Source organism: Ciconia boyciana, chromosome 3 (genome assembly GCF_034638445.1).
Source record: "Ciconia boyciana chromosome 3, ASM3463844v1, whole genome shotgun sequence".
NCBI classification, from domain to species: Eukaryota; Metazoa; Chordata; class Aves; order Ciconiiformes; family Ciconiidae; genus Ciconia; species Ciconia boyciana.
This window is the reverse complement of record NC_132936.1, coordinates 106,828,376-107,073,788: the sequence shown is the minus strand read 5'-3', so window position 1 is coordinate 107,073,788 and position 245,413 is coordinate 106,828,376. Positions and strand designations below refer to the sequence as shown.

At 39.8% G+C, this 245,413-nt stretch overlaps 5 protein-coding genes and 1 long non-coding RNA gene across 16 annotated transcripts; 4 read left to right on the top strand and 2 right to left on the bottom strand.

The window, feature by feature from the left end:
• The first annotated feature begins 53,249 nt into the window (after positions 1-53,249).
• RAB3GAP2 (RAB3 GTPase activating non-catalytic protein subunit 2) lies at positions 53,250-101,794 on the top strand. 2 transcript variants are annotated; one of them, XM_072856973.1, is made up of 35 exons: positions 53,250-53,416; positions 64,548-64,612; positions 67,912-68,035; positions 69,642-69,723; positions 71,927-71,974; positions 72,091-72,166; positions 72,313-72,414; positions 73,537-73,636; positions 74,516-74,608; positions 75,463-75,611; positions 76,613-76,692; positions 76,806-76,895; positions 77,708-77,847; positions 79,583-79,799; positions 80,140-80,283; positions 80,557-80,639; positions 81,182-81,246; positions 81,662-81,752; positions 83,994-84,121; positions 84,849-85,062; positions 86,545-86,642; positions 87,510-87,615; positions 88,633-88,793; positions 90,292-90,508; positions 90,890-91,063; positions 91,193-91,299; positions 92,338-92,404; positions 93,205-93,275; positions 95,420-95,455; positions 96,038-96,112; positions 96,357-96,575; positions 98,316-98,405; positions 98,490-98,708; positions 99,401-99,559; positions 99,849-101,794. In XM_072856973.1, exons 1-35 carry the CDS (start codon positions 53,308-53,310, stop codon positions 99,993-99,995), a joined length of 4,146 nt encoding a protein of 1,381 aa, XP_072713074.1. In that variant the 5' UTR covers positions 53,250-53,307; the 3' UTR covers positions 99,996-101,794. The 2 variants fall into 2 exon arrangements, with proteins under 2 accessions (XP_072713074.1, XP_072713073.1); XM_072856972.1 differs by having other exon boundaries at positions 74,510-74,608.
• Positions 101,795-102,013: 219 nt separating this feature from the next.
• On the bottom strand, positions 102,014-131,119 carry IARS2 (isoleucyl-tRNA synthetase 2, mitochondrial). The gene is made up of 23 exons (XM_072856970.1): positions 130,702-131,119; positions 130,030-130,152; positions 128,778-128,934; positions 127,446-127,594; positions 127,307-127,356; positions 127,099-127,208; positions 126,923-127,013; positions 126,425-126,540; positions 124,615-124,784; positions 123,576-123,666; positions 123,213-123,364; positions 122,040-122,200; positions 114,375-114,477; positions 113,660-113,753; positions 108,102-108,210; positions 107,200-107,302; positions 106,065-106,190; positions 105,532-105,663; positions 104,781-104,887; positions 103,738-103,883; positions 103,383-103,573; positions 102,528-102,672; positions 102,014-102,390 (listed from the first exon to the last, which is right to left on the bottom strand). The coding sequence occupies exons 1-23, from the start codon at positions 130,942-130,944 to the stop codon at positions 102,239-102,241; spliced, it is 3,021 nt and encodes a 1,006-aa protein (XP_072713071.1). The 5' UTR covers positions 130,945-131,119; the 3' UTR covers positions 102,014-102,238.
• Positions 131,120-131,207: 88 nt separating this feature from the next.
• On the top strand, positions 131,208-143,987 carry BPNT1 (3'(2'), 5'-bisphosphate nucleotidase 1). The gene is made up of 9 exons (XM_072856971.1): positions 131,208-131,475; positions 134,762-134,886; positions 137,644-137,748; positions 137,978-138,085; positions 138,615-138,663; positions 139,674-139,765; positions 140,779-140,976; positions 142,402-142,507; positions 143,839-143,987. The coding sequence occupies exons 2-9, from the start codon at positions 134,770-134,772 to the stop codon at positions 143,985-143,987; spliced, it is 924 nt and encodes a 307-aa protein (XP_072713072.1). The 5' UTR covers positions 131,208-131,475; positions 134,762-134,769.
• On the bottom strand, positions 131,685-147,614 carry LOC140649569 (uncharacterized). Of its 7 annotated transcripts, none has more exons than XR_012041660.1 (7): positions 147,366-147,572; positions 146,225-146,278; positions 143,485-143,569; positions 141,827-142,036; positions 141,064-141,221; positions 137,777-137,833; positions 131,685-132,085 (listed from the first exon to the last, which is right to left on the bottom strand). It is a non-coding gene; the product is annotated as an uncharacterized lncRNA (long non-coding RNA). The 7 variants fall into 7 exon arrangements; XR_012041661.1 differs by having other exon boundaries at positions 141,827-142,026; XR_012041658.1 differs by having other exon boundaries at positions 143,485-146,278; positions 147,366-147,614.
• Positions 147,615-147,618: 4 nt separating this feature from the next.
• EPRS1 (glutamyl-prolyl-tRNA synthetase 1) lies at positions 147,619-196,144 on the top strand. Of its 4 annotated transcripts, none has more exons than XM_072856967.1 (34): positions 147,619-147,768; positions 150,384-150,468; positions 154,935-155,034; positions 156,945-157,101; positions 158,283-158,422; positions 159,083-159,177; positions 160,504-160,630; positions 161,179-161,371; positions 161,749-161,920; positions 162,905-163,138; positions 164,639-164,723; positions 165,064-165,123; positions 167,509-167,619; positions 169,252-169,388; positions 170,140-170,347; positions 170,791-170,903; positions 171,526-171,634; positions 171,744-172,115; positions 173,031-173,261; positions 173,953-174,201; positions 175,024-175,254; positions 175,585-175,850; positions 183,867-183,918; positions 184,865-185,074; positions 185,233-185,305; positions 186,098-186,177; positions 186,518-186,619; positions 187,313-187,468; positions 187,589-187,786; positions 188,149-188,322; positions 190,793-190,953; positions 191,986-192,064; positions 195,439-195,503; positions 195,776-196,144. In XM_072856967.1, the coding sequence occupies exons 1-34, from the start codon at positions 147,723-147,725 to the stop codon at positions 195,924-195,926; spliced, it is 5,022 nt and encodes a 1,673-aa protein (XP_072713068.1). In that variant the 5' UTR covers positions 147,619-147,722; the 3' UTR covers positions 195,927-196,144. The 4 variants fall into 4 exon arrangements, with proteins under 4 accessions (XP_072713068.1, XP_072713067.1, XP_072713069.1 ...); XM_072856966.1 differs by having other exon boundaries at positions 171,517-171,634; XM_072856968.1 differs by lacking the exon at positions 173,031-173,261 and having other exon boundaries at positions 147,620-147,768; positions 171,517-171,634.
• Positions 196,145-213,403: 17,259 nt separating this feature from the next.
• SLC30A10 (solute carrier family 30 member 10) lies at positions 213,404-224,002 on the top strand. The gene is made up of 4 exons (XM_072856965.1): positions 213,404-214,036; positions 214,474-214,557; positions 218,048-218,284; positions 219,041-224,002. Exons 1-4 carry the CDS (start codon positions 213,526-213,528, stop codon positions 219,514-219,516), a joined length of 1,308 nt encoding a protein of 435 aa, XP_072713066.1. The 5' UTR covers positions 213,404-213,525; the 3' UTR covers positions 219,517-224,002.
• Positions 224,003-245,413: the final 21,411 nt, after the last annotated feature.

The window sequence follows — 245,413 nt, the reverse complement described above, 5'->3', positions numbered from 1 at the left end:
TAGTTCAAATCCTGATGGATAAAAAGCAGCTGAGCACGCACCCTTCCCTCTGATTTCCACAGCAGTTGTTGCTGAGTAAGGCCTGGATGCGGCTTCTGCTCCTGCGTCAGGACTGCTGACATGAACAAGTGGGAGGAAGATCAAGCTCCGGCGAGGATGGACTTCAGGAGCTGGTCCATTCTTCTTTCACACGGATGGGAGTGTCACAGCGTGCTTTCCTGCCTAATCAGTCTCAACACAGCCTTGCACAACTCAGCCTGTTTTAAGCTTTTAACCAGGGTGTAGGAGTTCAGAAAAAAAACCACCTCCCTTCCCCGAAGAAAAATGTAATTGCAAAGGTTTGTTTTGATGTAGCATGTACAGTAAACTTGAATCACTGAAAGTGAACCCCACATTTGTGCGAGTATTTGTGCTTTCCCTAATTTTCATTCCTAGTTAGCTATTAATTTTATTTACCTCCTAGAGAAAACATGCTGGAGACTGGATCCGACTCCCAGTGAGGCTCATGGTGGAGCTCCCAAGGCCATAATCCCCGGGGCTGTAAGACAGCTCCTCTCCTCTGTTGACCCCGCTGGGGCTATCCCAGTATATACCAGCAGACAATCTGGTCCCCATCGTTGTTAATGCAGACAGTCCTCTGTGTGACTCATGGGCCAAAGCAAACATTAATGCATAGTAATAATATCAAAATAGTGCATGGTGATTGTAATTGTAATTAATTGTGTTACTAATTACAAGTGCTACTTATTCTTTATAACACTCATTTGTTTTAATACTCTGAGAGGGACCGGGAGCCTAGTGTATTTAAAACTTCATACAAACAAAAGCCTTGATGTTACAACATGATCTGTGCTAAAAGCCATGCATATATGCAAGAGCATGGTCCTTGCAAGCTCTCTAGACCTCTGCTGAAGCCAACCCAGAAGCTTCAAATTTATTCTTCTGTTAACAGGCTCAGACTATGGATCTTGATTATTATTATTACCAGTACATAGCATGCCAAGATGTGGAGGACAAATGGAAGAGCAGTCTAAAATATGAACAATGCAATACATGGGCATAGTAAATAGCAGGGCGAGAATGGAATACCAAGGGACAAAGCCAAGAAAATGATTGTTCAGTTTAGGGAAAACAGTCCAACAAAATTGACTAATATTTAGCAATCATGTACTCACTGTAGAGTCATTTATTGTGACCAGCAATAAGAAAAACACTAATGAATAGCTAGAGAAATATATTGATTGGGCCCCTTAATATAGATTCAAAACAATGCCATCAATTAATATGGGAATTCCTTGACAAGATGAAAAGGGATGTAATCCTATCTCCAGTACTTATACAGCTTCTTTTACCATGGCACCTGAGCATCTTTCTCATAATAGTCCTCATATCCCATGCAATTGGGAAGCTTTAGAGCAGGCCCACAGCAGCAGGCATCCCTGCGAGGGGGGCAGGCTGCCAGGAATGGCACAGCCGGGATGGGTTGTCCTAGCCTAATCCCTACCTCCTACTAGCACAGCTGCTGGTACCATCACCTAGTAGCAGCCCTTCAAGCCTCCCCCATCCTATCCCACCTTGTCTCATCTCATCCCACCTTGTTTCATCTCATTCCACCCTGTCTCATGCCATGCCATGCCATGCCATGCCATCCCATCCCATCCCATGCCATCCCATCCCATGCCATCCCATCCTTCTCTTCACCTCTGCTCTTGGTTTCCCTGCAGCAGGACTACGCCACAATCTCAGCCTTCTTTCCCTCTATTCCCAGCAGCATGGGAGATACGGGAGAGAAGGTTGGGACTGCTGCTTCTCAGGGGAAAGGAAAGAGCTGTTGCTTTTTGGAGAGGGAAAGAAAGTAAACTCTTACTCTTCCTATCCTCATCTGCATTTCACTGATCTTACCAGTCCTCCTCTCTTCAGACCTGCTTGGTGCAACTACAAAATTCACTTTTACCCATCTACTTTGGGATTCTTGGGAAATCTTATGCCCTTCATACTAATGGGAACTGAAGCACGGAAAAAATAAATGAGGTTATCCAGAAAGCCTACAGTAGAGAGAGACCCAAAAAATGAATCTTCTCACATGCAGGCTGTTACCCTAGCTACTGAGACTTTCTTTTTGTGGAGCCATATTTTCTATATGTTAATGCAGGCTTCTCTTTTCTTTTTCTCATATTTTTGGGTCTTGAGTTCAGTGAGAATGTGTTTTTGCTTCCTCTGACAATTTGATCAATGGAATTTCTCTTGCAAGCGTATCTAGGTAGCGAGAAAGTTTTGCAAATATTTGTGCAAATGTTCATCCAGTTCATAAACTGCATGATTGGACCATCTTGAAACCTTCCTACGGTTTGGAGAGTCGTGCAGACAGAGATTAGAAATGGTGCCATCTGATAAATCAGGCCAAACTATAGGCAGCTGGTATTCTAAGCAATCGTCCTAATGCATAGTCCATGAGTGAGCCATTGGCTGCAATATATTTGCATTAGTCATTTATCAAATACTAATGAGCACTGAAGGTGAGATCCTGTGAATGGATGAATGGGGCCGATTCCTGCACCTTGGTATGAGGAATGTGTCTCGAGGCCCATGTTTATGGAGCTACAAATTTGTTCTTTGATCTCTTACCAATAATAAGACTAAAGGAATGCAATTTTTTGTTGTTAATATTTTGCTTAACATTAGTCTAGGGAAAGGTCGTTAGTATTCTATAGCTATCTCATCAGTCTCAAGGGACATGTCATATATGTTAAGGGCACAAATCAATAATTAACATAAAACCCTCCTAATCCTAAAGTCAAATATTAACATCCTCCCTTACTTTTTTCTTTTCATCTTTTTTTTTTTTTTGCTTCTGGCAAATTCCTAAAGAACCCAAGGCCAAGAGTGGTAGAATATTGCCCAGAGATGACAAAAATAATGAGACAGCCATGTGCCTGCCTGTCTGTGCCAGATTTCAAGCCTATAAGTCTGCAGTAAGCTCAAAAGTTAAGTATGGAGGGAAGTGCTTTACGATGTGTCAGAATCCTGCAGGACGCTCTAGTACCTATAAAACAAGAAATTTTGGGGACAAAAGGTATTCTCTGGAATAAAGCTATTTCTTTCTAAAAGTCTGTAAAAAAATAATAATTGACATTTATAGAAATAATTCCATTGATATAATCCTTAAAATATGCTTATTTCATTATTTTCAAAATTAAATATGGCTAAATGTTTCCAAAACTGAGTTATGAACCTGTACATAAATCCTTGTAGTAAAAACTCCATTTTCATCTCACAGCAGTAACATTTAGAGCATTTTAAAAGGTGCAATAGTGCCACATGTTCAAAGCAATTCCAAATTCCAATTAAAGGGTAACATCATGTTAAACAGTTATAAAGTTAAATATATGTGCATAATTTATTAGATATAGGCATAATTTTTTTCAAATATCTACGCACATCTGAAAATGGTACCTATACACTATATATTTATACCTGTATGCATTAAAAACTTCATACCCATAGATACGCTAGGTACAGGCATATAGATAGTTCAGATACATTCCCAAGGCATCTGCAATTACTAATATTTTTGTCAGTGAGAAGGAACGTGATCTTTCATAACAATGAAGTAATTGTTTATTTTCTCCTTGCCATTTTGTTGCAGGAATTAGACGTTTTGGGTTACTTATTACCATGAGATAATTCCTGCTGGTCTGCTGAAGGCACAAGCAAGGCAAAGTGTTTCCTAATTCCCAGAAGGCATGTGTTATCTCATGGTAACACACACACACACATTGCAGTGTGACATTTCTTCTTGATACAGGTAAATGGACCATACTGTATCCAGGATACAGCTTTGTGCTTCCATTAAAGTCTCACTTGTATTTTCCTGCTTGCAAAATACTTTATCAAGCCGTATAGTACAGAATAAAAATTTTGTGGAGCGCTTGTACCACTGCGATTTTAATAAAATCCAGAGAAAGGCTAAACAGAAACATACAACTACTGAAAAGCTAAAGGGCTGACATTTAGGTGAGAGTTGCTGTCTTTAGTCTTGTGTGTGTGGGAAAGGATATTGATAATCTCGTGCTACTGATGGGCAACAGTGTGCGGCTAGCTGTCTTAAAACATATTGTGAATATAATGGAAACATATTATTGCTAAATGTTTTCATGATGTTGCTGTCAGGGCCTGACTCCAACAAGGTTTCCTAACTTTGGTCAGCAAATCAGACGAAGAGCCTTCTGCAAGTCTTCTCCTCCCTGGCTCTTTGTATTTCTCAATATTCTTAGTCAGGAACACATCCAGGATGCCTCCCAACTTTCAGATGGATCCTTGTACTGGCGGTTCTGCAGTTAGTCACTTAGAAAGATGGACAAATCTGTGCGGTGGGCAGCCCTCTTGCATCACGTCAGCTGTGCCCCAGGCCAGCTCTGACTTATTTTTCCACGCATTGGTTTACTCTGAGACAGACATTCTCCATGCTGCTAACATCTGCTCAAGGGAGACGTAAAATTTCCCTTTTAGGAGATGTAGGAGAAGGAAATAGGGGAAGGCATCTGTCTGTGACAAGCCCCCAGATCCATTATTAATTTCTGATTGCAGCGTATTTTTCTCAGTTCCCCATAGTAGAGTCTCATTCCATGGCTCTCAGCTCTTCATTTGAGTTTAAAGTCCACTGAGATCAATGAACGTGGACATGAGAGGCTAGATTAATGATGAAATAGAGAGAGGACAGTGAAAACAGCCTACTAATTATTGCACCTGGGGATTTCCTCCAGAAACTAAGGTCCTTCCAGATTCCCTCTAGAAAGGAATCTGCAGCCACTGGACACATACTCTTTGTGTCAATGATTTATGGTATACTGCTGATGAGGCGATACAGCCCTTTCTTTATGTACAGCTAGCTATTACACTTGCAAATAAAGTCACGCATATCGTATTATAAATGTGATCTTTAAACCCCAAGCTCTTCTGTGTAACAGAATCATCAACAGAGGAATCCCTTTCCTCTGTTAAATGGGGACTTGGATATGGGAAAATTCTCCACGGGGAACTCCCATATACCATAAAAATGATCATGAACTTGGGTATCTTCTAAATATGGTCATAAATCATCTTTTCCTTTTTGTTAGTAAAAATCCCCCTGATTAGTTTGGGACATTAACAGGAAAATTTTTGGCAATAGCTTCTGGTGCTTCAAATGCTTTCCTTCAAGAAAAAGGGGGAAAAGACGTTTGGATTGGAGGGAACTGGAGAGGCATGCTGACTCGAACACAGTTAGTTGCAGTAGCAAGACCAACATAAAAACCATATTTTTTTGCTTGTGGTTTTCTTTTTCCCCAAAGTTGTCTGCGGGACTAGCTCCCCTATGGATGTATTTCTCCAGATGACAGCCTCTGCTTTGCGTCTGTTACATGCAGAGCTGAACATGGGCTCTGAAGTTTGAAACTGGATTTCCAGTCAGTTAGCGTTGAAGGAAGACTTGGGATTTTGGTTTGGTTTTATAGCTAATTACATGGGGTAAAATCCCAACTGTCTGGAATTCAATGGCACAAATCCCACTGGGTTCAGTGAGGCAAGAATGTCACCCCTTGCAGTTTAGATGTCAACTACAAAAAAAAAAGAACTATGATTCTGACAATACAGTAATTATATCATCTTTATTCATGCCCATGCTTGTCATGCTTTTAGTCTACCGGATCCGTCTGTTTCCCTTACTATATATTTATAAAGGTTTCCCTGCCTGCCTCTTTCTGGAGTTCCTGTGATCTGTTCAAGGGGCTTGATCTTCAAATCCAAGAGACAGAAAGACCACCAGGAAGTGCATAAGCTTGTGATAAAATGCTGATAGCATTCTGGCACTTAAATTCCAAATCCCAATGGAGTCACAAGACAGATTCCATTTATTTTAATTGTCTCTACATCAGTTCTTTTTAGTGCTTGAGGAGTACTGGACACCATCAGATGAGACGTGCCAAAAGCGTTCGTCAGAACAAATTGGCAATAATATTCTGCGTAGCTATAATCTTTTTTTTTTTTTTTAATCAGCATGTCTTCTTCAAATATTCCTGGCCATATATGGTATGAACTTTTTGTCTTTATTCAGGAATTTCCTTTTCAATTTCTCTTTTTCTTAAGGCAGCCTGTACTAGGACAACATGAAAAAATTCTGGAGTGTGATCCAGTCCCTCGCATTCATATCTGATAAACAGATGGTTCTGTGAGCCTCAGGCAGTGGAGGAATATCATCACAGTTACAGAGTTTTAGTGATAACTCAGATAGTTACTCCAAAACATCATATGTTACACCAATATTTTGCACCAACTGAGTAATGTGGAGTGTTCCGCCAAGGCTCCTCGGTGTGCTTTTTCACAGCTGTGATGCTGTCAGCCCAAAGACAATGCTTGCAGCGAGGAGCCCACTGCTCCCACAGACGCTCAGCTGTCCCAAGGCTGGATCTCAGCCAAAAGGCTCCTGAAGCATTTTCCATGGGCTACATCCTAATGTATATTGCCTGTGCATTCATACAGTTCTTTCTAATGAGAGGATGGTTTGCAGGATAGCTGCTGGACTGGCTTATAGTCCGCTCTGGATGTGCATAAGGCAGAGGTCCCCTCTGTAGAACTAACTTTGCATTATTTTCTATGACAACTACGAGTTTACACAGAGATATTGTGTTGCATTACTTTGTTTGCACAAACCTCATTAAACTATTTGGCGCTTAAATATAGCCAAGCCACAATGCTGGTTTATAACATCCTCCTTTGTTGACCACTATGTTGATGTAGGTATGACCTCGTTTGACTGAACGGCATGGTGTTCTGGGAAGACAGCCCCCCGTGTGATGATATGCCCCTTAGTTCTGTACCTGATGGTTTCTTTGGCAGTACACCATGGGATGGCCACCACAAAGTATAGGGACTGGGGGCTTGGAAATTGATGTGCCTACTTCTTCTCTAGGTATTGGTTATGATGAACCTGAGCAAGTACTCCAGCAGAGCATTTATCTGCAACAGCTCTACTCAGTGCAGCACTACTTTGGGTGTAGTGGTGGGTGCAGCAGGGTACAGGTGCCATCCTGGGGTCACCAATGAGAGTGACTATTCCACAGGAGAGCTAAAAGCTTCACTCATGCCTGCATCAGCACAGGCACACACACAGAGCTCCTCTCCAGTTGCCACTCTGGACTGCTAATGGCTGTAGCAAGACAGTTTTGCAATGACTGATCAGCTGTGGACGTTGTTGTTATTGGGCATTTGTGATTTTGTGAGAAGGTTGCTGCTGTATCACTTAATAAGACATCGCAATGCATACGGGTTTATTAGTGGCACTGCATTTCAAACCGTTTAGAAAAAGTCCTTACTGACAGACAAATGGGCTTTATCAAATACCTTTAGCAGGTGACACATTAACCCTTTGATTACTAATAATGACATAAAAATAAGATGACCACACAAAATTAAATAACAGACCCCAAGTCACAGGTTCCTTCTTTGGTGAACAGGTTATTTATGCAAACCTAGATTCCTTGCACACCCTTCATGCAAAGACATCACCAGTGAGAATGGTTATTTCTTAGTGGATTTTGACATATGTCAGTTCAGTGCCCCATATCATTATAGAAAAGACACCTTGCCTTATGCTTCTCTGCTTTCTAAAACTTTTTACCTGTTGGTTGGACAGGAGACAACAGTGTTCTGATTCTGAACTATGTGTTTGCAGACTGCTATGAATATGCTCTGAAATAGCTGAAGTTGGTAGCAACGCCTGTGTAAAAGCTGATGTTTCTTAGCATCATGAGTCTATCACGCTAAGTGCCTGATGGGTTTTGCACATTTGTGAGTGTAAGAGAAAGATGCTTGAAGGACTGTGGGGAACAGGAGGTCAAGAGATCCTCTGGACGTACGTAAGCCAAAGAGGGTATGTTGGCAAGCTGCCTCATGTGGTCAGGGAAACAGGATCAGGGAGGCATTATGCTCCCATATAGAGACCAGAAAACAGCCGGAGGGAAGGAATGCCCTGTATCCAAGAGTATGTGTTTGCATTTACTCATACTTGGAGTTAACAGCATGGAAGGATATTATGCTATTTGTAGGTGGTACTGCAATGAAATTTTGCAACCGAGTGGTATCAAAATAAGTTTATTTTGCAATAAATAATAACAGAAAATAAATGCAAAAATATAGGTAGTGCATCGTTTCTTTTTTCTGCAAGCCCCTGGTGAAGTGACCTTTTCGTAATTAGGTGAGTAAGTAATAAAGCAAGCAGATGGTGTAAGTTAATTGAATACAAATCAGGATCTCCACTGGAAAAGTGCTAGAGGTCTGCAAACCACAGACCACAGGTTAAGAATGACCAATGCAGGTAATGCATTTGTTCTCGTCCATCTTCTGGGGGGTGGGATTGCACATTGCGTGCTGTGGGAGGGCCCTCCCATTACCCCTGAATGGGGTATCTTCTCCAGAGTGCAGTACTTCAGGATGCAGGCTTTAGTGCCGATCACAAAAGAAGTTAATGCATGACATTTCTCCCCTGCAATGCCTGTGTCAGGGCTCCTTCCAGGGCAATGAGCTCCGTTTCAGTCCTCTGAGGATTGTCTGGGAAATGTTTTAGGGCCTTCTGTTGGGTTACGTCCAGTAGTTGCTGGAACAGATCCCTCTCTCGCTCCTTTTTCTTTTTGAACTACATGTTGGCCAATCCGTCTGTGTGCACCACTTACTGCTTTGGGGGAGCCATGGCATCAAAGAGCCTAAAGCAGATTTTAAAAAAAGAGGAAAGGGTTTAAAATTATACTTTCTTAATATCAGTCCTCATGCTAAATGCAACAAAACCGCTCCCTTAACACTACCCCATCTTCAGTTCACAGTCTGGAGTCCAGATGAGGCAGTAAAGTGTAATCCAAATTGCTTTTGCTTGCTGTAGGTCTTCATGTAGCAAAGATGAGATGCAAGGAATATGGCAAGACGGGCAATTAGCTGGGCAGGGCTGTGGTGGCTCATGTAAATAGAGGACATCAGTCCTCTGCAGGTTAGCAATTCCGTTGTACCCCAGTTCTCTTTGTACAGGAGGATATTACAGCCTCAGGAATCAGAAAGACCCTTGCAAGGGTCTTGTGCAAGAGAAAGGACTTTGTCACGACAGTGGCTTCAGTATTCCTCTCTGTGCTGGGCTCTTGTGCAATTTTCAGCCCTGCTGGTTTGGGCAGCGTTGGCTACTCTCATAAATCTCCTGATTGAATCCCAATGCATACACAAGATCAAAGGAGCTTGCAGCGGGTGTTATGCTGTTTGTTTGGCTGTCTCCAGTGCCTGCGCTGCAGCCTTGGGTGCTTCGCAAATAGATAACCACCACTTAACTTTCAGAGCCTCTGCCTGCAATACTTGCAAAAAGGTGGTCCAGCTTGTCCGTGGGTAATTTGCCTGGAGCTCTCTGGCTTTGCCTTGGTAGAGCAGCCAGCGCAGTGTATTCGTTATTCCCGATTTGTCTTGAAAGTGTTCTCTAAAGGTGTCTGCATTCTGGTGGGTCTTCTGAGAGAGACCACAAAGGTCTGTATGAGTGCCAGTAAAACCTTATCTCTCAGGAAAAGCACACTATGGCATAATTGCTACAGTGCTGGTAGTTACTCTTCTTTAAAATATAAAATATGAGCAAATTCACACATAATATTCCAACCTGGGGTCTTTATAGACCCCAAAACTAGCCCCATATGAAGTGCTGACCCCAAATCCTCTAGCTCCTAATTTAAGCCTAGCCTGGGAAACTTGGCAAGTCCCAGCCCTAACCACAGCTTGCCAACACTTACATACCACGGAGCTGCATGGTGTGAGGTGGCAGTGACCATGGCCTATATTTGAGCCCACGAGCTGCAGCAACAGTTGTAGGAAGTAGAGGTATGGAGGATATGGTTCTAAGTATAGAAATTCTGCAAGACCATTAAGATTTGCTTTCTTTTGCTAAGTCGTTCCTGACGGTAACTTATAAACCTTGCATGACGCATCTGCTTGCTGCTCTGCTGGTTTTCATTTTACCTCTGAAAATTGATTTCAAACTCTAAGACATCATGAGAGAATTCAACTTTGCTCCATAACACCCTTGCAGGACTGCAATCTATCATTTCGTATCGCTGCTTGTGATGGTCACTAGCCATACACTGCAATTTTGTAGTCCGCTCTTTTGTTAAGAGCAGGTAGTTCTGATTTCTTCAGACTGAATAATTGCATGTTTATAGCAGCCTGCTCCCTGCCTCTCTGTGAGAAAATGCAGGTTCTGTAATCTTTGATACAGCTATTCACATGCTGAGTGTTGTCTGGAGACTCAAAGCTACGTGATCAATGCAAGCATCTCCTATTCCAATCCGAAAGGTAGAACTTTGCTGTTTTGTTAAAATCACAAGTGATCTGTATACACTATGCTTTCCCTTAAAATCACTCATGCAGCTCCACTGTCTAAGTTATAGGGAGATTGGTGTGGGCTGGTAATGAGGTTTCTACCACCACGTCAGCCAACCTTGTCTGCAACAGTGGCCTATTTTGCATTCTCAAACTGGAAGCCACAGTATACCAGTACATAGGAACACCTAATTTCATTTTAGCATCCGTAAAGGGGACATTTCGATCTCTTCTGCAAAAATGAACTCTGATTATCATTTGATGAAGTAATTTGACGAACATACAGAGTTATGGGAACAAAAAATATTGCAGCAATTATCTTTTGCCAGATGATTAATACAGTGGAAGAGGGTTAATTAGGAAGTTGAACAAATCATCACAGAAGTAAATATCGTAGAAACATCATTGTCAAGTGTTGTTGATCTCTTGCAACAGCATCGTGTAGACAATTTTAACAGAAGAAATTAAGACAAATATAAGCAGTTACTGCTAGAGGTTAGCAACATATCAGTCTCTTAAAAATACCACTGACTGACTTCACATTCCAGAGACTCCACATAGATCATTCCCTGGATAGTGTTATGAATCATTTGCCCATCCCAACATTTTGTTTGAACAACAACTCTCCTAGTCATCTGATTTGTCAGACAACTGGATGATGTCAAATTTCTCCTCTGCATCTCACTTTGTGCCCCCAGGGCTGAGAAAATGGATTGATTTTAAAATGGGACCTATTGTGCCAAATTTCCTGAGCACTTCAAATGAATACTCGCGGTCAGTCATGACTAATGCCTTCTCAGATTCTGAGAACATGTCCATGGCTTGCGTGCTCTCCTTTTGGTTGAATAACAAAGAACCTCCATTCATAAAGAGATCTTTCAAGAAACTTCTTGTAAATCAATCACTGACAACTGCATAGTCAGTCTCCTTGGCCTTGTCAGTTTTTAATTAAAAAGTTACGCCAACGAGTGATGACAGACATGAGCAGCACAGCCTTCTTCAAAATGTCCAAATACGTCTGAAGGTGAGCATGCAGGGCAAGTTACAGTGCCACTCACAGAATACCAGCTGAAAATGACCTGCCATGTAGAAATAAAAAACAAAAGTTGAAAGACAGATTTTTTTTTTAGTTCTTTGTGATTTGTGAATACCTGAAACGTGCTCTCTAATTTGCTGCCCTAATCCAGGCCTAGATGTAGCCCCAGAATAAACAAGGCGACTGTACTTACTCTTGCATCATTTGACTGCATGACATCAGCATTCATTCGGTGGTGCCAGCTTACAAGGAGTGATGATGGCTCTGTGTTTCCGTCCATATATTCTCCTAAAAAGCACTTCACTGTTTGGATTTTAAATTAATTAACACGTTGGAGGAAGGAAGCCTCTGTTACTAAGCTATCCAGCACCGAGTGTATCTTTCCTTTCACATCACCTCCTCCTGGCCATTTCAACTAACACCTGACAAGTATTGACATACATCCTTACAGGATGCCAACAGATGTTCATGCAAAACTAGTGAAGACCCAGAATTGACAATCCAGATGATATGAGGTGAAAGGAAAGCAAGGCAATATGATTTAGAGGTTAAATCTTCTCAGGCTGCCTTTCAACATCATAAAGAGGGAAAGGGAGAGAGAAAGGACAACTCAGTTTAAAATTATTTCTTTCAAGGCAGATAACCTTAAAAACAGAGAGAAGAAACCTACTGATTTGAGGCTTGTGAAATCTTCTTCTGTCCCTAGACTCATAACCCATGTAGTTTTCTGCTTGGTCAGGAAGCAGAGATTAAGGAAATTGGACCAGATTCACAAGAAAACTTGAGGCTCATTTGGAGACTTTTTTTATCTTTGACCACAAATATGAAAGTTTACATTTTTATCATTCAGTTAGTCAACTCAGGATTACTTAAGATATAGGGACTTACTGAGGATTTGTAGAAGTCTTTTCAAAGGGCTTTTGTTTCTACACTATCAAGTAGTTCAGGCCGGCAATTTCAGAATTCCCCACTAGTTTTGTTTTTGTTTTGTTTATGTCAAGAGGTGCTTCATACAGATTAATGTCAATGCTATTATTTTGCTTTTCCATTAATAATTCAATGTCTTAAGAAAATGCCATTATTTTATCTACTTTTATTCTTCCATTCTTTGTGGCAATGTCTGAGAGTAAAGTAACTGGAAGAGAGTGGAACAAAAAAGGATCAGTTTTCTCAAGTTTATTTTATCCCAGGACATTGCACAGCTTTTACTTTCTCACTTTTTATGGTGTTTCACCTGCATTGCCAGTTAGGGCTCAGTTCTACACATGGATCCAGCAGTATTGACTACTGCAGTTATGTGGTATTTTATTCTCTGAACCCTGTTTTCCTTGCATTCTGGGTACACAGGGCAGACCATGGCCTTAAAGTTTAACTTTCTGCCTATTCTTTCATTACAAGAAGATCTTTTTAGACTGTGCAAGTTTCCAGCAGTGCTTGATGCTCAGTGCACCAAATGTATGCAGTGAATATATGTGAGGTACATTATTTGCATGGCCCAGCAGGTGTTATAGCTTATAGTATTTGGGAAATATATTTCACTGTAGGAAAGGCAGAACACAATGTTAAGCAGACAGGCAGAATTGCTGGGAAAGCAAGACAAAATACTAACAAGAAAAAAAGAGGAGACAAAAGGTAAAAGACCAAATCAATGCTATGTAGTTAACAACTCCATAATGATCAATAAAACCCTGCACTTCTCAGAGACAGGCAAGGCAACCACAAGAACATTTACAGAAAAAATTCAATAATTACAGATCAAGAAATAACATGCTTATTCATAACTTTGTCATTACAAACAAGTGATCTATTTGTAGGAAGAAGCCAAACATATTCCCCTCCTCCCAATAAATTAAGAGGTATGCTGCTTACCGAGGGCTCGTATCAGGGATGTCACCGAGAGACTACCAAGCCTCATACAGTCCACTGACTATTATCTGCTGCTGTTGTTTCACGTGGGCACCAGTGATACAGTAGGAGCAGTCTGAGGAGTACCAAGAAGGACAGAGCCCTGGGAGTGGTGGTAAGGGACTCAGGAGTGCAGGTAGTTTTTTCATCAATGCTCCTGGTCAAAGGGAAGGGGTTTGAAAGGGCCAGTCAAAACTGGTGAATCAACAAATGGTTACAGGACTGGTGCCACAGCCAGGGGTTTGGCTACTTAGACCATGGGACTCGCTTTGAGAAACCTGCTCTACCAGGGCCTGAAGGGGTCCATCTGTCAGAGAAGGGGAAGAGCATCTTCAGTCATAGGTTTGCCAAGCTGGTGAAGGGAGCTTTAAACTAAAGTTTCCGGGAGAGGGGAACCTCAATCCATCCCACTCCTACCAGTTTGATGCCAGTGCCAGGAATAGATGCCAAGAGCCTGGAGAAAGATCACAGGTCAGCAGGGGAGCACCTGAAGAGCAGCAGAAAGGAATTCCAGCCACTCCAGCCAGTAAGTCAGCTTCATCGGGGGCCCAACTTAAATGTCTCTATGCAAACGCACATAGCATGGGGAATAAACAAGAGGAGTTAGATCATAGCCCTGCGCATGTCTGCAGGGCTATGATCTTATAGGCATCATGGAGATGTGGTGGGATGGCTCCTATGACTGGGACCTTGGAATGGAAGGATACAGGCTCTTTAGGAAGAACAGGCAGGGGAGATGAGGAGGTGGTGTCGCCCTCTATGTCAATGACCAGCTGGAGTGCATGGAGCTCTGCCTGGGGATGGATGAGGAGCCCACCGAGAGCTTATGGATCAGGATTAAAGGGAGGGCAGGGACAGGTGACAATATAGTGGGCGTCTGCTACAGGCCACCTGACAAGGAAGGCCGAGCGGATGAGGCCCTCTATAGACAGATAGGAGCAGCCTCATGTTCACAAGCTCTGGCCCTCATGGGGGACTTCAACCACCCTGGTATCTGTTGGAGGGACAACACAGCAGAGCATAAGCAATCCAGGAGGTTCCTGGAATGTGTTGATGATAACTTCCTTTTCCAAGTGATAGAGGAGTCAACGAGGAGAGGTGCTATTCTGGACCTTGTTTTTAACAACAAAGAGGGGCTGGTGGGGAATGTGAAGCTCAAGGGCAGCCTTGGCTGCAGTCACCATGAAATGGTGGAGTTCAAGATCCTTAGGGCACCAAGGAGGGTGCACAGCAACCTCACTACCCTGAACTTCAGAAGATCAGACTTTGGCCTCTTCAGGGATCTGCTTGGGAGAGTACCATGGGATAAAGCCCTGGAGGGAAGAGGGGCCCATAAAGCTGGTTAATATTCAAGGATCACCTCCACCAAGCTCAGGAGCAATGCATCCCAGCAAAAAGGAAGTCAGGCAAAAACGTCAGCAGACCTGCATAGATGAACAAGGAGCTCCTGGACAAACTCAAACACAAAAAGAAGCCTACAGAAGGTGGAAGCAAGGACAGGTAGCCTGGGAGGAATACAGAGAAATTGTCTGAGCAGCCAGGGATCAGGTTAGGAAAGCTGAAGCCCTGATAGAATTAAATCTGGCCAGGGACATCAAGGGCAAAAATAAAAGCTTCTATAGGTACGTCAGTGATAAAAGACAGACTACGGAAAATGTGGGCCCTCTCCAGAAGGAAACAGGAGACCTAGTTACCCAGGATATGGAGAAGGCTGAGGGACTCAACGACTTTTTTGCCTGTCTTCACTGGCACATGCTCTAGCCACACTGCCCAAGTTGCAGAAGGCAAAGGCAGGGACTGGGAGAATGAAGAACCGCCCACTGTAGGAGAAGACCAGATTCTAGACCATCGAAGGAACCTGAAGGTGCACAAGTCATAGAATCATAGAATCATAGAATGCTTTGAATTGGAAGGGACCTTTACAGGTCATCTAGTCCAACCCCCCTGCAAAAGCAGGGACATCTTTAACTAGATCAGGTTGCTCAGAGCCCCATCCAACCTGACCTTGAATGTTTCCAGGGATGGGGCCTCCACTACCTCTCTGGGCAACCTATTCTAGTGCCTCACCACCCTCATAGTGAAGAATTTATTCCTTATATCTAGTCTAAATAATATATCTAGCCTCTTTCAAGCTAGATAATATATCTACCCTCTTTAAATAGCCAGTAACTTCCCAGCCAGAGAAGTACTCATCCATATCTACCATACGTTCTTTTCCTGAGGTTTGCATTATTGCTTAAAAAAACCATATGAAACACTTTGGCTTGACCTGTAGCTTCTAGACTTTTCCGTAACTTCTCTCATTAGAAGGAAAGGATAGTATTGTGGTTAAGGTATGGCATTTTGGCTCAGAATGTAGGGGAGCAATCCCTTACAAGTTATCCCAGGCCTCCTTTGGCAGAGAGCTGTAGGGCTTGTTTTCAAAACTGGCTTCTGATTTTTGTTGTGTTTGGTTTTGTTTGCTCTGTTGGAGGCCTGGCCTGTAATGCCTCCAACTCCATCTGAAGTCTGTGGGACCTGTAGTTTTTACCAGGTGCAAATCAAGGTCAAGATGCTCCCAGACCAACCAGAAATGGCATATCCCCAAATTAGAAGCCACGCTTGAAAGTCAGGTTTTTAATCTCTTTGTGATAATTCAGAATATCTAATTTAGGTGGCTGGGGACTTAACTGACTCTATAAGGAGCCTAAGGCTCCTATGTGCCAAGCCAGAAGCTTAAAGGTTGGCAGTGTGAATATGTAATCCCCTGTAAAATGGGATACCGTCCCATCGCACAAGGCCATCATGAGGTTGAACCCCTGCATGCTTTTGAAGTGCTCAGACACTATCGGGTGTACATCAAAGACAATACATAGAAAAAGTAAAATAGGGCTCTGATGAGCCTTCAGTTATGCCAACTGCAGGCACGGAGCAGTACGCTACCAATTTCCCCCCAACAAAATCCCTTGAGAAGGCCCCCATTTAACTATATCCAGAAATCACACCAGCATCAGTCTTTATGGCAAGGATAAGGAACGATGGTGGGTAGCCAAGCAGAAGGTTAATATATTAATACTCGGGGCTTGATTCTCATCCTTTTTATACTAATTCAAATCAAGAGCATCTCTCCTGAAACTGATGGATTTGCCTCTGTGAAATTCCTTTAGTGGAAATGAAAAACAGGCTCTGACTGACAGAGACTCCTCTCCTCAGTTTCAGATGCCAGTACGTAGGCAATAGATATTGACAGCAAGAAAAAGCTTAAGTTCGGTTTAATCCTCTTAATGACTTATTGTATGTTCTAGTGAGCTTGATGTCATTTTGGGATATCATCCAAGACTAATAATAATTATGATACTATCGCATGAAGATTGGCTTTTACCCTCACCAGAGCCCAGCGCAGCAGCAAGGAGGAGAGAGGAGAGAGGAGACAGAGACCCTTCACGGCTTTTCCGCATCCACGCGGTGCACAGGCATTCAGGGAAAACTCACTCTGTCTTCTGCAACACAAACATGCTTTGGATGAGGGTCAAAGAAAGAATAATGGCACTGCCAGCAGCTATAACTCTGCCAAATCCTTCCTGATGTGGGATTTACAAAGGTTATCATGGACTGTGGAATAATTTGAAGGGACTTCTTTATTGCTATGGCCTGGGGAAGATGAATAGACCTTCTGGAGCAGAGGAGGATTCCCTTTACGTTAGGCTATTCATTCTAGCTGTGAACACAGAGCAGAATTTGACCTACCAGTCTCTCCCCTCCAGAGGATCCCCAAAGTCTCTTCTTCCAGCACCTAAAGAAAATCAGCTGCTTCTGGAGATGAAAAGATTAGAGCTGAATTTGCTACTACCCAAAGCACATTGTGTAACACTGTGGAGAGAAAAGGCTGGGCCAATGTCAGGGGAAATACGTGCTCCTATAAAAGCAGCACCAGGAGAGAGAAGCCAGGAATTGATTTCCAAAGCTCCATGTGGAATGCCAAGACAAGACTACAGAGATCTATGTTTAAAAACTTAACAGATAAACTGAACAGTTAAAATGGGGATTTTTTAATTCTCTGTGGTCTGAGGCAAACCCTCATCAGCTCTTTTGAAAGTCCCAGCCTTCAAAGCCTCCTTTAAAATGACTTGTTAGCAGATGGTTATTACTCTCTAAGTCAGATATCATCTAAAGCTCAGGCGGGGCAGTTAAATACCGAAATTTCCTCTTCCTAAAATCAAGGTTTGGGTGCTTCGGAGTAGGCACAATTGTACTGAGGCGACAAATGGGAAATTCCTGGAGAAGGTGTCCAATGCTGGGAGACCACCCTCGCCAGCAGGACCTCCTCAAGGGGTCTGGCCTAGTCACAGCATTTCTGTTCCTTGTTTTCTCCCCAGTCACTTGTTTCATTGAACTCTGGAGACTGCTGGATCACCATGGCTGGTAGAACTCAGTATATGCCTTTTTTTGTTTTCTAATGGAGATGTTGTAAGCTTGTGTAATCTTTGCATCCCAGGCAGGTTGACATAGTTGTGGCTTGTAAATGAAAGAAGGCTGGAAACTTTCTTTCTTTGCTGTCATTAGTCAAAAGGCTATGGCACAGTCACTCTGGTTTGATTATGTCCTACCCTATAATGTGGCAGAGGTACTCAGAGACTGATTTCTGGTTTACTGTGGAAGATACTAAAGCCTCAATTTTTTCCCATATCCTGTACTCACTTTTCCGGTCTCTTCTTTCCATGACAATCACAACTGCCATCACTCTGCCAAAAAAACCCCAAACCATCGAGTCAGGAAACAGACTGAAATCCTGGGAGTGGCCATACGCCGCTGTCAGTTTTAACGCACATCCTGTTCATTGGCACTAAAGCTGGAGATCATGTGGAGCTGATCATCACGGACCAAGGGCAGGGTATGAATGTGCGTGTGCAATCACAGGACTTATCCCACAGTCAATGGGAATACAAAGTCCATCCCCAGGCCGTTAGTCATTCGGAGTCCTGCCTTTTGATCAGTTAATTAGGACCTACTTTTGGATGATGCGAAGTACACCTAAACTCCAAGCAACTTCAACGGGAGCTAAGACCAAGCTGTCCAAGCACTGAGGACAAAAGAATAACAAGAAAACCTACCCCTGACCAGGTCTCTTTGCTTGGCTGGTTCCCTGCTCAGAAGTGAGCTTGTTACACAGCCTCAGAGCAGATCGTCTTCTTGTCTTACATGGTAAGACTGATGCAGAAGAGGGTTCCTGCTGCAGATTCCAGCCTGAGCAGCTCCTTCTTGGAACCGCTTCTGAAAATGAATTTACAGCTTCAAGACTACACCTGCACAGGAGATGCCTGTGGCAGTCAGTAGGGAATGTGGCTAATTAAATAGGAACAGATTTTCAAAGATTACTTCATCCAAGAAGCGAAAGCTAATAATTATATGGAACAAGATGATTACCTGGAACAAGATGATAAAACTGCTAATGTTCCTGTTTATAATATGACTGTGAAGCTTCTCTGTCAAAGCTGGGCTGCAGTGCATTACAGTTTATTGTCTAATAATACAAGAAATAACGCTGCTGGTATTCTGTCAGAATCATGCTTTTCTTCCAAATAAAATTCCACCTGGAACTGACCTGTCCAAGTAACTCTCATGGTTTTCTGTGGTTTATCCTCACCTGGGAGGAAGGAAGGCCTGAGAAGGGAGAACTCTGCTTTTGCCTTATATATCAAATATATCTGGGAACTTCAGTAGATGTTGAAGGATTGGTCCCTTCTTTACAGGAGGGAAAAAAAAACAACCCACATTTCTACAAGATGGCAAGTTGCAGTCAGTGGGGTAGACCTGTGATCCTGTGTCTCCTCTTTTGTGTGACAAAAATGTGCTGATGCAATGGCCACAGCTACCCCTCTCCAGGATTTTGTTTTAAAAGGAGGGCTGTGCCGCTGTGTGCACGTGGCCAAAAGCTACGAGGGATCTTTTGTTCACCATCAGCTGGGGGTGTGATTGCAGGGTGTGCCCGGTCCATGCATCCAGCCATTCCACAAGCAAATATAACAGTTAAAATGTTGATATTTCATCTATCGTTGCTGAGTTAAATCCTCTAACCTCTCCGTGGCAGAGTCCCAAGTTCTGTGCAGGCTCTGCTCTGCTCTCCACCCCACCTCTATGCCTTTTTATTTATATACGCATTTTTGCTACCTTTCTATATTTCTTTTAAAGAACCATGAGATTCTGGAGAATAAAATAGCAGCTTACAAGAGGTGCCAATGTGTCGTACCACGAGTATAGCTCAGTACAAGCGCTGTCTAGTCTCAACCAGAGTACTCTCTATATTTTACCGATGACCCTCTGCAGAACATTAAATTACTGCTTGTCTCAAAACCAGCCCTTCCTCCTGCTTTACTGTCTCCCACATCTTCCCTGAAGCCATTTATAATGACCTCTGCAGGTTGGCTTCGAAAATTTGAAAGCATCTTGGCATCTGCCAGCCCAAGTGGCCTTGATGCTGTAGCTCCACATCCATGTGAGCCCCCCCGAAGTGCATCTTGACAGCGGGGGTCAGCATCACCGGGGTTTCAATGCACCACTTATGTCTTTGGACATCTTTTAATTCTTTCAGTTTCCATGAGACAGTTCATATCTTGAGAGCTAGGTATGACTTGAAAAGTCATGTTGGATCAGGACTTAAGGCTTTACCTGACACAGTGTCTCAGGACTGGGACCTGCATTTCTATATGGCCTTTAGCATACCTGCCTAAAATCTCCTGCAGGCTGGGATCCTGGAGTCTCGGCCTTTATAGGGCTGAGCTGCCTATTTCAAGCTAAAAAAGCTTTGATAAATAATGGCTCTGTTTCAGTTGCTGTTTGTTTTTAACCATTTGTGCAATACCTCAAGCCAATTGGCAGGATTAATAGGTTAACAATGCTATATTAATTTATAACATAAAATTGCTTTGAAGGAGGGAATAGCTAATTAACTACGAAGCATTAATACTCCAACCGAGAGAGAACCCAGGGGAAAAAGTCTACAGTGTAATTAAGAGAGAATACATTTTTCTTCATGCCCTACTGTCTCCCCATTGTCACAGTCACTAATGACTTCAGCTTGGCTTTCTGAAAGGTTTTCTGATCTCCATCAACCTACGCCACGCATAAAAATACCCGGAGGTAATTTGTATTATTTCTTCTTTCTTGACCTTTTTTTCTGGCGATACCCTTCATGCAAGCTACGAACTTTCCTCTTCCCTTTCCTACTGTGAAATACTCATGAAGCAGCTTCTTTCTTACATGGGAACAGCCGTGCTGGTTAAGATCCAATCTCCAGCCGTCAGTAACACAGGCACGGCAGGAGAATGGGGCATGCCGCAGCAACCCTTTCCATGCTATACTTTCCCTTCCTACTGTACGTCCCACATTTTTCCTGTGAATGTCAGATGACTCACTGATTTATTACAGACTTTTTTTTTATCTTGTTGGCAGTCAATCTGCTTCAAACCACACTGCATTTTATTCGTTTGCCATTCTCTAATAACAATCCTCAAGAAACAAACAAACAAAATGACAAATTATAGACATTTGGGGGGGAGAGGGAGTTAACAAATATGTGCTTGCTTCTATAAAATTCCAGCTGTCCTGAGACAGGGTTTGAAATGAAAGCTTACTGCCCTGCTTTTTGTGTTTGGAATTCAACACCTGCGCAGCAAACGTTTGTGAAGGTGCCCCCGAATGAGGAGCTGGGGAAGGGCTCAAGGAGAATTGTCAAAATAAACATCGCAGAAAGTGAAAATAGCTACCTTCTCACGGTAAAAATAACTCCGTGACAGAGTTTGGGCTGAGTTGACCGATGGCATCCAGGAAACAAATGTTTATAAATGTCTAAACCAGAATTTACAAACATGCAATAGCAGCTTCAGTGAACTAGCCGTCAAAAACTAAAACCTTTGTCCAGGTGAAAATGCTTTAACTATATCAGTATAATTGAAAGAGTAGAACAAACAAACCAATAAAAAAGAACTGTAATACTGAAGCATTTCCACAACATATAGCCTGTTCCCTGGTAAGAAGTATTTTCATGCATCTGCAGCAGTGATTATGCCTAATTATTCAGTTTAAGAAAAAAAAATCATAATAATGAATTAAATTTATTTTTAAAAAGTCCAGGACTCCAACCTACACAGTCCTTAGAAGTTATTATGCATCCTCCAGCTCTGCTTTCTTAGTGGAAAGCAGTGAGTACAACTCATATGCCTGAGTCAGGAGGTTCAGGTCTGAGTCCAACATGGAAAATACAGCTGTGTGGTATCGCCAGGAGAGCGCTGCGTCATTAGAGAGTCTGTCCTTCAAAGGAGAGGTTAAATCAAGCTCCTTAATCTCTGGATGAATAATCTCATTATTTTCCTGAGAAAACACCTCACCGAGCAAATGTAGTCAAGTCTTGCCCGGACACGTTTTCTATAGGTGGCAATTGATAATACGTGGATGAGGGTGTGCAATGGCCCTTCTTGATGAAGTCTCTCTACATTAATCATTACATGTCTCATACATGACAAAAAGTGTTGATGGAATAGGTTTAGACCTACTTTTGGGTTAGAACAAAACCCACGTTACACCAGCTCAGCTAACATTAGTTGTCATGTTGGTGGTTGTCTGCTATGATGCAATGGAAAATTGCTAATACAACTCTGATGCGCTGTCAGCTCCTGTGAACTTTATCTGCAGGCAGGAGGGTGTCACAGAATTAGAGCAGCTTCCCAGGTCTTGCCACAGACATCTTCCTGGGACAGGAGGGGAAGACTAAGATCACCATTGTGAGAGATGACTTTTCTCACAAAAGGAGTTTTGACTTTGAGGGCTTTGCATCTTTATTTTATTTACCTAGGTTTGAATTTCCTTTATCACCTTCTATTAGTCTGTTTAATCCATGGGCCAAATTCAGCTGTTGGCTTTATAGAGATAGCAATGCACCGTGATCCCTGTTGCTGGGCTAACACTTCACGCGGTGAAAGGTTCCTGCCACCTCTTCTGAGGAGTTCTGACACCTTTATGGTTTGTCTCGCGCTTTGAAATCTGGCAGGAAGAACGCGATCAGCACAGAAAAGTACCTCGCTTTTCTTCTGTGAATTTCTCTTCAGGTATTGCTACAATGGAAATTATTGAAAACCTACTATTTCCTCACTCCTGGAGGAACTGCTGAAGAAAAAAATATTGGCAGCACATCAAAATCGTAGCTGATTACAAATATTCTGAAGAGAAGGATTCGCGCACCACCAACGCAGCTGCGAGGACTGATACGGCACTGGCAGTGCTTGGAAACTGCCGGAGCAGATGGAGCGGCAGGTCTGGGAAAGAAGAGTGAGTCCAAGCTTCTCCAGCTATCACCTGGTGGTGTTCCCTGCCTGAAAGACACGCAGGATCCTCCAAGCTATTTCTTCCCCCACCCCTTCCCCACATTATTCCCTACCACGTCCCGCAGGTGACCTGGAATAGGGTTCTCCTGGTATACCAGCCAGGCCATAGGCTCTCCTGCCTGGTACTAGGTCTTACCCTTTTTTAGAGAATCTTGCCTATTCTGTGGGTCAAAAAACCCCAAACCACCTGCAGTCCAGCCCCAAGCTTCTCACACTTTTTACTCTGGGTTCGCTGGTTGTTGCCTGAGGAGAGAGCGTTGCAATCTGGCACTTACCACTTATCCTGGCCATCAGCCCAACTGGCAGGTCATCCATAGCAGCCTCGGGAGAGAGCAGGAATTGGTTTGGGGCTGGTGCCAGCTTTCCTCAGTAGGGTCAGGGAGGTAGAAGTAGCCTTGTTTGCTGAAGTAACTGAGGTCCCCCCCACTGGGCTGAACAACTGTCTGTGCAAGATAAGGAGTATCCACGGCTCACTGGGACGTTTGCACCTCCCATCTCGAGCTGCCTTGACACACAGCTCTCGAGGTATCTGCTCTCTGACGGGAGGAAAGTAGCTCTTGGAAATAGCTTTGCAATGTAAATCCTCAGGGTGGCAGGTTCAAAAACCAAACTTCTGACAAATCCTTTTGTCTTATTTCCTTACAATGCCGTTATTATCACGTACCATCACCAGTAAATTCATTTACTGGAGTCCTTAAAAAGTGAAAATACAAAATGGGTAGAAATCCATTCAAAGCAAAGCAAACCAGTGGGATAGCAGAGTTCATCTGGACCTTTGGTGGTGGAAATGAAGCAGAGCTCGCACTCAGTCACGAGTAGTACAGAAACCATTTCTCCCTTTTTCTTCACAACCTACCTCCTGGGCTTCTCCAGCTTGTCAAAGTGCAGTTTCATACTTAAGAGCTATGCCTGAAGCATGTTCATTTAAACATTCAAACCGGGAAATATTTATGTAAAAACTTCTTGCAATACTCACCCAATTCTAGAGCTGCTTTTCTATGTTTATTACAAGGGAAGAAAAACAGGTAGAAAAACATATGTTGTACATAATGTTCAATATAGGTTTTAAAATGTGGGGTTTGAGCCTAAGGAGGCAAGCAACATCTTCTGCTTCTCTTACACTTTTGCAGGATCTGCATGATTCAAGTTTGAGTGTATGGCCAAAAAATAATGCAGACTTGTGAGCCAAAGGTAACATCCCCAACTTACTGGCACAAAGCGCCCTTTCCCTGCAGATACTCTACACTGCTTCATCATTTGGCTCTCTACTTTTAGCAGCTTCCAAAACTGATAAAATGTGTATTGTTACAAACATTTTGGATGTACATTTTCAAGGCCTTACGACCACGAAGTCATGCTTGTGCATGTCATTCTTTCCATTAGTGATGAGCCCGAGGTGCTGAGTTTATTTCTGAATCCAGATGGGTATTTGGAGCCTGATTTTTCATCTGGGCACATGATCAGATGCATTTCCTGGCTAAACACATATCAGTGTCTGTATTTTTTGAGTATTCAGAGAAAAATATAGTCAGCTTTATGTTACTACTCAATGACACTATCAGTATTTCTTTCCATGCAGAGGACAAAATAAGGTGCAGCTGTAATAAGTGAACATAAAAAGTGGAATCCCCGTAATCTTCTGAAAATTTTAGTCTGTTACACGTCTGTCTGGGTTCAGCATCTTTTCACGCTTCCTTATTTTTAGCTTGAGAAAGAAAGAGAAAGCGTTGTCTAGACTGCATCCTTAGAGCCGATTAACTGTTCAGGGGGAAATACACAGCAGGCACAAACGCAAAGATTTGGATGGGTCCCTTGTTATGTATTTGCACACTGTTATCCTGCAGGATAATTCATTACTTTGGGAATGCTCACAGTACAGACTGCTATATTGTGCTACAAAGTCACGCTGACGTTAGTATTAAGGTCTGTTGAGACTGCCCAGGCTCTGCAGCAAGAGCATGCAGTTGGGGCTTGTCCTTGAATCAAAAGTTGCAGTTCCTGAAAGCAGGAAAATGAATGCATATGGTATTTTCTATGTATGCTGTATACATGCCAACTAAGCTCCCTTTGCCCTCAACTTCAAGATTTATTACTTGCTGTAGAATGCTAGTTCCAGCTGCTATCCAGATCAGTGTTATATCTGGTTAAGAGCTAGCTAGGGACCCAGGATGGGTACAGGGGTTTTTACATACACCACCAGCAGGCAGCACACAGGCCTTCCAGGGAACATGGCAACACGCATCTGTAAAATGGGCATAGTAATTGGTACTTGTCTCTGGTGTGGGAAGCTTAGTTAGCAATTTTAAATAATCTTGAGATCCTCAGAGGGATGGCGCATATGCTAATAGAGTGAGTAATTTGGCACAAATGTGCTATCACACCTACAACTTCATTACCATGTAGATATGCTAGGGCAAATAGAGAAGCATGTGTCCCAAATGCTGTGGAGCCAAATAGCTCTGGAATTGCCCAAAGGCCTCTAGCAGAAGAGAGGGATAGACCTACTGTGCACAGGCTTTATTATAGCACATACTGATATATCAGCAGCCCACAACTTTTCAGCCCTATAGACAAAGATGTCCACAACCACAGGCTCTCTGGCAGCACAGAGATACACCTACAGTCCAAAACCTTTCGGGAACCCTTAGGGATATAGTCACAGCCACAACTTACTGGCAACGCACAAAAGATATGTCTATAGTGTGCAGACTTTCTGGCAACACAGCTGCATCCCCAGAGCCTGGTTTCCTATGAGCGGTGATATACCAATCATACCATATCCCTTAAGGCTGAGAGATGATACAGAAACACCTCACGTTGCAAAGGCAGATGCCTTTGAAAAAGAAAAAGACTTTTTTTTTTCCAAGTACACTGTATAACAGAGACTCTAATTGTTACCTAAGTGCCAACAATGTCAAAAGCTATCTGTGCGTGAAGTGAATGCTCAATGTTAATAAAATAGATCCAAACTGAACAGTCTGTACGTTCTGCTGAGCTGTACAAACCATGAGAGCTCTCTGCTCTCGTGGTTTATGTTTCCACCAAGAACCCGTAATAATGAAAGCACTGACCTAGCAATCAGCGTTTTGAGTGCAGGCCCCGAGATGGCTCAGTTGGGTATAGTTTCTTTCTCTAGAAGAGAGCATGTAATGCAATTAATCCAGCTAGTGGTACACTGCATGTTAGGGGGTGGCCACTCCTCTGTATGAACAAAACAGCTGGCGTTCGAGTATTTCCTTATTTCTGAGTATTTGACTGTCAAAGCTGATGATGTTCTTTGACACAGGGAAGAGGAAAAGTAAGGGAGGAGTTACTTAATATTATACAGCAGATCCAGATTTGTTGTTATTTAGACTTATAGCTAGAATAAAATACTCTGGGATTTACTTTAATCTCCATGAGGGGCTAGGTCTGTTTGGAAATGTCAGTGTTTATGCTATAGCTGATCTACTGGCGATCACTTAGACCTATAGATTTTTTCATGGTAATTGTCCTCATGTCACACTCAAGAACTATTCCAAATGGGGTCCCCATTTCCAGGTGTTTTGCTGGCTGCAGCTGAGTGATGTGGCGGGAATGTAAAGGAGTTTTCTGTTACCTTGTGGCTTCTGCTCTCAGCTGGGAGGGCAGCCAGGAATGCTGGAGGCAAGTGGCTGCCAGATTGCTGTTTGTCGTCTTGCTCAGTCCAGAGCAGCCATGCCGCTCCCCCAGCACCATGTCCTTCAAGGATTCCAGGAATGAACAGAGCAGGACATCTCTGGCACTTGCGCACCACCAAAGGAGGAGGAGAGCGGAGGCAGTACTCTCCGTGCAGAGGAGAAAATTAGAAGTCATTATTAACGGCTTGCCAAGTAATAAATCAAAGTCGCTTAAATTTTGTCTGTCATGCGGCAATAAAAGATGCCCATTACCCTGTAGGATGTGATGACACCAGGGCTCTGGAGAAATCCAGGGTAGGATTTGGAGCTTCTTGCTCAGGCTTGTCTCCAGTAGTCGTAACTCTCCAAGAGTGATTCTGCCTTCTCGCTAGCTCATTGCTATAGCCCAGTGGTCGGCTGTTGCATTGCACGTCTTAATGAGAAGCCACTTTGACTGGAGTATGTCTTCAGTTGTGAGACTGCATGTAAGGGGTGGTATGCACTTGCAGTAGACTGAGATTTTTCTGCAGCTGATGCTCATTCTCCTTCTTCTGTGGAATGAAAGGCAGGAAAAAGGCCCCATCCGTAGGCATTGGGGAGCCACAGCGGCAGAAGGATTGCCCCATGGACTCCAGCATGGAGACCGAGAATTGTGAAGACCTGTGTGGTTATGAGTGAAAGGTGTTGCTTCCCTCAAGAGCCTGCATAGACATATACGGCTGGAACCACGAGATAAAGCTTTTCTAAGTATATTTGACAGGTCTGGAAAATGGGATTCGGCACAGCTGCTTCCAGCGCTGTAGCTTGTATGAGAGGTTCTACATGAAGATGAAAATGGAGGTGGATGAAAGGAGACTGCTAAGTGTACGGATGCACTTACATCCCGACACCTTCTCTTGGGCCTTTATTGAGCTCTCTGTTTGCTGCATGGTGGGTTTGTGGGGGCACTGACAGCATTCGTTGTGTGCTAGTGGAGCTGGTAAACTGCACTGTTCTGCTGTATGATAAAATGCTATCAACAGTGTTTACAAAAAGAAAATATAGTCCATATCTTTATGGAAAGCTTGTAGAAAGGTTACCAGCACAGCTTGCACTTAATGGCAGTGAGAACCAAAATGTGTAATAATAATAATAATAAAGTAAGTCTTAAGGCTGGATTGGACAGGAAACTGAAAATGAAATATTTCCAGTTTGCTGGGTTATGCCTAAGTACAGTATGTCTTGCTAGGCTATGTCAGGCTCCATTCCTACTTCAAAGTTTACTTTGATCTTCCTTTATTTACATTAGCCTTTGCCACAGTATTCACAAAGAGGTTTCAATGACTGCTCCAAGTCATGTATTACACTCTCCTAAGCCAAGTTTTAAGTCAGTATTGTGATGGTGCACATTATCTGGAATAACGATAATACCCCCAGCAGTATGAAGTATTACCCTTATTCCTTTAATGCACACATGTCAGAAGTTATACAACCTCAATGCTGGTTCCAGATAATTAGGGACAGTTTCTAACTAAAACTCCCCCAAGTTCTGGGAAAGTTGCCTTATAGACCCAAACCTTGTACTCAATATGCTTCTTCACAGAGTGTGCTCCCTCGGAATGGTACGTAATGGTACAAAATGAGCAAACTCATAGATGGCTTTGCCCAATAGCGATACATAAACAATTGCACTAGGACAACCAGCCAAGTAAGGATCAAGCTAGGCACCAAGTACGGTGGCAGAAATTGACTCTATATCCCATCTATATGTGTCAGGGAAGCACAAAATGTGCAGGGTTTTTACCATTTTTGCTTAGGTGTAAGCAACACGCATGTTTGAGGGCAACAGAAAATCAAGACCTAAACGCAGTTTCTTTTGCATCTCTTGGCCCTCCCTTGCCTGATGCCATGGGCCAGGGCAGGCAGAATGGTGGCTGGCTTCATCGTTCCCATGGAAATCACAAGACAACGTGGCTTCTCCGTATTTCTAAACATCCCGAGGCCGAGGCAGGAAGTTTCACAGTGTTAGCTCTTCATTATTTCATTACTTATAGCCAGGTCTATTTAGGAAGTATCATAATAATAACGTTGTAACAAGTGTCATGATACATTAGGTAGCATTTTGCAATGCAAAAATCCTAGATTTTTTCCCTCCCCTTGACTTTGGCTAGGTAGTTGAAAGGGTGACGTAATGGAGAGACTAGTGAGATGATCAAAGCATTAGGCCATGAGTTTCATTTTCATTAAGATCTTCTTAGACTCCTGTAGAGCAAGGGAATCCTATACCAAGCAGGTATACTGGCAGTGACAGGCAGCGCGAGAGGACTGTGAATGACTTTGAATGCAGATTTTATTCTGTAATTTACACTTGTCAGAAGGCTACAATAACTATCTCACTCATGTCGGGTGTGGAGTATGAATATTCCACCACATTTTCCAGAAATCAGACAGCTGGTACAGAAGACATTATGTAAACGCCAAGCTTCTCACTCCCATTAAGAATCTGTTGCAATCCAAGTAATGTTCCAAACTTCAGTGTGCTTCGGAAAACACAGAATTCTTCAGATTGAAAATTTTAGTTTTACTTATGTAGCAATCTACCACGTTTCCATCATCATTTAGAATAACAATAGAAAACCAAATAATGTGTTCTGCCAGCCACACTGAAGGGTAAAGGGACGAAAGCCAAACTCACGCCCTGCAACACATGCATAGAAGAATGTCTAGGAAAATATACTGTTTTCCATAATGCCATTTTAAGAACAATTGTATTCTTATCCTAATGCCATTTTAAGAACAACTGTATTCTTACCAGTATCTGTCATTGCAATAAGTCTAACTGATACTGCATTTACATAACAGATTTTTTAAAAACAAAAATGTCACATTAATTACTGCAAAATGACCAAGTAGTCATAAACCAATAATGAGAAGCTATGGCAAAATATTTAGAAATAGACCCGGAATTACTACGTTGTGAGCTGCTGATTTTTCAGTTGATTGCGTTGTTTAAAATGGAGTGTTAAATGCCAAGTAATTCTCATTTGATATAATGTAGTGTGTGCAAATTGCAAAAGGAATGGACAGGCAATTAGAAATCCAGGAATTTAGATGTGACATTGGACCCAGCTCATTTTTCTCTAATTCTCTTGAACTTTCTGTGTCCTAATTTCTCTGTCTTTCAATCTGAGAAAATAATGTATTCTTATCTGAATAAAACACTGTGAGATCACCATATAAAATTTTATTCACAAATACAAACCATTCTAATTTTACATACAGAAATTATGGTCAGTATTTTCAGTGAATACTGACAAGTGGATTTTCACCTTTCCTCTTTAACAAAATCGCTAGCACAGGCCTGGGAGCGATACTGACTATAAACAAAAATCACGCCTTTCTGCTTTCATCGTATGCCTTAGTGGATGGCATGCAGTTTGGGGAAAAGACTGTTACAGTGAAGAGGTGTAAAACTGAAGTAGGACAAGAGATGACTACCATATTCCAAACTGGAGGTAAAAGGGGAGCTGGACACATTAGTCTTGTTGCCGCTGAAACCACTCATCTCTATCAGTACGGAAAATAAGCAAGTGGAGAGATGCAGACGATGCTGTATATTAGAAATCTGTGTCTGCTGTGTTGTTCTGGGTTGACTGGTTATGAAATCAGCAGAGCAGCTGGAAAAAGAGACTGTAGGAGGTATTGTCTGTGGGAAAGGAGACCACAAATCCTGTGGAGCACAGAGGCACCACAAATTAAAGATAAGATGTGCTCCTCAAGCTCAGATGGGAGTATAAACACCTCTACACCTCTAGGATATTCGGATTCCAGATTTGGATGCTTCCCATTAGAGAATACAGGGCATTTTTTTCAGGATCCAAATCCATCAAGTTCATAAAAGCAAGAATGAAATGCGTTTTATACTCAAAGGCCTAATCTGCAGTGGCTATAAATCTCTGTAGGTCCATTGATCTCACTGGGAATTTGACCTAAAAGTTTTGATGTTCCCTCTATTTTTTTCCTAAACATTTGTTTAGGAAATGTTAACAGTATTATCAGTCATGGACTGGAAATGTCAGAAATGGTTCATTAAACCTCACAATGCTGAAAATTTCATTTTAGAGAGACATTAGTGGAAAAAATTTAATGACCAGATCTTTCTGTTCAAGAGTGCATTATAACCCATAACAGGCAGGTAGTCTCTTTTCTGAGATGTCTTCTTTCTAGAGTTTTTATTGAATTGAATGAAATTATATAGCTCCTGCTTGTATTATGTTTTCTTTTTCAAAAATAAAAAAGCATCATAATTGCCATGAAAATTGAATTGCGCTGTCGGGTCACCATGCTGGGTTGCTGTGACCAACAGGGGGTCTTGGAAAACAGTATGAATCTGGAGGGCTTTTCCATAGTAGGATCAAAGCTTTGCTGACCTGCCATGAAATCATCTTGGGATGCACAACTGTAAACCAACACCAATGTTGTTTTAAGAAAAGTATAAAACAGACAACCTGTTATCCAGTCTGGGTGAAATGCCAACCCGTTTGGGTATCCCCATGCAGTGAGCCAGCACAGATTCAGAGTAAACTTCATCTGGGGAGAGGTTTAGTCAGAGAAAATACAAAGCTAACAATTCTTAAGCAACAAACTGAAAAGTTTCAAGGACCTGTGTCAATGAAATGTCCAGCACCATCTTGTGGCATTATCGTTAATTCAACCAGTTGGCTTTTCTACTGTGGAAACTACATAACTCTTGTGTTTTTCTCCCCTGAAGAGAGCTGATCAGAGATTTCTCGTTATAAAGCAACAGTACAGCTACAAATCAGCTGACAAAAAGAAAGAGCTTAGGACTAGCCGTATCGTTAAAGATAAGATGTGCTCCTCAAGTTCAGATGGGAACATAAACATTTCAACACTTGCCATTATTACTTGAAAAGTACTTAAAAGCTAAAATTAAGGAGTATTCATAAAATGCTGTTAGGCAGGAACTAGACGAGGTGACATCATGTATACCCGAAGCACGATGGGGCAAAAGGCGAGAATGCCTATACCTAGCATGAAATTTTGCAGCGCCTGTGTTGCAGGCTTCCTCACGAGGCTGTGATCCAGGTCCTGCCTTCCCTTGCGCTGCCAGCATCCAGGAGGAGGCTGGGAATCCATCACTCCTCTAGAAACAGTCTGGGGAATAATTCTCCTTCTGGATGGCCTGGCCAACATTCCTTTCTCCGTAAGATGGGGTCGACTTTGTGCCAGCTATTACTGAAATAGAGCTGCTGCCACATTTGCTTACATAGCTGATGCATTACCAGTATTTAAGTCATTGTTTGTAGAGTGCTATGCAAGATGTTCTGCATAAATGTGTATATAAAACCACATCATGCTCTCAGCTAAGTTTATAAAATACTCCCATACAGCTTCACAGCTTCAGCCCAGAGTTAAATTGGGCCAAAGAATGGAAAGAGTTGTTTACGGGAAGTCTTCAGTATTCTGGACTAATGCTTCTTGGTCTTACTTTGTTCAAACAACAAAACCACCTAGCTGAATTGCCTTGCTTTCTCCACATCTGTGTGTGAATTAATTTCCAGTGTGAGGTGCTTGGTTCACAGATGTGAAGACTAAAACACATTTTTATCCAATTCAGAGGAAACTCTGGAAGGTCCCCCTATCATTGCTTGAAAGCTGAAGTTTCTGTGTCTCTTCTATGCCAGTGCTTCTCAGCCTGGACTTTCAAAGCCTGTATTTATGAATAAGATTTTAGTTCGCTCAGTCTTTGGCCTCTGCTGAGATGGATAAAACATTCCAACTTTAAACAGCACCTGCAGGGAGGTTGTTTGTTTATTTTTTAATATTGGTTTGTTGCAGCAGAAGTTGTATTATGGTTACCAGATTCATTTCAGAGGTCATTGGATTCTTTGGCCTCCACCCACAGCTAATGTAAACTGGTATAGCTTCAGAGACATAATATCTCCTGAGGATCTGGCTACGTTCATAGCTATGCTGCAGATGTTGCTAATGCATAATGCACATGTGTGTAAGTATCCACATATTTTTTAAAGCCTTTGCTTTAAATTTTGAAGCTCATCCAAATCACTTTTATGAGTCCTTAAGTGGCAAAAAATAAAAAATAAAAAAAAAGGCAAGAGGATGTAGTACATTCTTCAATTCTGTAATTATTAGTTAATCAGAGAGTCATGATCATGCCCTGGATTAAAATGATGGAGATGATGTCCTTCTTATAACAAATACCTGCTCATGTTAACCTCTGACAGCAGAGAGTGTCCTTGTAGCTGGTTGTAGCCTTGCAGCCAGTCGTTGCACTCTCTGGTGTGCCCTTCCCCAGAAATCAGGAATGAGATTTCAAATGGAATTAAAATGGCCTTATAGTCAGCACTTCAGAGAGTGTCTTTCTCCCCTCTGAGACTGCATTCAGAGCCACGGAGGATGCTGTACCAGAGCCTGGAGACACAGAAGTCAGGGAACCTGCTTATGAACGCATTGTGACTTGCTCATGCTCCAGTCACGGCACTGGTAGATACTGGCTAGATGCCTAAAAAGACCTCTGAAGGGTTGATAATTTAGATCTAGGGTAATGTTTTGCTTTGCAGCGACCCTTTCAAGCAGGGAGCAAACACAGGTTCTCGAGGTGCACCTCGGCACTGTAGGCACCTGCGGCTACTTCTGGTGCAGCTACTTCTTTTAAAAAAAAAATAAATTGGGGGGATAAATCCAGTTGTTGACCAAAGGTAAATGTACACAGATATTTTTTGGACAAAGCAAAGTTAATAGGTGTTGAATCTCAGAGGTACTTGATATTTAGTTTAGCTCTCATTTTACTTGCTATTTAAGTGAGACAAGGCTGCACTTTGTTGTAGAACTTCAGTCTGTAGCTACGGTAACTCCTTCTTTGCCTTTCACAATAAATCAGGTGAAACAGAGCTCTGAAATAAGACACATGCGGACACATGATTTGTAGTCAGTGGCCACTGCAAGATATTTTAAGTCGCAAAGCAAGTGGATAAGATTACCAGAAAAATTGAAATATAATTGGGAGTATATATTAACCAGATGGGTGCCAGGAAGACTTCCCCATGCTTTTATAAAAAATTGCTTTACAAACAGATGTCTGATCTCTAGCTGAAGGGATTACAGAATAAATAGCAGATTTGTCCTTCTAACTGCAGCTTAGTGAATCATTGGTAGTATGTCAAACTTGATGCACATCAATAAATTGACTTAATGTGTAAGTTGTTGGGTGGGTTGTTTAGTTTTGGTTTTCGTCAAATGGAATTTCAATCTGTCAGGGGTAAAGTAATGTGAACTACAGCAATGGAGTTGCATGAAAAAATAAGGAAGAATTATCAAAATTCAGCATAGACAAAAGAAATTATCTGCTTTGGGCTAGGAGAGCAGACTGTGGCCTTACTAACTTATACAGGATAACTAAATGAATTCATATTCAGAAAAAAATGCTGAAGCTATAAATTAATATATAATAATGATAGATAACCTCAGTGAAGAAAAAACAATTGTTTTATTGGCAAAAATGTTAGAAAAAGATGCAATATTCAGTAGCCAATCACTGAAAGAAATGCCTCTGAATGCTTTGAATATGTTTTTAAAGAGAGACTTTCTCTCACCGTTGCCTATCTGGAAACTGGATGAATGAAGACTGTCAGTTTTTAATGCAGGATTACTGACAGCATTTTTTTTTTTATAAAGTGTTATTCAGCAGCGATATTTGCCTTTTTAAATTAAAATAAAGACATGGCATTGGCTTTGACAACCAATTTTTGTAACACAGCTTCATATCCGTTATCTACCCAAGCCTGCAATTGTGCGCTAAGGGAAGAGGATGTTTTCTTTGAGAATAGAAATACACCATTTCTGCGGGGCAGCGATGTCTCTCGGCTCTTCCCGGGAGCAATGCTTGTCCCAGGATACTTTAGAAAGAGGGAATTATGTAGAATTTGACAAGGAGCAGGCCCACATAACCTTACAACCAACCTTAATAGAAAATTGGTATGTTTGATTCCTGTGACGTTGAAAGGATTAACAGCTGAGATTGAATCCAAACCTCTCTATTAATCCATGGGGTGACCATAACATCAGTATGAGCACTGGCAGCGCACTCGAGACATTATTCTGCCACTGTCCTCTGTGCCTTAAATAATTTTCAACATCGGTAACCGTGGTGCGTGGCATGCCCATGCTTCTGCAGGACGTCCCCCCGAGGGATGGGGCAGCTCCTGCCTTCACCCGGTGCAGCATCAGCATGGCTGAGGGCTGTCCATGGGAGGCTGCTGCCAGTTTCATTTCCTTTGCCTGGAAAAAAATCTGTTTTAAAATGCTTTTCTTCTGATTTCCACACCCCTGATCTGCTGGGTGGCTCCTTGAGGTGATGTAATGAGGGTGAGGGTTGCTTTCCCCTCACCAGTGAGAGGACTTGAGCCCTCCGTACCCGCTGCGAGCAGGAGAGGATCCTTCACCACCTCCCAGCAGTCTGAGCAGCGTGGCACCCCTGTACTCAGGGTGCTACAGCACTGGCCTCCCGGCAACCTCTGAAGCCCCTTGGCTCATGAAGTGCTCCGAGCCCCCATGCGTCCCAGGCACATGGCCCCCTCCTGCTCACGAGTGAGCCAGGTGGCCACCTGGGCTTGGCAGATCTTTGCACCAGCCCATCGGCACTGACTCCTGCCCCGGGCTGAGAGAGGGCTCAGGCTGGGAGCCAGGCAAGGGGACAGCCCTGCAGCCAGGGTGTGGGTCACCCCACGCTCTGCAGCCCTCTGTCCCCACAAGCAGCTCCCCACGAGCTTGGTGCCCCCGCTTCAGCCAGGAATGACCCCTCCAGCCCTGTGCCAAGGGGCAGATGGAGGCAGTCCAGTGGTTCCTCCCCACCACTGGGGCGAGGTGTGTCGAAGTTTCTTGGTAATATCTAGTGGAATCTTAGTGCTAACGTAGATGTTTTCATGCAGGACCTTGCTGATGGTGGAGTATTCCTGTGGAAATTTTCAAGCGGGAATTTGTTGAAGGGGTAATGCTGTTGTGGCATTTTTCTTGTGGGAGTTTGTTGATGGTGGAGTGTTTTTGTGGGAGTTTTCATGCGGGAATTTGTTGTTGGTGGAGTGTAACTATAGAAGGACTGCTGGATTTATTTTGAGGTGCAATGTGGAGAGGACAACAGTGGTTTAGTGCAGGTTCATGGAAACAGGGCTCTTGTAAGGGACTGGTAGGTGCAGCGTAGAGGGCAAAGCTGAGGTTGCCTGTGCAGTGCAATGGGACTGGTGTGGAGAGCTAACGCGGGTGCTTTTTCAAAAGTGAAGAGATTTGAGATATAGCTGGCTGCTTCAGCCCCTTCTGCCTGGGCTGAGGAAGGGCAGGTGGAGCTGAAGGGTTTCCCCAGCAACTTACTGCACCACTGTAAGTCTGAACTTCCAAAAATCCGAGAGAAAACATAAGGTTTGCAGAACAATCTGTTCCTAAGCTATATCATCTATTGAACAGGCAATGAACTTTCCTCTGCACGGAGTAGATTTGGATAGAAGTGGCACTATTTATTTCAAGAGAGAATTTCAAGGGATATTGAAGTTTATTTCAAGAGAGGCCACTGTAAGTTATCAAATAAGACCACCTCTTATAGTGCTATTATAGTATAATTAAATAAAGTTCAGAAAGACTCTAGACTTAATTAAAGAAGAAGAAAGACAACACCACTGTCAGCTTTGTAGTGAAAATGAAATAAAACCTGCCTTTCATGATGTAGGGGAGTATTTTATTGTAATGCCTTGCCTACTAATTTACTTTGTATAATAGAGACTCAAAGTTCAAAGAAAATCTCACCTCAACCAAGAAGAAATCAAATAAGGCTGGTGGGTTTTGGTATTAAACCTAAATTACACCCACCTGAGAGAAAGGTGGGGACTTGAAACTGGGAGTGGAGAAGGTTACAGTCAAGAAGGGTGTCTTCTTTGGAAGAGGTGGCCTGTACTTTTGGGAGTGATGGGGATGTAGTTTTGGTAATAAAAGAGCAACAGTCAAGGCTTGCCTACTATTTAGGAGAGGAGGGCAGTGCAGTTGTGGAGGTGGTAAGAGGGAAGGCGGACAAGAGCTGTATCCTCTCTGGGAGAGGTGGGGTTTGTAGCTCTAAACAAGTGCAGGTGGACTGAAAATTAATTTTTAGCATAAAGTGGAGGCATGTTTCCAAGCCCAGGGCTATGCTGAGCCAGCTGCCCAGGCTCCCTCTGCACAGCGACCTGATGTGCAACCAGGGCAGTGTAAAAGAGCTAGTGTAACTGTGCTGAGGAGTTTGCCTCATGATGATAAATCTATCTATATGCCAGTTTAAAAAAAAAAAAAAAAGTCATGCTAGTGCATTTGGGAGCTGTTTGAGCAGGGATTTTCTTCTATGTGGCAGCAAGAGAAACAGTAAAACAGACCTCCAAAGCTAAGGGGGTTGCACAGTTGTGTTCCAGGTTCCCTTGGGGCTGGAGTGCCTGTTGGCACCAGGTTGGCTGTTAAAATGCATGGGAGGCATTGGGGGCTCTAGAAAACCGATAGTTTTGCAGTCTTTGCAGGTAGCTGGCCTATTGGCTACATGAGCGTGTGGAGAACATGCAGGATATTGCTACACCATTTAGGTCAATTAAAAAACCCAACTCATAAGACCATTGCAGTCAGTTCAAAAGACAGATATACTGGACTCCAAAGGAAGACAGTGAGCTTGGTTGGAGTACTAGTGCAGGTCTGCTTCCCTGCTTGGCCAGGATATCTCTGGTTTCCTTAAGTTAGTCTATTTGCACTAGGTTTCTTTTTCCCCCTTTTGTTCAGCCATCAAAAGGCATACAGAAAGGAAATCTCCTCTGTAGGAGCTGGCGCGGGGAGGGGGGAAGCTCCTATCTCCCTGGGAAGGGGAATAAGTGCAGCTGTGTGATCTTAGTACACCTGCCTTGAATCTTTTAATCTTTCCCCAGCAAAAATAAAAGCCCAGCCTGCCACCTATAAAGATCATAAGTAAAATTGTCCTTGATTTCTGCAGGATTATGAGGTAGTACCTGGAACAGCCTTGTACAGAGGCAAAGGAGCGTTTCTGGCTCTGTTCCTTTTCTAATTCCAGACAAAAAGTGTTTTTCAGCCTTTGCTTGCAGAAGTTCAGCCTATGCTCCTTGGGTTGAGGGAACGTGCTTCATCTACTGGTTTATGTTTGTATGCTGTAGGCTTTTATTCTGCTGGTGGTCTGCAAAACTCAGCGTCTCTCATTTTAATCTGGTATAATGGCTTGACATTTAAGTTACATTCCTTCCATCTGCAGAAACGCAGCCATAGAAAGCTCTCCGTGACAGGCCAGCGTTAGCAACAAAGTGCAAACAGGTTCATTCCGCTAGCTGCAAACTGTGGTCAGCTAAGACAAGGTAGTTAAAAAATGAAACAGTAAAGTTTTAGAGGTCTCCTATAACTAATTATTTCCAGCTACAGCCTGCTCCCAGGGTGACACTGGAGGAAGTTAAAATTAATTAGTGGGTATTTGGGCTGTCTGCTCAAATTCTATTTCAGCTAGGTCAGAGTATCCAAACAATAAAAATATCTTCTAAAAGTCATGATGGACTGCTCTTTTATCCTCACTGCAGCCATTTTTCAGAAATGACTTGAGCAAATTTTGTATCTAGAGGTGTAGGTGGACACCTCAGAAGACAGCAGCCAGGCCAGAGAGCAGCCGCAGGACAGGACCCACTCCTGCTCCTGAGCCAGCGTGCTCCCACGTACACCAAGAGCAGTTGCACGTTCCAGGCTTTTATTCTCCGCTTTCTCTGATGGACAACCAAGCCAAAAACACCTCACAGAAATCTCTGCCAGGGGAAGAATCCTCTCGGTGTCTGCTGCGTCAGCCCCCCAAAGCTTGCAGCAGCAGGCGTGTGGCAGCTTAGATTGCATGCAGAAAGGGGTCCAGCAGAGAGAGCTTCTGGATCCGTCACAAGGTAATGGATGTTTCTTTCTTTTTTCTTTATTTAATTTTTTTTTTTTAATATTCTCATTCTGTTCATATCGTTCTGAAAATGAATAACCCATGCTGTTCTTGTTTTGTATGATATTGTTTCCTAAGGCCTGTTGCATTCTACAAATGCCCCCAGGCACCTGCACGCGTCTCCAAAGATTTCTGTTGAGATGTCCACTGGCTAAAAAGCATTAAAGTTGTTGCTATCTACCCTATTCAGATTTAAGGCGCTTCTTTATTTATACAGGAGGTAAGCGCCAGCAGTGATGTTCACATCTGGGTGCAGGTCTATACACTATGAAAATCCAAGGGTATTTGTATCCAGATTGCAGATTGAAGCTTTTATTTGAGAATGCATCATCGTTAATTCCCCACCTGCGGGCTGGTCTCAGTGAACCAGACAGAGAATTATTCCTGGACAGCCTCAGACTCTACGCTGAGAAACTGGTACATAGAAACCTTTTCTTTTCTAGAGCTACCCTGTCCTTTCAGTTAAAAAAAAAAAAAAAAAGTTAGCACATTGACATTTTCTCTTCTGCTTTCAGCTGAAACAGATTACTCCTGCTACTAATAGCTGCTTCTGCAGTCATGAACTCATATCTTTAATAAAACTAAATGCATATCAAAAATACAGTTCAGTTGTTGCTGTCACTGACCTTGGTGTAATACCTGTGCACTAGAGGAAAAAAAAAAACGTGGATTAGGAAAGAAGAGGACTTGAAAAATATGAGACTGGGAAAAAGGAATGAGTTCTTAAATTACCACACGTCAGGCAGAAATACTTAAGAGAAAAGTAAGATATTTAATGAAGTAATGAATAATTCCTTTAATCAGTTAGAATAAAACTGGTAAAGAAGCCTGGGTCTTCTGGATGCTGGCATATTTAAGAATATGATGTTCTGTTTAAATAGACAATACTAGATTACATTTTGCTGAGCCTGAGCATTATCTTCATTGAACAGGAGAACAGACAATTTTCACTGGACTGGCTGATGTCCACACTGTATCATCTTTACCATTACAAAAATTTCTCACAGCCCGTTCTCTTCACAGCCCATGCTTTCCTTTGGCAGCCCCTTTGCAGTCCCATTCCAACTGCAGCTCTAGGCTTTCACTCAACCCAAACCTGAATCCTAACCCTAAAAATAACCATAATCTGGGCATTATAATTCCACACGGGCAACCAGCCATTACCCAGGAAAAAGGTTCCTACAACCCAGGTCTCTCCACAGCCCACACTTCCCTTCGGTTGCCCCTTTCTAGCCCCACTGCAGCTGCAGCTCCCCAGGCTCTCTCTTTCTCTCAACCCTAAACCTAACTTTTATTTAGGCTGAGCCTGTAAAAAAGCCCCCCAGTTATAGTCCAGATGAAAAACTTCTCACAGCACAGTCCCCTCTGCAGCCTACGCTTTTCTTCACTAACATTCCTTGTGACATGGATTTATTAAATATCAGAGGTGTGAGTGGACATCACGTGCAAACCTCTGACTTTCTTCATTTTCTTTATTTATAAGGAAACATTTATATTCAGTACCTCTAATCAGGCTGATGTGTTTAGTCAGGATTTCCAAGAGAAGCAGTCTGAAACTAAGTAACTGTTGAAGGTCTCTTTTTTGTGCAGATCACTAAGTATTTGTATAGCATAAACCTTCTGAAGAATTCTTGCAAAGCAATAGCAATCCCTGAGTGCAAAATCACAGGAAGAAACAATACCTATGTTCAAAACAGACTCACCAGGAAAGAGGAGAAAGAAGAAATGATTCCTGAACACACACGTTTCTATTAAGATTCAATAATGAAGTCGAACTTCTAGTCAGAATTTGCATCCTAAGTTTCCATCAAGAAAACAAACAAAAATACCCCCAAAACCTGATGAGGTGAGATTCTGAACTCATAGGGCTAAATGTGAAATAATGCAGGCATTCATTTCCTTATCTTAGTTCTTTTATACTGCCTTGGTTGTGTAGATCAGCAGAAACGCTGTCCTCAATAGCTTCCTGGGAAGGACCCTGAGTAGGAGGAACCAGCGGGGCACAGCAAGATGGGCTGGGCTGCTACAGCTGGGCCCCCATGGACAGGAGCTACACGTGCCCATATGAGATCTATCAAATACCCACTGTGTGCTAAAACGGTTCACTCCTTTGCCATACTCATATATTTTGCTTAACTAATGCTACTGTTCACTTCTGATTCAGGTACAGATTTTCAAAGGGTTTGCATCTGCTTTCTCCAAATTAAAATGTGGCCTGCATAAAGCAAAGTTTTCTATCAGCTCGTTGCTGAATTTTCTTTCTTCTCAACATGAATAATGAAAAGTAGTCCAACAGTATTCCTTTCATGTAACTTCTTCATTAACGAGATGCCCCATATCCCACAAGAGCTACTTATTTATTTATTTAAATAAATCCAGCAATGACTAATGGGTGGTAAGCAAAGCACTTCCAGTGGGAAATGTTCTTCTCTAGCTGAAACTGGACTTTCTGAAGAAACTGCACTGAAGCAGGCCATTTTATTTCAGCAGTGAACTTGATTAGATTTATTTACGCACATGCCTTTAGAAATTTTAATGGGACCTACACTTACAAATCTCTGTGCTGCTAGAACGGCTTTTATTTTCATTGTCTGAAAAAAAATAGTATTAATTTATTAAAATAGCAAGTTACAGTTTGACTTTTCTGCTATTTTATGTTGAGTGTTTACCACTAGGAAGAGATTGTGCAGTAACAAATCCCTTGAATTTTTAATACAACGCAGAGTTATTAAAATTCTAACTGTAAGCTGTTTAGTGGTACTTTCTAGGGGACAAGAAGCCAGAAAGGAATAAAACACCTATGTATTTTATATGCATTGTTTTGGCTACAGTATTAATAACACCTTCCATTTTGTGAGACGCAGGGGAGATGCTGCTGCCCTTGCCATCAGAGTCCTGCTGTGGCCAGAGGAGAATCCATGGGGGCTGTGACTTCCCCCACCAGCTTTGAGAAGCAGTCCAAAGTGGCTCAGGCATTCTGTTATTTTAATACAGCCTTGGTCCTGCTTCTCTTCAAATTGGTGAGAATTTCTGACGTTTATTTAAATGGAATCGGGACCTGTGAGGTCTTGGGTCCATCCCGGCTCAACAAGGTAAGGTGATGTCCTTTTTTTAACAGAAGACGTAACTCGAGCACTTCAAAAGTCAAGCACCTGGAGTCAGAAGTGCCAGAATTAAGGCTCTATGCACAGCTTCAGTTCTTCTCCTTTACGTGTGTGCGTTGCAATACAGCCTATATAATGATGTTCTGCTTTCTCCAGGAGACACTTGTTCTCTCAGATATGCGGGACAGAGAGAGAATATGGCAGGAACGTGTCTGGGATGAGTTGTAGGATCCTTCTTACCTCACACGTGAAAGTTGGTTGGCAGAGGATGAGTCATGAGATATGGGGCGAAGCGTGCTTGGCTATGATCTTAATTGTGGCATTTCCAGATATCTGGTGTTTGATTATTTATGTAAAGCAATAACAAACAAAACCAGCTTGATCTTGATGCTGTTGCCTGCACAATTTTTGAAAAAAACCTGAGCTTTCACATATTTAACTCTATGACACCGATGTGGAATGACAACAGTGACTCCTGGATTCATTTATTAGATTTCTTGGGCTGTTGAGTTCAAGCAGTCAGTAAAGGAGTAAGCTGTTACCTTTTTTTTGCATGCCACCTTTAGAGGGAGATCCTACACTTTTCCAGAAAGAAAATATTTTGAAGGCTCGGGTCTGAACTTTCTGCTGTATAAACAAAAAATCCAGAGGAGGCAATTAAATGCCTTTTTTAGACCAGTATTTATAGCTATCAGAGCTAGGCATACAGAGAATTTCCCTTGGAAAGCAGTGTAGTTAAGTGGACAAAAATTAAATTAAAGATATAGTTCCTGTACTGAGGAATTGAATCTGCAGAACTTAACTCAGCTGCCACAGGATGGTCTCCTAGGTCAGGATATGCAGGTTTGCTTAACACTTCAACTAACTGTTAAATTACCATCACTGAAAGAGTTGAAACTTTAAAAAGTTCCAGAATCCTAGGCCAGTTTTTTGTTTGTTTGTCTGCTTTTCCCCCACCCCCGAGATCACAGCTGTGTGATGAGAGCTGAAGGAGAAGGACATGCAGGTACCCTGATAAAGAGTAAAAGCACAGTATTGATGAAACATCTGCCAGCTTAAAAAGCAGATATTCAACAGGTTGAAGTGGTTATATCAGAATTTTGTAATAGAATTGGGTATGTTTATAAAAATTAAAAAAGTTCTCGAGTCCAGCATTACACTTTTCTAAAAATTCCACTCCCAAATGTTAGAAACATTAGGTGATTTGAAGAAATACTTGGTAGGAATATTTTTGGCATTAGCAGAATGATAGATTTTAGATTAATTGCCAGCCTGAAAATGGTTGTAAAACTGTTCAAATTCTGAAGAAAGCCTGTGCTAAGAAAGACAGAGCATGGAAAATATTAACCTGAAAAATTAAAACTTAGAAAATTCATAGCTGACTAGACCTAGAAGTTGCAATGACTGCTAGGCAGCATCTCTCTGCCATGGCAGATGCCACAAAGCCCTGGCAGAACCAGGTCATAGTGTCCAGAGACCTTATTTAGGATATCTGCTGCCCTCTAACAGCAATGCATAGGAATCACATATTGGTTTTTACTAGTAAACTAGAAAACACAGGACCAGATCCTGCTCTGAGCTGCACGCCCTCCTGTCTCCTGTAACTCCAGAAGCGTGAGCTGCTTCTGTTTCGCTTTAGCTTTAAAAGACAAACTGCATGCTGCTTTTGCCTATCAGCCATCACTCATTTGATTTTAATTAGCCATCAGAAATGTAAAGGGACTATCAGTATTTGCGTAGCTCGGAGTCTTCCCTCCAACACCATCACGCTTTAAAACCAAAGCAAAACAACCCTTCTAGGGAAGAAAGGGTCTTTGGGGTTGAGTTTTTTTATTCTCTCTCTCAGTAGCTCTGCCTCCTGCACACATGCAAAGTCTGATTGCTACCGAGTGAATCACAGCTACAGTTGCATTTACCAAAAAACCCCCTCCCAAACTAAATTTCAAAGGCATATTATCTTCCTGAACCTGTGAAAAAAAATGTAAAGGCTAAGGTATTGATGTCCATGCTACAGAACTCAGGATACCTTCTCCCTAGAACCACACGGCTGATGTCTAAAAAGAATTACTGCCATTTCTGAGATGAGACTGTGAAGAGGCGGCTGCGTTAGCTACTCAGTTTGCTTCCACTTCATCAATGTAATACTCTGATAGACTCTTGAAAAGATAGTAGCATAAGTAAAAATGCAGGAAATAAAATTTTCTTCCTGAAACCTATGCAAGTATAGTTGCATAAAAAGGGTGTTAGCATTTTTTTATGATTTGAAATTAGTGTAATAAGTATATCCAGACAGGATCATCTCAAAATGTTTGTTTAAAATGCCAATTTAGAAAGCCATTTATGTAAGTACTGTAATTGTACTCTCTTTCTGCACGATAAACACATGCTGTTCTGTGCAGACAGTTTGAAAGGGCGAAGAGAAACTCCCTGCCAACCTAATTTCTTTTGAGAATTTATTTTTCATGCTGTGTAAGTCTTCAAATCTGAAGGAGAGGTCTAGCTAAAATAATGAAGCTGAATAAGACTGTCATCCAGTATTTTGGTTCCAGTTTTAGAAACTAAGCAGCTAATGCTAATGGGATTAACTGTGAGCCCACTGGCATACTCGGTGCTTGTGACACTGGCCAATCTAACGAGCCCATGGCACTATGAAGTTAAATAAATTAGAGAGCTTAAAGATAGCAGCTGTCTGTCTCCCTTCTCTATCTAGAGGTTGTTTATTTCTCTCAGGAGGCACAAATCATGCAATTTTCATCGTTACAGGCCAGACCTGGACTCCTAACCGTGTCACCCAGTTCAGGAATACACAGCTGCTTGCTTCGTGCATGCAGTACATCATCTCAGAGGCATTTATGGATGTTCCCTTTCCCCATGTCTTCTAACAACAAGAGACGGACTTTGGTCTCTCTACTTCTCTGGAGTTACATATAGAAATAAGAAAAGTTAGTAAAATCCTGCTGATTTGAACAGATGACAACAGGATGTAAACTGGTCATATCTTAACAGACATTAGTTCTCCATGATTATATAAACAGATTGGTTGTCTACTGATGCTCTTAATTGGGGATTTAAAAGACAAACTGCTATTCGCTTAGCATTTGGGAAAACACGTTCACAGATCTTTAAGTACTCCTTAATAAATGGCATTCTGATTTTGATGTGATTCATTACCTTGGTTAGGTGGGAAGATGACAGAGAAAGCACTTCAACAGAAATGTTATGTCTACAGCCTCAATCCAATTCGCAAGTCCAGTCACCCCGACCACATCCACACTATTTAAAATAATAGGTAGTGCCAATCCCGCTTCTGCTCTGGTCATGAATAACCACTGCCATGGATTAAAGAGTCAAGAGGACTAGCAAAACTTTTTCCCTTCTAAAATACCTGTGAGAGTCTCTTTGGTTGCTGACTGTAGATTTGTAACCTTCTGTACATGTGTGGATAAGCCCCTGGCTACATGAATAATTGTTAGGAAGAAAGATTATTCTGAGGGTGATAAGAGAAATTCAGTTATTTGTTTCCTGCTGATGGGGTGCTTCCTCCATAGGAAAAATGGAAATAATTTAGAGATCAATGGAGAAACATGAAAGAGAAATTACAGACAACATTGTGTATCTGTGTGCATCTCTAAGATATACTTCCCTTAGTTTAGTTTACTTATAATCTCCTCTCTTACTTTTTCTTTCATGCTTCTGAATATGTAAAATAATAAAATGAATGTGCTAAGGAAAGAATGGTAGTTTGCAGGCTCCAGTCTTGCAGAAACTTTTCAGATGCTACCACTATCCTGATCTCAGCTGGAAAGGGCTGCGTGGCTCACAAAACAACAAATTTCATGGTTCTCAAACTAAAGAGCACTGCTGAGACTCAGTGCTGAGCTCTTCTGTTGGATGAAAACCAAACGTAATGCCTGGCTGTAAAGCTTACTCTGGCACAGATGAGGTTAGATTTCTCTCTATGTATAGGAAAACATGTCTAATGACTGTTGAGCAGATATATTGATTTCAGAAAAATCTCAAAAACACACTATATTTGTTCAGGATCTGCTTTTTACTTTGGCCTCAGTCTGCTTACATCTATGTAGAGGGGAATCTGCAATCACCTGTATTTTCATTTACTGTTCAGTTCATTTACTGTTCATCTAAGCTACTGCAGAAACTAACTAGATTCAGCTCTTACAGATCTTTAACTAGAATCACCTTTTAAGTTGATGGTTGATAGACAGGGAATCCCATTTTTACCAAGACCATAGAAAACTGCCTCATGTGTGACAAAAGAAGAATTATTTGCATGCAGAGACCTAGGATAATTTCTTATTACTGTTATTGCCCTTCAGAAAATACACAAGCAGATGCGAAGAAATTAAGTGTCTTGCCTAAGCTGGGATAAATCAATTGCCTTTAGAAACAAAACCTGTTCTGTTGCTCAAAAGTCTTGCCTGGACCCATATATTCAGAGTAAAGATAAGACAAACAGTATGTGAAATTAGGGACATCGGAAACATATACAGACAGTGCAGATGTCACTGCCCCACTTTTGCAGTATCCCAACATCCCTAGGAAATGATCCAGGAATGCCTTCCCCTTCCTTACAGGGCTTCTCTAGAGAAATAAGTGGCAATAAGCTAAAATACCCAAAAAAGACTAGAAGAATCCACTACTGGTAATAAGAAATTTTCTCTTGCTCCAGGGAATTATGGTGATACCTGGAACCAGCAAGATGTGGATGAACGTAGCTTGATCTGTTCTATAAGGAGAGCCTCTGCTGACCCGTGTCAAGCTGTCTTGCACCCCCAACTTCTCCCACACCACTGTGGTTTGACAGCTCAGGCCAGTGACGATTCTGTTACAAGGATCTGTGGGTGACAATTAGCACTCTAGCCAGCTGTTATGTTAGATGGCGTTTGTGTTACGTTATTCATAAAACTTTTACACAAACCCAAAATTGTACACACAAACTTTAGGGAAGCACTTCCCCAACTTCTTGTGAATGCCTGGAGAGAGACTGATGGTCCTTTTGTCTTCTGGTGATGATCACAGACAGGTGACCTCTGATAGCATGATTTTTTGTTTATTAACCACTCTTTACTATTCAGTATATTTTACTTCCCTCTTTAAAAGGAAACACAGGGCAAAAAAACGCCAACCCAAACTGAACAAAAATCCCATGTAAATTAAGTAACGAGTTACAGATCAGAAACGTACTGAAGGGAAGTTTGAGAACAGGCTGTAGATCGAAAATTACTCATCCAAACAATTCCGCAAGTACTTAGAAATCAGGCCAGGTTTGCAAAGAGTTTGCAAACTGAACAACTCGGTACAAAGTTCACTGGATAAGATACTTGCAGTGAATGCTCTGACTACTGGAAGGTACCCAGCTAGATCCACCATGCAGGCTAAATTTCTCAGCCCTTCAGCCAGATTTATCAGCCCTAAATCCCCCAGATGGCAGTCTGAGCTCACCCTCTGAGATGGTAAATTTGCTTTGCTGACATTCAGGTTTTCTCTCATTAAGGATCACGAAGACTAGGCATCCTTTCTTATGTTTATACATGTCCCTGATATTTCTCTCAGATCTGTGACATCAAAGTCTCACTGTACTGAATAAAGACACTGAAAAGATGAACTTCAAATACAGAAAATGAGTATTTTTTTGCTTGATTGATAGCATGTTAGCAAAGTAGGAATGATACAGCATCTATGGATGTCAGCTGCATTCTTAACAATACCAAAACCAAAAGAGAGTCTTCCTAACTTTTAAGTACTCTCTAGAGAGTTCTAGCTTACATGCTGAAAACCCAGATATAGAATATTCTACTGAGACAAACAATTATTTAAAAAAATGTACTTCAGAGATATGAATTATGTAAGAAATCCATCTTATTGGACTCTGTCACTGAATAAGCCTATGAGATTTAACTATCTTGCTTTATGTAAAACTCAGAGTAGTATCTGAAAGTTGTCTGAAGATATATTTGTGAACTAAGACCTCTTAAAATCTATTGCTGACATTTAAGAGCAGGAGAGAAATAGAACAGATGATCGACTGATACAAGCAAAGCTGCATTGCTGAAAAGCAATCACCTTACTTATTTCTCTCTGCTTTTGTTTTCAACATTCTGAACACCAGAAAACTGTGTTAAGCTTGTACAGATTCACTCACAAATTAAATTTAACAAAGAATTCTCGGCCTGTAAATTTTCCAGTCTAAATATTCAATATTTGAATTCTCATTCACATTGATTTGTCATAACTAGACCAAAAATTCAGTGGGGTACACATGTGCTCCATGACTGGGGAGGTGTAAGAGGTAGAATCACAGTTGTAGTACAGGGGTTTTTTGGCAATGTTCTTCAATATTTGCATACTTTTTTTCCTAAGACTCTTTCAGCCTGTGAAATTATTTGCTGAAATATGCATGAAAAGTGAACATAGATGGGAATAAGTACTATTGCAGTGAATTAATGACAAAGCATTAATATGGTCAGAAAAACTTGCATATTTTTTGCTTGGCCTGTATATTTCTAGAAGAATAATGTAAGATAACGAGCCCAATAGCCACTGTGCTTTTTCATGGAACGCTACAATCTGGATTCTGGGGTCGGGGAACTCAGGCAATACAAAAGAATGAGATTTGGCCACGCTTAGTTAGCACAGAATGTCCTCATTGGAAGAAAAATTTTTTATGGGCTATGCATGAATGCAGTAGTGACACTGTTAGGGTTACAAAAAATACATGGTGAGTCCCCAGCCACTGCGCAGTCACCCAAGGCCGCTGCAGGCTTGATGTCAGGCAAGCCAGGGTGGCTGAAGGAGTCAACGGAGGTAACAATTCCCCAGGACAGAAAATTGAACTATTAAATTCCCTTACTTTTCTTTCCATATTCTTTATCTCCTATTAGAGGTGGCTGTGAGGCTGCGTTTAAATTGGGACCAGAGAGAGGCAGAGCCAGAAGGTTCTGCGGCAGCACTTTTTGTTCACTTCTTTATATTACGATAGCGTCCCTGAAGACCCCTAGATTTGGACCTTTGCTGTGCTAGGTGATGTACAACCATAGAGACAGCGCTTGCCCTGAAGAAGACCTAATTCTCTATTTATTTCTTCCACTTGGGCCACATACATCATTCCCTCTTTGCTTTCAAAACTCCCCTTTCTGCTTGGACAGCTTTTGTTCTCTAGCGCAAATCACAGCTGCTTTTTTTTTTTTCCTTGCTCCTGCCTGCTCTTCAGCTGTATCTTGTCTTCATCAAAGCTAATTTAGTTAATTCTCCATTTTAAAACCAGGCTGGGGTGCCTGGTCCACAGTTGCTTAGCAACAGCTACCCTCGGCATACAGAGATAAGAGGCAGGCAGGGATGCCAGCCTGAGTCTGGCCCAGGGAGGTGAGAAAAAAAGGAGCGAGTCAGATTGTCTCCCTCTAGGCTTTGATGCTGCACATCGTACTGCTACACGCTGGCAGATATGTCGGAGGGGCAGGGTTTGCTTTCATTTCCAGAACTGGTTTTTCAAATAAAAAATACTGGCTCAGCGCAGGACAGGAATCAAGTGTGCACGACAGAGTATGTTTTGGATGCATATGTACAGATCTAAAATACTCTATTATTAAGCATTAGGCATGGATTACAATGAATCAAATCCCAGCACTTACAACTTCACATAAGCCCAAAGTGTACCAAGGAGAAATGTGGGTAACTTTATTACACAGAAATTAGGGGACTAAGTGTTGCAATTCCCAACCAGGAGGCCTGGCATTTTCAAGATGGATATGTAGGTTCAGATCCCTTCTGTCCCAAGACTGCCTTCCAAAAATGCAGAAGAAACTGCGGGAAGAAAACTTTGGGTGTTTTCACCATCCTCTATAGGTATTTGTATGTGGAAATATACCTTGGCTCTCTGTTAACACAGTGTTTAAATCACATCTTTAGGTGAAAATCAAGAAATGCAAAAGATAAGACTCTGAGTGGGCAGCATCAATCACAAACATTCAATGATGAAAAAAGATCCAGACTATCTTAAAAATCTTATTACCTCAAAAATAAAAATCTGGAATATGAATTTAGGATTCAGATTATCTAGAGTTTGGGTGAAAATATTCTTTTAATTGAAGGCCAGGATAGTAAACACATCTCTCCAGAAAGATCTGTGAATAAAATCTGAAGAGTAGTCAAGTCGAGACACTATTCTTCATGCCTTCCACATTACCTCAAGTTGCAAAGGCTGCATTTGGAGCAAGGCACAGCCACAATTTTGTTAAGCCTCACAGGCTGTTGTAGATAAATTTCAGCTGGAGCTGCCTGCAGTGGCCCGTCTAAGTATGTAGAGAGGAAAAAACCTTGCTTAAATCTAGACTTAACCCAAGTCAGAATGATCAGAAGCGACGTACTGTCTGGCCCTCCCTATCTTCACTCCTATCCTGCCTTTACTGTGAGTCAGAACATCTAGTCTAGGGACAAAATGGAAGTAATTTCTTCAGTATGTTGTTTTCCCTCCACAAACTCAGGCTTAACATATTTTTCTATATGTAAGAAATGTGATTTATAGGAAAAGAGAAATATCAAGTGCATCTTTCCATCCTCTGTTCTTCAAATACAACCTTTACAAAATTTCATAAACTCTCTGTAACAGCAGCAATGAATCTTCATGCTTCTAGCCCTGCCTCAGTTCTGCCTCGTGCCTGCGTGGGAGCTCGGAACAAAGAATTCAATGCCTTGTCCACTGGATAGACAGAAAGGTCTGTTACAGATATCCCAAGACGGATCATTTTGTGACATACAGCTCTTTTTATATATTTTTATATATTTATGTTTTATATATCTTTATATAAATCTGAATGTAGAAATTTATATAAAGATACAAATACGCAAATTGATGTTCAGAGGTGACAAACCACCGCAAGCTATATTGAACCTTTGGGAATCGTGGATATTTGGCGTATGTGAGACAGACATCACTTACTCAGGCATCTAAGGATGCAGTTCTATGCTTAGCTGTGATTAGACAGCAGTGAAAGATTTGGTACAAGCACGAATGCTTGACTGAGATTCTCCGTATTCTCTCTGCCGTCCTCTGCATTTTATTGAACGCTGATGAATTCTTGCTCCCTCCCCATGAGTGCTAACTGCATTACTTGGAAGCCACACATGCATGTATTTGATAAGGTGATTGTTTTTCTCAAGCTGGAATTACAGTAGAGATGTGTCTGCTGTAACTATTACTAAATCGCTGGTTTCATTTTCACTTATTATCAAAGACCAAATGCAGGACTCTGCAGACAATAGTATAATCACATATGATGCTAACTAGCATGAATGAATGACAGGTGGAGATCATCACTGATGACGAAGATCTGTGGATTGACCCTGAGCAAATCACTTAATCTTTCATTACCGGCATTTCCCCAAGTGAAAATCCCTAACATCCATAATTATGCATTTTTGTAAACTGCATTAAGGTCTCCAAATCACAGGACCTATGTACATGCACAGTATTGTTGTTACTGTAAATGGATGGTTTATTTTGGGTATTAAGCATTTATCTGAATGGCTTCAAGAACTTTGGTTAATATTTATGACAGAGGTTTTTCAAAGCATTTTTTTAATAGCCTGCCATATAATTATAATGAATATTTAAAAATTAGTAACTATTGAAGACGGTATAACAAACACACAAAAGGTAATTCAGTAACCGAAGTGATAATGTGAGTTCATCAGGGCCCAACCCTGTCTTGAAATATTAATTCATTTGCTGAATTATTCATTGCCTTATTTTATGCATTAACTAGTATCTTGGCAGTTTTGTAACTTGAGTTCTTTGTGTACAGCAAACCAGGCAGGGATATGACAGTGTCTTACACTGTTCACTAGTCTCTAAATAAGGAAATTTTCATAATGTGATGAAAGTGTCGCTGAAGAATGACAAAGCAGGTTGTTAATTTAATTTCTTGCATACTCTTTATTTATTCACTTGACATTGCTCGTGACTGTGCATGTTACACATCTAAAATGTCATTAAATATTTTTTTCCCCACAGGCTTTACATGTTTAAATTAGAGCATCTTCAAAGTCATTAGCCATTCCTGAATACCAGTTGCTTTCAACCTTTCCCCCACTGCGACCTTATTTTCGAAGCACCTCCTTCCCATTGGTACACAGCGTGTAATTTTATGCTCGTTCAGAAAAACAGGATTCAACAGCTCTGTATTGAATAGGCATGGGATTATTCATCTGCTTAAATTCACGTCTAACCTGTGTACTGCCTGAGGAGCCACAGATTTTAAATGTAAAAACAAAATGTCCCTGCTGTAGCTAAGGGCAAAACTGCTGTTGGGTCCTGGTTACTGCAACAAAATAGAACAGCTGAAGACATTAAAAAGTTGTCAGAATAAGTTAAAGCCAGTTTCTCTGAAAATCTGACAGAGATTTTCTAGAGTTTATAGCCTGTTACAGTCTGCGCCTTCAGGAAAGTCTGAATGGAATCCAGTTTGCAATGAAACTTCTCTTAGTAAAAATGTGTTTCAGTCTTAGAAGGTGTTTAAAGACCACCGAAAAACCTAGACCACAAACCAAACTTTCAGAATGACTTGGACTACTTGCTTAAAAGCAAGCTTAAAAGCATCATTTCTGCTTTTAACTACTAAAGACACACATGCATTGTTATCTACCAAATAAAAGACATCTGTGAGAAAACAAGCAACAGGATTTTACATTAAAAAAAAGCCTGGTAAAGTAGGATCCATTAAAAACAATTGTAACGGCTTGTGGACAGGGCAATTTCTATTTCTTTGGGCCCAGAAAACATCCTCTGGTGTTCTTCTCACATGTGCTTTTTTTTCTGCTTGCCCTAGGGGGAGATTTTTGAGGCTGTAGATCAGCTGTCAACACTATACTGATACCACTCCACAGCAAATCTCACTTGTCATAATCACTGCTGCCACTAAGATGCCTCAGTGTCCAGAGAAGGAACAGAAATTGGTTGACATTAAACCCAAACAAAAGCTTTCTATTTGCAAGAGCAATTAGATTGAAGAAACCCTGTCCTCACTACCCGTTAAAGGTGTTCCCTATTTATCAAAGTTAACAGAGGCATTTAGGGCCATGTTGGTTTATCCAGGCCTCATTAGGCCTGGATGATGAAATTGTTATCAGGATCTCAGAGCACCTTCCTTTAGACCCAGGCCAGCTGGGAAGCTGTCTTGTCTTCCCTGCCAAGTACACAGTTTCTGTCATCAATGCAGCTCTCACATGCCAATTACTGCCACTGACTGCTTAATGAGTTGGCCCTGAAAAGCCAACACAGGACTTGGCAGCTGTTCTTCCTCCCGGGTTTGCCAAGACCAGGCGTTCACAGCTGCTCCTTGCTGCTGGTGCCTGGGCCGTGACAGAGCTAGCCCCGAGCGCCGCAGGCATACGGCAGCTCGTACCCCAACGGCCCCATCCAGCTGCAGGCTCAAGGGCCAGGGAAAAAACAGGCACGTAGGCCGCGATTCCCCTCAGGAACCGCGGCGGGGAGGCAGTGCCCACCACCCCGCATCCCGCCTTCTCAGAGAGGCTCCCGCCGCCTCTCCACTGGGCCACTGGTTTTTGCCCGTAAGCAGCCGCGTCACTGCCCGGCGGAGGAGGACCGTGAGCCCCTGAGCCGCCCCGCGGCTGCAGCCGGCTCCGTCCCATCCCCGCTGCTGCCGCGGCCCGGGGCGGACGAGACCGCACCGGCCCCCCGAGGGCTGCACCGCGACCGCCGCTACCCCGCCGCTGCCAACGGCTGCCGGGGTCACGTGGCACCTCCAGCGGCACGCGGGGGGCGGGAGGGGCCTGTCCGCGCCGCGCATGCGCCCTGCGCAGGGCCGCGCGGCGCCGGGCGTGAGGGCAGTCTGCCACCGTTTCCGGGTTGGGTGGCGGCGGCACCATGTCGTGCGCGCTGGTTCCCTTCGGCTGCTTCCAGGACCTGGAGGTGGTTCGCGACTTCCTGTGCCCGCACCGCCGTCAAGGCAGCGCCGCGGCCGGCAAGGAGAGCGGTGGGTCCGCCCCGCGGTGCCGGGGAGCTGGGGGCCTGGTTTGGCCTGGCCCGGCCCGGCGCGTGTGGGAGCGGTGGTGATGGTGGGGCTGGGGCTGTTCCCCGCGGCCCCTTCGGGGCTCCGTGCGGCGGGAGTCTCGGTCCTCCCGCGAAGAGCCCCCCGTCCCCGGGGGCCTGTCCCGGCGGGGCCGTGCGCCCCTGCCCGGTGGTCACAGCCGGGGCTGCCTGACGGGGAGGCCGGAGGGGCCGGCTGGGCTGTGGGCTCACTCGTCCCCACTCTCCTAACCGTCCCTATCCACTCAAAGGTGTGCCAGGGGCGTGCAGGGGGTAACAGCGGATAGCTGAGTGCTTGGCATCGTTACTGTGATAAAGGGCTGTAAAGGGTGCATATCCTGCTACAGGTGCCACATCTTCACCTACAAGTTCTGATTTTCCTGCTGTCCGGAAGTTTCAGGTGTTCAGCTGTTGTCGGATGTCGGTCCTTATCCTGTGGTATATCGGTGAAGCTCTTTGGCCACAGACCATGTATGCCACAAACTTAGAGGTGAAAGTTTGTAATTTTCTCGCTAAGAGAGTGCAGTTGTCTGAAGATGTTCTAGTAAAGTTGACAAACGTTGTGCATGTAGGGTTGTCTAATAATGCAAAACGCATTTAAAGTATACTAAAGATTTAGTTTGGCAGCTTAAATTAAAAGACAATAAATCTTACAGCAACTACAGTCTGAAGTTGTGGGCTAGATTTCTGTTGTGTGAGGGAGTGCACGGAGCAAGCTGAGCTGTCTGGAACAGAAGCTGTATTTTCAACAGAGAAGAAGGACCAACAGATCCATGCCCAGGACAGGCAGTACAGGGAAATGAGACACTGGCCTGTATGTTGTTAGTGCTGTACTGTGTTAACTATATTTGGCTGGTGTTTTGGCTTTCTGGCAACAGCATGGAAAGAAAGTGTTTGAAGAGGTTAATAAGGATGCTTGTAAAGTTCTCTCAGCTGTAAACAGAGCTATGAGAGACAGCAGCAAGGTGCTTATTTAAAAAGCTTAAAAGGTCTGGGGGGGAATTAAAAGAGGGGGAGATCGTAGGATAGTTTGTGTTGGAAGGGACCTTTAAAGTCCATCGGTCCAACCCCCCTGCCATGGGCAGGGACATCTTTCACTAGATCAGGTTGCTCAAAGCTCTGTCCAGCGTGACCTTGAACACTTGCAATGATGGAACATCCATGACTTCTCTGGGCAACTTGTTCCAGTGTCTCACCACCTTCATCATAAAAAATTTCTTCCTTATAACCAATCTAAATCTACCCTCTTCCAGTTTAAACGTGTTGGCCCTTGTCCTGTTACTGCAGATCCTGGTAAAAAGATGACACAACAATTGTGAAAAAGGTTTTTAAAGTACACTGTATATTCAACTAGTTAACTTTAGCACTAAAACTTCTGTATGCATGTTGTTATATTTTATTATTGCTTTCTTTTTGTGTTTAAGACTGAATTTAATTTACTTTATTGTTGAAATGCACTTGGAAGAAAGTAATTCTGGAAGAATTTTATACAGCCAGTCTTCACTGTCCAAAACTTTTGGTAGAAAACAGTAATGTGCTGCTACTTGTGCTTGTTTGACTCCAATAATGCCTGAAAAATGCGTACAGATTCCATATGGCTTTTCTTTTGGTATCATCTGTATCTAAAGGAAGGATTCTGGAACCATTAGGGTCCTGTTAGTGCCTCTTGAATACTGAAGATAAAAGCAAAAGATTGTAATGTGTTTGTGTTTCTAAAAGTATGTTCTGAAAGAAATTAAAATATTTCTCTCGTATTTGGGGGTACATGTGAGAGAAGTTTGTGTAAAATAACTTTTGGATACTTTTGTTGGAATGGATTTATCAAATGGCAGCTGTAAAGAGAGAAAACATTTACTATGTTGTAAAACCGCAAAAATGATAGAAGCAAAGAAGGTACATGTTCTAAAATGTGCTGTTCTTCCATTTTAATGAGTTGGCTGTATTCTGGACTATTTTTATATTTGCTCATTCAGTCATCAAGGCAGAATGTCAGAATTGAGTATTTTTCAAAATATTGCTCATTTAGACTTTTTGAAATCTTTTGGATTTGTGCCTGTAATTTTTTGATACCACAGCTGTTTTCATGGTTCAGGATAAATGAGCATGAACATAAGCAAGTAAGAGTTCCCAAAGTGACTTTTACATAAGATTATAAACTAGTCATTTTGAAGCATAAATCCTTGGTGCATTCATCTTTGACAGAGAGAAACACTGTTACAACTTGCAGAGGTATCTTAAGTTAGAAATAAGTAAATTGTGGAGGTATCCTAAGTTAGAAAAAGTGGATTTAGCTGCGTGGAGCAGGAAACTCTTCCCTGTACACTTGTTTCTCCAACTCTGCTTTGCTGCTACTTTGTGGCGTAGCCAACTGAATAGTTAGGCTGCATATTGCATTTTATGGTACAAAGAGCCAGGGCAAATATTTTTAACTAAGCAAGATATAAATAATTTTTTTTTTATCAAGGAATGCTTTAGTAAAAACTGTTCCATTGGCAGTATGTACTGTTTTAAAACAGTAGTTTATTAAAGTTGTACATTTAAAAACTTGCATTTTAACATGCTTTTATATTTTTAGTTTTTAGGGAAAAAAACCTAATGAGCAGTTTGTTTTTACTGATAAGTTCAACAAAGAAAATATGTTCATTTGCTATCAAATACAGTTTTTGTACTAAACTTGTGTAATTTATGTACTAATCTTATGTACTAAATTTATGTAATTGCTTATGTGTGAACAAACATAGCTTAATAAACACATGTCAAAGTAAAAAGTATTTTTTATTTTAAACTGGAGAACCGGCACCTTTTGTTTACTTTTTTTTTCTTGTGTGTTTGTTTTTTTAAAAGTTACATTGCATTTGTGTGGAAACTCTTTCACTACTAGTTAAACTTCATAGTTAAATGAAAAATGTTGTCTACCTTAGGAAAATAAATGTTCATATTAAATATTTTTATTAAACAAAGAGTACTTCAGTTAACAAATCAATTACTTTTTTTTTTGAGTCATAACTTCATGTTTTAGGTGCTTAGTAGAATTTTCAAAAGCTCCTGTCAGATTTTGGGTAACAAATGTTTTTGAAAAGGTGCCTCCAGGATCTTCAGTGTGTGCTTTTTGGCATTTTTGTTACAAGCTATGGGTCTTCTCTTTTTTTGGTTGCTTAGTTATAGATCAGAGAAGTTTTTTCTGCTGTTTTAGCTGTAGTAATTTTTTCATTCTAACAAAAATATTTTCTGTGAGTCTATTGGCCTCACTACAGTCTGGGGTGGTTAATGTAAAAGCATTTTTGTACATACTTTTAAACAAAAAGAATTTGCTTACTTTGGAAAATGCAAGCAGTATACATTTCTAAATCACTGTGTGATACTGTGACTTTAATAAAAGTTGGCAGTTAGATGCCTTTATTATGAATAAAAACACTGTACCTTTTCACCTAGTCGTATTTGACATCACAACATATTTAATTTAATTATAGTAAGTTAATCTAGGTTGTCAATTTCAAATTTAATTTGAAAAGGTGCTACAAGTATTAAAAATATAGATGTAGGTTACTGACTTAAAAAAAACCCTCTGCATTTTTATTCTAAGGGAACTTGATTATTATTTTTTTCCTTCTTTTGTACAAGTAAACATTTAAACACATTCAACAGTAGAAAAAGGTGATGGAAAGCATCCTATCAACTACAACTTCACTTAATCTTTTTCTGTAGCCCAGCAGGGTGTCTAGTTTATGCAAAGGATATACTTGTCTGGTAAGCTGGGTGTCCTCCTCCTTTGAACCTCATGTGAAGTCAGTTCTGCAGGTGCCTGTTTCCTCCCAGGTCAGGAAACACTGGAAGGAAGGGTTCATGTCATTCTCCTTGTTTGTGTTATGCGATCATATGTTAAGATTGCTAATAATGCAATGCTGAAATAACTTAAGAAACGTTCATAGACTGTTGAGGTGACTGTTGATCTGTAGTGATACAAATATACAGCTACTTTTTAATTGGTTGTATTAGAATAAAAGGTGTTGGGGTGGATCTTGCCTCATGTGGCTTAATAGATAAAAACAGTATTATGGAGTAAACTGGTTAAAGATGCTTCATATGGAATTCACATTCCTTTATCCTCTAGGAAAGAAGGGGGTTGAATGCTTTTCCGTGTTTTAATGATCAGGACTAATAAAGCATGAGAATTTAAGATTCTTGGGAAAAGTTAATGCTAATAATGAGGCACAAATCCTCTGTGGAGCCTGAGCCTTGTGGTATCTAAGCAGCTTTGAAAACTGCTGTTTCAAATGTGTGAATACTGGGAATAGAAGTATTTGCTTTATGTTTAGTTTGACAGCATGCTGTGTTGAAGATGTTTTGGGATGCATGTTGGCTAGATCAGAAGACAGCTGGAACAGTTAATTCCATGATACAACTGTCTATAATAAGGCATACGACATGAATGAAAAAATCCATCTTATTTGCAAAATGTGATAAAGCTTCACAGGCATAACAGAATTTTAGCATTAGGAAGTTAATGGATATTTAACTGAAAAGAGCAGAAGATTGAGCAATAAAGACACATAACATTTTCTGTAATCTTTATAATTTGAGGAATTTAACTATAGTTTATTTAAAGTGATGTGTCTCTGTTCTTCCAGTAGATTCTGAGCTTGAATGGTGTGTTTTAAAATATTTGATAGGCTTGATGACAGCAATTCAGTGACATAGCCAGGTAGGACTGCTGCTAGCTAAACTTTGGGGGTGTTAATATGAAATTAAAAAATCAGTACTTTCCTGATGTGCAGATATTTTTCGTTCCCAAATGTGTTTGTCTCCCATTACCTAAATGAAATTAATAAGAAAAAAAACCAAACCCAGACTTGTCCTTGGGAGTTCCCAAGCAATGATACCTGCATCTATGATAGTGAGCTGATGGCTTCAGAGCGGTGTGTGGCACAGCACACAACTTTGAGATGCTGCTGCTTATTCAGGGGGAACAAAAAATTAACCCTCTGATTTAGGGTGTTGCTCAGAGCTATGAGGTGTCACTTTACTGCTTCTTTTTACAGTAGGAATGATGGCTTAAGCCTGGCGAAGGAACTCTTCTCCAAAATCCAGCACTGTTACATTGACTGCATCCTGAAAAGTGCTCTTCAGCCCAGTTACTCTAAACAACATCTTTGGAGTTGTTCTTGCACGCTTTGCTTTATCTGGATCAAGTAATTTAATTCAGAAATAAACAAGGCCAGGCTTTTTATTTCAGAGTTGCAAACAAGGTTACCAAAACAAAAAAAAAACCTGTTACAAAATCAAATTCTAGATTGCATTTAACAGTAGGGTTGTTCTTAACTGTTTCTGTATCCCTCTTATTGAATTTGGTATATTCTTATTGAAGAGTCTTCTGACAAGCTCTTTTGTATTGCCTCTTTAATCAGATTGTCCCTGTCCAGATTGTATGATATATATTTAAGATTTGTTTCTTTCAGTTTTCACGTAAAATATCATAAAAATACGTGCTCTGCCTGCATTGTGTTACATCTGTAATTGTTAATACATTCTGAGATATGAGGAAGACTAAATGACATGCTTTTAACACACATGACAGAATGGTGTCAGAGTTCTTTGTCCAAATTATCTTCGCATCTGAGTTTTTTTGCTGCTTTAGCACCTCCTTTACTGGATAGACTTCTTTCTTGCAATAACTTAAGCTGCCACTTGCACCTGAAAGAAAGCTGAAACGCTATGTTTTGTATGTAATCTGTTTCATTTGTTTCCTGTGCTATATAGCATCACAAAGCTTCCCCCCACCCCCTGCTGTGGTACCTCAAACTTTGTTTTTGGCGTTAAGTTACAACTGTAAACCATGGCAATCTGCAGCGTTACTTTAAAGAATCTGTGTAGTACCTGGCTTATCTTTAACTTAGTTGTCTTTTATTCTATTGAAAGCAGTTGTGACCATTTAAAGGAAGAGAAATTGCTCAAGTGGTTCTTTTTCAGATTATCGAGCTAACTTAGTTTGTGTCATCTTCTCTTCCCCCCCCCCGGACGTCTGAAGTGGTAAGAGAAAACAAATGTAATACTAGTCTCAAAAGGGGCTTCCTAGTAATGCTGGCAAAACAACCTAATATATTAGTCCACCTCTGTGTTGGAGGAGCTTTGGAAACGAATGGCCTATGATTACTGAATAGCAAGAAGATTCTAAACTATTTCTAAAATTCCTTGGCCTGAAAAGAAAAGAAACTGCTTCTATTTCTTCACTAATTATGCAATCCAATGGTATCTGAAACTCTTGCACTTCATAAGCAATCATTTCTTGCACTATTACTTAATTTTATAAATTCTTAAAGCATGGATGGGAAACAAGCTGGAAGATCATAAACGCAACAAACTACATGCATGCAATTAAGTGTCGAGGTTTAACCCCAGTAGGCAGCCAATACCACACAGCCGCTTGCTCACTTCCTGCTGCAGTGGGATGGGAAAGAGAATGGGAAAGGTAAAAGTGAGAAAACGTGTGGGTTGAGATAAAGGCAGTTTAACAGGTAAAGCAAAAGCACTGCATGCAATCGAAGCAAAGCAAGGAATTAATTCACTCCTTCCCATCAGCGAGCAGGTGTTCAGCCATTTCCGGGGAAGCAGGGCTCCAGTTACTTGGGAAGTTACAGTAACAGTTACTTGGGGACACAGATGCTGTAACTCTGAATGTCACCCCCTTCCTTCTCTCCCCTAGCTTTTATCGTTGGGCATGACATATGGTATGGGATAGCCCTTTGGTCAGCTGGGGTCAGCCGTCCTTTGTCCAATCCCAACTTCTTGCACATCACCGACCCACTTGCTGCAGAGCAATGTGAGAAACAGAAAAGGCCTTGATGCTGTGCAAGCACTTTTCAGCAATAGCTAAAACATCGGTGTGTTTGTGACGTCACAGGTCCAAAACACAGCACCATACAAGCTACTATGAAGAAAATTAACTCTATCCCAGCCAAACCCAGTGCATTAAGATATGAAACAAATTGATGCATGACTTGGTTTTATTTATCATTTTTATATGTACAAAGAGTATACATAATAGTTTATGTATACTTTATGGCCAATAATCTAAAACCTGTTGGGGACAGATTAAAGGCTTGTGTATGAGGTGAAATTTTTATTATTTAAAAAAAATCTATGAACATAAAAATGCTTGTTTTAAAGCTATATATCAGTGTAGGTAGGGGTATTGACCTTTGTGGCTTTGGGAGTCCAGTTTTCAACACATGCTCTCCCACTTGGGCAAATATAGTCTTCTGGGCAAGCCCATGCCAACCATGTTGTCTGGTACCTGCTGCATAGAGCTGGAACATAGAGGTGCGGGTAGGAGGGAGAGGTTTCTGCTACCTGCTCCAGGTCATTATGGTGCTCTGGAAGGGAGGACACTGCCAGTTTTCTGTGCTCAGAGATAGATTCTGTGATTTAGGAAGTCTTAGACTGAGTAAGAACATCTTTCATACTGAATTTGACCTGTTAAATGCCTATTAGACCTCATTGGTCTAGATCTGTTGCTAAGGTTTCTCTTCCCTCTTTTCTTGTTTTTTAAACAAAGCATGCTTATCGGTAGAAATTATTCTTTTGGGTCTTCAGTTTATGATAAATATGCTTGAAATGAATTTTCTTATACATTAACACCAATGCTGCAAATGTGCAGCATTTAAATCAGCTCTAAAGTTTTAAATGTGCTGATGATGGAGCTTTAATGCTATGTGCTTCAAAGTAGAGTGGTTCTTGTAGACCCAGTAGATTAACTTTTATTTTTGCAATCTCCACAGTAAAGCAAAATCTGATATATTGCTGCTGTTTTATCAAAATAGGGAGAACTGTTTACCAGACATCTACTACTAGTCAGAGATGGCGATGAATAGAAACGTAGATTTGCACAGGAAGGCTTGATTTTTCCCAACAGTGAACTGGAAAAAATGAATATGTTGCAAGTCAAGAACTGTTTAGGGCCTGTTTACGTATTGGTTACTAGATCATGTCTTTCATTCCATGGTTGCTAGTTCTAATCTGTAATGTTGCTAAAGGAAACGGTGGGGTATTTCTTCAAAATCTGTGTTGTAGACAGAACTTGGATCCTGTGTCATCTCTCACTTGACCAACACTGTCAGGTGCTGGTGGATGGGAAAGTCTGCCAGCTGACAGCTTCTGTGGAATATTTTGTAATTCATTGGCACGGGTGAATAACAGTGTGCTTTGAGTTAAAGTATTACAGGTGTATCCCTCTGTTGCTTCTCTGTCCTTTGTTTCAGAGATTAGTTGTCTGTTGTTTAATACCCTGCTTCACTAGCCATTGCATAGGTGAAGTGTCTGAATGAAATGGATAAGGAAACAATTTTATTTTTAATTTAATTTCTTTTTTTAAAAAAAGAATGTATGGAAAGAGGGAAAGAATGCATGCAGGGGCTTGAGAAATACATGCTTAGCGCATGCAGGGGCAGTCTGTACAATGTGGAGGCTGGATATGAAGGAGCAAGCTTGTAAACTTTTGTAAGCTGGAGGGGATGCGGGCTTTGCAGAGCAGGACACAGTTCTGAAAGATCTCTGCAGCTGGGATGTTGCCTCACCATTACCTTGTTTTTCCACCCTTTTTTGATTGATCTAGCTTCATCCGAGGAAGATGACAACAACTGTGAAAATCTAGCTAGTCACAAAGAGGCAGCAAGAATCCTCACAGTTAAAGTTTTATGTTGGGTGTTCGGTCTCAGAATTGAAGTGGCTGAAGTTTCTTGGAAAGGTTGGTCTGCTCTGTGCTGTAGGGGAAGGCGCTGGCCCCACCTGTGTTTCTTGGATATGGTTGTGTTTCTCTCTGGACTGTGGCAATGCTGACAGATTTCTTGCCTCCATGGATTTTATAGGAAGGAGATTTTGTTGCCTTATGAGATAATAAAATGCAAACAGAAGTAGAATTTTGTTCGTTACCTTAAACTAAACATTGAAGTTAGTTAATGCTTTCTTCTTGCAGTTTATATTCAGAAGTATTTGCTATAATTCTCCTTTATATATTTGTACACTGGAAAATTTTCAACCTCAAATACAAGATGAGACTGTCACCCTTGGAAGCTTGTTGCATATATAGTTATACCTGAAATAAAGGTGCAGTCAGATCTGTATTGATGATGATGCAGCAAAACTGTCTGACTCGCCCACTTCGTAGATGGTACAGACCTTTCAATTTAACAAAGGTTATTTCTGGAGTGGGCGTTTTGTCTTCTACAGTCTTGTGAAATACCTTCTCAACAGCATTGGTGGAAAGTTTCTTTCTTAAGCTAAAATATTTTTTAAAGTTTTTTGTCTTCATTAGCCATACAAAAGTTAAAAAATTTGCCTGAACAGACGGAATACAGATTTCTGTTTTCTTGTCCTGGATTCTGCCTTGCTTGCTTTGGTGGCAAAGGAACCAGAGTTTTTAGACCAAGTAAAATTGGAGTGTTTGTGATACAAACCTTTTTATCCATACTGTTTGACCATCCAAAATGGCAAAAACTTGCTTGTTTAAAACTAAATTTAAACTAATTTGAGACATGGCATTTAAACATCTTCTTAAAGTAAATGTAGCCATGACATCAGTTAATTAAAAACTTGAAAGAAATCCTTGGAAAAGTCTTGAAGTCTTATTAATGTTACTGCTTCAGATTTCATGTTAGTGCTTCTGGATGGAAGTCAGTGCTTGCTTTTCCACTGAACTACAGGGATACTTACTGAGGGTCCCAGTGATGGTGGTGTTTGAGAATTGGACATCTTTTACTACTAAGTGCCTATGCATAATTACCTCTTGTATAGGCTTTTACATTCACATCAAATTCTGTATTTTTAGATGAAAGAATTTCAGTTGTTTTTTATATGACTAATCTATTAACTCTTATAAGACAACCGAGAAGTAGGCCTGTCTCTGTGAACCTCCGTTTTTTCAGGTGTTTGAGGTATTTTGTAAGCTTGTGGTTTCTCTGAGGTTTCAGAATGACATAATTGAAACTGATCAGTGTCTCATTAATTTTCCTCTGTGTTGTCTTGCAAAGAGGTAAATACGAAAGGTCCTTGTGCTCATTTTCCCCTCAGAGGCCACAGCTTTTGTTTTGGCTGCTTTGGGAGTGGTGGTGGTGGGGTCTGCATTATTCTGGGCTCAGCTGTTTTGTTGTCACGCATGAACTTCCATGTCCTATTAAAATGAACTTATGTTGCTACTGGCTGATCCTGCAATTATCTTAAACCAATCCAAAATCCATCATTATGGAAAGGAACATATCTTACTTATGTATAGAAATACTATTTCTCATAAAATTGTGCATATGTGGTTCTTGTAGTGTGTTACAAGGTCATCTTATGTCAGTTAGTAAGATATCTGGGGACAAGTACATAAAGTCCTGAAGGGTTGGAGAGAGTCTGCTGTCCCCTTACTTTCCCTCTGTAGCTGCCTGATATGTACAAGATGAGTCTTCTGTGGTCTTTGGAGTAGTAACAATTAGCTAAATCAAGCTAAAGCTTAAATTTTGCAGCGAGGTCTTTGTACGCGCTGGAGAAAGTTTGTGTCAAGTGGACACGTAGGGTTTCCCCCCCTTATGCCCTCACTCTTTGCTTCAGCTTGCTGTATAAAGCTAGAAATATGTCTTGGCTCTCTTGAAGTGGCTGTGGAGAAACTGAGAAAAGACAAATTTGATTGAATAATTCTAGTAAAGTGCAGAAAGGCCCTGTTGAAGGATCAATGATGTGTTGTACCAGGCACTGTAAGATGTTACTTGCCCCGAGTTCTAGATGCAGTCTATCAGAATTAATTTGACCCGTCTATCAGAATTAATTTGTCCCAGGTGGGGTTGCACCTGTTACCAGTTTGTACTTAGGTTACATCTTCTGTTTTTACTTTTCCATAGTGTCAAAAATGGAAGTAAATACAGAGAAATAAGACAGTCATTTCTACCACTTCATGGTTCTTTCTGTAGAACTTGTTTAGTATCTGCCATAAACAAAGTTATAATGCATTGGCGGGAAAAGGAAAACAACCACCAGCAATCCTTTTGATTGTGTTTTTTGTTGCCTATGCTGTATTCATGTGACAAATCTTTTTTCATTTAAAACAGGCAAATCAACAAGCTGGGAAGATGGTGGCTGGGGAGCCTGGGATGAAGCAGAATTACAAGAGCCTGTAAGTTCATATGTATGAGCTTTCATTGCTAACTTGCCTTATTCTAAAAGACTTTTCCACTTGTTTGTGTGTGTGGTGGTTTTTTTTTTTTCTTCTATGTAGTTATCACCTGGGTAAGAAGGATCTTGACCAGTGTTTTAAATGTGACTGCTTGTTTGTCCCTTGCTCCCGTAATTGTTTCTAAATATAGCTTGGATGTTACCTATTGTGATAATTACTCATATTCTTGTATTCCATAGGTTTTTTCTCACTAGAGTGTACACACATCTTTCTGTGCTGCTGCAGCTGGGGTTATCTTTTTTGTCCTATAGATAGCCGGAGACAGTAGGGCATGGCAGTGAAGTTATAATAACCTACCATGAATTGATATAAATCAAAGACTCCTAAATCATGAACCACTGACACAAGCATCTTTCTAATGATCACGTAGTACTCCTTTTATGTTGTGATGTGCGGATGGTGTTGCAGGAGGGATCAAATTACATACGTAGGATGGGGTAGCACAGTTGCTCTTTAAAGGGGGGGAAAGCATCCCTCTGTCCAGCTAGTTCAGCTAAGAATAACATGGCTAGTCTGTAATTGTTGGTAAGGCCGAGACTTCTAGCTGCCAGGATAAAATGTTTAGGGAAGCTGTCTGTGTAGAAATCCTCTGCACCTGAATGAATCATCTGAACAGAACTGCTTGGTTAATTCCCTGTTAGAAAGAGCTAAGGGTAGACTGAGGAATTCAGCCCTCACCTTGCTAACAGAACTCTCTTATCTGCTGTCTATCTCAGTATGCAGGAAGATTGCCCAAGGAGTTGGGCAGTATCCTTGTAACTACTTACTTCAGCAGGAAAACAGATTTTTCAGCTGAGGTGAGAAACAAATTGAAACGAGCATGGTGTCTCCCAGGGATGAATCACTGACGCTGATGTCAGGGAATAACAAGAGTATAAAAACTTTTAAATAGGATGGGTATTCAGCTCCCCTATAATTGCCATGAAATTATAGTGTGTTTCTCAGGCCACATCTTTGTAAGATGTGCTGTAAAGTTTATAACTTCCTTAATAAGGAGAACAAATGCTTTGTTTACTACTTATGTTGTAATTTGATAGAACCAGCAGGTGTGGCTAAATTGAAATCATCATCTTTTTCACTCTTTAAAATGTCAAGCTCTTCTGCCAGGTAGTTCACACACTTGTTGCTAAAGACCTCCTGCTCTGCTTATTTGCTTTCCTCCAAAGTTGCTAGTAGTTCCAGGTCAAACTCTTCAGAAAGAATGAACTGTCATCCACAGCAAACAGGTTCTGTGTAGAAGCATATACACACACCAAAATGAATGCATCAGTCTAGCACAGAGTTGAGAATTATTAGTATAATATAACAATGAATTCCCTTTTTAAAACTTCTAACTGTTGGTTGATTTGCATTATAGTTGGTGTAAAATGCATCTTTTCTTGGAATTACTCAAGTTACCTGGACAAGTATCTATTTCATGGAACATAGCAACTTTTGAGAAGGCATTGAAAATTAAAAAAAAAAAAAATAATCAAATTTAAAAAAGTTTTCTTCCATGAATTGTCTTTTTATGGAACTGATTAGCTATTTTGTAGGGATGGTGATGGTGAAATCCTGTCTTAAATGCTGATTTTAACCATTCTGTCTTTCACCTTTGAAAGTAGTTTCTTTTGACAAGTTCAGTGCTTTTCCTGTTTTAAGTCTTAGCTTATTTTTGTCACTAACATGAGATGGCCATATTTTATGTCTTTAGATTTCAAGTTCTTTGTTTATGCATGCAGATAATGTCATTTAAATTCTCTGAGATATAATTTTAATTCCTTTTAATCCTTAGAAAAACTTTTCATTTCTGTTTCTTTTTCCTCAGTTTGAAAATCATTAAATTAAAAATTACTAAAAGGATTTTCTTTGGGTTTTGGTTGTGTGTTTTTATACATGATATGTTTATCTCTGTCATGAGGAGTTAAAGCTGTCATGAGTATCCCAGTCAACTTCACCTCTTTATAAAGTTTTGAAAAATGTCAGTAATTAGGGAAATTGTGTTGCTCTAGAACTTGGTATCCATTGACAGACAAAAATGACATGAAAATAGGACGTCATCTTGCACAAAGCAAGTGATAGTGTGGACAAAGATAGGTAGCTGAATATTTGTACTGTGCTAATGTAGACTTTATGTTGGACATACAGGGTATTCTTGTGTGCACAAAGTGACTGTTTTTATGGTACAACCTTACAAAAGGAAATAAATGTAACCGGTAGCTGATCATGAGTATGATATGTAAATTTTTCCTACTTTTTTCTTCTGCCTGGAGTAGATGTGTATATTTTCAAGTACATGCAACTTTATTACAACAGAATAAATTGCACAGATCAGAAAATGATCACACTGAAGTTGTTGGGCTTTTTGTTTGTGTATAAGGGCTTTGAGATAGTAGAGGATGGAGGAGTATTTTGGAGGGCCAGGAGGAGGTAGGATTGGATATCTGGCTATGGAAATACAGACTGTGGACAGGGGAAAGTGATTTTATTGCTGTGATCAAGGCAAGAGGATGGAGCTAAGAAAGCCCAAGTAGCATCTCTGAGAGACCTTGTAGGAGTCTGCTCAAAACCTATTACCTACTTTCTGCCTTTGAACTGTGATTAGCAGGAGCTATGCCTATTTGTTCTTCAGTCAAATATTTGGCTTGTTCCTTAGAGGAAAAAAGGTGCAATCATTTTGCTTCTATACGTAACGGTGGTACCTAACTTACCCGTTGTTAAACCCTTAAAATTTGGCACTTCTTAGTATGAGTTTGTTTCTTTGTAATGTTCCTTATTGTGGAAAGGCACATGATGATACCCTGTTGCATGTTACCATGAGGCTATAGTGTGAATGCCAGTTTAGTTACTTTCTTCTTATGTGCATATATTTACTCAGTGCTGGTCAGTGTATAAGCTTGGATAAATTGTTTATTTTGAGTATGGATTATAATGAGAATAACTATCCAGTCTCTAATCAATAACAATAAAACTTTAAGTCTCCTTCTGTTAGTGTCTCTTTGGTGAAAGGAGAAGATTTTGAGGAGTAGAGTTAGTGATGAGTACTTCTTTGTTTTCTGTTTTGTAAACACGCAGATAGAATTAGTGTAAGGTTGATGCATTTCTCATGGCTTTTCATGCAAGTTGGAGCTCTAGTGACTTCATAAGTAATAGTCCGTTTGGCACTGGTATTGAGGGCAAGCCAAAATGTTGTCACGAATCTTGCAAGTGCTGCTGTGTTTAAAAATTATTGCATACATTGATTAAAGCTTTACCTGTAGGAAGAAGAGGAATCTACTTCCAAGAACCAGAGAAATTACTGGCTGCAGGACTGTGTGTTGTCCTTGTCACCAACAAATGACCTGATGGTAATAGCTAATGAACAGAAAGCAGTCTTTTTAGTGCGTAAGTATACATTCTACTATATATATATACACACACACACACTAGTACATTTAATAGTAATCAGGACAAGATTGTGTCATCGTCACACACACACCCCCACCCCGGCCCCACCTGCTTACCCCCAAGTCGTACCTTAAAGAATTTTGGAGTGTTTTGTAATACACATCATGCATTTTTTAGGTATTGCTTGGCAAGTAAGTTGTTTTGTCTTTAGTTCTCAGCTATAGTTTGATCTGAGAAAACTATTTTATCATGAATAATTAAATTTAATGTATAGTACAACTACCCGGTTGTTTGAAATGCTCAGAGATCTTTACGTTAATGGTGCTCAATAAGCAAAACAAAACTTTTATATTAATTTTAGCCATTAAGAAATATTTGACCTTATTTTTATTTTCCCTTGAAAAAAATGAGCTAACTGAGCCCGTGTCACTTGGAGGAGGGAGCATTCAGGTGGATTGTTTTTTAAGATTTCCACCTTTGGTAGAAAATTATTCTCCATCTTGAAGAATGGATGGCTTTATATTTTACTCTAAAGCAGGGCTCTTGGAACTCTTTTAAAGGTACTGTTAATAATATATGAACACTGATCAGCCAGCTGCTGTTTACATACATGCTGTTGCCTAGGGTGCTGGTGCTATTAACAGCTGCATTTGGTGGCACGAGAGCATGATGAAGGGAAACCTCCTGACATGGGGAATATTATACCATTTTAAAACAAAAACAGGCTGTTCAAGCTCCGAGTTACGTAATTAGGCAGATTGCATTGAGTTGTCATGCTGCATGTGTCATTCCCTGCAAAGTTGTGTGTTCCAAAACTGGTGTAGGTTAGTCACTAATTTTTCACAGAAAATGAAAAGATAAGAACTTTCTGAAGAATATTGCTATTGGATCGAGAATAAGGAGACGATTTAGCTCACCTGCTGGAGAACTGCTTCTGCTGAACTGCACAGTGGCAACTTACCACACAATGGCAGAAGTGTCCCTGTGTCTCAGGTGTCAGACAAACGGCACACGATACTATAATTTTTTTTTTTTTTTTCAGTTTTCCATTGGCACCTGGGAGATGATTCAACAATCAAATGTCATCTGTAATAGCACCCTGTGAATAACAAAGTGTAGTGTTTTCTAACCTTGATGATGATGGGATGATTAAAAATTGTCAGATTTAATGTAGGATTCCCATGTCATCTTGGGGGTTAAAATTAAACTTTTCTATTTGTTTAAGCTCATCTTCAGTAATCAACCCAGAAGAAGTTTGCCCTTGCTTAGTACTTTTCTCCTAAGGATCCCTGTTTCATTAATTGAACCTTTTAAAATTTGATGAAGTAGCTATCACTGTATAAATCTTTTTAAACAAAACTAGGCATTTCAGAATTTCAGTAGTATGTTGTTCCATGTAAATTTCTAAGAAAACGTGGGAGTTCTGTAGAGAAGTCACTAAAAAATGTAGTGTTATTTTTATGGTCTTCAAGGTTTGTAATTGGTATTTAATCTAAGTGTGGTAGGATGTATCATACAGAAGAGAAGGATTAGGAATAGAACTACATCCGAGAGATGCAAAACATTACAGTTTTATAGATAGTGTCTTTGTTCTTAATGGCAGCTAAATGGAAGCACAGTGACAAGGGAAAAGAGGAAATGCAATATGCTGTTGGCTGGAGCGGCTCTCTGAATGTTGAAGAAGGGTAGGTGTTGAAATACATCTGTGATTAAAATATCATTTTCATGTTTAATAATTAGTAGCATATGCTTTTTACTTGTACTTTTTTCTTTTTTTTGCTTTCATCCAAGTGCATTCATGGTCTTTTGCATTTTAATGTTGAAAACAGAAGTGGAGTAACCTGGGTGATCAGAAACATTGTCTGCAAAGGTCACTCTTCATGCATAGTGTGATATCTCAGAACAAGTTCATACAAATTAACAGAGGTACTGTGTGTGCAAATCAGTGTATTTGCATATAATGTAGACATTTTAATAGATCTGGGTTATGATGCTTTTTATAAGTTCCTGTTCTAGAATGAAAAAAAAAAGTATATGTACCCTTTTTGAAAATCTATTTTTATAGTAGAGATGAAATTTTGTTAGGGGATGTTGCAACTGGAAATGTTGTTTTAGAAATACTTCTTTTAATTTCCAAAACCTCAAGCAAATATAAAGTCATCTCTCTGATCAAGAAGTCACTCCAAATTATAAGCAGTGAGGAACATTCATGTGATAGAAAAAGTGTTAATCTTTTGAGATGCAGTGAAGTTCATCTATGCTTTTCATTTTTTACCTCCATTGTAAATATCCTCTTACAGTTTCAGTCACTTTTAGAAATGGTTTTGGACTCCCAAGTCATTTAGCGGACTTGGAAAATTTGCTTTGGTCATACGTTTGGTATTTATACAATATTTCTGCTTGATCTGTCTCTGAATAACCAGACAGATGCTTTCTCGAATCTCCCATATGGAAGAGGATTTTGCATTTCATTATTAAGTTTGCAGCCTTGAGTTGCTGTCTGCCTTTGAACATGCTCCCTATTGGCTTCAACCTTCTGTTATGCTGCAGGAGGTGTTGACTTAATCAGCCTCTCTCCAATCTGTAAAATTCATCATCCTTTTTTATAAACCTGCTGCTGCCACACATTTGAACTGTTTTATGTGCATCTCTAAGCTTGTTTTTTTTTCCCCATACTACCACTGAAATTACTCTGTCATCTTTTATTAAAAAAAGGAAAAGAGATTATCTTTGGGGTTGATTTTTTTACTACTATTACAGCCCTAAGAGACATTAGCGTATGGAACAGGTAGCGTTCTTTAGATAGACACAGTTATATTCACTACATCTTGATTTAAGGTTTGCGAGTGTTTCCTGTAGGTGAGGGTTCGATTTCTGTGGAAGTGTAAATATGGCAATTACTGTCAGATTGTCAAAAGACTTGACTTTTTTTTTTTGCCCAAAGTTGCCTTCAGCTGATAATGTTCTGTGGTAGCTAAGCTTTGCTATTGGAAGATGAGATTTCACTGAGATATGTAACATTGCTTTGAAGTTGTAATTGAATTGCAACTCATGTCAAACTTGCATTTAGAAAGCTTTTTTTCTGTAATTGTCTAGCCTGATTATTTAATCACTCCTTGGGGATTGGAGGTGACCTGAAATGCAAATAATCGACAGTACTGCAGGCTTATATGCTTTAGGTGCTGTTTGGGATGTCGTCTTGAATTTATATGCTCTTTCATAAAACCTTTTTACTGCTTCTGTTTCCCCAGACAGTGTAAAACATTCTATCGTGCTAACAGTTAAATAACTTTTGATTTGAGATATTGAGGCCTGCTCATCTGCTTGCCTTCTGGATGCTTTGCCTGCCATGCATTTAGCATGCTGAGTTACTACGTTAACTGGGAAGACCATGTTAGCTCTTCAAATGCTCTCAAATTATAAAGCGGTGAAATGCAATGGATATAAAATCTACCTAATTGCATAATGTATTTAAAAAAATTATTTTGATAAGTATAGTTCAGTTGTTTTTTTAAAAAAGTGGTTGTTCTTGGTATATCATTATAGATCAGAAAAAAATGACTTATCTTTAGGTACATGAGATTTAACTTGAGTCATTACTGAAGAGTACTGGCAGAATAATCAGTCTGTAAATGATGAAAGATGACATTAACAAGGTGTAATAAGCACTCATTCAATCTATTTGGGGACTCCTGAACTTGTAATTGAAAATGTCTTTAAAATGAAAGCGCGTTTTTTGCCTTTTTAATATGAATTTGATAAATTGTGTGCTGCATTAATATATTGTGAAAATATTAAAAATGCTGACTCTGCAAGATCTCTTGTGTAGAGCAAAATTTCACACCTGGAGAAAAAATATGCTCATTAGTTTTATCTTTCTGTTTCTAGTGAATGTGTGAGTAGCGTATTGTGTATCCCATTGGCAAGTCAGAAGAGGTAAGGATTTATATTCTTATGTATATGCATCGTCAGTCTCCTTACATTACACTTTTATATGTCTACAGCTTAGAGCAGGATTTGATTTTAACTTCTAGTATATCTTTGTGAAACAGGAGTTCCACAGGCCGTCCTGACTGGACCTGCATTGTTGTTGGCTTCACCTCTGGCTATGTTCGTTTTTACACCGAGGTATGTTTCTCAGCGTGGCAGGCCCACAGCAAGCTATTGTAATAAACACCTATTTCTATAAAACTTCTGTTTCTGCAGATGGTGCTTTTTGCCTTCCCTAAGAAAAGGGACAGAAAAGTTCATGTTTATTATTCTTTCTCTTCTAGAATGGAGTACTGCTTCTTGCACAGCTTTTAAACGAAGATCCTGTCCTACAGCTCAAGTGCAGAACCTATGAAATTCCCAGGCATCCTGGTGTCACAGAACAGGTTTTGTCAGATTATTTCAAAAGCGAAGTGGCAGTGTTATGGGGTATGGAAGGGAGTCTTCTCTGTGAATCCTGTGTGTCCTTTACCAGTTTTTGATGGGTGGACAATTCCTTGGAACAAGAGACTCTGGATTTCTTGTTCTAGAAGTATTCATGCCTGTATAGTTTGAGGATTCAGAATTTATTTTTATTTTTTGGATTATTTAGTTAGCTCTGTAGACTTGTTCTGTTTTTCTCTGTGTTAACCTTGCAAAGGAAGGCTTGATTCATGTCCTGTTTATTCATTCATGTGCACAAAATACAATAATGTATGGATGAAAGGAGAAAACACAATTTGACAGGTGCCAAGAGCTTATGTACTCATTCATAAGAACTTATCTTAATTATTTCACAGAGAAGATAGCTGAAAATTAAAACAATCTTTATAGGAGATAGTGCTAGGAACCTTCATGTTGTCATGAGTATTTCCTGCAGAGAAGGCTTTTGTAGAGCTCAAGCTATTTAGTAGAAAAGCCAGCTTTCTTTGCTCTTGGCTGAGTTGGCATGCTTTATGCAGAAAACTAATGAAGTTACAGAAATTTCCAAGTTTGCTTTATACAAGTGCTCATGTGATTTAGCATGACATTTTGGGATCAGTTTTGAAATACAGAAGCATTAAGGAATTTGAGTCTTGAATTTGTATCACCAAATTAGCATTTATGTGCCTAAGTGGCAATTCAGGCGCTAATCCAGTTTCAGAATTTGGCTTGTAAAACCTTGATACTTGCATTCTAGATAAACCTGTTTTTCTGTGGCCTTCACAAGCTGCTGTAACTTTTGTGTTTCCTCCCTAAGCCATCAAATATATTAAGCAAACATAAAAGTCATTGAAAGAAGATAAAAATATAAAATTATGTGCCTAAATAATTTATTCATATATCGGATGGTTTAATATTGAATTTCTGTAGTTTTACCTTATTCTGTTGCCTTGGGCTTGTTAGATATTAACTTTTTGGATGTAATCCTCATCTTCATGTAGTTAATAGTATAAAAAGCTAGAAAACCATCTGTTACTACAATAACAGTAATTTTTTTGGGTTTTTTTTTTTTTTTTTGGTCTCTCTTCTCTCACTTTCTTCCACAGAATGAAGAAGTAAGTATCTTGTACCCAGCAGCAATTGTGACAATTGATGGTTTCAGCCTCTTTCAGTCCCTTCGTGCATGTCGCAATCAGGTAGCAAGAGGTATGTTTGAGAGGAAATGTTTATTTCTGACTCTGTAATAGTACTTTACATTACATGAAATTTACTTATGTTTATTAAATATCAAATCAAGGTGGAATTTGGATCTTCCTTGCTTGTCCATCAATATATAGGCCTCTACTGCATACAAGGAAATTTCTTCCTCTACAGAAAATGTTCTTGGAGCACAAGTTGTCCGAGTATCATTGGCTGTCTTGTACATTCTCACCACAATACTGTGTACTGGTTTTGGCTGGGATAGAGTTAATTTTCTTCATAGTAGCTGGTATGGTGATGTGTTTTGGATTCGTGATAACAGCGTTGCTAACACACGGATGTTTTAGCTATTGCTGAACAGTGCTTACACAGCGTCAAGGCCTTTTTTGTTTCATGATCATTTATGTTTGTTGTAATAGATATTTTGAAGAGTTTCAGTCATCGCTTTAGTTTTACCACTGTTCTTACCTCACAGTTACATATCTGGTGAATGTGCTGACTTTGCAAATACTTTGGCAGGGGGATTTCCACTAAAACATGCCCAGACCACAGAAATAAATTGTAGTAGCACTTTAAAATTGTACAGAATATTAAACCATGAATGACTAGTAAAACAAAGGTCGCTGCAAGCACAAAATATAGTTGTGATAGAATATAATGTGCAATTTTATTCAGTTAATTTTAAAAAATGTTTTAATTTCATTAAGGTATGTATTTCAAAAGGCCATTTTAGCTCAGTGGGTGTTTAAATGTATGTTAATGTAAAACTAGGTTATTTTGTGACTTCAGATTGCATCAATTTTTTTCCCCCCTCTGTTATGCTATGACTTTGTCTTTTACTCAGTAGGAATTTTTTTGTGTTTTATCAACTTTTGTCAGCTGCAGCATCTGGCAATGAGAATGTTCAGCCTCCACCATTAGCTTATAAGAAATGGGGTTTGCAAGATGTGGATACGATTGTTGACCATGCTAGTATTGGTAAGCATTTCTGTTTAATTTCAAATATTTGGCTTAAATGAAACTGAATGTTTTTGTGCTGTTAAATTTGGGGTGAGAGCACTTAGTGGAACTGGCTGGATAGAAATAAATAGTGGGAGAAGCCTGTTGTAGTAAATGATCTCATTAACCGTCATCAAAAATGTATTTTACTTTCTCTTCTAGTCTGATTGAGCCTCCCCTCTCCACCTGAGGGGAAGAAAGGAAGTTACAGCTGTAGCTGTCTTGTCCTCTCTTGTTTGGTAAGAAACAGCCAAGAGAGGCTAGATCAGATGCAATTATTCCCATTTCTGCCAGGTTAAAGAATGGTCTGGCAGGCAGGTTAAGACTGGTGTGGGTCTTTCCTGAGTCTAGTACATAAAGAAACTAAAGTTTGAGATTGCTCCTTTCCAAAAAAGGCAAACTTCTAGGCTCTCAAAGACTTTTACTCCTTGGGAACTTGCAGAAGCCCAGGTTCTTGTCAGGCAGGCAGATCTGAGGCACAGTAAGCTTCATTTCTCTTCCACCCTTTTCGCAAAAGCAGGTAAGAGGTCAGAAGGGGGCTAACGAGGCAGGTGAAGTGAATCTGGTAGGTGTGTTTTTCCTGCTGAAGTTGTTTTTCACTCTGCTGAAGTTTTTTTTCTTCTAAACAAACCAACTATGCTTTATAATTAACCTGAGTACATTAGGTTATTTGTGCGGTGTTTTTTGGAATTTCTGTTGTTAAAGCTGCTTTCCTCCCTTCCCTCTGAATGTTAGCTGGTCAGTCAAGAAGGCAGGAATATATTTAGGCTTTTAGAGCAATTTCATACCTTTGTTCTGAAAGTATAAGACATTCACTTTAATGTTTTTGTTAGGCATCATGACACTGTCTCCTTTTGATCAAATGAAGACTGCCTCCAATATAGGTGGATATAATGCAGCTATAAAAAACAGCCCACCTGCTATGTCTCAGTATGTTACTGTTGGATCCAATCCTTTCACTGGTTTCTTTTTTGCCCTGGAGGTATGTACTACAAAGCTGACCTGCTGAAACTTTGAATAATTAATCCTTCTCTTTTCTGTATGGGTATTTCTGAAGTATTCCTATGTTCATTTTACACTGACATTTCCCCCTCTTCTTGATCTTCTGAAACTGGAATGATTTGGAGTATATGTGATAGTAATGTCTACCACAGGTTCCTGCTAATGAGAAATTTTTTTTAAAATCTTCAAATGAATGTGATATTCAAGTAATTTTTTTATTTTTTCACTTGTTAATTTATTGTCAATTAAGTAATGTAAGTTTAAAAAAAATAATTAGGTTGAGATTGCGTAAACATGCATCTTAAGGATTTTTGGAGGCCTTTGGCCTTTGATCATGTACACATACGGGCTGAGTATACTGTGGTGATTCATATAGTGGAACTACTACTCGTAGAAGAAAACTGCAACTTATGCTTAATGATACATGTAGCAGACTTATATCTTCTTCTCTTGTATTGGAGGAGGGAGAAGGATGGCAATGTAGCTGTGTGTTGTGTACATTCAGACCCTACATGTGTGCTGTCCTTATCAGGATCAAAAGTTGATTGAAAATGCTAGAATCAGAATTTTGATTTTGTACTCGCTTTTCCAATATATTGATGAAAAAATCTGCTTACATTGATATTTGCAAGGATGCCAAAGCCGTACACCAGCTAACTCTCCATGATAAATCATACACAGGGTTTTTTTAACTTCTGTTGCAGACAAACATACTGAGCTACCAGTGACTTTCAGGAGGATTTTGAAATGGTAAAGAGATGTCAGAATGGCTTTTCTGGGGGCAATGAATTAAAATTTTGCAGAGTCTTAAAGCTATGCTTTCTGAGCTGAAAGTCCATAGGAGGCCTGAAAAACTATTCTGCAGTTGAGTTCAGTGTAAGAACTATTTCTTGGCTTTCTAAACACTTTGTTCCTTCATTTCAGGGTAGCTCACAGCTGACTATTTCTTGACTTTCTAAACACTTCATTCCTTTCTTTCAGGGTAGCTCACAGCCACTGCTGTCTCATGTTGCCTTAGCAGTTGCAAGTAAACTGACTTCAGCATTATTTAATGCTGCCAGGTAATAACATAAAAAGTTACATTAAATTATTTTTGTTTTAGTAGCTACATAATAGTTTGAGGATTTTTAGGACCATTAGTATGATTCTCTTAATATGTTTTTTCTATTGCAAGTGGCTTGCTTGGTTGGAAGAGTAAACATGAAGAAGAACCTGCCCAAAAACAGAAACCAAAAGTTGAACCGGCAACCCCATTGGCAGTGAGGTAAGTTTTACATACTGTCTCAATTGCTTTAAATCTCTTGTATTTTTAATTGTTTGAATTATTTTGAAAGGTGCATAATTGATGAACATGTTTATTTTTCTTGACTTGAAGCAGCAATGATAGTTTGCAGGTCATTTGTTTTAAACTTTGTTTCATTTCAGTTTATCATGCTGGACAAATTACTCATCTCTTTCACTTCCATTGTGTGAGTTCATTGTTACTGTAAAAGAACAGTGTGCACAGTTTAATGACAGTATAAGCACACGAATATCAGTCCTGAAGTTTATTACTGAAGAGCTTCAAAGAAGCCTCATGAAGTGCTTGCTGCTTAAGATAGTTTAAAGCCCCTCACAAAAAGGAGGTATCCTGTTTCCCTGTTGATTGTGGAGAGAGGAGAATGGGAACAACAGGTTGTAGCCTAATGTTTTCAAGAAAGCTGATAAAAGACTAATTTAATTCCTGATTCTTTTTCCTGATTTTTTTTTTTAAAGTATTCTCAAGACTAGTCGGCAATAAGAGAAGGCTTACAAAGTAACCCACTGCTCTGAGATCCTTGCCTGACAGTGCATGACAAGGCAATCGCATATCCTAGTTCCTGAACTTTGGTTTTCAGTAGGACTTTAACAGACCTACAAGATCTCCCAGTAGACAGCACAAAAACTTTTTTCATACTGTGCTCTTAATTTTACCCATACCTTTATGTTACCTTAAAAAAAGAAATCTTAGTCCTTATAAGATACTCTGTTTACGATTTCTGAAGAAAAATAGGTATCTAGTGGTTTTGCTAGATTTTTTTTTTAATTTTTTTTTAGGTTTGGACTTCCAGATTCCCGTCGCCACGGTGAAAGAATATGTCTTTCTCCATGCAACACTTTAGCAGCAGTAACAGATGAATTTGGAAGGGTTATTTTACTGGATGTTACAAGAGGACTTGCAGTTCGCATGTGGAAAGGTATGATAGTGTATATTAGTATAGCAAATAATGTTCTTCAAAATACTGTGGCTTCTTATGTTCAGACTTAGAATTCCATGTGTTTTTCCATTAATAAGAAAGATTTTAGTACATTGTGTTATTACAAACCAAATATTAAAGGCAGATGTAATATAAAGTCCATAAGGGTATTGTTGTACCAATCCCTGAAATACTGATATGGCCTATAGTAAATATAAGGTCTGTTTGGTTTGTATTGTATAGATTTTTTTTTGTTTTGTTTCCACAGACTGTATCCCCACAGAAAGCTTTTGACCTAATAATTTTTTCAGAAGAGCTGTAGCTCTATTCTCCAAGATTCTTTCTCTTGATAAGCTCTAGTATCTTCTTTAATTCTGCTGAGAAAATAAATAGAAGTTTGAAAAATCAGTAAGAAAATACAAATTGTTAGATTCTCATTTCATCATGGTGACTGTGCAAGAAGGGCAGTTTTCTAAAGTGAGGGCTTTTTGAAAAAAAAAATGCAGATGTTAAGCTCTCAAATTGTAATTATACCTAATATTTACAACAACTGTTATTTTTTTTCTATAGAATTAAAATTCTGTAGCTTTTTAGGAGATGGAAGATAAGTTTTAAGAACAGATAGAAAATCTCTAGCTCTTTTCTCTCCCCCACACTACCAATTCAGAAAACTAGTGGTCAGGAATATAGTAGCTACTTCAGCAACACGCTAACTGTATAATTGCTAAAGTAATCATGTTTCCCCTGTGCATTCTCTTTGTCTCATATTTTGAAGCTTATTAGCTATAATATGTGCTTTCTGATATTCTTGGACATTTTTTTTCTTCATTACTGAGAGCTTCATATTATCTAGGAAGTACTGTTAGAGTCCTAAGCTTTATTTGATAGTCAGATGCATATTTACAATTTGCCAGCCTTTCCCCGGTGAGGCTGTTGAGATGTGAAATAGCGTTGGGGTTTTTTTTGTTTTTGTTTTTCTTTTTTAAGCAAAGCTGTCTACTGAATTAAATCTTTTGGATCGTACCTTTTCTCATTAATCGAGTTGTGAATACTTTTCAACCTTCTTGATATATCTTTTTATAAACTTGTTTTATACATTAGTATTTCACTTGAGGACTCTTCATTTGTACTTGCTAAACCATTACATAGTTTAGTGATGTCATAAGAGCATCTCTGCCTTTCTTGTTAAGGAAGATTTTATGAGGGAAAGTATTTGTGTTACCTAGAGAGAGGGAGAGGGAAGATGACTATTTTTATTGGGTGACTAAAAATTGCATTTTAATTATGAAAACATGAATAAAAACTTACATATCCCATGTAATAGGTTATGCAAATTTCCTTCCTTAAATCTTCTTTTTTTGTTATTTTGAAACGTGAGAAATCTGGACACTTACTACAGGTCTTTCTTCTCCGAGAAGCTTTTGCATTGGTGTAACGTCCGGAGTACAGACCTGATGAGTTTTGTGGTTTTCTGGGGCTTCTCCCAGAAGAACTTGTTCCTCCCCAGAGTTTTGCTGGAGGCTGCATTTGGCTCTAAGGAGTCTTCTGGTGGGTCCTGCTCTGAGTCGATGGACCACAGTTCTTGACAGGAGTCTGGCTACGAGCCAGAGTTGCACAGTTTGAAACACAGTTTAAGACAGCTTGCTGCTGGAATAGTACTTAAGTGGGTGGTGATGTGTACTAATCATGTATTAATTTCTGTACACTAATGAACTTCTGTCTTCTCTTACAAAAGGATACCGTGGTGCAGAAGTTGGTTGGATACAGACTGTAGAGGACCTTCATGAGAGGGAAACTGAGAAGATGGATTTTTCTCCTTTTGGAAATGCACAAGGTCCAAGCAGAGTGGCTCAGTTCCTTGTGATCTATGCTCGGAGGAGAGGCATTCTGGAAGTATGGAGCACGCAGCAAGGGCCTCGAGTTGGAGCCTTCAACGTGGGGAAATATTGTAGGTAAGAAACAGTTAGCACGTAGGCATATTGGCTGCGCTCCTGCAATGAAGTGATATGTGGATATGCCAGTGGTAAAAAGTGGAAAGTGCTGGCAGGTGCTTTTGCATTGCCCACAGTGTTTCTACTGAATGCAGCTTGTTGTTGTTTGATAGAAGAGGATTTTGTCGTGTTTCATCACTCTACAGTCTTTCCTGATAAACACATTTAGCAGTTATTATAAACCTTATTATATATAAACCTTAGCTTTATAAAATGTGTTGTCTTTTTATTCAGTGTGTGGAAAGGGGAGGTTGCTAATTTTGTTCTTCGCTCTGAAGGCTGTGTTTTTTGTTGGTTTCAGATTGTTGTATCCTGGTTATAAAATAATGGGTCTAAACAATGTGACCAGTCAGGGATGGCAGCCCCAGACTTACCAGATATGCCTTGTTGATCCAGTCTCTGGAAGTGTGAAAACTGTCCATGTACCTTTCCATTTAGCACTGAGGTAAGGACTTTCTGTGCTCTGTATAACCAAATGAATTTCATTATTGTTTTTGGAAGCAATGTTTTATTTAGAGAGAGCAATTCTGGTGTTCCTTCTCAAGCTGAATAGTACTCTGGTAATAGTCTCATTGGTTTGTATGCATTAACTTGATTTTTATTAATGTGATGTTACCTTCAAGTAGCATAAATAATCAAAAAGAAACCACCTATTTTTTTTTCTGAATCATTCACTTCAGTTCTCTTCACTCATACAATTAAAATTATTTCCCTTCAGTGATAAAAAAAGTGAGCGAGCAAAGGATATGCATCTAGTGAAGAAGTTAAATGCTTTACTCAAAGCTAAAACCTCAGATCCAGGTAGGTTCTCTTGTATAATTTCTTAAGATTGTATGTTATCAAATGGTTCTTGTATTATCCTGTAAGTGTACAAACAGAGGTATGATTGCAGTGCATTCTGACAGCTAGCTGTATGAGCTATGAATTATGATCTCTAAGTAGCTTGTATTTTTTTAATAAGCTACCAGATTAAATTTAATCTCATACAAGTATCCAGTATAAGCCTTGTCTGCCATGTAAATCTTAACTGAACTCTACTTTGAGTGCTTGCATAAAACATGGTGTATTTGCAACCCATGATGCTATGTAATGGAGTTGAGCATTTGACTCTAGATATTCTTCTTCCTGTAATACATATTTCTTACAAAAGACAGATTTGGAGTAAGAGATGCCACTGAGCTGTTATTTTGTTTCATTTTCCCCAAGCTTATTTTGGCAACTTTTGTAATAGTGTCTTCATCTCTGTAGCGTGAACCCATGTGCATCTTAACTGTGGTGCGGATTGACTTGCTTTTCAGAATGCATTTGAGAAATATGAATTGAAGTCATGATTGTCTTTGCAGATTTGATTGAAACTGAAGCAAAGGAATTAATACTTGATATCAAATACCCTGCTACAAAGAAACAGGTGAATATTTAGAAGCCAGTATACTTTAACATTAGAAAAAAAAAATTGCGTTATCAGATTAGAGTGCTAAATCTTTCTAAATCTTTCAAAATCTGTTATTTTTTTTCCTGGAGTTACCTGAAGCAAATAATTGAGCTATTTTGGTGGGGGGTTTTTTGTTTTCTGTTGTTGTTGTGGTTGGTGGTGTTGTTGTTGTGGTTGGTTTGTGACTTCCCCAAGGCATCTTCCATGATAAAAGTCAAAGTAATGAAAAGAGAGCAAACCTTTCTGTAGGATCAGATTATGCCACAAGTATATGTGAAGACAAAATACAGATGAAAAATCATTGTCAAAGTTGTGCTTTGTTGGCTTACCCTATATGTTTTTACAGTAAAATTAACTAAATGTTTAATTCTGTTGAACGTCTGCTTAACAGGCTCTGGAAAGTATATTGACAAGTGAACGTGTGCCACTTTCATCTCTCACAAACATCACTGAGACATTAATGGATAATTTAAAAAAACAGGGTAGGTGGATATTTATTTTGCAAATATGGAGGGGCATTTGCACTTTGTCTGCACTGCTGTAAGACTATTGTAGAACTATTCTGTTTCACAAGGAGACCAGACTTGGTCTGCTTAGTTTTGCTGCTAGATATCACAGGATGTTGCTTCTACATATTTTATGTTTTTTAATGCAGACTGCAAATAACTTTCTAGTAAGTATGCTTTGCTATGCTTGCTATGTGCCTGGTACATATTGTGGTTATATTCAAAAAGAAAAAAAAAACCCAACAACTGGGCTGGGTACTTGCATCCAGTAAAAGCTTGCTTCAGAAAGAAGCTTTCACAGATTTTTGCCTGTAGAAGTTTTAGTTTGTTCTCTCTCTCCGAGGAAGGCAGTAAGGATGTGGTACTTTGGATCTGTGAATTTTAATGTACTTTTTTGAATTTTAAAGTGAATTTTAAAGCACCAAATCCTTATTACTGAGGATCTGAGCTCTGGCCAGATGCCTAGTATCTTTTCTTGGTAAACCTCACTGAAGTTATATTTCATATGCTTTGCTAGAGATTTCGGAGCCAATGTCCGGAAATGTCATTACCCATTCAAAATATTGTTGCTGAAAGTCCGCAAGATTGTTTCTTAGAAAGATACAAGTGTAGCTTTTCAAAATTGGGAGAACCTTCCTTGTGCTTGAGGTGACCCAGTTTTGGAGACCCAGCTGGGTATTGAGGAATAGAGTGGAGAAGCATGTGCCTGCCACTTCCTTTGCCTGTGTTGGGACTTCTGAACAATAGAAGTCTGCTTTTTTTTTTTTAATCTCTGGATTCATTTCAGCTTGTTAGAAGATGAGGCTTTAGCAATAGGAGTCAAGAAATCCCTACCATTGTTGTGTGGAAGTCCTGAATAAACCATTTGTCAGTTAGAAAGGCTGTGTCCCTTGTCCTGCCTCGGTGAGAATGTGACAACAGGTTTTCGTAGTTTCAAAACCTTGAGAGGAAATCTTTCTTTCACTTGTATCAGTGGTTTTTGGGGTTTTTTTTGTTACCATTTTCTTGAAGTAGACAGAGGAGATTGAGAGCTTCACATGTGCAGTTCTCTACCTAATTTTGGTCTGGCATTCTAAATCACTAGCATTAACCATTTCTATTAGAACTCCTAAAAAAACAAACTAAAATGGAAACATGCCCTTTTACACTGAAGAGAGATTGACAAAACTGTATACTTACTAAGGTCTGTTTGGGTGTGTATTTTTTGTCATTAAACTCTTTTTGTCATACATAACATTATTTCCTCACAGTAAAGAACAAACTTGGCTGATGTTCCAGCCTTCTAATTTCAGAAGAGTAGTGGCATATCCTTCCACTTGTGCTTAGTAGGTAAAAGATAATGTGAAGCAGATACTGGGCTCTGTGAATGCTGTGGTTGTAAAGAAAAGGTCAAGTGACTGTGTGGCAAGCTCTGTACGTTTCTCTCTCTCTCTTTTTTTTTTTTGTGTGTAGGATTTTTAATAGCAATGTATCAAAAGTGTTTAAGGGTTTGTAGGAAGAAAATCGTGTTTAGAAGCTGTTTCAGGTGAAGATGATATATTCAGAGATATCTTTTTATAGAAAGGTCCTTTTAGGATCTCTGTAAAAAGCTTTCTTTTAAAACAAATACATTGGAATAGAGGTTTTTTTCAACATTGTGTTGGTGTTAGCTTCCTATATTATTGCTTTAATTGTTACTGAAATTTGAATGTCAATAGATACATGAAATTTCTGGGACTAAGATTGTAGAAATACAAAAGGCAGTGTCTTGCAGAGATGAAACTGAATTCGTATCAGTAGATATCAAGCTCTCTTCTGATGCAAGGACTATGCTTAAAATATTGGCATAATGAATAAAAGATGATAGTTTGGTATTTAATTCTTAATAAAAGAAAATATATTTGAGACTTAGTGTATTTAAATTTTTGGCAGTCTCTGGTTTGGCCTTAAACCAGGAAAAGACAATACATTTGTCTTTGTTCAGTTCCACATTGTCAACCTCCTTCAGTTTAAAAATGAGCCTGATATCTTTCTCTATTAATTCTCGTAAAAATAATTCTTGTTTTATACTGCCATGAATTAAATATAATCACTGCAAGCAGCAGTGCATCAAAAAATTACACTGAGAGACATAAGTCCTCCAGTTCTAATAAAGGAGGAGTTTAATGTAGCTGCGAAGTATGTTTCGCTATTCCAGGCTATATATTCAAGTTCAAATGCAGTTTTATTTCTCCTCAGAGCTTGAGTGTGTGGATGAAGGACTACTGCAGTTCTGCGCAAACAAGTTAAAGCTGTTACATCTTTATGAACTAGTTAGCAAACTAAATTCCCAAAGCATACAGAAAGACACTCCACCCTCAGATAATGTAAGTAAATTCAAAATTCAGTTGTCTTATAGAGTGATGATTTAAGCATAAAAATATGTTTTCAAGGCCTCGGATAAAATAAGCAGGTAAGCAAGTTACCTGTTTTTGTGGCCTGGAACTTTTAATGAAGTAATTGTTTTGTAATGCCTTCCCTCCACACACACCCCATACAAATGCCTAGTAATTAATCTACCTTATATTCTTTAGCAGTCACATAAAGTTGAGACAGAAGTGGAAATAGAACCAGGATCTCCTGATTTCAGTCCTTTATCCAAAGTACATAGCATATTCTTAATTTTGTTTAGTTTTGGAGGGGTATTTTGGGACCAGTAGGAATGACAAATTCTGGTATTTGCTTGTGTAGCACCATAATTTGGCTTGCTTTTGATATCATTTGTAAAAATGCTTATACATTTATAAAAGCCATTCGGAGTGGTGTTATATGGGCTTGTTTGCTTGATGGGTGATCCTGATGAGCAGGATCTAAATATGGGAAATGTTTTGTTGAAGTCCTAAAAAATGAAGCTAGAGAAGATCTACATTTGAGCTATATGAACAACTGCTTTTGAGATTATTCAATCATTTTGGCCCTTTTAAAAGCATCTTTAATGTTCAAAACAAAATATTTTTACTCTTCTGACTTTTGTTTTAGTTTTTACTGTGTTTTGAAAAACATCCGTTTGCATTAGTCTTGTCATGTGCAATTTTTGGGGATTTTGCTTTTAAGGACTTGGCTAAACTGCTTCGGCTGGAAGAAAAAGATTTTCATAGGCTGCAAACTTTACTGGAGAACTACAAGAAAGAAAACACCCAAACTACTGTTCAGTTTGCTGATGAGAAGGATGATGTATTGTCTGTGAAAATGTTCTTAGAGTATTTGGAATATGAAAAGGACGTGATTAATGTGAAAAATATGGAAGATGGAGAATATGTGACTTTAGGTAAGAGCTACTGAACTGTTTGTCAAATTACTTAAAGACTGATTATAATCTAAGATTGTATAAATATTTTAGCCTTAATTTGGGGGCCTTAACAATCTGGCTTGCCTTGAAATAGTATGTGACAGTGCTAGTTCCAGACTCTTACCTTTAGCCATAGTCTTTCTACCTAGATGGATATTAATACAAGTTAGCTACATCTGTGGACATAATTACCCTAAAGCCATGTCATCACTGTTTATTAACCCCATTAAGTTGGGCAGTGGTAGCTAGGTACTTCACAGAGCAGCTGTATCCTGCTATTTCTTTTGTGGTCACAGCACCTCAAGAGTTCAGTTAATGACAGGACTGACTTTAGCCTCAGACATAGGGGAGCTGACCAGAGGCAGCACAGGACCACTATCTGAGGGAATAAGCACCCCTCATTTGTGGAGTTGAGGAGATTTTGGACAATGTTGATCTGAAATATTATGGATGGGGAGAGTGTTTGGGGTGTGGGATGGGGTTACTGTCTGTAGTCTGCTTTAGTTTGCAAATCTGTTCCGGCCTGTCCTTGAGGGGCTCTTGGGAAATAACTGGTGGAAGCAGCTTGAGTTAAATCTGTCTCAAAGGCACTGTCTTTCCAGATGATTTCTTTTCTGGGGAAATTTTGGTGCAAACACAGAATTCTGTGCACGGGTGTTGTATGGTGTTCACTTTGTAGCCTCCTGCTTCTTTTGGCTGTAATCGTCAGGCTTTGAGAGGAATTGGGATTGAAAAGTTAGGTAGAAGAGGTTGGCTTTCATCTGTATGAAGATCAAAGGCTGTTTCCAAGTAATCTTAGAATTTGCATTTTCTCTACCATAACACTATACTTGGTTTTAAGGACTGGGGTAGAAGTACTCTTCTCCCCACCCCCTTGGACAGGGATCACCAGTAACTTCTCAGGATGTTCAGCTGTAAACAAATATAATTGAAACATGAATGTCATGCTGAGCAGTGTAGATGGTTTCCTGAGGATCTTGTTTTTCCAGTTTTCCTCTGCCTCAAAGGGACACTCACACTTTTTGTAGTGCTGGTAAGATATGAATTATGTGAATTATGTAATCGTTTGAGTTTTTTAATTGGTTGAAGTACCACTAGTTTGTCATATAAGATACAACATGCTGCCACACAGTTATGGGTTACTCCATTGATAAACTTGTCTGACACTTCAAGCCATTCTTTGAATTGAACAAAATGTGCAGTCCAAGCAGTACAATAACCTTTGTCTTGCTATAAATCCATTTTCCATATGACTCGTGTAGTGGTAGGAACACTTAACGTCCTTTGTAATGAACCTTCTTCTCCACTAAGGATAAACCATCAGGGTATCCTGGATGTAACTCAGTCCTTTGTATTGCACTCAGTAGGACCTGATCAATGGATGATTTTTCACATAAGTGTAAGGGGAGAGGCGCTGTGGCTTTAGATGTCATTCATAATGTCAACTATTTTTTACTTCAGGCAGCTTTTTCTTCTGGAAGTGTTTGTGTGGGGAGAGTTCCACAGAGGAAATGTGTCATGCATTGGAATCAGCAGGTTTTAGCCCTCAAATTTTGTTGGTAAGATATTTATTACATACTTTAAAACTTTTTGATTTAGTATTTTGAAAACAAAACATTGAAAGGAAAAATTCTGAATGTTGACCTTTGGATTAATGCTGTATTCAGGCTGTGTTCAGATACCCCCACATTCAGTTCTTTAGGTGCTCATAGTTATATTTCCCACTTAAGAGATGTCAAAGAAAAAAAAATCTTCTAGTAAGTAGAAAATGTGGGTATTCTAGTGGGAATGTCTAGAGTATGCATTTAAGACTACAAGAAGATTTGCTGAAGATTTCTTCTACAAGGAAGCAAAAATTATGAGAGTAGTTAATTTCAGGTACTGATACATTTGTTATAATTCCTTTTTGCAAGCAAGGAAGTTTAAAAAGAATTAAAAGTAAATTTTGCAGAATTGCTAGTAGTGTTCAGACAATCATCTTTATCTTTCATCTGCATGTAATTTTAGTCTTTTGCTACTTTTCTTCTGATACTTTTCTTCCATCCACTACATAACGATGGAAATACCTATTTCAGTATTACTTGCCTGTGTTAAGATTTTCAGCTGTAATATTAATAACTACTAATGTTTACCAAGTTGAGATTGCTAACATACTGGTATTATCTGGCTGTGCCTTCAAAAGAGGGTGTTTTCTAAGGTATCTTTCTAAATGAAAGATACAGGTTGTATTGTTTCTTTTCAAAGTCTGTCATAGGGTGTCTTATGCAATATATTTTAAACTTTCTATATTAATATAATAAGGGTTCATGGATATAACATTTCTGCTCCATGACACAAAATTTGTTGAAGAAAGTGTTTGCATTAGGTATATTGCAATATTAGAGTTTCATTCTATTGCTTTAATTCCATATTCTCTTTTTTTACAGTCACTCCTCCTCAATTTATGGCTTTCTAAGGAAAAAGATATTCTAGACAAACCAGATTCTGTCAGTTGCCTTCACACTATGCTGTCACTTCTGAGCAAAATGAAAGGTGAAATGTGCATTTGGAACACTTAAACACAACTGATATTAATTACTATTAGAAATTTGCTACTCTGACTAGCCTATATTATCACTTAGGGTTTCCCCCCCCCCAAATTATGTAACAGAGCTAAATGCTGCATGTTGATGAACTAACTAAAAATACAGTCAAAATCGGAGGAGTGTCACAATTAAGGCCTTCTTCATGCCCTGCAGTTTCACTCTCCACTAAGTTGACACAACTCCTATTTGGCACCGGAAGGTGGCTGTCCAGCTCCCCTTCCTTCCTTTTTTGGGTGTATAGCCCTGCCCCTATCCTTTGTGCTGACTGGCTCTCAGAAGTCCTTCGAGTTGCTTTAACTCACTGAGATGCTGTTATTCTAGCAGTATTTGTGTATTGAACATCTCTGTAACTTGAGGGATACTCTATAAAGTCAACTTGCCATTATTTGGGGTAAGTTGTGTAATGAGTAAATACTGATTCTCCTACCTCACACGGAGCTGCTATGGATATGTCTGTGCCAGGTTCCCTTATGTCTAGTTCACCATAGGGCACCATTATCAGCTTGAAACTGGAAGCATGAATAAGCTACTGTTGCTGTCTGAATAAATTAATTCTGCTGAACACGAGGTAGCCTGAAGAGAGCCAGCTTGAGTGCACTGAATACGTGTGGCATCTTGAAATCACAAAAGAAGCTGTCTGCATTGTGAAGTGTCATTTTGCAATATTCCTTAGATCTAGTAAGCATGCAGCAAGTTTTACTACCTAGTGATTTAGATCTATTGCCTGTTTCTTCCAAATGAAACTTGGAGAACGAGTAATTCATGTTCCACTCTTTATTTTAAATTTGAGTTACAACCTAGAAATTGTATGCTACATACCTAGAAAAAGATAATGTAGAGTAATTGGAAATTGCTCCTAATATAAGCTGTATTAATAAGGGATGCTTTCAGGGTTGGTTGCTGCTTTACTGGTGTTAACACCCAGTGGCGCAAACTGAGTTTCCTACTCTCCCTTTCACTACAGTTGCTATAGATGAGTCATGGGACACTCAGTCCGTTTCCCCCTGGTGGCAGCAAATGCGTACAGCTTGTGTTCAGTCTGAAAATAATGCAGCTGCCTTGTTATCTGCTCACGTGGGACATTCTGTAACTGCACAGATAATTGACAGTGTGACAGAGAAAAAGGTAAGTCATCTTGGACCTCCCCCTTCTATTGCATTTACTGTATCAGTTCCATGCAAATTACTGTCTTTGTAATGGAATAGCATCCTCAGCATTCATTGTCATCACTCTAACATGGGCACAAGCATGCCATCCTGCAAGCCTGAAAATTTCTATTTGAAGAATATTATGCTGAGGTGAATGAATAATATCTCAGAACTGTTTGCTGAACATATTTAAATACATGATGGGAACTGTACAGTGAGTTTTTCTCTTAATAGCAAATGATGTTGACAAACTTAAAGCCTATGCAGTTTCCACGTAAATTTGAGAAGTTCACTGAACGTTGGATGGTAAACCTGTTTTAATGCTGTTTTGATTTATTTTTTTAATATACTGGTGAGTTTTCTTAGCCCTTATGTTACTGTGCTTTACTTCTTAAGGTGATGGGTGGTTGGTTTTTTTTGGCAATAAGTATCTTTTCACAAAGTTGTGATTAACACTGCGAAACTCCACACAGCATTGCCATTCAAAATGGAAAAAGTTACTACATTCCTATATAGCACTAGGCATATTTGTATTTTATTACTTGCCTTGACAGATTAGATGGGGTTTAGGTGATGTTCAGTCTTGTAAATAGACTGCCTTATAGATTACAACTAGATTACCGGGAAGCGTTTTAGTATTTTTGCACATTCACCTTAACTATTGCAATTCTGTATATTGAAATTGTTAGCGTTGCCCAAATAGGAATGTTGGTATGTTGCAACATATTATGCTTTACCCATATGCTCTCTCCTTTGTCACCTTCTCTTCCACTCTTTTAAGAGTGAAACAACAGCTTTATTTCCCTCAAAACTTCCCTTCCATAAAGCCATTTATCTCTTCCCCCCCTTTTTTTTCCCTACCATCCCTTGGCTTAAAGCCGAAAACTGTTAATGGCCAGGCTTCTGAGAGCTCTAGAGTTTGCTGTCTTGGTGCACAAAGCTAAAAATCAGATCTGCACCCTACTGGAAAGATTCTTGGGCTTCCTGGCAGAGCATTTGCTGATAAACATGAGAATTATCAAAATAATGCACAGAACTGTGATGTGGTGTGATCCAGTGTTTCTGGGTGTATGATACATATTTTTTTAATATATGGTAGGAAACTGAAATGTAGGTGGATTAATCATATATGTAGGGAATGTGTATATAGTGGGGGACTAAGAATTCAATCTTTTTGAAGGGATTCTAACCCACTTTTCAACTAAATATGAACTTCAAAATGGGACTATAAGATGACCTTTTCAGGTCCTTTTATTTCCTTATGTTTTTGTTTAAGAATCTGTGCATCTTGTGAGCAGTGTGCGATATTAGTTGATGTTTGCATAACAGTTAATGTACATATCTTGAACTAAATTATTCTTTAAAATGCAGTAGCTTTTAGAATATAGCTTTCCATTTTAATACTATGCATTTTTTTAAACAAAACTGTGCTACTTTAAGTGAACAGACCTAAAACAGTTCATATTTTCTGTTAGTTTTCCCAAATAATTGTAGGTTCAGACACAGAATCCTGGGAAGCACTTTCCCTTGATACTGAATATTGGAAACTTTTGCTGAAACAGCTAGAGGATTGTCTGATACTTCAAACACTGCTGCATAGCAAAGTGAGCAAAAGGACAAAAAGAGTTTCATCACTCCAGACTGAGCCTTTGGGCAGGCTTTCTGTAAAGAAGTTGCTTGAAGCTGGAAAAGGTATGTTTTTTCTCTTGGAAAGATGGTCAGTTGTCTTTCTAATAGACTTCTGAGTCATCCTTACCTTAATTTATGTTATACACTGCACTGGAAATTGTTCTGCTGGTTACTTTTCTTAATTTAAAAACCAATGCAAACCATGCAGAATAGTGTTTTAAAATTGTAAAAGAGTATTACTGTAAAGACTGCATTGTAAATCTCTAATCAGTTGATTAGGAGGTTTTCTAATTGGCAAAGTTATCCTTATGTAATTAACTGTATTAGTTAAAACTCCTGTCTCTTCTCTTGTTCTTTGGTTCTGAACCATAAATCTTCTGGGATACATTGACTATTGACTATACCTCATAAATGTGTTTTTGTTTTTGTTTGTAAATGTCCTAGGAGGTATTGCTGATACTGTAGCAAAGTGGGTTTTTAAGCAAGGCTTAAGTCCTCTTGTACTGAATTTGGCCCAACACAAAACCAATACTGATAGTACTGAAGAATCCGTAGAAATGCATACTAATATCTTTCTTGAGGAACCAGAAGCAGATGCAGGCTTGGAAACAATCCTAGGTAAGAAAATAACATGAAGTTTTCGAATTCTAAATGTCTGCAGAGATGTTTTAGTTGCTACTGTTGTGAAGTAGCAGAAATCATAGTGGGAAGAGGTCTGTCTTGTAACTTCAGATTTTATTTTTCTAGAGCTGCTGCAACTAGCATATCAGCAATTTCCATGCAGTCTTGAAGTGGATGTACTCCATGCACATTGCTGTTGGGAATATGTAGTGCAGTGGAATAAGGACCCAGAGGTAAAAGAATTTCATTTATGGAGAGTAATGGTTAAGACTAACTCAGTAGAAGCAGTTTCACAAGTTTGTAATAGTTCATAAAAACTTTTGTTAAGAAGACTGACTTTGAAAGCATACTAGTTACAATTTTTCTGTGATAAGGGCAGGAACAAGTTGAATTGAGAAAATGAATGCAGGTCCTGAGGCTGAATGGCACTTCACAAAGAGAGGACTGTATGTTTCTAAGCTATCAGATTCTCAACACTGGAAGTGTGGAAACTGGATTCAAATAAGCAGCATGAAGAAGGGTTTTGACTGTATTTTGTGCAAGTACAAAACAGTTTAAGTACTGCAAAACAGTGATGAACCTTTCCTCTGTTCTAGATATGCTAAAACAGATCACAGAATTTTGTTAGACTAGAATCCATTCCATTTAAAGAAAGAGGAAAGAGAGATTTCTTGAATATTCTTAGATTCCCTGGCCACTGCTGGGAATTGTCAGGGGAGAAAGAAAAAAAAATAATTCCTTTTTTCCACTGCTCTCCTATAGTTTCTCTAGTATTCGACAATGTTGTCCTAAGTTCAGATGATACTAAATTGAAATTAGCACTCCTTATATCTGTGCAACATAACACCTTGCTATAGAACACAAGGTTCCTTTGAGATTGTTAAAAACTTCCTCCATCATAATGAAATGGACTAAAAATTAATCTTTCTAGCACAAATGGATTTTGTATTTGAAAAATGACTGTAGTCAGTGGAGGTACCTTTCAGCAGAGTACGTTAGCACTATGTATACTAAAATAAAGCCCGGAAAATAGTGCTGAAATCACAATGTGTTTTGTGATTACTGAAACATACTTTGCCACGTGCATGTATGTTTGCCAGATAGTAGCAGAGAAGATTGCAATACCAGAATAACTTATGGGTTTTATAACTGTCAAAAAATAGTAGCTTCAAAATTATCTACCTGGGCCCTTTAAGAATCAATAGTTTACATTTAAAACAAGTTTTGAATAATGTAATAACTTGTTCTTTTACCTTTTTGTTTTACATAAGGAAGCATGTTTTCTCATTAGGTCTATAGATCATCTAAGATGCATCATTAATGCTCACGTTCAGCATGGTAAGTATGAAGCTATTATTAAAAATGATCTTTGAAACTGTAAAACAACAGAATAAATGACTGTTTGTTGACTAGTATAAATGTATGCAGTTTGTAGTAGTGATGGCTATTTTGTCTAAAAAAACCCAAAAAACCAAAAACCAACCAAACAAACAAAAACCCCAAAACTTTCTGCTGACATTCAAGCTTTTGTTTTTCATGTTGAAACTGAGTTTCCATCAGAACCATGAAAATAAGTTGGTTAAATACAGTTAATGTGTTTAACTAAAAACATTTTAAAATAAAATTGCTCTGAAACTATTTTTTAATTTGTATTTAAATAGTGGCATATGCTTCTTGCAGTCAATTACTTTTTATGCATTTCATGCATTTCTTGATACTCTGTTTTAGTGAATGTGATGACAGTTGTCTTTTTTGTAGACTATTTATGTATGCAAATAAGGTGCACTCTGCCTAAAGCACTAGTCTTAAACCTTCATGCTTACCACCAAAGTTTCTGTGTACCTGCAGTGTTTAAAATAGTTTGCATAATATAATACTTTTAACGAATGATTCATTGCACTTCTGACTGTGTTTGATCACCAAGGTAGTCTCCTCCTGAAAAATCTGAAATCTAAAGTCCAACTATAAAGCAGTGAGGATAACTCACAATTCCTTCGTGTTTCATTCACCATCTTTTTTTATACACACACACACACACACACCCCCCCCAAAGGAACTTTGGCCCATGGCTTTTCAATCCATACTTGTAAGATCTCTTTTTTATTCACTTGGAGTTCACAAGTTTGCAATTGCTCTAGGTATCGCTCTGATGATGTGGAATACGTTCATAGTAAAACGGCTTTCTTCTGCTACGTATCTAATGGACAAGGTGAGTGCAGTACTGTGACAGTATTTTTGAGGCTGAATTTTTATTATTAACTGAGAAGTGAAACTAGTATTTTTAAACCATTCTTTTATTTTTTTTAAAAAGTAAGTTTGGAATATCTTTGATTTAAGCATCAAAAACCCCCTGCTTATTTGGTTTATTATGTAGCTAACTTTTGGAATTGATGGAGTAATGCATATTTTAAAATACCAAATCCGTGGAATGATCAGCTATAGGCAGCTTTAAGCAATAGCTGATCAGCAGTGGCTGATGTGTCCTGAAGACTTATGCGCAGTGTTAGCTTGTGATTGCTAAATAAAAACTATTTGTGAAACCGTTTGAAACAACATACGTGTGCGTATATAAAATTTTAAGTTAGAAAACGATAAATAAATTAAAGTGTTTTCTCTGTGCCTGTTTCCTGGTAAGTTATTGCCATGAAACTTTCATGGTTCCCACAAGCAGCAGCTTTTCCTAATGTTGTGGTCCAAGTTTTGCATGTATGAGCTCTTATTCTGCACAATGCAGAACATTTTATGGACGTTGTTGAGCATTTTTAACTATGGCTACCACTGTAAATCAGCTTCTGTTCTAGTATGCAGCTTGTTGGCTATGAGTTTTAGCAGTCTTTTGTCCCTGCTAAACTTCAGGTTTTTTTCATGCTTGTGGATATGCAGTGGATCTGTTTACTGGAAGACAATTCTGTTTAGGACTGGAAGACAGTTTAGGAAGAGTACTGCCAGAGAGTGATAGATCTGTTTAAATTGTATAAGGGGAATCTGCCTATTGGTTTGCTTGATGTAGAGCAGCAGCTAAGTGTTTTTCAGCATAAAAGTCCAGATGCAGAGAGAGAAGTGTTGATGGTGATTTAAAAAAAAAAACCCTAAAAAACCCCCAAAACTCAACACAAAACTCACAAAAATTTGTTGTCTTGTCATCTTTTTTTCCTTCTCCTTTGCTCCTCTCATTTTCTGCTTTTGCTTTTTGTTTAGCTCTGTAAGAATTGGAGAATATAATCTTCCTCATTCCTTTCAGCAAATAGGCTCAGTTGTATACAGTTGTAGTAGGTGTTTGTTCTGCAAAAACTCTTTTTCCAGTTTTTCTGCATGCCTTTATGTAAATCCACCACCATTACTTCTGCCTAGATTAACACCCACAGGAGAACAGATAAAGGTTTTTATTAACGAACTGTTTTTGCACACATCTGTTACTCAAACAAATATCATGTAATGAAAATGTTGCTAACTTTTAATAGTTATTTATGTATGTTTGAAAGTTGGGAATTAGTCCTTAGGGTTTGTGTTACAGAAGTAGGAGCACAACTGATCTCCACCAACTTCCAGAAAAATAGTTTCCAAATTTATTGGCACTTAATCAGTCCCAAAATTGACAGCTGAAAGTTGTCTTGAACTCAGACTTTGAAATAGCGTCATGGATCACTTGAATGCGAGTTTAAATAATCCTGTAATTCAGGACCCTGGAATCTCACTTCAGCTGTTGTTTAGACTCTGCCATGATGTTGTAATCATTACTTTTATTTTTTTGTGCTATGAAAGAGAGAACTTCCCCTGATGTGTTTGTGCTTCATCATGTGCAGCATGTGATTCAACCTGTAGAAACTGGACCTCATAGTAGCATTCCTAAACAGGATATGATTGAGGTGTCTCTTCTGAAGAATTCAGATAGGCAAAGCCTGGAAACCATGTAATACGTTTCTTATTAGACCTTCTCCATCTCAGTCAATATGCTGGGGCATTCACTCTTCCTTTCCTCTTCCCTTGTTCCCTGGTGTTTCTTTCTAATATCACACCTGGTATTATAGCTCTAGTTCTGTATTATAGAAATCACTGGGAATTTTTTAGCTGCCTTTGAGATTTGAATGAGGACCTCGGGGCCGTATTTCTAATCCTAGACTTTAAGAAGGATGAACTAAATATGGGCATCAGCGATGTTCACTTCTGAGTTGTATGATCTGTATCAAATCTTTTGTTGAAAGCAAGCTATGCAATGTGTTGCATTATGTAGCTATAATGAACTGTTTTGTCGTTTTATATTAGGAAAATAATAATAATAGTTTAAAACGTGGGGTAACAGATACCTTATGATGAAAATTCTTTAATTGTGCTGAAGTATTTTTTTTAAAACAGGTTGGAAAAGCTCCAAAGGACAGATTATGCAGAAGGGCAAGTAATACTACCTTTTGTCTAAATGAGAAGAAATAAATAAAAATGCCTTAATTTTAATACTAGTTTGTGACTTATTTTTGAAAGTTTCAGAAAAATTCAAAATGTAGCCCTAGAGAAAATGTTATGAATTTTAAGAAGTGTAAATTAATCTTTATCTGACAAAGCAAATTAGAACAGTAGTATAACTTTGAATATTATAGAAGGTAGACTTGAGACTATAACATGACAAATCACTGTTATTTTTCATGCGTAATTTCATTAGTTTAAAACTTTCTTGGAAGACAACTGATATGCTCAGAAAATGAAATTTACTAGATGTGATTACTTGAGGAATTCAGTCTTCTTTAGAGATACAGTATTGTAAATGGCTACATTTAGCTTTATTCCTATTTTTCCCCGTTATTTCTAATTCTTTGTTGTATTTCAGTGAATATTTGTTTACCTTTAAATATAATAGGTTAATAAACTGAGCTTAACAATGTGTTTTATGTCAACAACTGTCTTCTTAAACATACAGAGCTAATAAAAGCCAGTTTCAGGTCCAGCTGAAACACTTTAAATCATACTGTTTGTTAACAGGATGTAGGCATGGGTGACACAGCAATGACAGCTTTTCTTGGCTGCTGTTCAGATCTTCTGCAAACATTGCTAGAGGTAAATTTTTATTTTTCCTGTAGAAAGTAAGGAACTAATTGATTCAAATTTAATTTTAAAGAATATGGTTATACCAATTTATGTACCATTCAGTTCAGACAAATATTAATGAACTTCTAGAAAATATGAAATTTTCTTTTTAATTTCATTGCAGAGAACTTGCGATTAAAGCCATGTCTTTTGCATAGAAGGCCAATATAGATGATATTTTGTGCGTGACTACTTTTCTGTGTTGCTCTGGCAGGCTGACGTTAGTAGCGACGAAATGCAGGCTCCTGTCTTAGATACTGAAGATGCTTGGGTGTCGGTAGAAGGACCAGTATCAATAGTGGAACTAGCCCTTGAGCAGAAACGCATTCACTACCCACTTGTTGAACACCAGTTTGTGTTATGTACTATCTTGTACGCCATCATGAGGTTTTCTCTGAAGAGCGTGAAGCCTCTTTCACTGTTTGATAGCAAGGTATGTCTTTTGAAAGCTTGTGTGCGTACATCTTAATATTGCTATCCTTCCTCTTGGTATCTATAATATATGCTAGCTTTCACTCTTTAAGCAGTTCGTGCATAGTTTTATGAAAGACATTTAGCCCACTGTGGTGCATTGATGAAGTTGTCAACAGAATTCAAGCTGAGACCCAAACTTGGTGCTTTTTCTTATGAATAAAAGATTTGTAGTGACCTCAGATGCATGAAAATCAGCTCCTTAATAATTAGCTGGCCTGAAAATACTGCATGGTAAGAACACTGGATGACAGGTTTTTCTAGTTGCTTTGAGAAGTGCCAGATCAGAGAAAACATAAATATTTAAAGTCAGAAATGTTCTGTTAGTGTCACTGTTGTATCCATTATTGCTGATGATTATTCCAGAATACTGAGAATCTTGAAGAGAAAAAACAGCTTGTCATTTAATGCATATAAACCACTAAAAAAAAAAAAAAAGTCACTGCATTTAAAATGCAGTATATCTCCATTCAGAGCTTGACCCTGATACAAAGCAGGTACCACACATGGAGCTTTCTTCGTTCTAGCTCTACTACACTACAATTCTAAAAAAATTTAAACACAAAGTACTGGTGTAGACTGTCATTTAATTCCTGCTGGGGAGAAAATTATTTAGTCCTGTAATACTGCACAGCAGATTTCTTCTTAATGATTTACTGGAATTTTATAAATGCAGAATATTACTCTCCTTTTGCCATGGGTTCTTCTCTGTGTCCAACCTCTGATGAAGCAGTTGGGTCTGGTTTTAGCATTTTGCCATAGATCAAATTTCATTGTTTTTATGCCTTTTTTTTTTTTTTTGGCTTACCTGTTAACAGAAAGCATTATACTACCTTTTGTCATTTAAGAATGCATATTACATCTCAAGAGTAAAATTAAATCCTGTTCCTGTGCCTCCTTTCTTTCACATACAACTATTATTCTCAGCCACTGCCTTTTTGCCTTCGCTCGTGCAAGATTCCCATTTGTTCTGTGAGCTTTATGAGAGAATTTCTAACAGGTCTGTAGAGAATTTGGCTGATGACAGAAGAAGTGTTTAAAAGTTTCAAAGACCATTTATTACCTTATTTCTGACAAAGCAAGTCACTACCTAGACCTGTCTTTTAACACAGGCATTTTTTTGTACCAGTTTCACTACTCCCTGCGTTAGTATGTAGCAGGACTGCCAGAGATGCTTGGCATTGAGTATGTCACTGCTGGAGCATGGTGGGCTGAAACAAGGGCTACCATGTGCCATGATTCAGGGGTTTACCTGAAATTTGATTAATCTGTATTTCAAGAGACCTTAAAATTAAGCAGTGTCAACTATATCAAGAGGTAATAGATAAAATGTATTTTTGTATCAGCCAGTTTGCATTTCTTCCTACATATTATGCTTGGTATGTTGGTCTAGAACAATAAGCCAGGGACCAGGAAATACACCCAAATTTCAGCTCTAGCTAGTAGTATATCAGAAACCTAATTTAGTAGGCAGGTAGTTTTACATTTGAAAGCAAATCCTTGACATGTTATGATTGCATGAATAAAAGTTTGTTTTGTTCTGTGGCTTTAATTTGCAATATTAATTTTTGTCCCCAAAGAGAAATAGAAGATGCAGTACAAATTAAATGTAAAAAATAAGTAGGCTTCTTAGTATTGTATCAAAATAGATTACTTGTATACCCCTGTATCTCTGAGGCCTGTCTTTGGTTCTCAATTTTAGGGCAAAAATGCATTTTTCAAAGACCTTACTTCAATTCAGCTGCTTCCTAGTGGGGATATGGATCCAAATGTGTTATCCATACGACAACAGGTAGGTGTAAGTTTTGTACTGAAAGTTCTTAAACTTCTGAAATTTCAAATAATACTGAAGTAACCTGCAATTTTTGCTTCCAAGTTCTTGGTCAAAGTTGTGAGTGCAGCGGTTCAAGCACTGTGTTCATCACAAAAGGCCAAAGAAGTCTCAGAAGAGGAATTGTTTCCTTTTGAAAAGGGGAAGAATTGGCCAACTTTGGCTGCAGACTTGGCTCAGTATCTTCAAATCTCTGAGGATGTGGTCAAAAGGCATTATGTCTGTGAACTGTATAGTTATGGGATGGATCATCTTGGTGAAGAGGTAATAACAGCTCTTAATGATTTTAAATTAATACAGCATTATGTCAGATATTCTGCTAAAATTTACTTTTTCACTTACTTAAGATGCCTGGAAGGGTTAGGCAAGTATTATCAGGCTCAAAAAATCCCCAGGCTGAGAAGGTCAGAGGCTGGAAAAGTACTTTTTCAACACCAATAATTACTCTCATTTTTCCTTCTTCCCGACAAGAATCTGTGTATAGCAACTAGTGGAAACATGAGAGGGAGTTACACTACTAGTCTGAACCAGTACAGCCTTTTTTATTTTACCATATTTGATAGTTTCAGGAAATCTGCTTTTTTGCCTGTAATTTCTTCTTTTAGGAAAAGTTTACCAGTCCTTGGACAAGAAAATCCTTCCCTTTCTTGAGGGGAAAAGCAAACCAGAGATTATATGGAAGTTAGCAATACATTGCCGAACTGTAAAACAGATCTCGTGCTCGTGCTAATCACTGTGTAAAGTACAGAGTAATTCTCTGCCTTTGTTCACTCTCCTGCTGTTCTGAAGGATTTAGTAACGTGCTTTATTACAGTAACAGGTAACACAAGAAACTCAGGACTATTTGTCCTTTTAGTATTGAGAAGCTTCTTTTGATACAGATTTTCAAGCCTCCAGATAAGTGTGCTGTGTCATGCCGAAATGGTTTCTGGTTCCTTATATTTTCCTATTTTCAGGCCTTTCTTCAGGTGACTGACAAAGAAGTGCTTGCGTCGCAGCTGCTGATACTGGCTGGACAGAGACTGGCCTTCACTTTACTTCATATGCAGACGAAGGAAGGTATGGAACTCCTCGTCAGGCTTCCTCCAACACTATGTACTTGGCTCAAAGCTATGGTAAGTTAAGCTCGATTTAGGAAAACAGGTTGATTTGCAGAAGCTTCTGTTCACCAAGACAGAGATTACATCTGAATGGCCCTTTCTTACTAATGGAAAGAAGAATTTGTTCTCATTTTTCCTGGTGCTTGTTCTGTTTCATGAAGGGTAAAGCAGTTTCACGGGTCAAAGCGTCAGCTTAATTGAGTTAATAAACCTTAGTAATCTGTTTTATACAAGTTCAGGAGGGCTTATATGCAGATGACCATCTGTAAAATTACTCTAATGCTGTGTTTACTCTTTTATATAGGACCCCCAGGAACTTCAAAACGTGGAAGTGCCAATTGCAACAACAGCTAAACTAGTTAACAAAGTCATAGAGCACTTACCGGAGAACCACGGGCAGTATAGCCTTGCCTTGAACCTGACAGAGGCTGTAGAAGCCATCTCATCATGACGTTCTTGGTTAGCACAGTTCTGCTATACAGTGGTATAATGCATGATTTTACACAATGAGGATAACTTTACAGAAAGAAACTTTTGTGTGGCTCTTGTTAAATGACGAAAAGAACAATGCTCCCCATCCCAGAATTTCAGACGGTAATTTTAAATTGGAGTATATTTTAAATTCTGCACTAGTACAAAGATGTTTAGTTTCTAGTACACTTGTCAGTACCTGAACTGCTTTGTTATTTATTTCTGACTTGAGTGCTTTTTGCGGTAGTCTAAATTGGATATCTTTGACAGCAGTTTTACTCGATTTACAAAATCACATCTTGTGAAATTCTGTATTTCATGCCGGCAGTAACTGCTGCAGTTTCAATGTTCCATGTATGATTTGTTTTTCAAAACAAGCTGTAGAATTACACCCGAGAAAAATTTCAGTCTCTGAAGTTACTGTGTAAAGCCAGTACTGCTTTGTCAGAAGCTAGAGCTGGTGTTGGGCTCATGCCTTGTAACTGCATTATGCGTGACAGTGACGACTGCACTAGACACAGGATGAAACGTGCTAGGGCCTTATGCAAAGTGAGAACAGCCCACACTAGAAACAGCTTGGGAAGGAGAATCCAATTCTCCAGGCACAACTATGGACCTATCTTTTAGTCCAGATCTCCCCATATTGTCTCTAGGGTGCTGGGTTTCAGCTAAAACTGGATTTACATCCCTCTCCTTTATTACTAAGCTCTGCTGAGTTTAAGTAGGTCAAGGAATGTCTTACTGCAAGATTGTTCCCCCATCTTATCACTGTAGAAGATGTAGTATGCTATAACTCTCTGCACGTTAACTTGTAGTCAAAAACTGCTTAAGTAGTTGACCCAACTTCACTGAAGATCTATAGTACTGAGTACTCTAGCCTTAAAAAAACCACTTTTATTTACAGTACCTACAGGGAATCATATAGTGAGTATCTTCACTATTGGAGTGGTATTAAACATGATTATCTTGCATCAGTTAGTACTGTTTACTTTCTACCTAAAGGAAGCCAGGAGAGAAAAACAAAATTGGTGTAAACTGTTTTTGTCTTGAAGTCAGCTGAAATTACTAGCTCTGTTTTGTAACCTGCTCCTCTTGCATTATATGTAAGAAACATTCATAGTATTCTGCCTTGCTGGAGACAGAATTTGGTCTTATCTTTCTGAAGTATGTGCTGCTGTCGTCTAAGGGTTAGACTCCCCCTGAAAAAAAGGTTATGTAGGTGACTTGTTCTGCACAGCCTCCTTCACCTGTTCAGCATCCCCAGTTCCTAATCACTGCACTTTAATGTACCTGATGAAGGCTTCTTGAAACATTTTGATATGGAATGTTTGGCTTCCTACAGTGATACAAGATCAGACAGCATAAAGAATAATAAGAATTCCAGTAAGAATAAGTGGCTAGGCCTGGTCTATGTTTTAGTTACTTCTACACTGACTTCCATAACTGAAGTTGAAACAGCTGTAGGGGAAAAATGGAAGGCAGCAAGATTGTACAGGTGGCTTTACCACCTTGCCTGACAGCACTTCAGACTTCTGCAGAAAGGACTATGCTAGAGAAGTGGTCATCGTGGAACTTGGGAGAACCAAAAATGTTTCTTAGCTGTACCAGGATACAGGAATGTAATGCAACTGTGTAAAGGATTTTACTGTAACTGAGTATCATGTCAGAGCTGATACACTTACACCAATCAAATCTGTAATGTATTGTAAGTAATACTCTGTATATAGTGCTATTTTGTGTCTAATTTGCTGTGGATTTGTGTAAATTGATTAAATAAAATTTGAGGTTTCATTGTGTCTTTCCCTTCTTTTTAGGAAATGGTGGTCACCACCTTTTCTTCTCTTCTGTTTTACACAAGAGGAGTAGACACTGCAGTGTAGAGAGGACTGGTTCTCTGAGGTTCTGCAGAACTACCTCCTGACAGTATAAAAATTAAACAATAGCTGTTTCACTTAAATGGAAGTGAAGTTTAAAAGAACACAGGTTGCTAAAACCAAGTAAATTAGTGTTATTTTGAACCACCCTTTTTATTAAGGTGAAAAGTGATATACACAATTAGGTATATACATAAGGTTCCCCCAAACCACACGATAATTCTGCTCAGGCTGGGGCTTAAGCATCTGGTTCTACAGGCTTTGGTGCACAGACCTTCTGGTTAGCCACCACTTTTGTATACTTCAGTACTCATGACTTTGGAGTAGCTTGGGCATAGGCATTTCATCTTCACGTGCTCCCTTTTCCAGCAATGACTTTCAGGCACCGTGGGCAGGGAGTGCTTGAGGAATCAGAAGTGTATCTCCTGCAGCGAGGGCATTTTGCTTTGGCAATTGGTAGGGCTATAACTTTATATGAAGATTCTTCACAGATATCACCGCCTGTTAAAGAAAGCATTATTACTGAGATCCTGTAGGTGTAGTTGGCATACTCTGCATTTGAAGTGAACAAAGTACGTTGTAGTGCAGAAAAGAACCAGCTGCTTAGCACAGTAGCCTGTCTGGAATAGTTCTCTTACCTTCCAAGTTAATCAGAAAGGTCCCTTCAATGATGTTTGCATCTGCAGGTGTTTCTTTAGGTAGCTCACTCAGCAGGGTTGTCTGGGAAGCCATCATTATTTCATTCAGCTGTGAAACACTAGAAGTTTCTTCAGCCTGCAGTGCCTAGAGAAGAGAGTTAACTGTCAGACTTGCAACCTGTTTTTGTTCCTCAGCATCCTCCTCCTAGAAAATGTTAAAGGAAAAGTAGAATTACTGTGTATGTGATCACAGCAGCCTTGTCATGAAGACAAGCCTTGTCATGAAGACAGCACAAGTTTGTTTATACACAGATGTGTGCCTCTGTGTGTCTAAATATATGCACGTATAAAATTACATTGAAATCCAGCACCAAAACTGAGGTCTACCACTGCAAGCTCTAAGATGCTCCATTCTTTAAAACAAGTGTTAAGGCAGTGGTTCATAATCAGAGTGGAGGATTTGAACCAAAAGTCTAATTTACTTATTCCTGCCAGGAGTAAGAGTAGACTTGAACTGCATCTTGAAGAAATTTTCAAGTTACTTTGACCCTCACATCACAAAAGCAGATTACTCCAGAAGAGCACTGCCAGTGCACTAGAACAGGCGTTTTCAAGGAGTCCAGAGCTCGAGGCCAGCCACCAGTAGTGTAGCTCAGGGGTCAGCTGTATAGCCCAAGCCCCCTGCTCAGCTGACCCTGCCTGAGCAAGGGGCTTGGGCTATACAATCTCCAGCGGTCCCTTCCAACCTCAACTACTCTCTGATTTTCTGGCAAGTACAAAGCAGAAGAGTTAGTATTTTTTACAGAAATTAGTATTTTTTGCACAGACAGCACTATTCTTAGTTGCCTCTTTTACCTCCATTAATTCAAACAGCAATCCAGGCTCAATTACAATGACAGCTTCATATTCCAAAGCATTCTTGCCAGAGATGGACCCAAGGAAAGAGTCTCTCATTGCACATGCACCTTCTATTGCTTCCTCAATGCCAGGCTTCTTCCACGCTGAGCTTGCATTAATCCAGCCAGTACGAAACACACCCTCTGAGCCTTGAAAGCAAAGCAAACAATGGAATTTTTAATTTAGTGTCTTTCTATTCAAGTGTTTATTAAATGAATAAAAAAGAACGGCATATCTCTGTATTTGTACTCCTTTTAACTGTGCAATTAAACAGCGCACTACAAGAATTCCTTAGAAATTATATGTGCTTTACCTTTCTTATAAGGGAGGTGCTGGAAGACCTCCTCTGCCAAGTGAGGAAGAATTGGTGCAAAGGATCGGACTACTATGTCTAAAGCTTCTGCTAGTACAGTTTGACACGAACGACGCTTAGGATCTTTTTCTTCTTCACAATAGAGCCTGCAAGACAGAGATGAAAGCTGGGGAGTATTCATAGGTTCATGTTAGTGTTCTTGCTCAAAAGCCATACTTTCAGGTTGCCATTGAGAGTAGTCTGACCTATCTTGCCTTTCTAAGGAAAGCTTTTCTTAATTGCCCTTCCCAGGCAAGCACAGTGGTATAGGTACAGGACCATTTGCATATGCAGCCACATTTTGTCATAGGAAAGATGTTGTACATGGCATGTTAATTTGCTTCATTTCTATAGGAGAGAATCTTTCCTGGGGGAGGTGAGCCTGCAGCTCTGTTAGCTCTTTGTTCTGGTTCATCTATAAAATTTAGCATTAGGGCTTTTTTCTTTTTTTTTTTTTTTCCCCTGCTTCACTTGCATTCTGGAAACTAAAGATCAGTATAACCCCTGATCAGTATAAGCCCCTACCTCCTTCCCCCATGAAACAGCCCTTTCAAAATTTACGACGATACCAGTCACATCCTTAGGATTCTTTAATGTCTTTTACTGATCTAAGAAACAGGTAGGTTGCCCAGATCAATGCTACAAAGCCCTTCCCCCTATCTTCCCAAATTCAGATGCACACACTTCTAGGTAGAAATACAGATCCAAGAATCTATCTTTAAAACTTTACTTAGTTTTAAATGTGTACGTACTCTTGATGACCTTTTAAAATGATTCGGTACCCCTGGCGGACAGAATACAGAAGCACACTGACGACAAACATACTCAGCTGAAAGCAGCTAGCTTTCACCTGTGAGCTTTAGTGCGCTAAAGCACAATACATAACTGTGAAATGTTCTCCGAGGTATCTGTATTTGATCAACATTTGCCTGGAATGTTATTCCCTCCATCTCAAACTGATTAACTTGTTTTTTCCCATTTAAAGGCAGCAGTAATGAACATACCTGTCTTTGATTATGCTGAAATAAAAGTTAGACAAGTTTCTGGAACAGAATGCTTGCAATAATCGAACAACTTTGCTATAATCATATTCTTTGTATGCTTCTGTAACCTGGGAGAGGGAGCAGAGAGAGATAAGAACAGTGTATCAATTTTCATCACGTGGCATACAATGACAACCCCTGATGAACCTGAACTTACAGAAACTGTAATGAGTGACACACAGTCTGGGAGAATCTTTTCTTTAAAAGGTTGTTGGAGGGGAAAAAATGTTAATTCAATTAACAATTAGGACAAAGAAATAATTTCAATTCAAATTTGAGGGGAGAGGATGGGGGAACCCCAGAAATTATGCCCATACTTTCTCATTCAGCTGAACGGTTCTGAGTGACAGAAATGACTAAGTTTTGGACTACAGCAGATTTCCAAAGCTCTAGAAGTTTTTGATTTTGGGGTTTTTTTATATCCTATTCTAACTATTTCTAAAGACTTCTAATTTGAGGCCTTGGGCAGGGGGGGGAATGGGAAAAACCAGTCAGTGTCAAAACCAAGTTAAGAATGTTAAAAACAAAGCCTTCCTCTCAAAAGTTGAAACGGGCTTAAGGGAGTGCACATTGCATCAAATAAACCTTTGTGGTCATAATTTGCCTACCTGACACATACTCTTTACTCACACACTTAAAGAATTTTCCCTAGAGGCTATAACCGATAAAAAAACATTACACATGTATTCATCTAAATACAATTTACCCCTACCTTGCTGCCATAATCTTGCAATAAATGCAGCATGTATTGATCTACTATGTACATCTCTGAAGCGGGGATGGAATCGGTTTCTGGATTGAAGCCAGCCATGTTTCCCAGCATGAAGCGCAGTGTATTCCGAAGCTAGGAACAAACCAGAAAAATTAAACATTAATGGTCTGCTCTTTAGATGAAACACAAAATGATAATATTCTATAATGAATTAACTAAAAGTGGCTGGTTTTCAAAATGATTGTTTGATAGTTACAAAAGCATCATGAAGAACATACGCCAAAAGGACCTATAAAAAAAAGTAAAGACTGGCTATTACCGAAGCATGCTGCAAAAATTAGTCTTTTCCTTAGTGCTCTTTATTTGATCCACAGATGTAAAAAGGAGTAGTACCTACCTAAATGGGTTCGGAAAAGCTTTCTTTAGTCTAAAGATTGAAAAGCTTTGCAATGAATTCTACTCAGCCGACACAAAACCAAATATAAAGAGGACCTGTTATTAGAATGAAGAGCGTTAGCAGATTTGGCTCTTACCTTGTTGATATCATCTCTTGCAGCATTAAGTACCACAGGCCCAATCAGCACCTCAGTAAAAACATTTGATTCTGCCACCCACCAGCGGAGAACATCGGCACCGTATGGAGGATCCTTGGTGTGATCCTAAGCAGAGACAGAAAGGCACAGGAGTAAAACTGCTGGGGGGCCTGCAGCACGGTGAGCAGTGCAATTCTGTGTCGTCAGTGCTGTGAACGTATCTGTAAGTGTGCCCAGAAGGCCACTGTATTTGGAGGCCTTCACCCACTTTTAGCAAGATTTACTGTTAAGCCAGGGCTACAATATATACTCGCAGCAGTCTGTGTACATGCAATGCTAGAACTCAGGTAAGTTGAGATAAACTCATCTTACAGCCTTGAATCCTTTGAATGCTTCACATTAAAATAGCAATGTTAATATCTAAAACTACGTATTTTTTTTCCCCCCTTCAGACTGTTTTCAACTCTGAAAATGGCTTCTCTCCTTTTTGAAAGAATAGAAACTATTGTGTGTTTTATTGAATCAGATAAGCAAGTCTTTGTAAAGATTGATTATTTTGTCTAGAGAGTTGCAAAATCTGCTTAGCAGCCTCAGAAAGAGCAACAGCAGGACTGGGGAGAGAAAAAAATTCAGAGCATCACCTGCAGCGCAACCTCCCTGACCATGGAATGAAGTAAGTTTCCAGAGTCAATAAACAGCCTAGGCTGAGAGCAGACAGAGCGCTGGGGTGCAACCGCTACTCTGACTGCTCTATTGATAGGCCCAGCTTGTAGGTTTCAGTCAGTTTGAAAGCAAAGGTTAATTTTAATTTTTTTTAATCCTACCCCCATCACTTCATCAACAGCATTCCCAAGTAAAAAAGAACCATTCTACACCTTCTATATAGCATGTTTTCTTTTCTCTTAGCACAGAACAAAGGTGTGGGGGTTTTTTGGCACTACAGCTGAAGCAAAACAACTCAAGGTTTTTACTCCAGCCAAATGGAATTGCAGTGTAGCCAAAGTCTTTAGGAGAGACTTACAGAGTTCTGCTACAAGACAGCTGTTTAGAGAAAAACACGCCACAAGACAGCTGCAGAATCTGGTAATGAAAAATTGTAACTAGTGATTCTAAGAAACTCAAGGGTTTGACTTACTTCGCCTCCATTGATAACTACATCAGGGTCAACCACGTTGCCAATAGATTTAGACATCTTCTCCCCTTTCTCACCAAGAGTAAATCCATGAACTACTAGAGTCCTGAAGAAAAGATTTTAGTGAAAACAAAATCCCGGTGAAAAATCTATGTTAAGAATAGATTTCTAATGCAGATATTCCTAAGTCAAAACATACAGAAATCCTCTATTTTGGTAAGCCTGAGGCTTCAGCTGTTGAGTTCAACCAACCATGAATACACTGTATGCCCTGTATATCGAAGTAGTGCATACAACTTCATTTTCCTCATTTAATTTTGCCATGCGAGCAACAGATTGTTTGCAGATATCCACGGCACACATATTTCAGATGAATTAAAGACTAAAGTATTATTTACTCTAAGCCAATACATTTCCCAAAATTGCACAGCCTCCTAACAACTGACCCACATTACCCTTCGCTATGCTATTCATCTTCCAGGGGACAAACACTACATCATAGCTCCAGTATGACATGCACACAGTGATTCTGAATTCCTTACAGCCTAACGTTCAATTCACAAGTCAATGATCTTAGGAAATTTTCATACTGCACCTCCCATAATAATCCCTTTGATTATGGGAGTGGGAGAGATGGCAAAAGAACAGACCTGTATCTGATAATGTAATAGGATATACGTAAACGACTGAGACAGAAAACATACATTAAAATTATGATGGAAAAAATTTAAACAATAAATCCATTACAATCTAATCCGAGAAAAACTTTCTACTGAAAATGTAAGAACATAAATCAGATACTTAGTAATGGCTTGATTTTTCTTGTTTATATACTACTGTCCACACTACCAAAAGCCCGATATTTAATAAAAGAATAGCAATGTGTTTGCAATTCACACACTTACTTATAAGGTGCTTTTTTCCTTGCTGCCACACTGGTTAATAGAGAGGACTGAAACCAACCTCCCAGCTGGTCTTTTCCTTCAAGGTATGTATCTGCTCTTTGCTCTGCACCTTTAAAACCAGAAGATTTTGTTTAAAATATCAGCCTGTATCTTCAAACAATTAATACACTTAACAGAAGAATCTCTGAAAGTGATTAGTAAAACTTATTCTGCTCTTTAAACGCAGTAAGTTACTTTTATAAATGGTGTATGGTTACTTGAACATGATACAAATGATCCATTAGTATCACGATTTTTTTTAAAATCCAAGACTCACTGAACTCCAAAATTTAACAAATAACCTTGCTTCCCCCCAAACAAAATAATAAATTATGAAAACAGAAGCTATCATACTCAGAGCACTTCATAAGAAGTTCTCAAAATACTTTCCAAGTACTCCTAAACAAACTGAAGGCACCAAGAAAAGATCACATACTTTGGAATTAATAAAAATCTGTGCTCCTGAAACTTCACCAGCTGGGAATCACTCAGGATACAAGTCACAGATGTAACGTGCCTGACTAGCCTGCGTAAGGCATCAGGTATTTTCAGAGACCAGGAAGCCTTGGCAGTGACCGTAGCTCACCTGTGACAGAATTTACATTTCTGGTCGCTGGTGTTCCAGGAGGATTAAAAATTTCAGGAAAGGGTTAGGACAACATGGGAAACAGAAAGCCTCTCGTGGGAGAGAGGGGTCTGGAGGAGCCTGGCTTGTTTAGCTTATCCAGGTGAAGGCTGAGTGGAAATACTATTCCCTATAAATACACAAAAAAGAGGATGCCAGAGAAGAACAACTGGAGCTAATGAGTACTGTTGGCATCAGGGAAAAACTGGGCTACAAGGCACATAGACTGGGTATGAGCTGACTGCACATTAAAAGCAGAAGAGCAAACCCAGCTTTTCCACAGGGTTGAAAGAGGGCAGCAAAGTTTTAATGGCTTTACTGGTGGAATTCAGTCACTGTACAAAAAGGTGCAAGACTTGTTGACTCAAGAAGTCCCTCCTCAACTTAAACAATCCCAGACAGATCACCATCAGAGTGAGAACAGAGTAATGTGGAGCACAGCAGAACATGCAAGTCAAAGCCTACAAATGTGCAAAATTATACACATATTTGGCAGGAATTTAGTTTTGATTCTAAAAGTTGGTGGTGTAATTTTGCAGATATTCAGACAAAAGTTTCTCTACTCGGTTTTTATCTACTAGCTCCTTTTATCCTCTTCCTAGGACCCCTGAGACAATGCTTTTTTCTGCTGCTGACACACTTGATTTATTTGTTTAACTTAATGGAAGTTTCGATATTTAGATCCATCCTGCAATAAAAGGAAGTTCAACATTACAAAGGTCAAGGCCATACAGTTCCAGCTAGCACAGGAAAAATGTGTGGGTGGATGTTACGGTTTTTAACACATTTGTTTATTCCTTCAAGAAAATCTACAAAGAGTTTGGGTTTTAAAAGTAAAATAAGTAAGGACCGGCCTTTGTATTAACAGACTGCAAAAATACTTGTGAGGAAAAGATAAAAAAAAGAGTATTTGTGGTAAGGAAGAAAATAACAGTGGAAAATCTGAAACACCACACTTGTTATTTACAACTAGTTTACTAGCTGCTTGGTTTTAGAGAAGTGAACTTTTCATGGAAATGCCAGTATTTACAATTTAGAAGAGTGAAGAATATGAACAACTGATTACAAACAGCAAACTGCATTGGTCTTTTCTGACAGGAACTAGTACATCTGGCAGGCTGGCTAACATAGCTTACAAAGTTAACGGAGGCCTGAACATTTTAGCTCTGTAAAATACAAACATGAGTTTTGCGTATACAAAGGCTGCCTTTTAAGTGCACAGGTAGCTCCCCTACCTCAGTTTCATTAAAGTTGTGATGGTTACTATATATTAATTAATTAGAACCATGCGCATGTTTCTTCGTAAATGGAAGAGTATGCCTGACAACCCAGAAAAGACTTCAGTTGTTTATTTTACACTGAGGTCTAGTACATAGGTCATTAAAGAGAATTACAATTTATGATCCTTCTGGTTTGGATTTCAAGATTCCATATCTTTGATCTTACAGACTTTGACTTTTAGATTAAACTTATTGTATTTTAATGCCAGGAATGAATCAGCTAAGATAAATTCAAGTCTCTCAGTCAGCATAAAAGTTTAAACACTTAGATAGGTAAGTTGTAAAATAATCACATTCATTCAGTTAAATATTAGCCAATAAGATAGGGGGGGGAAAAGTTATGATGAAAACTACCATCATTGCAATACAAAACTATGGGTAAAAAGCTGTATGACTCTTACCAATGGCATATCACATCACAATAGAGTCCAGTGTGCATTTTACTATGAAATATTTTGAAAAATAATAATCTCAAGGTTGTAGTACAGATGGCACTCTGCCCATGAGGAAAATGGCAAGACTGTAAGAGAATTTTAAGACAGAAAAGAATTCTCTAAAATGGATACTCCAAAGACAGCTACTGAAAGGCTGAACACAATCAAAAGGCTGACACTATCAAAAGGCTGAACACAAACTAAACTTCAAAGCAAAAAAGAAATAAAAAAAAGTTCTAGGCACCACAGCATTGAGTATTCAAAATTAGCAAATGCTTTTGAACCAAATTTTGCTTTTACCACACCTTCTTTTTGGAAGCAGGGTATTAACACTCTTCTACCTCACAGCAGTACTGTGAAAATGAATTTATTCATGTATGAAGCATTCAGACTTGAATTTTAACATTGCATAAAAGAATATGGAATCAGTTCTTTCAAAAAATATTTGAGGCATGTGTAGCAAGAAAGAAACAGGATTAGACAGCACAACAGTAAACTGTTCAGTGAAAACAGTGTTAGGCAAACAGAGCATTAACGAAGCAAAACTTCAGTAGCAGCGGGTTTTTCGGAGCATGTTGCACTTGTGGATCTGCTCTCAATGGTGCAAGGGAATTAGTATTGATTTTACACACAGTCTAGTTATAACTGTACATCTTTGGTTTTGTGACCGTGGTAGCTAAATCTTTGATCTTACTGTGTAATTTGCACCTTCCTACCTGCCACGCTGCTGATGTAGAATGGTTTGGTTAATTTGTCATTTAGCTAGAAGTGGCACCTTTGACACAGCTAGGCTGGAAAAAAGAAGCCAACCGTAATTCAATGAAAAAAGAGTAACTTTAAGTCATTTCCATCAGAACTATGCCCTGTCTCTGGTAGGAAATGCAGCAGAGCAAGCGTTAGAAATATGACTGTATCCATGCAACCTATGATTTATGCTACTGAGCTTGCTGTCACTGATCAGTTCCTCTAACTTGTTCCAAAACCCTTATATTGCAGAATCTCTCTCTCCTCTTCTTCCTCCCCACCCCCTTCCTAACCTGCCATATTTTCTGAAAGCAATCCATGTAGCCATCAGCTAAAGGGATTAATTTTATAACTGCTGCATCTCATTTAATAAGCTCAGACACAGCTAGTTCAAGTCCAGTGAAGACTCAGACCTAAGTTCCCCAAGTTGCAGAGACATTGAAGAGAACGACTTATTTTTGTGAGACTGGAACTGCCAGGGAAATCTGTAGTGCTGTTTATTCCTGCTGGTTACTAACAGACAGATCATTGATTTATAATTTTCAATAACTTGAGTTCATGGTAGAGTGACACAATTATAAACATTAGTCTCACAGTTTTAGCCATATATTATATCCTCCAGTTGCTGTGAAATTAACTCACGTGCTGCGAAAGAACCACTGCCGTGCATGACACTGTCATCAGAAGGCAAGCAATAACTGCTGTTATCACTGATCTCCTACTACAAAATGAACAGGTAGCATGCCAGCTTCCACATGCCTCTGCACTTTCATGAGTTTAAGCCACAGGAAGTTGTTCTTCCTGTTGTGACATTCTCTAAGTAATTTTGGATTTCCCTGCAGATTTCATCCATTTTTCCCCAAGAGTACTTTGGAGAAGAATCCCATCGGTTCACCTGTTTGTAAGCCTTGCCCATTACTTTTACTGACATAGGATGAAGTGCTGCAAAAAGTTTTAAAAACTGGAGCATATTGAGACATACAAGACAAAACTATTAATTCAACAACTTCTCTTGCAAAGTGCATTTTTCATAAAGAGTAAGTTAAAACAGTAATTTCATGTGAATCACTGAGACCGTACTTCCACTTCTGGCAGTGGCTGGGAGCCTCAGTTACATAGGAAAAAAGCTAATGCAACTTTTGTTGTAATTTCTGAAGATAAAGAGGCTTACAAGATCACACTGCTTGTTAGTCCTTCCCCCGATTTTTGAACCAGTGGGGCCACTCCAGTCATGTCAGACAGCAAAAGAAGATGCCTTACACACACCAAGTTCCAGCAAGTTTCATGAAAATAGATAGAGAAGAGGAACTTTTAATGGTTCCATGAAAGAAAAAGTCCGTACTGTGAAAGACCCAACATTTATTAGACAGAACAGAATCCATATGGGAGCCTTACACAAATTAACAGTGAATCAAGGGTCTTGATTCTGCTATTCCTTATTAAACATGATGTCTTTACACAGGATTAGAGGTAGTTTTTACACACTGATGTGTTAAGCCCTCAAAGAATGCAAGTATGTAACTGTGCACATAAAATACCACTACTTCATTATACCTTTCAAAACCAAACCAGAAACATTTGTAAAGAGTATGAACTTTAATATATGTAAAGGTCTTCTAGAAAATGAATGTTTGCTGATGGTACTGTTGCCTGACCGCGTTGCTAAGAAATAAAACCTCTGGTACTAACGTGTTTTATAATTCAACAAGATTGTTATCACGCATTTGTGTACTGAGGGTTTAAAGTCCAACAGACTTGATGTATGGTACCAGACTCCTCCTTTAGAAAGGACTCCTGACTTTGGACTATCCTCCAGGCAAACAGTCTATATTTTATATATTTTTATACAAATATATATCTGCTACCTGCTGAGTAGCAACTACTAGCAGTAGGAGCTATAAATAGCATATAGCAAGTACCAATATTTTAAGCCACAATATACTGCTTTAGTTACTGAAAGTAATCAGAGGGGAAAAAGTACACCTACACTGTTAAAACTATAAAACTTACTTACATTCAGCAGCTGATCTCAATTTAGTTCTGCTTCAAATAGCATGCACAAGGAGAAACTGAAATTTGTTAACTGAAAATAATTTAAGAGTTACCAACTAGCAGCGAAGTACCTTGGCCGTTTGTGTCATGAAACTTATATACTCAAAACAAATATGTTCTGATCAGAAGATATATGGTATGCCACGTGGCAGAATCAGTCAGAATAGAATATTAGAAAAATCTCAACTTCAACTATGCTGAAAATGAGTTTGCCAACATTAAACCCTTATCTTTAAAAGCAAAAGCAGCTTTACAAGAAGTCACAACCAATTTGCTGCTGGCATAATCTAACTCAGTTTTGCTGATACCAACACCATCATGCAAAACAGTTATATTTTGTTCTCCAGGTATTTTAAAAGGAAGATCAACATATTAATTCTGTACCTTCCAAAACATGAGCCCAGGAAGTTCCACTGTCAAACCAGATGTCTAGGACATCCTGTCCCCTGACATAATCCAAAATATCGTGACCACCAGCCTATTGGAAAAACAATTATTAAGTAATGCAAATAGAATGCCCTGTATCATCAATGCTTTTCAAAGCTGAAAATAAAGTAGATTTGGTTTCTGGACCACTTTTGTACAGGCTCTACCACCAACTTTGTGAGTGAACACAAAACAATTTAGATAATTTTTCACAATAGTTTTCAGATAATTGCTGATGAAAACCCAAAACAGAACAAGGGAAAACTACCAAAAAAACTGAGATGGCAGAGTAACACTACCATTTGTGTGCTAGCTAAAGAACACAATCGTTAAAGGAACAATAAAAAGTTACGAGGAACTAAATAAAAATTTGAGTCTATTTTAATGACAAAGACAATATATATTTGGGCTCATAATTTGGTTAATTAGGATGTCACTTTCCTCCTGAACTAAAGCGAGGAGGATGGAGATCTCTGCCCTGAATTAATGGCACAAATCTGATGGCGTGTATTTTGCCATACTCAGATCTCACTTTCTGAATATTCCTTTCACAGGATACCTTCTCATGAAGGTACAAGATTGAAAAGGATCATGGGAATATATGAAGTTTTTATATTATTTCCCATCACTGAACTGTCTAAAGCAACTTCTGTATTTGAAGTAAAAAAATTACCTTTGCCACAGCCTCTTTTGACAGTAGTTGTTCAATAGGAAGGGTCCACCATGCATCTGTTCCTTGCTGCTCCACTATTTTGATGACATCTGTGATAGTTTCACTGGGTTAGAAGGAAAAAAGGGGTTCATGAATTGATGAATTAGTCGTACCTTTCTAGACGTATCCCAGATCCAAAGCAGTGAGATATACTGATAAAGAGATCAAGCTATTTAAACCTGTGATTTTCCAGCTTCTAATCCAGACGAGACTCCACAAAGCTTTCTGCCTGTATTCCAAACAGCTTTTTCTGCAAATACTCAATAACTGGGCACTCAAAGAAGATGCCAGCAGCTTGAAAACTTCTAAAATCCATTTCACTTGCTAGTTCTTGACCTTGGATTTACAGAAACTAAACAACTATTTCCCCGCAAAATATCTGCTATTTTTGGCAACAGGCCAAAGAGAACTCATGTGGAAATGGAGAGTTAGAAAATGGCAGCATTTCGAATAACGTATATACATATTAGACTTCTGGTTGCCTGGATTCCCCCTTTTTAGCAATATATTTTTTAAATTGTAAGAAACATATATATAAATATATTAATCCAAATAATGTGGGAAACTGAAACATCTGTACCCAGTAGAGGAGTGATGCAAATAACCATTCAACATACACTCTGAAGACAATATATGAGTTCATATGGTATAGCACCAGCCAGGACAAACACCAGCACCACCAGTCCTGAAATAAACAGATACTACGGAAATAAGAAAAATTAAAAAATTAACTAAGCATTTTTTCTGATGTGAACAGATAATGCAACCACAAGGCAGGCAGTTCTGTGCACTATTTATGACACATTCAATTGTTGCCCCCAGTAGGTAAGGCTATGGGGAATTGATTTTTAATATCATTTAATGCCAAGTCTAGACATAAGTTAAGACAGCTTAAAAAAAAACAAAACCAAAACCCACACACTTTGTCTTGCTGGCTCACAGAGCACTTACTAAAGAGGTGATTTTTAAGGCATCTGCTGTATTTGAGGAGTACAGCAGACCATCATGACCTGTCAACTTCGAACTAAAACCGCTGTGTTACCCAAGCCACCAGTGTTTTTAAGTCCAGAAATGAAGATTTAATCAAATAACTAACTTCGACACAGTATTGCGAAAGGGGAAAAAGTAAAATAATGATCTTCATAATTATCTTGAAAAACACAAGAGGCAGATGATCTAACTTCAGTGTCATCACGTGGTTTTGTATTTGAACTTCAGCACAGTATTCTTCCTGCACTGCTAATAAGTTGAGCTACATCACTACAACATTTAGTGGACTCTTACACACAGAGTTGAAGCATGAAAACCCACGTTCTCCAAGAAGACATAGAACAAATTATTACTTAATTACATGACATGAGGTGCAACAGTAAGAAGAAAATGCAGTTTTGCTCGTGATTGTGGGAATAAAATTGCAATGATAGACCAACAGTTTTATATTAATGAATCAATCCATCATCAATTAATCAATTTCCTTTTCAAAGTAAATTCCTGTAGAATATCCCAGTAGGTTTTCTGGAGAGAAAACCCACTAACCACAAAGCAACAGCCAGCTAGCATACCACTGCCATTCTTACCCTTTCAGACTAGAATGGGTACCATTCACCTTCCAGTTTAATGATGATAGGACACAATTTATGGCTTTGTAATATATCTGCTAACATTTATCTTGGTAAAACAACATTTAGGAGCTCTGGTTCTGAATGGTTATCTTTTCCTTTCAGAAATATTTGCAGAGGCGCCTATTTGCCTATACTTCCAGTTGTGAAGTGTTACTTTTCCAAGACAAAAGCAAACAACAATTCCAGTCCTGGTAGATTCCTGGCAGATAGTTGATAAGCATCCCTTATGCCTTGCCTCCTTCAGGCTAAATCTTCAAATTCAGAAAGCTCTCAGGAGAAAATCAAATAAGCCAAGGAGAAGTTTGTTTGTCCTATCCCAGACTAAACTAATCCACTGAATTTGTCTCTCTTGTGGGGTCAGTACCTTCCACTGAAGAGACTGGCTTTACACTCAGACCTTCAATGATGACACAGACTGTAGCACCTGGAAACATTTTAGAAAAAGCAACATACATTATTTTTCACTCCTTGCCAACATAAGGCTCCATCTTGAATTCTTCTCAAATACACTATCAGTGTATTTTTAAAGACAATTAAGGATAACTAGTTGTCTTCAAATGAATATTCCAAGAGCTCTCTTCACAGTCTCAATGCCTTCCCTGTTACTGGCCAAGTCTTCCCACAGAAGTCACCAGCAGAAGACAGAGTAGCTAAATTAAAGAGACAGTGATTTACCCTAAAATGTGCTTATTACCACATAAAGTGTTAGTGCATGTTGAGTACTTCATGGAAGAAGTAATTCAGTGCTCAGCTAATGGCTCTGGCATGAAATTAGAGCCAGAAAATTTTTCTAACCAAGAGTCATATCCATTGCTGTATAGAAACGCTACCAGCATGCTCTGTAAAGCAAGGAGAAAACTTGTCTTCCATATAACTTTTCCATATTGCAAATACACTTCAGTGGAGGGACATAAACTCTACTGACAAATTCATTTTCAACCTATACATTTTTAAAGCATTCAACAGGTATTTGATGATATCAATTGTGGGAATTTTTAAAAGGCAATAAATCCAGCCACAGACCAAAACTAGCAGCTACCTTGGACAACATGTAGGAATATACTCTCAACAAACAGTGTTTTCCAGCAACTGTCTGGATTCAGTTTGACGACAGCAGAAATCTCAGTTTGTCAGATGTTCTAAGCTTCAAGTAAAGGAGATACAGCCTGAAGTGCCACCAGTTTTCTCACACTGCAACTGTTAATTGCAATGACATCTCTCCTCAATGGAAGAGATAATTATTAAGATGAGGCCTATCACACAAATATTTGGAGAAATTCACAAGGGGGGGGACCTGAAACACTGTGTTAGTGCAAACTGTATGACCTGTAGTGAGGATGAACTGTTCTCCTTTCCATCAGAGGCAGGGGGAGGGACAAGAAGGAAATAAAACCCTGCTATCAGTCTCCCTTGGGAAACCATCATAAAATGACTGCCTTCATTTACAGTAAGTAAGTATTGCCAATGCCATACAACAGTTGCCTACCATTGTAGATACAGCATTACTACAAAACACACTATGGACTAACCTTCTACCAAGTGTATTGCTATGCAACACAAAGGCTTATATTGTTAATTTATGAAGAGCAGAATTATTTTAAAGACACATTTTCACGACACGTGAACTAACATATGATTATGCTACAGATCAAAGTTTTCAGACAACTAAAAGAAGGTCAGATTTGTGTTATCAGTCACTTACAAGAAATAAGGAGTCAATGACTGAAGTCAACTTATTACTGACCAATATTCTCAAAATTCTATCATAGTTTCAAATCAAGTAAAAAAAAAAATTAACAGTGCAATTTTTTTTCATTATATACCATTTTCCTACAGAATATAAGTGAACTTTAACAGGCAAGTATTTTATAAGATGAGATAGTTAAAACCAAAGATTTCCAGGATACCATTTCAACAAACACTTTTTCCTCCTACAGTTTGAAAAACCCAAGACAAACAAAGAAAAAAACCTCCTGTTCCTGTAATCTTTTCCCAGGATCCTTATGATTAACTTTTACCACAAGAGAGAGAAAAGACTATATTTAAGGTTATCTGTACTGTAAGCAGGAAGATTTTTGCAAAGTACTTTTATGTAAGGTGCAAGTGAAAACCACCTTTCTCAAATAACTACTCATCACTTTATAATCTGTGGGCTTCAACGATAATTCACAGAGTTAGCAATAAACACCATTGTAAAACTTTGCCCTGTATTCATACACTATCTGGAAGAACTTGCATTACGTGTCACTCGCTACGGTTTAACACTGAAACCCCTATGGCAATTCATGCTACCATGACACCAGCCAATCACTCTGAAGTCTGATATTGATTACACTGAACACTTATTTAATGTGTTAACAGAAATTAGGCAGCATTAAGATATCGTCGGGAGGAGAAGAATACAGGACCTGATGTTCCCTCGACCTCTTTTCAAACAACAGTAAAGAAGGCAAGCTATCTTTTTATGTGAACGTTGATACTGCAGCAGTAAGTATTTCGGTTACGGTAAGTTGCCATTGCTTACAAGTCACTGAAATGTCTTAATATTTTAAAAAGCAAATTAGAGCACAGGGTAGATCTACTTCAAAAACAGGTTGGGGTTTTGTCAGAAATTTAAGTTACTTGTTAATCAAAGTCACAGAGAAGGGGACAAAAGTTATTGTGTATTAGAATAGTTTTGCAATAATACTTATTATTACTAATATCTGAACAGTGAATTTGTAAAGAAGGTAAAGAATTTATTGCATGAGGTCAGATTAAAGCATGTATCTCACATTTATTACCTGGTCTGAGCTACTACTGGAAATACAAATCTCTCGTTTTACTTTTGGAGTTCTTTCTCTCTTCTCTTCCATGAGTTACAGAATTTCCTAGAATCAGATGTTTTCTCTCGAAATCTATTAAATTTTGAAAGTTGACAAACAGTATAAGCATTTATTTGTGCATGTATTCTATTTAAAGCCTTTTTCTGCACGAGTATAGAAAAAAAAATCGCACAGAATCTTATCTCTGTATTCTTACTGAAAATGGCAATAACGGAAAAATGCTATTTTCTCTCTCATATAGGACTTTGTTATTTTATAATAATTTTTTAATTTCTGATCACAATATGATGTGATATACTCTATATAAAGATTCTAGTCATCAGTAGTGTATTAAATTTATAACCATAGACAACAGTGTCATACAATCAAATGTCTTTTAGGGCTATGGGGGGGCCACAGCAGCAAACAGGAAGACTCATGGAGATCTTCCATCGAACTTGTTGCATACAAGATCACAAACTAGCTCTTGGCTTTCAAGTTAGAAAGACAGGATTGTTGGTGTGGGAAAAATATTCTGTTAGAGATGAGCAGTTGCATCTTGACACAAGAAGCTTCCTGCAGCCTTTCACATGACAAATTCAGGGGAAACTCTCACTTAGAAGGAAACACAGCGGCTTATTTTAGCGACTTTTTTTTTTTTTTTAAGAAGTCTTTTTACAGGTGATACATAAACAGGATCACTCAAGATTGACCATCAGTGCTCTCATATGTAACAGCAACTCCATGTGGACTACACTGACTTCCAGTGGAGATGCTGTTACTTTTGATAGCCACTCAAAAACTCCAGAGCAGCTGCTACTGGAAGCACGTTTATCCAGCACTGAAGATAAGAAAACAGCTTTTGTTTTGAAATGTAAGTTATTTACTGTTGTTTAATGATATTAATTATTCACACAATCTGAATATGAAACTTAAGTGTTAGAAATACGTCAGCAACCTAATTGTGGTATGATTTTCAAAATGATAATGCAAATGCAACAAAATATTTAGGCTTAGCTGTTTATTGAAATAAGAACTGGTGTCCAGGAAAATGACCTATGAATTGACAGACTGCTTTCTAAATTTGCCTGTCATTTCTATAGGCCAATATTCTGCACACTTTTCCTACTCCGGTTACAGAAGTCTGCTACGGCTAACTTTAAATATTTAATATGTGTTTTACAGTTTTCTTTGAAAATTTCACCTCTACTGTAAAACATGTTAGAAGTAAGGAGTACTGATTATAAATGAACATCAGAAGCTGCCAGTCAAATGAAATAAATCTACTTTTCAAGCATATTGGATAAGTCTCTTTTTTTCCTAAGTATCTCTCTTTTTTCCCCAGATCAATTCTGACCAAACATGCCATACTGTCCCTTTGTTCATTCACCTACATGCATGACTGCTAGGCCAATACCTACACACAAAGGTTGAATTGTTAAACTACTGCAGAGTTTGTCACATCAAAATGTCCTGATTGCCACACATCGTACAACTCTAGCAATAATCTCACACAGATCAAGCACTTACAAAAGACATGCTTTTTAATACAGGTCACTGGCTTTCAAGGTAATTTTACTACAATCTAAAGGAATTCCCACGCATCCCTCCTTTCAAATGCTTTCTGTATCAGCTGGGTCAGCTCCTCTATGTTCTGAAGGAGCTATTGCTCCATGGTGCCCTTCACGTTCCACTGCCAACTGCTAACCAGTTTTTCATTACACTCTTATTTTGTTGTTAAACTACTTATTTAACAATTTTAAGCAAGCACAAGTAACACACTCAAGCCTACTCCGCAGACAGACTATAGTAAGTATTCCTCAGAAATTATTTTTTAAATGTGAACTTACACTTACTTTTTAATACAGTAACAGTTTTTGCAGGTAAAATGATTTTACACCCCACAGAGCCTCCATCCCTTTATTTCCTGATGTGCTTCACCATTATTCAGGTACTATACACAACTATGGTTACTGTGGTCTTTTCTCAAAGTTACTGCCTACTGTGAGATAGTCAAAGTACATATCTGTGCACCTACACACCCAGTGACACTAGGTGAAGCTGAGGACTAACTGCTTAAAGTCCATTCCCTGCTCTCCACACCCCACGCCTCACCTACTACTATACTTATGTACGCAGTCCAGCCTCTGGAAAACATGCTGGACTCTCCGCAGTATATTTATTCAGCACCAGAATAAAAAAAGTTCTGCAACACTACTTAAGTTCATCTCCAGCTATGCAGTCTTATTATCCATAATGAATTTGCACAAATGGTTGTGAGGTTAAGGCCCATAAAATGGAGCTACACTAGCGCATCTCAAGACAGAAAACAATTATGGAAATAAACAATGAATGTGGAACTCCACAATACTACTTCTATGAAATCACCTCTTAGAGGATATTCACAACCGAAAACTTCTGCTTTTACCCCTGTGGGGAGCAGAGCTCTATTACGCCTTTAAAGACAGAAGAGGATCATATTTGGTTGAGGTTTCTTGTTTTAAAGCACAGCTTGGATTTCCTCCACATTACATTGTCTAGAATTCCTGAAATGCAATGTTTGCAATATCTGGATACTAGTAACTTAACCAAAAGATGGCCATCAGGCTAGCATCTGATGCTTTAGACATACCAAATCATATACCTAAAGGTCACTTACATTTATTGAGGCTGGCTCTTCAAAAACACTCCAATTTTATTTTGAAACAAAGTGCAGTTATTTATTCTGCAACTGATTTGGTTATTCCACTTCAGATATCTCATTGTCACTGATTCAACTGCAAAAAGCCATTTTGACAATATACCTGTATTGTTCAATTTATAGTGCTACAATTACAGTTGCAATCTATTCTGACTACAACTTGCATTTTACTCCTTGCTTAAATGTAAAGGCCAGTGACTACTGCCAGCTCACTTAACTTGAAGATGAGGGATGAAAGCAGCAATTACTATCAAGGGGACTTCTCGGGTAGCTTAAGTATCTAAGTAAATTGACTGCTATTACTTACATACAAGTCACCTTCAGCAATGAGTTTTTGATTATTTTAATTTATAGCTGAATTAGTTCTGTGTATAAACAATTACAAGTAAAAGCAGGTAGTTATACTTAAATAGTTAGAAGTTCTATAACATTGTGTAACTGCAGCACAACAGACAGTGCTCACTCTTTCATTTTTCAGTATATAAAGCTAGACAAATACCTGTTTATCAAGCATTCTCCTGTGTTCTTCTGATAAAAAACAGGAATCGGAACACCCCAGCATCTTTGCCGTGATATACACCAAAATGTCCTTCTGTCCAGCATTTCAAGCATTCTGTTCACTGCAGACGTAGGAATAACTTTCACTTTTTTCAGCACTTCCTATAAAGTAGACAGTGAATTGCTGAACACGCTTCAGCATTCAGACAAACACTGTTGATGCTACCAGTAAAAAAGGTACAGGTCTACACTCCCACTCCCAGTACTGAATAACATGTTCTCGGACAACTGTCACATTTACTTCATTGCATGTTGCTCTTCAGTAACAGTTAGAACGCTGTATATACTGTAGATGCCCCCACAGAGCAACCAACGCTTTTTGGGCAGCTCAGATTCTCTAGCGGATGCACCCTAAAATGAGTTAGATATGGCTTCAGTATCTCTATCTGAAGTTTAATAGCTCATTGTGTCTTGTGCTGTTTTCTACTTTGAAACTACACCTTGATACATACTGCCTGTATTACAGAGTGTGGGCTACCACTCACTCCCAACCCCGCTGAATAACAGTTGTAATTTCCTTCATTCTAAACAGGGATGAATACAGAATAAAAACCTCATGCCCTAATTAAAATGAAATCACTATTACCCAAGACAGCCTAATGTGCTGGTCTGAGTTTTCTGTGTGGATGTACATAATTTCAAAGAGCACTGCATTTAAAAAAAAAAAAGTTTTAAAGTTATTTAAAGTAGGACTGTGGCAAGATGAATAGGGGAGCAAATAAAGATGTATGGCCATGTAAGGCTACCATAATAACAAAGATAATTTTAATAGTGATAAAATTGTCTCTTCTGAATTAATTCCATGAAACATTGTATTTTTATAAATATTTTTTGGGGAAAAAAACCCAGTAGCTCTTTAAGAAACGTATGTGTCTCCTGTAAATGCTATGAACAAACATGTCAGTCAATGTATTTATCCTGAATTATATCAATATTCACAAAAAATCCCAGAACATTCATCACTTCTACAAATAACTCACACTTTTCAACTAGGTAGTGTTTGTAAACACTAGAGAACCACCTATTCTGGAGTGAGCTACAGCAAGATTGTTTTGCTGATTCCAAATGGCATCAGCTGCCTTTAAATGACCCACAAGAAAGCCAAATTATATACCTGTGCTGTAGCCTTCACACTTGCTGTGTTTACAAACCACTGTTTGCTGGCACGAATAATCATTGGTTTTTTAGTCCTCCAGTCATATGGGTAACTGTGCACATATTTCTCCTCTTTTAACAAACTCCCGGCTGCTTGAAGCATCTGAATGACTGAGGGGAAAAAAACGAGGCAAGATGAAAATCTGATTTGAGCACACTGCTACTGTTAACCTCAATTCATTCTTTTCCATGATCAACACATAATAAGAAGTGCCTGTATCTCATCCATATTCAAAATGTGTTCAGTTTATATGAGCCCTCAAAATATACCTGCAGGAGTGTAACTGATAAAGAAACAAATGGCTAAACATCAAATACTCACCAGCTTCATTTCCCTCTTCAAGGACGTTCTTGTTTTGAAGTTCAGGACCTGCAGCTTCGGTAAAAAACCCACCTTCATCCACAAGGCAATCCTAAAAATAAAAATGTTAATTACATCAATAAAATATCATGTGGCAATTTATTATCTTTCAGGTATTCAAAAGTGAGTTAAGTACTCTGCTGAGTAACTGTTTTTCTGATGAAAAGCAAAGTATGTTAAGTACACTTCAGATATAGTGAACTGCAATTTCATAATTTACAAGGCAAGTGAACTTGACATATCAGAAGAAACGAGCACCATTACGTTTGCAGACATACCACAAGTGTCTTACATCAAGTCACTGTTAATTTGAAAAGTCATTGAAATACTAACCAGTGAGAAACAAAACCAAACAAAACCCCAAGAAAAACCCTACCCCCAAAAAAACCACAACCAGAAATACGAATATAATTAGATTTTGGAACATCTCAAGAGTCACCTCTTTTGAGAAGGTAAGAGAGAAAAAGAATACCCTGCATCTTCATTTCCACCAAACACAAACTGATCACGCATAACTGAAGTGTATTTATGTATGTGTTTAAAAATCACTGACACACAAAGATATTAATTACTAAATACAATTAAGTCCCTTAAATGCATTTTTTAATTTATTAAAGAATACCCCAAACTTTGCTGAAAAAGAATAGTAATAATGACCTACATAGCTGGTAATTTATTGGTCTGCAGCTTTAAAAGCCAATTCTGAGTACTGAGAGCCAGTATCTGAGAATTGTGGTCTGTGTTACTCTTAAAAAGATTCTATTCTACCACTTCCCTGTAAGCTTTAATTAGCAGATGGATGAAAAACTTCATCCTTTTATTTTGATACACACTTTTTTAAGCTTAGTCCTGCATTCCTGCAGGCCATGAGCGATACTCATGCTTATCTGAATGCTTCCAAACATTTTAAAGTTTATGCACAAATTACAACAGTTGTTGTAGGGGCATGTGATCAAACAGCTGCAGAAAATCAAGGGCAACAGCTGAAAAAGTGAAGTACCGTAGGTAGCTGATGGTGGGAAGCTACACCGTAGTCTTCCATGCCATGAGCTGGGGCTGTATGAACTAATCCTGTTCCTTTTGCCATTGTCACATGATTTGCAGGTAACAGAGGAGAGACTTTGCCAGGAATTGTGGGATGAGCACAAGAACTATCTGCCAAATCTACACCTGGGGGTGGAAAAAAAAGAAAAAACAACAGAAGATAAAAATAGAGAAACAATTAATGCATTCAGCTTCTTTTATCAGAGAGCAGAAATGGAACAATTGATCAGCAAATGTACATACAGGATACTATTCAGATGTACTACTTCTTTATTTGGTTTGTGGGTCCCCGTCCAAATGCTTTCACATTCTCTGCATTGTTAATCTTGCACACAGTTGTTTTTTCCTTTGAAGAAAAAGCTTTTCTTCTACCTTAGACAATGGTATTCCACTAGTAGTGACATTCCATTCCCATTCCTTGGGGACTGCTATCTTAGGGTCCCGGAAACAGATCTCAGTAATGATTTAGTAAGCTAAAAACCTTGAATTTGGGATCTATTCCTAGTTCTGCCACTAAGTACTAATATTATCATGAACAATTCATCTGAATTGTCTAAATTACATACAAATAAAGAGAGTATAGCATGAATGAATAGTGACAATTTAAGGTTAAAAAAAGACTGAAGAAATCTTAGTAGTAAAGCCTTGCTGAAAGTCAAGAATCACAGAGCTTGAGGAATGCTTCATATGACAAAATGGCCCTCATTGAACGCTTTCTTCCTAGAAGGAACATGTTTAAGAACTGCTCTCAGACAGTTAGGTACACGAATACAGAAAGGTAACAAATATAACTAATTAGTGAATATATGGGAAGATAAAAAGAACAGGTTCTAATATTAAATTTCTTTTCAAGAAGGTCCAACTCTACTGTTGTATGTTATCTGTAAATCTCATGATTCAAGAAGGTGGAACCTGTGAGAAGAACACCTCCAGGTAATTTTATCATTAGGTAAAAACAAGATTATTAAGCAGAGAAACAGATAATTTTTTTTCCCTCTCAAAAGGAAGGCATGGAAAGACACCAAAACAGCCTGAAAAGAAGAAGTCATAGAAACCACCATTGTCACCTCCTTTAGATATGCATATTTCCAGCACTGATTCACTGATAAAGGCAAATGAATGAAGTTCATAAATGACACATTAAATCCCAACTCATGACACTGCATCAGAAGCCTGTCTGTTAAGAAATACCACTATGCAGTTTGTTAGGATGCAAACTTAACTGCTTTAGTTTGTCCGTACAGACAACAGTCACCTATGATACCTCAATAGTCTTCATAGTTATGGTGAAGGCTTAAGACACCTCTTAACAATGAAAAACTTGAAAAGTACCATAACATAACAACGGCTGATAGTGTTTCCGACTCTGCAACACTAGGTAATTACAATAGTTTTTGTAGAATTTAGCAATCAGGCAGTCAGCAAGCATACTTGTAATTAGCCCCTTGTTCTCATCAGCAACGGATGAGAGAGACAGACAAACGGCATTCAGTGTAATTAAGATTTTGATACTGAACAGACTTCCACTCCGTGTTTAAGTTTCCCAAGTGTGAATCCAGATTTTAAGTACTTTGAAATCTATGGATGAAAATTGGAGCTACAGTACACCAATACTAAATCTGACAGACTGCTACTCCTCTTTGTATTATTTTAGTGAAGCATGTTCTCAAAATATAAACAAACTTAATACATCAAAACTGAAGCAGTTTTCAGACACCTACAAACAGATTTCCAAGCAACTTAAGACTAACAATATTAAAACCTACCTTTACATGTTGACATAACCTCAAACTGCATGTCCAGAACAGCAGCTGTAGATTCAACTCTATCTGCAGCTAGAATGAAGTGTTCACCGGTAGTTGCACATTTCACAATCGAATATCTACAATGCAAATATATATTTGTGATACTAAATAATTACAAGCACCATAAAGCTACAAATTGTTTAAACACTCCATCTCTAAAAGACAGCAAAATACGTTTTAAGATCTACGTGTCCAATTCACTCTTAAATCTCAAAAGAATTTCAAGATAACGTAACATCAGGAAGAATAAATAACTTAAAAAATAAAAATGAAAGTAGAAATTAATATATTGAGATACAGAACAAAGCTTACAATTGTGTCATAAAAAAACCAAAACCAAAAAAAACACAGAAAAGATGCCTTAAATAAAATGTAATGGTAGTCCAGAACATTTTAGCTTTGCTGATAAATACTGACAAGGACTGATGCAGATCATTGAACCAAGTTAAAGACACATACGCTGAATCTGGCATGTAACAAACTGCTTGATTGGCTGGCACAGTCCAAGGTTGCGTGGTCCAGACTAGCACACTAGCAGGGGATGATCCATCTACAGATGTAAATTAGAAGTACTTTACTTACAGGCATAACAAAAATAAAAGCTATCAGTCTTAAAATCTATACAGAAGTCATACCTATCACAGAAGTCAGCTTAGGTGGTGACTTTAACAAGGGAAATTTCATGTAGACAGAACGACTGACATGCTGCTCATTGTATTCAAGCTCTGCTTCGGCCAAGGCTGTTCTGGGTAGATATCAAACATAAGTTAACACACTTGAACATGAAAAGATATTGATATTCTTGCTAAAATTTTGAAGACAAAATAGTAAGTTGATTCTTACTTTGCTGAAGGAGACCAGAACACAGGTTTATAGTCCTGATAAATGAAACCCTAAAGAGGAAAGGGAGAGGAAAAAAGAAAGTTAGGAGAATAGAAACTCATGACAAAACAAAACACACCTTAACAAAAGTTCAACATACCTTATCATACATTTTGTAGAACACTCTCAGCTGGTTTGCTTCATACTTTGGATCAAACGTACGGTAGCAGTTAGCCCAATCTGCCATTACACCCCAACGAATGAAGGCAGATTTCTGTTTCTCAATTGCTCTTTCTGCAAATTCTCTGGCTGAAGGGAATAGTTCCATTAAGCACATGGTTCAGGCCACTAAGATCAGTATAATACCATTTAAAATATGCTATTGACCTTTTTTTAGAAAAGCCTGAGCTGAACGTATTGAAACTGTGTACTAATTACTGATGTGTATTAAATAGATTATGGCTCAAAAAATATAGATTTCAGAGAAGTAGTTACATAAAATGACTGCAAAGAGTAAAAAGATCCAGGAGTGTCACTTTTTGACTAATATGGGGACATAAAGCACAAGTGTCTCTAGAACATAAACTTGCTTTTTAAGGAAGAGGGGAAAAAAGTATATTTAGTTATGAAGAACAATTTCTCAAAATGCATTCTCAAATAACGTAAAATAAGTAAGAGTGAAAATTAACCACCTCTGTTGATGCAGTTTCAAACTTTTCAAAGCACCATGCATCTGAAAATAAGTCAGCCCATTTCGCTGCTGCAATTTCAAGCCAAAGCAGTTTAAATTGCTCATTACAAATAGTTTTGCAGCTGAACGTTGTTGTATTTCAATACATATGGCATTTGAAATTATTTTTTCAAAACAGTTTCCATATAATGCAGACTCACTTTCTCTGAAAGGATCACCCCTACAGTTTTGTAGTATTGTTAAAAACAGAGTCAACAAATACGTGCCTAATTATGATATTGAGCCAAGCTGTGAAGTCCAATTTTTATCACAGAACCACAGAATGGTTGAGGTCGGAGGAGACCTCTGGAGGTCATCTGGTCCAACCCCCTGCTCAAGCAGGGACTCCCAGTTTATGAGGAGCTTCTTTTTAGCTCCTCAGCAAATTCAGTCTTCAAAACCCAAAAGCATGCTGATCTGATAAATACCGGTTTCATGCTGCTACACAGTTATGCAAAGCAGAAATCCAAATCCTCAGTCCTTTTGGTTTTTTAAACCCATACTCAATGCTATGCATGTTCATTACAGCAACAAATTAAGCCTGTGTTCAATTATCCCACTTCATAAGATTACATTGTACTCAATCTGCTTGGCAAATATGCACAGTGATCCTAGAAAATGTTACCAACAGCTAATAATAGAAAAAGCACCCAATAAGGTATAAAAGCTATTTATGAAACATAAAATTCAAACTATGCCGAGTAGGATGTACAAATACTTAAGCCAACTTTTTCTATAAAGATACTACAAACAGTAGTTCACCTCTCTGTCTAATTTCCATTGGTGAAAGTTTTTCAACTCCTTTGACTTCTGACAACGCCTTCAACTCAATTGGCAATCCATGACAATCCCACCCCGGCACGTAATGTACTTTATAACCTCTCATCATGTAGAAACGATTAGTGATGTCTTTCAAAATCTGAAAAGACACAAGGGTCAGTTATTACTTTAGCTCCCCCATGTGGAATAGCTACATTATTAATGAAGATCCTTCTATTAAAAGCACAAATATAAAAGGCTGCATGATACACTTACATTTAAGACTGTCCATTTATGATTTTTTCTTGCCCATCATTTTGTATTTTGGCAGAACCTCAAAGGACCTCTGATCAAAGGAATTCACATTCAGTATAACTGAAGGATGCAGTTTATAAATTTGCAAGACTTGAAGCAAACAAATCCTACTTGCTCTCATTTTTAAAACACTGAGCTGGATCTACAGTGTTGGCCTACTGCACATTATTGCTTTTTGATGTAAGTGGTCACCTACTTGTCATTTTGATGTAAGAGATCACCTACTTGTCATTTTCAGAAGTCCAAGCTTTAGCACTAGTACCTTAGGAACCTGTGGGTCACATTTTAGTCTTTCCAACTTTGTAGCCTATGTAATGCTGTTGTTCTCAGGACTGAATCTAAATATATCCACACATATTTAGGGTTATTATTTCAAAGCTGAAATTTACATTTTAAAAACCATCAACATTTAGCCACTGTGGTTCCACTGAAGATACCCAGATAAAATAAAATAAATGCAATATAACAAACTTACAAAATACCCAAAGGAAAAAAGAATAGCAAGGCACAGCTCAGCCATGCATTACAGTAATATTATTACACATACATATGTAAAAATATATACTCACCCATATGTGTATGTGAGATACGTTCAATACACAAATAAACTGTGCACTTAATATTGCTTAGGAACGAAGGCTGGACTTTCTCCAAAAAGATGTTCTCTTTCTACTGAAACGTTCAGCCTCACAAATGAGCATCCAGCATATAGGTACCGTATACTGGTATATGGTATTTATGTCATGGTATGGTACCTATGTCACCATGGCATCATATGGTATCTACGTAACCGTGTCATTTGCTTTTTAAAAGCGCTGTCTACCAAAATACTGAACACTTTAAAGTGTTATTGGTTTAAATGGGAATGGAGAACACACAGCACATTACGGGAAGTATCTATCACTTCAACACAGTACAGTATGAATGAGGAAATATTTACTTTATTTAATGCATGGCCAACATGAGGGTCTCCATTGGCATAAGGTGGTCCGTCGTGAAGACAAAATTCCTGCTTTGTTTTCCTTTGCCTTTGCCATGAATACAGTTCCGAAAAACCACATTTCTGTAGAGACAACAAGAAAACACCTAAATCATCACAGGCCTTTGCACTTCCAGAAAGCTTGAATTTTACCTTCCCAGTAAAATGTATATTGAAAACAAACAAACACGCAGAGTTAACTTTTCCACCTCTGTAACAGAAGATGTCAGTAGTTTAAAACTATTAAAAAGCCCGAGACAGGCATAATACTAAGCCTAGCGTTATTACTCTGGCTCTCCGCTATTAGGAGGGTCATTACTCTTTCTCCAAACGAAGCCGTAAGAAAGGTGGGAGTATCCAGGCTATGGATAACTAACTAACCCAAGATCCCGTGCTCTCCACCTTTCTCCGACAGCTAACTTCGGACGGCCTGGCCAGGCACCCGCAAAAGCCCGGGCCTACAAGAAGCTAAGGGCAGAAAAGGCGGGCCCGTCCACAAACCTCCGCCCGCCGCCCCCGCCCGCCCTCCCGGGGCCGGGGCTCCGCCGCCGGGCCGGGCCTCGCCGCACCCGGGGAGCCCCGCACGCCTCTCGGGACACACACCCCCCCGGGCGAGCCGGCCCCGGCCGCTACCTGCTGCGTCTCCAGCTCGGTCTCGGGCTGCAGCCGCCCCGGTAGCTGCGCGGGGAAGCGGCTGCGCGGCAGCAGCACCGTGTCCCGGTACTGGGAGTCCTGCCGGCTCTCCGCCGCGGGCTGCCGGCTCTCGGCCTCCGAGGCGGCGGAGCGCGCCCAGCCCCAGGCGGCCCCCGCCCGGGCGCGCAGCCCGACCCGAGCCCCGGCCCGGGCCAGCGGCGGCGCCCGCCAGGCCCCAAACATCGTCACGGGCTCCCTGCGACGGGCGCTGGGGAAACGCTTCCGCCTGCGCTACGGAAAGCGGCGCGGCGGCGACGGGCCGCGGGAAGGGACACGTTACGCAGCACGCGTTTTCCTCCCCGCCGCGGAGGCCTCCCGACGGGCAGGGCGGGGGGGATGGGGGAGCGCTTCGGCCCTTCCCGGAGCCGGGAGGATTTGGGGCGCTTCGAGCCTCTTTTGTAAAGACAGCGGCGCCCCCTGACGCGATCGGGGCGAGCTCTCCCCGAAGAAGCCAGCACAGAGGCCGCAGGGGCGGGCACCGCCTACAGGGGCGGCCCGGCGGGTCCGCCGGCGGGCGCGGGGCGGGGCGGGAGCTGACCGGCGGGGCCTGGAGCTCGGTTTCGGTTACTTCATCGTTTGGCAAGGGGACCGACGGGAAGGGCTCCTGGTGAGCTCTGAGAGCCCCGCAGGCTGCTGGTGAACGGTGACGGGCGGAGAGGGAGAGGGGAGAGGCTCGGTGGCCGGAGGAGCGCAAGGGACGCTGCGGAGATCGAGGTGAGTTAGCCGTCGCACCAGCAGAGAGAGCTTTTCCTGCCACCCACGACCACCTGTTTTAGATCATGCAATGCTCAACTAAACGCATTCAGAGAGCACTGTTCAGTGCCCGGTAACCCTGGCCGGTCCGCAGCCAGTTCACCGCCGGGAATCCTCATGAAAGAGAATCAGGAACTGGATTTTTTTTTTTTTTTTAATACAAACTCAAAAGGCGTCCAAGCACTTTGGTGAAATGAGGTAGCGCAGCCCTTTCCCACTGGAAGTCTGTAGATGAACTGCAGTGGGACCCAGGCATTCCCACTCCCCGCTTCTGCTGGGGAAATACCGTTTCCTCACATTACGCAGAATAAAAATTTTACCTTTAACTAAATGTGAGTCAAAGTTTATTGTAAAGGAATAAGGAGCTCTATCCACTCGGGCTTTGAAGAGTTCAGAGGAAGAAGTCGTAGCTTAGCACTCGCATTCGAAGGCACGCTGTGCGTCATGTCCATTTTCTCCTTTCATCAGGTGAAATGATAAATTTGGAAAACGGGTGTTTGCAGAAAAGAGACGGAGGTAGCAACATCAACAAATCCGTCATACTTGTTTCGATAAATTAATTGTAGCCACCCTGTAATATTTAAGTGTTTCAAAGTTAAAATGTGTAACAAGAACTGGATAACTCATTTATTTGAGTAGGTATCGAACTGATTTGTCAAGTTGAGACCATTCAATAATTTGGTTGCTCGGCTAGGAGAAAGGATGGATGGTCTCTGGAGGACAAGGTACGTTTTGAAAATAATACGCAAATTTAAATTGAGGGATAGTTGCCGTGAGATCTTTGTAAACTGTACAGTTTTGTAAGAGTCAAACTTGTTTGTCCAACGCAAGCAATATATTCTTGAATGTACTGTGGAAGTATACATTAGACATTGCCTTCATCAGAAAGAATGTGCCATAAACTTATAAACAAACTAGTCAATTTGAGATCAAAAAGTCAGAGAGATGAGAAACTTACAGCCAAGTAGCACACACACTTATCTAACCAAAAAGATCCAACACACCAGAAAATATGCCGCACAGGAGATGCAGCCCTGTAAAAATTTAAGGCACCTTTTGCAGTAATAACATACTTTGCTCTTCATTATTTAGCTACTCTGTATTGGGGAGGAGGGGGTGTTGAACCTCCCATTTCAGTTTCTCTTAATAAATCTTGTTTTTCATAAGAATATTTTAATTTTAAGGTTTGCTTAGAGATTTCAGATATAGGTTCACTACACAAAGAAAGTATACTTGTTTGCCTTAAGAATGTCCAATAAAAGTGTACCCAAGAAACACCTTGGGTCAAGCTTCAAGAATGTAAGATAGTATTTCTGTATTGTTTTCCGAGTCTTTTGAAACTTTATGCAAACATTGAATAAATCAAGCCTTTAAAACAATTAAGTAAGTTTTAACCTCATTTTACAAAGCAGGATCAAATGTGCAGTAAACGGTCAAATGAAGAACGAGAAGCTGAGCTTAAAATCGTAATTATCTTATTCTGAGCTCAATTCTTTCACCCAAGCTTCCCATCTAATACGCTAACTTTTTTACTCTCTCTCAGAAGTACTCATATTCCAGATATTTTCAGTATGGAATGAACTACATTCAATTTTCCTTCCTGTTAACTTGTTTCACATGACGGTATATACTTAAAATAGTATCTGTTTTCCCATGTGTTATAACATGTATTTGCTCTACGACTTTCAATTGTTTGAGAGCTGCTTTTTGCCACAGGTATCGTTTCCCAAATTTTTCCTGTAACCATTGTCCAAGACAGCCTGCATGTGCGCTTTGGGTATGGACCTTGGCTATTTTACAGGACGCCAGAGCACTTCGCTCCCATCTGTGAGCAGTAAATAATAATTAACAGTAGCAACTGTGCTTTTTGAATGTACTTACACAATCACTCTACTCTTATAGCTTTAGAGATCTTCTGACTTTAGAGATACCCATGCAGTGTTTCTAAAATGCTGAAAGAGTTCTTAAACCAGCTACATTTGGGATTTTGATACCTCTAACATTGCTGTTCGCTGTAAACAGACGTGAACTTGAGGTCACATCAATATCATCTACAGTAGCTAGCCTTATCACCTCATTATATTATACTTTACCAAGTAGATTTCTCAAGCAAGGAAAGAAAGATATTGTGTAATGACCTATTGCCACTTACGCAATACTCACTGCAATTGCTGCCGATACTGATTGTGAGGGAAGCCTAATATATTGTCTTCTATGTGGTGATTAATGAGTTTCTCTGTATTTTTTTTCTAGCTCTGTGCTCAGGTGCTTACTTGGAAGTATATCCTACATGTGAGCCCAACCCAAAAAGCACGTAATCTACACTGAGAAAAAACTGACAGGAAAACATAAAAAGCAATTAGCACTGCGTTTTAAAGAATACAGCGTGGTTATCACTACTTATTTTTCCTGAGGTAGAGAAAAGCTGGGAGGAATGGATGATCGCTAGCCTTTTGCAAGAGTGATAGTTATTCTTCTATTTGGGAACTGAAGGCATAGTGAATTGCACTGATGTGTGCTGGGTAACAGATGTAGAAGACAATACAGTAGGAAGAATGACAGGACATGCAGTGTTGAAGGGAGGAAGGAAGATGTAACAGATTTCCTTAAAGCAATCAAGAGAAGTTAAAGAACTACAGAAAGGATGGTAGAGTTTAGATGAATAGACTTTTGCATACAAGTACAGTGTCTGCAGTATCTGCATATCATTAGCCTATTTTGTGTCCACAATAAGGCCATCTACAAAAGCCTATTTCATATTTAAACAAATAAAAATAGTAAGTAAAGTTGCTCTTGTCGTCCTGTCTGGTAGCCTTGTGCTTGAGTCTGGGCACAAACCAACTCTGTAGGTTCAGTTCTGAAAAAATGAACTTATGTTCAAGATGTACAAAAAATGAGTACTGTGTGTAGACTACACTTTTTCTTAACGTTTATGATAAAGAGTTTCTGCTGATTATGATGTTCTTGTTTAATGCCAGATTTTATTTTAGTGAAGAGAACTAGGTTCACTGTCAGACAGAGCATGGATATTTGAAAAATCTTGTCTAAAATAGCTTTACATGCCTGTGTGTGTTAAGTGTATTTTTTAAAAAGTCAAAGCTCACTTCATTACTACTCACTGGCAGTAACCCACTTTCCCCTTCCTACTCAGCTTAAACTGTATCTGTTTGGAATGTTACGTAAAATATTTTCCTTCTTTTCTTCTCTTGGAGAGAAATGTACAAGTTTGCTTTTTGTTTCTTTTCAGCATTCAGTATGGCTTCTCCAGCTCTACTCATGCGTGTGGTCGCCTCTGCATATTCTGTTGCGGAAAAAGCTGCAACAATTGTTAGAAATGTAATGGCTGCAGGAGATCTGGGGATAGTGGAGAAGGTATTACTTTTACTTTGTTCCAATTTAATTTCTCTTATTAATGCTGAGTTAGATACAGGTCAAAGTGGTATTTTTGAAGATTATGGACTGCATTAGGTATCTATATTATTTTTGGTCTTTACATTGAAGTAATTGCTGGTATTTACATTTTTCTGATAGTAAGCACTTTCAGCCAGTTGTGAAGAAAAGCCTGATCCTTTGTGGCTATTATTGTCAGTTCAGACAGTAGATGCAAAAAGATTTTTTTCCCCATTTAGTCAGTTATGTTCACCACTACAAAAACATTTGCAAATTTTTCTTATTCCCTTTTTTCCTAAGCGATTAAAATCAGGTGTATGGGGGAGAGAATAAAAAAAAACTTGGAAAGTAATGATCTGTGTTTTCAAAAGTACTTAGATACATAGCAGGACTCTCAGACACATGCAAGTAGAATATACTCTCCCACATAACCTGCTTTTAGGTTCTTGGAAAAACTAATGCAGCTTCACTACAGGGAAGCCTGAAAATACTTGCATCCAGAGGTACAAATGAAGCACTGTGTGTACTTTGTTTTATTAACCAGTTAATTTTAAACGTATAAACAAGTTTAATTAAGCTTATTTTTTAAGAGTCCAGCAAGGTTAAGATCATTTTAACTAAAACTAAATGCTGGCTTTTATCTGTTTAATTCAGTTTCACTTCAAAAAAATACACATGTGTTAATATTATTTCCCAGTAAATCAGGAATGCATTGCTCAATCATTTTCTAATATAATAAAATCAGCAGCTGAACACATTTTAAGCTCTGTAACCAATTAAGTAAATAATTGTTAATACAGTAAAACAAAAATTATCAAAAGTAACAGGTGATATTGTTTCTAAATAAGACTGGTTATACATACATTTTTTTTTTAAATGAGTACTGCAAACACAGAAAATTAAATTGAAAACAATGACCAACAGAAGAGGTTCCTGTTTGAGGGACTAGCAATCTCAGAATTCCTGCAAGCTTCTTGTCAAAGGTGGCTGGTGAAGAAAGAGGAAGAATGCAAGAGAGAGAACCTGTATGTGCCTCTGCTTTACGGTCTGGAGCAAAGAGATGCACAAGAACAGAAAGTGCTGCTTCTCATCATTCATCCTCTTTCTGCAGTCAGCAAACATCAAGACCAATTCCAACTGGCCTTTTTGAAAGCTTTAGAAAACCTAGGAAGACAGTGTTCCACCGTTTCCCTCAACACATTGACCTCCCATCCATTTATCTAGATGAGGAAAAATAGTTCAAGGACAGTTGAATTTTTAGCTAGCTCCTCTCCTTCCTCTCCTGATGTCCCGAGTTTTCTTTCCCCCTAGTCAACTCTAAGCTCTCCGTCTATATTGCTTGTCCTTGTAGCATTTTTACTTTTTTTTTCCCCTGTTGGTAAGTAGACATTTTGTCCAGCCCTTCTTACATTATTAGTGACTTTGTGTTTTGAAGAACTACTTTACAGTAGTGTTTTGAAGAACTACTTTATACTGTTTTATTAGGTTGATGTCCTGGAACAAGGGACATTCTCTGCAATAACTTGATCTTTCAGAGTCTAAACTCAGTGCCAAATTTAACCAAATTTATTAGGGGATAAGAGGGAAATTTCAAAGGAAAATATCAAGTTTCGTAAAAATAGGCAATTGGCTAAGGGACAGACTAGGTTTTGAGGATGCAAAAATTAACCCATAACATGATTCTAAATGGAATATTCCATTCCTATGGCTAATTTCTGTAGCTGGATAAAACAATTTTCATGTTGTCACCAAATAAGATACAAGCAGATAACACAACATTTTTGTTTGATTCAACTAAGATGCAAATCCTTGGATGAACTGGCTTTCTTAACTCCTGTGCTTACAGAAGTCTTTCTTACTGGGATTCTGCCTCTGGACCTAAAGGGCTCCTCCATTCATAGATACATGAAGATTAAGGCGAGAAAGTATTAATAAATTACCCACTTCCACTATATAGCAGGTTATTAATGCTCGAGAAGAAATTACTGTAACCCATCTGGCAACGTATGTTTGGCTACACTGCATCTTTTGGGAAGGCTTTCACTCATTGTTTCATGTCATCTTCAGACACCAAATCCACTCTTTCCTGTCTAGCATTTTTTTGGAAAAAATGTATGGGTGTTACTGTCCAGTTCAATTTCACTGGTTAGCTTCTGGCCCTCCTTGGTCTTTCTCTGTTAGACTAAGGAACTGTTCACTATTTAGAAGTTTATACATCATAATTGTTTCAATTTTTTTTTTTAAACAAGCTAGATTAACTGGACTTTTAAATCACCTTTTACTAACACCTTGCCTATATTTCTCCTCTTTCCTAATTTGCCATGTCTCTCCAGTGAGCCTTAAAATATTTATTTTCTTCCTGTTAACATCTTAATTTTTGCTTTTCCCTCTTCTTGTATTATATCTGGGTTCATACTTGTATTAATTTATGCTGTACATAGTGTAGTATTTGCACAAATACATATTCAGTACAATTGCACCAGTGCATGAGAAGAACACAGCATGTAAATATTGTTCTAATATCATACCAGTCTATCTTAGCTCTGGGGTGTACAGGGAAACTTTGCTTCTTTCAATTTTTAGCCTGCCTCTCTCAAGATCACTTACTGGGTTGATGATTTATCAAATTAGACTTCTTTTTCATTACAAGGTAGATATTCAGAGTGACATATGGGCCATTGTACTGTTTTTTGTTGTTGTTGTTTTGAAATACACAAATTCCTATCCATCCTTTGACAGACTGGAGCCAATGACTTGCAGACCAAAGCGGACCGACTGGTACAAATGAGCATTTGTGCTTCCCTGGCACGGAAGTTTCCCAAGGTGACAATCATAGGAGAAGAAGTAAGTACCTAATTTATTTCATACTAACAATTTAACTTGCTGTAACTTGCAGTGGAATTTGCCTTGGCAGGTTTTAGGAAATCATCTGGTTTAAAAAAAAAAAATAAAATTTATTTCCATCCCATTTCATCAGCTTTGTCAAGTAAGCTGCAAGCAAATCCACAGTTCTAAGGCAAATTAGGGTGAGTCCAACACCTTTTTCTAACAATTTTGAGAATCCTTTTGTTAGGAACTGTCCACTGATGAGGTGACTGAGGAATTAATTGAAGATGGTCACTGTGAAGAAATACTGAAGAAAACTTGTCCTGCTCAGTACACAGGAATTAAAGAAGAAGAGGTAATGTGGTAATGCTATACATATGTCTTCATATTTTACACTCTTATCTATATTACTTACTGATTTTCCCTAAGAATGTATTATGAAAAAAGGTTATTTCAGTGTTGCCAGTTTTTCTCTCTGGTTTGAAAACTGAAATGTAGTCATGAGAATCCCACCTCTAGACCTGGAAATGCTGCATATCCCTGTGTGCAGTAATGGGAAATGGAAATTTGCTTCTTACAACTTGTGATTCAAATTTATTTGGAAGGAATCTAATTTGGACATAAGAAAGTAATGTAATTTCCATGTTCAGTTTAAGCCTTCATACCTCTACTAAGATATTTGCTGAGAATTTCCAGTCAGTTTTTAAGCTTTTTTGTGTAAAATACTACTGTAGGCTTCAGTTATATCATAATGTTAAAAATCTGAATCTCTTTATTTCCTTACTACTGTAAGGAAATAAAAGCACTAAAGTAAAATATATACTTTACATGGTCATTTACATGATTTGTATTTGTTAATTTTCCTTATTTTTTTATTTTTAAAGCTCGTAATATGGGTTGATCCTTTGGATGGAACCAAGGAGTACACTGAAGGTTCGCTTATCTTCTAATTCTGCAAATTCAAAAAAGATTATAGCAGTGTAATAAAGTAGCATGTACAGGTAGATAGCTTTATGATATGTTACATACAATATTGTTTTATAAGGCTGATGTTGTTTCTATACTTTTTGAGCTTTATGGAACTTTTTAATCATTCCATTCAATCCTAACCAGTATTGAATATTCCTGATGGGCTACTGAGTGCCCCCCAGTTTTTATCATTTCAGGGAGCCAAGAGCTGCCTTTGATTGCTGGTGGGTTGTCTTAAGGTTTTAGTGAAACTTACAATTTTGCATATACTTTGAATTGAGGACTAAATCTCCCATTCACACAGGAATATGCTCAATTATATTTACATCCTCCTCTTCAAACAACCCAAATACCACAGCTGTATTTGTAGACCTCTCAAAATAAAACATCTTCCCCTAAATCATAATTCTTCAGTTATGGGCAGAAACCATTTTCAGCAAAGCCTACTTTCTGTCCATAGAAATAGACCCTAAAATGAAGAAGAAGAAGAAGAAAAAATAAAAACCTCCAAAAACAATATGCCAAAACCTCACTTTAGCCTCCTGCTGCATCTTTTAGTTGATTAATGTAAAATCTTCTAGGCAGATTTTTTCCCCTTTTCAGGGAAAGACATGTACAACTGTCAACAAATTGCTAGTTTTGAATACCATTAAAGAATTCACACAATTACAGAAGAATGTCATCATATACTGCTATTTAGTTGTATCTTTAAACTTCTCTCTCATTATGTGTTTATTATAACATAGTTCTATTAAGAGAATTCTATCTGGGGCATTTTTTTTGCAGACCTCAAGGCTAAATGACTAAAAATTTATATCAACCAACCTATTACACCTGAAAATCCTGATTAGTATTTGCATTTTTAAGATACCACCCTGCATATCAACTTGTGGACTTTTATTGAAGGTTTATTTTTTTTATATATATACTTTCTCTTTTTCAAGCATAACTACATTCATATTATTTCTGTACAGGTCTCCTTGACCATGTAACGGTTCTTATTGGAATTGCTTATGGAGGCAAAGCAATAGCAGGAGTTATTAACCAACCATATTACAACTATGAGGTATTAAATGCATTGATTTGTTTAAAAGCATTAGGTGATTTCTAACTGTCACTTCTAAGCCATTTCTAGTTAGCACACTTTCAACTGAAAAGCAGTGTGTAGTGGAGTTAATGTTGTAATATAAGGTGGTGGTGTTTTTATTAAATATATACAAGTTCGTATGTTGGTTTCCAGGAACTGAATCTCAGGGACCTACTAACAGCCATACTGAATCCTGAGGCTTGTATAATACACTAATACAGTGTATGTCACATAGGTACTGTACATAGTACTACAGTACATGTAATGTATATATTGTAAAACAAGTACAGATTGGTGTTTTTGCAGTCTTTGCTAGAAATTCTTTAGTAAATCCGTGCAATAGTTGCATTCGTGATGTGTGGTAACTGCCATAAATCTGCAGCCCTAAATAAACCAAGCGTACCTGTCACTGACAGCTGGGTTAGAGTGTATCAGGCCAGGTTTCAGGTGTAGGTCCAGGACAGCCAACCTACAGGCATTTACACATGTTTGGAGATTATTTCAGTATTATCTGTGAGGGGGGGGGGGAAAGCTCATGATGCAGCCTGATTAATTAAACTTATTAGAATTTAAAGAAAAAGCTCTTGAGCTGATGTAAGGCATATCGTCAGCTGATTCTATATGTTCTATGTGATATGTATGACAAAACATTTAAAATGACAAGATATTTTCAGTTACAGATTGTGCCTGAAGTACAGAAATACACAAATATTAATTTGTCAGTCACTGGAGGCAGGATGTAATGCACCACCACAATGTCACAGATAAGAAAAGGGTAAATGATGTCATTGCTTTAGAGGGAAGGAGAGCCAATTTTTCACTCTGGGCTCTAGAGTAGTTCTTTTTAAGTGCCATTGTCTAAATGTATAACCCAGTATTAATATTATGTTCCCTCATATGCAGAGATGTCTCTAGGTAGTCCTTTCCATTTGTGCTTTAAGTGCTGATCACTATGATTAACCATCACCTGGACCTGTGTACCTTTTTCTTAGGCAGGATCTGATGCTGTGTTGGGCAGGACAATCTGGGGAGTCCTGGGCATAGGTGCCTTTGGATTTCAGCTTACAGAAGCACCTCCTGGGAAACACATCATCGTTACCACCCGTTCTCACAGCAGTACCCTGGTAAATGACTGCATCAGTGCCTTGAACCCAGACAGTGTCATCAGAGTCGGAGGAGCAGGAAACAAGGTATGAAAACTCCAAATCTTTTGTTTTTACTGGGAGGTGGTACCTTTGCAAAAAGAAAAAGAATTTTTAAAGAAATCATTTGCTTACTTGCATGAATGTACAGGAGAATTCTTCCTCCTTCCCCAGCACAACTTCTCTTCCTAGCATTCATTCTGCTGTGAGGTAGAGAGAATTTGGTATGGGTATCTTTGTAACAGTGGCCGTGCTGGTCATGGCTGAGGTCCATCTTCCCCAGTATTCTGTTTCTAGGGGAGAAAATAAAAAGTTATAAGAGCAGAATGACTAAATGCAAATTCAATTTAATCACAATTATTAGATGTTCCCTCCTGTTCACGTTAATACAGTTTTTGTTCCAACTATCTAGCAGCACATATGAAAGGATAAAAATAGAAGCATACAGTGGTATTTCCTTTGCAAAACTTCTCTGCATACAGGGAATACTCATTTGCTACAGTTTTTAATGCTTAGTTTTGTCATGGCTGTCAAAACCACACCCTCCAATCTCTTTTCTCCAATGTGTGCAAGGCCCAAAATGGCACCAAGACAACATGGAGATAATTTCCACTTTATGTTTTTAGTACTTGCACAAGATGGGAATTCTTGTTTCTGAAACTAAAAGCAGATTTTCATAGTATAGACTTGTCATGGTTTAACCCAGCAGGCAGCTAAACACCACACAGGCGTTCGCTCACTCCCCCCTCAGTGGGATGAGGGAGAGAATCAGAAGAGTAAAAGTGAGAAAACTCGTGGGTTGAGATAAAGACAATTTAATAGGACAGAAAAGGAAAGGAAAATAATAATAATGATAAAAGAATATACAGAACAAGTGATGCACAATGCAGTTGCTTACCACCCACTGACCAGTGCCCGGCCAGTTCCCAAGCAGCAGCCGTGCCCCTCCCAGCCAACTCCCCCCAGTTTTTTGTTCAGCACGATGTCATATGGCGTGGAATATTCCTTTGGCCAGTTTGGGTCAGCTGTCCTGGCTGTGTCCCCTCTCAGCTTCTTGTGCATCTCCAGCCTTCTCAGTTGGTAGGACAATATGAGAAGCTGAAAAGTCCTTGACTTAGTGTAAGCACTGCTCAGCAACAACTAAAACAGTCTTATCAACATTATTCTCATCCTAAATCAAAAAAACAGCAGTACACCAGCTACTAGGAGGAAAATTAACTCTATCCCACCTGAAACCAGGACAAGACTGTATTTACAACAATCAAAAATAGATCATTCAGAATGGTAATACAGTATAGCTTTCTAAATCTTAATTTAATTTCTTGTAATATCAGAAAGGAAAGGGCTAGTGTTCCTTTTCTGACTGTAAGTACATAGAATAAACTGATCTCATCCCTGTTTCCTGGTGTAATTTTTACCCATTTCTAAATGCCTAGATCCTTTGCAATGATTGCCATTCTCTATTTGTAACAGATCATTCAACTTATAGAAGGCAAGGCATCTGCTTATGTATATGCCAGTCCTGGGTGCAAGAAATGGGATACATGTGCACCTGAAGCTATTCTACATGCTGTGGGAGGTAAGTTAATAGCATTCAAAATTCCAAGATAAGTGAAACTGCATCAATTTAAAGTTATTTATACTTTTCATAGAAAAAAATAATTTCCAAACATGTCTTTGCAAAGAAAAATGACAGTACGTATGTATTTTTAAATAGTCACGATTCACTAGGAGCTTTGAGCCCTTTGAAATCAAGTAACTCCAAAGGGACAGCAAATTATGCTCTGGAAAGCATGATATGATCTGTTTTGCCCTGGACTAATATAGTCAGTAACTGTGAAATAATTAAAAAAGCCAAATTCCAATATTTTGGGTATATTAATTTTAGTATTTTCAAAACAAATGGCTTTTTTCTGTTGGCTACTATTTCACAGTAAAATCATGCTGTCCTACTAACTGGATATAGTAATTTATTATTAGTAACATATTATGTAATTTAATTCTTTAAAACAACAAAAATAGGCCAAATCATGCAGTTGTTCCTCGGATGTACAAACTCCAAAATTGAGTCATTCATGTAATTCAGTAAAATTAGTGGTCTCCAGCCAACATAAGCCACTTCACCTTTCTAGGGGGTAGGGCATTAGAGAAGTTATGAAAAAGTCTGACTGGCAAGAATTTGAATATAAGTAGTAGTATTATACTTTCTCTGCTGTTCACATTGATAGACCTTTTACCACCCTGTGCTAAAATTGTGGGTTTTGATCTCCTAAATTCTGTCAAGCAAGGATAACAGGCTTCATAATGACATTAACTCCTCTGCAGTCTCTAGTGTTGGTAACTGGGATAGCTTTAAACAGGTTAGCTCAGGCACAAAAAAGTAATCAATCTGGGGCAGCACAGTGCTGTATTTAGCCTCCTTGTTATGTAGGTATCTCGTGGTTAAATCAGCTTGCATAAAGATCTGTGTTGCTCTTGCTAAGTGATTTCTAGAAACTAATTTAAAACCAGCTGGGGTATTTCTATATTATGTTAGAGTTTGTTTTATAGACTTACCCTGGCTTTTACTTGAACTGAGGATTTTTCTTTCCTTCTTGTCAACAGCCGATGTATAAGCTACTCGGGAAGCATTTTAATTAGTCTGTAAGAGAGAGATGATGTTTTCCTTTTCCTGAAACACAGGGAATTTAAGTATTGCTGAAAGAAAAGAAAACCATTAGTTATTTGGTTTCAGTCAATAACAAACTGTTGCACTTGAACTGGGAGCAAAGATATTACACATCTGAAGACAGGCATGTGTACGCCAAAAACTGTCTTTTTTTTTAGTTATATCACTTGTACTAATAAAATAGATTATCTCTCTCCAACTCCTGTTTGGTGTAATAATTTTTTTTTCCTTTTTTTTTGCAGGCAAGATAACTGATATCCATGGAAATTCATTTCAGTATAACAAGGAAGTGAAACACATGAATTCAGCTGGGGTCCTTGCCACTTTGAGGAATTATGACTATTATGCCAGTCGTATTCCTAACACCGTTAAACAATCTCTTGTGCCTTAAAGCAGTAAAGCATCTTCACTGGGCCTGGCAGGCTGAGAAAGTGAGCTTGGAGAATAAGAAAGAAAGAAGATAACTGAGCTTGAAATTTTGTTTTATAGAATCTGAACTGAATTCTTCCATTAAGGTGTTCAATAATTTCAAAATTACATACAGAATCTCTAGGTATATGTTGGATCAGATTGTTTTGCTGTGTTTAGCAGACATCATCAAAAAAGTCACATTTCTTCAATAGTAGTTTTCCATATTCTTTGGGCGTATTCATTCTTCACGTGGTATGACTGTGCTTAATATACTGCTAATCATAATACTACAGTCCAAAAATCATCTTAATATTCAGGGCACAAAATCATGTTAAGTAATTTATCTGATCTTGCTCAATGTTTTTTGTTATTATAAAGTCGACAGTTTTGATTCTTAGAAGTGAGTCTTTGAATTTGTTGGTCTGCGCTCAGTTTTGGGGTGGCCAAGATTGCTATTTGTGGTGAGTTGGGTTGTCTGAGTTTTGCAGGAGTGAGGACGCAGTCCAGGTGGGCCTCTGACATTTCAAATAGGGCTTCCTGGATCATTGGATCCATTGAGGATCAGCAAAGTGTTAATACAGCAGGGCTCAGGAGACCTCAGTTGAGGAGAACCCAAGGAAACTGCAACAGGGGGAGGAGTTCCCAGCACCTCTCTGATGATCTGAAATGCCTCTGTCACAGGGTCTATGCCACCTCAGTCTTGGAGAGCTTTGGGCATCCTAGGTCACTTAGTCATACATGGGGACAACAGAAATGCTGGAACTTGAAATTTTTCATGTCCAAATTTTGAGAGAAACAAAGTCCAGGTGCCTTTCCAACTGCCCCAAGAGTTGAAGAACCTGACACTACCCCTTTCCCATTCCTGTGGAACATAGGCATGTTAGGGGAGGGGACAGAGCAGAGGACAAGATCACCTAAAATGAACTTAAAAATTGGAGAGCCTGTTCCAGTCAGCTTTCCCATAGGTGTGGGGGTTAGGAAAGCAGGATTCAACTGTTCAGTCCACTTGAACACAAAAGAGAACAAGAAGTAAATTCCATATGACTAGCTAAAATTGGCAGCCTTAGTCTCTTCAAGCTCAGTTTAGGATTCTGGAGTATATTGAACCAGTGGGGCCCCTAAGTGCTTTATTTTCTCCTGATTTTGTGACCCAAGTCCCTCACCCCCACATTAAGGAGTCTTAGGGACTCCATTTCCCTAACAATGTGACACATGCTGAAGCATGCCATGAAGAGATGCTGGTTTCAATGGACAACACATAGTTGTGGTTTTCTTCCTGTTCTCTGTGTGGATAGAAGAGTGGCGTATGTTGGGTTCTCAGGCTTGTGGTGTCAGGGAGGGTGCCTGAACTTGGCTGCTTGCTTAGGTAAAGACTGAATGCTTAAGCTCTCCCAGCATTTTTTTTTTTTTGCCTTAACCTCTGCTGACACTATGAATAGCAAAGTAGCCTGCAAGTTGCACTGCACCCATTCTCACTTCCTCCCTGCCCACAAGATAAAGTCCTCCGAATAACTACACTCTTGGTCCACTGAAACCATCCTTAAGCTAGCACAGAACTTCAAGATACAAAAAGCTATGTTTCCCATACAGAAGAAAATGTCAAAACTCAGTTTTCAACAGTGTGTTACTTCTTTCTCCTTTTATCACACAAGGTATTTAACATCTCTGATTTACTTAGAGTCCTTAGATTAGATCCTCTCCTCACAGTAGGGTAACACCAATATGACTTCATTGGCTTAAAGCTGGCTCTATTTCCAGCAAGCAGGAACATCTTGACACCAACAGATACAAACAAGGCAACTCTTGCTAAAGTGTTCCCAGTCTCTTCATGTGCACACATGGTAAAGGATCTAAGGAAGCTCTTTCCTTAGTGAGGTCATCACAACATTTACAGATAAATTAGCAAGATTATCACTTACCTCACTATCATCATCAGCCAGTCCATAATGCTATCATGACACTGGATTAAAGCTGCATATATAGGAACAACGCATGCTTCTAATCCTTTCATCTATAGCCTACCTTTCTTCTCCTTCCTCAAGCGCATGACTAGTAAGAGCATGCAAGACAGATTCAGCCTGCTTTAATTAGTCTTCTTTGTATTTTGACCCATTATAAGTTTAATCATTCCACATATTGATGGTGACTGAAGTTTGAACCACATAGCAAGCACAAGATTAATCTAATTTCACTGCCTCAATTATACATAATTCTCACCTTTATCTTCTGCAGAATTCTTGGATACGCATGCTTTAATATTCACATCAAAATCTGCATGCGAATTTGCAAAACACATTAAGATAAAATGTAGAACAACTTAGACAACACAAAGCTTGCCTTAATAACTCTTTCCATGTAATCATTAAAATACTAAGTCAAATACAGAACAGACCATTAGAAATCTTCATCTATGTCTCTATATCCTTATTTTCATCTGAAACTTGCTATATGTTTGAAAATGTCCTCAGCATAAGCCCCTTTCTAATTCTGCTGTAATTTATCTCTCTGCTCATTTACAGTTACCTCAATGGGAGTAGATGCACATAGCATACACCAGCTTCTACCTGAGGTGTAAAGACGCTTATATATGGTACCACTTTCCATGCTTACAGAAACTGTAAAACTGCTAACACAGGAAAATATAAAGGAAAGTTGAGATAAAATCCAGCAGCAGGAATCAAGGATAAAAGCCAGCACGTAAGGCGCAGTCATGCTGTGGCTATACCACTATGCCCACTGCACACAACAGCACCGGTCCACCAATCACGCATTTCAGAATTTCTCTGCTAGCACATCAGGTGCTATAGTACCATCTATAAAATAAACGGAAGGGGGGCGGGAAGCAGCACAGTGACACTGCATTGTCCTTGTAACAATGTGAACCTGAGCGTCTCCTGTGAAAAACTGCTGACAGTATTTTTGTAATTCATTCCAAAACTAGTTTGACCCACTGCAAAATCTGCGTGTTCGTGAGGAATGTAACAAGTAACATTCTATGGAAAAAGATGCGTTAAACCACTGTACTCAAATGTGTCGGTGTATGTTGCACTGTTTGATTTGTTTATATCATTATACATAGAAAAGGGACCGAAGCCATCTCTACAGCTGCTGCCAGACGCCTAGCTCAGGAGTTTTTACAGTTAACTCCTGCAAAGCTCTCGGAAGGGTCTGCCCAAGCGCCGGAGCAGCTGCGAGAGGAGAAGCGCCGGCACCAGACACCGCTCCCGCCGTCGGGCTGCCCCGCCGGCGAGCACCCGGCCCCAGCGAGGCCAAAGGGACGCTTAGAGGCAGGGCAGCCCCCACACAGCCGCCAGCCCCTGCCGAGCACCCGGACAGGACTGCTTCCCCGCCGCTTCACCTAGCGCGGGCGGGCGCACCGCCCGTTAGTCATCTCCCGTCCGGCTCCAACCTCAGCGCCGCCTCCCGGCGGACTTCGGGCCGTGGCTGCAAAGCGGCGGCGGCCGCGGCAGCCCCCTTAGGTGCCGACCGGTGGCGACGTGGGCGAGAAAACCCCCTCCGCCTCACGCATCCCCCGCTATAGCATCCCCGCCGGAAGTGACGCAGGACGGCCCCGCCCCGCCGCGGAGGGCGGGGCCAGGGGCGGGGCCTGCGGAGCTGGCCCTTGCAGAGCTGGCCCTTGCCGAGCTGGCGCTGCCGTGCGCCCCGCCCCACCCTCTCCTTTGGTTCCGGCGCGGCGCCGGCGGTGGCGGCGGGCATGGCGGCGCTGAGCCTCACCGTCAACGCGGGGAGCCCCCCGCTCGGTAAGTGCGGGCCGGCCCTTGGTTTTTTTCCCCCCTCCCCGCTCCCTTGGGGGACCTAACGGGACGCTGTCCCCTCACCGCCCGCCGGGCGCGTGGCCGCCGCGTTGCATCATGCGGCGCCGCGCGCCGGTTGTCCCCGCGTGCGGGGACGGGCGAGGCGTGAGGGGAGGCCCGTGTCCGTCCTTCCCTCTGCGGCCCGGCCCTGCTGTAGGCCGGGGCCGTGTGCCCGCTGCGGCCTTGGCACGGGCGGGTGGGGCGGCCGGCGGGTCCCCGGGGCGCGGGGCGAACCCTCCTCGCAGAGGGAGACGGCGGGGCCGGTCCCCGGCGGGCAGGCCGGCGCTGGGGGGGCCACGTCGCCGCCGGGGAGCGGCCCCCGCGGTGTCCCGCTGGCACTTGAGGTGCTGAGGAGGCGCCGGCCCGGGAGCCCGGCCGCGTGTCAGGCTCCGCAGCGACTGCTCCGCCGCGCCTGCCCGGCCCCGGTCTGCAGGGATCGAGCAGGGCTGGTCCTGCCGCCCTCGGGGCCGCTGGTCTCCAGCAGGTTGCTTTTCGGGCAGTGGTGACAGCTGCCGGCACTTCACATAACTTACGCTAAAGAAACTGAGTCACAGGTAGGCTCCTCGGGTGACTTAGCACGTTGAGGCTAAATTTTCAAGGCAGTCCTAATTCAGATTGCTCGTTTGTGAGCTCTGCCTAGTTGCTGCTATCTTTCATTGTCAGTTCTAAACTGCTGCTAAAATTCGGCTCGTCTGGGGAGCTGGTTCAAAGTTGCACTGCAGAATCTTGCTTTTTCAGTTGATCACTGCCCTTCGATGTTATTTTGCCTTTAAAAATGTGAGAACCTCTTTCATTACACTTTCTGCCGTATGGAAACAGGCTTTTATACATATTCCATATCATTTCTCCATTTTGTTACAACTATTCAAAATACATATTCTTTCCATTCTTCATCTTAGTTTATTGATTTCTTTTTCATGCTGTTATTCCCAAATGCATTTCAGAGTTGAATACAGCTTGCATGACTACTGATTTAAGGTATCATAATATATAAGTTTTAAACAATGTTTCTCCTGATACTTGTTTATACTGATTTGCTAGGCAAGATATGATGCAATATGAGCTATGATTAACATGGGTTTAGGGGCTTTGGAGGATTCTTTTCTTTTGATAGCTGGTGAGTGGCACTAGAGGTGTAATTCAGGAGATTGTATAATTACATCAGAAATATTACATATTACAGATGAAACATTTTGGTAAACATTTGTATCAAGAAGACAAGCACACTCATCCTACTCATTCCTACTTTGTACTATTCATCATGGCTGTGCCCTGGGAAAACTGTAGGAGCTTTTAATGTCATTAGGATTAATTACATAGCTTGGTGTGCATAATACTTGTAATTTTCAAAGCATTTCTGTGCATGTTATTAAAATACTTACATGACTTACAAACATATTGCATAAGGGATGTCACCCTGACTTTCACAGATGGATAACTGCGGGATGGGAAGAAGAACCTTGACTTACTGTTGATAAAAGCTTAATGCCACAAAAAGGGTTTGCAGCTGAGCAGAGGTGAGAGCTAGGGAATTCCTAGCTCCAGTGCTTTGTATTTAGGCCAGTGTATTAATAGCTTACAAGATCATCTGCCTTGGGTAGTCTGTGCGTTGTTCTAGGGAAGATAAAGTGCATGGCACACTATGAAGACTGTACCAGGTTAGGTGCCTTTCAAGACCTAGAAGTATAGTCCTTTGGCTAGTTTCATTTAAGTAATATTTGCCTATGTAAAAGCTTGCTGTCTTTGTACGTGCTTCTGAGCAAAGCAAAAGAACACAAGCTCCTCTGCTTATGCTCAGCAGGCTGAATCTGGACCAGAGCCAATCGAGAAATAGAGCCAAGTTAGCTCAGTGCTTTGTCTGAGCTACTGTGTCATGCTATAGAGCATTGAGATCAGAGCAGGTTTGCATCAAGGTTTGAATATGGGCAGAGCTGTCTTCCAGTTGATGATGCAGCCTGAAAACTTAAATAATTCTTTTATTTCTAGAGACCGTCCTTTACTGTCACTGATGAACTACTTACTCTGAAAACCCTGTATAAGCTTCTTGCACTTTTACATGGATAGAGTTTCTTGGGTTTGAATGGCTAATGTCCTCATAAACATTAAATCAGGTTAAAAATAGTCTCATCCTTGTTCAGAAAGTACTGGTATATTCAGTAACTGATCTCCTTTGATGCACATGTCAGGGCTGGGATGGAGTATGTTACTGTACTGTTCAATAACTAAAAGCAATCCAATTACATCTCTACAGGTATTGGGGGACAGGACTAATTTTTACAATACCCTTAGGAAGCAAAAGGTATTGCTGCCGACACTTGCTGAGCTCACTGCAGGTTACTGTATGCTGGACATTATCAATTTGAAGCTGTAAGCATTGCCAAGAATAAGAAGCCTCTTGCATATGAGACTGAACATTGATTTCTTTCCTGGGCAATTTTACTTGAAGGAGCCAGTTCAGTCACCTGGTCCTATTTGATAAGAAATGTAACTGTTTTGTTGCTACTATGAAAGATACCTTTCCTGGAAGAAAGTTCAGTATCTTTTTCTCTTGTTTTTTAAAGGAGCTCTGCTGACGGTGGAACATGTGAAGAATGATGTTGAAATTTCAGTGGAAGAAGGCAAAGAAACCATCCTCCGTGTGTCCGAGTAAGTGACTTTGCATCTCTCCTTCTAGCTTTGGGTCAGCAGTTTTAAAAATCACATGGCTGTAACATTGACGGTAACCTTTTCAGGTAGGAGGAAGAGAAGAATACAGTTTTATTCATTACTGCATTACTGACATCTCCTAGTAGTACAGACAAAACATTTACAATATATTCTAAACTTGATCTTTATGGAAAGAGCTCTGGTATTCTTATTTGCATGCACTTATGTCTAATTGTTTATGCTGTACCAGTCACTTTATTGTTTGGGTATTTGCCTTTTTGAGCTGCCATGAATTATCAAAAGCGAGGCCATTTTGTATTAGGCGAGATTGGTATACAAGATTCCTTGGACTTGTACGTATGTGGTGGAATTAATTTTAAAGGTTTATATGGCATTATTTAGTGCTCATTGCTGCATATAAGTGAAGGCATGATGTTAGCTCAGAAAAGTACTAATTAACTATGCCATGCTATCCAGTGTATCTATCTGCATCCCATAGAAAGAATCTTGGAAATTTTTGTGGAAAACTATTATCTGTCCTACTAAAAATACTCTGCCATTGGAATAAATATTTTCAAGTTTGGGGCATGAAGGTGGTTTTTATGATCTGAGTAGGATCATATGCATATCAGGAATGCAGGGCTAATGCTGTTAGTTTTGGGAAGCTGCATTGTCATCTTAGATTCCGTATTGGGTAAGATACCTGGATATATCAAGAGGAGATATCCTGATATCTTAAATACCACTGACGTATCAGTGGAAATCGCTGATGTCTACTATCTACAGTAAGGAGCATATTTTGACCCATAAACATTGCAGTCCTAACTTAAAGTATATTAACACTATGATGAATTTGGAATTAGTGATTATAAGTGTAGTTTTTGAATACTGATTGTTTTTTGAAAGAACAGGGAAAAAAAATCTATTGTTCACGGACATGCTGACAAACTTGCATTTTGTGAGCTATTTCAGTCGAAGATGCTGTTAAAGCCACCAATGCATCATAAATTGGTATTCCTGCATGTATGTAGAATGGTTATAAAAACAACATAGTATTTTTATGTGGAGATCCTGACTTGATCCTCATAAATTAACACCAACTGAACTTTTCTTCTGTCTTCTAACCTTAGGGAAAGAGCTTGTCACTAGGTATGTGTTTTTGCAAAAAATCAAATTCTGCAATGGATGATTCACAGTCTTCAATCATAATGATTGCTTTACTGGTTGCAAATATTGCTTTCTGTTTAAAATGTTAGACTTGAACTTAGATATGAGTTCTTTCCTTACTGTAATCTCTGATTTTACATGTTGTCTTTTGCTGTGCCTAGTGATGGCATTGAATTTGGGATTTTGAATTGAAGCAAGAGAAGTGTGGCACATTATATTGGGACTTAATTGGTACAGCATTAATAATTTTCAGTGTGTGTTATGCATGTGTGGAATACAGCATACATAACAGTTAATTGGATATTTTTTAGTCGCATGAGAGAGTTTTCCCTTTAAGTAGTCATAGTGAGATTTTAGTTTCATTTTCCTTTCTCAGTTTAGGCAGTGTATGTGTCTCTATACAGCAAAAGATATACATGCACAAATACACTACTGTGACACATGGGGATGATCTTGGAATATAAATTTATATACTTGGCTTTGAAATAATATTTTATTTTATTAGATAATTTTATATTACCATGCCTTCTTCCCACTGCATTGCAAAAACACTCATTTTAGCTGTAATGGAAGTTGTCGGAAATGTAAAGCCAGAGCTCTTCTTCTGCATTTTGGCGACGTGTGCATAATATCTAGAATCATGGTTCCATCAGATGGAATTTTTTTTGTGTTAGTGTCATCTCATCCCTGGCATTGGATTATGTTTAAGAAGTTATTCCAAACCTCAATATTGCATTAATTTTCTCTTGCTCGCTTGTACAATAATTTTTAAAATTGATTCTCTATTTTAAAGTCTGTTAAAAGTGTATCTGTAACTTGAGAAGCATCAGCTGAACTCATATCTCAACTAATGCTTTTGGTAAATGGATTTCATGGCATCAGTCCTGCTGAAGCTATCTTATTTTGGCATGACTTGAAATTCACTTGGGATATTTCAGACTTTGATTTTTTTTGAGGAAACCATTAGTTCTAATGACTTGACTTGAACAAGAGAGAACATTTTATTTGCTGTTTTGCTAGGTTATATTTTGAAATGCAGTTAAAATCTGGTGACAAATGTTTCAGCTAACTAGCTGAAAGTTAGCTGTCAGCTTCTTAGCTGAAAAGTTTATCACTAATTTGAGATTATGAATTTTATTTTAAAGGCTATTTTTGAAGCCTTAGCTTCAAAATTTCATGTGGTAATAGCTCCTAAACAAACCACTCTGCTAAATGCTGATGGCATATGGAGTGTTTTAATATGCCTGCATCTTATCAGATAACAAACTGCAGTGCAGCTTTTCTGTTTTGTGTTGTGAGCACCTGCATGCTTCAGAGTAGTGTTACTCTTAGGCAGATGTATTTAACCTCTGCACAGAACCCTTCTGCAATGCTTTTTACAAATTAATTCAAATCATGATTTATTACAATTGGAGATTCTCTGTGTTTTGTGTTTGTGGCTTTTTCCTTCTCCCATCTTGTCTTCTGCTTCTTGAATATTTGCCCTAGTATTTAATTATGTGTCATTTCACGTCACTTTGAAGAGACACTTACTCTTCGCCTGTAACATTACATTGTCCCTGGTTATTCTTCCTTACTTACCCCTGGAGTTAGCAGGCACTAGCTGAAAAGAGCAGCCTTAACATTTTGTAACTTTTTCAAAAAAAGCAGGCCAATTAGCACTATGTTTGGGTGGAAGTAGATCTTTTTTCCCCAAAGGAAATAAACAACTTTTTAAGCAGCAGTAAGATTTTACTCAGAGTAACATTGTCACATTTCATATATTTATTCAGTTTTGCTCAAGTAATCAAGGGTATTTGTTTTAGTATGAACTAGTGAAAACAATAAAAACATTTCACAGACTTTCTGTAGATGCAAATGTATTAGAAATGTTTTGTTTTTCTCAGTTTGAAAAAGCTTCATTAAAATCTGATAGCAGTGTGAAATTATAATAGGACATACTTTGTGTATGTTAAGCCCTCCACTGTGGCTTTTGTTTTAAGTTATATTTTATGGATCTTCTGTATACTGGATCCTAGAAGCTTGAAAAGGAGAAGCAAAAGAACTACAAATGAACTATGTTCCTTAGGTTTTAGTGCAGTTAACCTAATGAGACTGGCTGATCTATTTGTTCTAAGAATGGGACTCATTATAATTGTTAATGTATCAATAAGTCTTCTACATCTTTTCCAGAACTTTCATTGATTTTTGCGAAGCTTTTTGAGGGCTATCAGAAATTCTTTTCATTTCATAAAGTAGGTGTAACAGGAAGTACAGAACAACAGCAGAACAGAAATGAAACCTTTTTTTGACAAATTGAAGTGTAGCATTCAGTCCATTAAATTGAGTGGAACAGAACACTTACAGGAACTCTCTTTGTTGATGTCAATGCTTGTTCAGAAGCTATTGGAGCTCTAATTTTGTAATCTACACCTGTGTGGGACTGTGGAGATGAGTATTATCTGGAGAATTGATGGTTGTGATGCATCTTTCTTCCAAAGCTCTTTAGTAAATGTTGAGGAAAATGTTCACATTTATCTTAGATGAACTTGAAGCTAGATTTCTGACAGTGTGCAGCTTTTTTAAATACTGTTTGTAAGGTAGAAAAGGGAGATTAAAACACAGAAGGAAGTATTCTCTTTGGAGAGCCTTTTGCCTCCAGATCTATTGAGAATTTTCAACAGCAGGATGGGAAAAACAAATTCAAATTAGTCTTTTATCTGATGAAGACTGGGTAAAGAACAGAAATACAGGCAGCCAAGTTTGTTCAACAGGGGGTAGTCTCTGTGAAGTGTGAATTGAGTAAAGTGAGTAACAAATGAACAGGTTTTTTTTCCTTTGATTCCTATTGATCCTCAAGAGGTCTCCACCACAGTGCAGACCTCTTGATTCCTCTGTGGATTCTCTAGGAATCTTCTTCAAAGTCATCATTCTTGTATGAAAAGAAAACAAATGTTGATTTAGCTTCTTATATTCTGGAAAATACCTAGCTCAGGTTATACTTATGCATTCTGTCAGATGTGGAGACAGAGTTTTATTCTTTGAAAGAATAATCAGAGTTTTATTTTCTTTATTTCTGTCTGTCTAAACAAAATTGTTTCATGTTTAGAAGCTTAGTGTTCCTTCTGGTGATAGAAAAGCAAGGACTGATATATTCTGTTGCTAGATATTTTTTTTTATTCTGGTGACCTGATACCTGTTGGTTCACCCAGAAATTATTTTGCATTTGCTTTACATGTTTCAACTATGTGTGTACAATTAAAATTGAACTGGAGGTAGTAATTTAATATACCTTTATTTTGCCTCTTTCTTTTTTTTAGGCATGTTTCATTTACCGATGTGAATTCAATAGCTCGTTATCTGGCTAGAGTTGCTGGTTCTGCTGGGTTGTATGGTTCGAATCTGTTGGAACACACTGAGGTGAGAAGGAATCATGCCCCTCTTTTTTTTTTTTCTTTTCCTTTTTTTCCTCTCTTTTGGCTTGTGATCAAACTTTGGGGTTTTGAGTGGGGTTTTCTGTTTGTTTGTTTTTTTTTTTTAGGAACTTGTGTCTATTGTTCTGCATTTTATTGTTAGACTGAGGTTCCAGCTATGTGGGATGCTGAGAGGGTTTTGTTTTCTTAAGCTTGCTCCTTCTTATAAAGAAGAGTCATAAATTTGAGCGTTGAAAGAGTTGTCCTTTCCCACCGCTGCAACAGCAACTTCTAACCTGACAGTTCACTAATATAAGATAATTCAGGTTGGAAGGTGATATCTGCAATTTTCCCTCTTCACTTTCCTCAGCTCTGTTGCCATCAGTTGCTGCCTTGTAACACTTCAGTGTAACACCAAGGAACACTGCATGACATTGAAATACTGAATTAGTTTTTGCTGTATATGATGGACAAACCCCTGACCCCGATTTCATTCAGTGAAATGTGGCGAGACATCGCTGCATAGATGGACTGTTCCCTCATAAGTCCTGTATTCTGTAATGCTTCGCTAGTGGTGCCACGAGGGCACCAGAATTTTTGTGCCAAAGAGGGAGCTTCTTTGGTCTTCCTTGCTTACACAGATTACAAAAAGTTATTAGGAACTGTGGATGGGGTATGAAATGAGAGGGAATTCTTCCTGAGTCTAACTCAAAATAATTGTATGCTGAATTTTAAGTTGGTGACTGAAACTAACCGATAAATTGAAATTTATTTCCTTTGAAATTTGAGGAGGGAACTGAAGGACTCGATTCAAGTCTTTTCTACAAGTACTCGAAGCTAGTAGTAATCACTCTTCAGCCATTATAGCTGGTCTCAAGGGAAGTGTTGTCTTAGTATATTGCTTGTAAGGCATTTAAAAAGTTGTAGGTTATCTTGTGGCTATTTAACCTTTCTGACCAAAAACCTTGTTTTGAAGTTAAGCCCTGAGACCTCCACAAATACACTTTCAAGATTGGTATTTCTGATAAAATACTTCTTTTCACTTCTGCATCTTTCAAAAATAAAGTTGTACTTCGAGAAGTACCGTGACAGCTGCATTTGTCGTGCAAATATTTTGGAGCATAACTGCAAATGACTGAACTGAATTCTGTGGTAGTGTAATTACATCTGTGCCTGCCACGTTGGCTCAAATATTGGAAGGATTCCTGATGCAGTTTACAGAACACTTGCACATGAAATAGGGACAGAGGGCTAGAAGAGACACTTAGTCTCTTGCAGGATTGAGGGATACCATTTATAGTCAGGGCTACATTATTAACCAAGGGCCTGATTCTTAATTTTTTTAAAATTTATGTACCAAGATATATTTCCTGTTATAGGAGGAGACTGTTTTGCAGGAGAGGGGGGAGGGAAATGAGGTGGGGAAGGGATTTGATTTCTTCAAATCTAAAAGGAGATGAGGTAGAGAAGATAGGGACGGAGGGGAAAATGGTATACTTGTCCAGCAGTAGTACCAGGAAGATCAAATAGGTGACAAAAGTGGTATCTAAATAGTTGAAGGATAATGATGATTATTATATACTGTGTGTGATAATTAAGTACCTGAGAACTGCTGATTATTTTTACCAATGGAAATAGCTTCAGTAAAGTTGGTATTTTCAGCAGTTTGAATACATCCTGAAGGAAGAAATTAAATTTAATCATTTAGTATAGTTCTGGGTGAATGTTTCAGTATATTTTATTTTAAATGTTCTTTGAGCATATATTGTGATTTATTGTCCAATGTATTTAATGCTAACGTTCCAGTTAATATTTTCTGTTTGGCTATTAAATGGATTGTATATTACTTCAGGTTTTCAACAAGCTGCTTTCTCATTCTTTTAGTAACTTTGACTATCTTTTGTCCCTTAAAACTAGATTGACCATTGGCTGGAGTTTAGTGCTACAAAGTTATCTACAGCCAGCCAGTTTCTTTCAGCAGTCCAAGAGCTCAATCACTGTCTGTCTCTGAGAACATACTTGGTCGGAAACTCTCTGAGTCTCGCAGACTTGTGTGTCTGGGCTGTACTAAAAGGTATCAGTATATGTTCTTGCTTTCATTGGCTTGCAATCAGTGTATACCAGGAGTCCTCAAATTTCCTTTTTTGTGGATGCTAGTAGTGACTCTTAGCTGTATGCCAGACTGTATACTACTGTGCATACTGCTTTGGCCTGTGCATTGCTAGTGATGAGAATAGTATAGCTTAGGAAACCCTAGAATTTTTAAAAGTTGTTATATGTGGAAATTTATAGGATCTAATTATAAGTGGGAATTTTTTTAACTTCTTTTGTGTTAACTCTAAGAGTGTCTTTTTATTACCTGTTTCCTAAATATGAAAATTTGCTGTAGCCCAAAATTTTTGATTAAATATTTAAATTATTTTATAATACAGAGTAAAATTTTATACACAGACTTTTCAATGACATTATCTTAGTAAAGGAAATTTCTTTGGTGTTTAGTTTGAATTATGAAAAGAGGTATATATTACCCTATGAAATACTCTTCAGAGGTTAAAAGAAGCTTTGATGAACTGTTTTTATGGGTTTGGTTTTTATATTCTCTTAAATGTATATCTAAAGTTGATAGGTGCCAATCTACCATTCAGTATGACCAAATTGGTCTTGCAAGTAAAATACATATTAAAGATTAACAGCTAACATCTTTCAGTATTTTTTCAAAGTTGCTGCTCTTGAGAGAAATCTGAAAGGAGTGTACTTCTTTCATTTTTTTTTCTCCTTTCCCCACCAGAATCTTTCTAGGGAAGTTGTGTCCTTGAAAAGTAGATTGTGGGAATACAGCCCCTCAAAAATAAAGGGCAGTATTGATGCATGCTTCACTTCTGATAAGCTTAGAAAACATCAAATGTAGACACACTGGAGGGATATTCTATATTTCTGTCTTGAAAAAAAAGTTATTAATTTTGAGGTGGATGATACAAAGAAAAATGTATGTTCCCCAGCCCCCCCCCCTTCTCCCTCCCCTTCTGCTTTCATGAATCCAAGAAAGAATTCAGTATGTTTTGGGTTTGGAGGGAGTTTGTTTATTTAATTTGCTTTAGAATGACTTGTGTCCCCATGGCTAAATGTCTTTTCAGAAGACAGCATAAGTAGATTTTTTAAAAAATCATAATATTTTTTTAGTCTTAAAAATTGCTGTTGGTAATCATTCCTTTTTCTATAATTTAATAGCTTGAAAAATGATTTGTTTTCTAACAGATAATAACATATGGCAAGAGCAATTACAGCAAAACAAAGCTCCTGTCCATGCAAAGCGATGGTATGGCTTTCTTGAGGTACAGCCTGCTTTTCAGTCAGTAGGAGCCAAGTGGGCTTCTGGTACACCAAAGGTTAAAATGGTAAGATTTACTCAGATCCTCTGGGGAAAGAGTAGCTTTATTTGTGTGAATACACTATAAGACAATTTTTTTTTTTTAAGTTAGAGAGTTGAAAGTTAAAAGGAATCAGTTGTACAGTAAATAAAATTTTTGTAAACTCTTGTTTAAAAATAAAGCAGTCACTTTCATATTTAGAAAGTCACGAGTGGTGTAGTCCAGTGCTTAAATGGAATCATGTAAAAATGACACCTCTTAATCACCACTGCTCTTCAGATCTACTGTTTGCTTTTTCTAAAGAGGATTTTGAGGTCCTGGTAGACCTGCAAAGATTGCAGTCTTTGGTTGATTGAACTCGTTAATCACATTCAGGTTAAGAACACTAAGATATAAAAACTTGGCTAGCAACTGTTTTCTTCTGTGGAATAAATTAAACAACTTTGTGGGACTTTTCAATCCTGGATCAAATTTGAAGACAGAGTAACTTAAAACTCCAGAATTAATCTTGTTTTGATGTACTATGAGTAATGTGAAAGTTATGAAGAGGTGAATTTGGGGTCCAATATGGCAGCTTTTTGTTGTCTGGTTTGAAAGGAGACCCTGGAGCAGAAGCTATTATCTAGAGCTTTATATCTCATTATACAGCTAATGCGATCTGTAATTATGTGTCTTTTAATTTTTAAGGCAACAGAAAAGAAAGCGGATGTTGGGAAGTTTGTTGAACTTCCTGGTGCAGAGATGGGAAAAGTCATTGTGAGGTTTCCTCCTGAAGCAAGTGGGTAAGAAACATAAATACTTTGAGAAGGTTCTATTTGTGTGTTTTCTTAAAAAAAAAAAGAAAAAAAAGAAAAATAAAAAAAGCGTACTTTGGTGAGGGTGTTAATCAGCTTATCAGACAAGACTTTTAAGCCAAAAGAGTATTTAAAGCTTTGTCCCTATCTATGTTAGAGCTGTATGTTTACTTCTGGTAAGGTTACTCTATACCTCATTGCAGAGTTGCCTGAACTTGGAATAGGGTGGTTAGTTGCCAGCAGGTGGCATGGTGCTGCTCAGCAGCAGGATGAGGAGAAGCTGAAGGACGACATTTGTGTGGATAATGGAGGCGTGTGCACTGGCAGAAGCTATGATGTGTAAACACAGTCTTTGAGTTGGGTGAAAGGACTCAGTGCTTCTCAAGGAAGGTTAGGTTTGAGAAGGGAAAGGTATATGGGATAGCCTCCCTTTGGGAAGCTTGACACCAGATGTGTAATGGAGGCCTTTGGCCCAGGGGTCTGGACTCTATGTGGTCCCAAAACACAAACTCCTTAAAGACCACGCAGTGGACATGTAATGACCCAACTTCATAAATACAATTTTCAGCCAGCTTTTCATTTTCTGTTTCTTTTTAGAATTGCCTGATGAGCTGTAAAATTTCTATGACTGCATTTCTTCATTAAACTGGCTGTTCAGCATCATGTGACTTCTGTAGTGGTTTCTTACTTTATTAGTCCAGTATAAACTGTTGCTCAAATATCATGAGTTTTGTATTATGTGCATGTATGTGTATAACATATATTGTTCTCACATTACTTTAGTAGCTTTAAGTGTTTTAATTCTGGTGTTTTGCTTAAAATACTGTTCTTTAGGGACACATATTTTTAATTTTTTTTTTTTGAAGTGATTTGCATTTTGTGGATTTTTTTTTTTATATTTAGTTTAAATTGATAGTAGCTTTTTAGCTTATGTTAAAAATACACAGTAACCACCATTTCAGAAAATTCCACTCTTCTGAATGTGGTAGGTTCACATTATGTGGTAGCTACACCATAGTATCAGCAACAGTTGGTTTAAGTTAGTCTGTAAAACTGGAGATAATTGCAGTCCTATCTTTATATCCATAGTGACACTCTAATTTAAAGGTTTAGGTATTTTTAACAGTTAACTACTAAATTTATAGTAGAAAAAACATAATCTACTTTCATAAATGTACAGTATTTCAGCAAATATCCTGGGTTTTTTTTTTGTTGGACTTGAGTATTGCTTTCCATTCTTTCTCCTTTCCTCACAAAAAAAAGTCTAGCTGAAGTAGTGGTGGTGTATATATTTATTTTTTATTTCTTTTTTAGATACCTGCATATCGGTCATGCCAAAGCTGCCCTGCTAAATCAGCACTACCAAGTTAACTTTAAAGGAAAACTTATTATGAGATTTGATGACACAAATCCAGAAAAAGAGAAAGAAGACTTTGAAAAGGTATGATAAGAGAGCAGGGAAATCCATTCACTGTATAGCTAATTCAAAGGTAAATGACAGATCTGCTGTTGCACGCTTTTTTTGCACTACATTTTTATGGTATCAGTATTACGCTTAAGTCTTATGCTTGGAAGAAATTTCCATCATCTTTACCTTAAAAAGCTTAAAGCCGTTTTACTTGTAGCTTATTTCTTCCCTTTCTCCAGTGTTTATTTTACAGTATGGAGATATGCAACTCTTGCAAACAAACTGTTGTTTTCATTGTATAAATACTTAGCCCATAACAAGTAATTTGTTTCAGCTTTCATTTCCTTTTCTTGTCCTACCTCTTTCTTGAAGTTGTCTAAGTCTGATCTCATATAATTATAGGCTGTGAATTAATGATAAATGCCTGCCTCTCTTTTCTTTCATGCATGCCATATTATTCTTATGGCTTATCCTTCCTGGACAACGGAGCATTAAAAACACCGCATCTGGCATGAAGAGGATAGAGGTTTAAGAAAACTAGCTTTCCTGAGTATTACAGTATACAATTTCACACTTTGCAGGTTATTCTTGAAGATGTTGCAATGCTGCACATCAAACCAGATCAATTTACATATACCTCAGATCACTTTGAAACAATAATGAAATATGCTGAGAAGCTTATTCAAGAAGGGAAGGCATATGTGGATGATACTCCTGCAGAACAAATGAAAGCGGAGCGTGAGCAAAGAATGGAATCTAAACACAGAAATAACTGTAAGATATTTTAATATTCTGTCTTGCTTTCTTATCTTTTTAATTTGGCATCAAAACTTGATTTTTATTAACAAAGATGGATGAGGTGAATAATTGCATATCTCTAAGGTCCTTATAGGAACTTGGAAGTGTTTAGTACTTTGTTCTGCAAGGCTGGAAGAAGTGCACGTTTAGACAGGTGCAGTAAACTTATGTATGTATGAATTCATCACCATTCATTACCACTTTTAAAAAATTCAAAATATAAAATGTGTGAAAATGAATTCCAATGGCTAAAGACAGGGGGTGTTGTGGCTTTTTGTTACTGCAGTAATAAAACGTGGTTCTATATCAATGTCATAATACCTTAGAAAATGATTTATTTTTATTGTTCTTAGGTGTTAATAAGAATCTACAAATGTGGGAAGAAATGAAAAAGGGAACAGAGTATGGACAAACTTGTTGTCTACGAGCAAAAATAGATATGAGTAGTAACAATGGATGTATGAGGGATCCAACTCTTTATCGTTGTAAAAACCAGCCTCACCCACGTACTGGAAGTACCTACAAGTATGTCCACTTCCTCCTTGTGTGGCCTGCGATTTTTGCTCTTTTCAGGGCATTTACCATTCCTTAATAAACTTCTTTTAATACTTGGAACCTGCTAGCATTTTTCAGTCAGAATATGTAATGAGTCTCTTGACTTTCTGAAACTTCTGCAAATGACTTAAAACATGTGAGTTGGCCATCATAGTCAGCAGTGAATATTATTTCAGTTTTGGTCCATAAATACATTGTATGTCAGTGAAGAGCTTTGAATCAAAACATGAATTAAGACTTAATGACTGTATCTTGGACAACAAAGCTGTTTGCTTTAGCTCTTGGAGCTTAAACAGAACCATGGCAATTTTACATTGATACATTTTTATATTGCTGCAAAACATCCTTGATCTACTTAGCTGAGTGGCTGCTTCCATTTTCACAGCAACTGCTGTCTTTGTGCAGAATGAAGAATTACTACATTGTGCATTGAAGTAAGCCCACCCAATTGTTCAAGGCTATGGTTCAGTGCTTATTTGAAACCTCTGTTTCTAGCTATACAACTCCCTTTTTGGAAACATTGATTTAATGTGTGTATAATAGCAAAGCTATGTCTATGGGTAGGGGTTTGGTTTTAAACATGAAAGCTTTGCACATTATTCAGTCAACTGATGATTCTTTTTGATATTTAAGGAAAAAAACCCCTATAAGTCAGCATTTTACGTGTTTAAAAAGAACAGTAGCAGTGTAGGATTTTTTTTTTTTTAGTCTTAAATATTAAGACTATGATCAATTAATTTATTGAAGGCTTTCTTTGTTTTAAAAATGTATTGCCCTCTGGATCTTTTTATGGACAATTTGTTGTGTATGTGCTATTTTAGGCTTGATCTGAAAGTTTTCAGGATCATAGATTATAAATATTTATAATATATAAATTATGCTTAGTTTAAATGTTTACATGTGAAGAAAGTGTTTTGTTCTTCTGCCCTGCTAATTGAAGGTCTTTATTCCCAGGGTTTATCCCACATATGACTTTGCCTGCCCCATTGTTGATAGTATTGAAGGTGTCACACATGCATTGAGAACAACTGAATACCACGACAGAGATGAACAATTCTACTGGATCATTGAGGCACTGGGCATAAGGAAACCATATATATGGGAATATAGCCGGCTAAACCTCAACAACACTGTGCTCTCTAAGAGAAAGCTTACGTGGTTTGTCAACGAAGGGCTTGTGGATGGATGGTATGTTACATGGTTGTAGTTCAGCATTGGTCCTTAAGATACTCATGAATGATGCATGCATTCTCTGTTTTGGACAGTGCTTAGACGTCAAAGCAGCATGAATGAATATTTAAACAATATTTAAGAACACAGATTAATTACAGTGGCTTCTGCATGTACAATGTGTCTGTTTACTACTCTACAGTAACTGTGTACATACATATTCATATCCTGTAATAAACATGAGGTAGCTTATTTTTGGACTCTGGCTCTTGCTACGGGTGCTACTTACACATTTTCCACTCTGAGTCATCAGATACATTCCTGGGCGATGCCAGAAGGAGGCCTGAATTGAAGAACTTCTGGTCCTATCCATCTAGTCAAATCTGCCCTACTTCTGTCCTGCCTGCCTTCCCCCCCTTCTTTCTGTTCTTTTTTTCATGTTAACTGGATTTCTGCAGATGGTGCTCAGTGGCCTAAGTGACTGGGTCTACCAGCATACTAAGTATTTTCCTAGAAAGGGTGAGCCGTGGGTTTACACTTCTGCAAGTAGTTCGGAGTCTAGAGAGGCTTCTTCTTTGTTCATTCACACAATGGGCTAGCTGTGGGAGCATACCATCTGAAGTCCTCTCCTCATAGTACAGGAGACTGAAGAAATCCATGGATAATGCTGAGTCAGACAACTGCTTGTAGTGTTTTTTCCTGGGCTGGTTTTAGGTGATTCTGTGCTTAGTCTATGGGAGCATCATTTTACACAAGTTCCTAGGCTGCCTGGTTGTCTTGCTTAGGTGTGCCAAGTGTGCTTTTTTTGTTGGTTTTATTTTTCAATTGTGTTGGAAGCCATTGTGTTCCTAGCTTATGCATGGAGCCACTCTGCTAGAGCCAAAAGTCTATTTTTCTTTTTTTTTTCCTTTTCTTTTTCCTAGAAGCGTAGCTGGTCTAATAATGACCTCTCCCTCCCTAAGCCTCCTTGTTACGTCCTCAGCAAGGTTTCATTCGTGTTCCCACCAACACATATTTTACGTTTCAGATTAGGCCTTTTTATTTCTCGCATAAGAGAATAAAATCATAAAATTCTGTCACTCACGTCATTGAGAGATAACATTGTCATTGTCACTCATCTCTTTCTGGTTTCTCTTGAGCAAGAAAGAATCAAGCCCTGTTGTTTCAGGTTCCGTTATTCAGGTGTCATTGAAAAGGAAGTAATGTGATAGGGACATAACTTTTGCCTTGCCAGTTTTTGAGGGACTTAAGATTGAATAGATATAGGAGAAGAGCCACTTCACCAAGAGATGGCTTCCCTCCCTGGGGTGAAGTGGAAGATAATCTGCACCACACATTTTGTATGGATGAGAGCTCAGTCTTTTCAGTTAGGTGTTCTCATCCAGCTCTAAATTCACACAAGCGAAATACACTGAAGCTGGGCCTTCCACGGGTGGCAGTATAAGTAAAGTTTTTGATCAGTCTGACTAATAGGTAGAACTTAGCATGTGATACTGATGAAACACCTTTTTCTACTAGGGATGACCCAAGATTTCCCACTGTGCGTGGTGTCCTAAGAAGAGGCATGACAGTTGAAGGCCTAAAACAGTTTATTGCTGCTCAGGTGGGTGTTTTCTTCTCTTCCAGTTCTTTGAATCTCACTTGGTAAGGACAAGTTTTTGTGAAGTTTAAGTTAAAGTAGTTGTCACTGTGAGGTTTCTTCTTTTGAAGGTTTGCTGCTTTCATGTGTACTGCTTCAACAATATTAACACCTATGAGCAGGTCCTGGCAAAATGGGGTAGCAGGTTTCTTATTTTAAAAAGTGTATATTTTGCAAGCTCAAGATGCCTTTCTAAACTGTTTTGATGAATGGAAACAGTAGAGGGTTTGTAGTCTTTAAAGGACTTTGTTTTGAATGGGTCTAATAGCCAGAATATTTTTATTAATGTGTTTTTTTTTTCCAGGGTTCCTCTCGATCTGTCGTGAATATGGAGTGGGATAAAATTTGGTCCTTTAACAAAAAGGTATGTGCTTACTTGAATTTGATGCTACTCCTGATATCCTCTTTCTGGGATATGTAGAGAATCCAGCGTTCATTGGAGTGCTTATCACAACAAGTAGCAGTTGTATCTTGCATCATTTGGCACATTTTCAGGAAAATGGAATGTCCCCCCCCTTTCTAACCTGATCTAGCGCTAATCCTATTGATTCTCCTATACCAATACTTACTTGCCTTTCGTAGTAGTATGGGGAAAGATAATGATATTTGCTGTGAAATCTGATATGAAAACTGCATTTCATTTTTCTGCTTTCAAGCTGCGAGCTATCTGTAAGAAGGTATTACTTAATGCTTTTTACCTTAGCATATAGCTTACAGTGCTGTAAGCATACATAGCATAAGCTATCATTTTGCAGCTTCATAGCACAGTCACATTTGCTTATATAACAGGAGCTCTACAAACCCACTGAAAATGCATTATTCCTAGTTCTAAAGGCTGCCCATTTCTGGTTTGGCTTATTTGTTAACATAAACACAAATCTTATTCAATTTGATTCACGTTGGCCGCTTTTCCTTTCTGTGGCAAAAGGACTAATGCGCTAGGTATACTGCCTACGTAGATAAAGCCAGCACTGCTGATGTTTCTGACTGAATGTCAAATAAGGAATATTGCATCTTGACATGGTTAGTTGCTTTCTGGCAGCGGATGCTTGGACACTATAATAAGGCGAATTGTTATAATGCTGATTGCATATTTTGTGTGATTGTGGAAACACCTGTTATTTTGCATTGGGATTCCTGCTTGGTTTTGCTTAGATAGTACCCAGATCCGTTCATTTAAGTAGTTTTTGCTTGTCTGGCATGTGTCTTGTATTTCTTCATGTATTTTGCATTTGGTCTGCTACATACACAAAGGTTTATGAATTGGTTCTTTCTGTTGCTGCATAAATAGATTTATGACTAAGAATTGGATTTTGGGGAAGAATCCACAATGGACTGTCAGGGCTCATTTTTTGAATTGGCTTTTAAACTGAGTTTCTTAGATCTCTGACTCAACTCCTTGGACAGCACCATATTTATTAGCCAATGTTATTTACTGGTATCTGTGCAGATAGTTTGCAATCTGCAATATGAGCAAAAACAATTGGTTGCATGCAGGTAGTTCTGAGCTCACAGACTTTATCAGTGTGAGAGCTCTTATTTTATATATTATCCTGGAATTATGCTACTGACTTTTTAACACCTGTTGTCTGAGGAAGGACTGTGAGTTTTAATGAGTAAAATAAAGAGTCTGGTAATAACATTGTAAAATTCAGTCAGTTATCAAAATTATAATGTTAAATCACACACCTATATTTTGCGATAAATACACAAGTCCTTTTTAAAAGTGTGTGTCTAACATTTAGGAGTCTGACTTCAGTGGTTATGAACTTGCAAAAGTGTGGCTTCTTAAAAGTATATCGTCATATCACCTGACTTGCTAATGTCAAGTAATTAGATGCTAAATATTTTTTTCTAAAATTGCCATGTAGTTTTTCACTTAAGCAGGAATAAAGGAGAAGAAAGGTCACTTTGTATTAATAAAAGCAAGTGTTTTCCTTTGTGTTAGTTTCCAGTTAAACTGGTAGATCTCTGATACTCCTTTTGGACCTAGAAAACTGTTTTACTTGAATTATGTTTTCAAGTGCCTCTGAACAGTTTGTCAAACGAGTATTTGAGGTATGAAAAATGCTGTGAAAAACTATGTCAGTTGAGTTTGAAAATGGACAATAAAAATATAGGGAGGCATTTTAGCGGTATCTTTTTCTTGCCAAACTCATGTTGTAGAAATCCTGATGATGTTAATGTTACGGTGTTGCCTTATTATAGTATCTAATGCGTCTGTATTAAAATTGCAGACTTAATTGGTGCTTCCTCTGTAGCCAGGTCTGTCCCTGGTTCTGCTGGAGTCCTGACCTGGAAAACGAGTATGGGATCAGGTCTTGTGCTGCTGGAAAAAGAATTAACTGCACTGATAAATAATTGCTTTAAATTCAGCTACCTAGAGAGAGAGTGGTTCAGATATAATAGTCTATGTGCATAGTAAAACTATATCAAAGTACATTTCTCTGTCTTCCCTGTAAGGCATTGGCTCATAATTTTGGTTGCTTCTGGTGTCAGTAGTACCCAATCCATAGTTTTTACTCAAAATATTTCAGTAAAGATGGGAAATCATGAATTATTACCACTTTTTTCTCACTTTTCTCTTCTATGGCTTTGGATTAAGGTAACATTAAAGCAAACATAAAAAAATGCAGTAACATAAAGAATACCAGTTAATATTCCTTTTTGGTGGTGGTTGTTTTTATACAACATCTTATTTCTCTGTCAATGTCATATAGTCATGATCCCCCTCATTTGTTTTCTGTAGGTTATAGACCCAGTAGCACCTCGGTATACTGCTTTACTGAAAGATGCAGTGGTCCCAGTAAATATTCCTGAAGCTCAAGAGGAGATGAAAGAAGTGGCTAAACATCCAAAGGTTCTCGCTTTACTCTCTTAATATTCTTGTATTGCAGATCAGTAAGGTTGGAAGTACCTTGGCTTGGAGCAGTCAACAAGGAGAGTCCTGTTTTTAACTTGCTCAGACAGCATGAGATAAAACCGCTGGTGTACTTTTCTCACAGAATTGTCAAAAAGTGCGCAACTACTGAATGTGTTTGTTCTGTTAAGAGGATGTGGGAAACTGGTTTTGTAAATATATAGAGTGCATATAGACAGTGCATTGAAAGGCCTCTCTGGGAGTTTTCAGAAGAGGCGAGATCTACAAGTATGGAGTGATGCTCAGACAGTTTTTATTATTGTTTGATACTAACTTTCACAGAGAAGTTTAAATATAAAATTTTATTCAAGCTTTATGGGTATAATATAGTAGATACTGCTTATCCATAAGAGTGCAGAATGCAGGAGATTTTTTAAAAATAGTTTATAAAATTAGACTTAGGTAGAGAAGTGATATATTAACCTGTTCATTCTACCGATCTCTGGATTTTTTAATATGACTTTTAAATTCAGATAGCAAACAGTTATCAAAAATTAAGAACTTGCTAATTTGATACTCAGTATCCAGTAAACAGAATAATATCCCTTAAGAAGGGGGATATGTTACTGATACAATTCTTTTTTGGCACTACAATTAGGAAAGATGCTTTCCTTTGAGTGTAGCATCTCAAATTGTACTTAAGCTTCTGTGAAAGCATCCCTTAGATATCACACTTATACTGAGAAACGAGTGAATATTGTTGAGGTTTTGCTTCATTTATTTGTTTTTATTTTGTTGCTCTGAGTGTTCCTGTAGCCATTTCTTGTAACTGAGAGGTGGACATCTAGTTTGCCCTTTGTCCCATGGCAGATAAACAAGGAAAGAAGTTTTGAGCACATGCAAGTGAGAATTGTGACTCTTTAATTGTCAAAAAGTCTGAAGTTTGGTCAGCTGCAAGCCAGCATTTTAAAACATTGATATTAAAAATGCTGCCTCCAGTGTATGATGAAGTAAGTACTGACCAGAAGAAACAAATTTCAAACTCCTAATCAGTTGAAAAAGCCTGAACTCCTAGTTGTCTGCCTCTTTTTTTTAAAAAAAAAAAGTTTATCTCCATTGTTGAGATGCTTTAAAGCTGAGCATTTTTAGTGTTATAAGCAACATATTTCCAATTTCTGTCTTTAAAAATCTATGCAGTTGGGAGAAGCTCCATATTTGTGTCCATATTAACTATATAAAAAAGCAATAATGAGAGTTATGAAATTATTTTTGAAGAGAATTTGCATAGCAAAATGGAAATTTGAGAAAAACTTACCTAGTTTTTACCTGTAAGATCTTAAAGTTGTATGGACCTTAAGGAAATGGGGTATGCTATCAGTTGTGTTGGAGCTAGTATTTGATAGGAGATAGAATTTTTTGAGTGTACTGTCAGAGGAATGCATGCAACACTTGTGAACCAGAAACCTGAGAGAGTTGTGGAAGAATACTGTAGCTTTGCGTTACTGTTATTGCCTGTCTTCTATCTTCATCTGTCTTCTATCATAAGTAAAGCAGTGTTTTGGCACTGCGTTAAATTTAGTCAGCTTATATAAATAACGGTCTCTCCTTTAAAATAAAAATCATTATTCACAGAATGCTGATGTGGGGTTGAAACCCGTGTGGTATGGCTCCAGAGTCCTGATCGAGGGTGCAGATGCAGAGACCCTGACAGAAGGAGAGGTGGTTACGTTCATAAATTGGGGAAATATTATCATCACTAAATTAAACAGGTAACAAATACTGGGAGATGAAATGATTATTTGCTTTTCAGCCTTTTGTTGATTTTTGTAATAGGTAGCTTGAAACAGTAAAATATTAATGGTTGTCCATATATGTCCATTCTATGATTCTGTATATAAATATCTACTTTGAAATATGTCAGAAAACAGCATTTTAGCACAGAGCATATTTCACTGTAGATTCAGGTCTGAAATTACCAGTCAGTCCTGATACTGCATGTCCCTCTCATCCAGTGTTCTTCATGTATCTGTGGTAATATTTCCATGGTGAAACAGCTTTTTCAGACAAAAAAAACCCACTTGGAATTTTAACAACTTTCACCCTGTAATGAATACCTGCTTTTGCATACTAAAAAACTACACCTATCCCAATTTCTGTTGCCGAACTGTTAAGGTAGAGGAAGGAGACCATTAATGTCATCATAGTATCTTTGAAATGGTTGTGTTGGGACAGTGGCAGAATGGGGTGAGCTGGGATAGAGAACATAAAACAAATAAGTAGAGACTTTTTTCCCATGTTCTTTACTGTCTCTTTATATTTAAGAAATCAAAACTAAAGGAGAACTTCGACAGGAGTTTATATACTCTTTCATTTCCTGCGTGTCTTCCACACTTCAAAAATGAACTCTGAACCTTGTTTTTCAGTGAATCTGTTGATGGGCTGTAGTATAAAATGAGAACAAATCACTTAGGCTTTACTCTTATAATTTCTGTTTTCCTGATAATTTCTGTTTTCCTGTAGAAATTCAAGTGGAAAAATTGCATCCATCGATGCCAAGTTGAACTTAGAAAATAAGGACTTCAAAAAAACAACTAAGATCACTTGGTTAGCAGAAACTCCACATGCGCCACTCATCCCGACTGTCTGTGTCAATTATGAGCATCTGATCACTAAGCCAGTTCTAGGTAAAGATGAAGATTTCAAGCAATATATCAACCGAAATAGCAAGGTAAGTTATCTTTAGGTCCCCTTTATTCCACAAAGCTTAATGTTTGTCTTTTTTTTTTTTTTTTTCCATCACTATTTCTAGTTACTTTGGTTTTAATCTTAAGATTTCATTTGTCAAACAAGTAAATCATGTGCTGGTGTATCTAGTGTCTATGTTTTCCATTTAACCTCTCATAATTACAGAATTAAAATTTGACTCATGTTTTTTCTCAGGCGTTACCTGGCTTTTACACATCTGTGACCAATAGTTTGAGTTTTTGTCTTGATACATTGTTATGATATGGCATCTTTTTGCGAGTACTTGTTCTGCTGCCCCTGGAATTAACTAACATTTCAACACTTCCAAAATCAGAAAATCACCATTATCCTTCAACAGCTCTACTGTATTTCTTACTATTTCTTGTGCTCCGTTAGATTTGGACTGATTTCTTTTAACACTTACAGCAAGAAGAACTGATGTTAGGTGATCCTTGCCTTAGGGAGTTAAAAAAAGGGGACATCATACAACTTCAGAGGAGAGGATTCTTTATTTGTGATCAACCCTATGAGCCAGTGAGGTAAGCTACCTGAGAACGGCCTATGCAGACTTCACAGAATTTGCTTTAGCTTGCTGTGTTTTAATGTTTTCACACATGCATTGGCAAGAGTAATGTTGCCTGCAAAAATTTTCCCCTTTACCATGACCTTTCTGTGGAATATTTCTGTGGACTGGTATGGCTTTTAGACTGTATGTTCCTACTTCTTCAAACTGTCTAAGCCAAGCACATGGCACTGTTGGTGTACCTCAGCTGACCTGGACTTAGTAAAGAGATTGTGGTTTCCTTGTGATTCTAAGTATATAAATTACGGAACAATATTACGGAATAAATCAGGCATTTGCCCAATTAGAGTGTGCACATACTACTTAATTGTAACAGCAATTAGCAAGCTACCAAATTACTAAATTACACTGCATTTCAGCATAATATAACACAAAGAAAACTTGTATGTAACAGGAATCAATGCAGATCCCCAATTATGTAAATTTGGGTGACTACAGTTGTGTACAAAGATAAACTTGCAGTTGTGTCAGAGCATCTTGTAGAAGGAGTAGAACATTTGTTTTAATAAACATTTCGTATGTATCTTGTATTTCCTTTATTGTTGTGTTTTCTATAAATCCTGTTATAGTCCTTACAGCTGTAAAGATGCCCCATGCATTTTGATTTACATCCCTGATGGACACACCAAGGAAATGCCAACATCTGGGTCAAAAGAGAAGACCAAAGCTGAAACTGTAAAGAAAGAGGTAAACTTGTGTTTTAGAAAAGTGCCATAAAACTTATTACTGTACATCTATTACTGTACAAGATTATCATGCTGAATACTTCGGTTTTTGTTTTGTTTTGTTTTTTAAGGCTAGTTCAGCTGTAAAAGGAAAATCTGTTCCACTTGTTGGTGATGACTCTACTCCAACTTGTACCGTATCTGAAGGTCACCTGGTCATTTACAACAGGGTGTCTGCACAGGGTGATATAGTTCGTGACTTGAAAGCTAAGAAAGCAGCAAAGGAAGATATCGATAAAGCTGTGAAACAGTTGCTGGCCTTGAAAGCAGAATACAAAGAGAAGACGGGCCAGGAGTATAAGCCGGGAAATCCTCCAGTATCTGTAACTGAACAGTCTACAAAGCTTGAGACCTCTGGTACCCTGGACAGTAAAGCTCTGTATGATAAAGTAGCAGAGCAAGGAGAAGTGGTCCGAAAACTGAAAGCTGAGAAAGCACCTAAGGTGGTTGATTAAACTAATATTTTTTTGTTTGGGTTTGCATAGCCCATTGTCCTCTGTCTGTGGAGGTGAATGGGTGCTTATGGTTCCATATTTTCATAGTGATCATCATTTGGACTGGGCTCTGTTCTGTCAAGACTTGTTTTTTCTAATACTTGTGTTTTAACTAGACACGTATGACATCTATAAGATGTGTATAAGTTTGTGTTAATATGCATAAAGATGCAAGTAAATTCCTATGTTTTTTAGACTGCTGTTCTGAAATGTGGACAGGATTCACCCCACAGCATGAGTTGATTGAGTATCCAAATCTGGTCCTTGGGGTTGAAATGTCCTGCAGTGTTTGTTTATTTATTTATTTATTTAACTAAATATGGTCAAATTATGTTAATTCATAGGATTGACTTATTGCTATTTAGACCTTAAAAACAGAACAAAAACAAAACACACAAAGGAAAAAAGAAAGTAAAGATCCAAATACTACAGATATTTTTGAAACCTCTTCCTGTCTGGAGCTGAGCATAGAAAACATAGCTACTAGTAGCTGTTTTCATTCTGCTCTTTCTAATGCAGAGCAAGAAAAAATGGGAAATAACACACTTTGCCTGCTGGTTAAATACTATTCATAATAGTGTCTTGGTGGCACCATAAAATCTAAATAAATGGGAAGATCTAATTTATTGTTATAATTTTATTTAGGACTATTAGGGTTGTATATCCTTTAACAGGAGTTGCTTTGTTAAAGTAGGAAAGTAGTAGAGAAAACTTCTCTGAACAACTCTACTGAATAGTTAAGAAAATGGAATAGGTGTGCATAAACTGCAGGTCTTTTCATAAAAGTATTTAACGTGTATTTCAGAGTCTTATGTCTCTATGTCTTTGTTCCTCCCTCTTTCTGCCCCTTCCTTTCTCTTTCAGGATGAGATAGGTGCTGCTGTGGAAGTCCTTTTATCCCTAAAGGCAGAATATAAAGAACAGACAGGCCAGGAGTACAAACCCGGAAGCCCTCCTGTGGTCTTTGTCCCTCCTCAGTCTTCTCCTGTTTCTACTCTTCCATCTCCATGTCCAGTAGACAGCAAATCTCTATACAACAAAGTAGCAGAACAAGGCGAAGTGGTCCGCAAACTTAAATCGGAGAAAGTTCCAAAGGTGTAATAGCAGTGAATACTTCCGAGTGGAACAATATTTTCAGTTTAGAATAAAACCTAATTACAGGTTTTGTGAAACTTGAGGAACAAAATATAAGCAAGTACTTTCAAATTCCATTAAGTACTTTCCCAGATTCTCTTAAGCTGTATAGCTGACTTCATGAGTTCTGTGATAGTGTATGGACAACCTGGATAATAAACAAAGAAGTTCTTTTTTTAGTGATGCAGGATAAGTGAAGCAGAATATAGGTAGTAACTTGAAAAAGGGCTGTAACTTGAAAGCTAGAATAGCAATAATAAATTTGATAGTAATTTGATAGCGGCCAGGGAACCATTCTTTATTCAGAGTCTGAGTATTTGCCTCCATTCTCCCGTGTACAATGTCGTGGACTGCTGTAACTGCAGGGGGAACTAAGCTGCCTAAATAGGAAGCTTTCATGGCACAGAAATCAGCCCTTACATGTACTGCCCGATTAGGTCCTTTGATGCGCAACTTGTAGGTATTCTGGCTAAAATGTTTTACCACAGAACTCAATAATGACAACTTACACTAACAAGTTAGCTCTAGAAGTTTTACTACAACAGCTATGTTAGTGCCATTCTAGTAATGGTTCTGTTATTTTAGCTATTGTGTTGCATCTCTGTTTTTTATATCTTTATCTGCAACTGCTGTTTTTCCTTTCTTGCTTCAGGAACAAATAGATGAGGCTGTGAAAATTCTTTTAAATCTAAAAGCAGAATATAAACAAAAGACAGGTCAAGAGTACAAGCCTGGAAATCCACCTTCAGCTCCTCCTTGTATACCTTCTACTACACTTCCATCTTCTGTGTGCTGCAGTAACTTGGCACCCTGTAGCTTAGTGGATGGCAAAGCACTTTATGATAATGTAGCTGAACAAGGGGAAGTGGTACGCAGACTCAAAGCAGAGAAAGCTTCCAAGGTATAATAGTAAATAGAGAGTAAGCAATTGTAATTCTTACCGCATTTTGCCACTGGGGGGAAATCTTTCACCAAGTAATGATCAAACAGTGTACTAAACTCCCTTATGTGTCCGGGTCATAGCTTAGCCATCAAACTTGCATGGTCTGATAATGCCACACAAGGCTGCTCTGATGCTGGATACTTTCTTGACTCTGAGATACAAATCCTAAATGTGACTGGTGTAGAAAGTCAAACTTAATCTGTCACATCTAGATGAATAGGCACAAGCATGGCAGATGTCAACCTTGCAGAAGTTTTTAATGTATTTCGCTTTTTCTTGCTGTATTTGGGACAAGTGAAGATCAAAGTATCTAGTGTGCTGCAGCAATAGCAAGACTTTTCAAAACTTGACAAATTCAGTGATAGTTGTGGAAAAGAACACGAGACAAACCTATATGTTTCCAGGAGCTGCTGTTTTTTTCTGCCTATATTTCTACCTTGCAGAATTGGTTTTGGTGTTGGGGTGTGGTGTGGTGTGGTTTTTTTTTTTTTATTTTAAAGCCCTTTTCTAAAACAGTTTATTTTATTTTTCAGTGTAGTTTCTGCTATTAACAGGTCGTAGCTGGCCGGGTGGGCTACGAGAACATTCTGGTACAATGTGACAGCTCTCAAACATACTCCTGTTGCTTGAGGGAGAGCTATTACTTGAGTCCTCCCCTAATTATGAAGCACTGTTTATTGCTAGATGGAAATTTTGTTTTCTTAGCCTGAAAATCAATGCTTCTTGTCAGTTCTGTCTTTAATTCTCACCAGTACATCTTGCTGTTTGTCCTCCATATAGGATGAAATAGACGAAGCAGTAAAACTCCTTCTTTCTCTAAAAGCTGACTACAAGGAAAAGACTGGGCAGGACTACAAGCCAGGACATCCACCAGTAGCTCAAGGTGCTTTGCCCCAAGCATCAAACACAGTACCCAGTGGTCCAGACACACCTGAAGCTAAAGCCCTGTTTAGCAAAGTAGCTCTTCAAGGAGATGAAGTTAGGAAATTGAAATCAGAAAAAGCAGAAAAGGTAAAAACATACTGTAATATAAAAATATATGTATTTAAATCTAAAAATTTATTTTAAATTCAGTGTGATTATGGGAATTAGTAATGTACATTTAGAATAGGCAGCATTTGAATTCTGAGACCTGAAATGTACTTTTAAAATTATTCTTGTCAGATATGGTCCTTAAAATGCTAATTAATTTAATTTAAGTATTGGCTTTTGCAGATTTTTCCCCCACCATTGTGTGGATGTCCACAACGCCATACATAGATCCATTTTATTTTTTTTGATAGAGCCATTTTATTCCTGTGATTTCTGTATGAGTTTATCTTTATTTTTTTGTTCTTCAAGGAAAAGATAGATGCAGCTGTTAAGGAACTTCTTCAGTTGAAGGCCCAGTATAAGACTGTTGCAGGAGTTGACTATAAACCAGTTTCTGCTAGTGGCATTGATGACAAAGACAAGAAGAAGAAAGAGAAAGAGAACAAGTCTGAAAAGCAGAGTAAGCAACAGAAGCAAAATGATGGCCCAAAAAAAGAACCTTTACAAGGACAGAGTGGTACTGAACTCTCCTCAAATGGATCAGGAGAGGGTCAAGGCCCTAAGAAACAAACCAGGTAAAGATGTGATCTTTACTCTATTTGATAGAAACCTCAACTGTTTACCTCTACTCAGAGTTAGAGTTTTACAGGTTTCTCATTTCACTCGAAAGCGTGCACATTTGCAAAATAACTGTGTTCTTTTTCATATTTAGGATCAAGCCAAAAGCAAGTTAGCAAATTCATTTAGTGTCAGTTGTACCTCAGCATCCTACTGAGGAAAATTCTACCTAGCCTGTAGAAAGCATAAAGCAGCGTGCACACTCTGTTACTGTGGGTGCTGTTACTGTCATTGAAAACTTGCTATGCTTCATTATTTGCTTCTGCAAATGTGCTGCTGTATCTTGCTCAGTATAAACCCTGGAGAAAAAAAACCCTTATGCTTATTTCATTCTACCAGGGTTTCCAAAATATTTACTGTGATGTCCTGGTTTAACCCCAGCCGGAGGCTTAGCACACAGCTGCCTGCTCACTGCCCCCCCCTGGGATGGGGGAGAAAATGGGAAGAGTAAAAGTGAGAAAACTCATGGGTTGAGATAAGAACAGTTTAATAATTGAAATAAAATAGTAGTAGTAATAATAATAAAAGAATGTACAAAGCAAGTGATACATGATGCAATTGCTTACCACCTGCTGACTGATGCCCAGCCAGTCCCAGAGCAGCGGCCCCCTGGCCAGCTTTCCCCTAGTTTATATACTGAGCATGATGTCATATGGTATGGAATATCCCTTTGGCCAGTTTGGGTCAGCTGTCCTGGCTGTGCCCCCTCCCAGCTTCTTGTGCATCTCCAGCCTTCTCAGTCAGTAGAGCATGAGAAGCTAAAAAGTCCTTGATTTAGTATAAGCACTGCTTAGCAACAACTAAGACATCAGTGTGTTATCAACATTATTCTCATACTAAATCCAAAACACAACACTATATCAGCTACTAGGAAGAAAATTAACTTTATCCCAGCCAAAACCAGGACAGTATCCACGCCTTACTCTATACCATCTACATTGTGCCCAGGTCCCACGCTTTCCAATACATTCCAGTTAATCACCACCACTTTTCCTGTCTTTTAATATATACACAGAGTTTAATATAAACACAGTTTATGGGCCATCCCTCTAAATTGTCCGTTGAGTTCATTTAATCCATGACTTCGGGCTCCATCTGTCATAACAGTCCTTCCAGGCAGGAGAGAAGGTGTGTGGTGTTGGATTATTGCATGCTGAAGCCATTTCTGGTTCCATCATCACTGCGCTTTGCTCAGTTTTCATCAAAGTTCATTCTTCATTAATCTGGGTGATTAATACTGTAATACCATTGTCATGGCATACAGCCACTACAGAAGTGATGATATACAATGTTATATAGCAATTAACATAATACAATTTAATTTATTGTCTATTCTCACCCCAAATCAAATCCCCTTGATGTACACATTGGACTTCCTCATTCTTCCACATTACCCACCAAGTGCACCCAGGTCCTTGAGCAAAAAGCAATCCCACAAATGCGTTTGCCTTTGCCCGAGGCAGGAGTAACCTAGACTGTCTTCCCCAGCATATTTTTTATGTGGACTACAGGGACTTTATCCCCTTCTACAGTACATGAAGGTTTTGATTGGGCAGGGCCAGCTCGATTGGCAGATCCCCTAGTGTTGACTAACCAGGTGGCTTTTGCTAAATGTGTATCCCACTGTTTAAATGTCCCAGCACCCATTGCTCTCAGTGTAGTCTTTAACAGCCCATTGTATCGTTCAGTTTTCCCAGAGGCTGGCGCATGATAGGGGATGTGATATACCCACTCAGTGCCATGCTCTTTGGCCCAGGTGTCTATGAGGTTGTTTCAGAAGTGAGTCCCATTGCCTGACTCAATTCTTTCTGGGGTGCCATGTCCCCACAGGACTTGCTTTTCAAGGCCCAGGACAGTGTTCCAGGTGGTGGCATGGGGCACGGGATATGTTTCCAGCCACCTGGTGGTTGCTTCCACCATTGTAAGCACATAGCGCTTGCCTTGGCAGGTTTGTGGGAGCGTGATATAATCGATCTGCCAGGCCTCCCCATATTTATATTTCAGCCATTGTCCTCCATACCACAGAGGCTTTAACCGCTTGGCTTGCTTGATTGCAGCGCATGTTTCACATTCATGGATAACCTGTGCAATAGTGTCCATGGTCAAGTCTACCCCTCGATCATGAGCCCATCTATATGTTGTATCTCTTCCTTGATGGCCTGAGGTGTTATGGCCCCACTGAGCTATAAGTAATTCACCCTTATGTTGCCAGTCCAGATCCACCTGAGCCACTTCAATCTTAGCAGCCTGATCCACCTGCTGGTTGTTTTGATGTTCCTCAGTGACCCAGCCCTTGGGTATGTGAGCACCTACGTGACGTACTTTTACAGCCAGGTTGTCTACCAGGGCAGCAATATCTTGCCACAGTGTGGCAGCCCAGATGGGTTTGCCTCTGTGCTGCCAGTTGCTCTGCTTCCATTGCTGCAACCACCCCCACAGGGCATTTGCCACCAACCATGAGTCAGTGTAGAGATAAAGTACTGGCCATTTTTCTTGTTCAGCAATATCCAAAGCCAGCTGGATGGCTTTAATTTCTGCAAACTGACTCGATTCACCTTCTCCTTCAGCGGTTTCTGCGACTTGTCGTATAGGACTCCATACAGCACATTCCACCTCTGATGCTTTCCCACAAGATGACAGGACCCACCAGTGAACAGGGCATATTGCTTCTCATTTTCTGGTAGTTTATTATACAGTGGGGACTCTTCAGCACATGTCACCTCCTCTGGTGGTATTCCAAAATTTTTGCCTTCTGGCCAGTCCATGATCAACCAGTCCAAGATTCCTGGGTGACTGGGGTTTCCTGTTTAAGCCTGTTGTGTGATCAGTGCGACCCACTTACTCCACATAGCATCAGTTGCACGATGTATAGAGGGGACCCTCCCTTTGAACATCCAGCCCAGCACCGGCAGTCGGGGTGTCGGGAGGAGCTGTGCTGCAGTACCAACCACTTCCGAAGCAGCTCGAACCCCGTCATATGCTGCCAATACCTCTTTTTCAGTTGGAGTATAGCGGGCCTCGGATCATCTGTATCCCTGAATCCAAAACCCTAAGGATCAACCTCGAGTCTTCCCTGGAGCTTTCTGCCAGAGGCTCCAGGTAGGGCCATTCTCCCCAGCTGCAGTGTAGAGCACATTTTTTACATCTTGCCCTGCCCAGACTGGCCCAAGGGCTACTGCATGAACCATCTCCCATTTAATTTGTTCAAAGGCTTGTCATTGCTCAGGGCCCCGTTTGAAATCGTTCCTCTTCTGGGTCACTTGATAGAGAGGGCTTACAATCAGACTGTAATTTGGAATATGCATTCTCCAAATGCATATTTCTCGCCTAAGAAAGCTTGCGTTTCCTTTTTGCTAGTTGGTGGGGACATAGTGTTATTTTGTTGATCACATCCATTGGGATCTGACGATGTCCATCTTGCCATTTTATTCCTAAAAACTGGATCTCCTGTGCAAGTCCCTGGACCTTACTTTGGTTTATGGCAAAACTGGCTTTCAGAAGGATTTGGACTATTTTCTTCCCTTTCTCAAAAACTTCTACTGTGTTGCCCCACACGATGATGTCATCAATATATTGCAGATATTCTGGAGCTTCACCCTGTTCCAGTGCCGCCTGGATCAGTCCATGGCAAATGGTAGGGCTGTGTTTCCACTCCTGGGGCAGTCAATTCCAGGTGTACTGGGTGCCCCTCCAAGTGAAAGCAAACTGTGGCCTGCACTCTGCTGCCAAAGGGATTGAGAAAAACGCATTAGTGATACCAATTGTGGCATACCACTGGGCTGCTTTTGACTCCAGTTCATATTGAAGTTCTAGCATGTCCGGCATGGCAGCACTCAGCAGCGGCATGACTTCGTTCAGGCCATGACAGTCTACCGTTAGTGTCTGCTCTCCATTTCGCATGGCCATATGGGACTGTTAAAGGGTGAGCGAGTCTTGCTGATCACTCCTTGGCTCTCCAGTCAACAGATAAGCTCATGGATGGGAATCAGGGATTCTCAGCTGGTGCGATATTGCCACTGGTGCATTGTTGTGGTGGCAATTGGTACCCGTTGTTCTTCGACCCTCAGCAACCCTACAACAGAAGGGTCCTTCAAGAGAGCAGGCAAGGTAGACAGCTGTTTAGTTTCCTCCATCTCCAAGGCAGCTATACCGAAAGCCCACCAGTACCCTTTTGGGTCCTTAAAATACCCTCTCCTGAGGCAGTCTATGCCAAGGATGCACGGAGCCTCTGGGCCAGTCACAATGGGGTGCTTTTGCCACTTGTTCCCAGTTAGACTTACTTTGGCCTGCAATACCGTTAGCTGTTGGGATCCTGTCACTCCAGAAATACAGGTGGGTTCTGCCCCTGTATAGCTTGATGGCATTGGGGTACACTGTGCACCGGTGTCCACTAGAGCCTTATACTCCTGTGGGTCTGATGTGCCAGGCCATTGAATCCACACAGTCCAGTAAACCCGGTTGTCCCTTTCCCCCACTTGGCGGGGGGCAGGGCCCCTCTAGTCCTGGTCATAGTATTTGTTACTCACTTCTTGTAAATATGAGTCAGAAGTCTCTTCATTAGGTTCAGAAGTAAGATCAGCCCTCCTACTCTGCCTGGGGAACTGCCCACTGGAAACTGGAGCAGCAATTTTCCTGGAAGAACCCCCTTTTGTGATTGTTTTTCCTTGCAACTCATATACCCCTGCCTCTAGGGTTGAGGTAGATTTTCCATTCCACTTCCTGATGTCCTCTCCGTGGTCATGCAGGTAAAACCACAGGGTGGCCCATGGTGTGTACCTGCAGTATCGTTTCTCTTGAGCAGAGGAGCACTTAACTCCTAATAGCCGAGATGCTGGTCCATATGGGTGGGGAGTAGCACGTATCCTCTTTGAGTTGCTGGACCTTCCGGGACAGTTTCTCCACAGCCGAGACAAGGGAGGAAGAGAGATTTTCTTCATGTTGCCGGAATTGGCCAACCAGTTCATCCACCGTTGGTTCCTCTCCGTCTTTCCAGGTTAATACTGCCAATGAGTTGTCATATGATGATGGTGCGCTCCATACAAACTTCTGCCATGAGTCGTGTGCACTGGACTTCATCTGGATCTTTGGATAACTGCTCGTTGTCCAGGTCATCATAAATCACCTCCAGCACGGCTAATCCCCTCAAGTACTGGACACCTCTCTCCATGGTGGTCCACTTGCCTGGGCGATATATAACATCTTCCTTGAAGGGATACCTTTCCTTCATGCCTGACAGTAGTCACCTCCAGAGGCTGAGGGCTTCTGCCCCTTTTCCAATCTCTTTGTCAATGCCCCCTTGCCTAGAAGGGGATCTCACCTGCTTGGCTTCCCTACCCTCTAATTCCAGGCTACTGGCCCTGTTATCCCAGCATTGGAGCAGTCAGGTGGCAATGTGCTCACCTGGATGATAGCTGAAATCTTTTCGCATATCTCGCAGCTCACTCAGGGATAGGGATTGGGTGGTTACCATCTTGTTTATGAGTTCTTCCTCTTCTCGTGATGGCCCTGCTTTTTCATCATTCCTTGTTAAAGGAGCTGACTTTCACTTCCAAGATTTCTTCTTGTGTATAGGGGCGACTGATACCAGCACGGGTTGGTTCTCTGGTTCAGCTGCAGTGCCTGTTGCAGGGATTGGAGTAGCTGCAGTGCCTACCATTTTGTCATCAGAGCCAGAGACCTTCTCTTCCCCTTGAGGGTACTGAATAGTATTAAACAGGGCTCACTAGGCATGGGTCAGGCCCCAGCACGTTGCAGTGATTTGTGTCTCTTTGGAGTTGCCAGGGTGACAGCATACTTTTTGCAAATACTTAACTAGTTTTTCAGGATTCTGCACTTGTTGAGGGGTGAAGTTCCAAAACACTGGCGGTGCCTACTGTCCTAGGTACTTGCCCATACTATCGCACACACCCTGCCACTCATAACTGTCCAGCCTTGGGGTAGATCTCTGGGTGATATTCTTAAATAGTTGTTTAACTTTAAACAAGACCTGAAACACATTCAGGAGTAGGAGTAACAGGAACATGCCCGTTTGAACATCCCAAGGATATTCAGAATTCTCAAGAGCTATTGTAACTAGCCTGGAGGAGAAGGGGAAGGAAGGTGTCTCCTCCATAAATTGGCTGTCTGAGGAGAAAAGGTACACAATGTAATTATTAATAATTTTCGAGAGATGGTTCCTGAAGTATGGAGATGATGGCAATGCTGAGTACAAATACCGGATTAGTCTCACGACCAGCCATTTTGTATCATAAACCAGTGATACAAAGTACAGCGAAACGATAATCTTGACCCAGCTCCCCGTGGTGATAAACAGCACAACAGGGAGCATATACTGCAAGTGAGGTGTTACATAACACAACTGAGAACGAGCACAATAACTTTGAGAGCAAATTAATCAACATTGTGACCAGTGACTATCAAACCAATATAATGAATGTTTATAAAAAACTTGTTCTAACGTGCTCTGGTCAGATTTGTTGTTATCTCAATCCATCGAGCCCCATGTTGAGTGCCAAAAAGGACTGTCGTGGTTTAACCCCAGCCAGTGACTTAGCACCACACAGCCACTCTCTTGCTCCTCCCCCGTTGGGATGGGGGAGAAAATGGGAAGAGTAAAAGTGAGAAAACTCATGGGTTGAGATAAGAACAGTTTAATAATTGAAATAAAATAAAATAATAATGAAAAAAGAATATACAAAGCAAGTGATGCACGATGCAGCTGCTCACCACACGCCAACCGATGTCCAGCCAGTCCCTGAGCAGCAGCCCCCTGGCCAGCTTTCCCCTAGTTTATATACTGAGCATGATGTCATATGGTATGGAATATCCCTTTGGCCAGTTTGGGTCAGCTGTCCTGGCTGTGCCCCCTCCCAGCTTCTTGTGCATCTCCAGCCTTCTCAGTCAGTAGAGCATGAGAAGCTGAAAAGTCCTTGACTTAGTGTAAGCACTACTTAGCAACAACTAAGACATCAGTGTGTTATCAACATTATTCTCATACTAAATCCAAACCACAGCACTATATCAGCTACTAGCTGATACGAAAATCAACTCTATCCCAGCCAAAACCAGGACATGCAAGTACCATGAGAAGTATGTAGCCCAACCCAGAGCAAGGCACTGCTGTTGTTGATGGTGGAACGCTCCAGTGGTGATTGTTGTGCATCCCCTCTCCTGCTCCCACCCTGAAAGTTTAGAAGTCTTTCCATGGCATGTATTATGCAGCACTGTTTATGTTGTGTTTCAGATACATAAATGACATGTTTGAGACAGAGATGTGCTTATTTTGTATAGGACTTATGCCAGAAAAATTTGGTTTTCACCTTTAAAACTTCTCTGTTTGTAGAGATATAAAAACTTTACTTTTGTCTACTGTCATTTGAGTCTGGTGAGTTTAGCCTTCTTTAGAATCTTGTAGTTTTACTAGTTACCTTTATTTTGGTGGTGTAGGGTCATTTTTTTGGTCTTGAACAGTGTGACTGACATCACATGAATAGTGAATTCAAGTTGCATATGTTTCCTGAAATTGTAGCCACCAGCTAAGTAAGAAGTTTTTAAAACGAAGAGTAAGACAGCTTACACACAGGTCTCGTTAGTCTTAGGCCCTTATTGGAGGTGCTTGCGCTTTTGAATGCATCATTATGAGGTTCTTTGATGCAACTGTGGTGAGAATTAGAAAGGTTAAACAGTAGAAAAGAAACAGAACTGTTTTTATGAAATACTCTTGTTAGCCAAGGTAGGGAAATGCTAGCAATTCTCTTAGTCAATACATACTGAACTGTCAGGAAAAAAATTGGGAAAAGTTAGCTTTATGAAGTAAAATTAAAATATTCTGTTCCACACCCCCCTTTTTCTGCTGTTGTTCGTCCCATGTGTCCCATCCCCTGTCTCCCCCAGAAAAAAAAGAAAAAAGGTTAGGATAAATTTCACTGCTAAATGCTGTACAGCACAGATCTGGTTCTTTTCTAATACTGTAGGCTGGGTCTAGAAGCTAAAAAAGAAGAAAATCTGGCAGACTGGTTCTCTCAGGTAAGTGCACATCACTTTGAATTAAAGAATTATTTAATTCTCTTATAAATCAAAATCTGTTTTGGATTTATATCTTATTTTGTATTTCTGGGGTTTTGTGTGTGTTTGTTTTTTGTGGGTTTTGGGTGTTTGTTTTTTTTTTTTAAATACAAAACAAAGTACTTGCTCTTTCTATGTCTTACATTGCTATCATGGTCTTAAATAGAAGTGCCTAGATTGAAGAGCTGAATAAATTTAGGAAGCTGTAAAAAGGATGAGCACCAACGATTTCATCCCATCCCTCCCCCCCCCCCCCATATATATACACACACACACACACACACACACATATTTTCGTAATTCATGTATGAATTCCTCTTTCATTAAGAGTGCAAAACTTCAGTGAAGTGATAGGAATTTCACAGGCTTGGGAGTTCTATTTCACTTCAAGATGATGTATAACAAATGTTAGTACCTGTTGTTACGGAATGAGTTTTCTGGCTCATGAGGTTCAAAACAACCAGAGTAGAGATGACTAGTTTAGATTAGCCTACTTATGAAAGATTGTAAATAGATATCAGTGGTGTACATTGCCTTTCACTAGTATAATTTTTACATATACCCTAAGGAATAAAACTCTTTTTGACATGAGATAGAGACATTTCTTACAAAAGTGCAGTTTATTGGTTCCTGGAAGTGAGCTACTGGCTCTTACTTGGATTCGTGAAATTCAATTTTAGTTAAGCGTTTACATTATTCAGATCTATTATTAAACTTAATGTCCCTGCTTAACTTTCTCTAATTATAGGTAACAAAATCAATCTCAAAGCATAGCTTTGCTAACTTTTTGAGCACAAAAACTTTTTAAATAGGAGACTTTTCTTGAATTGCATGCTATGCGCTTGAATTACGGAATGTTCTTTGTGTATGAAATGGAAACTTCAGTATCTAAATAATCTTTTGAAAGGTGATCACAAAATCAGAGATGATTGAATACTATGATGTGAGTGGCTGTTATGTTCTTCGTCCTTGGGCTTATGCTATTTGGGAAGCTATCAAGAACTTCTTCGATGCAGAGATCAAGAAACTTGGAGTGGAAAACTGTTACTTCCCCATGTTTGTGTCCCAGGCTGCCCTAGAGAAGGAGAAGACTCATATTGCTGACTTTGCTCCTGAGGTACACTTCAAAACATTATTTTAATCAGAGTACAAGAAAACCCAACCACTTAGTCGGCAGCTGAGTATGAAAGTAACTTTTTTTCAAACTTGCTTTGATATTTTTTATTTGTTTGTTTATTTATTTATTTCCCCCCCTTTTTTTGTTCCTTCCTTTAGGTTGCTTGGGTCACAAGATCTGGGAAAACAGATCTGGCTGAACCGATTGCTGTACGTCCCACAAGTGAAACAGGTAGACCTCTTTTCACGCAGTTTGGCTGTAAAGAAAACAATTACAGGTATAGTGTAGCTGATAAGACAAGCATCCCTTTTGAAAATTGGAAACCCATTTTTTAGAATGTTTTCTATAACTCCTTATCAAAATTTCCTAAATTTGCTGCTGCTTATAGCAAATGTCACAACACTATACATTCCCTTAAATGGACTTTTCTAGGAAATGTACACGCTAGGAATTTTTCCATTAATATCCTGAAGACTGACTTGCTTTGACTAAAAAACACATTTGGTTGGTTGTTTTATATTGTTTATAAGAAAATTTCTTCATCTCATAATTCACTTCAGTTTTGCATGTACTTTGACTATAGCTGTGAAACTAGCTTTTACTAAAATTTTCTCTGAGTAATTTAAACAAACATTTTAATACCTAAGGCTGGATGAGTTTCTAATTGATTCGGGTGTGGTATAGCATCCTGAAATCTCGAGGTCAGTGAATTTTTATTTGTGAACCTAGATGTATTTACATACTCTAAGCCAGTGACTCAAACATAGTGTCATTAGATATTAAGCTTTGGATTGTACTTTGACCAGCAGCAAGCAAGCTATTTTGCAGAGACACAGGACGAAGTGAAAGTACACCTTTCAGTGAAAATATTATGTTAAGACCAAAAAATGTGTTTTAAAGAGAATTAAACATAAAAGCATAGTTCTCGCAGCAGAGAATGTTAAGCTTAGACGTAGCAAAAAGAAAGGTTTGGCATAAACTGGCTGTATTGTGCAGAGACCCAAAGCTGCTTTCTTTTTACAGTCATGTATCCTGCCTATGCAAAGTGGGTGCAGTCACACAGGGATCTTCCTATCAAGCTTAATCAGTGGTGCAACGTTGTGGTATGTCTGTACACGATTTCTGAGTAACTGTTGTATCGTAAGCGCAGTGTAGGACAATTATTCTATGTGGACATGGCATGATGATACTAATCACAGCACATATTTCACGGCAAAAGTATGAATGTGGTTTATGTGATTTGTTTTTCTCACTGTTTTTAATAAAACATACTTTATCAATGTATATTGTTGATTAAATTGTTTAAGTAGAAATCTGTGAATAGTTGACTTTTTATCTTTTATTTAGATTTTCTAATACTTATTTATAAACATTATTTTTAACAATAATTTGACATTTTAATGTTAATCATGGTGTTCAATTTTTTTATTTACCGCCCTCCAGCGTTGGGAGTTCAAACATCCCCAACCTTTCCTTCGCACTCGTGAGTTCCTTTGGCAAGAGGGTCACACAGCATTTGCAACATATGAAGAAGCAGCAGAGGAGGTAAAAAGCAAATGCGTTGGTGCTTTTGCTTTCAGAAAGTTACTTTACTTCATAGAAACTCAAACAAATCTCTCTACTAGGACCTGGTAGAAGTCTGTCTCCTTTTCTTTGGAAAATGAAAAGGAGACAGAAATGAAAATGCTGCCTCATGAAAAATGCCAAGTGTACTAGAACCCATTTTTTTCTCAGATGTAACCCATGTCTGAGGCTTTAGGCTCTTCAAACAATATGGGGAGTTCGAAGAGTGTGTTATATAAAGAATGCTTTCCCTAAAAATCGTTTTACTTAAATCTGTTTTCGTTAAAAATCTAAACAATGCGTTCACATGTTGACTGCTAGAAATTTTAACACTTCTTTTGCCCAGAAGACAGATGTTTCATTTTGTATCATGGCATATCTTTATTTACTTAGCAGATGTTCAGACTTTTAGGTGGAAACGAGAAGTCAGTATAGCCATTGGACTGGCTTGTCTGCAGTGACTCTTCTTGTCTTCTGTCATGGTTTATAGTTGTTGCTATTTGATTCATAGAAGATAACAGGCAAAGTTTAAAGCAATTGAAGAAATCTTGTTTTTTAATCACAATCTTGAGAAAGTGTTAAATTTTTAAGATTTTAGACTGGCATATAAAAATATTTAATGATTTATCAAATGCAAAATACTAAGTAATTCTTAAGACAGGATGTTCATCATAGGTGATGCAGATACTTGATCTGTATGCTCAAGTGTACGAAGATCTTCTAGCAATACCTGTTGTGAAAGGAAGGAAGACAGAGAAGGAAAAATTCGCTGGGGGTGATTATACAACCACTGTAGAGGCATTTATATCTGCCAGTGGAAGAGCTATCCAGGTATTTATCTATTAGAAGAATATTTTTTTCAGTAAATACAGTAAGATGAAAGCCTTAAACTGATGCTTGATAAACTCAACTTTCCATTGAGTAGAATTTTTCTGTGTGCAACTATTTCAGGGAGCAACATCACATCATCTAGGGCAGAATTTCTCAAAGATGTTTGAAATTGTATTTGAAGATCCCAAGAAACCAGGAGAAAAACAGTTTGCTTATCAGAATTCCTGGGGCATTACAACTCGAACTATTGGTGTAATGACAATGATTCATGGAGATAACATGGGATTGGTGCTCCCACCTCGAGTAGCCTGTGTTCAGGTGTGTAAAAATGCCTTAAACTACCATTTTATTTCCTTTCCTGTCTTGGAATTCATGAGCATTCCATATCGGGCACCTGGAAGACTTAACGTAGGATAGGAGATGTCTGATTACAGAGCATGCTGTAGAAAGTTAATACACATCATTAGGGTACTTGCAGTGGACGAGATCCCTTTAATAGTCCATCTATTTGAAATAATTGTATCTGTTACCATTTGGATGAAAAGGGAAATGTATCACTTACTTCTGAGAACTTGAAAGAAATTACTGGGATATAGGGCCACAATATTGTTTTTAAGTTTTTATAATAACTAGGAGCTCATTTTCTTATAACATAAAGTACATGTCATGTTATATTGCAGGTTGTAATTATACCCTGTGGTATCACAAATTCCCTTTCTGAAGAGGACAAAGAGGCTTTATTGAAGAAATGTAATGAATATCGTAATAGGCTGCTTAGTGTTAATATCCGTGTACGGGCTGATTTAAGAGACAACTATTCACCTGGTTGGAAGTTCAACCACTGGGAACTTAAGGTACGTTTCTTTCCAGGAGGTGTTTTGAAGTTTATATGTGGGGTATGTATGCGGCACGTTATGCGTGCCTTGTATTCTGAAGGCAAATATTTTTTCTAAATGAAAAATTGCTGCCTGATAATCAGTGATCACTTTCATTAATAAATGAAGAAAAGATGTTTTCTGAGACTTGCTCTGTTTCCTAGGATTTGTGTGTCACTAGCGATTTTTGAACCTCCAAGTCTCCACTTTATGTATCTAGAAAATGAAATTAATAGTACAAATTACTTGCATGTTTAAAAACTTGTACTAATACTTAAGTGTCTCCAGAGTCACAACAGTGCCTTTGTTGCACACAGTGGAACAGAGAAGATAAACCTGTACAGCATCAACAAAGAAAGCAGCAATTTTTTTTTGTTTCAAAATTACCATGTTCCCTTCATATAGTAGTTGAGAGGAACAGTTCTGCTTCATCAAATACAAGAGGCTTTTGTAAAACAAAAATAGTGAACAAAATGAAACAATGAATAGATGAATGAAACAATTCAATTGGAAATTGAATGATGTATTGATATGGGATCATATTTTTGTTCTGAATTTGAAATTAGTTTCAGTATGTTAATCTTCAATGTAAGACCAAAAGGGTTGTCAAGCACTGGAACAGGCTGCCCAGGGAAGTGGTTGAGTCACCATCCCTGGAGGTATTTGAAAGACATGTAGATGTGGTGCTTAGGGACATGGTTTAGTGGTGGACTTGGCAGTGCTAGGTTAATGGTTGAACTCCACGATCTTAAAGGTACTTTCCAACCTAAATGATTCTGTGATTCTATGATAGAAGCTCCCTGAGTTGTTGAAAGTTCCCATTGTGTTGAAGTTCTCTTTCCTTTGTGTAACCTTTTTTTTTTTTTTTTTTTAAATGGAGCTCTAATCCCATGAATGCATGTTGGGAGACTTTTTAAATAAAATTAGGTTTCTCAAGGAGGCACAGCATGGGGCAAACTTGATGTTTTTTTTATAAAATCTACTAATGTGTCCAGCATAATATGTAAACTGGATCTTGAGGGTAATTGCAGGCAAAGTGCACTTACTTTATTGAGTACTGATAAGGAATTTCATAGGATAAAAAAATACAAGGGTACTGGAGTAAGAAGTACAAGAAAGAACTGGGAAGTTTTTTGCCTTATGTACTTTTCAGCTTAGCAGATTTCTGATGTTACCTCCAAAAAGAGCCAAGTCATAGGTACTTGTTTTATAATGTCTGGTATTATTGGTTCCATTGCTCTTTCTCAGGAAGCCTTCCTATGTGACTGTTAGGCATCCTTCTTTCACTGGAAAGTAGTATTACAATTAAAAATACTAGATACTTTCCAATGAGTTTTAATTATGGAGACAGCTTTTTTGTATGCCATAAACTAGAATATTTGTTCAGTTTAAATTGTTTGTTAATAACAGCTTTGAATAGCTTTTTATGTAGCTTTGCAGTAGGAGTAGATATTTCACCCTTTGGACAGATTTTACTATATTATTAATCTTTTTAGCATAAATAAAGGGGGTGTGGTGTGTATAGGGAATCATTTGGAAGCTGTGAACTTGAAGAGATTCCAGAGCACAAAATGCACAGAAAGCTTGGGTAAATGTCTTTGATTCTCCTGTTCACCTGTTGAACACTGTAGAATGTTTTTAGCTTTTTAGCTTACTGATTAGATTTCCCTTGGGGGGGGGTGGAACCCGACACCAAAATGCATTCACACTTAATCTCTTCATTTCCCGTGAAGGAATATGTACAGCTTGGGACACAAGTTAGAAGGACGTAGAGAAAATAAGTTAGACTCAGTAGACTCTTAACTGACTAGTGAAATGGAAACTCTTTTTGTCTGATGGCATATGGGAGATGAGAAAGTACATGGTTCTGATCACCAAAGTTTATGAAGCATAAAAGCTTTACATAAATAAAGCAACTGTTTGTAGTCAAATATTCAGTGCAATTAATGTTGATATTAGGGCTATATTTAACAGAACTTTTGCTGTTTGCTGTTCATACAGTTTAAAGTGTTCTGTGAAAAAGGAATTAAAAGGTAGTATTGGATGAACTAGAACATTAAAATGACTATAGAAGCCTTAATCATTCAGATTTTTAAAATCTGATTTGCACTGTCTGGGATAACTGTCTTAGTGTAGTTTCAGTTGTGCTTTTAACTGTCTTAGTATTACTTGCATGTTGGCACAGATGCAGTCCCCAAGCTAGCGGAGCGAGGCTGGAGCAAGGTATAACACACAAGTGAAGAGAGTGTGGATGGGAAAGACAGAAATGCATAAAAGCAGTGGAATATATGCTGATTTTTTACAAAGAAACTTAAATGTGTGATTCCATTTTAAGACTGGGCTTTAGAACAAAACCAAACAAAAAAAAGAAAACAAAAAAAGAGAGAGAGAAAATGAACTCTTCTGAGAATGACTGATTCATTGTAACTCCTAACTCTTTTTAATGAAGGGTGTTCCAGTCAGGGTTGAAGTGGGACCACGAGACATGAAAAGTCAACAGTTTGTAGCTGTTAGACGAGACACAGGACAGAAGCTGACCTTTTCTGAACATGAGGCAGAAGACAGACTGAAGCAGATTTTGGAGGAGATCCATGCTAACCTTTACAACAGGTAAATTGAGAGGTACAGTAAATGGCTGTGCTAATCACAGATGCGCTTTACCTGTCAGAAGAATGTCTCACATTATTGGTTCATCTGTGCAGAAAGACAAGTTAGGCCCATCTTTCTCTTTGTGACATTTCTTTTTTCTGCCTCTGAAACTTGTTCACATACAGTGATAGAAATTTCCTATTGTGCTCATGAAACGGAATGTTAAAGGTTGTGAACTTATTTTAAAAAATATTTCTGTGAATTTATGTAAAGTATTAATAAACAAATACACCATAAATAATTAATGGGATAATAATGCACAGGATTCGCTCCTGAAAGAAGCTTTTGGTAGGGAATTTTGAAAGATACAAAGTTGTCCAAGAAACTTAAGTAGTTGAAGTTCTCTGTTCAGAAGTGTATTTTAAGACCCTATGTCCTTTCATATTGACTGTAAGGGTCATGGTCACGACTTTCATGGTATTGTTTTCTTATAAGCAATCAAATGCTTTTGGAACTGTTATTTGCACTTACTGCATATGCCAAATCCCTTGTATGTCTGTCATTGCAAATTGTTGTTTGTAAGGACACCGAGAAAGAACATGGTGCTGATCCAGCACCATGGCAGATGAGTTTTCCTACTTTCTTCTGTGGTGATCAAAGTTGCGTACAAGCAGAATATTTTTACCTAGTTAAAAAGCATTTTGCTATTTAGATTTGGAACATAATTAAAAAAGATAAATCTACATCTGTAGTACTTACTGTTTCTATCTACAGCTGGTCAGCATTGAACTAACATGCACAACAGTGTGAATTAACACGGTGAAATGTACAGCAACCTGGAGAACAGCCCATTGGCAATTAATCAAAATTTTGTCCCTTTGAGGGCAGAAGTGGTAGAAAGACATAACCTGATTAGGAAGATTTGAATTAATATATAGCTTCTCTTCCTGTAACTTTCTGTTTTGACTGACTCTGAAAACCTCGTTTATTTGGTCAGTGAGGTTATGTGCATAAATCTGCCCTGACTGAGTTTTTTTTTTTCCCTTTTCTTAGAGCTTCTGAGGACCTAAAAAGTCATATGGTGGTGGCCAATACTATGGAGGACTTTCAAAAAGAGCTTGATTCAGGAAAGGTAAGGAAATTTACTACATTCTATCCTGGTAAGTACCTTCACACACTTTCTGTCCCTTACAAATAATCAGGGGCTAGAAATTTCAAAGCTTATATATAAATACTGTTGTGGTTTTTATGGAATTCTCCCCTCACAAGCAGATGAAGCCTTTCCTGTAGAGCTGCACAAAAATGAATTAGCTTTCCCAAAATTTGTGATGTACGTTGCTTTCTTCTTTTGCTAAAATACCATATTTACTAAACACGGTGTTTCAGGCTACCACCATTCAAAATTTAGTCCTATGCTAGAGGTGACAGGCTATCTTGAAGTGACTTACAATGCTGCAGTTTGGTAATGTGCATTTAAAGTGTTACATTTTTATCAGAAAGTGCTTTTCAGAGAGATTAATGTAAATATTTTATTCAGTTTATCTTAAACTTACTGTCATTATTCTAATGCAAACAGTGAAAAACACCTGTCAAATCTTGTAATAGGGTCCAAGTAAGAGTTTAAAGTACATGCTGTTTACGTCAAAGAAGTTTTGCCTTTATGACCTGAGTAGAAGCCATTGGGTTCATTGAGAATTACTGCAAGTCAGAAACCTCCTTGGGTTGATAGTAAGAATAACCCATAATGTGGATGATTGAGCTCTACCGATCTAGAGATCTGCGAAAAATTTAAAGTTCTGGCAATGTATATGAAGTTTAGATGAGAGATTAAGTCTTAAGTAGAGAATTGAGCTGCTGCTTCTTTTTCAGAGATCCACTGACAGAAGTTCTTAACCCTGAAATTCTGTCACAAACTTCAGCTTGTGAAATTGTTCATATATTTAGATTAATGTGTTCAAGCAGTAGGATCCCCAGGATCAATCATTAAGGCTGTGTATTTTATAGAGAGAGATCAGGGTTTTTTTGTATACCAATTAGATCTACTCTGAATATGTCAAAATTTCTGATGGAAAATGCACAAGTGCCAGGAATTCATAGTACTTTTGTTAACTTAAAAAACAGTTCTAAGTTATTATTGGTTAGGCTTGACCTTCCATCACACTCTCTTTTGCATTTCTATTGCACTTAAATTTAATTTATAGCAAGATTTAAAGGAATAATTATGAACTTCAGAGGAGGGACTGATTGAGCATGCTTATGAAGTTGAGGATACAGAGTTTTTAGACATTCTGTGCATAGGTGCTAGAATAGTAGTACTGCTTTATTTTCCTCTACAAAACTAAATGCAAGTGTGAAATACTCTGTTTCCAAACAGCTTTGGGCTCGTCCTACTGACGGCAAAGTATCACTTCCTTGCTGCAAGTGTCTCTAAAGCACCTGATTATTCTGGTGGTAGATTTAAAAACCAAAAATCTTTAGTCTTTGCTTAACAAATAATTGTGCTCTGCATAGATGTTTAACTAGTACTGCTGCTCCCATGTATTGTGATTTCAAGCTGTGCCATCATATATCTTTCACTTCTGAATTAAACAAGCACTCTGAAACTATGCTTGACTGTCTTCAAGACACAGAAACAGTCGAGGAAGACATAAGCTCTTAAAAGATCGTAAAAGATGCAGTAAACTTGTATGTAAAAATAAACTGAAATGGAGAGTCAAGCTGATTCCAAGAGCAGGAATGGAACGTGAAGCTAATTCTGTATTTGTACATGCACATAAATGATTATCCTTTAATTTTGATGAAATACTACAGAAACCGCTTTCTTCTCCTCCTACCGCAGAGGTTCCAAATGATATCCTCTGCCTATGGGGAGAGGGTAAAATGCCTGGTCTTCAATGTCCAACACTCATTGTTTTGTACAGCTAGATTCTAGAGAGGGCCAAGAGAATCGAACTATTTGTATTACATTTAGAACTCTAAATAATCTAGTTTATCATAATCTAGTTTATGATGTAGTTATCATCATAATCTAGTTTATGATTTAGTTAAACTTGGAAATGTAAATAAATATTTTTACATTCCAAGTTGGATACTTGCAGCATTTTGGTACTTAGGTTATATAAGTTTATTATAATCGGCATATCTGAATTGAAAAAAGTCATGTACGTCATTTTATGACTGCTTCACTCTCTACCTATATAAGTTGTATGGACAAAAGTTTATAGCATATGTCTTCTGTAATTTCTTGAAATTACACTGTGTTAGTACTACTGTTTAAGAAGAAAATTCGTATGCTGAAGTACTCCTGCTTAATTCCTGTTGCTGTTTTCCCCTTACTATAATTGCAGGGTAAACTATTAGCTCTTCAAAAATGCAGACTGCTTCTATGTTCCTTTAAGTTGCATGCAAAGTTCAGTTGAAACTCTAAGAATAATTGCACAGGTATTTAAACAAAGTTTTGTTTAACTAACAGAAGATTAATGCAAGAACAGTATAGTAGAGTGGTAATAGTTCCTTTTCTCAGTTGCAAGAAAGTGAAGCTATAAAGTCAAGTCTAATAAAGGTGTGTTCCAGTTCAAGGCAAATTGAGAATTTTGCACTAAGAGTGTAAATTGGGTGAAAGAAAGCCACAGATCAGCAAACCTTATTCACAGTTTGGATAGAATTAAAATGACTGTGAAGGCTGAATTTGGTAGCTGTTGTTGTTCTCGGCTATTAGCATTACATGAGTGTTCAAATGTGTGTAGGGGGTGTCTTTTTAACAGTAATCCTACTTTTTAGTAGTAAACAGAATTTTCACTGTGAAAGTCCATTAAAAATGAAAAAAGTCAGTAAAATGGAGTATAAAACTCGGGAATAGAGATTTACTACAATAGCTAAGAATAGTACTGAGAAGAGTGTATGAGATTATTATTTCAACTTTACTTTCTCAATATCCTTCAGTTAAGCTAACTGAAGGAAATGGCAGGAAAATACGCACCGTGTCCCCCTGCCCCCAAGAAAAATGTGCTGTTGGTGACTGCTTTCTTAAAATATGTATGTCCTTGTCTTGTTCAGAAAATATGAAAATTCATAGTAATGGAATTAAAATGGAAACTTCATGAGGAAAGCATTATCTTGCAGTATGTAAGCAAGCATTTGTTCTGCAGTTTGAAAGATTTAAACTTTTTCTGAAAAACACAGTATTTCAGGAGAAAACAGTATTTATATGTTCCACAGAAGGAAGATATATTGGGTTAAAAAAAAAAAAAAAAAATCAGTACCCTGACTTGATTTAAATGCTGCTTTGGGTTTGTGTAGGTTTTCCCATGCTGCGCTATGGAGAGGTGACTGTGCTTACCTGTTTGTCTGATGAGAAGGAACTATTAAAATTTAATTGTAGCAATCAGAACTTTTCCCACTTTGAGTGTATATGAGATCTTAAGATTTAGGAATCTTCCAGAGACAAGGATGATTTTTTTTTAGATGTATAACTGTGGGGTTTTTTTCTTCCTCCCCTCCCCCCAGATTGTACAAATCCCTTTTTGTGGGGAAATGGAGTGCGAGGATTGGATCAAGAAGACCACTGCCAGGTAAAATATAACTGAACTGGAGAGTATCTACCAAGATCAAAATCAAAATGTTTTGAGTATAAAACAGGAATGTAAGATGCCTCCGGGTATAACATGAATGTAGAGTCCTCACCCTTGACTCTTGCTGACCTGCATGATTCAATATATTTATTCCCTTAGTTCTGAAACTTTCAGACTAATTTGTGTGCTTTTGAGATTTTATGTATAATACACTTTATTTCACCTTTATTTTTAAATGAAAGTATTTATTTATGAATATGCTTTTATTTCAGAGATCAAGATCTTGAGCCTGGCGCCCCCTCCATGGGAGCAAAAAGCCTCTGCATACCTTTTCAGCCTCTCTGTGAACTACAGTGTGGGGCAAGATGTGTCTGCGGCAAAAACCCTGCCAAGTTTTACACCCTATTTGGTCGTAGTTACTAAATTACTAGTGAAAGCACCTTCTCCTTTATCTGTGAATTGAACTTTTTTTAATAAGACTGAAATAGCCCCCAAACTTAATCAGTTTTGCGACTTTTTAAATGATTCAAAAAACAAAGCCATAAATCATAACCCCCCCCAATTGTCAGTCTTAGGCTAGCAGTAATTCACAGACTTTTCTGTAAACATCTCTAATAATAAACATGTATTGTGAGCTGTAATATGCCTTGATTGTTTTTTCTGTGTTGCTCAATGCGGAGGACAAGTATTCTTTGCTTATGTCGTGGTTTTAACCCCAGCCAGCAACCAAGCACCACACAGCTGCTCGCTCACCCTCCCCGTCCCCGCTGGGATGGGGGAGAGAATCTGAAGAGCAAAAGTAAGAAAACTTGTGGGTTGACATAAGAACAGTTTCATAATTGAAATAAAAGATAATAATAATAATAAAAATAATAATCATAAAAAAATTGTAATGAAAAGGAAAACAACGAGAGAGAGAGAGAAACAAAACCCAGGGAAAAAAAACAAGTGATGCAACTGCTTGCCACCTGCTGACTGATGCCCACCCAGTCCCCAGGCAGAGGTTGCTTCCCCCCCCCCCTCCCCAATCCCCCCAGTTTATATACTGAGCATGACGTCAATATGGTCTGGAATAGCCCTTTGGCCAGTTGGGGTCAGCTGTCCTGGCTGTGCCCCCTCCCAGCTTCTTGTGCACCTCCTCGCTGGCAGAGTGGGAAGCTGAAAAGTCCTTGACTTAGTATAAGCGCTGCTTACAAACAACTAAGACATCAGTGTGTTATCACATTATTCTCATACTAAATCCAAACCACAGCACCATACCAGCTACTAGGAAGAAAATTAACTCTATCCCAGCCAAAACCAGGACACATTTTGGTGCATAATTTTCTTGTACACTGAGAAAGTGCCTGAAAGATTGGAGAGAATGTCATAAATGCTCTACAGTACAGTTTAGTGTGCCAACATAAACTTTATAGACAAAACAACTGCTTTTAATTTTGCCTTCAAATTTTTCAATTTTCTGTACAGACTTGCTGCTAACTTGTAGGCATGGTAAATGCTACCCTTTTTGAAAACTTGCTCTGGAGCCAGGTGTTTCAAGGAATATTTTCACCCCATTGTAAAACAAGTTTGAAAGGCTATCTTAGATTAAATGCCACATTGTTAGCAAGATGCAGGTGAATGCCACTTCTTGCAGATGTTTTGCAAAGCCCTGTTTCTCTTCTCTTATAAACTGGCATTTTATAGCTGTCTCACCATGATACAGCAATGAGTAACGCAAAGGCAATCTGAAGAGAAGTATTTTCAGTGCTAAAGATTTTAGGCTGTGATTATACCTGTAACATGTTCCATAAAACCCTTTTGCTTTTCCTGCACTTGCTATGTGTTGCTTTAGCAGAGAAGGCTGGATGTTGCAGTTATGAAATTATTTTTTGAAAAGTATTACTTCCACTCTGAACATAGGGTTGAGTTAAAAAGATAATGAGATAGTCCTGGCACAAAATAACTTTTGGATGACACATGCTTAATTTGTTCCTTGTTTCTCCTGTATGTTTGAAAGCCATCTATGTAAACCCCTTTCCCTGAAACGAGTTGAGTGAAAACTTGGCAATTAAAAAGTTGGACCAGTAAGATCCTCCCCAAACTCTTCCTGGGACAATACTACATGGCTGCCTGTTTCCAAACCCCTATTTTTATGTAGCATCAATAGTCTAAAAGTCTTAAGCATGCAGGAGACTTGCAGTACTATTCCCAGATCTTCATATTTCTCTGCTTTTCAAAAATATGCAAAATGTTTGCTTTTGCCCAGGTTCCTGTGGTCAACCTTTCTAGTAAAAATTCTGAATATTAAATTGAACCCGTGGTCTGTCCAGTTTAGGATCATGCACCTTGTGATAGTGCCCCAATTTTTCAGAGAAAAGTGAAGAAATCGTTAAATATTTCAGATCAGCTTGCTCACTTGGAAGTTCTTGAGCATGCTTGAGCAGTTGGAAGTTCTCTGTAATATTCCTCAGATGATGATTAGTCCTGAAGGTTTTGCTTCAGTTGCATCTTGAAATCATCTGTCTTGCATTCATCTGTCTAGATATTTTTTCACCATCTAGACAGAGTCTTAGGAGTAGCAATGAGTAAAGGATTTGGGGAATGATATGTCAGTGCATGCATTCATCTTTCGTTTTCAGTTGCCATACCGGAGTGGCCCTAAGGTCTTTCTGTCCTGGTATGCTGTCTCTAACACTGACTGGAATTACACTTTGAGAAAGAGCATAAGTAGTAATACCAGAGTGATGTTTTCCCATCCCTCAGATGATGGGTAACTAAGACTAGTCCTCAGAGGTATTGCCTACTGCAGCACTCTCATGCTGGGGGAAGGGGAGAGGCAGTAACCGGCATCTTCAATGTCCTCAGGCATGAGAGACAGAAGAGCACCAAGATTTTTTGCCAGAGCAAAAGAGATTATTAAGAATAGATGAGCACTTTCAGCTCCCATCAAAACACTGCAACATCGGTATTTTAAAATTGAGATGCGAAAGCTGTTAATAGTGCAGAACAAAGGAAAGGCAAAACTAAATGCAGTCTCTAATACTGCTGCAACCTTATCAGTTTGAACAAACAGCTAACCTTCAACCAGTCGACTGGATCAAATTCATGAGTAAACATGTTGACAGCACTGTTCTTAGAAATGAGTTGCTCTCAACCTACAAATGAGTTTGCAGCCAGAGGTTTCACAGAAGCCCAGCCCTTTTTTTTGTTTGGTTGTTGTTTTTCATTCTTTTCCCCAGCATGCTTCTTCCTGATCATGGTAGGGCTTGAAGTGTATGGAACATGGATGACTCACCTGCAGATCTCTGTGGTGATCTTCCACAGAGGAGAAGCTAATGCCCGCCTGGGAGAGACACGTCCATCTCGAGTTTCCTTCCACCAGAAGCACAACCTGAGCCATCTGTAAAGCATTATAGAAACATCCATACTCTTAATTATACTGGTATAAAAAACTTTCAGAATCTTAATAAATTGTGTCTCTTGGAAAATAAGTATATGAATCAGAGTATCACACTACAGCTGATTAAATGATACTGCTTTGTGTTTACACTGGAACTCTCTTCTGGAACGCAAATCTCTTAGCGTTCCTTAGTTCTTACAGTTGTATAGTGATAAATTTGGGTTAAATAGTATAGTAAGGTGGGATGTAGTGGAACTGCCTTAACGTGGTGCTGCTCCTTATTGGGAAAATAAAGCACATGAGCATTTTAGCTTTGCTGCAAAGGGAATGCTTGATGTAGCTCGAGCTCATGTTTTGGTAATTGAAACCTTGTGTAAGGCAGGTCTTTTGAGAAGTTTGGCCTTGGTCTGTTTCCATCAAAAGGAGAATAACTTGAAAAAAATTCTCACTTTTCATGCTCTGTAGTTCAGATAATAAAATAAGTAGTTGAACATTACTTTAATACAAGAAGGAAGAAAACACCATAAAAATAGCTGGAATAGAAGTAGTAACACGGGTGGGAGAGGATGAAGAGGAGGAAGAGCAAGTACCAGTTTCAATGTTGTAATTAGTTCTACTAATTCACCCTACCAGGGTTAGTGATGTTCTTAAAACATGGTGGGGGGGGGGAACTCTCAAGAGCTGCAGCTGCAGTGTGGAGGTAAACAAATGACCCAATGTTAAAAATTACATCTGTTGGTAGTCAAGGCTTCTAACAGACTGGACTTTAAACATAAATATTTTGGTTGTTGAAAACCTGTGAGAAAGAAAATAAATGAAAATTGGGGGTGGGTGTTTGCATTTTTGACCTAAAGTTAATTCACCTTGGGAAGTCTAAAGCCAGCAGGGACAGTTGGTCAGCTCAGGTTATCAGTATTATTATATCTTATCTCTCTACAGCTGTACCACATGTAATTTCCTTCCATTTTATCTTGTAAGTAACTGTGTGTATATAGGTACACAGACGGGCATTTCAAACAAAAACTGGATCACAAACTTTTCAAGGAAGGCACCTGGTCCTATCATCCATATTGCCTAGCGTGCTATTAGCAGCTAGATTTCCTTCACTGGGGTTTGTGAGTGTGCGTAAACTCCTATGCGTACACTCAAGACCTCAACAGGTACTACAATGAGTGACAAAAAAAAGTTACTGCTTCAGGTTCTTACTCTGTTCCAGAAATGGCACCAATTACAAGCTAGGACTTCTGCAGCTCTTATTTCCCCCTTAACTCTGGTTGTGCTTTCCCCAGATCCGACTCTTCCTTGCAAGTGTATGAGGATTACTTTGGGATTTTGAGATAGGCAGGCTTTTCTAAATGGGAATAAATGATGCGTTTTGGGTTTATTGTGAAAGCTCAGCTTCCGTGTCTACTGGTCGTATATTTAGAAGATGGCCTCCAACTTTGCTCCATATCCATGGGCAATGTTAAAACGTGCCAAAAGTACAAGCAGTTGAGAACTCTAGGTTGCTAAAATGGAAGATCAATTCAGTTCTCTTTGAAACTTGCTCTATGGACATGTTCAACTACCCTTGCAGGCAGTTCACATTGACTGTGTTCTTAAAAATAATCTCAACCCAACATGGATTTAAAATGTCCACAGGCACGTACTATTTTCTCGGTACTAAAGTTACTGGCAACAGAAATGGCCGAAACAGACATCGGAGGGAAGTTTTATGCAAAAGAAATGCCTTCTCTAACTGCTTAAAATTCTGAGCTCCCTTATGCGCTCCTGTCTGGGCCTTATTCAGTTTTTTAGGACAGTGCCGTTGGGTAGAGTAGCAAGTGCTGGTGCTCCCGGTAGTCTCCCTTTTTTGTTTTTTGTAGAAAAAAACCCTCCTGAGGGTGGAACCCCTACAGGCTGAAGGAGCCTTCAGGCTGCCTTCACATGACAAATCTTGCTAAACTGCCCTTTAAACTGATTTATTGCTTTACTGCTTCCTATAAAAGTGGCTCCTGCATGTGAGCAGCACTGACAGGTGAAGGGCAGAATCACAGGCAGCAAGCTGCTTCTCGCACACCTCTGTCTTGCCGAACCTCAGAGTAAGGGGAAGAGAGCAAGAGAAATGGGCCGCTACTCGGGCAGGAGCAGCAGGCTCATCCTCATGTGCGTGGTGAGCCTTGTGCTTTTTGCCGTTGAGATCTCGGTAGCCTACGTTGGCAATTCTCTTTCCTTAGCTTCAGATGCCTTTGCTGTTTTCTCTCACTTGATCTCCATGATCATCGGTTTGTTCGGTGTTAGGTTCAGTCGCATCAGATGGCACAAGGCTAACACTTTTGGCTTCAGCCGGGCAGATGTGCTGGGAGCCTTTGGCAACTCTGTTTTTGCCACCGCTCTGATGTTTAGCATTTTTGTTGAGGCAATCAAGAGGTTTATCAATCCTCAGAAGACTGAGAAAGCACTGCTCGTCCTCATTGTTGGGATTGCAGGTCTGTTCTTCAATGTGTTCAACTATGTTATCTTCATGGACTGCTGTTATTGTCGTGCACCCCAAGGAGACGTCGAAACAGGTAAATAACCTAACGCCGTTGCTCAACGTTCCCAGCCCTCTACGCTTCTGCTTAATGACTTTTCTAGAGACTGTTTACTGCTTCTCTGAGATGGGCGAGTAAAACGTTGTAGTTTTCTTCATCCTTTTGTTACCAAGGGTAATGGAGGTTATGTCTGAACCTATACACGTTTCCTCCATATTCTGCAAGGCAGCTATCACCACGTGTTTCTCAGTAAATAATGTTTAAGTAGTGTATGCGTTGACTTTCTAAAGAGCACAGTGGTCTACAAGAAAAATTTTCTCCCTAATCCACTGGCTGGCCAAACACGGGACAAGGTGTACTATCACCCTAAGGACATACTTATTAGGAAATACCTAATCCTGAAATACCAATCATCCACAATCAGTAACTCTCCATGCTTTAGTAATTCTGCTGTAATTTTTGTCTGGGACGCGGTTATCTTTTGAGACGTGTTCACAGTTTGTACGAGACAAAAGAATAGATAAGGGCAAAAGGAGAGTCTCAGCCTTCCTTGATTTGGGGGTAAAAGACAACTGTTTTGAGAATATTTGAATGCTGACTGAAAAACCCGTGAATACAGAGCTGACGTATTCTTTGCTGATGTTTGTTAACCTGTGCTTTAGAGAGGGGCAGGGGAGAAACAGTGATACAGTCTACATAAATCTTTTGCAGGAGGTTCTGTTGAGTGCACAGAGGTTTAGCCTTTCAGTTTATTTTTCTTAGCATAGGATTTTCAAATTTCTACATTTGGGAGAAGGGATGGGGGCTGGTTTTTCATTCCTGCAGAAAATATCTCACTTTATTTGATATAAGATACATGCATGTTCTCTCTGTCTCTGTACCTATATATATATATATACACACACACACACACATATGCAAACATATTTCTTAAAAATAGAAATATTTCAGTCGGGATAGGAAACAGATATTTGCAAAGCATTAACCAGACATCCTGGGGGGAAAGCTGAGAGAACCCGTCTAATAAAGCAGCTGCTGTTATGTACTGTTCTAGGTGAGGTGAGGCAAGTTTTATATTTGACTTTCAGGCTGGACAGGGCTTTGGAGCTAGAAATTAAAAGTTTGTTAGTTTACATTTCAGTGTTTAATATGTTTTCTGTAGGACTTAAAGTGGAAAATATTTCTGTTCATTATTAAAGGTAGCTCCAGGCAATATTGAAGCCTTAACTTTACTGGCATATAACACTAAAACCAGATGCACAACTTATTTTGCTGCCTGTTTGTTTAGATACCCAATTGTTTAAAATCTGAGCTGCTCTTAAAAAAAGTTGCGGTCATATGTAATTAGCAGGGGGATTTAATGGGCTTTTATGTTAGGAACTGTCAGCAATGCCTGACAAAGTCTTAGTCTCTGTTTGTGACGGCTTCTTGGTTTCATCCTAGCAGAAAATTGTGCCTCTGGGTGAAGTCAGGGAGGAGGAACACATCAGCACTTAAAACCAAAGGTGGAGAGTGTCAAGCAATTAGAGAATTAGCTTAAATTAATGGCAGCTGTGTGGGTAAATGCCATTTTCACTGAATTTCCAGGATCCTGCTTCTACCAACTCTCTGGAACAACATCAGCCATCCCCCTCCCTCTGATAGACTCATGTCTGAATGCCTGGCAACTCCACTTTGCTTTCAACTGAATTTCAGTTGCATAAGCCACTGAATTTTGTACCATCCCATAAGCACAGCAGTAGATTTGTTGGTGGTTTTGCCTCTCTATTTCTGGTACTGTGAATCTTCTCTGCTTGCGGTAATGCCTATGGGCAAGACAATGCCATTTTATACTGTAGAGGGAATGCTCCTTTCTTCTGGACTTGATTTTATAATCCCCACTTAGGTAAAATTTCGCATTTATTTCCTCTAATTCTCTCTATATTCAGCCTGAGTGGGATTTTTATTACATTTCTTTTAAAAGAAGCATCATTCCCCAAATAGCTGTACTCTGAAAAGTATACTTACATGCTTTATATATATTTCATGTATATATTAAAAAACATTTAAAAAGAGGGATTCCATGTCTCTCTCTTGTCATCCTGTGTATGAGGAAAAGATACTCTTTCCTGGAGAGGGAAGTCAAGGCAAATTTTCTAGTGCGTCAGCACCACTAGCAGAAATTCAAGTGGATGGATGTGGTCTCTGAATCCTGCTGGTGCAATCCAGCCGTCCACAGGCAATACCCTGGGTGACACCTGAGCGATCTCCTGACGCTGGTGACGGTTCGCTGGAGGGTAAAGGTTTGAAGAGCAGCCCTCTACCTCTGAGGCTTTCCTGGGAAGTGGGAGAGCTGCCTTCAAATCTCTGTTCCCCAAGTAAGGAATGGATTTAAACAGCCCTCTTCTCTCTTGTATGTGATTGTTTGCATCGCTTTGAAAAACACAAAACAAAAAATAGAGCGGTTCAGTCATGTAGTGCTGTATTGTGGGTGCTGAGGGCAGTGGGAACATCTAAATCCACTGAAGCAAATTCTTCCACGTGTATTAGTGCCATGATTAATCGCAGCAGTGAACAGTTCATCTCGTTCATCTGTTGTGTGGTCTACTGTCAGGGATGGAAAAATTAGCTGGTGGGTTTCCTGGGTGTTGCCGGCAGCAGGGGCAGAGCGAGCCATGCCTACAACGAGCCAGGTCTGAGATCCAGTGGCCACAGAGGGTGGTGTTCACAGGTGCCAGCCCAGCTCTATGTCCTTTTCCTTTGTTCTACTTCTGTACTCCTCATGTAGCTCATTGCAACCTCCACGCCTCAGGTTCTCATCTTAGTAGAAATATTCTTGTTGAGCAAGTATAAATGCGTTTTTCCGAGTTGCCATCCCTGCTTACCCAGGCAGATCCAATTTCCCTCCTCCACCCATCGGCTGGGTTTGTTTTGCCTCTCACCCCTTACTCTTCTGTCCCTCCCTCCCCCTTCTCTTTTTTTCTGGTTCTTTTACTCTGTGTCCGACTCCCTAAGTCATCATCTACTGCCTTTCCCCTTTGCCTCTCTCTCTAGCTTGTTGTTCAAATTCCTGTGGGTCCCTCTGCCAGCTGTAAGCGCCCATCTCTTCCCACCAGGTTAAATTAAGGTCTCTCTGCTCCCCTAGGTCCATCTTTGCACTTGATTCAGGCAGTCTAGTTCCCCATGCTATGTTAGCACTAAGAGGAGAGGTCAGCAAGAGTACGGGGAAGACGTGCCCCTGTTCTTTCTTTTGATGCGGGCCCAGAGCAGCTATTACAGGTATAAAATATTTCTACACTCTCTAAAGGACCTGCTGTGTAGAGGTACTTGGGCCAGCTGGGCTACCCGTAGCAGCGTGGAGGGCAGAACAGACTAGTTATTGCTTTGACTTAAAATCCAGGAAATACTTGTTAAAACACAGAAATATTAAAGCTTCCCTAAGAAACTTTTGCCAGAAGTTAACATTCACAAAATGCTTTTCTTGCTGTTGCTGTTGGAAATGAGAGAGCAGCTTTAGCCAGAGTTTTCTGACAATTTTGAGGTCTTGTTTCTTACACGGAAAGTTTTGGCACAAAAATGAAGAATATGGCAAAGTAATAAGCAGCTGAAAAAAAAAATCAGGCTCTTATAATAAATACCAGTCAACTTTAATACTGGCCATACCCTTTATAGTCACTCATAAAAATACAGAAGCCTGTTTTACTGCACACAGATATCAGCTTACTCTTGTTTGTGTAGTTGAGTGTAATTGTCTGTTCTACTCATTTATATACAGTTTTAAAGTGTCAGGGGCACCACAGTTTGAAAAGCACCACGCTAGTCTGATGATAGTACTTCTCTGTTTTTTGTCTTGAGAAAACGAATAAAGACTTAATGTGGATAAAACATTTGCCCTGTCCTCTTGTATTCTGTACGGGGAGGCGGGGAGGAAGCAGATGTCACCTAGCCCAACCCGTTTGATACTGAGCCACCCATAAAATGGCTGGGGCTGTGAGAAACAGCCCTAATCTTCTCATGAGAGACCTCACGATCTTCGCACAGTTCACAACTCATTAAATAAAACACGTTCTGTGTTAGCAGCCAAGTGGCTTGCTTTTATATTCTGGTCGGCGCAATTTAGCAGGCATGTGCGAGAGCTTTTTATGTGATGACACTGTTGGGTCTTGATTCTCTTATCTCACCGTGCACCAGCAGCCTGCCTCCCAGATAAAGAGGTGGCATGTAAGCTAGTAGTCACATAAGTGGAAAACATACCTTCTTTCTCCTCCTGGGCCTTATGCAGAGTGAGTTTGTTTATTCTGAGGCTTGCTGGGAGGCATATCTGTTTTTCCAGGCTTTTGTAAGTAGGAGAGAGTTGGGGGTATATGTGTGTGAATGAAGTGAGATTAGGAGAGCTACTAGCTTTAACTGGCTGGGTGACTTGGGAAGGCTTTGTTGCTATAATATTCTGAACTCAATTTTCATGTCTATTATTGCAAACCTACTGATCCCAGGGGCAGCGGGAGCGTTTATAGGCCAAAGTATGTGGATAAGCGGCTGCTTGACCTGTATCTTAATGCCATAGACCTTCCCAGTGGAGACCTGGTGAGCAGAAGTGTGCAGGTATTGAAAAGCAATTGTATTTTTAGCGGCGCTCTCGGATTCAACAGACCCAACAATCTATACTGCAGGCGACAAAAGTGCTCTGGGGCTTAGAGATCCAGAACAGAGGATTTCAGTTTCTAGGCTGTCAGTGTGAAGAATTTCATGATCGCTTAATTCACCTGCATTTAAGAAGGGAAAAATAAGTTCCCTGGTCTGAACAGGTTTCTCTCTTGAATGTACTGCTGAAAGGGTGCCAGACTATGCCAGTCTGATGGTTTTGGGACCTTTCTAAGGAATGGGAAGGAACCCTGGCTGTAACACCTGAAACAACAAAACTCTGGCTTACGGTGCTTTTCACACTTGAAAAGCCTGAAAGCTTTTCCTCAGGATCAGCATTACTACCTCTCTTTGAGTATATCTTTACCAGGTTGATACTATTTTTCCCCGAAAGCACCAACCCTTCAGTAAACACTGCATGCCTATTCATCCCCTGACCGCATTCACAGACGGATGGCTGCCGAACGCGCAGCACAGGAGTTTACCGACAGACAGGTGCTTCATTCACACAGTACGTGCTCATGGATTTATGCTGCCTGTCTAGGGCGCTGTGGCATCCAGCTCCTCAACGCTTGCCAACATAGTATGCGTAAATGAAGGGACGTATGCCTTATGCATTTATTTCCATAAATCCCAGAGGTGTTAGTGTGTTGGCATGCAGGTAACCAAAGCCCACTCTAACCAAATGTTTAGATTTTCTGGCTTTGATTTCTACAGTATTACCGGAGGTAGTCCTCTCAAACAGAAGAAAAAGGCCAAGGGAAACTCTCAAAGTAATTTTAAGTGTTTATCAGATACCTAAGACTGAACACATATCTTTTCTGAAGGTGTTCTTTAGAATAGCATGCGAAATAATCCTCACCAAATTCTTCCAAAGCTTTTCTGAGCAGCTACTCCAAAGGTAACCAGTTCTGTGTTAACTTATACTAGCTGAAGCTCTAATCCAGAGTCTTCGAGAAAGACAAGACAGATGAGAAGAGACTTTGAAAGTCTATTTCGAAATGTGCTTCACTAATTTTTCTTAAGATTTTTTTTAATGCTTTGTTCTCTTAAAAGAAACCTCAGAAGCTAATCTAAGGGAGAGACATTTTACTTTCCCCTGATTGTTTTCAAGGAGAAAATTTTGCATCAAAACAAGCAAAAGCAAAGATTTTGGGGCTACCTTTTGGCCAAAATGAAAAGTACCAAATTGATTTTGGCCAAAATCAAAAGAAGGAGAATTTTAAGTCTATAAGTAAAGCAAGCAAAGCATCCCTGAATGGTTTATGCAACAGCATAAAGGTAAGGTCAAAACTTCTGAACCTAGATTCCAACAGTACCAGTACCACTGAACTCTGGGTAACTGCATTCGCTCTCAACCTTGAACCAATTTCATAGTAAAGGCATAGACAGACTGTCTGAGTTCGATCACGGTATCTGTGGTGAGCTGTAAGGAAATAAAAGGACTGTGAGATAACTGAGTTCAAAGTCATTAACAGTTTCAATACAATGAGGGATTTTAAGGCTGACATGTTATATACGTTAACTGCAATTGTTTTATTTGGACGGCTGTTCTGCAGAGAGTTTGCTACAGGCACAGGTTTGGTATCAGCTTCAGTCTAGAAATGCTGCTGGGATAGAAAATGAAGTTTTTGCAGTAGGACTCAACGTAATTTACAACGATGAAAGTAGTGACTGGCTTTCTCCTCTTCATGTTCTTTGCAATATGCAGCACTGCCTCCCAGTAGGAAAAGGTTATATGGGTATGTGTATGTATATATATGTATATGTGTGTGTGTGTGTATATATATATGTGAAACTTAACAGAACTATGCTTTTTAAAAAGTGAATTATCAAGTAGTTGAAATATTCAGGGAAGCACTATCCAGGTAGTAGAGCAGATATTGGCTGGATATGTCTTAAAGTATGCAAAAGGTTTCTTTATGCTAGATACTAAGAGCAGGGAATAGTGGTTTGTAACTAACAAACTGAACAACCACCTTAAAATAGGAAAAAATCTAATAAAAAGAAGACATTCCAGGCTAGGAAAGAAATAATCCCACAGGTCCATCATTTCAGATTGACCTACCAGTGTATTGAAACCCTCTTTGGAAGGGCATGAAAAATCTGTTCTCCATGTCCAGCCATGGTATCTCCCTGGGACAGTTTCAGGACTGTCCTGAAAAGTCACAGCTGCGATGAAAAAAGCCAGGAACATCCACCTCTGTACTCTGCCAAGGACGCTGATAAAACTTTCAGCCAGACTGCTGAAGTCTTGCTGGAGGGCTAACTTTTAGGTTTCTGCTCCCTGGATTGAAGCAGACCTAATGAACTGATTTCCCAGCCCTCCCGCCCTTCAGCATATGCCAAGAGACCCCATCTTCTTCTTGCAGATATGGTTCTGAGCAGAATTAGAGGGAGATATAAATAAAATGAGCAAACAGCTAGGAACAAACCAACTGCAAACAGAGTGCTCTTGTACTAACCATCTTCCACAATGAAGTCGGTTGGTTGGTGTTTATTTAGTGATTCACTTTATGGTCAAATTTATCTGTGGCAGAAGCCAACCACATTGTTTCAATTTAGGTTTGCTATGAATTTGGCCCTGCTTTCCTAATTTAAAGAAACAAGCTTCACGAGAGCCTTCAGGGCTGTCACCCAGACTTGTTGGAATGAAGATGGTTTAGGCTCTGTACAAGAAGAGAAATGCAAGCTTAAAGGTCCATTCTCACCCACCCACTGGCTCTTACAGCTAGGGATGCTGCCTTTAAATGTAATATGCCTAGGCTCAGCCTGAGCGTTTTAGTGCAAATGTAATCTTTTTCACCTCTTAAAGAGGCATGACTCCTTTATCACGTACAGTGGTGTGTGGGCATTTGTTTCTTTCATTCTCTAGTTTCTTCCAGATCATGCCCAAAATCTCTTTTGTAAATCATTTTTATGATGGGTTAAAAAGTATAAAAAGTTAAAAAGGACTTTGATAAGCAGGATGAAGAGTGATCTCTCTTAATTATAGCATTCAGAATTAGTTCTTTATTTTCAAGATTTTTTTCACTATCCAAATTCTATAGCACCACAAGGCAACGAGTGATCTTATTCTCATTCTTCATTCAGCAGTGGAAGAAAATTACTGTTGTTACTGCTGTTACTGTTGCCTAATATTTCACAGTAATACAGAGGTATCCTATTTTCAAAGGCTGATAATGGCTCCTCTGCAAGGAACAACTAAGTAGATTTTAACCTGTGACCTTGAAAATGGATAACTTAAGGAGGGTGTGACAGAAGTCTGCAAAACCAAGAGTGGTGTAGGGAAGGTCAGTAGTCGTTGACTGTTTGTTCTGTCCTCTAATACAAGAACCAGGATATATCAAATGAAACTAACTGGATCCAGGTTCAAAACAAAGAGAAAGAGGTGAGTCTTCACACCATGAGTAGAAGATGCATGCAGCTTGTTGCCAAGCAATGGTGAAGTCTACATCAGTGAGCGAAAGGCTGGACAAGTACATGGAAGAGAAATCCATTGACAGCTACTAAATACAGAGAAACCTAGCTCAGAAACTCGCTTGAGCTGAAAATACTTGAAGGTTGGAAGAGTATTCTGGGAAAGTATCATATATACTTACCCTGCTCTTACTGCTACCTGAGCATCCCCTTATGGCCACAGGTGGGGATAGCCTGTTGGCTAGAGGGTCTGACTGCCAACGGCTAAGTGTTAAAAAACAGCGTGTAGAGAACCTTAAAAACTTGGCGCACAGAAATCTTGAAGCTTACAGGAGTGCCTTGCATCTTTGGGGTTGAGAAGGAAAGTCATCTCGTTCGTGAGAATTCCACCAGTTCATAAAAGTGTTACCAATTCCTGTTAGGGTGAGGAAACTGCAGTAACAGCTTTTCTAGCAGTAGTTGCCAACTAAAGTTGTTCTACAGTTGTTCTGTAGTTGCCAACTAAAGTTGGGAAGTATTTCAGAAAACTAAGGTGTTGGACGACCTTTTCTGAACCTCGTAAGAGTGACTTGTTCAACTCAGTATAGTTAAAAACAGAGAGACTGGGATATTTAGGTTGATTGTTTTGTTTAATAGTATGTAACTTACTCAGGCAATCTCAGTACTGGATGAATAGGTGGAACTGTAACATCATACCGTTGAATGTCTGCAGTCAGTGTAAAACACACAAGGATGCCAAGCACACTGCAAAACAATCAGAAACACAGTTCCTTTCTAAAAGGAGTTGAGATCAAACTTTCTGACACTGCAGGTGGATGGGTGCAAGCACAAATCATAGTGCCCACAAGAGGCGAAGAGCCTGAGTTAAAACCCTGGTAACGGGGTCGGTGCCTCCTATGTGCAGGATCAAGACTTTCTTTTGGCCTGCGTGGAAGAAGATCAAGGTGCAAAAGAGCTACGAGGATAACACACACTTTATTCTGAAGATTGAGCTAAATTAATTATTCTTGTTGTTGAAAGCGATGACTTACTGAACAAGAATGATTAGCGTAGCTTCGTTCAGGTGACAGTTTTAGGAGTCATTTGTCTTGAAGTGATAGTGGTACGTGGATGCAGAGGGCCAGGGAGGCTTGTATGTGTAGTGTGGTGAGCAAAAGCTTGGATTTCCAAGAGGCTTTCTAAGCAGCCATAGCATGAAGGGAAAGGCCCCTTGCATAGATAAATAACTGGTCAGATGATGAGAAACAGAAAGCAGGAGAGAATGATCAGTTCCATAAAAATATTTGCTAAATGCTCAGAAGACAGAAAGTGAATCAAATGTGAGGCAGTACTGGGAAAGGAGTAAAGGAGATAGTGGGGGCCTTTGCTGTGCCTCTGTATGAATCTGTGGCTGACCTGTGTTTTGAAGACTGTGCAGGTTTGGTTGCCTCATCTCCAGAAGATGTAGTTGGGAACTGGAAGTCGTTCGGAGATGGACCTCTGGTCTAACCCAGCACAGACTTTGCTCCCAGACATGCAAAGCCCCATGTCAGCGTGTGGCTTTGAGACTGATGCTGTATCATGAGAAGCAGATCGAGATGCGTGAGCTTGACATGCAGAAGAAGGAAGAATCAGTGGATCAGCAGACACAGCTTTGGAGCTGAGGCTCTGACACGTACTGCTTCTGACTTCTTCAGTGAGTCATCTGTAATTGTGCTCCATGTAAGAGGACTTAGTCACAGCCTTTTTTGCTGAAAGTAATATTTTTAGCACTATTTCTTCAAAATAACTGTGATATTTTTATGGTTTTGAAGTGAGTCCAGGGCTATGACACGTTACTTTTTTTCAAAGAGAATTAATGTATATTTTGCACAGGAGGATTAATGATGTTCCAACTACTGTATTATACATCTTCCTAAAATAAGAACCATTGGAAATTCTTTTCAGTTCTATTCAGGTGCAATGAGCTGGGCTTCAGTGAATTTTTTTGATTGCAAGTGAAGTGCCAGAGGCAGAATTTTCCATCATTAATTATAGTAAGGAAGATACAGTCTGTCATTTTAAAGTTTTTATCTAATAGACTAGTTAAACTTCCTATAACTCTTATATGTTTTTCTTCTTTTTGTTCTACCTATGTCACACTGCTTTTTATTTGGCACTACTGTTTAAAATCTCTCATCATATGTTGGCAGACGTAACGTTAAAGCTGAAATGTGTGTTGACGTAATTATGCTATCTGCTCCCACTGTTGTGTTTGTCTTTAAGGTAAGGTTCTTCTCACACATTTATTTTTATGCATTTGTTAATTTGAATATTGCAGGTTACTTTCATTGCTTGGGCATTGAATGGGTGAAGGACATGCACAAGAATCTCCAGTTAATTGGGAGTTGTGCATTTTAGTCCTTGCAGATACACGGGAGGTTATCCCCTGAATGGCTACTTAAGCCTGCTCCAGAGGTTAAGGTACATCTTGGGTTACATGCAAGAAAGGCTTTGGCTGTGTACAGGTAATTTCGATGGAATCGAGAGGCCTCATTTAAAAGATGTGTTCAAGCACGGGGTCAAACTCAATTAACAGCAGTAACAATGCAATTGCTTCAGAGTTAGACTAAAGAGGACATTCCTGGGGCCCTTAATGAATTTCTGGTTGTAGAGACCACCACCTTTGGTAGGAGGGACATGAGAGTGTTCCCCGGCCATGCTGGTTTATTATCCGATAGTGATGTATGCTTTATCAAGCGTGATGAAATTTTTGACGCGGCCCTTCAGCGTGGATTGTAGTGGCTGAGGCAGTACCTCCAGTGCTGGCGTGCCTCTCGCCGAACTGAAATACTCCAGACTCTCGCAGGATATAATTTTAAGGCCATTATTTTCTTTAGGTCTTATGTCTTTTATTTAAGTTTATTATTCTTGGGCCCGGTCTGATTTTCTTTTTTACCTACTTCTGAAGTCAAACGCGAAAAAGAATTGTAAGATGATCCCAAGTTCAGTCGGGGGTCGCTGAAAAGCTAGTGACAATAACAGTTGTGTTTGAGAATGGCTTAATTTTCCGGCACCTCCTTTGCTTATCCAGTGGCTCCCATCATCTCGAAATGCTGTATTTGTAGGCCGGCTCTGTCACTTTTCTGTTTGCGTGCAGGGGTGCCACTTTCCCAAGTCACAACAAAAAACTCCCCCTACAAATACAAGAGAGATTTACTCATTTATTATGCTTCTTATAGCTTATTCTGTAGGGTAAAAAACCGCATGAAACTATTTTTCTCAGAGGCTGATGATAGATTGACGCACGCTGAGGTACTGCTTTGACATGCCTTTTTAAAGGCTAGCGGCAGGAAATTACCTGCTTCAGTAGATGGCACTCTATCCTTTGATTTGGCGCTTAAGCCATCAATAAAGGACCAAAGGAGTATCATTATTGGCTCCGGCGCTGAAACTTCACCGTATTTGGCTGGCGTGGCGGTACCCGCCGTCCCGGCGAGCACACCGGGCAGCCTTTTGGTTTTCCCTGGATGGCTCTGCCTACCCAAGCGGGCCCTTTTCCAGGCGGCGTGCCAGGTCCGCGCCTCCCCACGGCCGTTTTATTTCGGATTTATTTCGGATTTTATTTACTGCGTGTAACCCACCGCCGTTTCTAACGACCCGTGAGCCGCGGGGGCCGCGCAGCGGCGGGGCGGGCAGCGGGGGTTCCCCGCAGCCCTGCAGCCGGGGACGCGGGCAGGGGGCGCGGTGGCGGTGCCGGTGGCGGTGGCGGTGCCGGTGGCGGAGGCGGTGGCGGTGCCGGTACCGGTGGGGCGGAGCGGAGCGGGGCGGACGCGGTGGCAGTGGCAGTGGCGGTACCGGTACCGGTGGGGCGGAGCGGAGCGGGGCGGAGGCGGTGGCGGTGGCGGTGCCGGCACCGGCGGGGCGGAGCGGGCGGCCGGCGCCTTCCCCGCGGGGCAGGGCGGCGGGCGGGGCCTGGCGCGGCGGGCGGCGGAGCGAGGGGCCGGGGCGGCCGCACTTGTTGCGGGCCGGCGACGCTGGCTGCTGGGCGGCGGGGCATGGCCCGGCGCTAGCGCGGAGAGGGGCGCCGGTGGGCCCGGCCGCCGCTGCCGCCGCCGTCGCCATCGCCATGGGGCGGTACTCCGGGAAGACGTGCCGCCTCATCTTCATGCTGGTGCTCACCGTCGGCTTCTTCGTGGCCGAGCTGGTGTCGGGCTACCTGGGCAACTCCATCGCGCTGGTGTCCGACTCCTTCAACATGCTCTCGGACCTCATCTCCCTCTGCGTGGGCCTCTCCACGGGGCGCATCGCCCGCCGCAGCCGCCGGGGCCCCCGCGCCACCTACGGCTACGGCCGCGCCGAGGTGGTGGGGGCCCTGGGCAACGCCGTCTTCCTCACCGCCCTCTGCTTCACCATCTTCGTGGAGGCCATCCTGCGCCTCGCCCGGCCCGAGCCCATCGACGACGCCCAGCTGGTGCTCATCGTCGGCACCCTCGGCCTCGCCGTCAATCTCCTGGGGCTCCTCGTCTTCCAGGACTGGGGCTCCTGCTGCCGCCGCCGCCCGCCCGCCCCGCCACCTGCTGCCGCCGCGCTGCGGGCCGCGCCCGCCGGCGCCCCGCCGGGGGAGGCGGATGGAGCAGGTGCCTTTCGGCTGCATCCTCGCCGCCCCGCCTCGCCCGCCAGCCTGCCCCTCGTGTCCCGCACCGCTTCCCACCCCTCGCACCCTTCCCCGTCCCTCCTCGTCCCCTCTCTCCCTCCCTTTGCCCTCGGGACCCGCCGAGCTGCCAGAGCCATCCCCTGCGCGCCTTCCAAGCCCCAGACCCCGCCCGGGCCCCGCGGGTGTCCCTGAGCTCGCTCGGACACCCACCGCCTCTTTCACCCTGTGCTTCAGGCCGGGCTGCTGGGCGTCCCCTCGGGATGCGGGAGGGAGGCGTTGCTCAGAGGGCTGCATGGAAAACGTTTTGGCTTGTTCTTTTTTTCTTCTCGTCATCTTTGAAATAAGTTGGTCTTGAGAAGGATGATGTTTTTTCTGTTTGTAGAACTTATACACAACACAGCGTTTCTTCTTTGAATGCAGGTGATTCACCAAATGACCAAAAAAGCCCTGAAGAGGGGCCTGAGAAGAAAAAAGAGAGAAAGTCTGAAGCCTTGAACATCAGAGGTACAGCACGGGAGTATACTGCTAGTACTATGTTAACTTTAAACACTTTGGTTTCCATTTCAGATTTTTTTCTTTTTCCAAATGTCAGTAAGAAATGGAGAAAAAGCCCAGGACTGTTCTATGTATATGGACACCGTTATCGTTAGCAGAAAGGTTTTGGTTGTATGAAATAGCACAGGTAATAACAAAAGAGCGTGATGCTGATTTGGCTCCAAGTGTCTTTACATTTTGATTTTAATTCTTTAGAAGAGTGCAGCTGAACTTTTTGGAAAGGAGACAAAGCCAAGTCTTGCACTAAGCTGAAGTCGCTAGAGGGCTTACAGGAAGGTAAAGCCGGGACCTGTGAGGCGCTTCTTTGAGTGTCACTGCTGTAGTAACTGAGCAGTTTTCAACTTCAAAATGCTTTTGGGCAGAAAACAGAATTTCTTTAAATCTCGAGGTTGACAACGTGTTGTAATCAGCACGAGGAAAAAAGTGCTGAAACTGATGCTTCAGCAGTGTTCTTCCAGGTCCTTGAACTGTGAACCTTGTCCCTGAGAGAATCTGTGACAGTATCAACCCGGCTTATGTTGTAATTTGGCAGGTCTCTGGGTATCTGCAGAGTGAAACTGTATGGCTGCTTCTAGGAGTAAATTAACCAGGTGTCTCTCTCCTCTCTGTATAGTTGTTTATATGCATACACGTTTACGTACCTATTCTGAGCAGAGCCAAAAGCAGATATCTTTGAGTATATTAAATATTGAGTTTGTCCCTCAAGGAAAGGGCTGTCAAAAGCTGAAACAGGATGGTAGTTTCAGGCTTCTTATGATCACCTATTGGTATCTGATATTCCTCCAAAGTCGTGTAAGTTGGCATCACATGAATTCAGCTTAAAGAGGTCGACATGGCAGTCAGGCGCCTGGGGTTTTTTTGGTGTGTGTCTGTCTACCCATCTTTCAAAAGTGTTTTCAGAGTTACACGAATGTGTCTGTAAGGGAAGACACTTTGGAAATCAAACCATGTGCTAGAGCCACAACACTCTCCTGAATGTCTAGAAATTGGTGTCACTGGATATTATGGCATTATAGTGGTAAGATTATTGGAGCAGGAAAAGCAAACCGTCACTTTCAGGGATGGAGGAGAGAAGGATAAGAAACCAATGAGTATTACTTTAGAGAAGGCCTTACTCTCCTGAACGACAGTACTTAGGCGTAATGGTGCTGGAAACTTTCAAAAATGTCTGAAGGATAAGGACTTTTGTATTGGTTATTTTAAGATACCTGTCATCTTTGATTTTTAAAAAGAGACTTTTTCTTTAAGTGCTACTTTAACTTTAGTATGTCATCTTTGCAAAATCTTTGCAAATATTCCTTGCTTCTTCAGCCAGTGTTACAGATATGTGTCTTTAAAATTCTGATTCAAAATCTATGTTTTTTCTTTGCTGGTATAAGTTAGTTACATAGCTATACTTTCTTCATAATCACTTGGGCAGAAAATTCTGTACATTATAGAATTGGAGCCTCCCTGAAAAATATGGCTGGACAAAATGGATTGGCAGAGGAATTGTTTCCTTGATTTTTAAAAGTGGTAGGAACAGGAATCCAGACATTCTGCCTGACTGGGTTAATTACTGTAGTGTAAAATTATTCCTTTACTTCTTGAGCATACGCAGAGTATTTCAGACTCTCCAACACAAGCTGTTGGAAACTATACGTTACCTATGGTCTTACCATACTCACTTTATTTACTAAAAATTAATTTTCAATTCTATTTTATAACCATAGCTTTTGGGGATCTATAGGGAAATGGGTTCATTTCTGTCTAGACCCTCATTATGTGATGTCTAACCAAGATGTACATATTAATGATGTTAATTATGTAAAATAAGCATTTTCCAAATTCCATATTCTCAAGTCGTAATTTATCATAATTCTGACACGCTTACTTTTTTTTCTGAATTCAAAAGAAGACTTTCTGAAACATTTTCCCGTTCTTTTTAAGCTGTGCTCTCTAGTTAGTTGCCTTGGCAATTGCATCCTGCTTGTCCCTCTTGTTCATGCAATAGCTGATAGCCCATGCTGAATTGGGATTATTTGTAAATGAAAAGGAAACACTGCAACACTGTTAGGAGGAGTAAAGCTCTGTGGGAGTTTGCCAAATGGGGCAGAACACGCCTGACTCCAGCAGAAAGAGCTGCACTCACTAGAAGTTTGTACTTTCTTATCTGACCCAAGTGATTTGGAGGAACTCCAGTGGTTATTGCCTTCATTTCTCACACTGAAGATCAATGTTCGTGCAAAGAGCTGGCGAGAAACGGCAGCACAGGCGTGGCTCTAGGTCTCATCCAGTGGCCAGCATCACCAAAGAGTCAAAACTCTTCTCTGTGTTGTTAATGAGTTTCAGAGGAAGCCTTTTACAGCTTCTCCAGCCCAGAGGAAGTGATTAAATCAGAGTGAAGTTCTTGAAAGTGCTTGTCGTAGGGATGTTCAAAGGAGATGGTCCATTTTATTTTTTCACAGGCTCCGAATAAAAATATTGACAAAGAAATTAACGTCATATATTTAGAGATGTTATGAATTAGGCATGGGTTCAAATGAAATCTGAGTCTGAACAGTAAAGACTGACAAAACTGGAGTGCATTTGAGCAATGATGGGAAGAGGGAAGATTATGTAAAGCAGTTAAAAAAAAAAAAGGAAGAAAAAAGGAATTCTTAGATTATTGTAATTTTATAGCAAGAAGACTACTTTGGTCATTGTAGTTGAAAGGGCAGCTAAAAATGTGTTATTACCAGAGCCTGTTTTGTGGCTTTACCTTTTGTACAAAAACATATCTATAGATGTAAAAAGTGGTACCCAGGGTTCCTCTCAATTTAGAGTAGTCCAGGCACGTATTAAACTGTGGCATCCATGTGACTAACTCTCAAACCACATTCTAATTTTTTGGGGGGTCTGAGGGCTAGTAGTGTTGGTGGGTATGGCTAGTAATCAAGCTTGATCCAAAAATTGGAGTTTGACGGCATTTGGAGCCATAGGAATGGGCTTAGGTTTCACATAGGTCATTCTTCAAATTTCAACAGTGTCACAGAAGCTGATGGAGGAGAATAACTATTACTGGGAGTGGCCTGTGGCTCTCTTAGCTTCCAGGGTAGAACAGATAGATTTATTCATCAATTTTTAATTGAGAATTGAGATTCAGTGTGTCAGGGTCTCTTAATAATCTGCAGGCATTTAAGCAAACACATTTTACGTTGCCATGGCATTGCAGTTGGACCGCAGTTGCTAGCATACCCTACATGTTTAATAATGCATCCCACTTAACCAGCTGTGGTGCAGAGTCAGTATTTCCCTCGCTGTTTTGTTCTGAAAGCTGTTATTGAAAACTTCGGTTATGATGTTAGTGCTTGGAATATTGCGTTTTTCACGTCAAGTAGAACAGACTTGAAAAATGCAGCTTTACTCTCCTCCCCCCCAAAAAAACCCCCACTAATGGGAATTGTGCCATTTGTTTCAGGTGTTCTTTTGCATGTTATGGGAGATGCACTTGGATCTGTGGTTGTGGTAGTTGCTGCTACAATCTTCCATGTACTTCCTCTGGGGAATGCTCCATGTAATTGGCAGTGCTACATCGATCCAAGCCTGACAATAATTATGGTGTTCATCATCTTGTCTTCTGCATTCCCGCTTATCAAGGAGACCTCAATTATTTTGTTGCAGATGGTTCCCAAAGGTGTTAATATGCAACTACTGAGTAAGTAAAATTTGTTGTTGAAATGCTATTAATTTTAATGATATATTTCGATGCATATGTTATTTCTGGAATGACATGTTTGGCTTATTTACTCATAATAGCTCTAAATTCTCAAGAACCGTGAGAAATAGTCACATGCCTGTGTCCTAGCAACATGACTCAAATCTTTCTGGATTAGTTAAAGCATGCATTTTGAGAATGTGGTACTCCAACAATACATCAAAAATACCAGGTCTTGAGCTGTTAATGCTTTGTGCGGGGTGTTTGTGAAAGAAACAACACTGTATTACAATATTTCCGAACCCTGCAGCGGCTTCTTCCAAAAGGCTTCCAAAACAGCTTAGAAATTTCCATCAAGGTTCGTTAATTTTGCAGCTTTCTGGTGCTGTTCACACTGGTTAATTGTGGGGTAGCACTGGTTATTTCTGGAATTCCACCATGCTCAGGGCTACAGAAACCAGAAGATGTGGGGTCTTGGCCAAGGAAGAGGTGCTCTAACGTTGCTTCTACGAACGGCTGGTAAATTGCCGTTAGGGAGCCTGAGGGATGGGGTGAACCCAAAAGGAAGGGTGGCCTGCTCGTGTGGTCATCTGGAGGCTGAACTGAAGGCAGCTGGGAGTAGACATATTTTACTAAGTACAGCTCTTTTAAAAAGATAATTTGGAGACTACTGCTTTTGGATAGGGCTCTTAATGGGAAAGCTAGTAATTAGCCAGTACACCAAAGCCTCTAATGTCTTTCTCTTATGTCTTCCAGCTGACAGACTAGCTCATGTACCAGGGGTTAGCAGCCTTCATGAGGTGCATGTCTGGGAGCTTGCAGGTGGGAAGAATATTGCTACTCTTCATATCAAGTGCCAAACCCCCACTGATTACCAAGATGCTGCTTATAAAATACGGAAGGTTTTCCACGAAGCAGGGATCCATTCTGTGACCATCCAGCCCGAGTACATTGACCACAAGACCTCCCAGCTACTGTGCAGCTCACCCTGCATCTCAAAAGCTTGTGACTCTCGGCTGTGCTGCAGTCAGCGGGAGCCCCCCCTGGCTAAAACTAATGGCTGTACTGAGAAAAACGATAGTTGCCTTTCTGCACTGCATAAAGACAATGGTTCAAGTAAAAATGATACTGAAATCCCTATCGAATACCCACTGGCAGAGGATAGCATTAAAATCCTGAAAAATTGTGCCGTGTCTGATGACAAATCACAGTTGAGCAGTACACGACTTTAGGCAATTCCCTCTACTCCGTGTAGTGTTTTCACAGAACAAACGTATCCTGGCTGGGAAGGGGGTCCTCGGTGGTTGTAGCTGAAGTTCGTGTGGCAAAAAGATTTCTGTGCTTTAGCTGTAAACCAAAACACACCTAAAAGCCCCTTGTATCTGAAATAAGGATTAATATTTCTACAAAGGGTGTTGCATTCATCTAAGATTTTTCCGATACAGCCTAACCCAGTTCCTTACCAAACTAGGTGTGAATTTCTGTTGTTAGAGTGGATGGCGTGTATTGCTGTCTGCACTGATGCTTGCAGTTAATGGCCAGTGGCACTGGGAATGAAACTCTGGCCCTTTCTGCTGAAGTGAGCTGTTTCCTGAAAGCCCTGTGGCCAGTTCATGATTGTACTGGGCTGAAGTACTGTATATTTATAAAGGACTTCAGTAGAGATGCTTTACTGATCCTTAAAACCCATTTTTGCATAGACAGTTCATGTTTAACAGTAACGCTTGTGCTTCTGGCCAGTGGGGTTGGAATGAAATTAAGAGTGTCTAAGGGGGAGGGGAAGCACTCAGGAATTTTGACTTCCATTGTTTTCTTGATTGACTCCTGTGTTTAGGGACAGAGCAGAAGCCGGTCTTGCTTCTCTACTAGTAATACTGGAGTCTTAGCCTAATCACATATAAGTATGCTAAAGAATAGCCTTCTTGTCATGAAAGCAAAGAAATACTAACGTTGTCTGTACTGATTCTAGCAAATGGAAATGCAGGCAGTCATCCAGTTAACTTTTATCTTGTTCACTGTTGTGATTGTACAACTCAGTCTTTTTTATTTTTTTTTCCTCCTGACAACAGAAGTTATAATAGCCACGGTCTTAATTCATCATTGTGCGGGATGATTGCAGTATCTTTAACACTGAGCGTCTGTCATTATTCATGCTGAATAAATAAGCTAAAGTGTTTATTATGAACAGTTAAAATTCTGCAGTTTTATTATTAAGACACAATTTAATATTGTATTAATTAAGAAAATCCCTTTGAAGTTTCATATGCAGTGTTACCACTTAGAGGAAGCTTTAAAAAAAAAGTTGGAGGGAATTTTTCCTTGTGTAGTCTTGATTATTTCTTGCTGATTTCTTTTGAAGGTCTAAGCCCTCCCCTCTGCCCTGCCCCTCCTCCCCATGCCCAACGGTGTATTTCAAAGTGTATTTAGTGAAGCAGTTCCTTTAGCTCTTTGCTGCTTGTTCTTTTTGAAGGCATGCAAGGGTGCTTTAAGGAAAACAAGATGATGTGCCCTGTCACCAGTGCTGGATTTAGGTCAGGTCTGTTCTCCAGGTGTTTGGGAGAGGAAACTTACTATCTAATCCAGTGCTTAGCCTCACTGGCTCTATAGACCAGATCCAGAAGCTTTCAAATACGTTTTGCTGTCAAAAGCAGCCTTTCAGTGGTCTGTGTGGCCTGGGCAGGCTATTTTATTCATTTATTTATGGGGACACCGCTATGAAATAGTGGTGTCTACCTCAGTGACAGCTTAGCAGAAAGGGAAAATCGATTTCCTGCCTGGGCTGGGAAAATACCAGGACCTCCTTGTAAGGCTGGCTAGAAAGCAGCCAACTCCTTATTAATAAAGATGATTACATTAAGTCAATGAATATTAAAACACACAGCAGGCTGTTTTGCTGCTTGGAAGGTACTGTTTACTGAAGCAGCGATTGCAGTCTAAATAGCACATTTCTAGATTTGTAGTTACCCCTTTTGAACAGATTCTTGGGTGAATTAATATATTTTATAGCCTTCCATCGTAGGTTTGTATTATATAAATTAAACGATGTGTTAGTGTAATTAAAAGCTTGATCCTCCAGTCCATTTGATTCTATTGGCAGCAGCAGAGGTGAAAGCAGCAGGATCTTGCTTGGCAGTTATTGCACGAATTAATGTAAATCAGGAAACATTTTAAGAATTGCTCTGTCTTTTAAAAGCGTGTGGCATAAAGTAAGACAGCCCTTTCTTCTGTTCTTTTTGTCCTTATTTTCATCTGTGATGATGTTTAAATGTCAGGGTTTAGATGTAAATAACAAATATATTTATAGGTTTTTTGAGGACTGGAATAGAAAGCTCCCAAAATAACAATGAAGTCTATGGGAGAACTTGCTTCCCAGGTAGCCTCTAAAACACGCACCCTTTCATAATTGTGCATTTGTGTCTTAAATCAGGTAATCTTTTTATATCTACATTGTATTAAATGGCTGAAAGATGGAATGGCAGTGTTGTTTACACTGGAACTGGAGAAAACTAGTATGTATAATGTTGAGGCATTTGACAAAATGGACCATCTTTTTCTTTATCCTTCCAGTGTTTGTTAAAACTGTGCTTATCTATTTTTTAAGTTTTTAAAAGTGTTGTAATCTGAAAATACAGTGAAGCAACATTCTTAAACATTTTTCCTGTCTGGTTGAATGTACTGTAATTGTTGCCTGTGAATAAATAGGAAAATACCAGGGATTACAGAAATCTTCAGGTCTAGAAAACAGGCAGATTTAAAATTTGCTTTATTACTTAAGCAAGCAAAACCAACAGAGCTATATTATTTGAGGTGTACCTTGTTTTTTCTGTGTAGGGACTTTCAGGGTATCCAACTGAGGTTTCTGACCTGCTATCCTTGTTTTCTTCCGAGTCCTGGAAGAAAATATTTTTCTTCTCTGTTTTAGGTGTGTCACAACTAGGCTCTACTGGGTGGCCCCTCTCTACTTCTGTAGAAGACTTCATTCCAATCAATGTGTATTTTGTATTGGCTTATTTCCCTTCAGTTCTTGGCATACTCTTCTAATTCTCTTGAAGTAAGCTTACCTCATTTTGAAATACAGTAGATTTCGGTATTTGCCCTTATCTGTGGGCACTTGTTCTAAATTCAGTTTTGTAGTGTATTGCACTGTTGAAAAATCTCTTTCCTGGCCTCTTTAGCTTAATTGCTTTTTCTCCTCTCCGATTCAGTAATGTAAAATTTCTGATGACTGCAGGTTGGTTGTGCTACCCTCTCCTCTTCAATTACTCCCTTCTGATTGCACCATTATGGCATTCAGTTTCTCTTGCAGTGGTTGCCCCTATCTGTCCATCACTGTCTGTGGCAAAGGAAATCTGCTTAAAACACAGGTGATTTTCAACCAGGTGTCCAGCTTATGTGGCCCTCTGATCCATAAGCAGTCATACATGTGACCTAGTTGTATGACAAGGAAACATTTGTTAGCCTTGGCAGATAGTTTTGGAGCAAGAGTGAAATCTGGAATGAATTAAAATGGCATTGATTGCAAAAGCAATTTACTGGCCTTCATCAGTCGTGGCCCTTTTCTTGAAGTGAATTCCATTTTTTTGGTCACCTTTTCATATGTTATCCTTTAACCAAACATGTCAATTTGATACTTAATTTTTCCTTCTTCCGTAACTCTCTAAATGCAGATCTTGCCTTTGCTTTTCTATGTAAAGAAAAATAACTGATGCTATTTTTAGGAGTGTTGCCTTTGTTTTGCCAAATTTTCAGTTGACTTCCTTCTCCTTGTGTTCTTTGCGATACTTATTTTGACTTGTAGCACAACCATGGGGTTTTTTCTCTTAATGTTTTTCTTCTTTGTCTCTTCAATAAAAGCAGTATGGTTTTGCTAGCCTTCTGGTCACGGTGATGTACCTACAATACAGTTTAGAAATACCTCTTTTATGCACTGGTTTAATTTTTGCACTCCGTCTAATTCAAATTCACTCGCTTTCTGGTTTTGCTGTGTGATACACTTTACCATTGCAAACCACTTTTTGATCTTGTTTAGTTCTTCCTATTCTTTCTGCCCGCCTCTACCCAATTATAACACTTACTGTCCTGAATGCTCCCTTTTATTCTGAACTTTGAAGGGAATATGCTGGCATCCAAATTTTCCCCAAAGTGAAGCTCACCACCCAAGGTCTATGGATGGCTACTCCAAGGACTATTTTTATGTCCTGTGATCTGTGTGGAAGTAGTGTCTAAGTAGTCATCCTGAGATATAAATATATTTATATACATTTAAAGTCTTTATAAACACTCCACCTGAAACAACTTTTTAAAGAAAGTTGGCTTCTAAGCCTGAGAAGGTACAATGAAATCACTAGGGTTCGTTAGTCATTCATTAACAGCTTAGGGGAAAGCTTGGATCACTAATTGGAAAGCAGATAAAAGGGACATTTCTGAAAAGATAATCCAAACACTATGAAGATTTCTATAGGTTCTGCTACTTACTCTGCTGTACAGTGGAAGCACTTTGTGTTAAATACTTTATTTGAACAGTGATACCTTGGTATGAGGATGTCACTGTATAAAGTTGTTACATTTATGGAGCTGTGTTGCTTAAAAGTTTCCTCCAGTTTTTCTGTCCATTATGTGATTTAAATAACGTGCCACAATGTAATTTCCGTGATTGTTGAATCAATGAATGGAAAATCTCACTGTGGTTTTATTAACTATTAGTGAAAAATTACTTAAAGTTTTATGTACAGTTAATTTTTTTTCAAAATGAAGTTTGAATGTCTTGTAAATAAAGTGTATTTTTCAATAAACCCGTTGTTGTGAGCTTGATGTATGTTAGCAATAGGGAGTTTGTGTCAGTTTGGATCATTTTAAGACCTTTGTATGAGTAAAGTTTGCTCTTAACCTGTGAGCTTGTTAATGTCAGGATTAAAACTGCACACTCGCAATCTTTTTCTTCTTGTCCCAAAGTGGTATTTTTCAACATTTATTAATCCAAGCATGATCTTGTCTCCTTGAAAAGAAATCCTGGGACCACTTGGGCAGCATTGCTGTGATGGTTTTCACGTACAACCAGGAACAGTTAGGTTATAACTGTAATGCTTACCATCAGCTCTCCAGAGAAGTCACTAGAGCAGCCCTGCAGGTTTGTGGCTGAGCTTGTCTCTGCTGAAGTGTGGTCAAAGTTTAACACCATTATAGTGTGGTCCCTTGATGTGAGGGGTTTATTTTCTTCTTTTAGTGGGGTAGCTAACATGCTTGTTGTCTGATGCAAGAAGCACATATCTCGGTCAACAGAGATAGCAGGCATTTGAATAACCATGAAGCGTTATCGACTACTTCTGTATTAGTAAATTAAATGTACCTGGGGATATTCCAGGGCACAGAGACCAACTGGCATAGAAGAGCTTGCATCTACACTAGTAAAATACCGTCCACATCAAAAGAGGGTGGCTCTGTGCTGATGGCTAATTGAGATTAGCCTGGGCCTGGGAATGGCTTGGGGGAGCAGTAATTGCCACAGGCCATGAAATGCTTGAACAGCTTACTAATACAGGTGATTCATTCCTAGGCACTATTTAATTTGCTAATATTAATGAGGCCATCGGTCCCTGAGCCTCTGCGCTGTTTTGCAAGGTAGCAGTACCTGCACATAGAAAAGGAGATGAAGCTGGTGGTGATTTCTTGGGGTCTGGGGTTGAAAGGTTTCCTCTGTTTCCACACCTACACTGTGCTGTATCAGTGTGCAGGGCGAGGAGGGAGGGGAAAGGCTGCCTGGATCAGCAGTGCTGTCAGCAGATAACGCTATCATCGTGGCTGCTTGCATGGCTCTGGGAACAAAAGACGCAAGGCAAGTGGCACGTTCGATATGGTGTTGCACTTTGCTTTACCTCCTTCCAGTCCTAGTACTTTTTTTTTTCCCAGCATTCACCCATGTTTAATAAAGCTCTGTGTCTGTTTAACCACATATTGCTGACCACCCTGTTGTGAGGAGATGGAAACAGAACTACATCAAGAGGCGTCGGGGTATGTATGGGAAAATGAACCCATAAAGACATTATACAAGTTATTAAAATGGCACAGTAGGTCCACAGCCTAGTGTACAGAAAGTTTTTTAAGTAAGGGATTGCATAATTCAAGAGATAGAAAACAACCTTTTTTTCAATATACACCTTAAAAATCAATCTTGTAAAAAGCATCTGATGTGGATGAACTGATCCTCCAAGTTTTAAAACAGAAGTACAACAGACGGTGGGAAATCAGCACAACAAGTGCCATGACATCTTGCAGAACAGCACTTGCTTTAATTAGCTATTTCTCTTTAAAACTGCCATATAAAGTAGGGATGGTAGCCTTTCTGTGTACCCCGGTTTCCTTTGCTTGCCTAAATTGTTCACAGAAAGTGTTTTCTTACGGCACAGTCTGGCTTACGAGCCCAGCAGCATGCAGGGTCTACCCTGTGGTTAAACACCCGCCGGCAGCACAGTACCTGCAGCTCTTGTGCTGCCTGTTGCATGCTTCAAACATTTGCACCCAATGATTTTGGGGAGATTGCCATCAGGGGATCACCTTTCTACTCGTGAACATCTCTGGCGCTGTGTCATTTCTGAGAGTGTGAGTGAGTGTTTGGTCAGCCCTAAATCGTCTGGCTGTAGCTTGAGAAGTCACGGCAGAGGGAGATAATCAGGGCCCCCAAAATAGTCGTGAGCCTTTGCACGGTGCCGAGAGGAGCTGCTCCCCAGCCCCTGCTTCTCCCCCAGCTTGCAGTGGTGGAGCAGACCCGCCCCTGCACTGCAGCAAAGGGACTTTGTGCATCCCCCGGGATGAACTTCAGCTGCTGCCAGGGAAGGATTTGCTGAGGCTTTCAGAGAGGGAAGAGTGGGAACCCATGCAGCTCCCTTGGTGGCCCCCGAAACCCCCTTCTCTGAATACCAGCTGTGCCTTCAAGCGGTTTCTGAGGCCAGAAGTGGGCAGTGGTGCATACGCCGTCCTTCTGCCTCCTGCTCCTGCATGCTTGTTACATGAAGGGAGGGGACTTACTTGGAAATGCATTGAGGCTTTTTTACGATTTCCCTTAATTCCCATTGTGTCCAGCTGTGAGCTTTTTCATTTGTTTGCGGTAACTCTGCTTTGCCTCTGCACTTTAGTATCTGAAATATGAAATCTGATCTTACCCGACCAGCTCCTTACATTCACAGTCACAGTAAGCCCATCTACCCCTGCAAGCAGCACTGGCTCGTCCTTTATGCTAACATGCCGGCGCTGTATGTCTGCACTGAAAAGAAAGAAAAAAGCAAAGGCAGGGATTCCAAGGTTTACTTCTCCCAAGGCCTATCAAGTTCTATAATCGAGAAAATGGGTTATGCTTCCCCCTGGTTGTAAGGCAGGGTACTGCCCCTCCAAGAAGCAGACTGATCACTGGGGGTTAGCGGTGGGGCTGAGGTGAAGGCTCCCCCCAAAGCCTGCCTTTGGCAGACTGAGCACCACTGTCCTTGCGGTTCTTTCAGCTTTGCCGGCCCAAGAAGGAAGGGATTCAGCTCCTGATGCAGGAACACGGGAAAAAATCATCTGCTGGTGGAAGCGAGCACGAGTGTGTTGGCTAGAAGGAAGTTCTGGCTGTTTTCACCAGCTGAAAATTTGGCCCTGTGCTCTGCTCTTCCCCATGTGGCAGGGAACTGGGCTGCCGGCACAGCAAGGAGGGGTTACACAGCAACTCAGCGGTCACCTTAAGGGGTGAAAGTTTATTTTTCTGGCTACAATAGGGATCTCCAGGGGCCATGGAGCAATAAGGCAATGACCCCCCGCCCCCGCTGACAGTGGCGCTTGTTCCTGTACACATATATATATATATATATTCTTTCTGGTAGAAGTCAAAGGCTCCTCCAATTATATTATATTTGCAACCCCCCACTAACACTGATGTTATGTTTCCTTCTGAAAGACAAATACTGTCTCTCTTAAGTACTCTGTGTCCTGGCCAAAGAGTAATCATGTGAGGCAGCAGCAACGGGTGACCGGGGGGAACAAAGAGGAGCCTGGCTCACAGGGCTCTTTCAAAGTAGTTGTTCACTTGGCCAAGGAGTTCGGCAGCTTGCCTGTGCCGCCTTTGAATCCAGCAGCTCTCGTACAGCCCCGTGCCCGCTGCTGCGTGGGTAAGGGTAACCTTCTTTGTATGGGACACACACACACGCACAAAGCGAAAAACAGTCTGGGCAAATGTGGCCTCAGGACAAGGAGCTGTAAGGAAGAGAGGGATGGAGCACGTCTCTCTCATAGGATGGAGGTTGTTTCCACAGCAAGTGCCTGCAGCAGCTCTGCTGCCTGAAAGGCATTCAGGAGAGAGGGTCTGATGAAATGGAGAAATGTCTTCTATTTCACACACACACACACGTATATGCATGTATTTATTTTTGCATGCACACACACGTGTATACACACACACACACATATATACTGACATATATACGAGTGTACGATACTATGTATGACCATATTTATTACCATTCAGCAAATGCGAGTTTTTGCTTTAGTCACAGTGCCATACAAATACCGCTTGCTGGGTATCCCCGGTATCTTCTGTCTGGTATATCCTTCCTGCTTATCACTTTGAAATTGGACCAATTCAGTATGTCAGGATTGCATAGTTGCCCTTTAAATAGTTGTGCATCTGCCTGGCAGAAACTGCCAGGGTCTAGCGGCAGGGTTTTGCGTGTATTTGATATATTTTCTGTACCATTAATGAGTGCTGCCATGTGGATCCCAGCTGTGTGAGGCAGCTTTCTGCTAGGTACTGAAGTTGTGTAAAGGGCAGAGGGATAATAACTAGGCTTTCCTTGTCGGGATGTTCATGCTGATTTTTCCCTGCTGTGGTTGATCTGGGCAGAGAGGAGCACAAAAATGGTCTTTAAAAGTTAGCTAGATATGCACAGGGAGAAAAGAACAGGTCATGGATGGCCAAATGCAGCCAGTTCCCTGGGGAAAGTCCTTCTGCTGCTTCATTGAGTGGGTAGTTGCTACTGCAGCGTGTTTTTTGGCTGGCAAGAACGGCCATAATCCGACTAGCTCTTATTGCCCCTCCTCAAGCGTGCTGGGTCCTGCTCCACCCTGACTCTATCTGGGGGCTCCAAACTCCGGCCCCTCTGATCCCTTTGATAATTTTTCTTCCACTTGCTCTTCTCAGATGCTTTCTCCCTTGTCACCTAGCACCTCCCTAATCTCCTTTCTTCCTTGTCCATCTGTCCAGGGCTGCCAATCTCTCCCACACCAGCATGCTGCTGGCCACCTTGTGCTTGCTATCTTTCTGCTTCGAGTCGTCTTTAGCTTAGTCCTGGAAAAAATCAAAAAGGGACGTGTTCAGAGTGGCCAGGTCTAGGGCTTGAAAGAGCAGCCATCTCGAAAACTAACTTACTCTTTATAGAACTGCTGCTCGATTTTATATCTAGACCTGGAGGTTGAAAATACACTGCTGGCCAATTTTCTCTTTTTTATTGAACACTATCAAGTGGTGTGTTAGAGGTTAGGAAGTTTGAAGACGTGAAAACTCAGCTCCGTTACTGTGACTAAGTAGAAGTGTTTTTTAATACTGCTACTACTACCAACAACATGAAAAGGAAAGGCTGTGGTGACTAGTTTCAAGCAATTTAGAGAAGGGGATCAATACAAAGATAACCTGCAATATTGCCACTTAAGGAAATATTTGTAAACCCTCAAAGCCTTTGTGGGAAACCATGTAAATTCAGGTGTACAGGAAAAATTTGGCTAGACCATTTTCTGCAGCTTTCTTTAGGGTCATGCAGTGACTCCTGAGACAAAGCTCCCTCCAGTCGCTGAGTGCTCTGCCTTTGGCAAAGACCACAGGTATCCTCAAGACCATCCTTGAGATCCTGCCCATCTGCAGCACCGACAAACCACCCCTTTTTTAGACCTGGTTTTCATCTTATTTGAGACCAGGCTGGCCAGACTGCAGCCAGACGGGGCTGCCGCGAGGCTGGTCTGCGCTCAGCCCATTCCTTTCTGCCTTTGGCACCTTGGTCCGCTGCCTCCCAACAGCAGTGCTTGGGAAAACCCAGAGCATCCTTCTGATGCGTGATTTTTCTCAAGACATCAAAAGCATTTTAGAGAGCTTGGGGTGAGTACAAAATCAAGAAGGATGCACCTGCGTTTGTTTCTTGTTCTCAATTTATTTTTTGGGGCGGGGAAGGAAAGAGGGTGTTTTGGGTTCAGTTACAATAGAGATTTATATGTGCTCTTTACTCAGCACTATGTGATTTAGCATAAACCTCCTGACCCCTAGGGAACTGCTACTGTCATGATAACAAGCAGACATTATGAGTTAATGCTTATAATAACATTTTGTATGGTAAAAGATTTCCAGGGTTTACAGCTTTGAACCTGTTATCCTATACCTGATTAATACAACTGTATTTACAGAAGTGATTACAAGGGCACTTCTCTTGAGGTAGGCAAGTTTTCTCGTATGAATGATTAAACAATTCTGACTAATTTGACTGCTGTTACACTTTTTAAGGAAAGAAGTCTAACAGATCTTGAGCAAAGATTCCAGGCACTTAACCTTTTAATCAGATTAATTAAAAATGAAGTTCTGCTGATTTGAAAGACTGGTGATTCTACCTTCACTGAGACCATGGGTATTGCAAAAGCTGTGGGACTGAACCTCATGAACCTCCACTGTGACACTCATCACTGCTGCTTGTTTTGCCTGGCTGAACCAATGCCTCTGTCCTCTCAGGCTTTTTTTTGTAATCTGCGTCCCCCCCACCCCCAGGCTTTCAATGATAAGACTATGTTAATAAGGCTGAATTTTGTTTGCCCAGGTGAACATTGTCAAGAAACTCTCTGAAGTCTTGTTTGACTCTATACTAAGGAGTAAATGTTTAAAAATGTTTATCTGTATAGAAATATCCTAAAGTTTATTGCTCTTAATATTACTAATCATTCCTTTATTAAAAGAGCACCTGAGAACAGGTGAAGGTCAGAGCCCTGTTTTGCCAGATGTACTAGAAACATAAAATGAGTGGCACTTCTGAGCCTGAAGAGTTTAACATGTAGACCAAGTTCTCAAATTTCCTGCTAATTTGGGGATTTTTTTTGATGTGAGTTTTGCTTTTGGTGGGGTTTGGTATGAGTTGCCAGTCTAGCTATGGTGAAAGGGATGTCAGGAGCATGTGTAACTTTTGCTTCTTGGTTGCTTCTTGACTTCAGATTTAGTGATGTTGACTCCAGTTATGAGCTAGCACATCAGAATTTATGCATGTAGATATATTTCAATCAGAGAACTAATTGATTTCAGTTGTTCTATAAATAGCTTAGGCTTAGTAAAGAGACTAGAAGCTAGTAAGTCCTTCAGCTCTGAGAGGAGTGCTCGGGCTGGCTTCCAGTCCTGGTAGCTATGTCAAGCTTCGTGCTTCACCTGTGGATTCCAAAATGAAGTTATTTGGTCCCTGGTCCCAGGCCTGTGGCAGTCAAGGGATGATACCCTTCTGTAGATTTTGGGTTGTCAATATAATTCAATTAATACTTTTCAAGAAATATTTCATGAAGTCCTACATGAAAAGCAAACACAAGCAGCCAGGAAACAACCTTTACTTTTATGGAAATCATCTTCTTTTGGACATTCTACCTCTGAGCCGGGACAAAACTCGGCTATTTCAAAAAGCCCAACATGATTATGAGTTAAAAAATAAACCAGACCGATCCATCACCCCAAACCCAGTCCCTTTAATTAAAGGTACTTCAAAAATATTTTCTTACAGTCTGTTGAAATTAATTTTTAACCATTTCTTCCCCAATATGTGTGACAGTCCTTGTTTCTTCTCTGTTCTGTAAACTAGAAAATAGTAGATTAGTTGTTATCATTGTTGCGTGCTACCAACAGTTGGCACAAAGGTAGCAATGCCTGTGACGCAGGCATCCACATGCATTTTTGATGTTTGAGGCATTTTAAATAAAAGTGAGAGATATGACAACTAAAGAGAAGATCACCTAGGGTAATTAACGCAGTTTGAACCCAATAACTCTCATAACTGTAATAGGGAAGAATTTTCCATTGCACTTTCTCCTCTACAATGGACGTATCTGTTTTTCTTTGGAGATGGTTGAAGTATTGCTGGCCAGACGTAAGATATGGCCTCTTTTCCCTGCGAGGAGTGGGATGTCACTGGACACAACTTACGTGTGTCTTCTGATCGCAGGACGAGCCAACACTGCTGAGTCTTCCATGGAGACTGGGGGATCAATCATTTAGCTCCTCTTTCTGCCACTGCAGGACACTTCCCTACATTAACTTTCTCTAGTGTAGTATCAGGGCCAGTTTCAAGTGCAAGTGATTTCCTTTGCAGAAAGCATTGCTTACTTGACTAGATAAATGCTGAGAAAGGGTGGAGAATTACTTTACCATAGCCAGGAGATATGGTGTAGAAGTCGATGTCGCAGAGTCTTTCTCAAAAAAAAAAAAGTTACTGTTTGCTGAAAACCAGCAATAAAACAGAGGAAGAATGAGACGCTTTCTACCAAATAGCAAGACACCATGGCAAAACCTTTGCCTACACAGCAGTTTTCAGATTCATATGACGCAGATCCCGGAGCCCATTTCTGCAAGTTATCGGAGCGGTCTGGTGACAATGAGTTTGCTTCTCTGCTATCAGCCTTTCTTAGTAGCTGTTGGGTTCACCTTATGGTTTGAGTTCACATATGAGGTGGCTAACAACCGTTTAAGAATTTGCTCTTTGTATGTAAAGATGAATTGTATACCCTGAACTCTGTTAATCTCTGGATGCTATAAATGCTTGTATGCCCTTGGTGCCCACATTGCTTTTGCAAACAAGGCCCATGCAGTGCTCACCTTGAGCAAAGGCACCAGCCTCTGGGCTATCTGCATCCACAGGCTCTTTTCATCTTCCTAGGACAGAGGTCACCTCTGGAGCACCGGCAGCATCCACTCAGCCCATTCCTGCCTCCCATTTGTGTCATTGCCCAGTGCCCTGAATGAGATCAACCTCTCACTGTACAGACAAACAAGGTCATCTGCTCAAGGGTCAGTCTCAGTCCTCACAACTGGTCTATCTGTCTCATTTTACAGCTGCTTTCCACCGAAGCTTCTGAGCACAGGTCCTGAAAAATCACTAACAATAGCAAAGTCACTGGCAGATTTTTTGGAATGTCTGGTGTTTCACACCTCTCAGAGAAAACCCATCCTTTGGGATGAGTTTTTATCTGCCTTCGATTTCTTTTTTTGGTATCTTTTTCACTGATCTCATTTTTTAAAGGTATTTTTTTTGTTTTGAGATGATTCAGGCTTCTTTGCTAGCAGTTTGGAGTGTTGCATGCTTGGGTATATTGTGAGTGTGGTTCTTAGGGGATAAAGGCCATCACCTTACGTTAGCAAGACAACAGATGGAGGGGAGGAGAAAGGCAGGGCTTCTACCCCATGGATGAATGAGGAAACTGGTGCCCAGTGAGCGCGTCCTTTGCTAAAGACCCTGGCTACACGAACTGCACTGCTGCCAGCAGGGGCTCTCAGCTCCCTCCTCTACCTGGGACCTCTCGGATGGGCTGTGGGCAGGGAAGGGATGCACGGGATATATAACACTTGTAGAGAAGAACCATTGCCTCTTGTCACCGGCAAAGGTACATAGTCACAGGGGAGGGGGAAAGGATCCCTTAGCCTCCAGGATATGCTTGCTTCAGCTTTTTCAGTTGCTTTTGTCCCCCACCAGGAGCACTAGAAACCTCCTTTCTCCCAAATGAAAGCTGAAGTCACCCATGATTTCATCAGGTGAGTGGCTTAATAAACCCATGCAACGACATGAGACTTGGCACGATTTGATGCCTGCCGGTGGCACCATGGTTTGTACAAGCTCACAAGCCAGCCCAGCTCCCTCAGCAGAGCTGCGTGGGGCGGGCGATGGGTGCGTGCTCCCAGGGCACAGTGCCGCCTGCTGCAATGCCGGCACCTGGTCCTGCTCTGGGCTTTCTTGGGTGTCTCCTGTCAATGTGAGCAGCAGCCAGTTTGAGAGCTTGTGAGATTCAGGTGTGATTGGTTGCAAATTAGTGTGGCTGCGAGGTGGACAAGATCCTTAAGGGCCGTTTAACCTCCAGAAAGCAGAAGCTCTATGCCCTTGTGGGGTGGATGCTTAGGCAGTAAGACTAATTTTTGTGTTTTACACTGCTTGAAGGAGACTGGGAATTTTACAAGATGAGGAACTACTGCCTGTTTAGTGAATTTTCACTCCTCCCTCAATCTTAACTAAATCCCATTTTGTCAGAAAAGCCTTCCATTTATTTCAGTGGGCTTTAGACATATATGTTTCTATCCCACCTTTTCTTCTTTTTTTTATTGTCTCATTTGACTGTGCTTTGTTACTGGGTTGTATCAATCTTCTATTCTGAGATTAATTCTAATTGCAGATGTAAAATAGCTTGAAGAACTGAGTCGAATAATTCAGGCAATAAATCTGCATCGGGTAACCGCGCTGTCGCTGAGTCATTAATACTCCACAACTGCACAAAGGCGTATGGGTGTTCGTAATGGCATGGTTTGACTGACAGGGATGTGGATGCTCATGAAGAGATTGGCCTTCTGTGCAGCTGTAGCCCTACGGAAACAAGCCCTCTAGTGGGCACTGGGAAAGTTAACCGGTGTTGCTGCTTGGCAATGCAGGAAGCCTAATGAAGGAATGAATGAAAAAATTGCCCAATATTGGCCAAAACAAAAGAAAAGAAAACAAAAAAAGAGATGGCCACATTTTCTTAAACTTTACCATTAAAAAAAGATTTTAAGATGATTGTTATGAGAAGGGATAAACATCACCAAAATGCTCATTCAGTGACTTTTGCAAAACTCTTTAAAGCACTTTTATTTAGATTTTTTTCATTGAAATAATGAGATTGTTTTACGTATTATCATAAGTATCATCTCCTTTGGAGAGAAAAGGATTTGAATATTTATGAAGTACCTTCTGAATGTTCAGGAAAAAAAAAATCTGTTGTGATTTCTTCCTCAAGGAGAAGGCGTAAATATTTTATTGAAACAACTTTTTAATTTTTCGATCTTTTCCAAGTGATTTCAAGAGACTCAAACAATTTACAACCAAGAAACAAAGTCAAGCTAGTCAAGCTAATCACCTGCTTCTGGGCCAGAGGCATCATGTGCCTTTCATTACTATCATTACTCATTGTTAGCACATCTTGTTAAGAGCAAAGCATAACAGATCAAGCTTGCTGGCCCTTCTAGTATAGGGTGTGTACTGAAGCTGCTGTGTGTTTGGCTTGTGCACAGAAATGTGTGAAATGCCTAGACAGTGTCTGATGGAGGTCTGAGGTGTTAATTGTCTTTAGCTGCCCTGAAGAAATAATTTGTAATTAACATTTTTTTGTTGCTGCTACTGTGACAACCCCCTGCAGAGCAGCCCATGGCATCCTCTGCAGCAAGCTCCTCTCTGTGTGACCTGGTGGTACATCACTCCATGCTTTCCTGTAGGATCAACAATGCAATCCTGTGTTGCAAGAAGTGCTCCTTTGTGTAAAGATAAACCTGACAACTTTTGGGTAAGCCTCCAGGTGACCCTATGCCACCACTGGAGCATAGCTCCTGTTGCCAGCCCCTTGCTTAGCTCAGTGGTAGAAGGAGCGGCCATAGACAGGAGTTATGCTACTGAAATCTGGTTCTTTATGGGTTCGTGTTGTATCTTCTTTCATCCTCTCCTATGTCTAACTCCAGTATTTCCCTCCCCAGGTCTTCCATCCCACAGCTGCTCTGTGCCTCCCACTCACTGAGGTGCTCCCAGGAAAACAGTGAAGCCTGCTCCACCAGGTGAGCCACAAAAACCCACCCTGTTCCTGACCCAGTGTAAGCTCCTGCCTCAACCCAGCTGGGTGCCTGGCCAAGGGTAGACTTCTTGGAGCTGTTTTTCTCCAAGCCATGCAGCCACATCACTAATGGCTCTTTTCAAGGTAAGAGTTTCAAGTGTTTTTATTTTCAAATGTATCTGTTTCTGGAGTTTTCATGAGACATGAGAAGAAAAGGCAGGGCCCCAAAAGGAGGTGTTCATGCACCAGTTAGGCAAACAGTGGCAATTTCATTCCCTTTTGTGTGGCTACACAGAAGGTATGTGCTGATAAGCTGTGCTACTCAAGAATCGTGCTTGTCCATGCTGCTGCTCCGTGAAGCTTCGTTATAGGGGATCCGTCCTTAGATCTACATTGCTGCTTGCATGTATAACCTACAAATATTTTTATTCTCCAGATACGTCCTTGTGCTCTGTCATTGGAGGGTCTCCTCTTTACCTTGAGAGACTGAATCTGTCTGATTAGGAGGCTAACATAGCAATGCTCTTTCTTTTATATTCCCAAAACATAAACTCTAGATGAAGATTAGTGTGTGTTGGGGGCAGGAAGAGAGAAGAAAAAAGCGATGGGAGGGTGGGGAAAGAAAGGCAGTGCCTCGACACCAGCCTGAGGCTGAGTGTTGACTTGGTGTCACTACAGAGTCTCGTGTTCCCTGGAATTATAAAGCAATTTCAAAGAGAGAGGGGAGTAACATGGTTTTAAGTCACAGTGAAACTGATTCTACCCTTGTCAGACAATGGAGAATCCCACTGTTAGGCATTGCATATTAAATGTTTCAGAACAGAGATGTTTGAAGCTTTGACAACAGTTTTAACTTTCCTTGATGCCACACACTAAGTTGTTATCTTGTGGCATTTTAGTTTGGATTTAAATCGTGACTGAACTAAAGGAGTTTGTCATGTTCATGGTTTGCCTGACAAAAGTATGAAACCACTGAAATGTACAGAATTGGCTCTTTCTGGGTATTCATCACAGAAAAAATATTTGCATCACCTATTCACACCAGTCTTGCATTAGATAAAAGTGTCTGTGGAAAACTACTTGTTTTGCAAAGAACTACTGAAATATTCCATCAAGCTTTGACTTCAACACACTGGTAAGACTCATGAGTGCAGTTCCACTGAGTGGTGCTGGTGGAGTTCCGCACTCACCTCTCTTTGTGGAGAGGATGCTTTTTTAAAAAAAGTTGGGATTTCTTCTCTCCTAGTCTGTGGATTTTCTCAAGGTGCAATGGAAACAAAGGGCTTTTCATGACTGTTTTGACTGTACTTCATGGGAACCGTTTTTCCAGAGATGGTGCTGAATTCAGCTGCCCATAGAATCCTATAAAAGCATACTCCACGTCATGGAGAGCAAAACAATGCAAGTTCAGGCAGCAGTGAGTCTTACAGTTGGGCAGGGTCACAGCTGACCTCTTCTCTCCATCTCCAGTCAGGGGCATCTTGCAGCGATTCTTCCAAGTAGAACATGGCTCGCAGGTGGAGCAAGCTGTTGGTTTTGTAGAGGCTCCTTTGCTGTGTGTGGAGACCTTATCGTTTTGTCTGTATTTGTCTGTATGTCGTTGTTCTATTAATAAATGTGCAAACTTAGTAGCAACCTTTTCATCTTCACTAGAAGGAACTGGATCAGGTTCTTACAGAATTGAATCCATCTGTTGAAGCTGTCTGTGGGTAGCTCTGTTATTTTCCTTAGAAGTGAGCATCATTTGCAGAAATTAGTTCTGTATTTGGCACTCAAATTCAGGGAATTAAAGCCTAATGCCCTGTCTTGGACAGGTAGAGGGAATATCAGTGAATATGCATTGCCTGCTTATCTTAAGACTTGCAAAATTTGACTTCTATACAATCTATTTTTGCAAACTTCTGTAGCAGTATTAATTGCCCTACTGTACTATGCAACCCTAGGTAATCAACATTAATGTTAATTAATGTAATGACATGTGTGCACTGAGGAATAGGGTATATGGGCTAATGGTGTCCAATTTCTGTTCTTTCAACATCTGAGTTGTATATAGTGTACAGGAAGTGAAAGCAATTTATGCAATTATGTAGATTGTCTAAGCGATCAGACCTGACAGACCATGGGTTTCAGGGGAGTGCTGTTATATGCCTCAAATGTACTCTTAGGCAGGCAGTTGAATCGAGCAGCCCAAAGAATCCATAGACCACCCCAAAAGACATCACCCACAGGGTTTCCCTGCTGTTGAGAGTTTTTGTTGGGTTGTGGGTGTGTTTGTTTTGTTTTGTTTTTTTTAATTATAGGTTATACCCTTGCAGTGAACTAGGAGTGCAGTGCAACCTTGTAATTGGCAATCACAAAACTCTGTGCCCTGCCTTCTAAAATCATGTCAACAATGTAAACATCAAATGCTCCCAAGGTTGTCATAAATTGGACCTGATGTGAGGACTTTGAAGCACTGGTAAAGTTTTGGCTTTAAGTACAACAATCAGCTTAGTTCCACATTATTTTCTTTTAGAAGTCCTGGCAATATTCTCATTGAACAAGAGTGTTCGTTTGCAAGGTTGAGGATGAAAAGCTGTAATGCAATTCTGAGCATAGGTGACAATCCAGTCTTTGAAGGGTTCACAGCACTTGAACGGTATTGGAAGAACCAGATTTGAAAATAGCAGCCTCAAGACAGGGCAGTTTTGGAAGAGCAGCCATGTAGGTAGCTGAAAGAACTCCAGGAAACAGACTCAATTTGGGCTAAGTTTTAGCTGAGTAAAGCATGACTAATAGGACTTCTAACAAAGCATTTTTAGAGTCTGTTGAAAATATCTATTTCCCTTGAAGGAAATCAAACACTCGCAAGTTTTTCACTAATTCTAAACTAAAATTCACTGTCTCACATTTAGCTTGTGTGGTGGGAAACTGCATGCAATTCACTTTGGAAACCTTGCTAGGATTTAATCATCAGTGAATTGAACTACTTAGGTCATTAGGCATTCAGACGTTCTGCCATCTCAGTGTAAAACTGGGTGCCTGCTTTTTATCTCAGCTGGGGTGAGAATGTTGGAGAGCAGAATACAGAATTAATTGGAAAATTAGCATAGATTGAATTACACTTGTGGAAGCTGTAAGTAATTTGGATAGGAAGGCTGGAAGTGCTTACTGGGGGATGCAGCAATGTGGAGAGCAGGCATGGGTTATAAATGCAGGGACACAGGAGGATATTTTGGAATGCGGTAGTTCTTGAGCTGGAGAACAGGTGGAATTCATGCCATGGTGTTACATGGCATTGTTAAAACTGTGTTCTGTGGTTTTTTTTTTGGCTTTGTATTTTGGGGCTAGGCAAAATGTAGAGGATGGCTTTCACTGATTGCAAGTGTGTCTTGGCAGACTATTGATTAAGGGTGTGATTGTATTGGTTTACTTGGGGACAGACTTTTTAGTAGGGTCTGTAGCAATAGGACAAGGGGTAATGGTTTTAAACTAAAAGAGGGTAGACTTAGACTAGATAGAAGGAAGAAATTTTTTACAATGAGGGTGGTGAAACACTGGAGCAGGTTGCCCAGAGAGGTGGTAGATGCCCCATCCCTGGAAACATTCAAGGTCAGGTTGGATGGGGCTCTGAGCAAGCTCCTGGAGAAACTGGCTGCTCCTGGCTTGGACGGGTGTACTCTTTGCTGGGTAAAGAACAGGCTGGATGGCTAGGCACAAAGAGCTGTGGTGAATGGAGTTTACTCCAGTTGGCGGCTGGTCACAAGCGGTGTTCCCCAGGGCTCAGTATTGGGGCCAGTCCTGTTTAATATCTTTATCAATGATCTGGACGAAGGGATCAAGTGCACCCTCAGTAAGTTTGCAGATGACACCAAGTTGTGCGGGAGTGTTGATCTGCTTGAGAGGAGGAAGGCTCTACAAAGGGACCTGGACAGGCTGGATCGATGGGCTGAGGTCAATTGTATGAGGTTCAACAAGGCCAAGTGCAAGGTCCTGCACTTGGGTCACAACAACCCCATGCAACGCTACAGGCTTGGGGAAGAGTGGCTGGAAAGCTGCCCAGCAGAGAAGGACCTGGGTGTGTTGGTTGACAGCCGCCTGAATATGAGCCAGCAGCGTGCCCAGGTGGCCAAGAAGGCCAATGGCATCCTGGCTTGTATCAGGAATAGCATGCCCAGCAGGAGTAGGGAAGTGATCGTGCCTCTGTACTTGGCACTGGTGAGGCCACACCTCGAATCCTGTGTTCAGTTTTGGGCCCCTCACTACAAGAGAGACATTGAGGTGCTGGAGTGTGTCCAGAGAAGGGCAATGAAGCTGGTGAAGGGTCTAGAGCAGAAGTCTGATGAGGAGCAGCTGAGGGAACTGGGGTTGTTTACCCTTGAGAAAAGGAGGCTGAGGGGAGACCTTATTGCTCTCTACAACTACCTGGAAGGAGGTTGTAGCAAGGTTGGGGTCGGTCTCTTCTCCCAGGTAACAAGTGATAGGACAAGAGGAAATGACCTCAAGTTGTGCCAGGGGAGGTTTAGATTGGATATTAGGAAATTTTACTTCACTGAGAGGGTTGTCAAGCATTGGAACAGGCTGCCCAGGGAAGTGGTGGAGTCACCATCCCTGGAGGTATTTAAAAGACGTTTGGGTGAGGTGCTTAGGGACATGGTATAGTGGTGGTCTTGGTAGTGTTAGGTTTATGGTTGGACTCGATGATCTTAAAGGTCTTTTCCAACCTATACAATTCTGTGATCTAGTTGAAGATGTCCTTGCTTATTGCAAGGGGGTTGGACTAGATGACTTTTAAAGGTCCATTCCAACCCAACCCGTTCTATGATTCTACTTGGGAACCTTTTTGTTGAGAAAGGTATTAGTGAGCTTCTGTATAGTTAGCAGGTGCCACTCAGAAGGTGGTAGTGCAGTTGAAGAATGAGCAAAGGTGGTAATTCTTCTTAGTCCCAGGGCTTATTTTTAGTCTTTGTATGAGAATATAGATATTCTCTTTTCAAGTCTGCAAGTCTACCCACAACCACAATATAGTAACTCTCTGCCTATTGCCCATGGAGACTCTTATTCTGCACTTATGCTTTGACAGAGGAGATAAGTGGAGAGCATTCCCAGGTCACTTAAGAAACATTTCAGCCTCAGACATGTAACTCTGTAAGGTGATGGGTGTTTTGATGTTTATGGTGCTGAAGTGATTACATGTTGGGTTTTTTTACTGGTTTTGGGACAGTCGAAATACGATTATGCATGTTAGCAATACTGAATTTATTTGTAAAGTAGACCCTGTATCATGTGAGCTCTCTTTATGCATTTGGTTGGATATGATTGATATGAGTAGACTTGTATTAGAGAGTGGCTTGTGTTTTTGTTGTAGAATCTGTTTTATTTTCAGTGTAACATTTGCTTGAGGTGACTGCAAGTATGTTTCTTGGAAACATTTTAATGTTTATTTTCGCTTTCAACTTCTGGAAAGTTTTGTGCTACATAAGTTGCATAAGATGGTATGTTCTTCAGTTGTTTTGGGGGAGATAACACCAACATCTTAGCTGACTTCCTGATACCTCCACATTTTGGATGTGGACATTTGAAGGACAGCTGTGAATGCAACTGCTTCAAAGATTCAGCATGGAAATTCAAAACCAAATTTCTGTCCTAATAGATTTTAATGAACTATCTGCTATTTATTTAGTTTGGTGTTGCCAAGTTAGCTTAATTTCTCAGCTGGAAGCATCCAAGAAGATGAAAATAATTTTGAAGGAGGAGAATGGTTTGGAAGTTACACTTCTAAATATCTTTATATGTGACTGTGATTTTTTTTTTAGTGATTTTTTTTTTTTTTTTAATCTATAGATGGAGTCATGAGGTGTAGGTATGGTAAAAACACTTTAAGATTTCATGTGGCTTTTTCTTTTGGGAACTGCTGAGTTTGGTGTGTAGTGATTGACCTAAACAGAGTAGATGACTATGTTGCTGGGGTGATACCTCAGGATCTTCACTGGTATTAAGGTACAGCAGTGTTCCCCAGTATGGGCTTGTCAGAAAGCTTTGAGAACAGTGTCGGGTCTTCCAGACTTCCAGCAGTTTAGCTGGGAACCCTCACTTGATATTTCTGGTTTCCCCCTCCAAAGGAGCAAACAGAATTTCTTCTAAGACCGTACTGAGCTGACCTTGGCTTCTGGCAGTGCTTTAGGATTGGGGACCCACCTCAAGTAGCTCTCCTCTGGAGCTGTCTGAGGAAATGGGGTGAGAGAGGAGGAAAAAATGCTAATTGCTTTACTTCTCATAGACAATTTTTTTTTTGTAAACAAGAGATACTGGAAATCTCTATTCTTTAGGAAAATTTCAAATGGTTGAACTTTTATTCCATATTGGAATTGGGTTGACTTCAAAGTAAAGTATTTTCCAATGAGTTCAAACTGGCTGTAATCATAGAAGGGCTGGGAAAAGCTAGGTTACATGTCATGTATTCATAAGATCGGTTTTGGCTGTTTTCTGTTAAACGACACCCTTCAAATCTTAAAATATATCAAGAAAAGGAATGAGTTGCCGCACAAGTGGTCATATTGATTTGCCAGGTACGATCACACTGGTCTTTTGTTATGTGGCAAGGTAACATAGATGTCCAGTTCACTGCTAATGCTTGTGTCTGTAGCATGATATTACTCTGCATACTGCACAACATGAGGTGCATGCATTCCAAGAGACACATGGTGATATTTTAATGGGGGAAAAGTTAATTGCCAATTGAAGTGTGAACGTAGCTTTCCTAGAAATATGACTGGATTGAGTACAGCTCAGGAAACTGGGATATTTTGCATATTTTTATAGGACAATTGGGTGCAGTTGTGACTAGCATCAAGTTAAAGATTCAGCCTTCTTGGAATTTGCATGGGAAGCCGTACGTGACTCCCTGTCTTCTGTTGCCTCGGTTCTGCAGCTTCATCCACGTTGCAGTTGAGCAATGTTATTCTGCGCTGTTTAATATTGCCCATGTAACACAGAATGAGCCTGTAATGCAGTCTTAGTAGAAGCAGGCTTTGGGTGTGCTTTAGTCAGGTGATGTAGAACATCTTTATTCATGTCGTGCCAGTGTAAGTTGAGAGATGCAGTGCATAATCTAGTCTGCCTTTGTACTGAAGAACAATTGTCACAATTCTTGTTGTCCCCATTATAGGTAAAGAAATGTACAGTTTTGACTTGAGCAATAAGGAATAAATTTTGAATGTTAAGTGTGGCATTCTATGATGCAAAGAAAAAAGGGGTAAAAAAAGTAATAAATTAATGGGAGTGTGACAACTATGGAAAGCTTCTCTGGAAACTGGAAAAATTGCTTGTAGGAGATTCTGTTGGGGTTTGGAGAAATCAGGAGTATAGTAAGTGTGTGTGTATATAAATATTTCTTCACAGTCTTGAGGGGAGGAAGTAGAAGAAAATCAAAGTGAAACAGAAATGGACAGAGTTATTACAGTAACAAGAAATTTCCTATGCTGGTTTGTTCTGAGCAAGTGAAATGTATTTTCATGCTTTTGTGTTGAGTTTGGAACAATTTGTATCTTCCTCACACTTTCATTTTTAAGTAGCCGATATTTATGACATGATTTAGCTATTCATTTAATAAAACGTATATTTAAAGTATACTTCAGTAAAAATAGAAAAAATGTATTTTTAAAGCATAGGTATGCATATAAAGTCCGTGTAAAGTGGATGTTGAATACTTTATTCACCTTGCTGGTTTTGTCCACGTATTAATACGTGTATACATACATATGTAAAAGGTTAATGGATAGTCTGGATTTTCCAATATCACACTGTACACTTTGAAGCATATTTTAAGGCTCAGCATGTCTCATTCTGTCCCAAAGCCATAGAGATGTCTTTGTCCAAGGATGTGTGGACATTTATGGAGGGTGTGAAGTTTTTTACAATTTCCTTGGCAACCTAATAATATTTACACCACCACAGTTTTCTTATGCAATAAACACTTGCTGTTCAGCTGGCTAGGGCATCCCTGCTCTTCTCTTCCTTTGAGCTGTGTGACTGGATTATCCCAGATGACATTTTTGAAATGTCATTTACTGGGCATATGCATGGACAAAAGACCTGTTTGGTCTCTGTAAATTTGTTTGTTTGTTTGTTTCATGGAAATGTAAGCAAGAATTCTTTGTGGTCCTATAAAAATTTTGTCAGGGGTGCTTATAGGAAACAGGGAAGGTTTCCCTGGCAAAATACTAATTCTGTGGCTGTTCTTGCTGCTATTTCATATTTCCTACAAGAAGTCTTCCCAAGGCCTTCGAACTCTTTTTCCTCATTTGCTGAGGGCTGCTTCAGTTCTTCATTCACGCAGCTTTTCTGCTTTTCAGAGTGAACTCTTTAAAATCCACAAGATGTTGTTGGCATTTGTACCTAAGTACATAATCAAAGGATACATTTAAATAGATGGAGGAGGGTGTTCTTGTTCAGCTCGCAGAAGGAGAGAAGTGTGGATTCAGAAGAGCCTTTCAGGAGTGGGTGCACCAAGGCTGTACAGGTTTCTCTTCCACCGTACTGGGGATACAGGCTGGATAACCAGCAGGAGTCACCTTCCTCCTCTGCAGGATAGTACTGTTATTTCTAGTCCCCAGTGAAAACTGGAGACATTAGGCAGGCCTGGAAATGTAAACAAATAATAATAATTAAAAAAGAAGGAATATTATTCTTACAAAAAAAGATTGGTTTCGAAATTGGGACATTACTAGTCAGTGGAGAATCTGCTTTTGAGTTTCCTAACAGCTAACCCTCCTCCTCTGGCCTGGGAATGCTGTTTGTTTTATTTTAAATGGTTAATGTAAGCCTGCATTGTAATGTAGCTAACATCTCCAAAAGTTCATGGTTTTGCTGTGGGTGTTGGCTTGTCTCTGTGTCAATATGTATTATTGACCACACAGTATCAACATGGCCTGAACTTCTCTACCCCTTTTCTTCATGATCACCTTATGCTCTGAAGGAAACAGCAGTAAATTATACTTTCTGGAGGGGAAGTATTTAATTATCTGAGACACACAAGAGGTAAGGGCTACCTCAACTGGCAGAGGAATGGGGATTGCAGGATGCCACATAAACATAAATATCAATAACATTCATAAACGGAAGGGTGGACTGTGACATTTGTCAATGCCAAATGGACGAAATGGAGTGGCCGCAGGAGGGCACCAGAACCTCAGTAATGGAGATGTGCTGCTGCCTCCATCCTCATGGGCTGCAAAAGCTGCTGTGCCTGCCATACATCTGGAAAGCAACTCTGGCAATAACATTAGGTAGTCAGAGGGGTAAACATGTCCTACAGTCATAATCGTAGACGAACTCAAATTCAACTCGCTTCTGCTCTTGCTTCCATGGGTCATTCTTTAATTATCTATACTGTGTCCATCCAGATTAGACTGTAAAGTCCTTGGGGTAGGGAATTGTCTAAATGATGTATTGCTATGCACACCTATGACACTGTGCAAATAATTAACTGCTGTAATTATCGTGCCTGTAAAGCACCCTCACTTGACATTGCTACTGGGCAGTTACTATCATCCGAATGTGACTGTGTCAACCAGACCAAGACCTTGAATCTAAAACTGGAAGAGGCTAAGCCCTCATTCACTAACATGTTCTATTGCTTGTAAGCACTTGTAGAAAGAAACCAAAATTTCACCCATTAAAATTTTCTTTAAATGCTTCCTGGGTGAGAATGAGCAAACAGCCTGGGAACCAATGCTTCTCAATGGCGAGCATCTGGGAGAACCAGGTTTTAGCCCATGCTCCACTAAATATTGAAAGCACTTCTCTTAGATAGAAGGAAATCCATTAGCAAGGGTTGTTGTGAGACCTTGGCAAGTTTTTAATCTATTTCACCATCTTCCAAGGTGCTTGTCAGGAGAAGATGAGGTTTCTAGGGGTCTTGGCCTCCCACAGGTGCTGACTTCCCTCAATGTACTGTCATGATGCTCAGCGTGTGGACATGTTGGCTGTTGGGGGTAGCCCAAATCAGAAGCTGTGGGCAATCCCTGTCTCACCTGGCTCCAGAAGAGCTGCCTGGGATGTTCTCAATCCCTTTTCCTGGCTCCCAAAGTGATGGCGTCCCTTGAGTATACACTGACCTTACCAGAGCTATATGCTTGTTGCCAGACAGAGTTAACGCATGAGGAACAAATGCTTTTCTTTCACAGACAAGCGCAGGTGAAACACCACGAAGCCTTAAGGATGGAGGGTGGAACAGTCAAAAAGCACTACCAAAGCTCTGCTCCTACTACCTGAGCTTTTGGGGTACACTTGGGAGCTTCTGCAGTACATTCGCTTCCCAGTACTCCTAGCAGCTCTGCA

Bases quoted from the DNA above. Each gene is read 5' to 3' on its own strand.
- RAB3GAP2 (XM_072856972.1), top strand. From the start codon at position 53,308: ATGTCGTGCGCGCTGGTTCCCTTCGGCTGCTTCCAGGACCTGGAGGTG. The intron at 75,612-76,612 runs GTATGTACTACA...CCTTTCTTTCAG, and splicing joins GTTTCTTTTTTGCCCTGGAG to GGTAGCTCACAGCCACTGCT. The intron at 77,848-79,582 runs GTATGATAGTGT...CTCTTACAAAAG, and splicing joins TGCAGTTCGCATGTGGAAAG to GATACCGTGGTGCAGAAGTT.
- IARS2 (XM_072856970.1), bottom strand. From the start codon at position 130,944: ATGTTTGGGGCCTGGCGGGCGCCGCCGCTGGCCCGGGCCGGGGCTCGG. The intron at 114,478-122,039 runs GTATTTGTCTAG...CTTCTAACCCAG, and splicing joins GGAGAATGCTTGATAAACAG to TGAAACTATCACAGATGTCA. The intron at 103,884-104,780 runs GTATGTTCATTA...TCTGTCTTGCAG, and splicing joins TTCAGCATAATCAAAGACAG to GCTCTATTGTGAAGAAGAAA.
- EPRS1 (XM_072856966.1), top strand. From the start codon at position 147,723: ATGGCGGCGCTGAGCCTCACCGTCAACGCGGGGAGCCCCCCGCTCG. The intron at 157,102-158,282 runs GTATCAGTATAT...GTTTTCTAACAG, and splicing joins TGTCTGGGCTGTACTAAAAG to ATAATAACATATGGCAAGAG. The intron at 183,919-184,864 runs GTAAGTGCACAT...ATCTTTTGAAAG, and splicing joins TGGCAGACTGGTTCTCTCAG to GTGATCACAAAATCAGAGAT.
- BPNT1 (XM_072856971.1), top strand. From the start codon at position 134,770: ATGGCTTCTCCAGCTCTACTCATGCGTGTGGTCGCCTCTGCATATTCT. The intron at 140,977-142,401 runs GTATGAAAACTC...TATTTGTAACAG, and splicing joins TCGGAGGAGCAGGAAACAAG to ATCATTCAACTTATAGAAGG. The intron at 142,508-143,838 runs GTAAGTTAATAG...TTTTTTTTGCAG, and splicing joins TATTCTACATGCTGTGGGAG to GCAAGATAACTGATATCCAT.
- SLC30A10 (XM_072856965.1), top strand. From the start codon at position 213,526: ATGGGGCGGTACTCCGGGAAGACGTGCCGCCTCATCTTCATGCTGGTG. The intron at 214,037-214,473 runs GTGCCTTTCGGC...CTTTGAATGCAG, and splicing joins GGGGGAGGCGGATGGAGCAG to GTGATTCACCAAATGACCAA. The intron at 218,285-219,040 runs GTAAGTAAAATT...TATGTCTTCCAG, and splicing joins TGTTAATATGCAACTACTGA to CTGACAGACTAGCTCATGTA.